Consider the following 259,620-nt stretch of genomic DNA (forward strand, 5'->3'; position numbering starts at 1 on the left):
AGCATGAGGTCTTTAGATATTATGTCATAACCAAGTTAAGTTGAATTTACCTTTATATAATATTATGCTAGTACCATCGCACTGCATACTGTGAGAGTACGATGAAACAGAAGTTTGTTTAACCTTTACCCTGCAAAATTTCATATATGGATTAGTCCATCATTCAGTTTGGACAGTACCACTTGTTTATCAAAGGGTGTTCAATGAAAATTTACTAACTGAATCGCGAACAGTCCAGACCATGATCAGCCTGCACATACCTGCAGGTTGATCATGGTCTGGCACTGGTCGCAAAGGCAGAATCACTTGCCTCCAGCAGGCTAAAGGTTAAAATCCATTAAAAATATACGCCGACAGATGGACAGTCAGACGTACGAACGGTCGGAACACAGAGGTGCATGTGACATTCAAATATCCTAGCTAGATCTTCCTAACTATTTAGTTAGACGCAGACCAGTCAAAAAGACTTCAGTGTGTAGTTATATATACAGCCTGAGGTTCATAAGCAATTAATGTCGATTTTATGAAAATTATCATATTAAACCTTATTATTTCTATATTTCATTAATATGACATTAGTTAAGGTATTTCAAAAATGCTTTTATATGCTTAACATAAGTTATAACTACATCGATACGTGTAAAATATAAATATCTGTATATTATGATATTGGCAAATACAAAATATGAACGTTATTTGCATCTTTTTGTAGTATTTATTTTTTATTCTTCTGTGATTTTCTTTTTACTTACACTTAAACAATAATTATGAATAGTTTATAACGCTCATTATCATAATGGGAAGTATGTATGTGTGTGTGTGTGTGTGGTGGTGGTGGGGGGGGGGGGGGGGGAGGAGTGCGTTGTGGAACGGAGCGGAGACACTTTTTATTTTTACATTTTTCACTTAAATTGGGCTTAGTGCAGCTCCTCTTTGATTTTTTTCCCGCTGCATTTGTAAAGTGAGACAAACTCTCTTGCTGTGCAATTATTTACAGTTATTTACAATAAAATTGCGGTATAAAATTTCGGCCACAGTCCACTTTATCTCTGTTTTGACCACCAGATCGAAACCAGAATCTGTATGCGCCCTACTTTCAGTCAATGACTCTAAAATCTGCCATAAAATGCCCCATAATCTTTGCTTTCTTATCGCCAGCGAAACCGGCCCCAAGGGTCCCGTGAAAATTATCCGCTCCGTGAAAATTCATAAAAAGGAAGACATTCGGACTAGTTGCTGTTTTTGTCACGAACCGGTCATGACATCTCATACAAATAACTTTTAAACTTTATGATAATTCATTTTCAATTTACTTCAATGATTAATAAAGAATTTGTATATAAAAAAGAATTGGCCAACAAAGCAGACGGTAATATTCTCGTTGCCGTTCGTGACCCGGCCAGGGCAGACTAAACTTAGTTGCCCCCGATGTCGGTGACCGGAACCTGATGATAAATCATGGCGGAGGTGATTTTAGAGGTAACACGTAATTGAAATAACATGGGATTTTAATAAATTTGTATCAAGTGTATTTCTGCATTCTGATAAAGAGGCCCTACCGAGTTTGACATTCATACCAGGTTTTGAGAGTTAATTAAAAGTTTGGAAAATCGATAAAATCTGTCACAAACACATTTTCGATTCAAAACGTAGGTACCCATATGGTCATACACTAAAAATCTCCATGATCACCCTCCCCCGACCCACCCTCAACCCAACAACACTTCCCACGAGTACATATTAATTTTCTAATATTTTCCTAGATGTGAACAAAATAAAACCGTCTATACTCATCCATCTCCTATATTTATTGTCAAAATATTCTCTTTAGATCAATATTTCTAAAAATATACTTTCAACTATCCCTCTCCACGGCCTCATATTGGGAAACTGTTAGTCACTGTTATATCCCGTTCATTTATCAGCACCATGTCGCAGTGGGAGGGTCGGCTAATGGTCTAGAACGAACAAGTGGTCATCCGGGAACCTGCGCAATAATTAACGCCACGGGGTCCCACAGCGATCACATGCCATTTCTGTTTATTTAGCAGTGTAATGTCTTCAGTCACTGATTGTTTCCATATTTTCATACCTGTTTTCTTAGTAAACACCCAGACAAGTACATCCTGTCATTAGTGGAACCTCTTTCAGACTTTGTGAATATTCTTTGAATATTCGAATTACATGCCATATAAATATGATTGCAATGATTTGGTTATGATTCGACTTTATAATATCTGTTCCACATGCTTCGGCAAGTCACATTGTTTACTTACCTAACTGACACTAAAAAACAATAACAACAAATTTGCGTTTATGTAATGTATACTTCCTCAGGAATGTAACATTTTTTTATAAATTACGCTAGGAGCTGACATCGTTAACCAAAACATGTCTGACCACCCCCATTCTACAGTAAAGTTAGTATCTTACTTGTTGAATTTTGGTGTGAAATATAAATTATCTTATATGTATGTCTTTACAATACTGTTGTACTTCAGTGCAGTAGATCTTATATTGTTTGTTGAAGTTTTTGTTCCAAATGCGAATATTTGGTGTTATATTTCAAAGACCTTGGTCATCTGAATACGGTGCAGGGTCAAGCATCGGCTAACCGTCACGATTTAAATCTTTTCATATGGGAAACGGTGTTAAAGTTTTTATGCCGATGTTTTATGAAGTCATCAAATTATACTTAATTAAAATAACACAGGAGAAAGCATATCACCCTGTGGAATGCCGGCTTTCATGGCAAATTCCGTAACGGTAATCTCTTTGAATAAAGCCCGTCATTGCTGTTGCCTTTCAGCAACTTTAGAAGGGCCTTATGCAATTGTCCCGTAAGTGAACCGTTCAGGGTCCAAAGTTGATCCTAAATCACCAAAGTGTCAGATGCAACCCCAGAAATTATTAAGATATCTGTACCTGCATCGGTTAACATAGGGCGCATCGGCACGGAAACGCGATTAAAATTGCAATTTTATAATCTTTAATGAAATCAACTTTGTTGAAGACCAAGACCGATCACGCATAAAATCGCAGTTAAGAATTCATAAATTGTATAAGGGTCAATGGTCTTGACATTGTCATATCGAACCCGACGGGTTGCCGAAAGATAGCCATCCAGAAATCAATGTTTCCCATAATTTATAATCATGTGTCAAATTCTTAATTCATAACGTCAAAGAATCAGTAACAGGAAGTCCATTGAAACAACAAGTTGCGAAAATAAATCCTGTACAAAATAGATGAAATAACGGAGTAAGAAACGCTGACAGAAATAGCTCCATCTATCTTTTTCTGCGAGTTTACAAGGCGTAACTATAGCCTTTCATATACATAGTCATCAGGACAAAAGGTCACCATTACACGGACAACATGTTTAAAGTCATTGCGTTTGACTTAATTTATCTTATGTAAAATGTTTAATGGCAAGAAAAACAAAGGCTCATAAACGTCACATTTTAAAATACTGCCAATGAGTGCAATTCTACGACAATTTTACAAGTGCATTTATCTTGTCTGTTTCAGTTTTTCAAAAACAGAATCAATCATGTGTCGTCACAATTGCAGCTTTTAAGACTCCAACAATAGGAAGCAGTCGTTAATTATTTATCATCTTCAACCTTACGGCGTTTTGCATGAAAACTGAAAGATTTACAACAATATAATATGAGCAAGCACAATACAAGATGATGTAAAACATGACCGTCATTCTTTTTCAATTGTTCTCATTACGTCATGGTGGACATTATTTATCACTACGCGGCCTGTGGCACTATTTCTTACAATGGCGTCAGGAACAGTATGGATAATGCACATGTCCACCCTATTTATTTATGGTACACTGTCTTAAGTTATTTTTCAAGAAAGTGTTATTGCGACATAGTTGTGTTTATTCAGTTAGCGATTCCTTTTTAAACAACAAGTGAAAGATGATTGTTCATTAAAACAACCTATTATAATGTCAACTGGGGTCATAAATTTCAAATTTTTAAGTCATGTTATTTTAGACAGAGACAAGGGTCATATTTGAAACTTTGTCCTGCAGCAGTGTTCTTATCAGAACACAATCAGATATAAATCTATTTCAAATGTTCAAACTCGTACAACCAAACGTTTCTGATTGGTCGATTTCAATTAATTCAAGATAGTTTGAATTTTATTTTCAGCATCTTTCACTTTATTAGCCTCATTAATGAATTTCGTAACGTCCACTTTATCTTGACCCCGTCTCGTGGCAAGTGAACCGACAGTTTGACATGACTGGCACTTAATCAATCCAGATTTGTTCTAATTGTAGGCAAACTTTTTCATTTTTGGCTTTGCATTCCTATTTATAAATCAAGCAGGGGATAACGTTGCCATATACAGACCGTTTTTGAGATTGTATTTAATTGATTCTGTATACGGAAAATCTGGAAACGTGTCAAATTATAGTAAGCCTGACCAGTCATTCAGAGTTCGATTGCAATTTTGAAATATATTGTTGAACAGATATAGTCTAGAAACAACCCAATGAACTAAACTTAAAATACAGCTTCCAGTTTGAGATTGGGAACTGGGACCAGGCAGACGCGACTCTCGGAAAATAGCATATCGCATACGCATTTTTTGTGTTTAGTCCTTTTTTCCAAATAGTTTGTTCATGCTAAAATATGATGTCATGCAATAATCATAAGTAGGATATGTTAATGTTTTGAAACTTGTACAAACGGACCTTTTAGGTTTTGTTATGTGATAAAATGTACTTTTTTCTGCAAAAAATGTGAAAGAAAACAGTTTTTTTTGTAATCTGTGTACATTTCGTGTTTTATGGAATGAGCTATACGTCTTGGGTGACTTAGGATGCTTTACCTCTACAAGTAACGCAACAAAGAGGATGTCAGTTGACAATCAGCCTCGGCGATTGAGGAAGACCAGAAATTGATTATTAGCCCATAATTCATATAAAAACAGTAGGAAGTAAACATGCCTATGAGACACATGGACCGAATTACTCCAAATGACTCCCGTGGACATGCGCAGTTCACTGCCTGCGTGAAAGTGACATTAATTATTTCTAGATGGGCCTTTAATTGATTGATTCCTTATCGGAATAAGACGATGATATGTCATTAGTTGAATTAAGAATTGCGGATAATTTTGATTCAATTATGATAAATTTGATGTGTATCACTCCAGCTCCTGGCATTATCTGTATTACATGGCCGTAAAATCTGATAATTTCGAAATAAAACAAATATTATTTATGACTAGCAGGACTTGTACGAGTACTGCATGGTGAAAGCATACGGAACTTGTTACGGTCATTATAATGGCACTTTGCAAAGCCTTGGCCAACGCACCTATCTTCAAATTTATTAATCAAGCATCCCGTTAAATAGCTACCTATTTTATTAGTATTTGTATGGTAAACGCCCTTTTTGAAACATGTTTCAGTTACGTTATGAATTAACACAAACCAGATTTGTTTCTTTTTCCACCAGAACATCAAACTTTAGTCTTTACAAGTAAATGCAACAATGAATTTTATATCTGCATAACGATACGAACAATTATATTACATAATAATAATTCAGATTGGGCATTTCAAATAAAAATGATGTCAGAAAACCTGTGCTTGTCGGACATATGGATAAGTCAAGATAATAACAGTATTACTTTTTCTACTATTAAATAGAGAATGTTGAACAATTATGATATTGAAAAGTGTCTCACAATATATCGGTAACTTAGTAACTTAGTCTAAAATTTTGAATTGTGAATTATATGTATAATTAAAAATGTCTCTCTACAAGTAAACTCTGTTTAGGCTATAAGCAAGTATGTTATTGTTGTTGTTTTCTAACGGCACCTGAAACTCTACCCAAGTGATCGATTATACTTATTTCAAACAGTTTCATGATTTGAATAAAAATATTTGCCATTTTTTTGTTATTGTAAAATGAATTTAGTATGGTAAGCTATCATGTACATTTTTTCCAACGTGACGTAACCAAGGTGTAACATTATGTACGTCACCAGGTATGAAAGCAATGACAGTGTTTGCCTAATTGATACATATCTAACGCGTATTTTGATGAATTTTCCATGTAAGTGTTCATTTTTTCATTTATTAAAAAGTCTACAGGCAACCCGGGCACTATTTTTTACTTCAGATTTGTCCAAGCCTAAATAACGCTTTAGCTTCGTAATTTAGTGCATTAAACATCAAAAGTCCGACAAATAAATAAAAAGAAATTGTTTATCTTATGATAACTTTTATTTGTTTCCCAAGAGCCGATCTTTGTTTTGTAATACAAGTTATCCCAGCAATTTCACACGACTTAAAGCCCTTGGGGGTTCTTCTTCGAAACAAGTCAATAAAAAATATAAACACCTCCTTGGTTTCCCGGGGGCTCGGAAATGGTCGTGGCTAATTTGTTGACATTCCCACAGAGAGGTCATCTCATAATGCCATGTTTATAAATGTTTCAATCATTCGGTGTGATGTCCATTTTTTCTAATTGACTGCTAATTCCGTACACTTGGCGCTCGTCTGCGAAAATAAACGTCCCTTACATGAAAAGTTGCCACCATCTCTACAGGGAATTCGAGAGGATTCAAATGGTTCTTTCGAGAATATTAATAGTTTTATTTGTATTTATTCACATGATAAGAATATTTATCTTCGCAGATGATCATAAATTGATACCATTAAAAGTGTGTCAACCCTTTACAACAGAATGTTGTGGCGACTTCTTAAGACATGATCTGCAGGGGTCCAGGTAATAACATCGAGGTGTCATATTTTGATTGATCATTTGTTTAGCTGAATCAATATTTATGAATAATCTGTGTGCAAAGTAAATAAACAGAAGTGTACATGCACTAAATATTATATCTAGAGCAAATCGAACAATGATTTTTGTTTCGTTTTTCAGTCCATATCACGTAGGTTAAGCTGCACGTGATTTTATGGGGTTTTGTCACTTAAAAAAAATCTTAAATTTTCCATTCATGCAACAAAGATCAAAGTTGGCGAAGGAGGGAAATTAGTCGGTCTATTAGACAGTAACCGCTGCAACACAATTTTACCCCGACGGTTTCCAACAGAGTGACCATGCCGTGTTGTCTCTTTCTGTCGGCATGTTCAAGGGACCTCAAAGGTCATTCCAGTGATTAATTCGCGTGCCTCATTAATTGTCTGCAATATGTTTCTTCTGTGCAAATATTTCATTACTTTTATTGGTCTAATTACTTCTGTCGTGTAATTAGTGATTACTTTATTGAAGCAAAGATGGTGCAAAGCAACTAATTCATTTGCACGTGCGTTGCGGACATTTCATCAGAATTAATGCATCTATATACAAGATTTTGTTTGTCGGGTTTAACGTCGCACCAGCACAATTTAAAGGTCATATGGCGACTTTCCAGCTTTGATGGTGGAGGAAGACCCCATGTGCCCCTCTGTGTATTATTTCATCACGAGCTGGCACCTGCATGGGTAGAACCATCGACCCTCCGTGAGCCGGCTGGATGGCTTCCACTCATGAAGAATTCAAAGCCCAGAGGGAGGCTCGAACCGACATCAATGAGGGGCAAATGATTGAAGTCAGAGATATTAACCACTCAGCCACAAAGGCGCCGTCTTTATACAATAGTTATCATACATGAACAGTAGGGAATTTATAGAAAAATACATGCGTCACATAGGAAAATGTTAAGACAAGACTGGAAGATACATATGGAGACGTTTAAGTACTCTTTTTATTCTTTTTTTGTTTGTTTGAAGAACAACTGTATTAGTTGATGTATTCATTTAGAATTTTAAATATTTACCGCATGTCTCAACATTTAAAGATTTTTTTCCGATGCCAGGAGGCACAGCTTAACCATTTTCACGGTAGCACGTGCATTGTGTAACTGTGTAATAATTGGGAATCAATAATTTAATTGATCTACTACAGATATAACTAATCGCAATAAATGAATAATAAAAAATCAGTTTCTTCTTTGAAACTGCGGACGTGAACGCTATTTCACAGCCAACAGAATCTTTGATCCAAAAGCATGCTTATAATTTTACAACATATTACATAAGTTGAACCCCAGGACATCGTGAAATTATTTTTGTACCTACCTGCGGGCGGTTTTCGTGCGCTTTAACGCCAATTTGTAAGAAATCGATAAAGACGTTAACACAGAGCTGTCAAAATTTCATCGAAATCGGTTAAAATGGTTGATTTTGTTATGATACCATGCCTAAATGATAATGATTGCGAGTTAAAATGACACATAGCTGGTCTTGTTGTCCAACCTGTATTCAATTTAGGTTTGATCCTGGAACGATAAACAGTTTCTTATCATATCAATGGTAACTAAGTTGTCAAATATTGCGAAAATGAAAGATAACCGGAGATCTGATTTTCGGATAAAAGATAATGTATTATACAGGTTATGCAAATATAGTGGTCGAATATAAGTTTATGGGAAAATTTCTCCCCTTCGTTATATGTGAAGGCATCCATGTCTAGCCAGGCTAATCAGCCTGGTACACACATACATATCGTTATTCCTTTCGAATGTAATGTATCTAAAAAGAGAAAATTCTGTTACTTGGTGCAAGTTGCCCAGCCTAACTGAGGAATATTTGCTCAAACTTCTTAATTTTATGAAAAAAAAAAGAAAAAAAGAGAGTAAATAATGCTGTTCTTTGAATCAAAGACAGATCTGAAACTATCATAGAACATGCGATGTGCAAATCTCCCCAATCCTCGTGACAACCCAATGAGACTGAAATAATTCAGTATTTTGTTGTGAGAATGACAAATATCATTTTTTTTCACCCATACGCAGGCATTTAGGTTTATCTATGCACGAAGCTTTCAAAACTCAGATGGGATGGCGACTTTGTCTCTGTGACTAAATCCCGATTTTCTCACTACTTGTAGCTGCACGTGTTGTTATGCTGGGGTATGGTCACGATAATCGTGCCGATGTTATCGTCTTATTGGATAATCTTTCTAATATCTTGGTTATCGGATGATCTTATATACACTTTGCTGACAGCAAATGCACACTTGTTTTGTTTCGATATTCATTATAATATGATTAACGAAAAAGATAAAGAGGTACTTTTCTCAATGACCACCCCACAATCCTTCCCTCATCGTCCGGATGGGTGTTTAACTAAGACCATGACTGTATTTTATCATTAGATTCAAAACATTCATGCTAGAATGTCATATGACACTAATGGTACAGCTTGTGTCAAGCTTTTCATTTTTTTTTCGATATGAAAAAAATGACCACTAACACTCGCCAAAAAAAATTGCTGGTTTTAAGATCTTTTTTTTTATTTTTCGGAAGTAAAACTACCCATTCTCTTCGCCGTATACCCTTACCTATAAATTGTACTTTGCTTTTTAAATACGTTCTTCTCAAATATTTTCAGTATTGACTACTGTAAGTAAATTGGTCAGAATAAGAAATGTGTCTATTGTTAGGTCTAATTAAATTATCATTTTCTTACACATGTATACTATTTGTTAATTTGGTAAATGCATCCGCGGTCAATTTACATGAATATGTCATATATCACAAGAATGCACTAATTGACATTACTGGTCCAAAGATCCACGGTGTGTGACTTATGCTGACCAATGGTCAAAGGTACCACGCTGGTTGATTGGTTCGTCAAGAATCTGAAGCTCGTGTGACAAAGTGTGTTCGATACCTTTCTAACCCAATTATCAAAGAGCGTCCAGTGATCGAGATTAATTGAAGATAATTATCAGACGTTTGTGTACATTTTCAACTTAATGCGAATTTTTGACTTCTGCTACATTCCGCCTTTGAAGAATGGAAATATCCCGCCACGATGGTCAAATGCATCAAAATTAACCTTGTCATGGAACTTTGGCTTTGGAAGTTACTTTGGGAATCCAAATGGTTTAATAAGGATATGATTATTGCATGGGCTTCGCTTTAATTATCTTTATCAAATGTTTCAGTTTCTTTAAAATGATATCTAGCATTCGCTGACTACGGCGCTGACCTGTTCCTGTATCATAAATCAATGAATAAATTAATTTTGAAATCATAACTGTTAATTGCAAGAATACACCATGCAGAGATCTGCTTACATTACTGGATTATTTTTGAATGACTTCCCATATTCATATAGAAAATTTACCGAAATTTCGAAAACATGTAATCTTGTTTGGTGATTATAATTCGCTTATTGAAAGTTATGACGCCGAAAGCAATGTCATTGTGACACATTTGGTACAAGGGAGACAACTGCTGTTTTTCCCGTCAAAAATGGGGGTTATATTTTAGTAAGGACAATAGTTTAAAGTTATTCATGTAGATGCCATTTTTGTTGCAAAATATTCTTTCAGCAGAAACATGCTCTTCCTATAGCAATTCACTGAAATTGTAAAAATATATTAAAATATGGCCATTAATGGAATTTATTTTGTCGAAATATATTGATCAATCTGTCCGAATTAATGTCACAGTGACATTTTTTTAGTGTAAGGGAGATAACGCATGTTCCTTGCGTCAAATTTTGGGCTATTTTTACACGCATAGACGTACTGAAGAGTTATTTCTTGGCAGTAGTATTAAAAAAAAAAAAAAAAAAATCAAAAAATTCTTAAAAATTGTTAAATGATTTAATGATTTCATAGGAGCTTTCATTAAAATCGTTATTTTTAACGCACTAATATTACTTTTTGCAATAGTTAGAAAATGTCTGTTCGTTTGACCAGATACTGATGTAATACATTAATGAATAACTGGGGATTCCAAATTCAAATCTGAACACGTGTTATTCTGACAGAAAAAGTACTGGTTATACAGGAAATACAAAGACATAATTTCCCACTTTAAAAAGGGTACGATCTGGATCCCTATGTAACCCAATATGATACACCGGAAGTATATTGACCCCTTGTCCTAAGGTCTGTCATTTGTCCCCAATTATTTTAGATTCAGAAGGAGGTTTTTAAGGCAGAGTTTTGTTCGCGATCAGTTATTGTACTGGCAGTCGATGTTCTGAATTAAAGGACAGTAGGGTCAACTCAGTTATACAAATGATAGTGAAAGCGACAGAAGCTATACACCTTTTTTTATGTAACATTAATTTCGATTTTTTACAGTTTACAAGTACGAAAAGCTGTATCTTAACATATTGAGTGGATTTTTTTTATATCTCTTGAAACACTCAAAAGCAAATATATGTTGCAGTATATAGATTTATTTGTTAGAAGTATACAGCGTTGTAACACTTTTTTTCTGTACTTTGAAAAACGTATATGTCAAAAACATGCAACATGTAATAAATGTTTGAAACAGTATGTTGGACAAACGCATCAATAATGTTCATAAAGAATGAATAGTCATCTAAAATCCTTATCCAGAAACAACTACTTATGTTTCATAACATTTTAGTTCTCAAGGACCAAAAACATACTATGACATTTCTAACAGAAAAAAAATTGAAGAGAAAAAAAACTTAAAAAAAAACTGGTTGGAGATTCCGGGTATCCTCTCTCACAGCTAAGCGAGCGCTCTACCACTTGAGCTAATTCCCCATTCAAATTACGCGTTTTTCTATTGATATTTAAATAATGTACTTTTCAATATGCGGTTTATGACTGCGAAAGACGGGGTTTTAGTCTTTTAACAAAATTAGAAATTTAGTATCAAATAAATACTTATTTATTAGATCTATGAAGAACTACAGTGACTGCATGTGAAATTGCTATTATACGCCACAGTGTATTCTTGACTCAGCAAAAAATATACATGACATAACTGTTTTTTATCTAGAGCTGCTCGTGCTATGTATACTTTTAATCAATAGCAAAGCCAGGCTCCGATCTAATGCAAACATGATTGTTTTCCCCGTTTTATTCAAAAGTAAATGAAGTTGTAATCCTAAATGTCGAACTCTGTCACAACACTTTAGGAACGTTGAGTGGTACAGTTTAAGTCAAACTGTCCAGCAGACTGCTTCTTGATAATATGATGTCCCCATTTCTAAGTTCAACATAGATGGTGGCATATTTTGTAAACATAAACTTTTTAAAACATGTAGTAGTATTGTATGTTCACAGGTATTCTATAGCTGAGGTAAAAAAAAAAAAAAAACTTACTGCAGCCCGAAGCGGGTCAAATGCGTTTAAACTGTACCCCTATTGGAGGATGCCCATGAAGAATGCTTTTAATCGATAAATCGGGCGCATACCTGGAAAGGTGACGACAAAATATCTTTGCTTTCTTCTTAGAAAAATCCCTTGTTTTATGAAGTTATCAAGATATAGCGGCTAACTCATAAAGTACAAGGAAGACTAGTCCCTTTAACCGCAGCTACGTGATATACTGGGAACCTACCGTTTCTCATTCATAATTTCCACTCGGGGTTGTACAAATCGTTTCTGTTTATTATCACAGGTCCCCTAACTTGAAAATTATTGCCACTTTGTCGTAACCCTGGCGATTTTGTGGTTTTGCGGTTTTACAAACCGAAATTGGAAACAGAATGTAACAGCACAAATATTGACCGCATCAATGAAACTTCTAAATTCACGAATGAATAGTAAATCATTTTAACTCACAATAAAAGTTACATTTGCATAACTGTGTATACTTTTACGCACAAATCTGAACGATAAATGAAATGCCGCATGTACCCTACATTTCACTTTCTTCGTAATTCCTTCTTTGTTTCTTTTTGTGATAATTTCTGAATAATGGTACTTTGTTGCCACATCTCATTTAAGTGAAATAGTATTTAATAATTTTGCGAGAACATATTATCTTAGCGTTTTGTACACGTAACACCTGATCAATTATATTAAAACTACAAAAAGAACTATAGAACAGCTTTCGTCACCCCATACCTTCGATATCACATAGATGCATTAAAATTTTATCTGTATCTATTCTAAGAAAACAAATGGTACTCCGTAGAATCTACAGTGGCATGAAACCCTTTCGACATCTCAAGCAAAACCTCGGGTGTTCGAATCCCGGAAAAGGCGTATGCCCTCCGTGATGACTAACAGAAAAAATATACCCAAATATGTCACATTCATGATGGAAAGTTGTCCCTTACTTATTGATTCTAGGAACACTATACTTAGTAGTTACAATGACCAATGTATTTAACTGAAATACTAATGAATGATAATTGTCAGACAAAAAAGTGACACACATAGGTCTGCAATATTCTCTGAAATGATAAAATCATCGAACCATTATTGCATTTGATTTGATTAAGTGAAAACAGTTCACTAATTTTTACAGATTGTTAATCGCGTCATGTGACTCAGATTCTTCATATGTCTGGAAAAAATGTACAGAAAGCATAAAAAAGAGAATATCAACCTACATTTCAACGATATATCTATTGACCATGCATGTATATACATACTGACCAATCCTTTATGTATGTATACGATACATGCTGACGATGGAATGTTCTTTATTTCGGACCACCAACCAGGACCGTGGTCACACCGTACCAAACATAAACCACAAAATCTGCTAACATATCTACAACGTCACAAAACTATGTGATATAGGCAAATAAAAGCAAAATAATGTTATGGTCATCAAAATTCCTTTCTGTACCTCTGTGTTGTGATCGCGCTAAAAATGTTCCTTTTTGTGCGTGTAAAAGTGTCTTTCTTTAATGTTCTATGTTTCCTTCATTTTTTATTTGTGGGTTTGGGGTTGGGGGAGGAGCGCGGGCGGGTGTCTAAGTCAGTTCTGAGTAATCAGATATCATATTGTCTGAAATTTATTTAAATTCATCTTTTGAAAGCCGTTTGCTTCGAAATTTGTCCCGTTACAAAAGGACCGAAGACATTTTATAAAATCTTTCTGTGCCCCGCTTTTGATGCGAACATAGATAATAAACACTGAGAAATATACCAGACAAACGAATGCTTAAACTCCGCAGACGACATCAGGGATGACACGCACCACAAACAGAAATATACATTTACTAAACATGGTTTTGCTATTTGCTCCCAAGGTCGGTGCGAAACCCCTTGCTCACATACATTTTTTTTATTCAAGCTTTACCAGAGGACGAACTCTTTCATATGAGGAAGTTTTTTGTTTTGTTTTTCTGCTGGTATGCAGCGGGGCAATGGCTTTTCCAAGGAGCCTAGTCGTGTCTGAAATTTGCTCAGATGATTTTTTCTTTTACATTGTTTTCTCTTCGTCACACGCCGTGAAAATAAACATGTACAAACGATTCGCATTTTGGCCAAAGGCCTACATAAAAGGATGATTCCGGCAGCAGTGATAGGCATATTTGGGATCAAGCATATTGTGATTGCATCACAGTCGGACAGACAACATGCTTAAAGTGAGCTCGTTTTTAATCTATGTCAATTTAATTAAGGTCAATTTAATCAAGGGTATGATAACAGGGGCAAGATGTGGTTAACTGATATTTTATTGCAGTTTCATTCTGCGATGTCCAAGGGGCCTCTCAGCAGTTGGATGTCATTTCATGGGTCAGATGTTGTCAAAGGCATTTAAAATTTACTGCCCAACACCTACAGCTCAAATAGAAACTTACCACAAATATGACCATAAATACCACAGAGACACATCTGGGTTAATGTTTGCATTCTGATGTCAAACGACCTCTTGTTGATTTTTCAGTGCAATGGATGTATCAACTAGTGTTTTCAAATTTAAGAAAAATAAAAAAATCGTGTTTGGCGATTCCGAAATATTGAACAATTGCAGAGGTGGAAGCGAATAACGTCTATCTATTATAGACCTTTAAATTTCAACCCTTAAATTGTATCTCCTCTAGATATTAAGTGCTCGACATTGCACATCAGAAGAGTAGATATCTATATATAGGAACGAAAATATTTTCTTCAATGTTAGCAACGGTTTTCTGTAAGAGTCAGCGCATGCTTCCTATAGAAGCAAAGCGTGAAGCTACGATGGTAGAAATGTCGCACAACGCCATCGTAGGTTCTTGGGTCTACGATGTACGATGGCGAAGAGCTAAGGTTCGATGGAGATGCGCAAAGATACGACGACGAACGCAAAGCTCCCACGGCAAAGCGTGAAGATTTTATTATTGTAGCTTCAAGTTTTGCCATCGTAACTTCGTGCCGGAACAAGCACATGGTAACCCTTACAGAACACCATAGTCTTCCTGTGAGCACTGCATTTCGATGATAAGTATGAACCTTTGGGAAAGAAAATATTAGCAGACTCGATTTGCTTGAATCTGTTCATGAAAGGTATGATAAAATATGCAACACCCCTATACGGTCCTTGACGTCTTCTATTTAGTCTCCTAGCACTGGCAAAGTCTATATATAGTAACACGTTGAATGGACTGCATGATACAAAATGACCAGCAAAATATAACAACACTTGGTCAAAGTTCGGGGAGACCTTTACGGCCGCAACACTGCACTGAAAGACTGAGGGTGCGGAGAATGGTGAACATAACAAACATATATATTTATTACTCATGCCATTTAACATGCGATCAATCTTTCGGATTATATAGCCCAGAAAATTGTTCATTATCGATACATTCTTGAAATGGTGTTTTAATTAGATTTTACTCCAACAGCGGTCACTTTTGAAAAAGATCTCTAATGACTACTTAACTGTTTATAGACACACGATTTCTTAATGAAATAGTTTTCAAGTGAGTCTTATTACCAAATGTATACAGTCTAGCGTGGGAAGTTAACTGATAAAAACTTAAAATGTCACTTGTAATATTTTCTTAAACATGTATTTAAAAATTTTAAAAGCTATGTCAAAATTAGGCGATAACCCATTGTAAAGTCATCATCGCGTTTTGAGGTGATGGCCACAAATAAAGGGCAACATAAAGTAGTTGAATTGAAAAGAAAAGAGTAAAAAGTGCATACAATCTCATAGATACCAGTACTTCAAATTATCGTACCTTTGCACGAAACTTGGTTTCTTTTACCAATGATTGACATTTTTGTGCTTTTTCAACAGTTTTTCTTAAACAGATTAACGCGATTATGATTAAATATCATTCTCACGTTGTCGCCGCTAATTAACTTGGAATAGCTTTTATTTTTCACATCTTAAACGTCGCTTAGAAACCCACTGACCGAAACATAGGAGTCATCTAAAGTCACTGGTTTCTTTTAAACTTTAAGAAACTTTGAGCAGCGCCGAGACGTACAATCATTTTAAATCAACAAAGTATCAAAAATATTTAAAATATGATTCACCAGTAAAAACGTTACTATTTTTGGAAAACGTTAAGACTTTTAAAGGCATTAAACATGCCCATCATTTTTTTTCTTCCTAACAAGAAGTACTTCAAATTACCATGAACATTCTTATACAATTATATAAATCAGCATTATTACTTAGTTGTTGATCACAAAAGTTGCGTGTCGCGTCGGATTCTAGCACTAGACTAGTTTTTTTTCTTCAAGTCTGTGTTAAGCCGGCACTGTGCATGGTGACAACGCATTGGGGTGGGGGTGGGGGTGGGGGTGGGGGTGTTACTTTTTCTGTTTGTGCATGTGGTCTTTATTCACAGATCAAAATACAAAGATAAACTTTAAATCAAAATAAGTTGTGGTGTTTAGAACTGGGTTGTCGCTGTTTTATAGTACAGATGGCTTTTCGTACAAGTTTGGCTGTTCACTAGAATCAAATACGCACCAGATGATTCGTTTGGGCCTTTAGGATTCGAGCACTGCTGGCTGTTTCAGGAAGTGCCAACTCTAGTAGTGTTTCAAGAACCGGATTTCAGAGTATATTGTCGATAGGCCTTAGTTACAACGTATATTTGTATAAGCTACTTGTATGAGCGTTTCAAAAGAAAACGGTTATATATTTTTTGCGTTATTCAGGAGTGGGCTCTGGAATATGTACTGCATCTTAGAATCTAGTCAGGCTTCCTACCAATAATTTTGTTTTGAAATTTCATTCTTTTATGAATTCCTATCAATTTGACTTTAACTATCTCGTGGCTCTGTTTGAGGCATATTCTACAGCTGATGAATACAGACTTGGAGAAATTTGAAGATGGCAGAAATCCAACAATAGAGCCAGCAGCAGACGAGAAAATGTCCAGATCCAGTTGTTCACCTTGTAAGCCATTTAACATCTATTTCCCTGCGCATCAAAAGTAAAGATAGTTTAATCATCATAAATACTTGAGAGACACTTGTTTTGTCAACATCACAATGGCGATATAACATTTTAATAGTTCAGGATATATACTTGACTGGATGGGAAAATGTTTAACAGATATGATATTGTAGATATCTTTTAACTATTTACACTTTTCAACCCCAAGGACAGGGCATCTATAATTATAAATCATGTACTTTTTTCAGGGAGCTTTTACATCTGATGTGGTCATTAAAATACCTTGTATGCTTTTTTTACCGGTTGTGATCTTATTTTCATATAATTGTCATTATTATGCGCTCACATTCGTCATGGTAATAAGCGACGGCCATTATTGCACAGAGGGCGCTTTTCGTCTGTCGTCTGCTCGCCCAAGCATCGTACTGCTCACCCTAGAGCTACACCAGTGTTAGAATCTCTATACAGCATGGCAGACAGAAGCTCTTATTGCACCCAGGTCTCCCACAATGTTCGTACTTTTCCACTGTGGATCAGCATAATTCGTGTCTCCGCTCTGTATCAGCCGTCTTCATCTTGCAAAGTCAGCATTATATACCCTGCAATAAACCGTCTTCGTCATACACAGCCAGAATGATTTGTACCTTTGTCATGCAACCAACCTTACACCTTTGGTCTTGCCATCCGTAGCTTACCTATAACCACGTCTCGGCCGTACAAGTACAGCTATATTTACCATACGTTTGCTCCGCTAAAAACTCTCCACTCTTGCCAAGCAATATACAGTCAATTAACACAGGGAAACAAAAAGAAAAAAAAACATTATATCACGGTCTTGCCGCAATGGAGCAAGAATATTATTCTGCACCCACGGCTTGCTGCAACGGAAAAATATAAAAAACAATTATTTTACACTTACTGTCTTGCGCAACAAAGAATACAAAGAACTAATTTCTACACCTATGGCTTGCTGCAAGACAACGAATACAAAGAACTAATATTTTACACCCACGGTCTTGCTGCAACGACAAAGAATACAAAGAACTAATATTTTACACCAACGGTCTTGCTGCAACGACAAAGAATATAAAGAACTAATATTTTACACACACGGTCTTGCTGCAAGACACAAAATAAAGAATGTTTATTTTTGCCACAAACGTTTGACTGCAAGCAAGAATACAAAGAACTACATTGCGACCACGTCCACAGAGCGAAATACAAGGTTCCAATTTGCACCCTGGGTCATGCTGCAACGGCAAAGAATATAAAGAAAGTGGTTCTATTTCTGCACCTTCGGTCTTGATGCAACGGCAAAGAATACAAAGGACTATCATTCTGCACCCACGGTCGTGCTGCAACGGCGAAGAATATAAAGAAAGGGGTTCTATTTCTGTACCCACGGTCTTGCTGCAACGGCATAGAATACAAAGGGGTTCTTATTCTACACACATAGTCTTGCTGCGACAACAAAAATACAAAGAAGTTATATTTCTGCACTAGAATACAAAGGGCTCTTACTCTGTATCCCCTGCTCAGTGCAAAAGTAAAAGATACAAAGAACTTTTATTCCGCAACCATGGCCTCATGTTTGAGTACACTACCACGAAGGTCAATGTCATGAACTTCTTAGTACCACATGGCGTGCCCATGTAAGAGTTCGAGTTCGCATTCCTTTCTCTTCTATATTTAGTATATTATAAACTCTGTTTGGGGTTATCTGATCTTTCAATATCAATGACATGTGATATATATCTATTATTTGGTAGTAAATCAGGTTTTAACAAACGATTTACATGTGTGGGCTTTTGAGCCCTTTAATGTTTGATGGTACTTCGTGAAGGATCTTATGACAGACTTACACTAAATAACTTATATGAAAATGGGCAAAAATGGACATTTATTTATAGCTTATTTAGGTTTTCATTTTCACTTTAGAGGTCATGGGAACCATTTTGACTATGGGAATTTAGATGATAAGTTATAATTATTTGGTTTATCTTCCGGATGAAAGGAGAACTTTTTGGTCCTGTAAAAATCGGGAATGCGTGAAAAATTCATTAATTATGTCCATAAACTGATAGAGGTTAAAATAGATGCTAATAAATAGAAGGGCGTGTGAACTGAAATTTCAGTTCAAACTTACTAATTTGGATTATTCTCAAGTTTGACTCCTAAAAATATGGTGTCAGATAAGAGACGCAAATGTGAGTCTCCAGTAACAAGCGACTTTCAGGTTAAGCTGAAAATGACATTTTGGCACACTTTTTAAAAAGTCAGAAAGTTTACAAAGACTTACTCATAAAGTCCATATATTATAATGCTCCAATTAATTGCATATTTAGCCATTGATATAATGTAATAGTACGCTACGAATTTACTGCAGAGCATATAAGTGCAATGTGCATATTATTCATTAAGATTTATTAACTCGAAATTTCTTGATTAAAACCCGACATTTCAATGTACGTAACTCGATATTTCGAGTTATTTAAGTCGAAATTTAGAGGTAATAATATAAAATTTCGACTTAGACCTTGCCTCCTTATCTGCAAAATTTGAAGTCTATCCATCTGTCGAAAGCCAACAATCTTAATGAGCCACTTCTCCTAAACACATAGCTTGAAAGTCATCTTATTGACTCGAAGAAAGTAACAGTGTGAGGTACTTGGGCATATACTACTATACACCAGTGTGTGATCTAACCTAGCTTCCATAGCTCCTCCAGTTTTCAAACTGTACCTACTTTTAAATGTATTATATGATCCAGAAGGAGTTCAAACAAAGTGAAAAACCTTCTGAATTTGGTTACAGTTGTGAAATGTTCTAGGCCAGTTCGAACACTTCCCGGTCATCTTCTATAACCTTTCCACATATTCTATAGTTACCAAGGTACAAGATCTTTGATCTCAAAGGGTACCTATGACCAAAAACTACACGTTCATGTAAGTTATGTCTGTATTTCCTTGCGATATGGGCTCAAAATGTGCCTGAAACCCTCGACTTAATCTTGGTTAAAATGGTGAGCGTACACTTCCGGGTCATCTTATATGATCTTCAAGGGCTACCGAGGACTGTACAATTTAAAGCAAGGATCTATGCATATACATATACTATGGTAGAAAGTAACTCGAAATTTAAAAATGCATATCTCAAAATTTCGATATAGTAACTCGAAATTTCAACTCGTCATTATTATTAACTCTAAAGTTTGAGTAATGTTTTTTTGGGGGATTTCAAGTTAATGAGTTGAAGTTAATAAATAACATGTACTTGGCACTGATGCTCTTCCGTAGTTCGAGGTTAACAAATCTGTGCAAACGCATAAATGCGGTTATTTACATCCTGCCTTCAGTTGTCTACGGTGTGGGTGTCGTCTGTCTGCTCACGTGCATTTTTTACGGTTGCTATGCAATGATGAACAAACATCATAGAAAAGGAGATAGATACCGCAACCATTAATAAAGTTGCTTGTGCGCGGCCAAAATTAAAATAAATATTTAGAAGAGTTCGTTTGAGATGGTTCCTGTCCCCGATTATGTTAATTTATTAATTTTACATAGACTGTAGAAATTTCGATCAATGTACGCTCCATGGCTGCTTCCTGGTCGTCTGACCAGAACTCATGCCTTGGTAAGGGTTTATGAAGACTGAGGTCAAATTCTGTTCTCACCGGGGTTCGAAACCGCAACTTCCGGGTCATCGTCGAGCCAGGAGGCCTGTTGATTCTCCTCCACACCAAACTTGGTGGGGCTCTCTGCTGAACTTATATGCACACTGACTAGACAAAAAAAACAAATAGGTTACCGATTTAGGTAACTATTCAAAACAACTTAACTAAAACAATGCAGAGCATAGTATATAGTTTGCATTATTTTGAATAGTCCAGCAGAAGCATAAAATATAGTTCTGTTAGACCGAATTCTGTGATCAAGCTGTATTGCGATGTTTCGTTAATTTCTATACTTATAACCAAAGCGCCCACCAGAACCAGAAATAATGAACGGCTCCTTTCCGCCATTAAAATCGTCACAACCCCTTAGCTCTCGTTAGGACTATAACCCGACCTCGCACCAGCCCCAAACAGTATTTATGCAAACATAACGTATACATGTACCTTTCTCTCTTTTTGCAAAATTCGTTAAGTGACACCTCTAGATAACACCCACGCCAATACACACACAGGATGTTTCATCTTGTTATACCCAAGGTCAGTCTCTCCATATCACTGCTCTTGATTATCTTGCGGTTTCTCGACAGCCGTGTTGTTAATTTTAACATTATGTTTTTTACCTAGAATAGAAAGTGAAAATCATTTTCGGTAAAAAGGTGACTAATTATATGAAGAACAGAGAACCTTGTTTGTATGCTATTTATACGTGACTTGGTACATGTAAACGTAAATTATAGGGACCTGGGTTGTTGATATATAAATTGTGCACATTTTAGAAAAGTTATTTACAAGCTTCATCATTTATGAGTAATGATTTAAAAAAAAATGCAAAAAGAATATTAAACAAAAAAGAAAGCAAGCTAAGGTGGACCGTGTAACGTCAAACTGCAACTTGCATGCATTTATGCTTACATGAAATAGACAGAGGTGAGGCAAAAATTTCCCCACCCATTCTCCCCACAACACCATCGCACGTAAAAAGACCAGGTATTCTTTCCGATCTTTTAATCTTTTTAAAGGTTCAGCACCATCTTCAAGGGATGCTGAGACAATTTTCTACGGGACTGATGGTCACGTGATCAAATATCAAAATTAAGAATTAACCTTATATGATACACAGGATAAATATCTTGAGACGGATCTTCCTTAAAAATTGGTCAGTGTACTCTAGATCCCGTCCTGTAACACGATACCGCTTCATCTAAAATAAAAATTCGTCCAGCTAATGTTTTTGATAGATAAGATTATCGGGATCACAGAAGGCGCTTTGATCATCATGGTAGGTGCAACGTTTGACACTAACATGGCGGACTAACGGGTTTTTCTTCTTTTATTTAGCACGTGAAACTCCTGTAAATTAAGGGAAACTGTTCCCGTTACAAAATATTAGTGTCAAGCTCGGACCACCCCGGAATTTGATACTATGGAGAACCCGTCATGCATTGTTATACTCATATCACTTCGGTCCCTTTGATGTGACGGCTTAACGGAATACGTGCAAGAATATGCACGAAAACAGTTGTAATTAGAATATCGGATTAAAGGTTCATTCAGTCAATAGAAGGTCATTCGACAAATGTAGAAAAACAAATTGGCTGGAATAAACAGCAGAAATGTCCCCCTTTGATGTCGTTAGGGGTCCGTCCTTTCGTGTATTGTTTGACGGGAGTTGACGGGTTTTATCCTCGTTTAGAAATTTGCTTCGGTTGCGTTATTCATATATTGTCGTATAGAAAAGAAAATAACAGAGATATTAGAATAATTGTCAATTATTTACATGAAGGAAGTTACTAAATACCTTCCAGTATTATACTAAATAGTTGCTCAAACTTCAGGCCCACACGCACTTAGCGGCTAATTTTACGTATTAACTTCTAATATGAGGTTCATTGATAGAAACATTACAGAGGGAAGCTGGATCTTTTTCGCACGGAATATACATATTTCTCATACTTTTCTGCTGTTAAGCAGTATAATGCATAACGAATTGTGTTATTTAGTGTTTTGGGATGGAACATGAATGAAATAATTCATGGCATTTAGAATCTCTCCTTTCGCCACGAGTACACATTAGCATTGAAATGTATGAAACGTGTTGTCTGGACTATTGTTTCCCAGACTGAACAGTGCTGAATGGCCAGTTATGATAAATTATTCTTACTAATGTATCACATGTGGTAGAGTACATTGCACGAGTCATAGGCATAGGTTTCCTAAATAGAATAATTTCAAAAAGACTATTTTGTTGAGACTCTCAAGGATTGGTCTGTTTCAAGTTTGTGAGCTAACACATGTACCTGATGGTTGTTCTGGACAAGCGTCTGCGCTCGAAGACTACCCACCACTGAACATATGGTGGGGAAGGGGAAGAAGAGGAGAGAGGGGCCGTCATCTGATGTAAGAACTTATGGCACCCATTTGTTTGTTGTTGTTGTTTTTTTTTTAATTTGTGTCTGTATGATAATTGTATATTTATGTAAAACCTAAATGAGCAATAAAATATTATTAAACTAAAACTATACTAAACTGAAAATCAATTTTGAATCTTTCCTACTCAGGGGCGGAGGGGGAATGGTGTGTGTGTATGAGGGGGATGGAGGGTAGGGGGTCCGTTTAAATTGAAAAGAAGACTGAGTTTTAGTGGTCTGTAAAATCTCATAACCTTGCCTCAGTGCGAAACTATTGTATCTTGTTCTTTATTTATATAGACTTACATATAGCTTCCGTTGAGCCCATGAATTAAGCATTGGTGAAATAAAATGCAACTGATCCCGCTAATAAACGAAGTAAATACTCATTCTCTTACAACATTGGTCCAACCCTAACCAGAACTCTCAACGTGTTTTCAGTGTTACTCACAGCATTCCGAGACAACGATCGGTCTAAGGTTGGACCCAAAACTTCAATGCTTTTCTGCGGCAAGGGCTTGAACATGTCACAATTCATGTCGCTATTTAGTTTGACATAAGATGGAGGTGAATTAGATGTGGTTTTAACATGATTGCATTAAACTTTATATTTTAGAATATAGCCACTCAATACAATTATCGTTGATAAAAAAAGCAACGATGCACATTTCTTTTTTTTTGTAAATTCATTTTAGTTCATAGGTAATTTATACTGACTGGCTGTTGAAGTTTACACTTGGTATAAAATAGTTATGTAAAGGAAGAATTTTTATTTTAATTCATGTATAATACAATGCCTGGTATTTTATAACACAACATTTACTCTCTGAACTAGGTCGTGGCAACTTTCACAAGGGGATTAAACTATTACCTGAACATCATACCCGAACAAACAACATTCAAAAGAAAATAATGACTATTTTATTCGAAATTTTCTCTAACAATGAATTGCGGAATTTATTGTACAGCATCAATTTAGATTCTAGTGACATTTTGATGTATTTGCTCAGATATTCAATCAAAGAATTTCACCCAGCTTTCACCCTATTCAATCAGTCTTTGACGTAACAATGTCCGGTGTCCTCACTAGATCCTTATTAAATCTCGGCCATTCTGAGGTCAGAGAAATGGTCATCGTAACATAGCACTTCACACTGGTCAATGGCCTGTTTGTACAATTTTATACCATCAGTAAGTGGTGATAAAACTGGGGAAAGTTTTCTGTACCTGCCATCATTTTTTCGCCCCCACCCCGCTTCGCCTTGTACGATTATACGATACGAAGGCACGATGCAATGGAGCGATAACACGAAAGTACGATCGTGCGGTGTTAATATCGTACTTTCACATCGTGATTTCGTATTATTAACATTGTGTCGCTATATTTATGCCCCTCCAACCTAAGGGTAGCCTGGCTCCCTCCCCGCTTTATAAATACTGCAAACATTTTGTAAGTTAATTTTAAGCCTCTAAAATAGCATTCATCTGATGGCTAAACCATACATATGTCAGGGGCAGTAAAAATGTCAATATAGAAAGAACCTGATTGAGTTACTTCCACTGTAACGAAGAAAAACTTATATATGAGAAATATGACAGAACAAACATAGAGACGGGAGCCAGTCTAACCTTAGGGCCATATTTCGAAAGTGCGTCAGTGCATAATATCGTAATTTCGAAATCGCATCTTCACGTCGTGTTTTCGCGTCGTAATATCACGCCAACGTTTCGTAGCGTCTGCACATCGTATTATCCGCGGCACGGTCGCACATACCAGTCTACATGGCCCTAATGGAACACCATGGCAAACTTAGAAAATGCCGCCTCAGAATCAGAAGGGTGTAAGTGGAAAATCATAGTTTTCGGCAAAACGAGAAAAACTGTTTATGGCAGATACGCCCTTCTAATTCTGTAGACGTAAGTAGACCCTAGTGGTACAACGTTTAAGTGCAGATACGCCCTTCTATTACTATGGTTCTGAAAAACTTTTTACTTACGCCCTTCTATTATTGGTGAATTTGGTCAACACAGCAGTTTGTAACAAAAATTATTTTCATAGGATTATGCCCCTTGGTATGTAGTTTTAAAAAATGTATGATTCATAATAGGGCCTAACTAACACTTATGCCCTTCTTATTCTGGGGCGTCGAATTTTAATCGCACTGCATCCACCCACAACTTACCGTTACAATGGTTTGAGGAAATTGACAGGTCCGATATAGGTAAATGTCAAGTTAGATTTTTATGGTGAGGCTGGGGGAAGGGGGAGGTGGGGGAGGGGTTAACTTGGAACTAGACGTCGGGGCTAACGGTCGTGGCTCATCTGGGGGTTAAGGAAACAAACAATGTTGTTGATCTTTTTCCCTTGGGAAATGGCTTCGAGCTGCATGTTTTCGTAATCATATAAATGCTAACGAGCCTGGTTTTAAAATGAATAATACCTCTACTGGAAAGGTTCACCTTGTATATAAAATAATTTAATAATGTCAGACTGACGGGTAAATAGTGTCAGATTGACCACGTAATAAATCTACGACCAGATCAATTGTCAGGTTTAGCAAATTCCCTTTTGAAATTCCTTATGGATTATATATATTTTTTTTCTTTTATGTGTCCCTTTCAGTGTTTGACCACTTTTAAAGATGTATGCACACCTGTCGGGGGCCAAAGCTACATGACCTTCAAAAAAACTGATTATTCAGCGTAAAACCTTGAGTTAACAACCTTTGAAAAAGAAAAGAATTCAGGCGTCAAGAAGTGTAATTTTTTTCCATTTGTTTGTCTACTTTTGGTCAGTTTCGCTATCAAAAAATAAATACTAGGGGCAAAAGTAAAGCCCAAAAACAACAAACTCTTTGCCATATGAAAAACCCCTATTACGACCCATTAACTAAACACGAAGCTTTAAAGCCCCGATTCGAATTAAGTATAAACAAATATAAACATCCTTGATGACCGTCAGATGTTACTGAGACTATTACATCAAGTGGTCAAGTGGTCGACCCTGTGTAAATTATAAAGATACTCCAAATACTTCCACACCGTCGCTTCACATTTGATTGAAAAAAAAATCAAAAAGTTGCGACCTTGATTTTTTCTCAAGTATTATGAATACTTAAAACTATATCCATTTCCTAGGCGTTTTGTCTTTGTATGCCTAAGAGATTTTAACTGGACTCTGAATAATACCTCGTTTTTGCTTTCTGGTTCCTTCATGATGCTACACTAGGTCCTTGGGCGAGAGTGGACGCAGTCGTTTAGTGGTAACGCTGTCTGACTATGAAACCAGGGGTCGTGAGCTCGAGTCCCCGCTCCTCCATCTAAAAAAGTACTAGTCCGGTGTATGGGTGCTTTACACCTGGCACGCTAAAGAACAAGGGGGGCTCTTGGCATTGGAGCGTCTTGTGGATAAGACTAACACTTACATCACTAACAGTTTCACGGAAGGGTCGCCCATGGGTTATCGGTGACGACTATAACTAAACTTACATACAAACAAACAGGTCCTTGGGCAGAGGTAGTCTGTGTTCAGACCCCGTTTTGTTTTTTCACAGGAGATAACTCCTGAGGGAATTCAAAATTTGTATAATTATGTCCCTTTTCTTCTCGAAACACTACATAATCTGAGCCAGCATATATAAAAGAAATGATTATTGAAAAATAAAAGATTATCTAGCCGGCAGCCAGACTAGGGCAGAGGCTGTACACAAAAAGAAGTGTGTTTTCCAGCATACGTACAAAATTTCACAGGTTAAATGGTTACATGCATTAAATTTCCTCTCTCTGTAGAGTTTTAAATTTGTACAGTTAAAATAAAACGTTTATTGCGTTGTTATGTTATTTAAATTCGGAGAAACCATGATTTACAAGAAAAAGGAAAAAATAACATATCGTCCCTGGGTGGGCTCGAACCACCAACCTTTCGGTTAACAGCCGAACGCGCTAACCGATTGCGCCACAGAGACGATCTGTCACAAAGGCTTGTAAACATTGTATATATTGGTTTTTAGACTATATCTCTAGTCGCGCTTTCCTTAATACCAAAACATATCCGATTGACATAGTGCGAAATAGTTTAATATAACATTACGGAAGTATTAGTGCTAGTTCTTTTTCTTTTGCCAGATCTCAAGTTATTTACTTAAGTTAATACAGTGACAGCTCATAATCAGTGACAGTGGTTTTAATCTTAGCCAAATACACAGACAAATCTTTTGAAAAGGCAAATAAAATACATAATTACGTTGCAGCTACGGAACACCACAAATGGAATTTAATCGCTCAAGAATGCAGTGTGAAATTTTTGCTCCTAAGATCATTTCAACATCTGGATTTATAATTCATCCGCCCACTTTTAATGTTACATACCTTTTGACAGGTTTAATAATCAGCACAATTAATGAGATCTCTACGTCCCAGGGAATAGGTAAACGTGTGAAATAACTAGATACATTTAGACTGGAGCAGTGATATAAAGATTTAGAGGAAGAGATACAGGTAGGAAAGCAGGTGTAATTTCAACCTACCCTAAAATGACCGAAAATATACATTTGGAACATCATTGAAAGACTTCCGAAAACATTTCTTAACCTGTGATCCGCCTGCCTAAAGTTTCGGAATAACTACGCTCGAAAAGCCGAGTTTGTCTCTATAGTATTGCGTTTAGATGACCGAGTGTGGAACTAGTCCATCCTTGATGGCACAAGTAATCTCCTGGGGAAGCTGTAAAATTACGTGAAGTATACATTTTAAACGCTTTTGAAAATGACTAACCCAGGAAACTATTGTTTTCGATACCTCCACCCCACTTTTGTTTTCTAAATGCCATCCATTTCACTTCAGTTTTATGCAAAGATTAATGTTGGTTACCTGAGATTCGTGCCTTGTGTTTAAACCGTGCTAAACTCGATTAAAGGATCCATGCTGGTCGCAAGTGCACTATGTCGGTTTTCTCATGGTGCGGCTCCAATGATGATTGATTGCGTGCTAAATATTTGCCGAAGATGCTTACCCACATAGCGTCGACAGCTTCAAGAGCCTGCGTGCAGATTAAACCTACATCCAAAGGAAAAAAGAAACACGCACCCATTCATTATGTAATTCTAACTTCATTGTGGTACTGTATTTAGTGCATAAGTAATTGATGTCAACACCCAATTAGCGAAGGTCATGGCACTGGCGTGTACATTATCCAGCTATCTGATCTGAAACTGAATCTTCATACACTTACCACCCATATCTGTTGTTCATTTTCGATTATGGTAAAGATAACAGTGTATACTGCGAGTGCATGATCAGTCGCATCTTATAATGCTTTCGTGTCATCTGTCGTTGGAAATGCAATATTACTATAATCCGCGACACTAATGCTGTCTGATTTATATTTTGCCTATTGTGCAATTTGGTTAAAGCTTTGTCTATATACCCAGACTTAAGGCTATTTTCAACTTTCAACTGTACTCAGTTATATGCAGGATAAATTTATCTATTGAGTATGTCTGACTCTCGTACAAATACCATTTTTAGGCGTAAAAAATTGTTTGTTTCCGGTATCCCGACCTACCCTAAATTTTTGGCCCGACCCTAAATGTTTTTATGGCCTTGGAGAATATTTTTTTTTCAACTTTTTAACAAAAAGATGCAAAACTGCACTTTTTATGCTTTAAACATAGCCAGTGATGTTAGAAATCAACTTACTGATGCTCTAAAGGCATAACCCCCTTATTTGTAATCATTTTTTGACAAAAAATAATTTCCGAAAAGTCCCCCTTAATAAAAAAAATTCCAAAAAAAAAAAAAAAAAATATTCCGACCTACCTACCCAAATCTTTTTCAGCATGTTACCGGAAACAAAGAATTTTTTAGGCCTTAGCGTTCTCCGCAAGTAAATTGCAACTTCCACACTTTATTCTGAGGTTTGGACATATGTCTTTAAATGTATAAATTTTTTGTTTTCTTTTTCTGTAAAATCTTCAAGGACGGTGTCCAAACTGTTACATTTTCTTGCAGATCTTCCAAGACATTATCCAGAAAATACTGTTTTCGGGAACCATTGGGGTCTTTGTACTTTATATTGCCATCTATATTAATTTTTATTCTCTACTATACACGTTTTTAGATATTTAATGTCATCTTGGTGAACCCGAAAGAAAACAGTATGAAAAAAACAATAGGGGCAAAAAAAACTATTAAATCTTTGATTTATATGTCTTTGTTGAAATTTTACTTACCTACAGACCTAAGATTTACTATGATCACAGTTTTGATAATTTACCTTTTTATGACTGTAATTTTAGCGACATCTGTTACAAGCAGGGGTTAAATTTGATTCATGAAAATATGTAGATATACAGAAAGGTCTTTAGAGCAGACTTTGATGAATTGGTATAAGTAAAAAATCATATCTATTTAACGAACCGAGTAGGTAAAGAAAGGAAAGATGAGTCTATCGTACGACAGGTGGAGACCAGAGCAGTTATTATAGTTGAATGAAAAGAAAATGTGTTGTTAAATTTACATACAGGTTTGCCTTATGTTGCGTGTAAATATATTAGGGTAAGTAATTAAAACACATTTTGTCGGTGTCTTTATTAATCTGATGGCGCCGAAAACGCATGCCACTCGTGTGGTCACGTGCCGAACACTACCTATCATGAAACAATTTATTACAATTTATTATCATATATAAAAAAAAATAAGTAGGTCTATATGCTTACACCGAACCATTAGTTTAATCATTTTCAGATGCTTTGCGCAACATTAAAATAATGTTTTAAAATATGATTTAAATTATTCTTTTATCACACTTTTTACCGTGACACATTGCAAGGCATAAATGTTTTATGTATAGAAATTGTATATTCAATATTTCATTATTTATTACTTCTTGGTTGTTACTTCAAGCCTACACATTCTATTATTTCAAACGCACAAGGATACCTAGCTTTCCAAATGCCATCTGGAAATCGACTTCTACTTTGAAAGAATTTAAGTTTTCTAAATTAGAATATGATATTATTCAAAATCATGCATGTTTTTATCCTGCGCGGTAAGGTCTCATCAAAATCATCATCAGTAAATAAGCCGCTTAAACGACTACGATCATAGGTCAATAAATGAAAGTCCATCCTCTTCATGAGTTATATTAATGCTATGTCATTAATAATTTATATTTTGTAAGTCGAATCTGAGTTCAGTCTGGTTCACTTTCACTCCATATCTTTTCATTTTCTTTGCTAAATCGATTTGCAAAAAAAAAAAAAAATAATCGTGCATATGTTTGTAACTTAACATCCATTTCTTTGAGTGCAGAAAATGCAGTTCTTTGAAATGTAAACAACATTTTTATGCCTAGATGATAAATGATTTTTAATAGACTTCTGAGAATTTGAAACATATGTTGAACGTGGCGGACGTATTGGGTTTCAGCTAACGGTCCATTTTAATAATGTGCGGTCCCTTTGGCCGAAATTTCATGTGAAGCGGAAATTTGTCTTTCGTTGTTTTTTTACTATAGACTTGCTGCCTGCATAATTCAAAATTTGTGTCTCAATGAAATGGAAAGGGACTAGTATGCTGGGACGGGGATTGAATGGATGCGGGAGAGGCTTTGACTTAAAAAATGCCATTTTTGCCAAATTTTCCCAACCTACCAGAAGCCAAAGTAATACTCAAGGATTTTGATTAACGCACATAAGCTATTTAAAGATAGGCAATAAGTCAAAGAATGGAATTTTGAAAAATAATGCGGCGGACTGGATGGTTCCTAGTTACCATGACCGCGTAGTCATCCGAATATGTGCTCACAACTCAAACAGACAGTAGTTCCGTTATGTCTGCGCCCAACACCACTGCCAGACTATTTTATATTCATATAGTTTACAAAGGTCTTTGACCACTTCAAGAAACTGTCTCGGCGCCAAGAGAGTGCTGAAAAATTTAATGGTCAAAACTGACATCTATTAACAGCATTATCAACATATTTCAAAGTATTTCACAGGATGTCAAAAAAATATCAAATACTTGTACTTGCTCGCATACTTTATAGATCTACAACGGTTTCAATTTATAATGCAGACTGAAAAAGAGGAATTCTTTATCAAAAACTCAAAAAAATATAAAAGTTATATAACTTTGTTTATATATTGTGTACGTACGAAAACTGTTGCCACCATTATGACAAGAAACGTTACTCTTTAGTGTTGGCGGAAATCTGATTCATAGTACTAATTGTTACTTTTTTGTCCGGCATTACATTTATGGTTGCAAATTATAGACATTTATAGGAGCATACGATAGAAGTACGAGATATCCCAGCGCAACCTTTTTAGAGCACCATTAATGACAGGAGTGTGGAGTTCCTGTTATGCAGAGGTTGTTGCTCTGGAAAGGTCGATATACAAAGAAATAGATACTTGGAAGGAAAAATTTGTTTTTTTAAAGGGTCGTACGAGAAAGTTGCTTTAACAAATCTGAAATACTGCGATCTCGGAGCCAATTTAAAATAAAAGCCATCTTTCGTTATTCTACATTCTCTCATTGTGTTCTGTTTCTTTATGCTTTATGTTCGTTTCTCAAAATAGTTTACATAATTCATAGTTTTCAGTATGATCATTAACCGCTCAATGACCTGATGGATACCCCTTTAAACTATATTTTTCTAAATTAACTCAATTTTGTCAAAAAATGTTAACCATGTATTATACAAGAACAGTATCATTGTGGAGCAGAGGGGCTCTTGTTTGTCACTATTTGTTTAGTCCGAATTGAATATTTCCCCATTACAAAGAAGAAGTATCTTTACAATGTCGTCCGTATGTTTAAAGTTACAATTTACAAATCATACCCCACCGTGACACATTTTCGCAACAAAAGATGGTATGAGGGGCCCGTATAATTAACTGTGCTCGTTGAATAAACAAGCACAGATAGCGTCTTGACTTAGACATGCTTGTTTGGGGTAATCCCAAATACCAAAATTCCGAGCCCCAGTACGACGGCTGTTTTGCCGAACGCCCTAGGTCATGGGAAAACAAACCCGCAGTTTCTATCCAAGTGGTACTTCGAGCGAGAACCTGAACATATACGGTAATAGTTTGTTAATATCAAATTTACTGCAGAAATGGTAATAATAATATTATTGTTGATGACGAAAGCGATGGTGACAACAATGAAGACGGCCATGTTGATGGTGAGGAGGAGGATGATGATGATGATGTTGAATACGTTTATGATTATGATGTTGATGATGAAGATGGTGGTGATAATTTTAAATTGTTCGTTATGCTCGGTATACAGTTATAGATAATATGGTAACTATCCAGCTTTTGACGGTGAAGGAAGACCCCATGTGCCAATTTGGATATAATTTCAAGCACGAGCCGTGTATCTGAAAAAACCAGCACAACAAGGTTTCGTACCCATAGCAGTGCGAAGCAAATTATTTAAGGTAAGCGGCTGATGACATTTATTATGATCATGGCGGTGGTGATGATTATGATGATGATGATGATCATCATCATCATCATCATCCTTACCATCCTTATAAAGAATTTTAAAACAAAAACTTGTTTTATTATGGAGAAGGGGCTTCCAAAGACTTTGTACAATGAACGTCAAAAGTCGCATATGGGCTTTGTCGTAATGATAGACTTTAATTAAATTATAACATAAACGTCCGATATGACATCCTAAGTATAGAATTGTCTATATAAACGTTTTGTTTTTTGCCATTCCTTTGTGCGTGGTTTCACCTTACTTTGATTATTTACTATCTTGATGGGCTAAATACGTGTTTGTGACAAATTATTACATGATTGTCATATGTTTCCATTACACTTATCATGTATGTTACAGCTGAACCGGTTTTTTTTCAGATTCGGATATTATAAGTTTGACTTTAACAAAGATTATGTAGTATTAAATTAAATGGGTGGTCAAAGTGATTTCCAGCTGCATCAGTCGGTTACCCGAAATACTTACGAGTTTGTTCTTAGACGATATTTTTGTTCAAAATATATTTTTGTCATGGCAATGTTGGTGATATAAAAAAAAGAATATTATTTTTTCATGTTGTTTGGACAATGTTCAGCTAACCTAACCAGCGGCCATAAACAGTATTGAAACTTGGACTGACTTGAATGTATGTTAATAATTTGCAAATAATCTACTGAAAGTTTGCAGAAACGTTTGTAGAGGGTCGAGTGTTGCAAATTAACATTAAAAAATAAGATCGTCTTACATAGACATGCTTAAAAATAATTTCTTTGGCATCTTTTTCCATTATTCGGTCATTTTAACGTGACGACACTCGTATGATATAAACGTGTACCTTTTACCGCGATATGTCTCAACTAGAGCTAGGACAAGACAAGTACTTGAGGGGAAAGTCAATTTGATTTTAATACCCGGAAGTCATCAAAACGCATTTGATACGATTGTAAAAATATTGGTCGTAAAACATCAAAGATAACTGTGTATTAGCAGATATGGTACATCCTTTTCCTTTCTACTAATTAAGTAATTACCAGGGTGAGTGTCGGCCATTGACTGTCCGAGATTTTCGCATGAGTGGCCAGTAAGCGTGAGAAACTGACCATCGTAAAGTACTGACCCCCTCTTGAAGGTGATAAAGTATACAAATAAAACTCTTTCCTCTGTAACCGAAATAATTTGTCTTGTTTGTGTTTACATTGTTTATGAGATATACGAGATTATGAGATTTCTGCATGTAAATACGAGAAATTTCGGAGCATCTGTGAATCTCGTTAGAAATTCACCAACCGTTCTAGCGTTTTATATTCTTTATGAATTTTCTGTATCTGATTTTTTTCTTTTTTTTTAAGTTTTCAGAAAAAGCGTATTCTCAGCTATATAGTAAAAGCTCCCGAACAGATTTCGCACAACTGCTTGCAAAAGTGACTCCACATCTTCCCTGACGAAACCGAGTTGGAGGATGGTCAAACTGGACGTAGTGAATTTGACCGAACATTGCCATTCCGGAGGATCAAGCTAACAATGCTAGGCTTTCACTGGGAGAAAACATGCAGTAATTTCATAACAAAAACATTTTTATCCCGATCGTCCCTCTTTCCGCACCAACATTTTGCTATATATGTATTATTTTAGTCTTAGTGTAATTATATTTACATTTACCAATGACTGTTAAAAAAACTTCAGCTATGCTCGACGACTATTAGATGTAGTTGGAGTCCTGACCTGTGCTTGAGCAGCTGTAAGGGCACGGTGACAGAGACCACGAACAAAGTGCGCTTCCACCGGGATTCGAACTCGCGACCTCCTGTTTAAGACTCAGCTCTATCCAAACACACATGCGCCTCCAAATTTGTGTAGCTTGTCTGTTTATTATAGCAAAAACGTTGAGAAATGACTGAAGATTTTATTTTGAAAAGGGCTATTTTGAAATAGAATTTATAAGAAATGACAACTGCAAAAATAGGGATAGAATTTCGGAGAAATGCAGAAAATTGTCTTAAACCGTAGGAAACAGGCCGGCGGTTTATTCTCACATGCAGTTTTAACATGTATACTATACCACTACTCGATGGGCTATAACTGTCAAAAGCCATCACCCTGGATGACCGTTGACCAGTCTCAATGTCCATTTCTACATTGTTAATCTAAGTAATCGTGTAAGTAATCAAAAACAATAACCTAAAATGACCTCTTGGCACGATGTTTTAAGGTCATTTTAGCAGAATGGCCGTTACACTCCCACGGGCTGTCTGTTCATCCGAATGTTGGGCAGTTTGAAGTTGACGATGTTCAGGTGAAATAAGGTCATTACAAATTTTAATCTAATAAAACTAGACAAATATATGTAAAATATAGTTTTAGCTAGATTTTCAAGCGTCACTCAGGTCGTAGAAATTATTTTTTGTCTAATAAACATTCCAGCCTTTGGCTAGTAAAGTTTTGCTATGCGGTCAAAGGTTTAATTGTCCAGCTAATTTGTACCGTTATAACCTTGTTTTTATTTATATTGTCAAAGGACGAAATGACCAATCTTGAAAAAAAAACAAACAAAAAAACCTACATATATTCATATCTCCTTACGTGTGGCTGTTGCATGGGTAAGAAAACAACTTTAAGATACTGCTTCTGCCGGCAGCGAATAATTTGCCTATGTATGGTGGAAGGGAGGTAATAAGAAGTATTCGAACGCAAAAATAGGTTTGTACCGGTCATATGTCTGCCGTATGCATGAATGAGAGGTCGGGACAAAGGGGGACTGGGGGAGTGCGTGCTATTACATAAATATGTACTTTTGGGACATTTTGAAATTTTACTTGTATCACTTTTGTTGAAAAATGTCCGTCTAATCACACAAGAATATTCTAGACATCAACATGTACATCAATTACTTGTTAATATTTATGTTTTATTGGCTGAACTAACAGATCACATATATTACCACGGACCATTGAAACTCCTATCTGATACCTGTCCTATCAAATTATTGCACGGTAATAGTGATTTCGTGCTTAAGTAGTTTCCGGAAAAGGGAGCTCTTTACTTCAAAGCGGTCCTTTCGACCTTTATTTGATTACCAAAGTACTGCAAGATAATAAGTATCAATAAAATAACCATGAATAGTTCAATATTATCTGAAATGTACTAAAGTTAGCTTTAACAATCTAGTTCTGTTCATCCAAAGCACTCTTCAGAAAAGGAGGTATTAAAATGCAAATAAAGCGGACCGAAAGGTTTATGGGTAATAAGATGGCCGCTAAATCAGAAGACTGCGGTTCAAACCATCCTACGACAACGCTCGCATATCTTCATGCATCCCTCTACAACCGTGCTGAAAAATAAACATTACCTATACATAATCAATCACGCAAAAAAATGCAAATTTCAAACACTCATTTTTCGTGAATTATTTGCTTACTGAAAATTGAAGACCACGCTAAAATCTGATCGAAATCTGTCGAAGTGGGTTATCAGAAATGAGGGCGGAGGCCCTCCCAAGTTTAAACCAGTTTATGGACGTTTATTAACACGGCGTGATTGATATCGGTTTAAGACAAGGTCATTTAACTATAGACTATTACTTTTTATATTAAATTTTAGCACGAAACAGTCTATTTTCTTTAATAAATAAAGTTAATATCACCAACTAATGAGTATTGTATATTAGGAATATCTAGTAACGTACTCATAGTTATTGGTTTATAACATATGTTTGTTATTTATACTATCACAGGGTAAACTAATGATTTATATCAAAATTAACCGTTTGGTTGGGCCGTGAATTCCGTGACGGTCATCACACGTTACGTTCTCCCTTTACTTTTATGTAACGTTTGCATGTCTGTTATTTTAAACGTGATTGTCGCCCTTGTCTTCTTAAATTCGATGACGCTGGCACGTGTTATTACGTTAACTCAATGACAAAAATGTTCTTTGATGCGTTACGGTCTTGGGTTGTTTCACATTTTCTGAATTCTGACAATAAATTATGACGGAAAACTGCTCGTTCTTTTCTGCAGATCCATTTAGTAACTACAGATGAGATCTAACTTTAACAAAAGTCAAACGTAGGTTACGAAACTCATTTTACAGACGATAGAAAAGAAGACCCCACACTGAATCTCTTATGAACTGCGATTAAGATCAGGGCAGCATTTCTACCCGCTAATTTGATGTCATATTTCAATGAAGAAGTTATTTCTCCCTTTATTATATATATTTTACGTGTATTTTATAACAAAATAAAGATCAATATACATTATCAGACCGTAAATAAAGTATTATTTATTGGTATTTTATTGTCCAGTAATATAACAGAATTTTTCATCATATTTTTACTTATAATCTTCTCTACAATTTGTCATATATTATGGTATGTATATATATTATTGGACATAAAAAAGTATATAAACTTATATTGCAAATAAAACTACATACTGATGGCTGGCGCAAACAATTTAAGCCGCGGGTAGATTTTTATAAATATATTTTTACAAAAGTATTTTTTCTTCCCTCCAAGTACACAACATTGTCCAGTTCTTGACATATTTTAGCAATGTTCACATAAAAACCATAACTTTTCAGAACATGAAGTTACCTAGGACTTTCAAATTTTTATTCAGTCATACTTTTTTTACCTTTCAACATGTGAAAGAACAAAAAATCAAAACGTGGAAAGATTTCTAAAAAAGTCACAAGCGCAAAAATGGTATTGCATACATCGACAGTTCTTGTCAATTTTATTTTCAGTGCGGCGGGCTAAGTCGTTCTCGCTAACCTACCGCAGCACTTCGAACGACACAACTGGCGAGTTTGGAGACCAGCTAAGAATGCATAACTGGTATTGATCAATTCCAAAATTCGACGCCCCAGAATAAGAAGGGCGTAAGTGTTAGTTACGCCCTTTTATGAATCATACATTTTTTTAAACTACACATCAAGGGGCATAAGTCTGTAAAAAAAATTTTTGTCACAAACTGCTGTGTTGACCAAATTCACCAATAATAAAAGGGCGTAAGTGAAAAGTTTTTTAGAATCCCAGTAACAGAAGGGCGTATCTGCACTTAATTGTTGTACCAGAAAAGTCCACTTGCTCCCTTAGAATAAGAAGGGCGTATCTGTCATAGACAGTTTTTTTCATTTTGCCGAAAACTATGATTTTCCACTTACGCCCTTCTAATTCTGGGGCGTCGAATTATGCTTGGGGGGAAACATGTTAGATTCTATAGGGTTTCGAGTATGCTGTGGCTGAGGGGTCAGTGATTTGCACTGTTCTGCTATTTTTTGTTTGTTTCCGAATTCAGTTTTTGTTAACAACGAAGCTTTGAGACAACTGACAAACCGCTTCAGTGCCAACACGAAGATAGTGAGTTTTTGCCGTGATGAATTTAATACTATTCTAAAATGTCTTTTTTTTTCAAACAAAATAACAAGAACAAGTCGTCTGCTTTGCAAACATAAAGGATCGGCAGTAAAACTTTTTCGAATGTAAATATGATGTTCAAAACTGTTATTCTTGATCTTTTAAAAAGATATACCAAGCGACAGTATTATCTTTAAAATACCGACACAATTGGAACGACAATTCGACAGCTGTTTCCGTTCCTTTTTCGTTCAATTAAGATTCGGATCTATTTTGATAAAGTATTGCTCAATTTGTACCAACGGTTAATTACATTTTTTTCACCTTGCATAATTTGCATAACATCCTGACTGGGTCAATTTTGATTTTTGGTGACCCAGTTTGCATACTGACACCAAATTTGAAACGAAGCCCTACAAAAGGTCCAGAGGCACATCTACCTCAGCTACTGCAATTTATCACTTCGTACAAATGAGATTTTTTTTTCTTTTCAAATTGAAAAATTAAACATTGGTTATCAGAAAAAAATACTTTCGGTATAAATTTGTTATCCAGTCTCAAAAAGGGTTTCGCAATACATTTAGCAGTTGGCATAGCTTTCATTTTACATCGGTTTCTACGTAAAAGAATGGATAATGTCAGTAGGGACAGAATGAAAAGGAAATGCTTAAGATCAAAGTACTTAAGGTGTACTAAAGTACTTAAACTTGTCACATTTATTTGCATACGAGCTATGTAACACTGACACAGTTTTGCACCCCGATAAAAATATGGTAATCAGCACGGCTGCCTTCTGTCTGTACCTTTTTCAAATCGTATTTTAAACTAATTATTAACAAAAGAATAAAATTCCTTGACTCAACATTTCTGCATTAAGTTTTTTCACCTGCGCTGCGCGTTTTCTAATAATTTTCACACCTTTCAAATAAAAAGTGTTCTTTCAGTCTAGTTAGCTTGTGTTGCTTGATTCATTTAATTTTTTTTTTTATAGCGACGTCATTGAGCCCGAGGTATAATCAGCCAAACGGGATTTGAACCCTTGGCTTAAAGAATAAGCAGCCTCGTCCATTATGCCACTGACCGATCTCATCTGCGTACTAAATGCAATGTCTCAGAAAATGGAGAAAGTACCATTTTCTAGGAATACAGAATATCTAATATTAAACTTACTGAATGGCTTGCCGATCAATAGTCAAGACTATTGCCCGTGGTCTAAAGGTAAGTAGTTCTGACTATAGACTGGCAGGCCATTCAATTTGTGTTTTATTAGAAAACATCAGAAATTAATTTTCAGTTTTATTTTCAAATCTTCGGCTTATTAGCCCAGTAAATATGTATAGAATATAGACAGGTCATTCAGCACAAACTATGGACAGGCGATTTATATATATGTATTACATGGACAGTTAACACTAAATTTTCGTGATAAAACATATATTAATAAGTAAGTAGGTTATATTGTGTATCAAAAAAATACGAAGATGACAGGTTAAAGCAGTGCAAATCATTGACCCCCACGGACCAATCATTTGAACTTTTGGAAAGAACAGCAGTAAACTAAAACATACTTAACACTCATAAAAATCTAAGAGGTAGATAATGGAGATAAAGGTGTAAAAGGGGGAGATATGGGTTGTTAACTGACTGATATTGATCTATAACCAAGTATTGTAAAATATAGCCACATCAATCCCATTGGCTGTTATCTGTGTATAATACCATTGTAGTACAGGGTTGTCCAAAAATTTCTGCCACACTTTTAATTTTAGACTAGACTGGACAGAACAGAAGTTGGGAGGAAAGTATACTAGTATTTGCCATTGCACTGACTGAAATGTTCAGATTGATAAACTCAATTTTTAAAGGGTAAAGCTGTGGAAGAGACTGTATGTCTTTATAATAAAGGTTGGGGTATAAGAGGGAACTTCAGGGAAGTAGTGTATACAAGGTCCTAGGGGAAGTGTTTAAGGACTAGGGGCTCTTAGAGAATGTCTGTGGCTGGATTACCAAAAGAAACTGGAACATGGTAAAGTGTTTACCTGGAAAAGTGGATCTGGGAATGGGAGGGTACTGGACAGACTGCTAGTCACGCTGATAAATGAAAGGTATATGAAAGATTTGATGAGTGTTGTGATGGAAAGAAAATAGTAAAGTATGTATTAAGGGTTATCAACGCTATGGAGGAGTAGATGACCAATGAATATCATAAACGGACCATTTTATGGTGTTAGAAAGTTGTGAGAGTTTAGTGAGGTACACACACAAAATGCATATCAGTAACAATAATTCCTCATTACACAACTAAAATTATACCAAAATCAAAGCTTCAAAGCTTTTTTTCAGATCAAATTTGATTATATTACTGTTTCCTAGCATGTCTTTCTAAATTCACATAAAGCTTTCAAAAACCGTAAGGGTTTCTGTTATCAATAGAGAAATAAACTGTGCAAAAAAATTCAATACATTCATTAATTTTAACCTGAAAGTAAAACGTGTACAGGAACATTTGGAGTGTACTGTATATAATTCTATTTCATTTGTAGTGCAGTGTCAACCATATCAGGGTCTTACATCTAGCCCTTTAAGGATATCATTCACAAAAAAGGGGTTAAAATCTACAAAATTTCCTTCTGATGTATTTTCTTTAAATGTTTTCCAAATGTGAAATGGTAGTTTGACATGACAGTTTGAATTTATATTCTCCTCTGATGTACATGTTTTGTGTATTGATAGGAATGATAAAAGAATGTTACTCGAATTTCTTTTCAGACTTTTTTCGAGATAAAATAAGCGTGAATTCTTATTATTTTCTTTTACTGAAAAGGCTGAAAAACATTAAAATAATCTTTTTCCACAGTTGTTAATTATCCATACAGAGATATGCAAATACGTACATGTATGTTGATAAATCTATTTACACGTTTTACTGGACCTTAGTAACAGGCCTCTGTGAATAAACTTGTGTTGGGGTGTAGGGGTTGGGGAGGGGGCTGGGGTTATTTGCAGTTGTGATGGCTATATAAGAAACATTGTCCAGTCCATCTTTCCATATGTTTTTGTATATTTCAGCATGGAAGATTTATCTATTCCAAATAAAGATAAGTTAACATGACATATGAGCAAATTATTTAATTCTCTCTTCAGAACTGGTTCTAGGGTTATTAAGCATTTTTTTTATAAAACCCAGGGCATAGACAGCAAGCAATATGTAGAATATACAGATACAGATAATTTCATTTTGTTCCTTTATCTGTCCATTCATCAGTCTGTCTGTTTATCTGTCAATCACAAAATATATATCCTTTATTTAATGTCATAGTACCCGAAATGTTTTCATGAAACCCAACATACAGATGGTACGTTATTGCAGGTTCTTCAATTGAATTTCAAAAGAAAATAATATCGTTCATATGGCAGTAACTATGACAACTGCCCCTTCTGTCTTGTTGAGCAATAGTGTAGATAAAATTAAATTATTCCAAGATATAATTTGGATGCTGCACCATTTCATTTTCTAAACATAGATGACAGCCTTCTCAACATGAATGAAAGAATTAACTCCACTGAAAGTGTCAACTTTATGCTTTTATCGGAGAAACAAGCAACTAACTGAATATTCATGTTATGTTGTATTAGTCATCGGCATCAAAATGATTCCATTTCATTTAATTTACAACTGCTATTTGAGCCGTGCCATGAGAAAACCAACATAGTGGGTTTGCGACCAGCATGGATCCAGACCAGCCTGCGCATCCGCGCAGTCTGGTCAGGATCCATGCTGTTCGCTTTTAAAGCCTATTGGGATTGTAGAAACCTTTAGCGAACAGCATGGATCCTGACCAGACTGCGCGGATGCGCAGGCTGGTCTGGATCCATGCTGGTCGCAAACCCACTATGTTGGTTTTCTCATGGCATGGCTCATTTATCTCCACTATTATCCTTCTTTATCTACCACTTACCTATCCGCAACCACAAAGACCGTACATACCTTTATTTGCAGACATCACTGTAATCTCCTCGCGAAATGACGAGCAAAAATTTGTCATCAAAGTCTATTAAAATTCTTTAATTTATCTACCAGCTTTAAAAATTCACATTATAGGCAAGTATTTAGCTATTATATACCTATTACATTTAGAAATCAAAGTGGAGTTAATCTAACAAACGGAAGTCGCAATGATAGTTTTGCGCGACAAATCATAGACAAGAATGATATTATCTGCGGAGGGAATGAATACAAGGCTGTCCTATCTCTTGGTATGCGTGTACAAATAATTTTTTTTTCGCTAAGTATGTCACCTTTGAACGCTTTTTGATTCAGTTTTTTTACACTTGACAGGAAATATTTTATCAGCGGATTATACTGTATTGATGGACAATTTGTAGAAATCGCAAAATAAGTAATTTTAAGTAACATTATATCTGCAATCATTCACAACAGCATGGGGAAAATATATGACCATTTCACTGAAAATTGGCTATGGCTACTTAATACATTAAGGTAGTGGACCTGTAATGACACTTGACAATTTCCGTATGATTTCATATCTGGCTTGGCAGTCCTGCATTTGTTTGGCATAAAGTAGCAAGGGCGTAGGAGCTGGGGCGGCAGGGGCGGCGCCCGCCGCTCCAATATTTCGAGGAGCGGCGAAATGCCGAACCCGTAAATTTTTGAAGAGGCTAAAAAATATAATTGAAAATAAATACAGCGGTCTTCCATTTATCATGAAGTGCATTGGCGACTGATATGTACACAGAATCTTGTCATATCGCTGACACCTTGCTAGATCACCTTGGTGACAGGGTATTGTAAAAAGTCGATAATCCGTAACGACCAAGGTAGCTGTATTTTCACGCCCTCAGACTCGGATTATAGGCAATACATTTATTTAATTAATGAAAGTTAATCGTTTTTAATTGCTTACTGCCGAAATTGCAATTAATGTTGTGTTTGTCCGTATCTAACATCGTACCGCCATTACAGTGTTTAAACATAGTAAACTGTAAATAGGGGTGAAAACTCAAAAAAAAAAAACGAGTTCAACAGATACTGAGCAGTCCAAGAAGTCGCCAGATTGCACCATTTACTCTAGCTATATGCAAAATTTTCCCGGCCACACCGGACCCCCGGTTCATAGGAGGGGGACACCCCCTCCCAAACCCACCCCCTCCGCCGCCACAATGCTCAAATCGTCCCGACGCCTCTGAGCCCAACATGCACATGGATTTCTGTAAAAATGCCAAAATAACATATGAAAAAATACAAAATTTTTAAAGGATTTTTCGGGTATTACCTGCAAGCGATTAATGTTTAGAGATCCAAAGGACTGAAACTCTGGTACTGTATTTTGTTCTGCGTAAATAAATGCACAATCAAGAAAAAATATGTTATATTTTAAACAAAAAGCTCAGAATTTAGGCCATACACCAAAATGAATGTCACAATTTCCTACCAAAATGTTTTCAGGGAAGGACTGGTTAAACAAACCTTTAAAAACTACATGTTTTTGTAGAAAAGTGCATATCTCCCCCAAGGCAAAAAGTCAATAGAGGACAGTAGCAAAAGTCCAAGAGACACCGATGGTTGGTTGCAATAGGGATCATCTACTCGGCATGTCCAATCATCCGAAGAAGTTTCAACATTCTGGGACTAGTGGTTCTCAAGTTACGGATTGGGAACAGTTTTCCATGTTCTGGCCCCTGTGACCTTGACCTTTGATCAAGTGACCCCAAAATCAATAGGGGTCATTCACTTTGCAAATCCAATCATCCTATTAAGTTTCAAAATTTTGGACCAAGTGGTTCTCAAGTTATTGATCAGAAAGAATTTTCCATGTTCAGGCCCTTTCACCTTTGCTCAAGTATCATTCACTCTGTACGTCCTATCACCCTATGAGGTTTGAAGGTTCAAGGTCAAATGACTCTCAAGTTATTGATCAGAAACGGTTTTCCAATTTCTGGCCCCTGTGGCCTTTAAACTTTGCCAAAAATTAATAATGATCATCTACTCTACATTTCAAATCATCATATGAAGTTTCAACATTCTGGGTCAAGTGGTTCTCAATTATTGATCAGAAACAGTTTTCCATGTTCAGGCCCCTGTGACCTTGACCTTTGATCGAGTAACCCCAAAAACAATATGGGTCATCTACTTTGTAAGCCCTATCACCTAATGAAGTTTGAAGGTTCAAGGTCAAATTGTTCTCCAGTTATTGATCGAAAATGAAGTGTGAAAGGCAGATGTCCCCTGCGACCTTGACCTTTGATGGAGTGACCCCAAAAACAATAGGGGTCGTCTACTCCATAAACTCTACCATCCTATGAAGTTTGAAAGTTCTAGGTCAAATGGTTCTCCAGTTATTGATCAGAAATGAAGTGTGACGGACGGACTGACTGCCAGACGGACAGACTGGGCAAAAACAATATGTCTCCCCCACAGTGGGTTGGGGAGGAGACATAATAACTATTTCCTGGTAACTAAATAACCATTTTGACCCTCTCTGAACAAGAAGTAAGGTATGATATATAGAATCTACAAAAAATAGAAAGTTATCTATTTTTAATGAGAAAAATATTGAATAAATTAACATTAAACTCATAGTATTTTACATTTGCTGATTTTGATCAAAGCCCATGTAACAATCAGTATCAAAACTTGGACAAGCTATCATTACAGCTACAGTTAAATCACAGGCAAGATTCATGTGATGAATTTAAATGACAAAGACATGTCTACATGGTGATCATAAAACAACTGAATCATGGAAAGCAGATTTCATTACAAGATGTATAATAACAAAAAGAACCAAAATAGCAAGAATTGATAAACTCATGTGCCGTTCTGAATGGTTGCTTGAGGGAAATGCTCTGACCTTTGACCTTAAAAACAATAGGGGTCTTCTGCTGACAGGCAATCATTCTATGAAGTTTGAATGTAGTAGTTTTTATTTATTGATAGGACCCTTTTTTTTAGTCTTCAGTGGTGACTGCAGGACTAAACATACCCTACTTATTGCGCAAAAACATTTTTTTTTTGTATCAGGGTCATTGTGACCTTGACCTTTTACCTACTGACCAAATAAACTAGATGTCAGACTTTCATTGAAGTTTGACAGCCACAGACCAAAGCACTGTGCAGTGATCAATTGGAGGCTGTTTTCAGCCATTGGTCAACAGAGGTTAACGTTTCCCCAAAATAAACCCAATAATGAAAGAGGTAAGTAATTAGAAACCCTTTTTCTAGGTTGCTTTGATCTGAACCTTTGACATAATTAATCTGATAGAGATAACAACTAATTAAATTTGACACCTAAGCCTAAGCATTCTCAAGATTATAATCTGACATGTTTTTTCCTTTTCAAAGTCCTTGTGACCTTGACTTTTGACTTACTGGTCCATAAAACAACAGGGATTATCTAATGTCCAAAGATAATCATTCTATTAAGTTTGATCACTGTCAAACATTGTCTAGTCATTAATCATATAAACAAGAGCTGTCCATAAAACTTTTCTCAGTGCTTGACTCTAAGTTAGAACTTTGCCAGTAAAAGGGGCATAACTCTGTCAAAATTCTAATCAGAGTTATGGGGGTTGTTTCTCCTGGTGTAGACTTTGATAGTAAATAACTATTTTAAGTTTCAATTCAAAAGCTTTGATAGTAACAGTAACAAAGATATTTTACTTGATCAAAAACTTCAACAAACAACAGCACTGACGCCGGGGCGAGTGCAATAGCTCTAATTTTTCTCTGAAAAGTTGAGATAAAAATAATAAAGAGCAACAAATGAAGGTTATTAAACAGAATTTGTACTTTTGTGACCTTGACCTTGATCATTTTGACAGCCCTAGAACAGTCACTTTAATAAATTGTTCACCTTCTTTAATCATAAACTAAATTTACATTAACTATAAGAGTATTCAGTTTTGTGCAAGGTTCAGCAATAACTGTCAGATTTCCCATTCTAAAGGACCCGTCATCAAATAACTGACCACTTTAGATACTATCCTCTTCAATAATTTCCTGACCTATACTTTCTGTGATGTCTCTTCCTATCTGAAACATCAGCAATTATAACATAGTGAACCTGTCACCTTTTTTTATTAATTCCCCTCCTTTGGCCACAACTTATCATCTTTTTTACACATTCTTTCCCTTAATTGGGTCACTTTCAAGAATTTTATCTAGCTCCCATGTGTTACAGTAGCTTATATATTCATATCTCTCCAATTATTCAAATGGTCATTGATTGAAAAGTGATAGGTACCTGTCAAAATTTGACCAATCTCACCTCTTTAAAGTAATCTACCATCTAGAATATATTCTATTTTGTTCATAATTTGGGTAATATATGTGCCACGTACTTTATTACTGTTCCATATGGTACTATACATGTATCTATCAAATTACTTAAACTGAGCACTGACTGATTTATAATCAGAACCATTCAGTAATGTAGTATCTTGGCTGCTGGTTCTTCACTGTAATATGGGCCTTACAGTAAAATAGCCACCATTTTTAGCTCTACAATTTAAAGAATAGTCTAGCTATTCTACCCACCCTGGCGTCGGCGTCACACCTTGGTTAAAGTTTTACATGCAAGTACATATAACTATCATTTAAAGGCATTTACCTTTGAAAGTTATTTTTCTTTTTTATAAGCCAATTTATAACTAACCTTACAGGATCAAGTCCCATAACTCTGACATGTATTTTGGGCAAACTATGCCCGCTTTTGGACTTAGAAAATTCTGGTTAAAGTGCTGTGTCCAAAACTAATGCAGATTGAAACTCTATAGATATTTTAACATTGAGGGTAATATTCCTGCTTCTGGGACAACAATTTGAACAGTTGAGCATTGACTGTCTTACATACAGTTCTTGTTTATTATAGCTGTATCAACTTTTGTTTAGCTCATTTTTATACTATCATGCTTCAATGAAATAAGTGGTCTTTGATAACAGGTGGTTTCTCATAACAGGTAACATTTCAATGTTTGTATGTAAACAGGAGCAGAAAAATGCTGACCTTTCATGGGTGATCATACAGTTGTAGTACTCAGAGGTCATCTAAAGAACTGGTTTGATTGAACTCTTATCATGTTCCTAATTTTCCCATGTTCATCCATCATAAAACCTTACAGTGATTGCCATTATTACAGTCTAAGCAGGGCTTTTTCAGGGGGTTTTGGGAAAAAGGCCCCTGGTCATATTGGGAATTTTTAACGCGGTAAATTGTCAAATTTGGGAAAATATACTGACAAATTAAGTGAGTTTTAAATTAATATATATTAGTTTAAATCTTCAGTTTCAAATTTTACTGGTAGACAGATATCCCCTTGTGAAATTTTGAGATTTTTTTTTCAGGATTGTGTTCCAATATTGCCTAAAATACAGTAACTCTTTATTTGTCATGCTAAAATTTTTGTTTACAGTTTGTTTTCACCAAAGTTATAACTGAAATTATCCAAAAAGTAGAATGGCAAAGTGCCTGTATTTTCGAGTGTCAAAACTGGGTCGCGAAAATATGTGACAATTGATTTTAATGGTATAAGAACTACCTGTCAACATGTTTTGGGTACTTTATTCAATTAATATTTGTGTTTTTATGCATTTTGAGAGTTTTTTGCATACAAATCATACATTTCTTCAGCAAAATCTTGTAATTATTTTTTGCCGAGGTTGCAGACGGTCATGTTCTAAAAATAGAAACGAGTTGGTTTTTCCAACATTTTGTTTGATTTACTTGGCAAACAAAACTAATTGTGCAAGAATTATTATTGAAAAACAGACAGAAAGTAACTGATTTCAATTGGGAAATTTTTCATTGGATTGGGAATTTTTTGCTCCAGATTGGGAAAAATAGAGCATATTTGGCATTGGGAATGGGGCCGAATATCGGCCCCGTGAGATAGGGTGAAAAAGCCCTGCTAAGCATTTACCATGATCTATTAACATTCACCTTTTCAAATTATTATTTCAATACTCGTCATAGTATTCTCAATCATGTTCAAAATTTCAATAACATTTTCTGATTCACAGTCCCATGTTTAACCAACTGGAGCAGTCTCATGTTTACCACTGTTGTAAATCTTTCAAATTTCTACTTATGTTCACCATTCTGACAATCTCATCACTGGCAGAGTTATTAAGTTCACCATAATCTTCACTTTACAATGACCTTTTTCTTTCTTCTCCCATACAATTTCAACCAACGCTTTTTTCCACCTCTGTTTTTCCTAGAAATTCTGAACTTTTCATTCCATAACTAATTTCCATACCCAATCAAAGCTAAAACTTTCATCATCTCATAATGTTAACCATTCCCATAATCTGATCATTGTCTATATTTGTTTTATCATCAGAATCACTGCCTATACCATCCATTTGTTCTTCTTCATCTCTTATATCATCTTCATCCATCGTTGTTTCTTCCTCATCCTCTTCTTCCTCTTCAGTTAAAGTAACATCGTCCACTTCACTTTTGTACATTAACACCCTTCTTACATCATTATCATCACTTTCACTTTTATACAAATCTAACACTGGTCTTACGTCACTACCGATTACTTGAATTTCTGTTCTAACTTCATCATTCATTTCTTGCATAACAGTTACATTTTCATCATCAGTCTGACCGGTATCAATTATCTGCCCTTGACTCACAGCTGCCTGAAGCTCAGACTCGCTAAGTTGGGCTTGACTGACTAGGTTCTGCAGGTCTGACTCACTTATCTGCCCCTGAGCAACGGCTTGGATCTGTTCATCTGTCAGCGTAATAGCATCTCCTGAAAATAAAGCAAAGAGTGAAAAATATTTCAAAGTGCACTAGACAGTTTAAAAGAAGATCAAAGTTGCATCCTTTATCCATAATCGAAATATCGTCTCAGTTGCTATTGTATAAAAATACAGTTTGTGAATGATCTCCCTTTTATACAGTTAAACAGCTTAAAATGAGTATTAATAAAAAAAATTAAACTGTTTGTGAATTATCTCCCTTTTATATAGTTAAATTTCACAAAATGAGTATTAATAAAAAGAAATCCTTGACTAAACTAAAAACTTCTGAAAAGTTTATTGAGGCCATCACTGGAATATGTTGTATTTATGAGTAAATATCTGAAACTTTGAAAGAAACTGACAATGTGATATTTGCTATTTGAGAGTCATCATAAGCTTCAGTGGTGGTACTATAAATAACCCTAATCAGTGCAGTAGTAATCTATATTTTATACCCTGGTCACAAGAACGCTATGAGAATTTTTTTAAACTCATGGAGGACTTGGGAACTTGGTGAAAATGTTTCAACGAGCTCCCGAGTTCTCTATGAGCTTGTAGGAGCAGCTCGCAAGAGCCCCGTACAAGAACTGCATGCACCCCGGAAGAGCTCGTACAGGCATCGCGCAATTGTCCATGCAGATTTGGAAAACTGTGAGGCTTGCTGATGCTAGCAAGACTATCGCAGTGGACTCGCACAGTCAACGTGCAATATCCGTACGATATTAAGGACACCGAGCAGAGCGATGTCCACGCGGGGCTCGCAGGGCGTTATGATCGCCGTACGGGCTCCATATGACTTCCTTGGTGATTCAATGTGGTATGAAAAAACAGTACCTACGGACATCGTACGAGCGCCGTGAGAACCCAAGAGCATTGTACGAGGTACGACCAGGCTCCTTTCAAGCTCTGCACTGTCTGCGATGTCCGTACGAATATCCTACTATTCATCCTCTAAAGATCATACAGGGCCCGTAGGTACTGTGACCAGACGCTACAATTGTACAGAGACTGTAAGGATTCTAAAATTGGTACTCGTACGATTTTGTGACCGAGGCATTAGGCTTCCCTTATGTTGTCTCACATCTCACACTGTTAATTCTGATCTATATATTAAAACATGTGCAAGACTAATTTACATGCAATTTTACAAATCTTGTGGAAAAAAACATCTGATCAACTAAAACTAAAGCCAAAAACTTTGTCACTTTAGATACCTGTTAATTGTAAATAAGCCAAATGTCAACAGCAATGGAATCGAAAAAAGATATTACGAAAGATCTCTCACAGACAAGTGTGACCTTGATAAAAGAGCTATGGGCCAAGCTCTTTTTACCAGAAGTAGATCTGCAAAAAAGAAAAACTTCTGACAGCTTGATATAATGGCCTGAGGTAAACATATGGGTGTTAAAGATTGGAAGTAAGCACCAGAAGAGCCCATCCTTACCAAGGTCAGCAGAAAGGACGAAAAGGGATTACAGGAAGGTGATTACAGTTGTATCTGTAGACATTGAAAGACCAACAATACTGTTACCTTTTGTCTGCAAGATGTCACTCTAATTTATTTTTTTCCGACAGGTTAACATGCACAGTTAAACAACCTTTTATTGAATTAATTTGATTAAATGGGTTAAATATCTATAAACATTTTCAGCACTGACAGAACGCATTCATCACTGTGCATTAACACCTTTACTCTTTAAATTGTCATTATTATTTAGACAGTGCATCAACATATGCAAATAATGCACTTTGTAAGACGTTATGACGTTTATCATTCACATTGACAATCCTGCTTGGATAATAACAAAGGCCGGGATGAACTTATATAATTACGCAGTAGAAAACCGTGTAACAGTAGTTATCTGATTGCGCAACAATCTGACACTCAAATATGCAGAGTATTTGTCACGAAAAAAATCTTTGTTTAATGAATATGGTGGCAATGCCTTCCTTTGTGACAACATATCTCAAATCATAACAACAGTGTTTAAACCGCAGACCAACAACTATTTGAAAAACAATGCATATGATTAAAAACAATAAAACGTACTCGGTAGCAATTAAACATTGTCAAAGTTCAACATTTCAGCCATTCCAGATTTTCGGGTATCGCTTAAATCTAACAAGCCACAGGATGCACGCCTTAAAAAGCAACTAACTGATACAAGCGGAAAGTGAACGTTTGAACTTTAATGAAAAACCATCAGATCCTAGGACTGAGGAATGCCACAACAACGTCAGAAACATGTTTAGACAATGAAAGAAATAAGCGTGAAACATTACCATTTTTCAGGCCGACTTAACATCAACTAGTTTAATCAGATCTCTATTTAGAACTATGAGCTTTGCCTCATGGCTCCGTCAAACATCAATGATGAAAAAACACATAACTTTGATTGGAATACATCAAGCAGAGATGGTTCTTAAGTAAAAATGGCGCGTCTTAATTGGCGCTCTTTTGCATTTGTTTACTGCATTTAAAAGATTACCCGCTACTGATTATTCCACTATTGTTTGTCTTTTTAAACAACAAAACAAAATAGATAACATGGAAACAATGGAAAATAAGCGAAACAATTTAAACAAAGATAAAAAGTGAAAATGATTCTATTGCAGATCAATTTGTAGAAACATTTTAAACTTTTGTGTGCTCTTGAAAACTACTGATTTCAATAATCTTTTCTTTAAGATTCCCGCCAAAGATTAAGTACCTAGCTCTAAACAACATTTGTGCAAGATAAAGATAAAAACGCTTATTCTACTGATGACAATAACATAAAAGAAGGTATAACAAAAGAGAAAGTTAATGATATTAGAAAACTAGCCTTGCAATAAAGCATCTATTGTTCCTCATTGGATTTCGACCTTTCTGCCTTTTAAATCTTTTTAAAAAATTCACTGCAAGACAAAAGCCTATTCTTAAAAGATAGCTTCACTGCTTAATAAATGGTTTTGTAACAAAACTTAAGACATCAGACAGAAAAATCTAGGGATTGGAGGGATTTTTTTTTTGCTGATTAAGCAAAAATCATTTTATCTTGGGGCTTTATCACCAAGAAGTGGTGTATTAATACACCTGTTTCCTGCTGTGTCCATCCCTAAATATGTTGCATAATATTTTATCTCTGAAGAAACTGATTTAATTTTAGTTTGCATTTTTTCAGTGGTTAAATACTGAACTATATATATTGTCGAGTTTTACATTTTTTGTTGGTTATATCCGTATAAGTAACCAAAGCAACAAAATGCTATAAATTGATATTCATTATAAAAAAATCTTGCAATTATTAAATAACAAATTCCTTTTGGACCTTTTTCAACTAAAAAATAATAACGTATTTTTCTCTTTTTTTGGTTAATTTGCAACTAGTTTTCCTTTCTGATAGAAGTTTTAAGGAAGGACTATACTGCTTTAAGGGAAACTTTTCGCATGTTTTTGCTATTTCAACCAGTTGAGGGCATTCAACAGATGATTGTTTTTAATAACTTTCAACATAATTCATCATTTTGAAAGTGGCGTATTTATGAAAAACAGATTTTAAAACAAAACACAACCTTTAATCAACAACTAAAGTCTATATCAAAATGAAACTGTCTAAAACCTGAAGTCCAAAACTGACCATAGATGACACATTAATCACAAAGATCAAAGTACTTGAGTCATTCATTATCTTACATTTACATCCCTTAACGAGCCTGGGAAAATATGAGAGTTTCATTCATAAAACAACAACTTGAACCAGTGAACTCATTCAATGAAAAACCACATTAAAACAATGGCCAGTAGATTGAATTTCACAATGACATCTCATTAGTTCAAACATATTTATTTACATCTTTACATCCCTACTGACAGAAAGCAACCTTGCCATTGGTCAATTTCAAAAGATTGTTCAGAAACCACCAATCAGATGCCAGCATTTTAAGATCTGTGACCAAGAATCTGACTGGCTGTTTGGGAGTACAGCATTGTGACTGGTCTTCAAAACCTAAACAACTAAGCTTAAAAGTTACATACATGCCATATTTTCAGATGGTCAAAATAAACTAGTGGCCCCTAAAAGAGGTCAGGAGGAACCATTTGAATGAACTTGTGAGAGAAACTTGCCATGATGCTACAGACCAAGTCTGGTGTAATTCTGACCAGCAGTCTCAGAGGAGATGTTAATATACATTGTGGAAGATGGACACAGGACATCCGCATATACCAAGAGCTTGCCCTGAACCTTTGAGAAGAAAGAGAAAAAAAATAGAAAAGGGGAGATTATTTTACAATTAGTCAAATCAGCATTAGTGTTGTGAAATGATTTTATTGTAACTCAAGACAGAGTTATGGTTCTTGTGTTCTTCCATTTCTTTGCCATCTAATCATATTAATCAAGTAAAACTGAATTTCCTTCAACTGTTAATCGCAAGTTATCAAAAAATGTGAAAAAATAAGTACAGACAGGGAGACAACTATAGATATAACTATCCATGGTTCTTGTGACTTTCACTTTTTCTCATTTAGAATCTATGTATCATTTTATGAAGTTACTGACTGACTTACAGACAATAATGAACCCCTAAATTTAAGTCAATTGGTGAAAGTGAAAAAAACACACACAAAAATTACACAAAAACAGCAATATCAGCAATTTTAATACACTTTGGAAAACTTTTTGTAAAGTAAAAATCATCATCAGATTATCATAAATTTGACAACTATTTTAAAACACTCCACCAACAGCTATCGGCGGCACTGTTTCCTGTCATTATGGAAAAATTGTCTGATTTGAAAGTGAATATGCATAACTTCTCATAATTAACGGGTTTTTTAAAACTATCCCTGCTAAGCTATTCAAAGCATGCATTTATACATAACTTGTACATCTTCTTAATCCAAGAACTTCAAACAGATTTTTAATGGCCTTAAAGTCATCTGTTGCTTAAAATTTTTCTTCTTCTTTTTTTTTGAAAATGCTTTAAAAACAATTACGCTGATGATTCAAAATTATAATCATTTAGATGCGTTTGAAGTTTCAAATGGGACGAAAGGTGGTGTTGTTACCTATTGTAAGGTTCTTAAGCTAATCTTGTTTTCTGCATCATAAAATCCGATAAACACTGTCAAATAAGCGTCAAAAGAAACATTATCCGTTATACTTTATCTTTCATAACTCTTTAAAGTACCTGTAGAATCCTGTGTCACATTTGTGTCAAACGATACACTTCTAGACCCCTATTCGGCATATATAGGGTACCGTTATCTTGCTGATACAGGAGCCAAATCGGCAATATATATCTCTATTCATTCAACATGTCACACCTGTCTGTTAAGAATTTTCAATGATATCCAGTGACAAATTGACCCTTCCCTAATTAAATTCTTATCTTAGTTTAAAAAACATAGTCCAGTCAACATCCTATCAAAATCTAGGTTTTGATATTTTAATGGCCCTTTGTAATCATTCAAACCAATCAACTATCAATTAAGGGGCCAATTAAACATCGAATAAAACAATTAAGGAGTCAAAATGCACCTAGAAGATCCCTAGCTGCTCCAGTGTTCAAAAGTTATGGTCCTCCAGTTCCCTTGATAAATTTGTCATACCCCTTTACAAGGATCATGGGAACAGGATTTAAAAATTAAACTACCTTTTTTGGAAATGTTGTTATCGGCAACACACCATCTTCCAGACCAGTGATACAATTGTTACACATTTACATGGTTCACAAATTTTTTTTTTTTAAAAAGCCATTTGATTAAATACCTGATTCTGGCCCTTGTTTTAATCTGACTGAAATAGCTGAGTAACTCTATGTTGCAAAAAGGGTGCAATATTAAATAAAGAATTGCTCAACAAATTTAGAACAAAGACATACTATAATGTAAAAAATTCTGCTTGTTCCTAATTTTAAAATGCAAGCAGCACCCTTTGAAAAAAGAGGCTTTTATCTAATATACCAGATAATCATTTATATCATCAAAACTTAAGATGTGAAATTAAAAGGGATAGTTTCTGCTGTGTCCAAGGCTGTAAAAATTGAGTTTGGAGACCAGTCCAAAAACTCAGCCTTGTCATTGGTCAATTTCATGAGAGATCCTAAAATCAACCAATCAGATGCTTGAGTTTTTAGACTGGTCTCCAATCTTCAAAAGTTTTAAAAGTTACAGGATGCTGATACCACAGACATTGATGTCATGTAACAAAGTAGAGAAGAAATACTTCGTAAAGCTTTCTTACAGTCTGTACAAAGTTAAATACATTTGAGCTGTGCCATGAGAAAATCAACATAGTGGGTTTGCGACCAGCATGGATCCAGACCAGCCTGCGCATCCGCGCAGTCTGGTCAGGCTCCATGCTGTTCGCTTTTAAAGCCTATTGGAATTGAAGAAACTGTTTGCGAACAGCATGGATCCTGACCAGACTGCGCGGATGCGCAGGCTGGTCTGGATCCATGCTGGTCGCACACCCACTATGTTGGTTTTCTCATGGCACGGCTCATTTTTCCCACACTACAATATTTATACATTTATGACTCAATGGTGGTCCGTTTTACACATAGTCATATAATTATGTTCCATATAAGTTAATATCTTCTTTTTCAGTGCACTTTTTATGCTGTCCGAAGTGATGGGTTAGCTGAGTTTATGGCTAACATTTACACTACGACCATATAAAACCAATCTATTCTAAACATTTTGACAAGTGACCCTAGAATTCCCTGACCTTCTGACATATGATTAAATTCCAGCGGCAGGCCTTCGCCTGATGGGTACGATTAATGTACATAAATAAAAGTAAATAGAAAAATATTTTCAAATTATCAAACATTTTGTACAAAAAGTATTCATAAAATGTTTTTAAATGAGTGCAGACAATGAACGATAATGCGAGACCATACGGGAACGTGGCTCACCGTTGACTTCTTTTATATGTACCATTATCCCGGTGTAAACTTTCAAAGATGCGCAGTACAATAGTGTCAGCTGCTCTCTAAAGTGGACGAAAACAATTTTGACCCCTTACAATCGTGCCACTGACCAGCTAATGAGAAAAAACTCTGTGCAGTTTGTTTGCAATGAATATCTATTTTATTTGAAGGTATTTTAAAGAATGACTTTCTTTAAATATAAAGTGATAAATGAAATCCTCTAAAATGTCTCAAGAATATTGAAAGATAATTTAAGTTTCATCTCTACCCTTCTTTGGTTTCAGTTGCGTTAATAAAAAAAAATTTGGCTCCTTTCTTACCATCAGAAGATGGATGTAAGGTATATAAAGCCGATATAATATTTCTTTTGCTGCATCATATAAAGTACATATTACAGCAAATTTTCTCACAAATTTCAATAAAGTTATCACAAAAACCTACATTCATAAATATAATATATGTTAATTTTTATCCTTTCATTCATTGTGTCATCACATATTTAATATATATATAAAATTATTTATGAAGATTCAGCTTTATGTTAACTAAAAGCTAAAAATACAGAAAATAAACAAAAACGTAACAAGAAGGCAATGAGGGCTCTGGACTGCTCACGAACTTTTATGCCCTTAATGCATATTTTTGACAAAGTCAAGGGCCATAGCTCTCAGGTACTGCAGTGAAATCCAAAAAAACAAACAAGACAGTTGAATACTTTTCAAGAGGCATGGGACCAACATGTATGCCCTTCATGCATATTTTTAACAAAGTCAAAGGCCATAATTCTAGTCTAACTGACAAAAATCTGGAACAAACCCTAAGGTGCACAGTTCACATGCATTTTATATAATATTATAACATTCCTATTATGTTTCATGACGCTAGGTCAAATACATTTTAAAATACCTATTGATAAAAATACAAACTTTTATGCCCATTTATGTATATTTTTAACCAAGTCAAGGACCATAACTCTGGATGTGCAGGCTGATTTTGGTCTGCACTGGTCGCAAAGGCAGACTAAAGGTTATTGTCATCACAAGTCATGAAGACAGCTATAGGCCTAGTATTTCATTGGTCTTGACCTTGTACTATTTCAACAATGAAATGGTAGACTTGCAAGATATGGACTATATATAGCTACAGGACTTCTGGGATTGTCACCATAAAAACAACTGAATCTGAAACTCTTCCTGTATCTTGCCATATCAAGTTATTTCACAAAATTCTCATGGCCTTTGTAACTTATATTCGAGTGAAAACCACAAGAATCTCTTTAAATTTCATTTTTAATGGTACATCATATGAATTAATTCACATTTTTACCTGTTACCCAGTTGATGTTCAGAATCCTCAAGTGATTAAATACTAGAATTATATATATCAAGTTTTGGCCTTGAGATGATGCCCGCCCACAGGAAGTGGTCAAGGTGACTTTCAAATATGGTTTATTCTGGAAAATGCTTTAGAATAGCTTCTAGATTACAATAACTGTTATATTTTCAGTTTAACCAATATCAAGCTGGACACAATTGATTCTGCCTTTGGGGCCAGTGTAGATCATGATCAGCCTGCAGTGCCATGCAGTCTGATCATGATCTGCACTGTTCGCCATTTAGTTAGTATCTTTTTGCTAAGCACCCCTTTTAACAGTTAATGGTACTGTCCAAATTGAAAAATGGACAAGTTCATTACAGAAATTTAGCAGGGTAAGGGTTAATGTAGTGGATATAGGTAGTCTATTTCCCATTTAAGAAAATCCTGAGAACAGAAAAAGAAACTTAGGGAAATTATGCATACAGATGTGGAAATTCTACATAGTCTGATATTCACAAGGCTGTTGTCAAGTATAATGGACGATTCCAAAACTGTCAATCAATGTTTACATAAAACAGACTGTCCAATCGGGACTGTGAAATATGATTGACCTAGTTTACACAATAGACCACGTGCGTTTTGTTTGTAATACCGCTGGTGAGCACTTTACCTTGGTATAAATAGAATAACAATAGAGGGAGGAGTTAGATGAAATTTATCGACAAAAACTGGAACTGTCCATGGAAGCAGGATTTGTCATGTTTGGTACCACTATTGTTAGGTCATGCCTCTTCTTCCATGGGAGTAAGCAGTCCAGTTGGACGGTCTATCTACGCTTCAAATAATGCCTTAGCTGTGCACATTTTGATATTTTACAACAAAAACACTTTAAGTTCACCTTATGACATTGCCGCTGACAACATGCCTTTTAACCTAGTGTATTCAAAAACCTTATGAATACTGTCTTATATAACAAAATAATAATGCAAATTATACAGATTTTTTTTCTGTTTTCAGAACATTTATCTATTTGAAAACATGCTTTCATGTTGACTATGATAACAAAAAAAAGAGAAATTGAAGCGAAGTGGGACATTTAAATAAGCCATGACTCATTTAAATGATATTTAACAAAAAAGAAAAGAAGAAAGATGATTTGAAAGTTTAAAAGCAGATATATGACATGGGAAACTGGCAAAATTGACTTGAGATTGATGACATATGATGGATATAAAAAAAATCCTGTCATCTGATTGGTTATTATATTTAACTTTAGATCCGCCCACTTTTTTTATTTCAATATATAGAAAAGAAAATATGCATTTGAAATGTAAACATGGTTCTGACTTATTATGAAATGTTGTTTTTTCCATGCATACTGGCTTAGTTTTTAACCCTTACCCTGCTAAATTTCTATAATGGACTGGTCCATTATTCAATTTGGGCAGTTACCACTAATTATTCAGAGGGGTGTCCACTGAAAATTTACTGACTGAACAGCGAACAGTGCAGACCATGACCAGCCTGTGCAGGCTGATCTTGCTCTGCACTGGTCGCAAAGGCTTAATCGATTGCCGCCAGCAGGCTAAAGGTTAAGACAGACCATTCTTAAAAGGTGTTGTATCTAACTAAACTTTTATTTGTACGAAATGCAGATTTTGCTATAGAAAATCATCAAATAAACACAACAAATTCACTTCATGCCCCCGTAAAGCCTTGATTTATATCATTTTAAATTTTACATTCAATAATTTAATGTCAATACTTCTGAAATGTATTTAACAGTATTCAATTGAGCAATTTATTGTTGCTACCTGGCTGTTTTGCAAATTTGAAATTACTGCTGCAAGTGTATCTAAATATTATGAATTAAAATGTCCCTAAATAAGATAAATCACAGTGTGTAAACTGAAGATGTTATCAGCATTCCAGTATTTCAGACTCATCTGAAATTGAGCCGTGCCATGAGAAAACCAACATAGTGCGTTTGCGACCAGCATGGATCCAGACCAGCCTGCGCATCCGCGCAGTCTGGTCAGGATCCATGCTGTTCGCTTTCAAAGCCTATTGCAATTAGAGAATACGTTAGCGAACAGCATGGATCCTGACCAGACTGCGCAGATGCGTAGGCTGGTCTGGATCCATGCTGTTCGCAATGCCACTATGTTGGTTTTCCCATGGCACGGCTCAACTGGTGATTTACTCATAAAGTAAATGATTGCAAAAGCATTGCAAGCAACAGTTACTGTTCAAGATACTTTAAACATATATATGTTAATATATATATCATTATTATCATATTATAATCATTCCAGACTTAGCGCCCTTTTTATAACAAACACATTCAAAGGCGCGATGCATACAAAGGCTGCCACTTGGGGCGCCAGTTTCATCCTCTACAACGACAGACACAGAGTGATCTGAATACGGGCAAAACTTTTGATTCCTCACATGCATTAAAAGCTTTGTGAATAATTTCTATGTAATATTTTTTACAAACATTACTGTTTTGAAATTTCTGATTTCGTGATATACAGTCCTCCCTTTAATATAAGTTGAAACAAACAAATAAATAAAACAAATAAATTGACTGGTTTGGCTAACACACATGAACCAGGCTTACCTTGCTAAATTTCTATAATGAACTTGTCCATGGTACCATTAACTGTCAAAAGGTGTGCTTACCAAAAAGATACTGGCTAAACAGCGACAAGTGCAGATCATGATCAGACTGCATGGATGTGCAGGCTGATCATGATCTACACTGGTCGCAAAGGCAGAATCAATCGTGTCTAGCATGGTAGGGGTTAACTGTTTTTAATACTTTAGAGGAAAAGAGTTAGGGACTTGTATTTCGCACATGACCTTGTTCTGGTGAGCATGTCTGGCCTTTATAATCTTAAAATCCATAAACCTATAAAATCAGAGATGGACATGAAAAATAACTCAGTATCCTTGACATTCAAGTGCACCCTTGACATTATAGCCAGAAGTCTGGGGTTTAAATGCATATTGTCTTTTGTAACAAAGCAAAATTAAAATTCCTTCCTATATAATTATAAGATTTTTGAACCACACCACAATTAAACAGTGGAGACTTCAAAAAAAGAACATCAATATCCTATAACAAGAGTGCCAGATTGTCACAATATACGCCCGTCACAGCAAATTTCTTTACTCTAGCACCTGTATTTGCAAATGGAATTTTAATTTTGTGGTTGTTTAGTAATCATTGTAAGTCATTAGTTTTTCTAAGTCCACAAAAAAACTCCTTACCAGGTAGAGATACCTTAAAATACACCTAAAATTTGAAAGTAACATCTATGTTGTACCACAGAAAAGTGGTCTTTTTTTTTAACTACGGTCAATTATAAAAAAGTTACAATATAAGTTATTTATAGTAACAACTAAGGGGAAGATAATCTTACAAAAAAAAAAAAAAAAAAAAAAAAAAATCCATAAAAAAATTGTAAGTCCACACAAAAATCTTTACCAGGTAGAGATTGGTCAAAATACACCTCATAATTGGATGTAGCATGCATGTTGTACTACAGAAAAGTGGTCTCGATTTTTCCCTACGACTAATAATGAAAAAGTTACAATATAAGCTATTTATAGTAACAACAAAGGGAAGTAATTCTAAAGAAAGGAACTGCACATGACACTTCATCTCATGATGGTGTATAATTGTGCCATGTTACATCAAAATCTCTCCATGCATGAAGAAGAAATGCTTCGGACAAAGTCATTCTTGTATCTGACCTTTGGCCTCTAAGTGTGACCTTGACCTTTGACCTAGGGACCTGGTTCTTGCACATGACACTCTGCCTTGTGGTGGTGAACATTTGTGCAAAGTTATATCAAAATCCCTCTATGCATGAAGAAGAAATGCTCCTGACAAGGTTTTCATTCTTGTATCATTTGACCTCTAAGTGTGACCTTGACCTTTGACCTAGGGACCTGGTTCTTGCGCATGACACTCCGCCTGGTGGTGGTGAACATTTGTGCAAAGTTATATCAAAATCCCTCTATGCATGAAAAAGAAATGCTCTGGACAAGGTTTTCATTCTTGTATCCTTTGACCTCTAAGTGTGACCTTGACCTTTGACCTAGGGACCTGGTTCTTGCGCATGACACTCCGCCTCATGGTGGTGAACATTTGTGCCAAGTTATATCAAAATCCCTCCATGCATGAAGAAGATATGCTCCGGACAAAGTCATTCTTGAATTTGACCTTTGACCTCTAAGTGTGACCTTGACCTTAGACCTAGGGACCTGGTTTTTGCGCATGACACTCCGTCTCATGAAGGTGAACAACTGTGCCAACTTTCATCAAAATCCCTTCATGCATGTAGAAGATATGCTCCGGACAAAGTCTGTGGACGGCGCCCGCCCGCCCGCCCACCAGGGGCATTCCCATAATACGTCCCGTTTTTCAAACGGGCGCATAAAAAGAACAAATTTAAGCCACAGCAGTACCACCCTTACTGTGATAAGGGTTGCATATACAGTAGGGTGACTTTAATGCACAATCAGGTACATAACATCATAAACCACAAAAGATGTTTAAAATCCCACAGTTAAAATGATAGTGATCTAACAAAACATTTCATTCATAACATTTTCCCATACTGTTTCATTCATAGATCTTCAAAAACAGACAAAAAACTCAACATCACATTTATGCTGTCTCAGCAGGGAAAGTTAAAAATATCGAGCCTGTGTTCACGCGCTATGGCCATCAAAACTGAATTCTTTTATTTTTTTCTTCCATTTAAACACGAGAGATCATTTACATAAGATTGTTGGAATGATATCATATTATTATTTACAAGAAATAAACTGAAATGACTGAAAAAAAAAGAGGTCAGGATCGGTGACAAAGAAATAATTTGTAAAGGTTGCGATCTTGTCCTATAATAAATAATTTTAATGTTCTTTCTGGACATTTACGATATTTTATGATTATCTTTATCGTTAAAGTCACAGAATTATAAAAAAGACAACCAAGAAATTAAAAACAGTAAAAAGCAGGCCTACAAAAATACGGCAAAAACATCAGTGAAAGGTTACAAAAAACAATATCACACATTTTTACGCTGACTAATTTCCAAAAGATGTCACGAAAGAAAAAAAAACCCTGAAGATATTTAATTTTTAATTCCTTTGCAGTTTAATAATAATTATGTACCTGTTTCAACTACCATACTTGACATGATGAATAAACGCCTAATCTTTCAAGGGGGGAAAAAAAGAATCTTATAAAAATTCTGTTGGGATATTATCAATTCGTAACTTTTATAGTAGACATTCTGATAATATATATATAGCACGGTGCTTCATGACTGGAAAAGGAGACATTCTAATGACTTCATATGTATAGCACACCTTGCTTCATGTCTGGAAAAGGTCACATTCTGACTACTACTTATTTTGAAACAAAACCTTATAGCAAACAGTGTTTCTTGAAAAGTACTGGATCAATTCAGCTCAGACTTCAAACAGCATAGTGCTTCATAAATTGTGCAGCAGACATTCCACTGTCCACTGAGTGAGATTTAATACTTTCAGCGATACAGTGCTTCATAACTTGTGTAGGAGACATTCCACAGATTTAATACTTTCAGCAAACAATACTCCATAACTTGTGTAGGAGACATTCCACAGATTTAATACTTTCAGCATACAATGCTTCATAACTTGTGCAACAGACATTCCACAGACTTAATACTTTCAGCATACAATGCTTCATAACTTGTGCAACAGACATTCCACAGACTTAATACATTCAGCATACAATGCTTAATAACTTGTGCAGCAGACATTCCACAGAATGATTTAATACTTTGGCATATTTTGCTTCTTAACTTGTGCAGGTGACATTCCACAGATTTGATACTTTTACCATACAATGCTTCATAACTTGTGTAGGAGACAATTTCCACAGATTTAATACTTTCAGCATAGAGTGCATCATTAAGTTGTGCAGGAGACATTCCACAGATTTATACATTCAGCATACAGTGCTTCATTAAACTTGTGCAGGAGATATTCCACAGATTTGATACTTTTACCATACAATGCTTCATAACTTGTGTAGTAGACATTCCAGAGATTTTATACTTTCAGCATACAGTGCTTCATAACTTGTGTAAGGGACATTCAAAAATTTAATACTTTCAGTACACAGTACTTCGTGACTGAAATTTCCGTAGTTTGGCTTTTAAATGCTACCTTTATTCATTTGGAGGTTAAGAGTTCAAGAACTGACAACTGTTCGGAAGAGCGAAAAAGAAACTGATTACATAAATTCCTTACTAAGCCTTTGATAATTATTTGATCATAAAGAATGCAATATAATGTCTTAAAATGTCAAAATTTTCCCTTTCATCTCTCTGAAACTACTGTCGAAACAATGCGAAATTTCAATAAAATTTACATTAATTACCAAAACGCGTATAGAATATTAAAACAGCGGAGTACAAAATAATATGAAATCACCTGTTGAAATTGTGTCTTATATGTTGTATTATGTCATTAAGATTTATCTTCAACTTTAACATCTACGTATTTGAACATAAACAGCTGTCGTGCAAGAAGGCGGAAACTCAGTCTCGTGTTCAATAACCTTGCAACGACTTGCAATTTAATCAATCTACTAGCAGCACTTCGACATTTCAAAATACAGTGTAACTTCCGAAAACCGAACGACCACCGGACCAGCCTAAAAGTTCGGTTTTTGGAAGTTTCCGGAATTCAGAAGTTTGGAAGTCTGTAGGCAAAGTGGACATGGTGCACAAAGAGTTATGTTTTCCTACTTGTAGGATGAAGGAGATTATTATCTTTTTTTAATTTTACAATTTCACATAAAGAAATTAATTAATTAATTAATAATCAATTACAAACATTAAGGATAATAAATACATAAATAACAAGTATAAAAAGAAACAACATAACTTTAGTAATAGCATTTATGCAAACATTTTCCACTTACATTTTACCATCTTTGGAGTCCTGAGTTGTCAACATTAAATTTTAATTAATGTTGATAATGCATAGTTTAATCGATGTAACTAAATCATTTAAAACACCTATCTTTCTTTCATTCAAATATTAAGAAAGGTTTTAACACGTAAGATATTTCATTCTTCATGTTTTCATAAATTGAATACAAATGAAAATAATCGCTAATTACTTCCTTACTTTTGCATCAGATGATCATTGTGATTATATAGCGTGTCAAAATAAACACCTGCCGCTAATAGATAAACAAAAGATGTTGACACATTTTTTTTGGATTATCAGGTGACACTTTTAATCCAGCAGAAATTTTGCTGTTCGGTTTTCGGAAGTCAATCTTAGTGTTAAAATATAAACGGTGCTTCAAAAATCGTCCGGTTTTCAGAATTCGGGAGTTCCGGTTTTCAGAAGTTAAAAATATATAGAAATAAGAACAGAAAAAAATGGGACTTTGAGTTTCGTGCGGTTTTCAAAGGTTTCCGGTTTTCAGAAGGTCCGGTTTTCGGAAGTTACACTGTATCTGAATGTTTTAATAAAAGAAACAACATAAAAGTAACATCCAATGTGTAGAAGGAATTGTTTTGCTGGTGATAGCAGAATTAATACAGAAAAAATCTTTACTTTCTGCTGCAAAAGACTGTTGTTAGTCACATACTGGTGAGAACATCAATTACCTAAAAGCAGAATTCTTGGACATCATAAATATTTTGCCCTCAGCAAAATCTCTGACAAGTTGCCCACATGGCATACAAGTCTGTATACAGTAATAGACTTGCCCACCTAGCACGAAAAAATGGATGTTAAACTTGCCTACCTGGCACAAAAAAGACTTGCCAGACTTGCCCACCTTACACAAATGGAGGATAATGGACTTGCCAACATGGTACAAAAATGGAGGGTAACAGATTTGCCAACATTAAACACAAATGGAGGACAACAGATTTGCCAACATTACACAAACAGACTTGCCCACATTACACCAATGGAGGATAACAAGACTTGCCAACATTAAATACAAATGGAGGACAACAGATTTGCCAACATTGCACACATATGGAGGAAAACAGATCTGCCAACATTGCACACAAATGGAGGAAAACAGATTTGCCAACATTGCACACAAATGGAGGAAAACAGATCTGCCAACATTGCACACAAATGGAGGAAAACAGACTTGCCAACACTGCATACAAATGGAGGACAACAGATTTGCCAACATTGCACACAAATGGAGGAAAACAGATTTGCCAACATTGCACACAAATAGAGGAAAACAGCTTTACAAACATTGTACACAAATGGAGGACAATAAATTTGCCAACACTGCACACAAATGGAGGACAACAGATTTGCCAACATTACACAAATGGGCGGACAACAGACTTGCCAACATGGCATACAAATGGAGGATAACAGATCTGCCAACACTGCACACAAATAGGAGGATAACAGACTAGTCAATATGGAATACAAACGGACTTAAGTCAAGATTTGTCTTGTTGTGCAATCTAACTTGCTTTCTTTTTGTAGTTTACATAGTGTAAAGCTCTCCAATTGGAGTCTTCAAGATCCGATTAGGTACAGCAACATCGTCTCATTCAGGACAGGTAGGGTAATATTATTATGATTCAGGACAGTTTGGGTAACATTACAGGATTTAGGACAGGTAGGGGAAACATTATATTATTCAAGACAGGTATGGTAACATTACAGGATTTAGGACAAGAAGGCCAAGATGCACAGTGGAAAGCATTACAGCAGCTTTCTATGACTCATTTATGTGTATCTGTACAACAATGGAATGTCAAATGTATAACATACCATCTAAAATGATATATCTTCTTCATTTCTTTTATGGTCATCATAATGTATGTCAAATTTTCTCATTATTCTGTAAAGTAAACCTTAAAATGTTGGGGAAAAAATACCATAATCATGCACTGCCAGTAACCTTACATTTTTTTTACAAGACGAGGAAAGAAGAAGAAAAAAATCTTCAGACAAAAAACTTTTTTATAAAGAATTTAAAATTAGTTAAAAAATTTATATCTTGCTATGGTGACAAAAATACTATAATAACAAAAATGGTAGATATTCTCATATCTGAATAGCATCATGTTATTAATCAAGATTAACATCAAAAGATTACTGTACATGACGAAGAGACATTAGGCCAATCACATCGCTACATTTGGGATGTAGAAAGGAATGTGCACATTCAGCAAATGTAGAAAGGACCTTTAATACCGCCCATATAAGATCAACTTCGAACACTTAAAGAGTTTTTTTGTCGTTAAAGTCAATATGCCACATCCTGTCTTTTTAAACTTTCGGTTTTATGAAAATTTAGGTTATTTCACTGAAGATAATCTCTTAGTATTTAAATAAGTCAGCCATCGCGACTGTGTTCAAGGACCTTCAAAATATTTGAATTCATACAATTTAGATTTTCTTTATAATTTTAACAGTTGGCGTTGTTCAAAATGAGATACTTGAATGATATTGCTTATTATTATATTGCAGAATTGTTGAACTTTCGACAAAAGATAAAAATCATCGGAAATTGCAAATATTTTTTACAAATAAAAAAAAAAGATGTTTACATTGCTATAAAAGGGCTTAATGATAACCCCTAAACTAAACAATTATTGGAAACAATGCCCGTTTTGTTGAAAATGGGTCCTCCACGAGTCCCTGTTTCAAATTTTATGCAATTTGAGTCAATGTCGTACAATAAACTGACCAAAACTGATGGACACTTGAACTTCCATCGCCTTAACTAACAGTGGAATCTTTGGTTTACTATGGTAATTAGCTACAAAAATATACAGGCTTAGTTTGTCTATGTTCAACAAGCCAAAGGGCCGATGTACCGTTATTTGAATGGACAAATATAACAGGAGGGACAAAAATCAGCGGAGCAGCAGGAGTCCTTAACAAATAAAAACACCTACATGACCGTAAAATCCCTACAGCAGTTAAATCAAGAGCACTTCATATAAATTTACCATTTCTTTAAATCATGCAGGCCTTTTATTCAAAATTAAACTGTGGTTTTGAATGCTCTAGGGCCTGCTTCATGAAACCTACATAGGACAAAGTTAGAACTTAGGAGTTAGGTATTTCATGAACATCGTTTTTAAATAGATTCATTTTAGCTATATGACTATTCTTAGAATCCGAGCCAAAGGAAAATAAGGTAGATCTGTCCTACAACTGAATTAATGACACCTTTTTAAAATGTTACAAGTTTTATTCTATGAAATAAATGTATATTAAAAGTCCATACTTGGGGTAGAACTTAGGTCGAAACTTACAAACATGTCATTATGGGTACACAGCTTTGATAAAACATAAACAATGAAAATCATCAGGAACAAAGAGGAACTATCAAGGTATTGGATTTTTATTCCTCTTTATAAAATAATAATTACTACATAAATCTTCTACATATATGTAGTTCGTAATACGCCATTTACAGCACAAGTCATCTTACAATCCGGGGTGTAAGACGGATTTTTCCAGCACCAGTAAAAATACCGGAAATCCCTGTGTGGTATGCAAGAAAATAGGAGCTGTCCACCAGTTTATTTCATTGTTTATGCAATGGTTGAAGGGGCTTTTGAGGACATACATTTTCTTTACTTGTAAATGACATTACCTACATGATTTTATTAATTAATTGTCCATTTATTAGAAATAATTTGACAGCTCACATTTTTACATTTTCTTACTTCAATGAAATATGAAATTGTTTATACATTAAATGAAGGAATTTCATATTAAATTTCACCCTTCATATCCACAGTCATTAATGTATTCAACTAAGGCATATATATCCATTAACAACTTGTTTACTGGACATTGCATGAATTGGTTTTTTCATAAAAAATTAATATTTCATGAAACTTGAGTGACCATAATACTAATACATCAGTCTATCTGACGTTTTAATGTATTTGTGTTACAGAAGCATTGCATATAAAATTTATGATTCAAATCAAAACAAACGGGATGGGCTAATGCCCTTGCCGAAAAGTATCAAGTTGAAAGACAGGCAAATACTGATGCAAAAAATACAACTAATTTTGTAAGTTTAGAAAGTTAATGGGAAAAGATACATAACTTTTTAGTCAAATGAAATATAAACATTATGACGAAGATGATAATGGTGACCTTGACAATGATATGGATGACGTTTAATATAACAAACAAGACCAAGACCAATGATGATGATGATGATGATGATTGTGGTGGTTATGCTGGTACTAATGATGTTGATGCTCATTATAACAAGAGCACCGCCTACGGCTGCCATCGCTAATCAGCAAGTGTTGGACAATATGTAAAGAAAAGAGTTATAGTTCAGAGTTTATAAGTACCAAAAGGGCCATAATTCTGACAAAATGCATATCAGAGTAGTGGTTCTCGGCCTACATAGTCCCCTAATGATGATAAACAAGTGTGCAAAGTTTTAAAGCTGTAGCTCTTATAGTTTTTGAGGAATGGTGGACCTTAACAAAAATGTTAACCAAGAAACTCAAATTTTCTAAGTACAAAAAGGGCCATAATTCAAAACAAGAGTGCCGCCAAGTGGGGCAATATATGCCTAAAGGGTTACATCAGAGGATGGGAGCAAAATTTAAAGAACTTGACTGTTGAAGCCTAAAGGACAGGGACAACAAAAAGAAGAAATTCCCCCTACACCCCTCCACACCCCCGCCCACCACACACAGAAATTCCACAAAAAAAATTCTTACCAGGTAAAGTTATGTCAAAATACATCTAAAAATTGGATGTACCATCCATGTTGTACCACAGAAATGTAGTCTCAGTTTTTCCCTACTGCCAATAATAAAAAAGTTTCAAAATATGCTATTTATAGTAACAAAAATGAAAAGTAATTAAAAAAAAAAAATTATTGTAAGAGAACAAAAAGGGATCTGCCAAATAAAAACAAGAGCACTGCAATGCATAGCAATACACACAAAGCAAAGTCATATATGACCTTTGACCCCGAAGTGTGACCTTGACCTTGAAGCGAGTCATCCAAAACATGCACTCTGCATGTCGCCTCAGTGTGGTGAACATTTGTGCCAAGTTTCTTTGAAATCCTTTAAGCAGTTCAAGAGTTACAGAGCGGACACAGCAAAGTCATATATGACCTTTCACTCCTAAGTGTGACCTTGACCTTGAAGCTAGTCATCTGAAACAAGCGATCTGCATGTCGTCTCAGTGTGGTGAACATTTGTGCCAAGTTTCTTTGAAATCCTTTAAGCAGTTCAAGAGTTACAGAGCGGACATGAAACACACTCATATGACCTTTGACCCTAAGTGTGACCTTGACCTTGAAATGTTGTCTCGGTTTGGTGAACATTTGTGTCAGGTTTCATCGAAATCCTTCAAGGGGTACAAGAGTTACAGAGCGGACATGAAATTGCTCACGGACAGACGGACAAATGTTTGACCGAAATGAAAGAGAGGGCCGTTTCTTTTGTTATTTACTTTTGTTGGAATAGGGGGCCCTGGCCCTTTAATCTATTGTTAACGGATTGAAGCTATTGTTCTCTTTACCGTTACATGGCCCTCTCTCTTTCTTTTCAGTTGCCCGGATGGACAGACGGACACCGGGACTATAACATAATACGTCCCTTTGGGCGTATAAAAATGCATATCAGAGTTATGGTTCTTGGCCTACATAGTCCCCTAATGATGGTAAATAAGTGTGCAAAGTTTCAAGGCTGTAGCTCTTACAGTTTTTAAGAAAAGACAGACCTTAACAAAAATTTTAACCAACGCCAATGCTGACACAGACGCCGGCGATCAAGTTATGACAATTCCTCGTAGATTTTTATCAAAAATCAGACAAGCTAAAAATGTCAGTCATAGTCTTGATGATGGCGCAGGTGATGCTTATGGTTATGTTGGCGACGATGATATTAGTGATGAAAAAGATGAAAACTATGATGAATCTGGTGCTAAGACTAATGACCATGTCTATATTCATGATGAAAATGTCAGTCCAGTACTGAAGATGATTCTGGTGATGTTGATAATAAAATAAAAGAGAGCATTAAAATGAGAAAGGCCATAATGAAGGTTTAGGTGCTGATGATAGTATTTGTAATTGTTAAGGTATAGACTATAAGGACAGTGATGATGATGGTGCAAAGACTTATGAGGATGATGTTCAGGATGAAAAAAAAATGTTGATTGGAGTTTTGAAGAAGGTTATGAGGATGCTTAACACATTGGGAAGAAAAAGAAAAGGCAATTATAATGGACATAATACTTTTGTTAATGATGATAAAGATAATAATGTCACAGAAAATGATCATAATGAAGAGGTTGATGATGATCATCATGATTATGATGACAAAACAAATGATTTGAACATTTTAGAAGCTGATGATTTCACATGTACATCAAGCATTTTTTATAATACATATTATATACAGCAAGGTCAGTAAACTGCTACTGACCAATTAGTGTCAGAGTTTCGCACAAATTATGTCTTCCTGTTTGTGGTAGTCACAGGGCTGAAAGCATTTTAATAATTATAGATAGGTAAGAAAACTGGACCTGAGAGAGCTGATAAGACTGTGGGAGTCACTCAAGGGTTGTAATAAATGAGGAGATTTGATCATAATTTGGTCATAATACATAAATCAATGATTGATAAAAATGTCCAACTTGTCATTAGGAGGGGAAATCAATTCAAATTATATATATCTACTGGACAGTCTACTGACCATGGTAATTTTAGTTAAATTATCAATATGTTTCTCCATTAGTAAAATAAGTTGGTCAGTTTTATTTATCTATGATTTGATTAACTTGTCCTCTATTGCTACTTTCAACTAGATCTATATATAAAGATTTATACAATTTCAGAAAAAATACTGCATTTGTAGAAATTTAACTCCACTATTTGGGTAAAAAAACGCAGATTTTGTGAGTTTCTTAATCAGTATGTAGGACAAAATTTGACAAAGGCCAACAAAGTCTCCATTTGATTTTGAGAAATAATAATTTAAGAATAAAAAAATATCAATGTAAATTGAAAACAAAACCTTTTTAGGTTACAAATTATCTACTTAAAATGAAATGAAGTGTCTACCTTGGTCAAATCATATATTTTGTGCAAGGGAGGGAGTATTTTATCTGTATTCCCCCAAAATAATACATAATGTCCTTGAAAACTGTGATGAAATAATTGAATATCTGCTGCATCAATTTAAAAAGTTGACACATTCAAATTCCAAAGACTTCCAAATAATATGAATATATTGTGTTAGAAGGTCTATTAAACATATATACAGACATCCTGAATGCAAGTATATGGTAGTAAGTACAAGTTCAGAAGTTGAGTATTTCCTGTGAGAACTATCTATAATTTAATTTAAAGAACAATAAAAGTGATAAACTCCAGGAAGCTGTCTTTAATTTATCTGAGATACCACCAACACCAAGCCTGTAATAAAACCTTCACATGAGAATGAGCTAAAACATGCTTTCTCATTTTAAAGCTGGCTTTTATATTCTTAAAGTCTTTATATCATGATGTTCTGCTAACACAAGCAACAAGTACAATGAAGTACAACAATAAACACTTTGCTAAACATCACTGTAGGTGGACAAGGAGGAACAAACCACAAACCAGCTTTATATGGAACAAAATAAGACCTTTGTTAAATAGCATGTTGAGAGGACAATAAGTGTTTCTACAAATCAATTCTATATGAAGCACATTAAGCTTAGTCCAACAGCATTAAAATAGGAAAGGAAGAGGCAAAGTAAGTTCCTACAAAGCAGCTTTATATAGAGAACATTTAGTCATTCAAAGGTCAAAACAGGAGCAAAGATAAAGCAAAGTTGGTTAAACAGCATTATAACAGGCCATGGATGACCAAAGTAATTTCTTAAAAACCAGCTTTATATGGAGAACATTTAGTCAGTCAAAGGTCAAAACAGGAGCAAAGACAGTTCCTACAAAGCAGCTTTATATAAAGCAAAGTTAGTTAAACAGCATTATAACAGGCCATGGATGACCAAAGTAATTTCTTAATACCAGCTTTATATGGAGAACATTTAGTCAGTCAAAGGTCAATACAAGAGCAAAGTCACTCCGACTCTTCCTACAAAGCAGCTTTATATAGAGAACATTTAGTCAGTCAAAGGGCAATAGAGGATAGAGGAGCAAAATAAGTTCCTACAAAGCAGCTTTATTTGGAGAACATTTAGTAAGTCAAAGGTCAATAGATGAGCAAGGTAAGTTCCTAAAAGCAGCTTTATCTGGAGAACATTTAGTTAGTTAAATGTCAATACAGGAGCAAAGAAAGTTCCTACAAAACAGCTTTATATGGAGAACATTTAGTTAGTCAAAGGTCAATACAGGAGCAAAGAAAGTTCCTACAACACAGATTTATATGGAGAACATTTAGTTAGTCAAAGGTCAATACAGGAGCTAAGTATGTTCCTACAAAGCAGCTTTATATGAAGCAAAGTTGGTTAAACAGTAGTATAACAGGCCATGGATGACTAAAGTAATTTCTTAAAAACCAGCTTTATATGGAACACATTTAGTTAGTCATAGGTCAATAGATGATCAAAGAAAGTTCTGATAAAGCAGTTTTATATGGAGAATATTTAGTCAGTCAAAGATAGAGGAGCAAAGAAAGTTCCTACAAAGCAGCGTTATATGGAGAACATTTAGTTAGTCAAAGGACAATAGAGGAGCAAAGTAAGTTCCTAAAAAGCAGCTTTATATGCAGAACATTTAGACAGTCAAAGGCCAATACAGGAACAAAGACAATTCCTACAAAGCAGCTTGATATGGAGAACATTTAGTCAGTCAAAGGTCAATACAGGAGCAAAGTAAGTTCCTATAAAGCAACTTTATATGAAGAATAATTAGTCAGTCAAAGGGCAATAGGGGAGCAAAGTATGTTTCTACAAAGCAGTTTTATATGGAGAACATTTAGGTTCCAACAAAGCAGCTTTATATGGAGAACATTTAGTTAGTCAAAGGTCAATACAGAGGCAAAGAAAGTTTCTACAAAGCAGTATTATATGAAGAATAATTAGGCAGTCAAAGGGCAATGGTGAGGAGCAAAGTAAGTTCCTACAAAGTATCTTTATATGGAGACCATTTAGTCAGTCAAAGGTCAATAGAGCAGCAAAGTAATTTCCTACAAAGCAGCTTCATATGGAGAACATTTAGTCAGTCAAAGGCCAATAAAAAAGCAAAGTAACTTCCTACAAAACAGCTTTGTATGGAGAGCATTTAGTCAGTAAAAGGTCATTAGAGGAGCAAAATAAGTTCCTACAAAGCCGTTTTGTTTGGAGAGCATTTAGTTGGTCAAAGGTCAATACAGGAGCAAAGTAAGTTCCTACAAAGCAGCTTTATATGGAGAACATTTAGTCAGTCAAAGGTCAATAGAGGAGCAAAGAAAGTTCCTACAAAGCAGCTTTGTATGGAGAACATTTAGTCAGTCAAAGGTCAATAGAGGAGGAAAGAAAGTTCCTACAAAGCCGTTTTGTTTGGAGAACATTTAGTCAGTCAAAGGTCAATACAGGAGCAAAGTAAGTTCCTACAAAGCAGCTTTATATGGAGAACATTTAGTCAGTCAAAGGTCAATAGAGGAGCAAAGAAAGTTCCTACAAAGCAGCATTATATGGAGAACATTTAGTCAGTCAAAGGTCAATAGAGGAGCAAAGAAAGTTCCTACAAAGCAGCTTTATACGAAGAATAATTAGCCAGTCAAAGGTCAATAGAGAAGCAAAGTAAGTTCCTAAAAAGCAACTTTATATGAAGAATAATTAGTCAGTCAAAGGGCAATAGGGGAGCAAAGTATGTTTCTAAGTTGGTTAAACAGTAGTATAACAGGCCATGGATGACTAAAGTAATTTCTTAAAAACCAGCTTTATATGGAACACATTTAGTTAGTCATAGGTCAATAGAGGATCAAAGAAAGTTCTGACAAAGCAGTTTTATATGGAGAATATTTAGTCAGTCAAAGATAGAGGAGCAAAGAAAGTTCCTACAAAGCAGCGTTATATGGAGAACATTTAGTTAGTCAAAGGACAATAGAGGAGCAAAGTAAGTTCCTAAAAAGCAGCTTTATATGCAGAACATTTAGACAGTCAAAGGCCAATACAGGAACAAAGACAATTCCTACAACATTTAAGTTCCTACAAAGCAGCTTTATATGGAGAACATTTAGTCAGTCAAAGGGCAATAGAGGATAGAGGAGCAAAATAAGTTCCTACAAAGCAGCTTTATTTGGAGAACATTTAGTAAGTCAAAGGTCAATAGATGAGCAAGGTAAGTTCCTACAAAGCAGCTTTATCTGGAGAACATTTAGTTAGTTAAATGTCAATACAGGAGCAAAGAAAGTTCCTACAAAACAGCTTTATATGGAGAACATTTAGTTAGTCAAAGGTCAATACAGGAGCTAAGTATGTTCCTACAAAGCAGCTTTATATGGAGAATATTTAGTCAGTCAAAGGTCAATACAGGAGCAAAGTAAGTTCCTATAAAGCAACTTTATATGAAGAATAATTAGTCAGTCAAAGGGCAATAGGGGAGCAAAGTATGTTTCTAAGTTGGTTAAACAGTAGTATAACAGGCCATGGATGACTAAAGTAATTTCTTAAAAACCAGCTTTATATGGAACACATTTAGTTAGTCATAGGTCAATAGAGGATCAAAGAAAGTTCTGACAAAGCAGTTTTATATGGAGAATATTTAGTCAGTCAAAGATAGAGGAGCAAAGAAAGTTCCTACAAAGCAGCGTTATATGGAGAACATTTAGTTAGTCAAAGGACAATAGAGGAGCAAAGTAAGTTCCTAAAAAGCAGCTTTATTTGCAGAACATTTAGACAGTCAAAGGCCAATACAGGAACAAAGACAATTCCTACAAAGCAGCTTGATATGGAGAACATTTAGTCAGTCAAAGGTCAATACAGGAGCAAAGTAAGTTCCTATAAAGCAACTTTATATGAAGAATAATTAGTCAGTCAAAGGGCAATAGAGGAGCAAAGTATGTTTCTACAAAGCAGTTTTATATGGAGAACATTTAGGTTCCAAACAAAGCAGCTTTATATGGAGAACATTTAGTTAGTCAAAGGTCAATACAGAGGCAAAGAAAGTTTCTACAAAGCAGTATTATATGAAGAATAATTAGGCAGTCAAAGGGCAATGGTGAGGAGCAAAGTAAGTTCCTACAAAGTATCTTTATATGGAGAACCTTTAGTCAGTCAAAGGTCAATAGAGCAGCAAAGTAATTTCCTACAAAGCAGCTTCATATGGAGAACATTTAGTCAGTCAAAGGCAAATAAAAAAGCAAAGTAACTTCCTACAAAACAGCTTTGTACGGAGAGCATTTAGTCAGTAAAAGGTCATTAGAGGAGCAAAATAAGTTCCTACAAAGCCGTTTTGTTTGGAGAGCATTTAGTCGGTCAAAGGTCAATACAGGAGCAAAGGAAGTTCCTACAAAGCAGCTTTATATGGAGAACATTTAGTCAGTCAATGGTCAATAGAGGAGCAAAGAAAGTTCCTACAAAGCAGCTTTATATGAAGAATAATTAGCCAGTCAAAGGTCAATAGAGAAGCAAAGTAAGTTCCTAAAAAGCAGCTTTATATGGAGAACATTTAAGTTCCTACAAAGCAGCTTTATATGGAGAACATTTAGTTACTCAAAGGTTAATAATGAAGCAAAGAAAGTTCCTACAAAGCAGCTTTATATGGAGAACATTTAGTTAATCAAAGGTCAATACAGGAGCAAAGAAAGTTCCTACAAAGCAGCTTTATATGGAGAACATTTGATACTTAGTCAAACAGCATTATAGGAGGTCTAAAGGAGAGCAAAGTAAGTTTCTTTAAACTAAGTTTGCATGGAGCAAAGTGAGAGCTTAGTAAAACAGCATAAAAGAGCAAAATACGTGTTCCTACAAACCAACTTAATATTGAGTACAGTAAATACTCAGTAAAACAGCATTATAAGAAGTCCTGGAAGACCAAAAACAATTCCTACAAACTGCTTTATATGGAGAAAAGTAAGTACTCAAACAGTATTATAAGATCACAATGGGTACCAAAGGAAGTTTCTCTTCACTAGCTTTATATGGAGTACAGTAAATACTGTGTCAAGCAACATTATAAGAGCTCACATGAGGAGCTAGGTAGATATTTTTTTAAAGCTTTATGTGAAATACAGTTAGCACTAAGTCTTACAAGTTTTATAAGAGTCTATATTGAGAGAAATAAGCTTCTCCAAGAGCCCAGTTAGTACCTAGTTAAGAGCATTACAACAGGACATCGAGAACCTGAACTACTTACAAATCAGCAATATAAGTTTTAGTTTTTCCAATTGCTACTTCTATTAAGATTGCCCTGTACCTTATTAGTTTTTAAGATAACATCCCTTGTTGCTTTTCCCAGTGTACTAATCTTGCTTCTTTGTTTCTTTCACTGTAAGTTGACTGATTCTATATTAATGAATGAACATTCCACCCTTAACAAAGTAAGTGAACCGAATCAGTCTGTATCATCACCTATCTATCATCCAATCATTGTAAACCTGATGCAATTATCAGGCAGCCTGGAACCACACAGACTGAGAAATCATGTGTGGGATAGGGTGGTCTGGTTCTGCTCTAACCTGGATATTTTTCAAACAGAGTAGTTTCTGTTTCTGGTAGATTTTCTTAATGCAACAGAAAGTTTTACAAAGTTTAGTGCAACCTCTATAAAGCAAAACTGATGAGGAAACTGCATTGTGTTGTTGCACAATGACAAACTGATGGGGAAACTGCATTATGTTGTTGCATAGAGGCAAAACTGATGAGGAAACTGCATTGTGTTATTGCACAATGGCAAAACTGATGGGGAAACTGCATTGTGTTGTTGCACAATGGCAAAACTGATGGGGTAACTGCATTTTGTTGTTGCACAGAGGCAAAAGTGATGGGAAGACTGCATTTTGTTGTTGTTTTTTGGTTGGGTTTAACGTCGCACCAACAGTTTCTAAGTCATATGGCGACTTTCCAGCTTTGATGATGGAGGAGACCCCAGGTGCCCCTACGTGCATTATTTCATCACGAGCGGGCACCTGGGTAGAATCACCGACCTTCCGTAAGCCAGCTGGATGGCTTCCTCACATGAAGAATTCAACCCCCTGAGTGAGGCTCGAACCCACACTGATGTGGGACAAGTGATTTGAAGTCAGCGACCTTAACCACTCGGCCACGGAGGCCCCTGCATTCTGTTGTTGCACAGTGGCAGAACTGATGAGGAAACTGCATTGTGTTGTTGCATAATGGCAAAACTGATGAGGAAACTGCATTGTGTTGTTGCACAATGGCAAAACTGATGGAAAGACTGCATTTTGTTGTTACACAGTGGCAATACTGATGAGGAAACTGCATTGTGTTGTTGCACAATGGCAAAACTGATGGGAAGACTGCATTTTGTTGTTGAATAGCGGCAAACAGATGGGAAGACTGCATTTTGTTGTTGCACAGTGGCAGAACTGATGAGGAAACTGCATTGTGTTGTTGCATAATGGCAAAACTGATGAGGAAACTGCATTGTGTTGTTGCACAATGGCAAAACTGATGGAAAGACTGCATTTTGTTGTTACACAGTGGCAATACTGATGAGGAAACTGCATTGTGTTGTTGCACAATGGCAAAACTGATGGGAAGACTGCATTTTGTTGTTGAATAGCGGCAAACAGATGGGAAGACTGCATTTTGTTGTTGCACAGTGGCAAAACTGATGAGGAAACTGCATTGTGTTGTTGCATAATGGCAAAACTGATGGGGAAACTGCATTTTGTTGTTGCACAGAGGCAAAACTAATGGGAAAACTGTATTTTGTTGTTACACAGTGGCAAAACTGATGAAGAAACTGCATTATGTTGTTGCACAATGGCAAAACTGATGGAAAGACTGCATTTCGTTGTTACACAGTGGCAAAACTGATGAGGAAACTGCATTGTGTTGTTGCATAATGGCAAAACTGATGGGGTAACTGCATTTTGTTGTTGCACAGAGGCAAAACTAATGGGAAAACTGTATTTTGCTATTGCATAGAGGGAAAGCTGATGAGGAAACAGCATTTTGCTGTTGCACAGAGGCAAAACTGATGAAGAAACTGCATTATGTTGTTGCACAATGGCAAAACTGATGGAAAGACTGCATTTTGTTGTTACACAGTGGTAAAACTGATGAGGAAACTGCATTGTGTTGCTGCATAATGGCAAAACTGATGGGGTAACTGTATTTTGTTGTTGCACAGAGGCAAAACTAATGGGAAAACTGTATTTTGCTATTGCATAGAGGGAAAGCTGATGAGGAAACTGCATTTTGCTGTTGCACAGAGGCAGAACTGATGAAGAAACTGCATTATGTTGTTGCACAATGGCAAAACTGATGGAAAGACTGCATTTTGTTGTTACACAGTGGCAAAACTGATGAGGAAACTGCACTGTGTTGTTGCATGATGGCAAAACTGATGGGGTAACTGCATTTTGTTGTTGCACAAAGGCAAAACTAATGGGAAAACTGTATTTTGCTATTGCATAGAGGGAAAACTGATGAGGAAACTGCATTTTGTTGTTGCACAGAGGCAAAACTGATGAAGAAACTGCATTATGTTGTTGCACAATGGCAAAACTGACGGAAAGACTGCATTTTGTCATTGCACAGTGGCAAAACTGATGAGGAAACTGCACTGTGTTGTTGCACAATGGCAAAACTGATGGGGTAACTGCATTTTGTTGTTGCACAAAGGCAAAACTAATGGGAAAACTGTATTTTGCTATTGCATAGAGGGAAAACTGATGAGGAAACTGCATTTTGTTGTTGCACAGAGGCAAAACTGATGAAGAAACTGTATTATGTTGTTGCACAATGGCAAAACTGACGGAAAGACTGCATTTTGTCGTTGCACAGTGGCAAAACTGATGAGGAAACTGCACTGTGTTGTTGCACAATGGCAAAACTGATGGGGTAACTGCATTTTGTTGTTGCACAGAGGCAAACCTAATTTGAAAACTGTATTCTGTTGCTGCACAGAGGCAAAACTGATGAAGAAACTGCTTTTTGTTGTTGCACAGAGGCAAAACTGATGGAGAAACTGCATTGTGTTGTTGCACAACAGAAAAACTGTTTAGGAAACTGCATTATGTTGTTGCATAGAGGCAAAACTGATGAGGAAACTGCATTTTGTTGTTGCACAGAGGCAAAACTGTTGAGGAAACTGCATTGTATTGTTGCGCAGAGGCAAAACTGATGAGGAAACTGCATTGTGTTGTTGCTCAATGGAAAAACTGATGAGGAAACTGCATTATGTTGTTGCACAATGGCAAAACTGATGAGGAAACTGCATTATGTTGTTGCACAATGGCAAAACTGATGAGGAAACTGCATTGTATTGTTGCACAATAGCAAAACTGATGAGGAAACTGCATTTTGTTGTTGCACAATGGCAAAACTGATGAGGAAACTGCATGGTATTGTTGCACAATGACAAAACTGATGGGGAAACTGCATTTTGTTGTTGCATAGAGGCAAAACTGATGAGGAAACTGCATTGTGTTATTGCACAATGGCAAAACTGATGGGGAAACTGCATTGTGTTGTTGCACAATGGCAAAACTGATAGGGTAACTGCATTTTGTTGTTGCACAGAGGCAAAACTAATGGGAAAACTGTACTTTGTTGTTGCATAGAGGCAAAACTGATGAGGAAACTGCATTTTGTTGTTGCACAGAGGCAAAACTGATGATGAAACTGCATTATGTTGTTGCACAATGGCAAAACTGATGGAAAGACTGCATTTTGTCGTTGCACAGTGGCAAAACTGATGAGGAAACTGCACTGTGTTGTTGCACAATGGCAAAACTGATGGGGTAACTGCATTATGTTGTTGCACAGAGGCAAAACTAATTTGAAAACTGTATTCTGTTGCTGCACAGAGGCAAAACTGATGAAGAAACTGCATTGTGTTGTTGCAAAACAGAAAAACTGTTTAGGAAACTGCATTATGTTGTTGCATAGAGGCAAAACTGATGAAGAAACTGCATTGTGTTGTTGCACAGAGGCAAAACTGATGAAGAAACTGCATTGTGTTGTTGCACAACAGAAAAACTGTTTAGGAAACTGCATTATGTTGTTGCATAGAGGCAAAACTGATGAGGAAACTGCATTTTGTTGTTGCACAGAGGCAAAACTGATGAGGAAACTGCATTGTGTTGTTGCACAATGGAAAAACTGATGAGGAAACTGCATTATGTTGTTGCACAATGGCAAAACTGATGAGGAAACTGCATTGTATTGTTGCACAATAGCAAAACTGATGAGGAAACTGCATGGTATTGTTGCACAATGACAAAACTGATGGGGAAACTGCATTTTGTTGTTGCCTAGAGGCAAAACTGATGAGGAAACTGCATTGTGTTATTGCACAATGGCAAAACTGATGGGGAAACTGCATTGTGTTGTTGCACAATGGCAAAACTGATGAGGAAACTGTATTTTGCTATTGCATAGAGGGAAAACTGATGAGGAAACTGCATTTTGTTGTTGCACAGAGGCAAAACTGATGAAGAAACTGCATTATGTTGTTGCACAATGGCAAAACTGATGGAAAGACTGCATTTTGTCGTTGCACAGTGGCAAAACTGATGAGAATCTGCACTGTGCTGTTGCACAATGGCAAAACTGATGGGGTAACTGCATTTTGTTGTTGCACAGAGGCAAAACTAATTTGAAAACTGTATTCTGTTGCTGCACAGCGGCAAAACGGATGAAGAAACTGCTTTTTGTTGTTGCACAGAGGCAAAACTGATGAAGAAACTGCATTGTGTTGTTGCACAACAGAAAAACTGTTTAGGAAACTGCATTATGTTGTTGTACAGAGGCAAAACTGATGAGGAAACTGCATTTTGTTGTTGCACAGAGGCAAAACTAATTTGGAAACTGTATTCTGTTGCTTCACAGAGGCAAAACGGATGAAGAAACTGCATTGTGTTGTTGCACAACAGAAAAACTGTTTAGGAAACTGCATTATGTTGTTGTACAGAGGCAAAACTGATGAGGAAACTGCATTTTGTTGTTGCACAGAGGCAAAACTAATTTGGAAACTGTATTCTGTTGCTTCACAGAGGCAAAACTGATGAAGAAACTGCTTTTTGTTGTTGCACAGAGGCAAAACTGATGAATAAACTGCATTGTGTTGTTGCACAACAGAAAAACTGTTTAGGAAACTTCATTAAGTTGTTGCACAGAGGCAAAACTGATGAGGAAATTGCATTTTGTTGTTGCACAATGGAAAAACTGATGAGGAAACTATATTATGTTGTTGCACAATGGCAAAACTGATGAGGAAACTGCATTGTATTGTTGCACAATAGCAGAACTGATGAGGAAACTGCAGTTTGTTGTTGCACAATGGCAAAACTGGTGGGTAGACTACATTTTGTTGTTGCACAGTGGCAAAACTGATGAGGAAACTGCATGGTATTGTTGCACAATGACAAAACTGATGGGGAAACTGCATTTTGTTGTTGCATAAAGGTGAAACTGATGAGGAAACTGCATTGTGTTATTGCACAATGGCAAAACTGATGGGGAAACTGCATTGTGTTGTTGCACAATGGCAAAAACCGATAGGGTAACTACATTTTGTTGTTGCAAAGAGGCAAAACTAATGGGAAAACTGTATTTTGTTGTTGCACAGAGGCAAAACTGATGAGGAAACTGCATTTTGTTGTTGCACAGAGGCAAAGCTGATGTGGAGAATAAGGCTTTTGCACAGAGGTTCTTGCTCCAAAAAAAAAAATTGTTATATAATTGTACTATTACTTGATAATCCAAGAAATATTTTAAAACTACTCCTTACAAGTCTAACTGATAATCAAAAACTGAAGTATCAGCCAACTACAATATGTTTTTGGTAAATGTATCCTTTCTTTTCTTCTTTCTGTCTGTTTGTATGTTGAAAGTGTGCTACCACAGGAAATGTGACAAGAGCCAGCAAGATTAACTGATCAAGTAGGCTTGATGCTTCTCGAGGAAAAACACACTGGTGTCACTCTGGTTATAAAATAAAAAGATAACCTTCATATCAGATTTAGTATCTGGTTGACAAGATTATGACAATCTTTTCTGTAATTTGTGAGAACAAAGATTTTGTTTGATTTCAAAAAGATAAAGTTTTCAGAAAAGTCCTTGACAATTTCTTGGTAAACAATTTGCATAAAGTTTGTTGCCACTGAAAATTCTAAACATAGCAACTTTTCAAACAGAGGTACAAATTGCACCTTGAATAGAATCAAATAATGTTATAAAGGGGACTTTTCAATCAACTAGCTATGTTTAAAACCAAGGTAAATGGAATTTCCATTGGATATAGATGTTCCCATAAATAGGATCTCATTATAATTAAAGTGTAAGCTGAACATTACAAACGCTAATAACTGTGAAAAATTATTATTTCTTCTTTATAAACATGTTCACATCTCCCTCATTTGTTCCCTATGCCTTCCATCTATCTCCCTTATGTGTGCCCTAGGCTCTACTCACAACCCCCTCATTTGTCTCCTATGCCTTTCATTCACCTTCCTCATATGTGCCTATGCCCTCCATCCCTCACCCTCATGTTTGCCCTATGACCTTCACCCATCACCCTCATATGTGTCTGATGCCTTATGTGTACCCTTTTCTTTTCATCCATCACCCTCACCTGTGCCTTTCATCCATCACCCTCATATGTGCCCTATGCCTCTCATTCACCTCCCTCATTGTGCTCTATGCCCTCCATCCATTTCCATGATGTGTGCCCTATGCCTTTCTTCAATCACCCTCATAATGTGCCCTATGCCTGTCATCCATCACCATCATGTGTGACCCTATTCCTTTCCTCTACCTCCCTCCTGTGTGCCTTATGCCTTTTATCCATCACCCTCGCCTGTGCCTTTCATCCATCACCCTCGTCTGTGCCCTATGCCTCTCATTCACCTCCTTCATTGTGCTCTATGCCCTCCATCCACTTCCCTCAGGTGTGCTCTATGCCCTCCATCCACTTCCCTCAGGTGTGCTCTATGCCCTTCATCCACTTCCCTCATGTGTGCTCTATACCATCCATCCACTTCCCTCATGTGTTCTCTATGCCTTCTATCCACTTCCCTCATTTGCCCTCATGTGTTCTCTATGCCTTCTATCCACTTCCCTCATTTGCCCTCATGTGTTCTCTATGACTTCTATCCACTTCCCTCATTTGCCCTCATGTGTTCTCTATGCATTCTATCCCCTTCCCTCATTTGCCCTCATGTGTTCTCTATGCCTTCTATCCACTTCCCTCATTTGTGCTCTATGCCTTTCGTCCACCATCCTCATGTGTGCCCTATGCCTTTCATCCATCACCCTCATGTGAACCCTATGTCTTTCATCCATCTCCCTTATGTGTATCCTATGCTTTTCATTCACCTACCTTCTTTTGATGCTTTTGCCCTCCATCCACTGCACTAAACTGTAAGCACAAAACCTTGCCAGCCAAGAAAAAGCAAGCATGCAGAATATGCATGCACTGGTCCATTGGTCTGCTGGTTTTGGCTGTGCTCTTACAGAAAGTTCATTTTAAATAGAATGTGAATTAGGGGTTTTAAACTGATTTCATCGTGATACAAATAATTTTAACAGATAGATTTCACCAAAACTGATACTTGAAATATCATATATTGTTTCATTCTTTTGAAATGTAGATGAGCCATGCCATGAGAAAACCAACCTAGTGGCTTTGCGCCCAGCATGGATCTAGACCAGCCTGTGCATCCAAGCAGTCTGGTCAGAATCCATGCTGTTCGCTTTCAAAGCCTATTGCAATTAGAGAAACTGTTAACAGATGCGCAGGCTGGTCTGGATCCATGCTGATCGCAAAGTCACTATGTTGGTTTTCTCATGGCGCGGCTCAGATTTTGACCTAGCCTTTATATTTTTTGCTTTGCTAGAGACAGATACCTGGAACACCAACATTTTTTCTCTTGGCCTTGACAGGAAATAGCAGCATTTTTTCTCATGGACACCCAGGTATTTTTGTGAATGAGGAATTTCATTCAAGTTGATCTTCTCTATCAGTTGGTAACAAGGTTACCCAATGCGGATGGTGTGACGACAAATACATTTAAACTGCTATCATCTGCATACTGGGGTATCTTGTTTTACAAATAAAACAATTTAAACTCATATCAAATCCACTCGTTAACGTTAAAATGGAGACGAGGTTTAGCAAAAATATTTTAAGGCTTCAGTTTTTTTCTTAATAAATCCACTTTAAATAAGGTCAACGTTTGAACACCCACACTATCTTGGCTAGTCTAAACACCCAGTCATATGTGACCTTCATAATTTTAACTGTGTAGCTATGGTGTAAGGGAGGTAACAGTTATTGGTTCCAATTTCATATAATAATATAATTTCAATCTTTGTTATAATAAAAACAGGGTATAGCTTCATAATATAAAAAGATCCATTTCAAAGAGAACATACAACACCATATTTTTCAAATCAAAATATTAATTATAATGTTACCGCTTAGGTAATACCTGCTAATATGAAATGAAATGTGAACAAATTTTGATTGCAGGTATTTAGTTTCATAAAATAAAACATATAGGTATGATGCCCAAACTGCCAGCGGATGCTATGGTTATGTATGATAAAGACAGCCATTTCTAGGTTCTTGCAAGCACATTCTTTATGAAAAGGTGTGACTATATTCTATTTATAATTTTATTACCACAAAATAGTCAGCCCATAATAGAAAGTTACAAATTTAAAGTCCCCATTGACTCCCTTAAGTATTTCATTCAATATGTTTTAACAAAATTTTAAAACCCACAAGGGTAGTAAAATGGACCCAATGACTGACTTTTAACCATAACCAATCTGCACTAAATCAGCTAGAAAATAAGACAGGAAAAACAGGATGGTCCGATGTCTGTCTAAAATAACCAGCTATTTCAAAAGATTGTAATTACATTAAAATAAAAAAAAAAGTTCCTCAATAAAAATTACATGGCAAATTTGTTTTGAAAAGGGGTTTTACAGGTACACAAAATGCATCAAGACAGAGAGATGAACTTCAAAAACAAAACCAGCCCATTATGACACTTTCCATCAAATTATCTTTACTATCTCTTTAAGTAACCGATACTCTACAAAGAATTTCACTTGAGAGAAAAACTTGAATGAAATATACAGTTTACACATGGGTTACCCAACAGTGGGTTGAACGGGCTCATCTGAATGGAAACTTTAGTTTTATGACCTATTCCACATCATAAAGAACATTCACCTTAAGAGTCATACAGTGTAAGAACGAAATAGAAGAAAAAAGGATAAAAATATTGTGTACTTAGAAAGTCTTTGCAATAAAAACTCTCAATTACAGTTTAAAAGTTGTACTGCTATAAACATGAATGAAAGTCTAAACTGAACACAGTGGTCCAGTGGTAATAATGACTGACTACGTAACCAGGGAATGGGAGTTTGACAGACCCACTCCTCCAACTAAAAATTACTAGCACTGGGATAAGAGTCCTATGTACTGATGCTTTACATGGATCAGACATGCTAAAGAGCCAGTATATTCCTTTATCCACCCACTAAAATTACTAACGGTCTTGAACTGTAGGAGTAGCTAATTATGGGCTTCTGGTAGCAGGTATAAGATAAGGAGGTCTAAATATAAAAAGCAACTGAATTTTTAAGAGATACAGTCATATATACTTTAATTCCTAAGAGTTTAATTTTCTTAGACAATGATAAACATTTATCAATACAAATTGTTTGCTTTTGTTTCCTACTAATGCATTTGCAAAGCATTCTTCTTACACTGACTCAAGAAATACATCCTTTGAAACCAGGTACAAAGTTCAGATATGAACTCCTACATATGGAAGTCCTTGACAACTTGATGTCCTTAGGTCTCAATTTTGAAATAAATTTCGCATTTTAATTTAATGAATGCATAAATGTGCATTCTTAATGATTTTCTGTCTGCCGGGATTTAGCCTTGAGAACTGGCCCCTTTTTGCAAAATCCCATAATCCACTTAATGACTCCCTTAAACCCTCTTAAACATAATACTATGGCTTTTTGTAAGTACTATCTCATTGTAATGTTAATTACTTCTAAATATTCCGCATTAAAGTATCAATTTTTTTTAAAAACCATCATCGACAATGGTCAATAAATACGAGCAAGTACAAAACTTCGCTGTGTAAAAGGAATTAAAACGAGCGATCAAACTGTGATGCTCCGTCAGTCATCTATTGGTGAAGCACTCGCTCACATTCGACCTGTGATTTTACCCACAATTCTGCATTATTCGAAGTTAAACATGCACAACGATGAGATTTTTGTGCAGAAATTCAGTGAATATAAACGGACATTGACAAATCAGATGAATTATCATTATCATAAAGGAATGACAATTCGAATGCTGTGACAAAAGCTTAAAAATGACACATAAAAGACTCGTCAGAAATCCGAGAATACTTTTAAGGAAGAACACATGCAATACACCTTTTTAACATTTTCACATTTAAAGGATTAGAATCAAAAATATCATCTCGGAAAATGTTAATTGCTTTAAACCCACACATGAAAAATAACGGTAAATTAAACATGAGAACCCTTTCTTTGCAACAACCTTATCCCATTCAATACCTAAAATCAGATATCCGATGTTAATCCCTGTCAAAATTTAAGGGAGCCCATGTTACCTTTTAAATATGGCTTATCAAAGAAATCAAACATGAAAATATTGTCAAATAAGAAAACAACAACCTGTCAGCCAGAACACTTAGTGACATTATGCATTTTATGTTCAACCTTTCTGACTTTTGACAATCTTCCCATCACTGTCCCACACTTCCCTGTGTCTATACATGATTAAATGGCCTCAAAGTGATTTACTGAATTATAAATAAGTCATTTATTACTTGAATACATAAATTTTCTTGTTAACATACCTTCCTAAATACCACAGCTTTGACATGTGAGCAATTTTTAATGTTGTTTGTTTGCAATTAAAAAATAATGATGTAGGCATCAAATTTCATCTTTTTGTAACTATATATATAATTTCTTGCAATGTACAATTGTTTTACTATAGTTAAAACAGGTATGTTCTATTCTGTTCTGTTCTGTGCTGTGCATTAATTTTGGTGTAGGTAATCAGTTAGACAACTGATTGCCGTTACATAATAAAAAAATGTTGAAAAAAATACTGTTAAAACATTGTCCAAAAACTAATGAAACTACTGTTTAAAAAATCTGTTGAAAAATTAAGTTAAATGCTAGAAAAAAAAAACTGAAGTATGTAGCATATGAACAAATGTATTCTATGCTTTTTCATGGACTGTAGACTTTTGTGACCAACTGCAGCAATGACTCTTTCCCTAAGAAGAGAGCTTTTTTACTGGCTTTTATTTGAGAAGGAACAATTACAAACCATTTAGCTATTAAGTAACAGATGTGAAATACTAGTTTACATAAATATATAAAAGTTTCATTACATGACATTACATCTATATTATGTAACAGAACAGTTGCAAACAATAGATAAACATGAAATTTACAAGGCATAAAGAAACAGTGAAATAAATTTCCATTTAATAGCCAACTTGAGATTAGCTTTCATTGAAAATCAATTATAGAAATGGTATCAGTATGGCCAAAAGCAATGGTTAATTCTAAGGACCAAGAAGTGCAACAGCCTTAATGTGACGCCACAAAGATATCATAATTTCATTAACAAATATTTTGTGTGCTATTCTATTCTAAGGATATATTCTTTGTATAATAAATTCTTGAGGAAATAGAGATATCTATCCAAGAATATTGTCCAAACAGTTAGTCCAAATGGTCAGTGACCACGACTTCCAAATACATGACAATGTAAAATCAAGGTTCAAAGGGTCCTGGTCTCCAATTTTGAAAAAGGCATTTATAATCAAGACAGCTTAATTTTTTTTACAGATGCAATTATATTAATGATTCTCAAAAAAAAATTGTCTAAAATTTCAAAGATGAAATAATTAATTCATACACTTTCATGATACAAGAGGTGTTGAATATCAAATGACAAATGGAATTTTTCTAAATTTTTAACCCAATTAATCAAACCGCTGAAAATTCAACAGTTAAAATTGATGTCCAAATTTAAATAACTGTTAATTCATGGTAAAGCAATAGCCTTGGACAAAAGGGACAAGGGGTCACTCACTGTCAGGGTGAAAACAAGTCTCCGAAATTTTAATGACTTCCCGTATGGAATATTCACAGTGGTGACCTTTGCTTTTCATCTCTCCAAATAACAAGGGAAAATTTGCATCAACAGTGTGCTTGTTAACAAGATATAATTTTGTGGTTTTTATGCATTTGATTTGTAATTATACATACTGTCAACATTGCCCCATATTTGAAATACAAATTACACATTCCGCTGAAATTAGGCGTTTCTAATTTCATTAACATTGCTAGAATGATTCTCTGTGTATTTAACTATTTGACTTCCTGTCATCGCACTGTGTGAGATTTCCCATTGGTCAGTGTAAACTATCCCCGTACCCAGTGGCCCTTATTTTACTACTGTCCATCCAAATTTCATCTGATACACTGAGAAACGGGGTTGGAAATTCTGCTTCTTCTCATTACCTTTGTAAGTTGATCAAGCTATCAAATTTAACATTTCTCCACTTTCAATAGCTACTTCATATGCTAAACAGAAAGAAAAGTTTATATGCTAATAAGGATGCATTTAAATTGATATTGGCAGAAAATTGATTTTTAAAGAAAAGGTGCAGTGTTGCATCTGCAGTCGAGAGATGAAAGTTGTATGGGTATTCGGTAAAATTTCCCCATTCTTGAACCACTCTAGGTTTCACCTGTCTTTAAGAATGGTTCGGATATTGAGTGACATCTGAATTTATTTAATTGCTCCTAAAAAACTACAATAACTATTGTTAACATATCAATCCTTATTAACAAAATTGGAAACAGAAAAAAAGTGCTTCCCTAAATATCTTCCAGCAGCTGAAGAAGCAGACATACGGATAGTTGGGTATTTTTTCTCTCAAGTTTTCAAGAAAAAGATCCATGACTTTAATTGTACTGTTTTACACCTAAATGGAAGCAGAAAGAGGTTGTTTTATGAAATTTAAGCTTGATTTGACAGTTTTTACATGACTTCAATAATAATATGATTACATGAGGCCGTGAAATCATGTGACAATTTGTATATCCCTTTAAAAAATGAGGACCCTGAGCTTTGTCAAAGGTTTAATTTACTCCTCTCAGAGTTGGCAGATTTGAACTCATTAAAGTACAACAATAGTCACAAATTATTAAGTTAACCTCTTATATTATGTTGAAACAGCTTTAAATACAAACTGCAATCATGGTTTCATCTATATCAAATACAGACATATAACATAGTATTTAAAAGCCTCAAAAACAGATAAACTTCACATTAAAATGTGGTTTTGTAACATGTTTAAAACAGAAATTACTTTAAAATTTATCTTTCAATCTTTAAATAATATCTTTATTTTATGCAGTACCGTGCAATTACCAGCTGCTCAATCTGCTTAGCATATTTTATTCAATAACTTGTTCGTTAAGTTCAACTCCATTTTCGGTGGTAGCGAAAGATATAATGGGCGATGGATTAACCTTTGTGTTCCTGGAATCTGTACGAGTACATATTGGCATATAATACTTCCCCACTCTAAAACTCCACTCCACCTCTCCACTCTAGATTTTAGTGTATGCTGAACAAAGCTATTCTCTGCAAGTCTGGTCATCCGCACATGAGGCCCCAATTTCATGAAAAAACTTAATTACTCAGATAAGTCTGCTGTTTTAAAATTGCTATTGCTTAATTTATGTTATTTAATGTTGATTTTTTCTATAGCAATTTATTTATAGCTAAATTATACTAAGGTTCATAATATTTTGTCTGCAGTACTTATTTCGGTCATGCAAATACGACATTTCTATTTAAGCACAATATAACAAACTTAAGCATTTGCTTAAGTATTTTTCTTATTTCTATATTTTGTTTTCTGTAAAATTCAGAATTGTTGTGTTCTGATCTATGAAGTAGTCATATACGGTTCTGATATAGATGAACAAAAGCTGTCTGTTGACTATTTGAAGAATTGATGGAAGTATGGTTTTCAACATATTTCCAGAGATTTTCAGACAAAAGAAGAAAAAGAGAACACAAAACTGAAAATGGTAGTCAGCAAAAGTAGTAATGAAAGTATCATGGACACGAACATTTCATCCTACTTCCAACTACCTATCTCCATAGCTGTGCCACATCACATTAAAGTTTTGCCCAATAACATTCATGGGTCATTCCTTCAATAGACTAGAAATAGTGTCATGGTGGTAAGGTCAGAGGTCACATCAGAAGCTGGTTCTGAATACACACTGCAAAGGAAGTGCATAATTTACCTTGATCAGTATCCATTGTTCCCCTATTTATGTATGGCAATTAAAGCTCAGATTTCTGCCTTATTTTCTATAAACATGCAACTGTAAAAATTCCTTCATACCCATCATGTGAAAAAGTAAGATTTTAATGGCCAAATGGACAATAAGTCCCACCAGATGGTAGTGGTTGATTTCTGCAGCTTTCAAAATATAAATAAGAGTTAAAATTGATAGGTTCAAAAGTTTACTAATGTCTTAATGTTATATTAATTAGTTTTTAATAGGTATGTGTAACATAAGTAATAAGAGAATGATTCATAAATCCTGAGTATGGCACCGGAAGCAGCTACTGAAGGTAAAGTTGCATGCCACATTATAGTATACAAAATGAAAATAAATAAATAAACAATTACATTTTCCATAGCGGTAATTCTTATATTTGACAAACATTCCTAAAATGCAATTATTATTATTCTAGTTTTAGTATTTTTAATGATATAAGTCTTTGAAAAACAAAAAAAGTTTTAAACTTTGTCATTCCAATCACATTTAAATCCTAGCTTGTAACACATACTTTAATGCAATTTAGACATACAAATTTCAAGTTCGTGCTAATTTGTAGAACTATGTATTAACACAATACATGTTAATAATTAAAAAAAAATAGCTATCATAATACTCTTAGATATGACTTGTTATGAACTATATTTTGGCACATAACTGTAGTTGACATTCATTGTTAGTTCTGATCCCCAGCTAAGGGGAATGTTCTCTGTGATGATTTTACCAAAACAATTTGTCCTCCACCTCTGATTCATGATGGGAAGTTGTAAGCTTCTTGCACCTTTGATTCATGGTGGGAAGTTGTAAGCTTCTTGCACCTTTGATTCATGGTGGGAAGTTGTAAGCTTCTTGCACCTTTGAATCATGGTGGGAAGTTTTAAGCTTCTTGCATCTTTGATTCATGATGGGAAGTTGTAAGCTCTTTGCACCTTTGATAGATGATGGAAAGTTGTAAGCTCCTTGCACCTTTGATTCATGATGTGAAGTTGTAAGCTTCTTGTACCTTTGATATTTGATGTAAAGTTGTAAGCTCCTTGCACCTTTGATTCATGATGGGAAGTTGTAAGCTTCTTGCACCTTTGAATCATGATGGGAATTTGTAAGCTTCTTGCACCTTTGATTCATGATGGGAAGTTGTAAGCTCCTTGCCCCTTTGATTCATGATGGGAAGTTGTAAGCTCCTTGCCCCTTTGATTCATGATGGGAAGTTGTAAGCTCCTTGCACCTTTGATTTATGATGAGATGTTGTAAGCTTCTTGCACCTTTGATTCATGATGGGAAGTTGTAAGCTTCTTGCATCTTTGATTCATGATGGGAAGTTGTAAGCTCCTTGCACCTTTGATTAATGATGGGAAGTTGTAAGCTTCTTGCACCTTTGATTCATGATGGGAAGTTGTAAGCTTCTTGCACCTTTGATTCATGATGGGAAGTTGTAAGCTTCTTGCATCTTTGATTCATGATGGGAAGTTGTAAGCTTCTTGCACCTTTGATTCATGATAAGATGTTGTCAGCCTTTTCCCTTTCTGATTCATCTTGTAAGAGTGTTCTATTTCATGAAAAGTTGTCAACATCTTGCAAGCTTCTTAAAAGGTGCAACAACATAACAGATGTATCATTTAAAAGGGTACTGTCCAGTTCAAAATTCCGACATATCAAATTAAAATGGCAGATTTCAAGAGCAAATTGCAGCTGCCTTCATTGCATGTAAATGTGTTTTAATTTGATAATATTACAAATAAAATTACTACATTTACATTTAAAGAAAACATAACTTTGAAAAGTGATACCAGTATGCTCCCCACTAAAATTAATTTGCTTCCGATCAATCTTGAATTATTTCACCAATTATAAATGTTTTTTATATAGGTATACAAGTGTGAACAGATTGTTTATGTAAAAATGAAATCATCACAAGATTTTTTTTGGGAAAAAAAATTAATTATTAACTTAAGGAATCTTTTGGTTCAAACTTTTTGGGTGTCCCTGTACAACTGTTTTAAAAGGGTTCAGATATGTTTTTCCTGAGATGTCAACAAATAATCTATTGTTACTCTCAATTCATTTTGTATATGGTGGGGTGGGGGTATCATTTTCCTGGATTTTCTTGTTGAAATCCACTATCCATATCCCAAGAAATAGTGTTTTGGCCAAAAACACAAAATTTCAGGCCAATGAAATTAAATCATTTGACCATAAATTACATACAACTGAATACCCATTTTCACTTCTCTTCTGTAATTTCCCCATGTAAGATAACACATTTTATGTCAAAATAAGATTACATGAGGGTTTCCAAAATGTTTATTCTATCTGTGAATGAGTCGTTTTTACACTGGTTTTATGGGACCCGTATAGCCCTCGAGAAACATAACAAGGGTGGTCTGAAACAGACGCCCGCTGGGCCATAACTCACTGCCTGACACCCAAAAAGGATATTAGTCCAACAATGAAAAAAGAATGGATATCAATTCATACAAAAATGTTGACCTCATAGAACAAATCACCTAAAATCATCGAGGCTTAGATCACAGGGGTCAATCAGCATTGTTTGGTGATTGAAAGGGCCATCCACCTCACTTCAAGCTAGAAGATGACAAGGGCCGATAGGCACTGGGAAAGATCTGAATGGTAGAGCTTTATAAAAACCTTTCTCTGATATCCAACACCGATTGAAAACAAAACCGGTCAAAACTGAGTGGAATACGTTCACAGATTTATTGAACCTGCTGAACAAGGTCTTTTTTTTTCAATCAAGAGGAACATCTCAAGAAATGCTGATTATTAACATTCTTTTAAAAATCTAGTACCTTGTAATTATCAACTTTCAATGACTTTATTGTTTAACATTTGACATCTACTGGCTGATAAAATATTTGATGACAGCAAAAACTTTGACCTACTATTTTAAACAGTTCAAGCTATGTTGATATCATTTCATCTTAGCTGGATAATGACCAAAACTTGCAGTTCATTGCATGTTTTTAGAAACCATCTGAGGCTTACACCCAGTACCTTCAAATGCCTAGTACAATGTCCTATTGTGTAAATATAAACTTTCTTGGCAGGCAAACATGTTTAGTCTCATATTTGTTACCTTGTCATAACCCTCAAATCCAAACACAGCACCTAAAGCCAAGCTCAAAGCACCAGAAAGTTGACATACTGGTGTCAATTTAACAGAACCCTTATAATGGTAGGAATGACTTCCTGTCTGGGAGATCTAATAGGGGCTACTCTCCCTAATTAACTGGTTACTTCCTGTGGCAAAAGAATCAAATACTTCATCAAATTGTTTCTCTAAACAATTACCTTTTCAATACTAAGAGGTCATGACCTTAGCCTCTACTCTATTTTATAGTCTCTGAAGAAAAGTTGACAAAGGGTTTGGGCCATCATTGATGTAATTATTACACAGGAAGTCCATAAGAAGACCACCAATATTGTCATAAATGTTCTAGTGTCTTGTTTCACTTTCAAAATCAATTAAAACAGGTACTACCAAAGAAATTTTAGAATCAACAATTAGAGATTACAGGTTTGTTTCCTGTCTGGCAGGTAAGGTTACCATTGGATCTTTAATTTATACTTCACTCACAGCTAATTAAATACTAACAAAACCAATAATTAAATAATAAAATTATTTGAATATTTAAGTTGCAGTTATCATTTTACTCTCAGAAGAAGTCCCTTTTTTGCTGTTGTCACTCCAAAGCCATGACTATTACCTGGACTTTTTGTAAAAATTATCATGATATATTTAAACTGGAATGTATAAACTAGACATGAAATAACACACTTGTAATTTGATTTTATATACGTAACCTTGACCTTTGACCTTGATACAGTATCATCATACATCATCTAAATAAACTGATTTACCCTCAAACGAAATTTTGACCTCTTACAATAATGTTTGACCATGACCTCCAAGGTAGTACCATAGTATTACACTCCTTACATCATTTTTTTTTAAAAATCTCTCATTTTTATCAGTTACAGAAATAATACTTTAGAGTTCTTTCACCAATTGTCCTTGACCTTTGTTAGAAACACTGTTCTTGCAGGTTTCTGATGCAAGCTTTGGTTGAATAGACTATACACTTTACAATCACAGGGCTGTAAGTTCTTCCACCAATTGTCCTTGACCTTTGTTAGAAACACTGTTCTTGCAGGTTTCTGATGCAAGCTTTGGTTGAATAGACTATACTTTACAATCATAGGGCTGTAAGTTCCACCACCAATTGTCCTTGACCTTTGTTAGAAACACTGTTCTTGCAGGTTTCTGATGCAAGCTTTGGTTGAATAAAATACACATTACCATCATAGATCTGTAAGTTTTAACCCCCTTCCCTCACTCAACAATCCATTCCTACATGCAAAAGTTGCAAACCTGTCACAACATAGGTCAAGAATGCCTTTGAACTCAAAGAGTTACCTACACCCTTTAACGAGATGTTGGTCATTGCACATCATCATGCCATTTCAGTTTGTTAAGATATTTCACCATGCCTGATATAGTTAGACTGGGACTTGAGATAAATGCGTAGGAAGAGGGCATAATGCTGCCTGACAGACTCGTACCCAGGTAGAGGACATAACAATGCCTGACAAATTAAGACTGGGACTCAAGAAGAGGACTTTGTGCTGCCTGAAAAACTTTGACCAGAACTCAGTTAGAGGGCACCATGCTGCCTAACTCAGTTTGACCAGTACCCAGATGCCAGGCATAATGTTATCTGGCAAATCGGTAAGCTTCATATAACAAGTTTCATCAGCATATGACAAAAGCATGTGACAAGCTGCTGAATGTCACATTTATATGATACAATGGCAAAACTAACTCAAAACACAATGTCATGTTGACATCAAATCTTATCAGACCATTTAAATTCAAATTTGTTATACTCTGTTGCTGCTAAGTATACAAGAATCCCTGTTGGTTTGTGGTTTTGTGTACTTAAAGTCAATCCTAAAGCACAGCACTATTGCCTCAACATTAAGAAATGTTAATACATTTTTATCTTAAAATTTATCTCCCTTACTGAAGCTGAACAATATGCTGCAATCATATCACCTTGATGAAAATTTTATGAAACAGAACTCAAAATGTTCACAATGAAATTTTCATAAACCTGCATAGTTTAACATGATGTTCTAAAAAGGAAGAATGTAGTGGCTGCACATACAATCACCAATTTGTCATTCTCAGGTTTTTCAAAGACATAACCACCAAAGACAATCGTCCTCTGCTGTGTACATAGGACAGTCAAAATCCGGCAACATGCCTAACAAAAATATTTCTATAAAATAGGTTAATGTTGGTCCAATATGGCTCACCTGGACTCAGCATGACTTATTTATTTATTTATTAAAAATTGGTTGCAATAAATTATGCAAGATTATCACTGTAGTTACACAAGAAAGTGATCAAATTAACTGGGTCAAGGTCATTAAAGGTTGACAATGAAATGTCAATTACAAACAAGAGCACCGCCTTGCGGGTGCTGACGCTCATCTGATTTTTTTGTATAATAGAAATATTGTCCTACCCATGATTTTCAAAGTCTAAAAAGGGCCATCATTCTTGCAAAAAGCAGGATGGAGTTATGTTTCTTGATGTACAGTGTCCGCTTATGATGGTGAAAAACTGTTGCAAGTTTTAAAGCAATAGCTTTGATAGTTTATGAGAAAAGCTGACTTAAACATAATACTCAACCAAGAAAACTGATTTTCTAAGTCCAAAAGGGGCAATAATTATTGCAAAAAGCAGGATGGAGTTATGTCTCTTGCTGTACAGGGTCAGCTTATGATGGTGAACAAGTGTTGCAAGTTTCAAAGCAATAGCTTTGATAGTTTAAGAGAAAAAGTTGACCTAAACATAAAACTTAACCAAGAAATCTGATATTTTCTAAGTCCAAAAGCGGCCATAAATCTTGAAAAAAGTAGGATGGAGTTATGTTTCTTGATGTACAGGGTCAGCTTATGATGGTGAACAAGTGTTGCAAGTTTTAAAGCAATAGCTTTGATAGTTTAGGAGAAAAGCTGACCTAAACATAAAACTTAATCAAGAAAACTGATATTCTAAGTCCAAAAGGGGCAATAATTATTGCAAAAAGCAGGATGGAGTTATGTTTCTTGATGTACAGGGTCAGCTTATGATGGTGAAAAACTGTTGCAAGTTTTAAAGCAATAGCTTTGATAGTTTATGAGAAAAGCTGACTTAAACATAATACTCAACCAAGAAAACTGATTTTCTAAGTCCAAAAGGGGCAATAATTATTGCAAAAAGCAGGATGGAGTTATGTTTCTTGCTGTACAGGGTCAGCTTATGATGGTGAACAAGTGTTGCAAGTTTCAAAGGAATAGCTTTGATAGTTTAAGAGAAAAAGTTGACCTAAACATAAAACTTAACCAAGAAATCTGATATTTTCTAAGTCCAAAAGCGGCCATAAATCTTGCAAAAAGCAGGATGGAGTTATGTTTCTTGATGTACAGGGTCAGCTTATGAAGGTGAACAAGAGTTGCAAGTTTTAAAGCAATAGCTTTGATAGTTTAGGAGAAAAGCTGACCTAAACATAAAACTTAACCAAGAAAACTGATATTCTAAGTCCAAAAGGGGCAATAATTATTGCAAAAAGCAGGATGGAGTTATGTTTCTTGAGGTACAGGGTCAGCTTATGATGGTGAACAAGTGTTGCAAGTTTCAAAGCAATAGCTTTGATAGTTTAGGAGAAAAGTTGACCTAAACATAAATCTTAACCAAGAAATCTGATATTTTCTAAGTCCCAAAGCGGCCATAAATCTTGCAAAAAGCAGGATGGAGTTATGTTTCTTGATGTACAGGGTCATCTTATGAAGGTGAACAAGAGTTGCAAGTTTTAAAGCAATAGCTTTGATAGTTTAGGAGAAAAGCTGACCTAAACATAAAACTTAACCAAGAAAACTGATATTCTAAGTCCAAAAGGGGCAATAATTATTGCAAAAAGCAGGATGGAGTTATGTTTCTTGAGGTACAGGGTCAGCTTATGATGGTGAACAAGAGTTGCAAGTTTTAAAGCAATAGCTTCGATAGTGTAGACAAAAAGTTGACCTAAACATAAATCTTAACCAAGAAATCTGATATTTTCTAAGTACAAAAGGGGCCATAAATCTTGCAAAAAGCAGGATGGAGTTATGTTTCTTGTTGTACAGGGTCAGCTCATGATGGGGAACAAGTGTTGCAAGTTTCAAAGCAATAGCTTTGATAGTTTAGGAGAAAAGCTGACCTCAACATAAAACTTAACCAGGCAACGCCGACGCAGACGCCGACACCTATCGAGTGATGACAATAACTCATCATTTTTTTTCAAAAAATCAGATGAGCTAAAAATGGTTAATGTCCGTTATATTTTGCACCAATATTAAAATAAACTACTTCTTTCTGGACAATGATTGGTGAATATCTAACAAATAAATATGAAGATGAGTAAGGTGCAGATATTTCTGCATGGTGTGTGCATAGGTGATTGCAACAGGATGTGGTATGAAGAATGCAGCACTGCAGCTGCTGCAATGCTAGATAAAACAGGAGATAATGTCACTCCTTTCACATGTATTTAAAGGGATGTGAGGAAAAGTGTCGTAATTTGATGAAATTTGAAACACAGTTTACGTTAGTTTCAGTTAAGCATACGATTTCGCAATTCAAGTTATGACTGAAACCCCATCTGCTTGAACAACAGCTTTCTTAGTGATGAAAAAATAACAAATAACCGAAAATTCATGAATTTCATCTTTACCCACCTCCCGTCAATGATAAAATCTGTGACCTCCACGTCATTATTTTCTAAATATAGTTGATTAAACATTAACTGTTACAGGAAGCTACAATTTACTTGTAAATAAGGTATGACCCCAAAAACCACAAAATTAGGGGCCCATTACATCCCTTATGTAATCTCAAATGATCATGATGCAAGGTGTTCAAAAGATCTAACCACATTTTACAGTTACCAAGCAGCTATGATCAGCCGGCTCTGCTTTCCCTTACATTTTTGTGGTTTTCATTCAAACACTGCAGGAAAATGTATGAATGAAACTGTCTGATTTTTTTTTAAATAACTATTTTATCTTTTAACGATGAAGACAGGCACATGGGAATTTCTTTAATCATCATCCATCTTTTGTTTATACAAAATGCATGTTCATGCATTATAAACAGGCATACGCTGACTTGCACAATACTGAAAAAAATCAACATCTGTATATTGCATGTTAAAAGCATTTTTTTTTCTGTAATGATATCAACAATCAGCATCTTTCATGACATTTAGAGCCAACAACTAACTACACATGATTTTCAGTCTGATCTGTATTTAACAAATAATTATATTAATGAAAGAAAATGGGCCTATATGCAAGTTTAGGGCTGGGCAAGCAGACCAAAAATGGACCAAATCAGAGCAATTTGGACAATACCATTAACTGTTAAAAGGGGTGCATACTACAAAGATACAGACTGAATGGCGAACAGTGCAGGTCATGATCAGACTGCAAGGATGTGCAGGCTGATCAGATCATCATCTGCACAGGTCGAAAAGGCAGATTCAATCGTGTCCAGCATGATAAGGGTTAATATAATGACAAAGGTGAATAATTATGCAAATGAAGTTTACTTTTAATTAATGACATATTATTATATTCCATGTAAAATATAAGAAACAATTCAATCAAATCTGATAATCATCCATAACATGTGTTTGATTTATGTCCACAACAACTTTTATTAAAGCCCAAACCAACCATTCTTGAGGTACTAAAACCATATAAATATCAATAAAAACAAGTTTTCCTTTTTTGAGGTCTGAAGGATTGAGATGTATTATAAAGCTATACCAAAATAATTCATTGAGAAAATTGAAAAAATATGCATGACGACATAAAGTTCAAAATATTTTTTTTTATCTAATATATTTACCATCTGTCACTAACTGATTTTACAAAATAGACAGGATTTATGGTGAATGAGTATTTTGTGTGGTCTCCGTATAAAGGAGAAAAAACGTTGATCAGCAAAATTAGGTAGAAATTGGTTTAAAAGGGTTTTGTATGACTATCACCTTGTAACCCTTATGAAAGGAACTGTTTACACTGGATGAAGACATAGCCTATACCCGTTATATCACCTTACGCGATATAATACAAAATGTACTGATCTTATCGGAGTGATCCTTTTCAATGAAAACAAACACTGGAACAAGATAAGGTAGATGAAACTGTGGTAAAGTAAGGGAAGATGATGTGGCATTGGCTACAGACATTTACTGAAGGGACTAAAAAAACGATAAACGAAATCTGTGAAACAATTCTGAAATTTTTTTACATTACAATAAGCTTCCTTAAGACTCTATGCAGCAGTTCATCAAAAAATATCTTTTATGCAGCTTATCACTAATCACTAGTTGAAGAACTTTTTTACAACAAATATGACCACATGGAGCCGATATAAGCTAGTATTTAATCATGTTAGCGAGATGTGGGACCACTGTAAGAGTGCTTTAAATCCATAAAACACCTGATTTATCATATCTTCATTGGGTAAAAATCATTAACAAAAAAAAAAAAAAAATTACCCTTCTATTACGAAAAATTTATTATCAATTCATTTGAATTTTCTCACAGTATATAAAATAACCTATTGCAAATGACTTATTACTCATGAAACAAATTGGAAAATTTGCCATGCAGACAACTGTGCATTAAAACATTCACAAGAGTTTTTAATTTTTTTTTTCATAATTATTTGTCCCTGACTGGCAAATTCTTATTGTGCTTAGTTAATAACACTATCAAATTTGCTGCAAAGGTATTTTAAGCAGGCTAAAATTAAACAAGACCCCCTTAATTCAAGTATTAATAAACATCAGGTGCCCTGCGGAAAATGTAGCGGGACATATAGCAGGATTTCGCAACACTTGTTGACCATTTCACCTGACTTGCTTTTGAAAAATAGTAATAATTTAATATAAACTCTTTGTCCAAACATGACAAAAGAGAACCCATCCTGCACTCAGTGATGAGAAAAAATAAATAAATTGATATTTCATACAATGGATAAAATCATTTTCTATGCAAATGTTTTAAATGAGAAATCATATTTGGGCTTCTGTGCAAATAAAATTTCTGCTGACCTTACATAGTTTGGTCAAGAAGAATAAATATTGTAATCTATGTTATTCTGTATCTACAAAAAATGAGAATACTGAAAAAGAAGAGATTTACACACAAAAATAATGATAGCCATCAATGAACAGGCAGAGGCTTGACTCTGGTTCAAGCATTTATTGACAATGATGAATGATGTGCAAATTGCTACTCCAGATTAACAGACAGCCATTTATGGAGGAATTTAAATTCGAAATGGTGACAGTCCGACAAGATAGGTGAAAGATACTTCAGTAATTGAATTTAAAGCAAATTACTTGACAGACGGTTTAAAAAGTCTCCATCTTAGGTCAAGTGTCACATCCTGCGTCTGCAGTACACATACCAGAGCTTGGGAGGCAAGACGCCACCCTGCAGGCGACAGAATTTAATACACTCAACAAATAAACCTAATCTGGCCTACTTATTACATAATTGAAACCTTTTCACAATAAATTGAAGGTTTACTATGGCTTGTATAAAAGAATAATGCTAATAAAATGTTTGTAAATTAAGAATCTGCATCAACAAATGCTTCCAGTCTGTAATTTTCACATTCCAGAATGCTGCTTGACAATGGGGTAGGTGGCTTGTTAGCTGATGATATAGGTGGCCTCTGGAGACAGACACACCAAACTGATACATGACACAGATCCAAGAAAAAAGCATTGCTGTGACCCAGATTTTAAGTATATACACCTTTTCCGACAAAAAAAAAAAAGGTCTTGCTGTGCCTTACAAAGCTACAATATTAGTATGATTTTTTTTGTTTTTCTTTACATCAAAACAGGAAAGTGGTGTACTAAAATATTTAATTCTCACTTTTCTTTAATTTTTTTTACATAAAAGAATGTTGATATTCATGACTATTTCCAAGTCCTTAACCTTAAAATGTCAAAACGCTTTCAAGCTATCTTTTTTTCTTCTATCCTTTCTAACATCACGATTAACAGCAAGGTGAAGTTTTCACTGCCTTCTTGTCCTAATATAATTAGCATAATTAATGTCCTAATTACAAAATGCTTTTAACGCTTTTTATACGATTATTAGTCAAACCTCTTTTTTCCCCCAAAATAACAAAAAATTAAATGGGTGAAATCTTGAACATTTTAACATAATTTTATATTTAGATGTTTCATTGTTCCTTGAGATAATGATTAAAATAATTCTGCCTCATTCAAAAATTATTCCTCCCTTTCGTTCAAATAAAAATCTTTATTGAGCTGAACAAAACCTATTATTTTCTCAAAACATAGACGGAGACTATCACCCGGATGAAATTCCAATCTCCAATGATTAGCCTGGGAAACTGGTCAGTTCTTTCAATATTTTCGGCCAACAAAACCCATCAAACAACCCAAACTATTATTGAGGTTCAGGATCCATCCTATAGAAGATTTAGGGGTCACTCTTTCAGAATTAATCTCTGCATAAAAATCAAGTAAATTATGATCAGAATGGTTGTCAATTTCACATTTGACTGTCCACAGCGGAATGGAAATTATTTTAATTAGGCTGTCAACAATTTCCTTATGAGTTTGATGATCACTTTAATTGAAAAACTGCAATAAAGATGCCGAAAGTTTAAGCCCTTGTTATAGAAAGGGCTGATCCTTCAAGGATCTACCACATCCTTACTTAATACTAGAAGGAGCTGGTCCTTCTTGACAAACAAGAATGTGAACCAAACAGATATAAAATAAAGGTGTGATGAGGTAAAGGTATACATAAATTTCATTTACCATCGTTTTGTGAAAAAATGAACATAAGCTCTGCAGAGCTTTGGATTTTTGTTTTGTTTTTGTTTTTGTTGTGTTTGATGTCGCACTGACACAATTATAGACCATATGGTGACATTCCAGCTTTACTGGTTAAGGAAAACCCAGGTGCCCCTCCAGGCATTATTTCATCACAGGTAGGCACCCGTGTAGAACCACCAACCTTCAGTAAGTTAGCTGGATGGCTTCCTCACATGAAGAATGAGCAACTACATCACAGTTGAAACCAATTATACCTTACTTTACCCCCCAGCATTTTGCTGGTACTTATTTACAGCTGGGTCGACTGTGACTGTTAAGTGCCTTGCTGAAAGACAAACTGCAATGGAAGTAGCTGGGAATCAAAGCTTGGGCCTTCATATCTGTATGAAAGCATCTTTGCCCTCTGGACCTACGAAACTGAGAAATACGGAAAATGTATGTAATGTACAACTGGAACTTAGCTACAGCTGTATTAACTGTTTACCCCTCCCCAATCAGTAAATCTCTGGAGGATGTACAGGAAGTGCTATGAAAGAGGTACCCACCAGCATACAGAGATAGCTACAATGCCACATCACAGTGGATAAGGAATTATGAAGATAGCAACACTATGAAGATAGTAACATGGAATTATTTGATAACTTGCAAGGCCTGAACTAGACCCAAAATGAGCTAAACTGACAGTTCTAGGATTTTCATTTAGAATCTTTCAATTTACTTGAAATTATAACATTACATTTCAATTTGCAGCAAAAAGTTGGCCATAGATTACCATTAATTACCAGTTGCATTCATCTGCTTTTCAGGAACACCAACATCTTGCACATCATCCACATGCACTTACACTGACTGACTCTGAATCTATACAGATGGAAAATACTAAACTACTGCCCACAGTTGACTGCATGATCATTAAACAAACTTGTCATTCCCTGTGAGATTATGTTTACTTCTTGTGCAAATGACCTGCAAAATAGATTAACTGGTACACCAAACTTAGGTAGTGGACCCAACAGAACAATCTGACTACATTATTCTCTGTATGAGATTTCAGCACTTATCTCCTCCCACTCCCTCAATCCCCATCTCTGCATCACCCCCTCTGATTTCAGCATTCCCTGACTCCCTCAATCCCCATCTCAGCATCACCCCCTCTGATTTCAGCATTCCCTGACTCCCTCAATCCCCATCTCAGCATCACCCCCTCTGATTTCAGCATTCCCTGACTCCCTCAATCCCCATCTCAGCATCACCCCCTCTGATTTCAGCATTCCCTGACTCCCTCAATCCCCATCTCAGCATCCCCCACTCTGATTTCAGCATTCCCTGACTCCTTCAAGCCCCATCTCAGCATCACCCCCCTCTGATTTCAGCATTCCCTGACTCCCTCAAGCCCCATCTCAGCATCACCCCCTCTGATTTCAGCATTCCCTGACTCCCTCAATCCCCATCTCAGCATCACCCCCTCTGATTTCAGCATTCCCCGACTCCCTCAAACCCCATCTCAGCATCACCCCCCTCTGATTTCAGCATTCCCTGACTCCCTCAAGCCCCATCTCAGCATCACCCCCTCAGATTACAGCATTCCCTGACTCCCTCAAGCCCCATCTCAGCATCATCCCCCTCTGATTTCAGCATTCCCTGACTTCCTCAAGCCCCATCTCAGCACCACCTCCATCTGATTTCAGCATTCCCTGACTCCTTCAAGCCCCATCTCAGCATCACCCCACTCTGATTTCAGCATTCCCTGACTCCCTCAAGCCCCATCTCAGCATCATCCCCTCTCCACCCCTCTGATTTCAGCATTCCCTGACTCCCTCAAGCCCTATCTCAGCATTTTCCCCAAGCTAGTAGGGAAAAGCCAGGTGAATGTATGAACTACATTAAGAGATGAAAAATGCCGAAGCAGGATACGGCAAAGGCTTAATCTCCCATTGGGGAGACAATCAAAATCCCCTTGATCAAAATCCCCTTCACTGAAAAATGACAGGGTGTTACAAAATCCCCTTCATACTTTTGCAGGGGGTATCATAATCCCCTCTGTGATTTTTACTTATTTCATCAAGTTCAAATACAACTATATATAACTTAAAAGTCTATTGCATAAAGCACGTAAATACAATGCCTTTAGCAAACATAATATAATTTGGAGCACTGATATCGACATATCTATAATGTTAATCACAGAGGGGATTATGATACCCCTTGCAAATGTGTGAAGGGGATTTTGTAACACCCTGTCATTTTTCAGTGGAGGGGATTTTGATCAAGGGGATTTTGATATACACTCTCACATTGCATAAAAACTGCTAAATCCACTATGTTAAAGCTGGTAGATTATTATGGGAAATAAAGAATTATTGGCAGTTTCCCGCTGGTTGAAAATCCGGATGAGTGAATTTTGACTGCGAACAAGTGGCTTTTTTTGAGTTTCTTAACCAAACTTTAATGATACAGGTTATTAATTTTCACTGCCTTACAAAAATTTCTGTACATATGGCTTATAAACTTTGCAGTTCAAAAGATATAGTTATTACCTCTAATTAAAGTTACTGGGCTTTCAAATCAGTATTAGCAAAATGTCAAAAATGTCATGACACCCAGATATTTGTATAAATTGCCAAAAAATCATTAAATATTTATTAGCCTTTAATAACAGAGACGGCATACAGGGAGGGCCACTAAGCCCTTAATACAAAGTAGTTATAACTAACAAAAGAAAATAAAATTCAATTGCAAAGTCAGAATTTGTTTCAATATTGACCTAAATAATGGGTACAATCTGGTAAAGTTTTAACCGCAAAAGTACAACACTAAAGTCTGAAAACTGGATTTTAATAATCTGTGAAATTCATTTGATAAAATGTCATACAACTACTGTCACCATGTTAATAAAATAACCCTTCTGCTCCAGTAAGAAACCTGTATGCAGAAAATTGACTTTTAAATCTTAATCCCTCTTTTCATCCCAAACACAAACACATCAGGAGTGAGAGAGCAAAGAAAAGCTCAGATTAAAAAGTTTTAAACACCTGATTTTGCTAAATTTAGATTCTGAACTTAAGTAAGAATGCTGCAGTCCCTTTTTGCTGTTCTATTCCCAAAGAGTACTATTTACTTACTCTTGTAAGCCATTCACTTGAAATATACAGTCAGAAATTATGGTTCAGAATTGTGGGGATTTAATTAAGAAGTGAACACAGTATGCGTACCTCCTTATCAAATAAAATTGTTTACAATTTGAGGAAAATAAAACAAAGGCAAAAAATAACAGAATCCACACACAAAAATACCAATTCAACATAAAAAAGAATTATTTATGCTCCAATAATGTGAGATCATGCAACATTTGAAAAGTAAGAAACATTAGAAATACAAAGAATTTTGATACAAGTAATCCAGCTAGGTTTTAACAGGAAGAACATCTTAATGACTCTTTAAGTTATTAATTTTTTCATCACTGATATACTTCAGTATTTAGTATCAGGTGAGAGTTTCGAATAATTTAGGTTTCATATTCTTTGTGTTGATATATTCTGTCACTTTTTTCTTCAAATTTTAAATTCAGTATAGCTCATATTTTAACAAGTTCACATGAAAATGTCAACAGATCTGAATATTTATTTCATTTCTTAGTATCCAGTTCTCGTGAACTTTTTCTGAAGTATCCAAATACCTTCTTAAATTCTATGCTTAGTTGACACTAATCTATGACCTAAAGAAAGTTTGAAGCTTAATCCTGGGAAGTCCTGGTACCAGTCTTATCCTGGGAAGTCCTGGTACCAGTCGTATCCTGGGAAGTCCTGGTACCAGTCCATATCCTGGGAAGTTCTGGTACCAGTCTTATCCTGGGAAGTCCTGGTACCAGTCTTATCCTGGGAAGTCCTGGTACCAGTCGTATCCTGGGAAGTCCTGGTACCAGTCGTATCCTGGGAAGTCCTGGTACCAGTCCGTATCCTGGGAAGTCCTGGTACCAGTCTTATCCTGGGAAGTCCTGGTACTAGCCCATATCCTGGGAAGTCCTGGTACAAGTCTGATCAGGAGTTGCACCTGAAACACCTAAGCCCGACACATTTTATCATATATAGCGACTTTCAAGCTATGGCCATGGAGGAAGACCCTAGACCCCATCTGCTGATCATTTCGTTTTCTTTTTGTTGTGTTTAATGTCACAATGACATAATTATAGGTCATCTGGTGACTTTCCAGCTTTTGATGGTGGAGGAAGACCCAAGGTGCCCCTTCATGCACCATTTCATCACGGGAAGGCAGCTCAATAGAATCACCAAACTGTAAGCCAGCTAGATGGCTTCCTCACATAAAGAATTCAACACCCAAAGTGAGGCTCAAACCCACAATGGTGAGAGGCAAATAATTTGAAAGTCAGCTACATTAACCACTCGGACACGGAGGCCCCCATCTGTTGATTATTTCAGGCACAAAGCTAGAAGAAAGACTAAAACTGCGTAGTAGCGCCATATTATTGATTTCAATTATATTCAATGTGACCAACTTGTCAAAACTGCTGTCAATCAAAAGTGATTACATTGCAATCCATCTTCAGCCTCATTAAAACTGTGACAGTGAGGTGGTCTGACATAAGATACCAGGTAGGAATGTATGTTCCACAAGGTATCTTTAACACATCATGCAATGGCACTTGCCTTATATGCCTGTTAATTTACATCAGAACAGTTATATGATGCCGCAGCCATTATCTTAAAGTAACTCTCGATGAAACAATTGTACAATAGTAAAAATGTTAGCCTTGGCTTTAATTTCATGATGATTATAATAGATTAAATACTTTTCCTTGTATTTTTATTTATTCTTTTGTCGGATACATTACAATCAATTTCTTTCATTTTTAAAGCATCAGTTTGCTGCATTTTAAAGAAGAATGTTGTTTCTTTTAATGATCATATTACATTTCGTACATAATGACATTCAGATGATGTTCTTATAAATTCAGTCAATGACAGACTGTATCCGAAGCCTTTGCATGCAAACACCGAATACATTTATTTTATTACCTATATAGCGTGACAAGTAATCTAGTATCAAACCCAAAATGGTTCAGAGGATGTATGGATTTATGAAGCCTAAGTCTGATTAAAACCTTATTCAAATAAGGTGGCAGAATCACAAGCAAGAGATGAGGAAACTAGAGCTATCATCGGAGTGATCAATACTCCCCTGGTTTGGATAACAGTTTAGGTTTGAGTCAAAATCATTTAGTAAAACAGAGATAAAACTAGAACTGTCACAGGAGTGACTCATACCCCCACCATACGGTCTTGTCACAGAAGAATGGCAACCATAAGAAATCTTAAAAATACTTAGTCTTTGGAGTACTTCATCCTGGGCTTCCACATGTAATTAATACTAGTATAATACTAGTATAGTAATACTAGTAAATATATTAAATCTCTAATATTAGAGATACACTAAAAGTGAATACAAAAAAGTGTCTTACCGACCCATGTTACCACAGAAAAATGTATTTACTTTTTACATAGGACTTATAATAAAAAAGTTAGAAAAATACCTAAAATATTGAAAATCTAAAAATAGGATTTCTAAAAATAGACTAATTCCTGGAATTTAAGGTGAAGAAACTCCATACAAAAGTTAAAAAAAGGTTACTTCCCTTTGGCTCTAAGCCAATCAGAATGAGATATAGTGAAAATACATCAAAATTAACCTTAAATTCTAGGTAAAAGGGGACACAATTCAAGAAAAATTAGTGTCAGAGTTATGCACCTTGTGTCACATGATGTGGGTGATTAGGTGGAACATCTATTTTAAGTCTGAATCAAATCCATTCAGTAGTAACTGAGATATAGTGCAAATACATAAAAATTAACCTTAAATTCTAAGTAAAAAGGGGCATAATTCATGAAAAATTGGTGTCAGAGTTATGCACCTTGTGTCACATGATGTGGGTGATGAGGTGGAACATCTATTTTAAGTTTGAATCAAATCCATTTTGTAATAACTGAGATATAGTGAAAATACATCAAAATCAACCTTAAATTTAAAGTAAAAGGGGACATAATTCATAAAAAATTTATGTCAGAGTTAAGCACCTTATGTCACATGATGTAGGTGGTGTGGTGGAACAACTATTTTAAGTTTGAATCAAATCCATTTAGTAATAACTGAGATATAGTGAAAATACAACAAAATTAACCTTAAATTCTAAGTAAAAGGGGACATAATTCATGAAAACTTGGTGTCAGAGTTATGCACCTTGTGTCACATGATGTGGGCACATGATGTGGGTGATGAGGTGGAACATCTATTTTAAGTTTGAATCAAATCCATTCAGTAGTAACTGAGATATAGTGAAAATACATCAAAATCAACCTTAAATTCTAAGTAAAAAGGGGCATAATTCATAAAAAAAAATTGGTGTCAGAGTTATGCACCTTATGTCACATGATGTGGGTGATGAGGTGGAACATCTTTTTTAAGTTTGAATCAAATCCATTTAGTAATAACTGAGATAGAGTGAAAATACAGCAAAATTAACCCTAAATTCTAAGTAAAAGGGGACATAATTCATGAAAACTTGGTGTCAAGAGTTATGCACCTTGTGTCACATGATGTGGGTGATAAGGTGGAACATGTATTTTAAGTTTGAATCAAATCCATTTGGTAATAACTGAGATAATAGATTTCGGGACGCGACGGGACGGGACGGGACGGGACGCGACAAAACTGACTCCTATATACCCCCCTCAAACATGTTTGGTGGGGGTATAATGAAAGTGCCTATAACAACTAAGGGTGAAAATGCATCAAAACATTAACCAGAATTTCTTAGAAGTATAGGGATTTTAGAGTAAAAATGTGTCAAAATATTAGTATTAACCCTTAGCCTGCTGGCGGCAAGTGATTCTGCCTTTGCAGCCAGTGCAGACCAAGATCAGTCTACATATCTGTACAGTCTGATCATAGTCTACACTGTTAGCCATTCAGTCAGTATCTTTTTGGTAAGCATTCCTTTTAACAATTAATGGTACTGTCCAAATTGAAAGATGGTAAAGTCCATTGTAAAAATTTGGCAGGGTAAGGGTTAAATTGCTTCATTACCAACTCATTGCATCAAGGTGAGGAAATACAAAATCACCTTACAGTTTAAGCACCTTAAAGAAACAAACATACTCCTCTTTTTGCATGAAAAATGCATGCTTGCCCTTCTTTTTTTAATGAGAGTATTCAATAGTTAACATTTAATTTGACTTTTAAGGATATTAAGAAGATAACACTGTATACACAGGTGGTTATAAATTATGTCTTTAAAATGTCATTAAATATACAATTATTTCAAATAATTCATATCAAATTTAAAACCCAGACTTGCATTTTATTTTTTAAAACCACAATGCAATGAAAATGCATCCATAAATTTTAATACTTCACCAGTTGTGAGTAGACAGAAATTACTTAGACAAGTTACTGTAAAAAGGAGTACAAATATATCAATTAAACATGCCACTGGCTATTATACTGAATTGTTGACCCAGTCAGTATCAATATATTACAAACAAAAAATACCATGACAGACTGATCATATCAGTTGATAAAAGACCAGAAATAAAGACGAAAAAAGTTACGATTAAAAATTTACTGGCCCTTCTGAAAGAAAGCTGGTCTTACGGCTGCAGCAAGAATTATCGTTCAGGCTGACAGTTGTTGATTTGTTTATAAACACGGGTTTCATAGCCCATATGACCCAGAGCCCTGGTCCTCGACTAGGGTTTTCTGATTCCCCATCTTAAGGTTCACAGAAAGCAACAAGAAGCAGTGGTAACTATAGATAGATTTCATTTGCTGGCTTGATATTACATGAGAGGACTGAAAGTTATTCAACAGCAACCATGGTAGTTGTTGGACAATTGTGGTAGACCATGGAGTATAGAGGTGATGGGATAATTAGTTAGAATTTCCATAATTATTTACAACTTCAAATTATAAATTTACAGTCTATGAAACAATAATTATGAAAGAAAAACTGCACTTATACAATACTGACAAGTCAGTCTAGCATCTTCCTTCTAGCTTGTTACCTGGCAATTTCTGTACTCTGCCTAATTTGCCAACTGTCTGCTACCTTAATATTAGACTAGCTCCTAGACTATGATATATCTTTTTACATTTTTATGATTGAATGTAGTGAACTGAGCCAGTCTATATTCTATGTCCAATATCATAATATAATTTCAACATAAGTCCTGTGTGAAAATCTCTAAAATAGACTGGCTTTTGTCTCTATGAAATTGAATTTGTCAAAAAAGGGAAAAATATAGAAATATAGTTATTATCAGTCTAGTGGCTAGTCTACCTTAATATGTTCAAATTATATTATCTTTATCAAATGACAGGAGTTTTCCTGGCTCAGTATTTAATTAATTATTGCATTCAATAAAACAAAAAAAATAAAGCAAAACATGAAAGAATTTTGCTTGTCAAAGTTCGAGAAAAATATAAAATGACATTTGCAGCCCAAAAACTGCTATTATAATTTTCTCAGTCCTTCATGCCCTTTAAAACATGTTAAATTTAATTCAATAAAAGTATTAATGACACCGCAATGTTATTTAATCATTCCTGTCCTAATTAATAATTACGCAGTAACATTATAATTTGTACATGCTACAGTGTGAACTGGAGCTAAATGCACTGCTCTTACATAATGCTAACAGACCAACAGAAAAGCTACGCATTTGTATTTAAATATCAATAGTAGTTTGTAGACTATGCAATTTGAATAATGACAATAAACTATTCTTGAATTGATGGGTGACAGTAATAGTGTATCGGCAACTGGAATTTTGAAATCAAACAGCAATGGTTTACTGCATGTATAAACCAGTTGTGTGTATTATAGGCTTAATATCTCAGACCATTATTGTTGTTTTTCAAAATAATACTACTAAATATGACTTTTTGTTCAAAAATACAGTTTAAAATTTAGTAGAGAGAATGACAAGGTATTTTGTTTTCTTTTGTTTAAGTCACAGAGACACAGTGGAAATCATATGTTGACTTACCAGCTCTAATGGCAGAGAAAGACCCAAGCTGGTATGCAGAAGGCTGGTGGTCCAACCCAGGTTCCCATGGTGTTAAAAATGGCCAGAGTTGCATCTGGGTAGCACCACAAGCCTTCTGCATACTAACTGGCCTAGGATGGATACCTCGCATGACAACCCTATCTAGGCTTGTGTCCACAGAGTTTAGATGAAAGTGATATGAAGTTAGCAACCTTAGCCTCTGGCCAAGGAGGCCCTTAATGGAAGTGAAATCACAGACTTGAGCCAACAGGCATGGGAGGCCAGGACCAGAACTCGAGGACAAAAACTGCTCATTTATGGAGACCCTTCCTCACTATAACTGAAAATTATAATGGTAGAAAAATGTATGACAGATGAATAAAGGAAATAACTTTCTAAATAATTTTACTATATACATTACAAATGCAATACATTGTATGTAACAGAATCGAATCTTAATTTGTCCACATTTCAAACCATGATTTCATATCTTAATCATCATTTACCATAATCGGCCGAATATAGGTCGCACTCGTGTACAGGATGGAGTAAAAAAATATCAGCAGAATTCTGGAAAAATGATTATACCCACTTATCACTTATCCGAATTTATGTTTGTCCGAAATTCGCTATAGTTTCTACGAACTCGCCAGTTTTTGCTTAATCATTGTCAATGTTTTTTGATGTTGTGGCAAGTATTTAAATTGAAGAGCATAAACTCTGTGTAAGCACTAAACTGCCGCATCCTCGGACCACTCCATGAATACTGATGCCTGCAAAAACGAAAGTACACGTTGGCACGTGACGGTAAAATGACGTAATTTTAAGACTGGTTTGCAAATTGTTTTGAGCAAAACGGATCAGCGACTATGATCATATTGGATCAGTCTAAAATCTCGCATGCACATGTTTACAGTTGCCTCCGGGTATGATTTAACGGTTAATTGTTTGCAGATTGTGACAGTAGGTGTAAGATAAGTAATGCCTCGGGCGTGAATTTCTCAATGTACAAGAGGATTATAGACAACTATCAAAATTATGTTTGAAGATTAGATAATTGATTTTCGGGCTACCTGATGGAGTTTCAAGTATTTTTATGCAAAATGTGTGAAAACACGCCGGGAAAGTTTTACACAGATCTTGTTAAAAATTTAATGATCAGTTACAGAAATGCGTTGTAAAATATATTTTAATGAAAAAAAAACTTTTATTTATCTTTTTTACGCGAGCTCTAAATTTTACATTTTAAACAAAAATAATTTATGACGCCGGGTCCCGATACCGGCTATTAGCTATGCCCGAGTCATTGGTATTTACTCCCCTTGAATTCTCTTCAAAATAGAGGTACGCGGGGTAAACAAAGATCAATTTTCTTAATTTTTGAGTTGGGGGAAATGTTTGGTCTTTTTCTATCCCCATATATAGGATGCATAGGTCCTTTGAGACCAGAATCTCGTAAAAAAATGTGCGTCTTATAATTGTAGGATGACAGTAGTATTATAATCTGTTGCCATTAGATCAGTAAATTGTTTTTGAAATTATTTAGAATAATCAATACAGCTTAATCACTTCTTCTTTCTTTGTACTTCTTTTGTAGGTTTCATTTAATTATATAATAGTACTTGTGTAAGAGAATTTTTTATCCTGTCACTTGCAGTATTTTAGACCCGATATCAGGGTGCCGTATATCTTTCTTGATATACCGTCAGTTGATCATGTGACCAGTGATATACGGTCAGTTGATCATGTGACCTTATGATCGATATTGTTGTCATAAGAAATTTTGCAACGAAACCATGATCATTGTGCTGGAAATGTCCAAACTAAGAAAATGAGTGGTCAAATAATGAGTTTTTATTCAAAAACATAGAAGTTATTGCGATTTTGCCGGTAATCACGTCATTATATAAGTGACGTCATTACGAATATGACGTCATTAAAGCGGTTGTCGCACACTTATTTTTGTAAAATAAATTGCCAAATATCGGAAAATGAAGTAATGACAGGATAAATAGAATAATAGGTTAGTGCCTAAGATGGAGAAAGTTTATCTGGCTCGGCTCCGGACGTTATCAGGTTCGCCTTCGGCTCACCCGATAACCTCCTCCACCTCGCCAGATAAACTTTCTCATCTACGGCACTAACCTATTATTCTCTATTTCCTTTTTAAAGTAAGATTGAACTACGTTTTCTAGAAATGGCCAAAACTACTGTACATGTACATGTTTAAATGTTTGTTGTATATTGAAATGTAATGTACAAATTTTGTGATAAATAAAAGGGCCTTAAACGTGGTTCAAAATTTTTTTAAAAAAAATTCATATCTTGTTATTCTTCCTCCACCTCTAGTTTTGTGTGGGGATGGTGTATGTAGAAATACTTGAAAACTGGTAAAACATCAAGGAACTCTGATTTTGTTACAGCTGATCCCTTATTTTAACCTCTTTGGAGAGATAGAACACCATACCACAGTTTAGAGCATGCCTTCATATTGTCTGGCAATAATGTCACATATTTGATGTCAGAGTGATTTATGTGACTTTTACATGATTGTGAGGATATCAAATACCAAAATGTAGGAGGGCTGTCATATCTTGTCCATTCATTCCATCATATAATTCTATTCTGTTCTATTCAACTCCCTTTCTTTTCCATTTCCTTCCTCCATTCTGTTCTGTTCTGTTCTATTTTGTTCCCTGTCATTGAATATTTAATTCTATGATTAAATCAAGTACATTCACCCCATCACATTTTATGTTTTTTCTCTTATGTTACAATTCTTACAGTCAGTTCAATTTTATGTTCATTTAAAAATTATAATTTAATATTTATGTTAATTACCATGTATGCTCATTTCATGTGATTGTTATTTCTTTATCTTTTTTTTACACTGATGTTTTGTCATAAACTTTATGAAATAATGTATTTTTTATTATCAATATTATTATTACTTTATTATTGTTATATTATGCCTCATTATAAATATATATATAAGATTTGCATCTATTCGATCTTTACACTTTGATGTTTTGTCATGAACTTCATTAAAAAAATGGTTTTTTTTATTATTATTACTATTTGTTTATATATTTTATTATTATTATTATTATTACTATTATTATCATTGTTATCAAATAAAGATATCCAAATTTAATGTAGCTATTAAATATGTATAAATACATTATTTTTTCTCTCAAATATTCTAAGCACAGTATGTTCAAACAAAACAAAATAATTCAACATCATAACATAACATAGCCTGCGTGCCTCCAAGTCTGAGAAGGAAAGAAGTCAGTAGCCAATCCCTGGCTATATTGACTTCTCCAACCCTTTTCACAAAATAATAAATAACAAGAACTCAAATGAAGAAATCACCTGTTTTTGTTTTTCTTTGATTATTACCTGAGGTGGGAAGGTTAGATTAGTCTTTGTCATAAAAGAGGCATTATCAAGAAAAAACTGTCCCTTTCTGGCCCCTAGACTGAGAAACTGCAAGGTGAAGTGGTCATAAAACTCATATCCATGTATCATTTCCAAGCATTATGATGGCTTTTTGTCAGAATTCATTACAGATATAATCACAATTTGTAAACATATCATGTAGGAAAAGTAGCTACTACTGGAAAAACTAATTACTTTTGTTTGTTTTATTGACCACCTGAAGAACAGTACATGTATTATCATCATCTTTTTTTCTAAGAAATGAATTAATTTAGATACGACATAAGCTGTCCTGATAAAAGGGGCTTCAGTTGGCTTGAGATTATGGACAAAAATCTACCTGATATTATTAAGAGGGCTTCTGTTGGCTAGTTCTGTTGCCCAAAATTTTTTTCAGTGGTGATCACTGGTGTGTTTGTGTGTCTGTGTGTGGGGGTTTGAGAGAGCCGTCCAGCCTGCCCTTGCCAATACAATAGCCAGTTCTACCTGTACAGGTCAGTTTTATACGAAACACTATGTTTAGATAAAACAATACAAATGTTTTTTCAGTGTTAAATGGTTGGCCTTGCTTTACCCAGGGTACCAGGGTTTTTCTATGAATAACACCATCAAAGCAAATTTGACTTTTCCTAGGGTGAGTGTACCAGACCCTACCTACTTTGCGTTACTTTAACTGCAAACTGTTGAAGAGCCATACATTTTGAAAATTTTGATAATCTAATAATTGCCTCAAAGCCTATGAGAAAAATAATCTTTTTTTTCTTTTTATTACTGCAAAATGGCCTATTTGTGTGTATTTCAAAGAAACCTTCAATTTTCCAAACCACCATTTTCCATATCACTGACTTTGTATTTCCATAAATTAATTAAGACAACATGTCAAAAATCCCATTTCCTTAATTTTCTGGCTGTTTACATGTTTCACTCCAACAGTGATGACCCCACAAAACCTCAAGCAAGGCTCACTAACCATTAGGGGCCAGCTGAGGACATCGGTGAATAATCCATCACACAAGTACAAACATATTTTGAAATCCAAAATATGCAAAATCAATTTAACAGTAAATTTTCTCCTTGAGAAGTTAAGAGATTAGACTGAATTTTTGCCAATTGTTTTCCCTCTTCACTGACCTGTGGTCAAAGGTGCGGCATTTCCAGGAGTGATCTGAGTGCAAACCCGTTACCTGTAATTCCCACAAAAACAGGAAATCAGGGAATTGGCAAGCATGGGAAGAATTATTTTTCACTTATCACTGAGAAGTTTATCTAGAATGACAAAGATGGGAGAAAAATCTTGTCCAAAGGGTTCCAGTAGGGGTCATCAACCACATCTAAGGGCCAATGATAAACTCTGTCTGATGAAATTAACTTTAATTTGCAAGGACTGATGTTTCTACTTTCTAGCTTCTCTCCAGATTTACTTAGAGTACTGGAAAAGGTGATGGTTCACAAAAATAGTTCCTGACAGTATGCAACAGAAATTATTTTAAAATGTACAGTTAGTTATCTTATTATCTTCAATGGGGGAAATAGGTACAACATTAACTTAATCTCAGCTATATCGTCACCAAGGTGAAAATGAGTTTGAGGACCAATCTCAGAAAGCAACCTTGCCATTGGTCAATTTCAAGACTGTAATCAGAAACAGCCAATCAGATGCTTTAAGTTTCCAGACTGGTTCAAAAGCTAAGTCTTAGACTAGACTGATAATAATGTTATTTTCTAATTTTATTTTTATTTAACTTTGTAGAAGTATTCTGGAAGTTTTCCTAGAGAAATGATTGAAAGATACTGGAAGTCTGTACTCACTCCATTCATCAGAATTGAAATATCAAAGAAAATATAACTGACAAATATTTCATAGTCTAAAGAAGCCAGTCTAGGCATTTAAAGTCTGAATAAGTGAAATGGTAATCATAATTAAATTATAAATTTTGCTGTTTGTACATCATGATTTCATAACGAGAGTGTACTTAAAAACAAAAAATCAGGGGCTGGTTATTTCAGACTGGACCTTTGTGTTTTTTTTTTTTTTTTTTTTTTTTCAGTTTACTGTTATCAATGAAAACAACCAGTCCACTGCTGGAACTGTAGCCTAGACCTACATAGTGCAAGGAGAATCAGCAGGATTTTGTATAAAACTGTCAAAATGTTTCCTGTACACCCAAGATAACATCTAGCACTGCCTATAATCTTATCTAATTAAAAGTTAAATGCTTTAATTACAGTGGCAAAGTGGAACTGCTAATTGGAAGTAATAAGAGCAGCAGATCATGTGACAGGTGATGAGGGGAGCAATAATGTAAATCAACTTGATACTGTCTTTTATGGCAGATTATATTTTTGTGTGTAATTAATGCCAACATGAATAGCAGGTTTTCTTGTAGAACTTTCTACTTAGTCTTAATCTGGGAAAGTAATTTTTCCTAATTAACTCTAATAATATTCTATTTTTCCTAATTAACTCTATTAATAATGTTTCTTTCTGGGTTTTATATGGTGTCCTTTAACTGTTCCAATGTAATTTTTCCTACTTAATTGTTTTTTGTTGTTGCAATATCTGATTAACTTAAAGGCCTAGATTCACTACTATATAAGTGTCCCCCCCCCAAATCGAATATACAACTCCCATCTTATCTGCTGCTTATCAGCGATTATGTAATAGCAGCTGATTAGAGGGCAATTACCACAGCAGGGACCCCAACTAGACCATGAAGATGTGTGCAGTGGAGTTGAAAGAAATTAATTTTTCTTCAGTAAATGTGGAATGATAATAATAATAATTGTTATTTTGATATTATGTAGATGATAATAACTATTATTTTAATGTTATAATAATGATAATACTAGAAATAATCATAATCATAATTATTATTTTCATTATTATTATTATTATTGTCATTATTATTATTATTATTATTATTATTATCATATGTATATTATTATTATTTTTATTTTATTACATACAGGATGATAAAAGATACAGTAATAATATTGAAAATAATAATGATAATAAAACACAAGTATAGTGAAAACTTCTTGAGTTCTTTGTGCTGACAAACAATATTTTTTTATTTGGAAATTGATTTTCATGTATTCATGTAATCAACATTATTTGAATATAAAATTATTGTGTTCCATCTATACTCAATTTTCATTTTCAGTATGTTGTCAAACTTTTTTCATTCTTTGCTTTGTAACTTTGAAATTCACATTCTGTTTTCAATTTAGACAAATGTTATTTACAGTATTCTGCAAGCTTTAGATGAGTGAAAGTCACATTTTTCAGAAATATCACAATTCTCAAGACAGAATTTGAAAAAATAAAAATTTGCATGTTTCTTTAAGTAAGTTTCTCATTATTTCATTATAATTGTGAAAAAGTTCTGATTATTTTATTATTGTGTTTAATCAACAAATATTTTTTTTTTACATAGAAATGCAAAAAAAACTAGTATATAACTTTAAAAGTTATCAATTATTCATTAATTTAAAATAAATTTACATCGTTTCCCCTTGTCACTAATAGATACACTTGTAAGGTAGACTGACTCTCCAATAAACAATGACCCTTGTTTATTGGAGCCATACTGTGATGGTCATTAGCCCCCAACCGTGCTGGTGAAGACAGAAATCCCTTGGCCCACAGCCAAAATCTAGGCCTTTAACTTCTCTCAGTGATAATTTTCAGCAACGTTTATTCCTATGTTTTATGCTTGAGATGATTCATCAATTAAGAGAAGGTGAGAGAGTGTTTCAAGACAATTGTGATTCTGTTAAGTGTCTGTTATGCTATTGCAAAACATTTTAACTGTATTTGATACTGTCACACCTATTTTTCTTACAACAGTTAAATGTTTTGCAATAGCATAACAGTTAAATATATGGATTGACTTTCAAACTTAGGTATTCTTGAAAGAACTGAAAGACTGAGTAATACATAGATTATTATAGTATACTTTGTTTCTAGCAGTCAAAAAAATCTAGTATAATTTGTCATACCTTTCTTTCTTATTTTACAGATTTGGTACTGTCACACCTATTTTTCTTACAAATCACTACAGTCTTGAGGAGAAGTTATACACTTTTCACACTTATATAAAATTATATCAAGATTGTTGTCATAACATTCATGAAAACTACTTTCTCTCAATGTCTTAATGATCTTTCAATCTAAATTACCCTTGAAATGAGAGCCTCTTATTACATGGTGCTGATGGGTTTTTAGAACCACTGAGGTATAATTATTCTGGTTTATGCAATCCAGATGTCTTTGATGACATGGTAAGGTGGTTACTGGGGTAACAGCTGATTTCAAGGTCATGAACTTTGAGGTTACGACCTGCATGTAATGATAGGCAATGCTATTAAATGGGTTATGCAATACTTTTGTGTTATCTTTATCTAGCAATGAATTCAGAAGGTTATGTAACTCTTTTATTTATTTTATCAAGATTTCGTTATCTTTTACATCTATAATTAACTCTTGTATTGGCATAAAAATTGGTATGTAATGCTTTAATAAAAACTGCTGACTAAGCACATTTTCTTTCTCCCTTTTTACCCCACATTTTGTTGGATGATGGTATTTCAAAATGTGTCTATATAAGCAAAAAGAATAATAATTTAGGACTGGACTATCAACATGCAGCCTTGTCTATATAAGCAAAAAGAATAATAATTTAGGACTGGACTATCAACATGCAGCCTTGTCTATATAAGCAAAAAGAATAATAATTTAGGACTGGACTATCAACATGCAGCCTTGTCTATATAAGCAAATAGAATAATAATTTAGGACTGGACTATCAACATGCAGCCTTGTCTATATAAGCAAAAAGAATAATAATTTAGGACTGGACTATCAACATGCAGCCTTGTCTATATAAGCAAAAAGAATAATAATTTAGGACTGGACTATCAACATGCAGCCTTGTCTATATAAGCAAAAAGAATAATAATTTAGGACTGGACTATCAACATGCAGCCTTGTCTATATAAGCAAAAAGAATAATATTTTAGGACTGGACTATCAACATGCAGCCTTGTCTATATAAGCAAAAAGAATAATAATTTAGGACTGGACTATCAACATGCAGCCTTGTTACTAAGTTTGATTATCTTTTTCTCACTTTGTATTAGATAATTATCTCAACAATTTTCCTTCCAAACTGTATATCTCTAATTCTGCAAGCAAAAGAAAATAATATTTAATAGATATTTGAAATAAGCCAAGAAAGAATCATTAAACTGAGGAAACAAAAGGCCTGGAGCACCAGTCTGACAATATTAAGATTCAGACAAAAGCAGTTCAAAGTTGAAACCCTTAGAGAGCCAAGGTGAACATGCATTCTGTCTGACCTCATGTTATCACCATAGGTAATTACATCATGTCTGGAACATAAGGCCATTTGGGGCCAATCTAAGGTCATTTTACACCTCTTGTTACAACAATTTTACAGTAGCTTGACTGTGGAAAAGATCAAAACTTCCTCAAATAATTATTCCCTAAAGGGACATAACTCATCCAAAACTCATTCAATTTGAACATAAGCTACATTTTTTAAAAAAAGCAACATAGTAAAAATACCCAGAATTAAAATATCAATTTCAAAAGCACCAATTTCCCCCTCAATAACTCATGTAAAAAAGAAAACAATAAAAATTCATAATGCACTCAAAATTTGACTGAAAAAGTATTTTGCAGATCAGCATCAATTTTTTTTTCATAATGTGTGGATTTTAACACTTAATTGACTGATTATACAAGATATCTAGGTTCATTTGGAACTTACAAATAAACAAACTAGCAAAAAAAGAAGTGTTTTCCAGATGCATAATTTTTCTCTCTTCTTTTAAAATCTAAATGTGTCAGGTAGATAATTTATTATTGTAAATAATTTATAGCCATAATGTACTAGATTACTGTTTTGACTGATGATAAAAATACAACAATTTAAAGCTAACTGCTCACAGACAGCTTGGTATTTTTTGAAATAAACAAATGAACAGTCCCATCCCCATCCCTCTACATATTCCATGAAAAACTGTTTTTAATTAACTAATGTTTTATTAAGTGAATAATGGTAAGCCTAATTTGTTCCAATTTATTAATCAAAATTTATATTCATGGGGTAGAATTTCTTAGGATTTGAGAATAGAATTTCATAAGGTCCAAGAGGTCATGAAGCAATAACAAAATACATATATGCAACTTTTGCAGGAAAAGTTATTAAAGGTGTTTGCATTTTTTTGCCCTACTGAAAGATATTATTAAAACAAGAGCACTGCAATGTGGAGCAATATACGCACGAAGGTATGACCTTTGACCCCTTAGTGTGACCTTGATGCGAGCCATTAGAAACACGCGCTCTACATATCGTCTCGATGTGGTGAACATTAGTGCCAAGTTTCTTTAAAGATCTTCAAGCAGTTCAAGAGTTACAGAGCGAACATGAAACAAAGTCATATGACATTTGACCCCCAAGTGTGACCTTGACATTGAAGTGAGCTATTCAAAACATGCGCTCTGCACGTCATCTCGATGTGGTAAATATTTGTGTCAAGTTTCTTCGAAATCCTTCAAGGTGTTCAAGAGTTACAGAGCAGACACGAAATGGCTAAAGGACGGACAGAGGTGTCATAACATAATATGCTCCCTTCAGGCATATAAAAAAGCTTACTTATCCTTACATTTAGATTATATTTCCAATCTATATATGAGCCGTGCCGTGAGAAAACCAACATAGTGGGTTTGCGACCAGCATGGATCCAGACCAGCCTGCGCATCCGCGCAGTCTGGTCAGGCTCCATGCTGTTCGCTTTTAAAGCCTATTGGAATTAGAGAAACTGTTAGCGAACAGCATGGATCCTGACCAGACTGCGCGGATGCGCAGGCTGGTCTGGATCCATGCTGGTCGCAAAGCCACTATGTTGGTTTTCTCATGGCGCAGCTCATATTTTCTTTTTCATAAAAAAAGCTATGAATGTATTGCTCTAATATGTAATTGTTTTGTTACCTAATATATTATCGTTTTGTTACATTATGTTAATGACAACAATGACAGACATATTTCATATAACTGTCGTTAGACTAGCCACTAGACTGATAATAGAGATATTTATAGACTTTTTCCTTTTCATTAGACTAGCCACTAGACTGATAATAAAGATATTTAAAGATTTTTTTCCTTTCACTAGACTAGCTGCTAGCCCGATAATAAAGATATTTATACATTTTTATCCTTTTTATTAGACTAGCCACTAGACTGGTAATAAAGATATTTATAGACTTTTTCCTTTTCATTAGACTAGCCACTGGACTGATAATAAAAGATATTTAATTTCTTTTTCCTTTTCATTAGACTTGCCACTTGACTGATAAAAAAGATATCTAGAGATTTTTTTTCCTTTTCATTAGACTAGCCACTAAAGTGATAATAAAGATATTTATACATTTTTTTTACTTTTCACTAGACTAGCCACTTGACTAATAAAGATGTTTATACATTTTTTCCTTTTCATTAGACTAGCCACTAAAATGATAATAAAGATATTTATACATCTTTTTCCTTCTTTCTGTCTTATACCATTTAGGTGAGACAAAAGCCAGTCTATTTTAGAAATATTTTCATGGAGGAAAGATATTGGGCCATAGAATATAGACTTTCTCAGTTCACTACAGTAAATAATAAAAAGATATATCATTGTCTAGGAGCTAGTCTAAACTGTCACATTCTCTCTATTAGCTAGCAAGAAATTAAAAACAGAAGTTCAGTAGTTCATAGAGTATTTAAGTTCTACCAGTGTTATAAGTAAAAAAAAGATATAACCCCATTATGTCAGTACTAACAGCAGTCATTCGTAATGTCACAAAGACCTACTTAACGCTCCTTTAAGTAACTCCTCCACTGGAAAAAAAAAAAAGAATGTATTGAAATTTGTTAAATTTTGAACTAACAAATAAACTGCATACATTATCACATTTTTATGACAGGTGATAGAAGTTTGATAATGATTTATTGCTAAAAGGTGAACAATTACAAAATTTCATTTTCGAATTCAAACAAAGATCATTTTGTTTATTTACACTGTACTTGGCGTAACATATATTTTAAAGAAAATATTCCAGTTGTATAGAAGTGGTCCCTTAAATGTGCACTGCTCTTAAATTTATTATGAGTGCAAACTAATATTCCCTGTAATTAACTATGAAACAACTGGAAAGGATGTCTACCGATAGAATATCTTTGGCTGACCCTGCAACATAGTTGCTGCTTGTTCAAAACTCTTTCTCCAGCATTTTTGTTGTGAAGATCCTTATTTGATTTAGTCCAGTGTTTCTTCAAGGCAAATATTGTCTGTTCTGGTCTAACCTTAAATATTTTCCTCGATTTTCAGTCAGAACTCGCATGATCTTCACAAGATGGGACTCTCTGTCCCAAGACAAAATATCTTGAAAAACTGCAAATGTCAAAAAAAAAACTCATCAGAAGGATTGCAAAAGTTCCAAGACAAAACCAATAGAGAGTCTGCAAAGACAAAGTAACTGAAAAGACTGCAAATATCCATAAAAAAGCTATTGGAAAGAGTGCAAAAGTCAAACGTAAAAATCTATGTAAACACTGCAAATGTCCCAAGATGATTGCAAAAGTCCACACAGAAAATCAATGGAAATAGTTCTAATGTTCAAAGTCACTGGAATGATCAATTGCAAAAGTCCCAAAGAAAGAGTCATTAGAAAACTGCAAATGCCTAGAGACAACGTCACTGGAAATAGTGTAAAAGCCAAAATAAAAAATCTTTGGAAAGATTGCAGATGTCCTAAGGAGACTGCAAATGTCAAAAAACAAAATCATTAGAAATAGAGCTAATGGCCATATTCATAGCAATTATTGCAAATGTCCTATGATGATATCATCGGAGGATCGAAAATTTCCAGAGACAAAGATATTGGAAACATTGCAACTGTTCAAAGACAAACAACATTTCCTTAAGTTTGGACTGGTCAGATGCTGAGCATTTTAAAATCTAAAGTCTCCACCAGACACCAATATTTAAAGCCTAGGATTCCATAGTTTTACCACACAATAATTTTTGGATTACAGGATTAGTATTATTAGGTTTGGGTGGTAGCTTTTCACGAATTAATGAAATTGAAAAAAAAAGAACACACATGAAAGTCTTTAATGGTAAGAACATATGAATTTACTGCTTCTTGAAGATGTTTTGAAATTAAATGTAAGATGTTTTTGATGGAATGACACTTTAAAACCATTTTGCAAGAAAACTTCAACATTCTATCCAAGAAAATATAGCTATTTTATTATCAAAACGTTAATAAAAGATGAAAGTTAACCATTATCGAAATCTCCGAGGAAAATATTAACAAGTCTGGAGTGAATTAGAATACTACATTATAATATTTTTGTATAAAGAACACTGATGTATGTTCTGAGATATTTTTCACAGATATATATTATATATTTATAGATAGCGACAAATATGTTTCATCTATCGCCAAGTTTCAACTGCAGATAGAATGTTTGCGCTCGAACTCCAAAAAATTAAACATCAAACAAGCACCCAGGAAGTGGCTTGCCGGCTTTCTCAATGAAACTTCTCCGACACTAACTGTAAAATAATTTACAATCATTTCAAACTTGTAATTTTATATTCTTTACATTTTTTCCCAAGCACGCTCCTGCACATTTTAACAAATTAACTCAAAGCGATTCGAGAAATCTTAAACCAGATATTAAAAGGATGAAACCGTACATGCTTGTATGAGTGAGCTGGAAGGAGTGTAATGTTCACTAAGTAAATGGTTATAATTAATGGCTGACCACTTCCATTTCAATGATACCTCAGCAATATATGAGCCGTGCCATGAGAAAACCAACATAGTGGGTTTGCCAGCAGCATGGATCCAGACCAGCCTGCGCATCCCCTCAGTCTGGTCAGGATCCATGCTGTTCGCTTTTAAAACCTACTGCAATTAGAGAAACTGTTAGCGAACAGCATGGATCCTGACCAGACTGCGCGGATGCGCAGGCTGGTCTGGATCCATGCTGGTCGCAAACCCACTATGTTGATTTTCTCATGGCACGGCTCATATATTTCTCAAAGATGAATCGGGAGCCTGTAAATAAAGTGAAGCTATGTGCACTCTACTCAAAACACTGAACAGGGCAATGCTTGACTAAAAGTCATGTGTCTACTTTTTTTGTTAGTTTAGTTTTCAAAATACATGGCACCTGTTGCAGGAAGACCTCAGGTGCCACTGAAAACACAATTTCAGGGAGGGCACCTGAATGGAATCAATGACTTTCTAAAAGACAGCCGGATGACTTTCTCTCAGAAAAGAATTCTATACATGAGGTGGTTTGGATCCAGATGAATGAGATACAAGTTACTTGAAGTGAGCCTTATAGCTCCTCACCACAATTTTTTTTGTTGACTTTAAAAAAGGAAAAGTTCAATTAAATATATAGAGGTCAGTAAGCTAACTAGTACTCCGGATTCTCCACCAGTGCTTGTTTTTCCACAATAATTGAAAAACTTCCTCACAGAAGCGGAGGGTGAAAGGGTTTGTCTACGTAATTACTTAGAGGACTCATGTAGGTGTTAGACTCAAAAGCACTTGAATGCACAGTTTGTGCTCTCAATGCCGTTTGACATGGATGGGAGGTCCAAAAGCCATAGACTGAAACTCATTCCTAAAGCCAATATTTTTTACCAATAGAATTAACACACTATTTCTCATCCATGTGAGTCAGTTTTTCAATGAATAGTAATATATGTTCTTTTTTCATTTAGTTCAAATCATTCAAATCATTTTATCATTTGCACCTAACTTCACCAGATATGTACAAATAAGAAGAAAATTAAATGCTCAAATGAACAAGATGAGATATATACATTTAAATGGACCATTAATGAGTTAAATTATATCAATATAAGCCACTGATCTTTTGATGTCGAGTGTCAAATATGTATCAAAGTATGTGAAAAGTATCTCTAAAGTATGGTATCACCTCCCACTATCACTTGCTTATCGAGGTGGTCTATCACAGATCTTGGGGATTGATACTTTATTTGAGGATATCGCCTGACTTTATCTTTTCTATACCTACATTGGTGTATATTGCACTTGGGATACATTATACATAGATTAATTCATATAATATGTAGGCTGGACCAATCAAAAAATGGTCTATATTTACAGATGGTCTTTAATCACAAGTTAAAAAAATCATTTCGACAAAGACTTCAAGAGCAAGGAGGTCTCTGCTCACAGGTGGTCTACTGTACAGGTTTGAAAGTACAACATAAAACTTTTCCAAAGAATACCCACTAGAACAACCTATTTCGCTTTTGTTTGTTTTGGGTTTAGAAACATTTTTCAGTAATATTTCAGTAATGTAATGGCAGGCAGTTTACCTAACCAGTGTTCCTGGATTCCGTAACAGTACATGTTCTCTACAAGTAACTGCAACTTTCCCAACATGATCAGCAGTGGAGGACAAAGATTTCAGACACAATGTCTTTTATCAAATCATCACTGCGAACTTATTCCTCCCCCAGGGACTGAGCTCACGATCCATAGATCTGCGCTCTCCCTACTGAGCTAAGCAGGTGGGCTATAGATGTCATTTTTTGAGCTCTTAGAAGCAATGGAGCTATAAATACAAATCTGCACAACTTTCATGAGGATAACAAAAGGAATGTAGTCTCTAGTGGGTTAAAAAGTGGAATTTAGGAATATTCACTAAATAAAGGACCGTAACTCTGGTGTTATATGAGCAACTTTGCCTTTAATGATGTCTGGTACTTCTGACTGATTCAACAGCTGTTGTTTCAGTTTCATTAAAGCAATTTTATTTCTAATTATTATTGTGTAAGATCTTACTACCATTGTCTATTCTGTGTAAGTTTCATTAAAATTGTTCACAATTACATAATAGTTGTTTACAACAGAAACCTAGATTGTTAAACGAATTCAAGGGCCATAATTCTACGAGTTACTTATGCATTCTTGTCAATAATTGTACTTGTATGAGATCCTACATAAATGCATATTCAAGGACCATACCTCTTGTGTCACTAAAGCAATTATGTCAATAATCAAACATTTTCAATATTTGGATGACCTTGTACATTCTGTGTAAGTTGCATGAAAGCGAGTTCTCTAATGTTGTGTGGTAATTATTTAGACTAAGACAAGGGCTGTAAGCCTGCTGCCAGTTATAAAACCTTGCTAAATTCATTCTGTGTAACACTTATAAAAGTAACTCAAGAAATGTGACTGATAAAATTAATATGTTAACAATTTACAGTAAGTCAAATTTGATGATTTCAAGGGCAATTACTCCAGCATCAGTAGAGGTCTCTTACCACAAAAAAAAAAGATTTTATTATACCCAATTGTTATATGAAATCTGTGTAATTATCACAAAAAATGCTTAACAAATGTGGCCTATGAGATATGGTGACCATGTGAAATATGATAATTCTGACTAATTCAGGGGCCAGAACTCTAGTGATACTGCAGTTATCTTGCCCAAAATCAAATCTGACTGGTATCTTGCAACCATACAAATTCTATTAATTAAGTACTGCCCAAGAAATTATTTCGCCAATCTTGTCAACAATGAACAGAAGACAGGCAGACAGCCAACTATTAAAGGATGAATGCCTGATCACAACAGCTCATGCATAGGCACTTTTTAATATGTATTATCTACATCATTGCCATTATGACAGTCATATAATTAATAATATATATGCAGATTTTTCATAATCACACTTTAATAAATATATAAAAAACATAGGTAAAAGAATGAAAACCTCCTATATCAGGGAAGGATGACTAACAATGACCTGATAATGCATATTCTCTCCGGTAGATAAATCAGTAAATTAAATGGCACAGTTCACTACCCATGACATGATGAAGATGGTAGTTACACCATATAATTTGCTGATACATACAAAATCCTTTCATTGCATATTTGCCGACAATACCTTCCATCTATTATTCATACCTATATGAGAAAGTAAAAATCCTAACTAGCACAAATGACTAATACAGAATCACCTGGTACAGCTGCTAAGCCATGAACCATGCAAACTGCAGGAAGATGGTGTGGGGGTGGGGTGGGAATAGTATGGGGAGACAGCAGTATTTAAAGAAATTTTCTTTTGGACTGTACAGGGCAAACACATGCGCATGATGAAAAGTCAGTGATCTTTTGTTAAATAAATATATTTATATATATATAAATATATACTATTTTTATCATATATTTGTTAGAACAATTTTCAGGTAAATGCACCATTAATTCTAATATTTTTTTTTATATATATCTGTTGTAAATTTGGTCCTATGTCATACACAGGTCTTGTTTAGGGAACAGTACTGCCACAGTAACAACAAGATATCTTAAAACACATTTTTTTTCCATTTTCAGAAAACATTTCCTTCAAAATGTGGTTTAATCAAAAGTAAAATTATTTACGTAGATATATTATAAAGAAAAGCTTTCTAACAAAAGTTTCATACGTCATCGACCTAGAAACTCAAAACAATTGAAAACATGAAAACCTTGTTAAAGCTACTCACACACAGATGAAGTAAAAATTATCAGTATCCTGGTATATTATTAACCTAAGTTTTACATAGATGGTAAACCTTGAAATCATTTCATTTTGTGGGCATAAAATAATGTGGTTTTGACCAAACACTGAGCTGCTACCTTTTGTTGGGGACATAACATCAAATATATATATTATAAATGGGATTTTTCGTTCTTCATTGGGACTTTCATAATATCACAGACTTACACAACTGCAGAATTCAGGAAATCAAATTGGAAAAAGCATATTGAACATAACTGCATAAAGACATCTGGGTAATATCAGACTTGTTCATAGAGCTTACCGGTACACACATTTCTGAACATGGTATTCTCAAATACATACAGATAACTAAGTTTATACCAAAGGCCTGTTGAAATACAATGCTACTGTTTTAAACAATGCGAGAAATTTTCGCTGTAAACTAAAAATGTGTGATTAAGTTGCTTTAGATTTTTGTGGCAGGAAAACCGCCACTTGTGGCTGGTGGTCACATGCGAGCAAAAGCCATTCAATCAAGGGCATACACATTGACCTGACCACAGCTTAAAATTTCACCAACCAAATTATATGAATGATATAAATGAACAAAATATGATTGGATAATTTCAACAAAAGGTAATTAGCCAGCTTTTCTTACACCAAACGGATGTGATCCCGGTGTGCCTTGTTAATGCTTTAACAAAGATCTCATTCTGATGAGAGAACTGGCCAGAACTATGCATATTGCATGTGCAGCACACTACAAACTGACCTATGAGTCCTTGCATCACAAAATCTTGGATGTGCACCACACTATAGACTGGCCTATGCAATATTACATTTCAATATTTGACCTTGGATGTGCAACACTACAAACTGACCTAAGTGACCTGGCATTACAAAATCTTGACTTTGGATGTACAACACCCTATAAACTGACCTATGTGACCTTGCACATCAATATTTTGACCTTGGACATGCAAAACACTACAAGCTAACCTATGTGACCTTGCATCACAAAATCTTGACATTATTTGCACAACACACATCAAATTGACCTGTGACTTCGCATTATAAAATCTTGACTTTGGATTTGCAACACACTATCAATTAACCTAAGTGACCTTGCATTACAATATCTTGACACTGGATACTCAACACACTTTAAATCAAGCTATGTGACCTGGCATTACAATGTCTGGACCTTGGATGTGCAAAACATTCCAAAGAAACTTTATACTGTAATAACTTGAAATTGTGCAACAAATTCAAGATTGACCTTTGTGACCTTACATCAAGTTTCCTGACCTTGGCAATACATTCAAAATTGACATTTATGACCTTACATTGCAATATCTTAACCTTGGAAATGCAACTCTTCATAATGTAACCTTTGGATATCAATGTGCAAATTATTGCAAACTGATCTTTATATCTTTGAACATGCAACATATAATAATATAACACTTGGTCTTCAGTGTGTAAGTTACTGCAGTGACCTGATTAAGCTTGAAATGTTGCCAGCAATATTTTAACCTAACATGTACAAAACAGTCAAAATTGATTTTAAGTCAAATCTATATCAAGTGACAACAGAGACAGACTGAAAGTATATAAAGATTTAACCTAAAATCCTAAGTGCACAGTGGCACTATGTAAGAAACACTGGTGCAAAAGTGTCGGATCTTGTGCCATGATGAGGAACATCTATTTCAAGTCTGAAGCAACTGCAATAAGTTATTAAAAAGATAATGTGAAAGTGTATCAAATCTTTAACCAAATCTTGATGCAGAATTGAGGCTTACTCAAGGGTAAACAGGACAGCTCACCATATACTTTCACCTAGTAGGGCTATAAATCTTTGCCCTTATCAGGAGTGCAAACCTGAATGAGAGCTATGTACAGGTTATAAAACTGAGTTTGGAGACCAGTCTCACAATGCAATTCTACCATTGGTCAATTTCAAAACTGAGCACAAAATCAACCAATCAGATGCTGGAAATTTTAGTCTGGTCTCAAAATTCAGATTTGTAATGCTGTACCTGCATTCTAGCCCAACAAATGCAACACAGACCATGACCTGAAAAAACACTCATGTCGGCAAGATATATTGCTGAATAATATAACTAAGAAAACCAATCCTAAATGTCTTCCATCCAAATCATAACATCTACACCACATCCTCATGTGTTACTATTTAAGTACTTTATTCTAGGAAAAAAATTTCAAGGTGTAATATTATCAAATAACTGAGCCTGTGTTCATAACAAAGAGTCGTGTTTCAAGAGATTCAGCAAATATCCCTTTATTTAGTCACTACTTTCAACCAGATATGCTTTAGAAGCTAAAATGATAAAAAGAAAACTATGTCACTGTGCACTGGGTCACATTTTTTTGTTGAAATACAATTGTACAGGTAGAAGCAATCCATCAAATTTTTCAAATATTTTCATTTAGGCCAAGTGAATGTTTTTTTTATTCTTCTTTTTAAACTATTCAAATTCATGAAATTTTAACATATTTTTATAAGAATCTGCTTTTCATGTATTTATTTATTTAGTGTTGCATATGTAAACAAGAGCTGTCTCCGTAGGATGACACATGCCCCCGATGGCACTTTGAATAAATAGTTATGGCCGATGTTAGAGTTTAGGACCTTTGACCTATGGAGCTGGGTCTTGCACGCGACACATCGTCTTACTGTGTCACACATTCATGCATAGTTATTTTAAAATCCATGCATGAATGACAAAGATATGGACCGGACATGCCCATCAATGCACTATCATGAAAAATGATCTTTAAGTCTAAGTGTGACCTTGACCTTTGAGCTACGGACCTGGGTCTTGCGTGTGACATGTCGTCTTATTGTGGTACACATTCATGCCAAGTTTAATTGAAAATCCATCCATCGATGACAAAGATATGGACCGGACACGCCCATCAATGCACTATCCTTTAACGTCTAAGTGTGACCTTGACCTTTGAGCTACTGACCTGGGTCTTGCGCACTGCACGTCGTCTTACTGTGGTACACATTCATGCCAAGTTATTTGAAAATCCATCCATCGATGACAAAGATATGGACCGGACATGCCCATCAATGCACTATCCTTTAACGTCTAAGTGTGACCTTGACCTTTGAGCTACGGACCTGGATCTTGCGCACTGCACGTCGTCTTACTGTGGTACACAATCATGCCAAGTTATTTGAAAATCCATCCATCGATGACAAAGATATGGACCGGACACGAAAATTGCGGACAGACCGACAGACTGACAGACCGACAGACAGACGGTTCAAAAACTATATGCCTCCCTTCGGGGGCATAAAAATTGTGTGCACTTGCTGTTGAATAAAGATAATCGGATGTATCTAAACCCACAGGGAATGCTTAGAAACTAATGTTGTATCCTATTTCACCCTTTTATAGAAAATGAATGAAAATAGTTGATGTCATTTGAAATTATTTACATTTGTCATGATTTTGGGTTAGATTATGGTACATAATAAATGGTTATATTCACTTTAAATTTGGTTATTTATGCACCACTCATAATTTCATCTAACCACTTTTTCAGTACTTATCTTGCTAAGGTGGTAGAAGGGGGTGGAATAAGGATCTTGAACAACTTTTTCTTTTTTGCTTCAAATTTTTTAAGAAAACATTTTTTTAATTTAACCAACTAAAATTAAAGGTCTTTTATTATTACAGTAGGAACCAACTAAATTTTGAAAACACCTTTTCTGATTGCCAAAAGTGTTATTTTATAAGAAATTCTTTGTTAAATACCGTCCCATGTAAATTTTGTAATTTTTTTCTTCTTTGTCAAAATCTTTACAAAACTTTTACAGAAAAATATTGCTTTAATGCTAAATAAAATTTCCTGAAAGCTAAACAAAAAAGATTTTTAATGATTAGTTAAAAATCAATTAGAATTATAATGTTAACTCATTTAATTTCTAGGGCATGAATTTTTGTAATTCTTAGCCAAAATTAGTAAATTTTGACTTTTAAACATAAAGTGAACGGAAAACTTACTGCTAAATTGAGATTTCAATTTCGTAGATTGAGTAAACCATGAAATCCACAAAAATTAATCCCCCACAAAAACTTATTATATCACAGTATTCAGAAGTCTAAAAAGCTCCTATTACTGCCCGCAGAATTAAAATGATGCATAGTATCAATATTTTTATCAAATATCAAAAAAAAAGAAACTGATGAGGGAAAAATAATCTGTTACAAAATCTGTAGAACAAACCAAACGGTAGAAGATGAATTTCTGAATTTAAAAAGGGGAAAGCATCACTTCATAAAGTGCAGAATCAGCAATTTTTCTGTGCAGGAAGCACTGGCTCGTTAAGATAGCACCTTGTCTCACTGTGTCCTATATATAAGACAAACTATTTAAAAATCACATATATGAAAACCACATGTTTTATTTATACACAAAGAACAAGTTTTCTCTTTATCAAAGACTCCCACTCTACTTTTTCTATATACTTCTGTACTGAATAGAGACAAGTACAGAATCTTTACTGGCTCCTCCCCTTTATACCATATTGTTCATTTTAAGAATGCCTTCCACTAAATACCGTATTAATCACGTTAAGAGCAGCTTTCTCGTAAATATGTATTAATCCTAACAACTTCTCCTTAATATCTGAAAACTTCTTAATCCAAACAATCCACTCCTCAAAAGGCATACTTTACTTTAAGAAGCTTTTCTCAGAAAATAATTTAAGAACTATCAACATTTATGCTATACACTATACCATTCGCTGTGTGAAAGTCCCTCTCTATATATAGCTTCCCCCACTTAAGACCACTTTAAAGACCCTTTGCTCTATACATGGCTAAAGCATGATACATCGCCATTTTTAGAAATTACTCTCCCTGACACCTTAAGCCAGGCTCTACAGAAACACATTCTATTAATTAATATTAATAATATTTTAATATTTTTATTCCTATCTATTAATGAACTCTAATATATGTCGTCCCTTTTAAGCTTTATCATTTACAGGCCCAATACAGCCTCTTCCTCCCCTTCCCTTCCCTTATCATAAACACATGAACTGCTTTAAAAATTTCAATCCATGAGATATATTCAAATTTTCTGAAATTGCAATGTCTGTATATAACACTTTTCATAAAAACATACAAATTATCACATTTTTTGTAAAAGCCTCTGCTGCAAAGCAACTATGCTAAAAAAAATTCTTATGACAATTTGTCGAGAACATTTGTGACGGGGAATCTTTTATGGCAACTATGGTTCAGAAATAAAGGTTAGAGATAGGGCTCTCTGTGTTATGTAAGTCAATAAGTTATTATGTCACTGGTACACACATCATAAACATGTGCTTATAATTATGGAAAAAAAAGAAACAGCAAGTTGACTTTTTATCAACAGTTTATCTCCACGGCAACATTGCACACTTTAAGATTATTTTTTTCTCATTTTATCTTTTGTAACTGAAGTCTGCAGAATGCCTGAAACAGGATGGTACTATTAACTGCAAGCATAAAAATGTCTTTGATCACAAATCATTTATATCATTTTCATGGTCAAAGGGAGATAATTCACACTATCAAAAGTTTCACACCACAAGTTAATTGGACTAAGGGAGACAACTACAGACTTTTTTAAACATTTTACATGGTCAAGAAAATGGTCTTGGCATAATACATAGCAGTTGCTAAATAAAGGTATAATGGGGTTGGTGACACATTTCTAACCTGGTAACCCAACGGAATGTACGGTTATCTGACCATCTTTGTCGATAGACATGCTCTGGCCCCCAACTTGTAACTGCTGGTTTCCATCAAGAGAATAGTTACTCGGGATCTGTATGGTAGCTTGAGTTGTCCCTCCATCACTTGTGGCAATTGCCAATGCCTGTTCTATCATAAATACATCACAGACTTGTGCCTTATGCTCCTGTAATATCAAACTCGGCTTCAAAATTCACACACAACAGATGATTCAATATCTGTAGATTAGGACCCCTTTTATTCTATTTCTAAAAGTTAATTAGAGTTTCCATATTTTTCTTGTAAAAATGTTTCTGAATACATTTTGGACAAATTCGAAACTTTTGCCCGCCTATCAAATATCAGTAAAAAGACCTATTGTGAATCTTTACAAAATACAGGTTTGTGCCTTTACAAGCTTTCCATATGTAGGTTACATGTATCTATTCCAAAAGGAGGTAAAAACTACTAATCATTGAAAAACTGATGGTTTTACCATTAATCAGTGAAAAAGGAATCGTTTCACTATAAATCAGTGAAAAGGAATGGTTTCACTATAAATCAGTGAAAAACAAATGGTTTCACTATCAGTCAAGGAATGAAAACATGCTGTGCTGCACCCACAAGACAGGGATAATCCTGGCAGTCAAAAAACTGTGCATTAGATACAGGTATCTATGGAAGTTGGAACATTTATTGTTCATTGTAATATATACACTTCAGAAATTTAGAACTTTAAACGTATCACACACAAGATAATTTAGAATAATGTAAATAAAATGAAATGTAAAACATCAGATATAAGATATGAACTGAGGTCGGAGTAGTTTTCATTCTGAAATGAAATACATTGGTTGAGTTAAAAGTATGTATAGCCCTTGACTCACACACACCTTTAACATGACTATGTATTTCATATTCCTGAGAAAATGGGAAATAAAACTGTAATTCACTTCATAAATAGAATAAAGGGAAATTATACCTTGAATAACTGTTCAGATCTGAACACCATTCCACATTTATCACAGATAAGTGATTTACAGTCGGTATGTTTACGCTCAATATGTTTACGTATATCTGTAAATGTGTACCCGTAAAAATCACAAACTCCACACTTGTAGTCTCGTTGTCCATTATGCCTGAAATATGTAATCAAATCAATTCAAAGACTCGTAAGAACTTCAATATAAAACTAAATGTGTGTCCATAGGACAGAGGTGTCCCCACACCTGTCACTGTACATGCATGATTTTATGACTCAACGTTTAATATTTTTTAAGATGTTTGCAACACAAACATAAGAACTTAATGTGCATTTTTCACTTAGTGAAGGGCCAAAACTCTGGCCTATTACAGTAAAATCCCAAAGAGAACATCGGATACAAAACTTCATATCCTATAAAACAATCTTCTAATGTTTTACGACTCTAGGTCAAGTACATTTTGCAGTCAAGTACATTTTGCAGCACAAACTTTTATTTAAAAAAAAAAAACAAAAAAAAAAAACAAAAAAAAAAAAAAAAACTCAGGTGCACAAATTCACACGCTGGATAATATTCCTACATGATTTCATGACGCTAGGTGATTTTTTAAAGATCTATGCAGGCAACACAAGCACTTCATGTGTATTTTTCACTAAGTCAAGGACCATAACTCCAATCTCGCTGAGTGAACACCAGGTGAGCAACTTCATCCGTAATGTTTTATGACTCTAAGTAAAATACTTTTTGAGATACGAGTGACACAAACTTGTATCCCATTTATGCATATTTTTGACAATCAACGGCCATAAATCTGGTCTGACTGACAAAAATCCAGAACAAAATCCCATGTGCACATCTTCACATGCTGAATAATATTCCTATGATGTTTAATGACCCTATGTAAATTACTTTTTTTTAGATATGAGCGACACAACTTTTATGCCTTTTTATGCATAATTTTTTATTAAGTCAAGGGCCATAATTCTGGTCTGACTTAGTGATATCTCTAACAAAACCCCAGATGCACAACTTCACATGCTAAGTAACATTCCTGTAATGTTTCATACTACTGGGTCAAATACTTTTTGAAATACATGAGATACAAACTTAGGCCCTTTTATGCATATTTTAGACTAAGTCAAGGGCCATAACTTGGGTCTGACTGTGTGGAATCCAAGTTAAAACCCCTGGTGCACTGCTTCCCATGCTGAATAACAATTCTGTGAGGTTTTATGACTCTAGGTCAAATACTTTTGAGATATGAATGATACAAATTTGGACAAACAGACAGACAGTAGGATAAGGGCAACTGTAAGTGACCCCCCCCCCCCCCCCCCCCCCCCCCCCCCCAAAAAAAAAAAAAAAAAAAAAAAAAAAAGAAATGGGGGTGGGCACAAATTGTTTTCTCGCATATACCCATGGTCACCTAAAATATTTCTGTGTTACCTAAACATAGAAGACTCAGTACATACTGCAGGTTAAGCCACCGGAGTGAAATGCAATGTAGCAGAGCAAATATTTTGGCGTTATCCAACAAGTTGGTAAAAATCTGCCAAGTGGTTTATTACAAAGTTATTGTCTTCACTTTTTTTTGTCTATATGACCAGAGCAGTGGACTGGCTGAAACAAATATTTATGGAAAAAAAATAAAGAAATGGCATCAAAAAGAGCAAAACCTGTAGTCTTTGAGACAGTACTAGGCCTACAATGAGGAGATCTCACCGATATTTTTACCATAATATTTGAAGCAATTCATATACACAACACTGCTATCTATGCAGCACTGCCACCTTAACAAGACATTTTGCTTGTACAGTAAGCAGTGTAATCAACAGCCACCCATCACCTGAGTGTTGAAATTTAGATCATGTATACCATGTAACTTATAGAAAGTTATTTGGGGACTTATTTCTGGTTGATACATATGTACACATAATAAATCTTCTAATGCTACACTTTTGCTGATATCTTATTAATAACTTACCATTTTTCAAATTTTACAAACAATTAGAAAAATCTGTTGGAGCAACAACAGGATCTGATTAAACAATCATATATTTTATTTATTTTAATACCTCATGGCATTTCTATAAAGTTGCAAAGTACAAATTGATAAATAAAATGTTTGTTTGTTTGTTTTGGGTTTAACGCCGTTTTTCAACAGTATTTCAGTCATGTAACGGCGGGCAGTTAACCTAACCAGTGTTCCTGGATTCTGTACCAGTACAAACCTGTTCTCCGCAAGTAACTGCCAACTTCCCCACATGAATCAGAGGTGGACTAATGATTTCAGACACAATGTCGTTTATCAAATAGTCACGGAGAACATACGCCCCGCCCGAGGATCGAACTCACGACCCCGCGATCCGTAGACCGACGCTCTACCTATTGAGCTAAGCGGGCGGGCGATAAATAAAATGCATTTATCTAAGTAACTCCCTACATTTTTGTGGTTACTTGCAGTCATAATAACTATTCCAACATGAACTTCAGCAAGCTGACCAGGCAAAGGTCTCAACATTTCAAAAGGAGGGGTAAGTCATCTCTCAACATTTTTGAAAAGCTAAAAAAAATGAACATCCGCAAATGTTTGACAATTATTTGATACAGGATTTCCTTGTTTGATAGTTTTAAAAGTCAGAGATACTTTATACATCATAATTGTTATGAGTATATAAAAATGTTCATTACAGTAATCAAACTTGTTCCTGATTAGTGTTATATGAGCAAACTTGTATTACATGGACACAAAGTTATTATCAGATGAAGTAGATTTGTTTAACAGAAATTCTGTATGACATTCAAAATGTTACTGTCAAATGTATGCTACATTTGGTAAATGTACTTTGTCAAAAAAAAAAAAAAAATCAATTATTGTATTAGAAAATTTGTTCAGAGCAAAATTTATTCTTTGAGGGTTGCTGCTGTACTGCAGCTTGTAGACTGGTCAGATTGGTCATTGCTAGGTGCTGTTGCCATGCCGATGCTTGTTCTGTTACTGGTGAAAGCTAAAAGAATTCATCAATATATAGGTGAAATGGCATATTTTGTGCAACCTCTCATATATCATGTATATACAGCAATAAATACTGTTTAGCTATACAATGTACACTTTAATAAGTTTGATTCCTTGCTCAGAAATATCAAACTTGTGAGACCATTCTCAGAATATAGCCATGCTACTAGTCATTTTCAAGATTGTGCTCAGAAACGACCAATCAGAAACCAGAGTGTTCACATAAATTTGAACCTGAAGACCAGTCTTACAGAACAACTACGCCACTGATTGTATTCAATTTGTGACAAGACCAAACAATCCGATATTACACCATTGAGACTAAACACATTTCATCATTATTTCCTCTCTAAATCATACCTTTTCATATGCAGCTCCTTGTTTTTGATATGTCTGAAAGACTTGTTACATATGCTACACTGGTGTTTGGGGTCCTCATGTACAAGAAGATGTTTCACTATGTCCGACTTCTCACAACCCCTGAAAAATATCCACAAGTAAGACACAACTTTTAAGACTATAAGTTTTATTTTGTTGAGCTTCAAGTCGAACAGTGACTTTCTAATTATACAGGTGGATGACAACCCCAAAGGTGTTACTCCAAGCATTATTTCAGGTAGGGGTAGGCATCTTTATAGAACCACCATCATTCAACAAGCCTAATAGATAGTTTCCTCAAATGAAATAATTCAACACTTTGAGTTTCCCAACTATAAAAGCCAGTTATTTGAAGTTGGCAATCCTGTCCACTTGATCATGAAAGACATTTCCATACACATCATCTTAAATGTATCAACAATCTTTAATAATCTATATTTACCAATTTTGTTTTTAACCCTTATCATGCTGGACATGACTGATTCTACTTTTGCGACCAGTGCAGACCAAGATCAGCCTGCATATCCGTGCAGTCTGATCATGATCTACACTGTTCGCTCTTCAGTTAGTTTCTTTTTGGTAAGCACCCCTTAATGGTTCTGTCCAAATTGACAGATGGACCTGTTCATTATAGAAATTTAGCAAGGTGAGGGTTAAGTAATTGACAACTTCTCCACAAGAAATACATATGAAGTAACCCAATTTGATGTAATGTCAAATTATCATGACAAGGAATATTTCAGTCTTTCACATTTTTATAGGCTCTTTTCAACTTTTCCTGTACTTCCATTAAAAACTGAACAGTGGTGTTCAGGTATAGCATCAACATGACAAGTTCAAATCCCGGTAAGAGCAGAACTGAATGCAAGTACATCATGCTATAGAATCCAATCACCCAGCACAGCTAACAAAAGTTGTGAGAACACTTTTTTCAAATCAATAAATGAGCCGTGCCATAAGAAAACCAACATAGTGGGTTTGCGACCAGCATGGATCCAGACCAGCCTGCGCATCCGCGCCGTCTGGTCAGGATCCATGCTGTTCGCTTTAAAAGCCTATTGCAATTATAGAAACCGTTAGCGAACAGCATGGATCCTGACCAGACTGCGCGGATGCGCAGGCTGGTCTGGATCTATGCTGGTCGCAAACCCAATATGTTGGTTTTCCCATGGCTTGGCTCAAATATAATCTGCCTTACCTGTACTGACACTGGGGGCATTTGAAAGGTTTCTCAGGGTCGTGTATTCTGAGATGACGTTTAAGATGAGCCTTTCTTGTAAACTTTTTACTGCATACATTGCATTCAAACAGAACCTCTGCTGGCATGTGAACCATTTTAACATGCATTTTCAACACATACTGGTCCTGAAAGAGAAGGAGAGATATGCAACAATTTCATGCATATTCTTTACAAAGAAAAGGAAAGTAAATGACCATTTTTCTTTTCATTTGAAACAACAGACAAGACTGTGGCAGAAAAACAAAGGTTTTTTCAAGTTGACTAAAGGTGACTGAAAAACAGCTAGATCTGTTTGCTTGGAAGTTCCTTCAAAATTCCTTTATTTACACACATCTCATCTATTCTTCTTTGGTAATCATCTCTGAAACAATGAACTTAGCTCCACGCTTATGAAACTAAGAACGGAGAAAAGTCGGGTTTTGAGACTTGCCTTCAATCTCAAGATTTATATCTTGGATTCAAATCTGTCTGAAAATGAATGAGAAGACACGGTAGTTATTCCAGATGCACATGGATAGTCAAGAACAAATGTGTAACGCATTTCTCGATATTCTGATGAGACAAGAAAAATGAAGTCTGAGACAGACAAGTGCTTCTGAAATTATACATCACTATGAATCATGAGGTTGCAGATTTGATTCCAGAATGAGGCGACTGTTCTTCATCATGATAATCTGACGAACGACGATGTGCCTGAAGTCATTTGTCCTCAATGTCTGATTCTTGTAAGGAAGTTATCTATTACTTGCACAGAACATGTTTGTACTGTTAGAGAAATCAGGAACACTTCTTATTTTAATGAGTGCCATAACATAACTGAAATACTTTCGAAAAATGATGCTAAACCCAGTTCAAACAAACATTCAAAATTTAATATACTGGTAGTCTATTTGTTTATTGTGCTTAATGTCACATTTACACAACGCCTGGTCATAAGGCAACTTTCCAGCTTTTCATGTTCAAGAACCCCTCTATGTATTAATTCAGGCATCAGTGAGCACTATGGTAGAACCACAGACCTTTCATAAACCAGTTGGATGGCTCCATCAAATGAAGAAGAGACTTCGAACGCATAGTACTGAGGGGCAAGTGATTCAAAATCAATGACTTTAACTACTCGGCTGAAACGGCTCCCAAAAATTTAATATAACAAATACCGAAACTTACCTTATAAACTTTACCACATACATCACACTTGCAGCCAACCTGCGTGTGTCTCATAGTATGACGTTTGATAATGTATGCATGTTCCGCCATGTGATCACAGTAACTACAGATGCATCGTGGGTGATTCTTCTGTAATTGTATAATTTAATCTCTAGAATACAGTTTTATACTTGGTCAAGAAAAATCAAATTTCTATATAAAACCTTCACATTTTCATTCAATTTCATGCTGTGGTATGTCATACAGGTCTTTGCAACCTTTTTCTAAGTAATTTATAGTACTGAATTCTTAAGAGTATAAAGGAATAGACTTTATTTTGTTTGTTTTTGGTGGACTTTAAAACCACACCTGTCTTGTTCAGGTCATATACAGACTTTCCAGGTGGATGGTTGAAATAGATATAAGGTGCATCCCCAGATGTTATTTCTGGCCATAAGCAGGCATCTTGGTAGAAGCATAAACCATATGCCAGCCAGCTTGATGACTTTTCTGCCTAACCCCCTGAGCTGGATTCAAACCTACTAAGGCGGATAGAATCATGTTGGCACTAATCACAGAACAACATGTTTGAAATTTAACCAGTGAAAAATGAGATAAGTCTGATCTTTAAGATATTTACTTACCTTAAAGTGTTCAATAAGGACTTCCTTTTCAAAAGAGGCAAACTTGCAGCATTTACATTTTATAACTTCCTCATGTGTTAGAATATGATCTTGGTATTGCTGTTCATAGTAACCTTGAAAATCACACATCGAACATTTCATTTTCTCTAGGTGGGCATCTGAGGCTTTCAGTCCTGAAATATATAAATAAGATATAACCAAATATGCCTCTGTAACACTGATATGGAAAAATACAATAAAGGTATCTGTTGCTTTTAGTCTGGAAAAAGATTATAAAGTTTATAGCTAGGTGGGCATCCGAGATTTTCAGTCTTGAAAAACATGAAGCATATAACTGAAGTACCGGTAAGTAGGCATCTGAAGCTCAAGTCCTGAAAAACATGAAGTATATAACTAAAGTAAGTAAGCATTTGAAGTTTCAAGTCCTGAAAAACATGAAGTATATAACTAAAGTAAGTAAGCATTTGAAGTTTCAAGTCCTGAAAAACATGAAGTATATAACTAAAGTAAGTACACATCTGAAGCTTCAAGTCCTGAAAAACATGAAGTATATAACTAAAGTAAGTATGCATCTGAAGCTTCAAGTCCTGAAAAACATGAAGTATATAACTAAAGTAAGTATGCATTTGAAGCTTCAAGTCCTGAAAAACATGAAGTATATAACTAAAGTAAGTAGGCATCTGAAGCTTCAAGTCCTGAAAAACATTAAGTATATAACTAAAGTAAGTATGCATCTGAAGCTTCAAAGCTTCAAGTCTTGAAAAACATGAAGTATATAACTAAAGTAAGTATGCATTTGAAGCTTCAAGTCCTGAAAAACATGAAGTATATAACTAAAGTAAGTACGCATCTGAAGCTTCAAGTCCTGAAAAACATGAAGTATATAACTAAAGTAAGTACGCATCTGAAGCTTCAAGTCCTGAAAAACATGAAGTATATAACTAAAGTAAGTACGCTTCTGAAGCTTCAAGTCCTGAAAATCATGAAGTATATAACTAAAGTAAGTAAGCATCTGAAGCTTCAAGTCTTGAAAAACATGAAGTATATAACTAAAGAAAGTATGCATTTGAAGTTTCAAGTCCTGAAAAACATGAAGTATATAACTAAAGTAAGTAAGCATTTGAAGCTTCAAGTCTTGAAAAACATGAAGTATATAACTAAAGTAAGTATGCATTTGAAGTTTCAAGTCCTGAAAAACATGAAGTATATAACTAAAGAAAGTATGCATCTGAAGCTTCAAGTCTTGAAAAACATGAAGTATATAACTAAAGAAAGTACGCATCTGAAGCTTCAAGTCTTGAAAAACATGAAGTATATAACTAAAATAAGTAAGCATTTGAAGTTTCAAGTCCTGAAAAACATGAAGTATATAACTAAAATAAGTACGCATCTGAAGCTCAAGTCCTGAAAAACATGAAGTATATAACTAAAGTAAGTAAGCATTTGAAGCTTCAAGTCCTGAAAAACATGAAGTATATAACTAAAATAAGTACGCATCTGAAGCTCAAGTCCTGAAAAACATGAAGTATATAACTAAAGTAAGTACGCATCTGAAGCTTCAAGTCCTGAAAAACATGAAGTATTTAACTAAGAAAATATACTAAGTGGGTATCTGAGGTAAGTCTTGAAAAACATAATATAGCTTATTGAGTGGTGTGTTTTATTACTTGACAACAGAAATAAATCTCAGCTTTTTTCTTTCTCAGAAATCTGTGTTTAAAGTAGACAAATCAAAAGAACAAACTACAGACTGACATTTTATAGGAGTTATACAAAGTTATAGAGTCAAGTGGTAAGAAAGATTGTAACTAGGAAGCATTGGAAACCAGCAATAAGAACATGTATATAACATCCGATCCTGAAAACACAGAACATGTGAGTTAAGTAGGAATGTTGGTCAACACAGTAAAATTACATTTCAACTGTATTTTTTTAAGCTACAAATATTCAACTTAATATATATCAGTTGCTGTCAGCCCTTCTCCTAGAAAATGTCTGAAAAGCGTGCCTTTAATTTCAGGGGGCAAAAAACTGCAAAAGAGAGGAAATTTCTGGAATTTGAAGAAGGCATATCAAATTTATCTGCAATCTTAAGTTTCCGGTGTTTGCGGTTCCGGCTGGTTTCCAGATCAACGACACAACATGTGCTTGACATCATGTCGCATCTGAGTCACTCAACAATACAATTTGTCTTCATTATACAGTTAAATATATAGGCTATATACTTCGAGATGTCAGCCACTGTATCCTAATTAAAGAAGGAAACTACCGTTACTGCTGCCACTGTAACAATTAAATGAGAAGTTGGGGGTGGCAGACGGAACACAGCGTAAATGTTTCATTTGTCCTTGTAACCGTTTTCATTGAAATGCCAAAAGATTTCATATTTATGGCCAAAATGGCTGTTTAACGGGTATTTCAAACTTTTGAACATTTAACCCTTATCATGCTAGACATGATTGATTCTGCCTTTGCGACTAGTGTAGATCTTGATCAGCCTACACATCTGTGCAGTCTGATAAAGATTCGCACTGTTCGCCATTCAGTCAGTATATTTTTGGTAAGCACCCCTTTTAACAGTTTATGGTATTGACAAAATTGAAAGATGGACAAGTTCATTATATAAATTTAGCAAGGTTAGAGTTAATATGTTGGAATTTCGTTTGTTTGTTGGGATTTAATATCGTGGATTGACACAACAATAGAAACAATTAAACAAATCCTCCACAAATACTAATCACTATACAATATATCAATATAAAGAGGCATAATCTGTCATCCTTTTATACATGGACTTAATTATTTTCAAACTAGAGAGAGGATGTATTACTTAACATTGTTAACAATATTTAACTTTTTTTGAAAAAAAAAATCACCACAACTGGCACACACAGTAGTTAATATATAAACACTCTATTCCACAGTTCATAAAATCATATTAAAAATGAAAGCCATTCAAAACAAGAGCACCGCAATGCAGAGCAATATATGCCCAAAGGTATGACCTTTGACCTCTAAGTGTGACCTAGACCTTGAAGCGAGCCATCTGAAACATGCGCTCTGCATGTTGTCTTGATTTGGTGAACATTTGTGCCAAGTTTCTTTTAAATCTTTCAAGCAATTCAAGAGTTACTGAACTGGCGTAAAACAAAGTCATATGACCTTTGGACCCTAAGTGTGACCTTGAACTTGAAGCAAGCCATCCGATACATGCACTCTTCATGTCATCTCGATGTAGTGAACATTTGTGTCAAGTTTCTTCGAAATTCTTCAAGGGGTTTACAGAGTGGACATGAAATGGCCAACGGACGGACAGACACCGGCGTCATAACTTAATGCATCCCTTCGGGCATATAAAGATAAATTGAAAGTGTCCTATACCTTGCTTCATGTCAAAACACATGGATCTGAACAGAAAAGGTTTCACAAGTATTTTAACAACAGTCATGTAACTGTAGATCTGGTTGAAATTTCAAGGTTCTGAATTTTGACACTTCAAGCTGCTTATAAAAAATATCATAAAAAAATCTTCAAGTACATGTTCATGTATGAATGCTTAATCTCTCTATCAAATCAAAGAGTTAGTAAGGTTTCGTGACTTTGTCATCAAAACTTATAAGTGTCAGTAACAATACATATTGTTATATAAAATTAGTAAAGACTAATTTCAATAAACAGGGAAACTGAGTCACAGGTGCTTAACCTGATTTAATTATAATAAGGAAAACAAACATACGGAAGGAAGGTCAAGCCTGGTGTAGCTACAAAGAGGCAACCATTACACTTTCCTCTGTCAGAGTGTCCCAAAGTACCATTTTTTAACCTTTAGCCTGCTGCTGGCAAGTGATTCTGCCTTTGCGACCAGTGCAGACCAAGACCAGCCTTTACATGCTGATCATGGTCTGCTCTGTTTGCCATTCAGTCAGTATCTTTTTGGTAAGCATCCGTTTTAACAGTTAATGGTACTGTCCAAATTCAAAGATGGACAAGTTCATTCTAGAAATTTAGCATGGTAATGGTTAAAAGCTAAGTTTAGTACCAGTCTATGTTAGTCTGTTTGTTTGTGTCCGGTATAGCACCATTTTCGTAACACTTTTTCAGTTACTTAACCAGTGTTCCTGGATTCTGTACCAGTACTATAACCTGTTCTCCACAGGTAACTGCCAGCTTCTACAAAAGAATCAGAAGATTTTAATACAATTTCTTTTATCAAATCATTACGGAGAGCATTCTTAGTTTTGAAAAGTAAAGGGACATAATTTCATAAAGGTAGGAACAAACTCTCCTATACACCCAAGTATTGAGTATGAACCTTAGATTTTGAAGGGAAAACAACAACAACAACAAAAGAAAACGCTTAACTCAAACTACTTTTTATAGCGGCCTTCACAGCAACATCAACAAAAATGATATAAAAAATTTAAAAAATCTTTGTTGAAGGCTTTTGTTCCATCCTTTTACTGAACTTAATTACAAAATTCATTGATAAAGACTATACATCCAAACCTCCATGCACCATGTCAACAAGACTGCATTTTTTCCAAGATAATTAAAAAAAAAAAGAGAAGCAATTAATGTAAACTGAGTACTTCTGGCATAGTGATAAGACTTTGTCAAACATAGACTTCTATTTTTTGTAAGCAAATTACAGTAGGCATAATTCTTTAAAGTGGCTTTCCATTCATAAATAACCACCCCAGAGGCAGGAAGTTGTTTTCAAATTTTACAAACGATCTGCCATGCTGTATAAACAAAGCCTGCTAAAACGCTAGTTACAAGAAGGTAAACTACTTAAAAAATCACAGGATCCGTTGATTTAAGCGTTAAACCGATTTGCAAAAAAATTCCGTGAATGTGCGACATCAAATGAGCTAAAAATGCCAACAGCAGAGCAAGGATGAAATAATTGCACAACTCGTGTTTAGAAAACGGGAAGTGATAAAAACTGCCGATTTAGCAACTTTTTTCCCCTCTAAGTAACACGTCCTAAGTGTGGTTACAAATGGCGGAAAATAATAATCACCAGGATGTATTATTGTAATACACTTAGAACACTGATCGGAGAAGTGTTTAAGGAAAAAGCATGTCCTTTATGAATAAAGAGAGGCAAACTTTCAATTGCGCATTATGCTCTTTTCGTTAAGTGGTCACGAATGCTAAGGGTTAAGAGGGGATATGATTTATTACCTTGCTTATCGGAAGTTTAAGACAATGCAAGACTTAATAAAAGCACTTCATTTTAAAGTTACTGTTTTTCAATTACACAACTGAAAAATCCCCTTCTGAGAACCAAGCTCAGTAAGTGATTCAATGAACTACTTTCTAAATTATAAATTAATCATACAAAACCATGCACAATTGTCCAAAGTCATCCAAAATATTATTAATCCGAAGTGATGCTCTTCTGTCAACAAATGACACACAGGAAATGCATCAACACTACAGGCTATGCAATTATTTCTTTTCATTTATTTACTTCCTTTCATCTTTGTGATGTCCCTGCACAAGTGTTAGATGCATCATAACTAAACTAATGCCCTAAACAGAACTAGAGCAAGGTCAACTCAGCTTAATATATCATCTTTTTTGTTGATCAGAGCTTCCATGAGAAAGACGACTGAGGAGCTTTCTTCTGCCGAGTCTTCAACCATTGAGATGGCCTTTGCGAGTGCTTCAGTCTCTGCCATGTAATTGCTGCAGTGTTTTCCTGTGGCTGCATGTAGAGTTTCTCTCTTGCCAGATGGGTACTGAATGAAAACTCCTGCTCCTCCATCTCTGATGGCGCATGTAGCTGATCCATTTGTAAACATGAGTCCATGTTTCTGGAGGATAGTCTGCCAGGAGAATGCAGAGCCTGAGTATAATCTGCAAAGTAGTACTTCAGTGGATTCCATCCTATTATGGACTTGCAGGCAATGAAGAGGCAGACCAAATGGCTAAGATAAAAGCTCAGTCAGAACAACCAACAACACCTGAGAGCTACAAGAGAAAGTCACCACCATCAAGGCACTAACGAGGTCAAGGATAGAGGAAGATGCTTTTCATCTCCTTGATCAGTCTGAACAAGTGATGCTGGTCAGGCTCCACTACAGGCACAACAAGCTCAATGTTCACAGGTACAAGAAATACAGAATGGCACCAATCATCAACCTATCCATGTGGTGAGGAAGATCAGACTACACAGCATATAATTCAGAGATGTTAAAGGCATGACTGGGAGCGAGTTGCAACTTGGCCGATAGATACCTCAATCCACCAGAAACTGTATGGAGGCATTGAGGATCTGCGGAAAACCACAAGCTTCATTGAGGCTTCTGGTCTGACAGTGTCGTAGCGAATGAAGAAGAAAAAGAAGAAGATTACTTTTATTGGACTAAAATTCAATGAAGGGAGATAACTCAAAAAGTAAGGAGGGTAAACTTATGGTACTTGCATGCGGCACATCATCATGTCATGCTTATCATTGGTGTCAAGTATTTTTGGAATTCATACATGAATGACAAAGTTATTGACCAGACATGAAATGTGATGATGATAACTTTAAAGAAAACCAAGATACCTTCCTGCAATAATTGACTTAAAGGTAAAGCATGTTTCCTGATACATTCCTGTACTCACCAAATGACAAGTCTGTAAGTGATGCATGCTCTACCTCCTAAATATACGGATACATCTCTGTACTTGCCAAACAACAAGTCTGTAAGTGATACATGCTCTACATCCCAAGTAACGGATACATCTCTGTACTTTTTAATGACAAGTCTGTAAGTGATGCATACACATCCTCTACCTCCCAAGTACATTGATACATCTCTGTACATACCAAATGACAAGTCTGTAAGTGACGCATGCTCTACCTCCCAAATATAGGGATACATCTCTGTACATACCAAATGACAAGTCTGTAAGTGATGCATGCTCTACCTCCCAAATATAGGGATACATCTCTGTGCTTACCAAATGACAAGTCTGTAAGTGATGCATGCGCATGCTCTACCTCCCAAGTATACGGATACATCTATGTACTAACAAATGACAAGGCTGAAAGTGATGCATGCAGATACTCTACCTCTCAAGTATACAGATACATCTCTGTACTTATCAAATGACAAGTCTGTAAGTAATGCATGCTCTACCTCCCAAGTATACGGATACATCTCTGTACTTAAAGTTAACAAATGACAAATCTGTAAGTGATGCATGCTCTATCTCCCAAATATAGGGATACATCTCTGTACTTAGCAGAATTTAATGACAAGTTTGTAAGTGATGCAGGCTCTACCTCTAAAATATATGGATACATCTCTGTACTTATCAAATGACAAGTCTGTAAGTAATGCATGCTCTACCTCCCAAGTATACGGATACATCTCTGTACTTAAAGTTACCAAATGACAAGTCTGTAAATGATGCATGCTCTACCTCCCAAATACATGGATACATCTCTGTATTTACCAAATAACAAGTCTGTAAGTGATGTATGCTCTACCTCTCAAATTTGCGGATACATCTCTGTACTTATCAAATGGTAACAAGTGACGCATGCTTAAGTAAGATATACTTCCCTATCTTACAGCAAGTGGCTAGTAGGGTTTTTTAACATCAATGTGCTAGAGACATTTATAAGCTCTGACTTACAAATCTTAAGGGATATACTTTCCTGTACTAAATTATCAAACTCTGCGGAAGAACTTGAAACACTGAGACAGAGAGAGAGAGAGAGAGAGATGAAAAAGATTTTTTTTCGAATTGCTAATTTTGGCTACCAAACCACAGACTGTTATCAAATAATGAGGCAAAACAATAAACTGTTATGTTCTAATGATTCCCACAGTAATAAACAAGCATATAATATCTTTCATTGAGATCTGTAATAGAGTGTGATAACATCGTTTTATAAAAGTACACATCAAAAGCTTATACATGCCATTGTGAATAGCATAGTCTCTACAAAATATTTCTAGCAAGAACTTATAACACTTCATGTGGAGTTTGGAGTGACAAGTATTTCACTTAGACTTTCATGGTGAAATAACCGACTATAAACCTGTTGATTTTCCAAGCAGATATAATACATTTAGCAGAATTTTTCCAAGGTCAAACGGGGTCATGACCTTCTTGGAAAAAAGATTTTTTTTTTTCTCACAGCATGGAGTATGTGAACCCTTAATGTCAGTGACAGTAACTAGAAAAACAGGTTTTAAGGGTCTTTTCACTTGTATTACAACATGTTTTAGGTATTTATAGATATCAAATTAACATAAATGTCATAAAAATGGTTGTGTCTTGTCTACTGATTGCTTGGTGTGGCTGGGAGGGGGAGGAACAGTTTATACACTTAATTAAATTTAACTGTGAAGGACTTTGATGTCTCGACATACACAAATCAAATATTATATGAAGCTGAAAAGGGAGCCTGTTCTTGAAAATGTAATTTCAAATGTAATTGCTCAAAAATTGATTTGACTTTTCCATATGCAAAATGGCCAAGATAAGCATGTCCCCGTCTTCTGCTTCAAGTTAGTAAACCCCCTGCAAAAAAGAGCATGAGACATGTTTAACTCAATCCAGCTGTTTGAAAGCATTACACAATGTTACTCGCAGCAACTTCAATTTTCTGGAATATTAAAACATGCTAAAATCCCGCTACGTCGTGCTGCGATCCGCTCTCTGCCGCACAAGCCATTATCACTGAGAGCTATTACATGAGCAAAATAACTACGAGTCCCCTATTCTACAGAGTGTTTTTTCTCACAGTCTTAATGAAAAAAAACCTATGCTCCGAGGATTTGTAAGTTCTTATAAATTGTAGGCGGGGATTTAGGGATTCTGTTAATGCTCTTTAACTGTCATGCTGAAGTGTGCCATGCCCCTGTCTTGTGAATCAAAGACTAAATCATTACCCTCCCACATATTTTAAATGAGCATGAATTTTGCAGACATTATTGCTTAATGATATGTATATAAAAAAAAAATTTCACATCAATTGCAGTGGAAATTTTCACAAACTATGCTAACTATGCTTGATGAAACAGATTTTGAAGACCGGTCTAAAATCCAGAGCATCTGATTGGCTGTTTCTGAGATTAATCTTGAAACTGACCAATTAAAAACCATTACCCTATGAGCATGGGATTTGCAGACATTAATGCTTAATGATATGTATAAGAAATTATTTTACATAAATTGCAGTGGAAATTTTCACAAACTATGCAAACTATGCTTGATGAAACAGATTTTGGAGACCAGTCTAAAATCCAGAGCTTCTGATTGGTTGCTTCTGAGATAAATTTTGAAACTGACCAATCAAGACTGCATTCTGAGACTGGTCACAAACTCAGTTTTATAACCGTCAAGCCAATTGTCGCTTTTTAGTAATTCAAGTTTATCATCAAGACTCAAACCTGTGATGCTGCTTGTTCGATGACAATTTGCTAATGATTACATACACAGACTCACCTAGAACAATCAATCAGCTAGAATTTTTAATCCTGGAACTTTGCATATTGTCTGTGTGAAAAAAACAACAACTTTTGCCAATAAAACCCTGCTAATGAAGGGTTTATTTCTTTAGGTTTATAACAAGAAAATATTGGTAAAAATGATAGATGCTCCCCGAAATAAGATTATTGCAGAATAAACCGACTGTGCACATACCTCGTCTTAGTAGTGGAGCTTCCAAAGAAGTTTCTCATAGAACTCCAGCAAGTGGTTGATAAGAAAATGTATGCACAAGACATGCTAGTCTCCTCTCGAGATTGAAGCTTCCGATGAAGAATCACTTAGTATCAGCCAGAGGTTGCTGAGAAATACTGTGGACAAGGATGGCGCTACAGTTTACTAATATTGAACAACAAAAGGGAACATTAAGATAAAATATGAATCTCCTCGTAAAAGTGAAGCTTCCTATGAATTTTCAATGAATTCCAGCCAAAAGTTGCAGACAAATTCTTCAGACAAGGAATGCATTATAGTTTACTAATAATGAATAATGGAAGGGCAATTACTCTGTAAAAAAACATTTCATATGGACATGAAGATATACCAATCTCCGCTTGTAAATGAAGCTTCCTATGAAGTTTCATTAAATTCCAGGCGGCCACTGGCTGCTGAGGCACACTCCTAACAAGAAATTATGCTACAGTATACTTATATAATACTTGTAGAATAATCAAAGGGCAATAAGTCAGTGAAAAATCATCCAACCAGAACAGGAAGAAAATATGCTCATCTGAAGCTTCCTATGAAGTTTCCCTGAATTCCAGCCAGTGGTTGCTGAGGAATACTCTGGACAAGATATGGTTCCATAGTATACTAATGTTGAATAATCAAAGGGCAAAAACCCAGTGAAAAATCATCCAACCGGAACATAAAAATAATATGCACATCACCTCTTGAGAGTGAAGCTTCCTATGAAGTTTCACTAAATTCCAGCCAGAGGTTGCTGAGAAATATTTGGAACAAGAATTGTGGGATGGACGGGCGAATGACATGTGGCAACATTCCCCATATGGGGAGAATAAAAAGACTTCACTATGTGGTGGTGTTTAGGATATACTTTTCCAAACTCTTCCTTGAGGTTCTAGGTTCAAATCAAGGCTGGACATTGGCAAACATGACCATACCTTGTCTGTAATATCTGTTCATACGGATACCAATGGGTCTCAAAACTCTTGAATCTGATTGGTTGATTCTGGACCAAAACTTCAATCTGACTAATGGCACTAAGGTGGTATTCTAACTATTCCAAAGGAGAAATTATGGATTAAAATAAATGGATAAAACTAAACATAAAAACAGGATATATAAAAGTTCAATGGCATTTTTATCAGGGTTTCCGAATGAAATCTGTCAATCAAATTATAGACAGATGTATCAAGAGATCCTGTATCAAATTGGACAGTAATTGTCCGTTATGCATAGGAGGGTAAAGCAGATGGGAATATGGTAGGAAATAAGCCAACAATATATAAACATGTATTTTATGAACAAGCCTTTAATTCCTTCCTCTCCTAGCGGGGGTTCTGGCTTTTTCAACAGTTACCTTAAACTGTATATTACTGGGCCGAGACTCAAGAAATCATGAACTTAGAATTAAAAGTATTGTCAAAATAATATTACAGTCATATTTATCTTATGTCAATTTTAAGTTTCATACTGCAGACCATCAAGCAAGATTTCATATATGCTGCAGTCAGAAACGTTCATTGATGCAACAAGAAACTTTGTAATGACAGGGGTGTGATGTCCCTATATGGATGCCGGTTTAATAGATTTCTGGCTTAAAGGGTAAGGAAAGCCTGAAAATAAGTTAATTTTATATGAAAGCCATCCTCAAGCCTTTCATAATGCTGAAAGAATTTTTAAAATCAGACAACTATTGAAAAAGATATGGCAGTTTGAAATTTAAGAAAATGGCTGATAATGGAGGCAGCCATTTTAGTGTGTTTATGATGTCACTTACACACTGCCGAATAATTTTTTTAACAAATAACCTTTTAAAAGACTAATTTTCATATGTTTCTTGAGTGTAAGATGTAAAACATGATAATTTCTTTCTTTATAGCTGGAAAAAGTAGAGAAATTATTTTACATTATTAAGTAAACGCAGTTCAAATGAGTATCTACAAATTTATTAAATCCGCCATTTTGTTTTTTGTTGCCATGGAAACAAAATGGCCACCAATTTCACCAAATATTTAAATGCTCATAACTTTCTCATTTTTACTCCGATTCTGAAAAATCTTTCACTTCTTTAAATGATTTAAGAAATCCCAACTGACAAAATTAACATTAAAACAACAATGCCTTTCCCTTTAAGCAATAGTAATACTATGTGCAACCAGCACTGAAAGTCTAAGCCAGTGCTAGGGGGCATGAGAGGTATTGGGATTTTCATTGCCTCTCATGAACAAACTCGATGAAACTGAGTATGTTATTACTGTGCTTGGCTGCATTCTATGCTTCCAAGGAATCTCCTTACAGATTTTATTACTTTGCCGATCATATGTCTCCTTTAAGAGTTCTGTCTGGGAGATACATGTATAGCCCCAACTGGTCATTGACAAACAAAATTCTGACTTATTTATTAACAATAAAGTCATACGTACAAAGTCACATGTGTATCTTTTTTCATTTCATTTGCCAGCTCTCAAAACATGGATTGAATTTTTTAGGGCTAAAAATACTAAAAAATACAAATTTACTGTATAAAATTCTTATTTAAGGTACAATTTTCCTATAAAATTCATGCAGTCTCCACAATAATTTACATCACATTTTATGTTACAAATCTAGAAATTTGGTCAGCCGCAATATTTCTGAAAATTCTATATCTTACTTCATATTGCCATAAATTTTTTGGGGATACCCACAAAACATGCAGAACTTTTATTAGTATAAATACAGCCACATTTCGCTGTTAATTTTCTCAATGAGCATGTTTTAATCCATGCAGTTGGCTGTTTGGATTACTGGGTTTCCGACCACCTGCCTGTTCTGCAACATTCTCCAGCCGCTTAAAATGTCACGGAAAACCGTTACTGAATGGAAGTCTGTACATTCCCATGCACCGGATTACCGACACTGTTTTGTTTTATAAATGCTTAATTCCTGGCTCAAGTTCAAATTTATATATCCGTGGTGCCAGGAATATCACAGGTTAAAGACATAAAATTTCCGAACGATCCGCAACACCAGTTCTAGAGCATATGCAAGCATTTAAAGCCGTATTTAAAACGCAAACAACCGGTCATTAACTTAATTTTTTTCTAACAGATACCAGTAAAATTATGTAATCATCTAACCTCTGTTATAAGCATTAAAAATTATGTGTCTGAATTTCATCTACCCACTCAAAAAAAACAAACTAAATTCAAAGCTGTATCAAAATGTTTTATATGTACACAACCTTAATACACCAATCAAAACTGTATGGCCAATATTTCTGTTATTCAGTATATACACAGCATTTCTTGAGACAGTACCGATGGAAAAAAATTCATATGGAACAATTCATTCTGGTAGAATTTACCACATCTTAGCATATTAAAGATGTAGCTAACTTCCTGTATAGAAAACATGTTAAAAGTTAAACTTAATTAATGTCACACATTTTTCATCCTTTTGGGAGTTTCTTTTTTCAATATCAGTGGATAAAGACAATGAAAAAATAGATGTTAGTTGGTAATTCTATAAAAAAAAATCAATGAATTTTAATGTGACAATCTGGCTAAGGCATTTATTTATTTTGATTTAGATAGAAACATGAGGCATGAGGAATAACCACCTAAACAGAATGTCAAAACACTATGGGAAGAAAAAACATTGTTCTAGAAAAAATAATAATTAAAATGTCCTTCTATTTTGAGAAAAGACAGACTTCATTATTCTATGAGAAAAATTACAAAACTTACAAATGAGTTTTCAGTCCATATGGAACTATCCTATGTTTTTGCTTGGTAATTTCTAATTTTTCAATCTTTACAAGGCCCAAAGTTAAAAAACTGGGTCTGGGGACCAGTCTCAAATCCCAAGCATTTGATTGGTTGATTCTGAGCTCAAACTTAAAACTGACCAATGGGAGGACAGCATTCTGAGACTGATTTCAAAACTCAAGTTAGATATTATATTTCAACACAATAAACTATCTTTGACAAATGACTGAATGAATCAATCAAACTTAAGAAATATCCCTGAAAATCAATGAGCTGACAGATCTTGTAACATTTCCATGCTGAGCACTGAACACGTAATTTTAGGTCATTTAACTTTTTTCTTTACAAGACAAAGAACTTGAAGAGGGTAATCTAGGTACATTTTAATAACTTAACTTTCAATTTATTTAAACAGCTTCTCGGGCAATCAGTTCTATCAAAACCATATGGTTTTACATCATTTTACAGTTTACAAGTTCCTGCAGCAGAAGCTGATTAACATTTCTGAAACAGACTATAATAAGTCATTATGCGTCATAACCTGAAACAGACTATAGATTGTGAATGAAGATTTTTATGAATGGAACTGTATTCTGCAATTTCCCAGGGTTCTCAAGCTTCAAGCATTCACAAAAACTGACATGATTAGATAACAGCGCCACACTTTTCCTTTCTCTTTGAAGTTGCTACTGTAAATGACTGACATTTTGAGAATTATGTAATTGGTTATTATGAAACTATGTCATTTTCAGACAGTTTTTCATGCAATACAAATCAAAAAGAATTTATATATAGACGCAGAAATGAGAAAAATTCCCACGAATACAAAAATACATTTTCATTTATACGAGTGAAAAAAAAAAGACAGACTAAATTCTCTCACAACTCACAAAGTATTTTTTAAACTTTGAGTTTAACAATTAAGCGACTTATTTGCACTAATGCTATGTCTGGTAACTGCCTTTTTAAAATATATATATATACATACATCTATCTCTTAATACTTTTTGACGGTCAAGAGCATGGCACACAATGTTAAAAGGCTGTTACTGGCACACAAGGTTAAAAATGATTGAGGATTTAAAAGACTGTAAATATGACTGGACATAATCTGCTTACTGATAAGCCTTCAGTACATGAATCTATATTTTTAATACCCTTTTCACAATTTTAACATTTTTTCTTACAATGAACGACTAGTTCACATCTAGTCAGACTCCATACATAATTATGAACTAAAAAGAATTGGCACTAGACAAAATACCATTTGGGCGGAAATGCACTTTTGGAAAAAGTATTTTTAGAAATTCAAATGCTAACAAAATGGCAGAATGACAATTTAATTATCAACAAAAAACACTAACATGCACCATTCTGTTTCATGTTAAACTGAATCCTTTACACATGTTCAGAAAGAAAAATTGGTGGGTTTCAATTTCAAAAGTAAACAAGAGGGCCATGATGGCCCTATATCGCTCACCTGTTATCATTGCACTTAAGGACAAGTCTTCAAGGTCAAAAGATCATAATAGAAATCAATCAAAAGAATTATGAGAAAATATAGTTGAAATTTTCTTTAAGTAACTTTAAAAACAAGATTTGAAAACTTTTTGTAGAGGTCCACTAGGCAATGCTACATGTCAAATATCTAAGCTCTTCTGGTTTATTTTTAGAAAATTTTGAAGATTTTTCTATGTACAATCAAGTAACCCCATGGGGCATGGTCAATTTGACCCCAGGGGTCATGATTTGAATAAACTTTGTAAAAGTCTAATAGGCAATGCTACATGTCAAATATCTAAGATCTAGGCCTTCTGGTTTATTTTTAGAATTTTTTTTTAAGATTTTCCTGTGTAAAATCAAGTGACCCCTAGGGCGGAGTCAATTTTGACCCCGGGGGACAAGGTTTGAACAAATTTTGTAGAGGTCCACTAGGCAATGCTACATGTCAAATATCTAGTCTCTAGGCCTTCTAGTTTATTTTTAGAAAATTTTTGAAGATTTTCCTATGTAAAATCAAGTGACCCCTGGGGCGGGGTCAATTTTGACCCAGGGGGTCATGATATGAACAAATTTTGTAGAGGTCCACTAGGTAATGGTACATGTGAAATATCTAAGCTCTAGGCCTTCTGGTTTATTTTTAGAAAACTTTTGAAGATTTTCCTATGTAAAGTCAAGTGACCCCTAGGGCGGGGTCAATTTTGACCCCCGGGTTATAATTTGAACAACTTTAGTAGAGGTCCAATAGGCAATGCTACATGTCAAATATCTAAGCTCTAGGGCTTCTGGTTTTTGAGAAGAAGATTTTTTAAATATTTTCCTATGTAAAATCAAGTGACCCCTGGGGCGGGGTCAATTTTGACCCGGGGGCCATGATTTGAACAAATTTTGTAGAGGTCCACTAGGCAATGCTACATGTGAAATATCTAAGCTCTAGGCCTTCTGGTTTATTTTTAGAAATTTTTTGAAGATTTTCCTATGTAAAATCAAGTGACCCCTGGGGCGGGGTCAATTTTGACCCCGGGGTCATGATTTGAACAATTTTAGTAGAGGTCCACTAGGCAATGCTACATGTCAAATATCTAAGCTCTAAGGCTTCTGGTTTTTGAGAAGAAGATTTTTTAAGATTTTCTTATGTAAAATCAAGTGACCCCTGGGGCGGGGTCAATTTTGACCCCGGGTCATGATTTGAACAAACTTGGTAGAGGTCCACTAGGCAATGCTTCACACCAAATATCTAAGCTCTAGGGCTTCTGGTTTTTGAGAAGAAGATTTTTAAAGTTTTCCTTTCGGTTGCCATGGCAACCAGTGTTCTGCATGGAATTCAATTCTTTGAACAATTTTGAAAGGGGGCCATCCAAGGAACATCCCTGTGAAGTTTCATCAAAATTGGCCTGTTGGTTTAGGAGGAGATGTTGTTTAAAGGAAAGTGTGGACGGACGTACAACGGACGGACGTACAACGGACGGACGGACGGACGCCGGACGGTGAGCGATCACAATACCTCACCCTGAGCACTTTGTGCTCAGGTGAGCTAAAAAAAAGAAACTTGAAAGAAATTTATTTGCTGATATAAAAATAACTGACACCAAAGGTTTTATCTGCCCCCGCCTGAATTTTTCTGCGTACGAAGGACGTCCTAAAGCAAGTTATCTGTAATATTGCAGCTGGTAAGAATTACTGAAGTGTTCATAATTATGAAATATTAATTAGCATTATGAAATATTAATTAACATTATTAGATGTTAATAACAAGATGCTGCTGCATATATTTCTGTATAAACACACTGCATGATAAATCACGACACTTTATAACACGTACAGTTCAAAACACTTCTGCCACATCAAAAAGTTCTGCATATTCATTGATGCATAGGGTGGTTTCGCAAACACTTAAGAAATCTGCATTCATAACAAACATTTTCTGCTTTATATATATATATATATATCCCATAATGTTAATATCTGAAGCATTTAAAAATGATTATACTATAATGTTAATATCTGAAGCATTTAAAAATGATTATTTTATAAAGATAAATAACATATATTTTGAACGTGTTGGGATATTTGGACAGTATGTTTTTTTTTTATTACATTTTTTTTGTTGCCACTTTCAACATGAAACATTTTTTTCTGGATTCCAAGCCATTAGTTTAATTAATGACACTTATATATAATTAATCAGTCTATCTGTCCCTATAAATCCTGTATCAACGAAATAAAATTTCGCCACGCCCACCCTGGACCCACCAGTAAGCATTCATCTTTGTCTAAATCCTTATATTACCAGAATCAGGCGAGCGACATAAAACAGGACTGTAACCAGGCTACATGCTACTTGTTTTTCGTGTAACAAGTTATATTTTAATATATTTTCTCTAATTTTCAAGCACTTAAAATGAAAGTAACATCAGTTGTTTATCTCATAAAGTGGCGAGGAATAAATGGTAGATAATCTACAAAGTATGCAGTTTATTTGTCTTTAATGTAAAATGTAGGTCAATTTAAATGGGTGCTTACCGAGATTAATTTTTTAATAGCCTGTTTTTTTCGCATCATAAATGAATATTTTCATTTATCAAAGGAAATCTGTTTTCTTCAGCCTCGGTTTTTTTTCTCATTTTTTTTGCTGACTAAGATGCTTATAGAAGTTTAAAATGTCAAAAGTTTGAAGTTTATCAGAGTGCAGTCAACAGTCAGTGTAGAACAGTCAAAACAGTTGATATGTTTTCAGCCAAAACTTCATATTTCAAACTCCTGTTAAAGTACATTAAAGGCGTTTTGTCATTCTAATTGACAACAGTCATGTGTGAATGCTTGTGGACAGATCATCACGGAAGTTTCAGGGGTGTTGTTTATAAAATAATGATGAAAATGGATGTCCGCATACTGAGATATACTACAAGTACACCTGGTTTTAGTTTCAGCTCCACATTTCATGCAATTTTGGTATAACACACCTTTTGCTAAAGCAAAGGCTCATGCCCAATTATTTCATATTCATCCTCATGTAATAAACCATCCGCCATGGGGTGATCTTGTTTGGGTGGGGTGGGGTTTTGTGCTGTTTTTCAACAGTATTTCAGTTAACAGTGGGCAGTTACCTAACCAGTTTTCTTGGAGTCTGTACCAGTACTGCCAACTTCTCCACAAGTAACTGCCAACTTCTCCACATGAATCAGACGTTGAGGATGAAACAACTTCAGACACAATATCACTTATTAAACTGTCATAGAGAACATGCATGGTGCCTAGAGACTGAACTCATGACCCTATGATCTGTAGAATTTGCTCTCCCTATTAAGCTAAGTGGGCGGGCTGAGAGTCATAGTATGGCCAAAGCTGGAGCTAAGACCCATAGTGAGTTGGAGCTGGAGTAAGAGCTATAGTTTAGTGGGACCTGGTGCTAGGAGACATGGTCTGTTGGAAGCATGGTTTATTTGGACTGGAGTTAAGACCATGGTTTGATGGAAGAATAAGCTAAGAGCAATGGTCTGATGAGGCTGAAGCTATAAGCCATGGTCTGATGGAAGATAGAGCTACAAGCCATGGTCTGGTTGAACTAAAAGCAATGGTCTCCGGGAGGGGCTGGAGCTAAAACACCAAGATTTGGTGGAAGAAAGTGCCAAAAGCCATGGTCTGACAAGAGCTAGTTATAAGAGCTATGGAGTGGTGACAGCTGGAGCTAAAAGCTAACGTTTTCATTCGAGACATGAAGAAAAATCTTTAAGCCATAGAATTTTAGGTGATGACCTTGACATTGCTGAGTTTTCCATCAGTTCATTCTTATAGATATACAATTTCTGATTCATATTGTTAACAGTATTTTGAACTACATTAACCTACAACTTAACACCGATGAACATTTTGTGTTTTAGAATAACTTGATATACATTTATTTCCTTCATTTGTATTTCTATGTTTCTGGTCAAAGGGAGGTAAATCATACAGACATGTTGTAAAAAATGCACTTGGACAGGTCCATACAATTCTGTTATTTCAAAATTCAGACAAAATGATATTAATTCATAGAAAACATAAAGGTCCAAAATGGAGTTCTCTCTTTCAAAAAACCACCCATATTATATCTCTGCAATGTATTTAGACATCATAATGTATAATGCATTTGACATTACAAGTGTATTATGCATTTAGCTTAAAAAAATGCTGAATTTTATTATTCCGGCCCTGTTCCTAAAACTATGCAATGAATATTCTATCTGTATCTGCAACCGACTCCATAAATCTTCCAAGGTGTGTCCACTAACGTTGGTAAGGTGAAAAAGGACGATATAAGAATTAACAAGTTTTGTGACATTTCTGACCTTGCTATACCTGAGTAAATCAGAAAACATATTATACTAGTCAGTATCAAAACATGTATATGAACACATCTCCAGCACATATAAGATTTATTCTGCTGTATAAGTCCAAATATTCAAGGTATTGTTGAATGCTATGAAACATTTATTGAAAAAAAAATTGGGTCAAAATTAATACTTGAAATTAAGAATAACGGGTAAATTATTTTATCTATCTAAAATTTGTCAGAATAATTTTCTTCAATCAACCCTCAGCCTGCTGGCGGCAAGTGATTCTGTCTTTGCGACCAGTGCAGACCAAGATACGCCGGCTGATCACGGTCAGCACTGTTTGCCATTCAGTCAGTATCTTTTTGATAAGCACCCCTTTTAACAGTTAATGATACTGTCCAACTTGAAAGATGGCCAAGTTCATTTTAGAAATTAAGCAGGGTAAGGGTTAAAGGGCCATTTAAAAAAAACACATCTATGCAAAAACAAACCTGCCATCAAAGAAACATTTACAACAAAACACTAAGGAAACAAGGCAGTCTGAAAGACAGCTAAATCCCCTTCCACTGGTATGGACAGTGAAAGGGTAAACCTTTGACTTTGAGCTGTGACCTTGACCTTGAACTGACATGGCTGATTCATGAAATCGGCACATTGTCCAGATGAGGTGATCATTTGACACAAGTTTCATGAAAATCCTTCAAGGGGTTTAGGAGATACAGAGCTCAAACCTTTGACCATGAGTTATTAATACTTGAAATTAAGAATAACGGGTAAATAATTTTATCTATCTAAAATTTGTCAGAATAATTTTTTTCAATTAATCCTCAGCCTGCTGGCGGCAAGTGATTCTGTCTTTGCGACCAGTGCAGACCAAGATCAGCCGGCTGATCACGGTCAGCACTGTTTGCCATTCAGTCAGTATCTTTTTGATAAGCACCCCTTTTAACAGTTAATGATACTGTCCAACTTGAAAGATGGCCAAGTTCATTTTAGAAATTAAGCAGGGTAAGGGTTAAAGGGCCATTCAAAAAAACACATCTATGCAAAAACAAACCTGCCATCAAAGAAACATTTACAACAAAACACTAAGGAAACAAGGCAGTCTGAAAAACTGCTAAATCCCCCTCCCTTGGTATGGATAGTGAAAGGGTAAACCTTTGACTTTGAGCTGTGACCTTGACCTTGAACTGACATGGCTGATTCATGAATTCTGCACATCGTCCAGATGAGGTGATCATTTGACATAAGTTTCATGAAAATCCTTCAAGGGGTTTTGGAGATACAGAGTTCAAACCTTTGACCATGAGTTATGACCTTGACCTTGAGTTGACATGGCTGACTCATGAGTTCTTGATGAGGTGGTCATTTGACCCAAGTTAAATGTAAATCCTTCAAGGGGTTTAGGAGACACAGAGAGGACACAAAATGGAAGGCACAAACAATTGACCCTAAGTTGTGACCTTGACCTTGAGCTGACATGGCTGACTCATCAGTTCTGCACATTGTCTAGGATAGGTGATCATTTGACCCAGGTTTCATATGAATCCTTCAAGGGGATTAGGAGATACAGAGTGGACACAAAATGGAAGGCTCAAACCTTTCACCCAGCGTTATGACCTTGACCTTGAGCTAACATGGCTGACTCATGAGTTCTACACATTGTCTTGATGAGGTGATCATTTGATCCAAGTTTGATGAAAATCCTTCGAGGGGTTTAGGAGATACAGAGTAGACATAAAATGGAAGGCTCAAACGTTTGACCTTGAGCCGACATGGATGACTCATGTGTTCTGCACATCCTCTTGATGAGGTGATAATTTAAACAAAGTTTCATAATTATCCTTCAAGAGGTTTAGGAGATACAGAGTGGACACGAAATGGTAGGCTCAAACCTTTGACCTTAAGTTGTGACCTTGACCTTGAGCCAATATGGCTGACTCATGGGTTCTGCACATTGTCTTGATGAGGTGATCATTTGACCCAAGTTTCATTATTATCCTTTAATGGGTTTAGGAGATACAGAGTGGACATGAAATGGAAGGCTCAAACCTTTGACCTTGACCTTGACCTTGAACTGACATGGCTGACTCATGGGTTCTGCAGATCACCTTGATAGGTGATCATTTGACCCAAGTTTCATGAAAATCCTTCAAGGGGATTAGGAGAACCAGAGCAGACACAAAATGTTACGGAAGGACTGAAGGACGGAAGATGGAAGGATGGCCAGAGACCATTCCTATAACCTCTCACCACTCGTGGCGGGGGATTAAACAAGAGGACCATGATGGTCCTGAATTGCTCCCCTGTCCCCGCATGACCCAGTTTTGAACTGAGTATGACATGGTTTTTTCTATTATTTGACATAGTGACCTAGTTTTTGAGCTCATGTGACCCAGTTTTGAACCTGACCTAGATATCATCAAGATAAAACTTCTGACCAATTTTCATGAAGATCTATTGAAAAATATGGCCTCTAGAGAGGTCACAAGGTTTTTTATTATTTGACCTACTGACCTAGTTATTGACGGCATGTGACCCAGTTTCGTACTTGACCTAGATATCATCAAGGTGAACATTCTGACCAATTTTCATGAAGATCCATTCAAAAGTATGGCCTTTAGAGAGGTCACAAGGTTTTTCTATTTTTAGACCTACTGACCTAGTTTTTGACTGCACGTGACCCAGTTTCGAACTTGACCTAGATATCATAAAGGTGAACATTCTGACCAATTTTCATAAAGACCCCATGAAAAATGTGACCTCTAGAGTGGTCACAAGCAAAAGTTTACGGACAGACAAGTTTACGGACGGACGTCCAGACGGACAGACGACGGACGCTGCGCAATCACAAAAGCTCACCTTGTCACTTTGTGACAGGTGAGCTAAAAATTTATTTCAGGGAAAGACAATTTACTTGATAGACAGTCTGTGTAAATGGCTAATGATAACATAATCTATTTGAACATAACTGCAAGAGACTCTTATGGCGTGGTCACACTACACGTAGTTAATTGTAGTAAGGAATGATCGTAGTTGATCGTAATTGATCGTACTAAGTGTAGTTACGCGTAGATAATCGTAGTCAAACATAGTAATGATCGTAGTTCGAACTTATGATTTGTCCCTAGTAAGCAAATAATTTTTCGACATGTTCAAAATCTGACTACGATTTACTACGATATTTTGACCCTACTGTGACCGTAGTTTGAACGTAGTTGATCTTAGTTAAACGTACTTGATCGTACTTAACAGTAGTGTGTATAGTTCTTGATCGTAGTACAAGAAAAACACATCGACAGTACGGTTCAACTACGATCAACTAGTGCTCCACTACGGCTAAACTAAACAAGGGTTCCACTATGGCTAAACGCTTTTCCGTAGCTCAACATAGTTGATCGTAATCTGTCGTAGTTGTTCGTACTTCGATCGTAGTATATACGTAGTGTAACGTAGTAACTCGTGGTAAGACGTAGTGATACCCTAGTTAACCCTACCCGATTTACCTGTAGTTGAACGTAGTTGTTCGTACTTACACGTACTTCAACGTATGACAAACTACGTTTAAAAGGAACTACGACCAACTACGTGCGTGAACGTAAATGTGACCATTGCTTAAGTTACTTGAAACCTGACCCCTGTGACCTTGACTTCATGAGATGTAGGCCTGGCACGGTACACTTCTTATTGAGGTTTAAATTTTGCATGATCTTTTCATTTTCTTGATACAAGGCTATTTAGTCCAGTCAGATTGGGTGTAAGAACAAATACAAGTGTGTGGAATGTCTCCAAACTGGCTTCCCCAAAAACTGGAAATCCCTCCAAAACAAACAGTTCTCTTAGTCCTGGATTTCATTATTATTGTCTATTTAAAAGATCTTCCCTGTAGTTGCCTCTACTCATGGAATCCAAACAGATTTTCAGAATCTTTATAATGTAATTTGAAATGTCCCCTGAATTATGAACAACCACATTAAAAAGATGGTGAATGACACTTATCAAACTAACTCAATTTAACCCTATCATGCTGGTCAGAATTGACTCTGCCTTTGCCACCAGTGTAGATCACGGATCAGCCTGCACATCCGTGCGGTCTGATCAAGATCTGCACTGTTTGCCATTCAGTCAGTATCTTTTTGGTATGCACCCCTTTTTTAACAGTTAATAGTACTGTCCAAATTGAAAGATGGACATTCATTTTAAAAAATTAGCAGGGTACAGGTTAAATCAGAACAGTCCATACAGCCTGTACATTTCAGAACAATATTCAACGCCATTGTTTTGACTTAAACCATTTTCTAAGTAACTGCACAAGTAAAGAAATATTGTTCTAACATAACAGAATGGTGAAACCTAGATCATACTGAAAACTGTAAGGTTAGTTTACTGATCACAAGATAATCATCGCTTTGAAGTCTGGCCACTGTAGATGCACATGGTTCCAGTTATTGATAGATAATGTATTTTTCAGCCTCAGGGCCAGCGAGACATCGACCTATGTTCAAATGATCCTAAACACAATAGGGACAACCTACTGATTAAAGACAATCACCCAATAAAGTTTGATGAGCACATGCTCAAGCATACTCCAGTTATTGACTGCAAACCTTATTCAGTCTCAAGGTCATCACAGTCCTGACCTTTGACACACTGACCCCTAAAAATTATAGCAGTCATCTATTGATCACAGGTAATCATGGTGTAAAGATTAAAAGCCATAAGCCCAAGCCTTCTTCAGATTTTAATAAGGAAAATTTCCAGTCCAAAGGTCATCGTGACATTGAATCAACTGATCCCTAGATACAATAGGGGTTATTTACTGACCATAGGCCATCATCCTATGAGGTTTGATTGCTATAGGCTTAAGCATTCTCTACATATTGATCTGAAACTAAATGGTCTATAAATAGACTGACAGGCATCAGCAAAACATTATAAGTTGCTCAATTCACATGGGAATGTGTAAAATGCTCAAGGTATCCATTGTCTCAAGCAAATCAAATATAAAAATTACAAGAAAAACAACCAAAAACCACAAGAATTGCTTTAATCACCTTTGACTCTCAAGCCAATGAAGCTTGAGCAAACGGCATTTCACGGTACCCATCTTTTTTTGAAGAGAAAGTCAAATGGAGTGTGATAATCACATTCCCCTACTCATTTTAAGCGGGCATAATGACTGATAGAAAATCATGTCTTTACTTATATTCAGCAAGCTCCTTAACTTTTATTTCTTTCTTTCTACTTACCAATTTTAACTGGGTCTTTTTTCTGTGTAAACATAGGAAGGAGGTTTTCTGGTATCTGTATGATGGTGGGTTGTCCCTCGCCAGTCTCTGATGCTTTCTCTTTTATTCCTAGGAACAGAAATATTTTTTGTTAAGTTTTTAGTTACATGGTAGCTTTCAACCTTTTATGGTAAAAGAAGATGCAGAGGCCCCTTTCAGCATTATTAAATGTAGGGGTTGGTTGCATGAGTAGAAGCATTAACCTTCTGTAATCGACAAGCTTCGTCACATGAAAGAATTCAAAACCACAAGTGGGATTCAAACCCACAGTATTGATAGTCTAAAGGCCAAAGTGATGAAGCCTCCCCACTCATATGGAATTTTCCTACACTATGACATCTTGAAAGCCCAATGTCTGTAAAACAATTTCCTTTTTTCTAAGATGAGTTGGGGTATGACCAAAACATAGCTGTTACAATATGATTCCTATCGAAGCTTCATAACAATATGAGGGACAGACAATATCAAGTCAGTTACCACAATCACACAGTCATGCTACCCAAGAGTAACAAAATTGCTTGATTTTTACAGTTTAACTCGTTTATTCTGTTACTGCTTTTTTTCCTTAAATATCTTCATAAATTTGTAGTCACAAGAGCTTGTAGAACACGAAATGCCCCCCCTTGATGCATTCAGTAATTGCACAAGGCACAGAAATTATTTGGTCAATGTACACAAAAGTTCTACTGCTCTGGGTCAATGTGACCTTGACCTCTGACCTACTGACCTCAAAATCAAAAGTGGTCATATGCTGGTCATGATCAACGTCCCTATTAAGTTTCGTGATCCTAGGCCCAAGTGTTCTCAAGATATCGTCCAGAAATGGTTTACCTATTCCAGGTCAATGTGACCTTGACCTTTATCCTACAGATCTCAAAATCAATAAAGGTCATCTGCTGGTCATGACCATCCTCTCTATCAACTTTAATGATCCTTGGCCAAAGCGTTCTTGAGTTATCATCCGGAAACCATTTAACTATTCCGGGTCACTGTGACTTTGACCTTTGACCTACTGACCTCAAAATCAATAGGGATCATCTGCTGTTTATGATTAACCTCCCTGTCAGCTTTCATGATCCTAGGCCCAAGCATTCTTGAGTTATCATCCGGAAACCGTTTAACTGTTCCGGGTCACTGTGACCTTTACTTTTGACCTATTGACCTCAAAATCAATAGGGATCATTTGCTGGTCATGACCTACCTCCCTATCAATTTTTATGATCCTAGGCCAAAGCGTTCTTGAGTTATCATCCTGAAACCATTTAACTGTTCCGGGTCATCTGCTGGTCATGACCATCCACCCTATCAACTTTCATGATCCTTGGCCAAAGCGTTCTTGAGTATAATCTGGAAACCATTTAACTGTTCCGGGTCAATGTGACTTTGACCTTTGACCTACTGACCTCAAAATCAATAGGGAACATCTGCTGTTCATGATTAACCTCCCTATTAACTTTCATGATCCTAGGCCGAAGCGTTCTTGAGTTATCATCCGGAAACCGTTTAACTGTTCCGGGTCACTGTGACCTTGACCTTTGACCTACAGACCTCAAAATCAATAGGGGTCATCTGCTGGTTATGATCAACCTCCCTACCAGCTTTCATGATCCTAGGCCCAAGCGTTTTTGAGTTATCATCCAGAAACGAATTGGTCTAGATACCGACCTACCGACATCTGCAAAACAACATACCTCTCTTTCTTCAGGGGGGCGGGGGCATAACAAAACTGGAATATACATTTTTACCATCCTTAGTTTTTCTTGAATTATTAGTTGGAATCAGGAGATGTATCTAACCAAAAATAAAATTTGTTGAACTCCACAAGAATACTGTTGTTGAAACTTACCACTATCTGTTTGATCAACTGATTCTTTCTCTATCTCCGCTTTAACTTCTTTAGCATCATTATCTTCTGTTTCTGAGGTTCCTACAGCTGGCTTCACTTCAGCTGAACATAAAACATGAACATTCTTTGAGTTAACCAACAAACTACTGGAATTAATTTCCATGGAATCAAGGTTGTATTCATACTGCAAAAACGACATCCCATCAAATAGATAACATTTTGATTTATCTTTGAACTCTATAATTTGTCTTTGAAGTCTACTATTTATCTTTGAAATCCATTGTTTATTTTGTAAATCGACAATTTATCTTGAAAATCCACAAATCTCAAATGTCTCCTTTGATCAAATCCATAACATTTCATTTAGCTTACTGCTTAACGCAAGCTCAAGCTTAATGATTACCACAACCCCTAGCTGAGTGGATACCACAACTGGTACCACAACCTCTAGATTACTGCTTAACTCAATCACTACCTTACTGATTACTGCAACCTCTAGCTTGCTGTTTACCACAGCCTCTAGCTTATTGCAACCTTCAGCGTACTGATTTCAGGAACTTCTAGCTTACTGATTACCACAACCTCTAGCTTTAATACTTATAAGCGCAATCTCTATCTTAATGACTTTTTCTATTTCCAAGTATCACTTACCTGAATCCTCTGTGTTATCTTCAGTAGAATCATTGTTCAGAACTGACTGTTCAGCAATATCATCAGTGTCACCTAGATTAATAGCACCACCAAGCTGTACACTCACCTGTAATGCAGTATCTACAGATTAACATGAGAACTCCATGCTACATATATTAACCCTTATCATGCTGAACACGATTGATTCTGACTTTGCGACCAAAGCAGATCATGATCAGCCTCCACATCCATGCAGTCTGATCAAGATCTGCACTCTTCGCCATTCAGACAGTAATGTTTTGGTATGCACCCCTTATAAGAGTTAATGGTACTGTAGAAATAGAAAGATGGACAAGTTCATTATAGAAATTATGCAGGGTAAGGGTTAAGATGTTTTAAAAATTTAATTTTATGTAAATCTACATAGATCTGTAAACAATAAAATAAAATCTTCAAGAAAACTCCATGCTACATTTATAATACATGTAACCAAACAAGGAATGCCTTTCCAACAGGAAGCTGAAGGAATTAAATGATACGGCATGGAACGGATATAACAATCATACAGACAAATATTTCCAATATATTTTAGCAAAGTCAATGCACATGCAACAAAGTAATGGCTGAGACAAGAAGTTATGCTGACTGACAGCCAGAGTGATTATGCACTGTCTCCTCACTGCCCTAAATAACAATACGTAAATATGACAGACCGTGTTTCCATCAGCGGAATCAATGAGACCGGAGATGTTCAGGTACTGTAGACTATCATCCTCCGTACCAGACTGTTGAAATATCGGCATGTTCTTCACCTGCTCTTGGAACGCTTCAAAGTTAGTCAATCCCTGAAACAGCAATCAAACTTACTGTTTTATTTCTAGTACAGAAGACTTCTGTTACATCAAATAAAGTATATGGGTAAACCCTTTTGCAAAGAATTATATCAGTAATTTGTTTAGTTAATACTTAATGCCAAGTTGTAAAAAAATGCTTGTTGCACAAAGAAATCTACTGAGTGTGCCTATAGGGGAAAAACTATCTACTGAGTGTGCCTATAGGGGAAAAAACTATCTACTGAGTGTGCCTATAGGGGAAAAAACTATCTACTGAGTGTGCCTATAGGGGAAAAACTAAGTACCAGTGTCTTTTAGGAAAGTATACACCAGCCCTGCAGAATAACATGAAATCTAATCCATAAAATATCCTCTTCACTTCAAAAGTCTAAATTTTTAATGAAAGGTATTCTTATTTGTCCAACATTTCAATCTGCCAGGATGAAGGCAAGACAAACAGGACCTTACTAATATGAATCTGAAAATCACTCAATATAAACTAAGTACATTTGTATTTTCAAATTGTTTTTATTTCACAATTAGAATAGACATCAGACTCACTTCCTTTGTTACGTATTAAAACTTTGTAATCATTCAAACTACATTTTATTATTCAGAAGTTTTAAATTTACTCTGCAGCACACCCCTCCCCTCCCCATCACCCTCCCCCGACTGCAAAAATCAGTGAAAAGAACAACAAAAAAAACATGAATATTACTCCGTTTACAGTATCTGCATATTTCAGCTGCCTAAAAAATTCAAAACATTCCAAAATAATTTCATGTAACTCTTTTCAAACCTACAGCCAGTATTATTCAACTACTATAGTAATTATTATTTTACCTGAAGTGGAGCCATCATGATCGTCTGTCCATCTCCAGATGGAATAATCACAGCTGGAATCTGATTGGTTACCGGGGTATCATCTGGGCGGGGATATCTACGAGGCCTACCTCGACCACGCCTCGGAACTGTATAAAAGAAAGCAATATTCTAAATCAAGCAACCAGAATATGAAATTGGCCCTGATTCATCAATACTTAGTCTGAAATTTTGAGAGAAAAAAATCTTTCAGGGAAAGTTGTCGAAATTCCTACTTCATTGTATCTATACTGCCTAGGTTTTTGTTGTAACAAATGCTGTATTCATACCAGGGTTCATTAAAATCTGTTCCAAACAGTCAAATATTGAGAAAAATGAAACTGCATTATATTTTCCAAAGTTGTTAACCTAAAACAGAAGTGTGCTTAGACCAAGGGTAGTTTCAATTCAAACATCAAAATTTGATTATTCTCAATTTTTGTCCAAATTTATGAATATACTATCTGAACTCAGGAAACAAGAAGGCCATGATGGCTCAACTTTCTCATCTGAGAAACATGAACAAGAAACGTTTCTTGAATATACTGTCTAAATTGTGCCTTCTAGTGTGCTAATCATGTTATTTATGATATACTGACCTAGTTTTAAACAAAGGTGACCAAGTTTGAAAACTGCCTCAGAATTTATAAAGACGGACATTCTGAATAGGTTTCATAAAAACAAATAGAAAATAGGATCTCTCGAATATTAATTACTAAATATTTTTTTCTATAATATCACCTACTTACTTAGTTTTTTACCCTAAACGACCCAGTTTTGAATTTGAACCATATCATTTTGACCAGGTTCCAGCGTCTATCAGCTAGAAAATGCAGTCTCTAATGTGTTCACATGCTTTTTTGGATTTTGCCTAGTGACCTAGTTTTCGACACAGGGTGACTCAATTTCAACTTGACCCAGACTTCATAATGACAAACATTTAGACCATTTGTCATGTAGACAAGATACAATATTACATCCCAATCTAAAGTACCTTAAATAGTAGGTCAGGACAATTTGAAAGTATTTCAAAATCAGATTAATCAAAGTGTTTACCTCCAGGAGTTTGTATAGTGGCAGGTGGAATGTAATCTTTGTTTGTTTGTGACTTTCTTTTTCTAATGGCACCGCTTGGTAAGACCTCATCATCCCCATCATCAGCAGCTGCATCATCATCACTAGACAGCTCAAATACCTCGTATTCTGAAAAGTTTGTTTGTTTGTTTTAGGTTTAACGCCATCTTTCAACAGTATTCCAGTTATGTAATGATGGGCAGTTAATCTAACCAGAGTTCCTGGATTCCATATCAGTCCAATCCTTCTCCTCAAGTAACTGCCAACTTCCCCACGTGAATTTGAGGTGGAGGACGAATGATTTCAGACACAATGTCTTTTATCAAAACGTCACGGACAACATACGCCTTGCCAGAGGATCAAATTTGCGACCCCGCGATACGTAGATCAGCTCTCTCCCTTTTGAGCTAAGCGGACAGGCTTTGTATTCTAAAGAGTTCAAAAGAACTCCTGTATTGTGATTATCTTTTATCAATTTTAAAAGAATGTGTTCAGCTGCTGACAGTTTTTTTTAGAATTAACATTCATTCAATCATTTTAGTCCATATTAATTTGCTTTCTTTCAAATCATTTTAAAAGAACTTGTCAAACACTACTCATTTATAAAATAACCCAGCTTTAAAACATGAGACAATATAGCTAACCCTGGCAATACCGTAGGGCCTATATCAAAATTTAACTTTTGCTTGCTAACACAACTTCAACAACATAATGGCTAATGTGCTAGAGGAGTAGAGGTCATGCCAGGATGAAATCTAAGGATACACTAATCATAGCCTAGAAACTTTGAAATTATAAACAAATTACTAATTTTCTCAATTACCTTCTAGTGTTTTAGGTTTCCCTCTGCTTCTAGCACTTCTTCTCACACCATCTGGTCCTAAAAAGTAAAAGTGTCTAAATGTTTGGGACTGCATGGAAAATATACTAAGAATAATTTAATTTTACGAGCATAGAATTTTGTAGTTTCATCAAAAAATGCAGTTTCCTGGTGGCCTGAATCGTGGTTTTTAAACTGAAAAGATAAAACAAAAACTAGAATTGTGTCCATAGGACTCAGATGCCCCCACATACTGTGCGATCCTCTATATAGCAAAAACTATCAAAGGGCCATAACTGCAGTAAAAATATTCACAGAAAAAAATCATTCCTTTATGGTCATCTGCACATCTAGCTTGTTCATCTGTGAAAGTTTGAAGCAAATCAGGATAATAGTGAGGAGTCGGGACACACAAGATTTCAGGATATATGGACGGATGAACTCGATCCCTTCATCAATGGCAGAGTTATGGACCGGACAAGAAACAGACCATGTTAACCTTTGACCTCTAAGTGTGACCTTGACCTTGGAGCTAGGGGTCTGGGTCTTGCTCATGACACATCGTCTCATTATGGTGAACATTTATGCAAAGTCATTTCAAAATGCCTTAATGAATGGCAGAGTTATGGACCGGACACAAAACATACCCATTTAATCTTTGACTTGTAAGTGTGACCTTGACCTTGGAGCTAGGGGTCTGGGTCTTGCGCATAACATGTCGTCTCAGTATGGTTAACATTTATGCCAAGTTCTTTCAAAATCCCTTCATGGATGGCAGAGTTATGGACTGGACAGGAAACAGACCATGTTAACCTTTGACCTCTGTGACCTTGACATTGAAGCTAGGGGTCTGGGTATTGCCCATGCCACTTCGTCTCATTATGGTGAACATTTATGCCAAGTTATTTCAAAATCCCTTTATGGATGGAAGAAAAAATTATATTTTTCAAAATCAAACTTGTTTGTGAGGAAGAATATTTACAACATATATCTAAAACAACACTTGTGTGACTTATGGACTAATATTAACAGTTTGTTAATATAGCAATAAAAAATCCCTCAAAAACTTTCAGGCTAAATTTCTATAGTTTATTTAATTATTTGTAAAGATCTGGTTCAAAAGACTGCAGCTCTTGGACTGGTCAATTTACCAGCTCTTGTTTTACATCACTTCAAGTGTTCACTTCACAGCCAGACTTCAAATGGTCAAGTTTTAACTGTTAGTAAATACAAGGGACTTAAATTCATAGATGTCAAAGGTAAAAGACAAAACATATGGGAATTTTCTGTGCTGGTTGGATTTCATGGAATCCATGAGAATTAGTCCCTAATGAAAATTAATAATTTTACAGTATACATGTATATATATTCACTGAAGAGATGAAATTTTGCACCACTGCTGGTGAAGAAACAATGTTATAACTAGAAAATGCTTTTGTAAAAAAGCGCATGTCTCCCCCAATGCAAAGTCCTATAGCACGAAGTCAATAGGGGTCAGGAGCGAAAGTCAAAGAGACACTGATGGTTGGCTGCAATAGGGATCATCTACTTGGCATGTCCAGTCATACCGCTAAATTTCAACACTAGTGGCCGAGTGGTTCTCAAGTCACTGTTCAGGTTCCTGTGACCTTGACCTTTGATCAAGTAACCTAAAAATAAATAGGGATCATCTACTCTGCATGTCCAATCATCCTATTAAGTTTCAACATTGTAGGTCAAGTGGTTCTCAAGTTATTTCCAAAAAATGATTTTACATGAACAGGCCACTGTGACCTTGACCTTTATTAGACTGAACCCAAAATCAATAGGGGTCATCTACTCCGCACGTTCAATCATCCTATGAAGTTTCAACATTCTGGGTCAAGTGGTTCTCAAGTTATTGATCGGAACTGGTTATCAATGTTCAGGCCCCTGTGACCTTGACCTTTAACGAAGTGATCCCAAAAACAATAAGGTTCATTTACTCTGCATGAACAATCATCCTATTAAGTTTCAACATTCTGGGTCGAGAGGTTCTCAAGTTATTGATTGGAAATGGTTTTCCATGTTCAGGCCCCTGTGGCCTTGACCTTTAACAGAGTGACCCTAAAATCGTTAGAGTTCATCTACTCTGCATGACCAATCATCCTATGAAGTTTCATCATTCTGGGTCAAGTGGTTCTCAAGTTACTGACCAGAAATGGTTTTCAATGTTCGGGCCCCTGTGACCTTGACCTTTCACAGAGTGACCCCAAAATCGTTAGGGGTCATCTACTCTTTATGACCAATTATCCTATTAAGTTTCAACATTCTGGGTCAAGTGGTTCTCAAGTTACTGACCGGAAATGGTTTTCAATGTTCAGGCCCCTGTGACCTTGACCTTTAATGGAGAGACCCCAAAATCGATAGGGGTCATCTACTTTGCATGTACAATCATCCTATGAAGTTTCAACATTCTGGGTCAAGTGGTTCTCTAGTTATTGATCTTTGACGGAGTGACCCAAAAAACAATAGGGGTCGTCTACTCTTTATGACCAATCATCCCATCAAGTTTCAACATTCTGGGTCAGGTGGTTCTCTAGTTATTGATTGGAAATGGTTTTCAAAGTTCAGGCCCCTGTGACCTTGACCTTTGATGGAGTGACCCCAAAATCAATAGGGGTCATCTACTCTTCATGACCAATCATCCTACGAAGTTTCAACATTCTAGGTCAAGTGGTTCTCTAGATATTGATCAGAAATGGTTTTCAATGTTCAGGCCCCTGTGACCTTGACCTTTGACGGAGTGACCCCAAAATCAATAGGGGTCATCTACTCTTCATGACCAATCATCCTATGAAGTTTCAACATTCTGGGTCAAGTGGTTCTCTAGTTATTGATCAGAAATGGTTTTCAATGTTCAGGCCCCTGTGACCTTGACCTTTGATGGAGTGACCCCAAAAACAACAAGGGTCGTCTACTCCAGCAGCCCTACAACCCTATGAAGTTTGAAGGTTCTAGGTCAAATGGTTCTCCAGTTATTGCTCGGAAATGAAGTGTGACGTACGGACGGACGGAAGGACGGACGGACGGGGCAAAAACAATGTCTCCTGGGGGAGACATAATTACATTTTGTACATTTTCTGTAATTCATAAATTGGGTATCGGATATTAGCTGACAGTTTAGATTGTCTTACCTGTGTTAGAGAGTTCTAGAAGCCCCTGTGCTGCACTGCTTGTCTGATCTGGTTCTAGTTTCTCAACTCGCTCCTCAGTCAATGATGTTTGTTCTTTTACCACACTTTTAGCCTGCGCCTCGGATTTCTTTGGCCTTCCTCGTCTCTTACCTATAGCGAGAGTAATTCTAATATGCTTTTCTCTGTTAAAACACTCTTACGCTAGAATTACATCAAGTTTAAAAATGTGCGGTGACGTCAATGGTTTTGTTGCGACCAAGAAAGAGTCCTACTATATTTTATCTACTGTTTTAGATTAAGGGGAAATACTTTATAGCAAAACTATGTTTTAACACTATTTATACACTCAGGTGGTAATATGTCGTAAAAATAATTGAATAATAATTAAGCCCGACGTATAACCGCCCATCGTGCATAGTGTTAAAACACTCTTTTGCTATAAATTATTTCTTAAATCATAAATTTTAGTGTGCACTTAAAAGCAAAAACTTTGTCTTAAATAAAGTTCTCTGTTGCTAATAACTTTTCCAAAATATAAAAAGACCGTATGAAAAAAAGAGTAAACAAATTTTCTCTAACTTTAAAAATCAAATCTGGTACACAACACATCAAAAACCAGCAATTCTTGAAATTTCAGGGGCCATAACTCCCAACACTCTTACTTTAAAATACAATGTATTTGTGTTAGAAAAAGACTGAGCCATCATTTCAGCAAATGGAAAGATTTCATTCTATTCCTATTCTACTCTATTCTCTATTCTATTTATTTACCTGTTGAAAGCAGTGGGTAAGCACAAAGCTGCCCTGTATCCGGATTGACTTTGAGCAAACATTTCTTGCCATTTACAACCACTTCCATATGATCAGTCACCTCTATGGGCTTGGATAGATCTGGTTTTTTCTCTTCCTTGATTGGCTTATTGATGTCTACATCTGCAGCTGCTAACTGCTCCGGTACTTGATCAACTTGCAGCTCCTGTATACTGTATTCTGTCGGCAATGGTGCAGAGAGGCTAGAAGTCAATGAATTCATCTGAAAATAAGCAAAACTGTCACTGTAAGGTTCATATGTCCCCAAAACAGGCTTTGACAAAAAAGCCTATAAATGAGGGCAGTAAAACTGACATAAAATAAGTGGGAACTGCCTTTACTACATTCCTTCAGTTTAAGGTTGCCACCACCTTGATCCAAACTCCACGCAGTGATTACTTTCCTTTATGGTATATTAAGTCACTGCAATTACAAGTTGTTTAACCAGATTTTTTTTTTTTTTTTTAAATTGCATTATTCGCATCTAGATGGTAATATCTGTGCACCTAATTGTTCAAATAACAAACTGAAGTGATTTTTGTAAAAAATTTCTATTGGACGTTTGACAAATGAAACAGGCTGCCAAAATTTGTATCTTGGGCGTCTCCGCTATTTTGCAGTGTCATGTGACTTTCTCATCATCACATGGTATCTTGTGAATGCAGCGGTTATAATGAATGCAAGGGAAGATAACCGCTGTGAGGAGTTTGACCTTGATTAACCAACCGGAGTATCTTGAAAGAGAGTTACATCAGGACCTTTTGGGAGAAATTATTTCAAAATCAGACCAGGGGTTAAGTGGGGATGTCGTTTGAAGAAGTAACTGTGAATAAGTGGGTTTAAGCCAAAAAACTGAACTAGAGCAAAGGAGTCTAATATCGACCCTCTTCTATTATCGACCCCCCACCCTTAATTGATACTTAATCACATTTATTACTAGAAATCATGTGATCATGTCATTCACTGTCATTTTTACGTCACAAATTTTCTTCATGCGCCATTTTGAATGTTTACATACAGTGCGACTGCATGAGATAAATTTCAGTGCCAACCACTACATCGTCCGTTAAGGTAGGTATCATTCTGTTAAATCAAATTTACCGTTTTTATGGATCGAATCAGTTTAATTTTGTATTTAATCCTACTATACACATATAGAACTCATTTCTATCAGCCATTTTTGTAGTCTCTTGCAACTTCTGGAAAGATTATGTGGGGGTCGATAATAGCAGATTGAAAATATGACCTTCTGCTATTATCGACCCCCAATTAATTAAATTTATATAATTTCTTGTTGCTTTGAGAAAAGCATTTAATTCATAACTTTAACATGTCCAAAACATTGTGGAATGATACTTATTTCACTTGGGTATTGATTACATTTTACTCGGACTTTATCATAGACTCTCAGTGTAAAATCTCAAACTTTTAACTAAAATAAAGGTATTAAATCAATATAACATTTCAATGAAACTTCAAAGTTTTGTTGTTTGTAGCATCATCTGAAGCATGTGCAGTGAAAAATCTTGATTTTATTTTTAAAATAGTGTGATATTTATTTCTAAAGTCACTATTATGTTCATTGTAAATATACTTTGTTATACCAAAGTGGAAACTGGCAGGTACTCTAAAATGCAGCTCTCTGATTGGTCAGTTAGAAACCCTAATGTTCTGTGATGACTCATGATAAAGTTATGAATGCACATTTCAGTTGATCACAAGGATTAAAAATCTCCTAAAATAAAAAGAACAAGAGGACCATGATGGTCCTGAATCGCTCACCTCTTCCCACATGACCCAGTTTTGAGTATGACATCGTTTTTTTTCTATTATTTGACATAGTGACCTAGTTTTAGAGCTCATGTGACCCAGTTTTGAACTTGACCTAGATATTATCAAGATAAAAATTCTGACCAATTTTCATGAAGATCCATTGAAAAATATGGTCTCTAGAGAGGTCGCAAGGTTTTTCTATTATTTGACCTATTGACCTAGTTTTCGAAGGTATGTGCCCCTGTTTTGAACTTTACCTAGATATCATCAAGGTGAACATTCTCACTAATTTTCATGAAGATCTCATGAAAAATATGGCCTCTAGAGAGGTCACAAGGTTTTTCTATTTTTAAACCTACTGGCCTAGTTTTTGACCGCACGTGACCCAGTTTCAAAACTGACCTAGATATCATCAAGGTGAACATCCAGATTAATTTTCATGAAGATCCATTGAAAAATATGGCCTCTAGAGAGGTCAAAAGATTTTAATAATTTCAGACCTACTGACCTAGTTTTTGATCGCAGTTGACCAAGTTTCAAACTTGACCTAGATATCATCAAGATGAACATTCAGACCAACTTTCATACAGTTCCCAAGAAATGTATGGCCTCTAGATAGGTCACAAGGTTTTTTTATTATTTGACCTGCTGACCTAGTTTTTAAGGCACGTGACCCAGTTTCAAACTTGACCTAGATATCATCAAGGTGAACATTCTGACCAATTTTCATGAAGATCCATTCAAGGGTATGGCCTCTAGAGAGGTCACAAGGTTTTTCTATTTCAAGACCTACTGACCTAGTTTTTGATTGCAGTTGACCCAGTTTCAAACTTGACCTATATATCATCAAGATTAACATTCAGACCAACTTTCATACAGATCCCATGAAAAATATGGCCTCTAGAGAGGTCACAACGTTTTTTCATTATTTGACCTACTGACCTACTTTTTGACGGCACGTGACCCACTTTCGAACTTGATCTAGATATCATCAAGATGAACATTCTGACCAATTTTTATGGAGATCCATTCACAAGTATGGCCTCTAGAGAGGTCACAAGGTTTTTCTATTTTTAGACCTACTGACCTAGTTTTTGACCGTACATGACCCTGTTTTAAACTTGACCTAGATATCATCAAGATGAACATTCAGACTAACTTTCATACAGATCCCATGAAAAATATGGCCTCTAGAGAGGTCACAAGGTTTTTCTATTATTTGACCTACTGACCTAGTTTTTGATGGCATGTGACCCACTTTCGAACTTGACCTAGATATCATCAAGGTGAACATTCTGACCAATTTTCATGAAGATCTTTTGAAATATATGGCCTCTAGAGAGGTCACAAGGTTTTTCTATTTTTAGACCTACTGACCTAGTTTTTGACCGCACGTGACCCAGTTTCGAACTTGACCTAGATATCATCAAGATGAACATTCAGACTAACTTTCATACAGATCCCATGAAAAATATGGCCTTTAGACAGTCCACAAGGTTTTTCTATTATTTGACCTATTGACCTAGTTTTTGATGGCACGTGACCCAGTTTCGAACTTGACCTAGATATCATCAAGGTGAACGTTCTGACCAATTTTCATGAAGATCTTTTGAAATATATGGCCTCTAGAGAGGTCACAAGGTTTTTCTATTTTTAGACCTACTGACCTAGTTTTTGAAGGCACGTGACCCGGTTTCGAACTTGACCCAGATATCATCAAGATTAACATTCTGACTAATTTTCATGAAGATCTTGTGAAATATATGGCCTCTAGAGAGGTCACAAGGTTTTTCTATTTTTAGACCTACTGACCTAGTTTTTGAAGGCACGTGACCCAGTTTCGAACTTGACCTAGATATCATCAAGATGAACATTCTGACCAACTTTCATAAAGATCCCACAAAAAATGTGACCTCTAGAGTGGTCACAAGCAAAAGTTTACGGACGCACGGATGGACGACGGACGCTGCGTGATCACAAAAGCTCACCTTGTCACTATGTGACAGGTGAGCTAAAAACAGCGCAGAGTCTCTGAAAGTTCGTCATAGTCTGATGTTTCTATCATTTATGATGATAGTGACAGTTATCACGATTTTGACGATTCCTCTGATGGACAAAATGATGATAGACAGTGCAGACAGCTTAGACCAATGTCAGGGGTGTGGTCAGTCTAATGGGAAGCCAAATGAGTGAAAAGGCTGTGATGAATGCCCAGGATGGTGGCACATTAAATGTACTAAGCAACCAGAACTTCACTTGTTGACTCCAGAGGACTTAAAAAAAGTTAATTTTAAATGTATAAAAATTGAATGCTAAAATATGTTGTTAAGGCTGTAGATAATAATGGATAATCAACTTTGTTTGAATGTTTGAATTATTTATCTCTTGTGTGTGGCTAATGTTATATTACAAATAACTATTATCTAACATTTACAATTTGTCAGTCAAAAGACCAAATATGAAACTGTGATAGTATGAAAGACCAAATTTATAAATAAAAAAAAAAACACACATGAAATAATATTTTCCATGAAATCGTAGTAAAGTTATGCTTTGTTTATATGCTCAGTTGCGTAATTTCAAATTGCAATTATGACAATAAAGGACAAATAAAAATTAACTTAATATTAAGTTAATAATAATATTATGCTTGATTTTCAGTGTTTTCAAAGTTTAAAAAAAAAACAACTAGGGGGTCGATAATAGCAGAAGTGGGTCGATAATGGCAGACACATGTCACGAGACAGAATATTAGACCATACCTTATTCTGTAATGTAACAAGTGTTTTCATTGGTTGAAATCGACCAATGATAGTTTGTCTCAAATATATGTATCACTTTGTCTCCGAAAGTGAAAGTAAGAATATGTACGATAGATTATGGTCTTAAGGGGTCGATAATTGCCCTCTTTTGCTCTATACCTGTTCTTGTTGTACCATATTTTCCACAAACTGTTTCACATTAGGTGCTGGCTGTACACCAGTCCCTATCACATTACTCTCTCTTTTAGTTTTATCTTCATCGGTCAGAATGAAAAACTGACCAGCTGTCCCTGTAAAATAAGATATGAAAACTATGATAACTGATGCAACTGAGGATTTTCTTTTTTTTTCCAAATCCTTTTTTGAGAGACAATTAAAACGCAAATATAATAAAGGGTCTAATTTTTTTTTCATTCCGGTTCATTAATCAACAAGTTATACGCAGACAGACAGATGGTGAAGGCAAAAACAAGTATGTCTCATAAAATGGGAAGACACCATATTGCAGGAAATTTGACCACTATATTATTCTTAAGATGGGGATACATAAGTTAACATAACAATGGCAAAAAGGTGATATATTGTGATTGGTCAACTGAAGGGATTAAAACCACAAGTTTACTGATAAAAGAGGAAAAAGCCTTCTGAATGACTTTCTATAAAATCACGATTCATTGACGGAACATGTTCCGTTAGCCTTCCATTTCAAGCATTTCTTGATTGTTTAAATGGATTCCTAATGGAACACACTAATAAACACAGAAAAGGCCATTTTGACAGTGTTTATTAGGTGTTTTGACAGTGATTATTACAATAAATTTTTGTTTGGGATATTGCAATCTTACTACCCAGAGTAAAAATTTTATAAAAAGAGGTAAATTATCTCTCTGAAATATCAGTCAAGCCAAATTTATGATTAAACACAAACCAGAGGGTAGACTGGATTGATCTGTGTCTTGTGCAGCTGTCACTGATTGGTTTATCACTTGTAAAATTCTTTCTGATTGGTTGTCAGGCTGAATGCTTGTTTCAACCAATGGCTGTTCATTATTTGACACAACACTTGTTTCCTCTTGTTGTGTGTGATTATCTGCCCCTGTCGGTTCAAGTTTTGTGATATCAGCTGCCACATAACTTATCTCCCCTTTAGCATCAACATCAGCAGCTTGTAGTAAAATACTCTGTTCACCAGTCTCAAAGCCTGAAATGTACATATAGTCTAGTACCTTAGTGCAATTTTGGTGACAGGTGTACATGAGGGCTAGATCCCCTACAAATTGTCTTAGAATATTGTAGGTCATTGTCTGAAGCGCAAGAAGAAAATCAAGGACGAGAGTCTAAAATCATGTGGTTGGAGAAATTGCAGATGGCTTCTAATTTGTGTAAGTACGCCAGTCTGTATATCTGCAGTTACATATTTTACACAATTTATGATGTAGGACTGGATGGAATTTCTTTACATGCAGGTTATTACATCACATTTAATCATATTTTACTATTTTGAAACAATTTTTTTATATAATTTTCTAGGAAAAACACATTATCTATCACCTATGAAATCAACAAAAATATTGAAACAATAGGAAATATTTTAAATTCATATGACTTTATACAAGCAAAAGAAGTGATAAAATCTACTGACCTATGAACTGTTTTCTAAATGAAATCATTAATAAATGTGATGAAAAAAAAAGGTGAAAATAGTTGATTTCTCTGGCACAAGTTTTTGTTAAAGCTAAAAGTGAGATGTTATACAAGACGTGAAGTGCCAATACTTTACCTTGTAACTGATCTGCAGCAATGGTTGTCTGTAAGATATTAATACCATCAGACAAAGTGAGCTGTACCTGCCCTGTCGGCATCAACTGTTGGGCGATGATGTTGTACGTTCCTGCAGAATCACTCGACTCCTCAGTATTATCATCTTCTACGTCTGTGAAGAAAGTAGTTTAACAAGAGCTGTCACAGGAGACAGCGCGCTCGACTATTTCGATGCTGGATAGTGAAACTGGGCACATCTGAGGAAACTAGAGCTGTCACTGGAGTGTTTAATGACTCCAATTGTGGATGAAGATATTGCACAATAGCCTGAGTCTATGTCATAAATATCAACTTAAAGTAATAAGAGAGGTAAAGATAAAATGTATCAAAACACTATATAAATATATCCTAAGAAAAAGGGGCATAATTCATTAAATATTGGTGCCAGAGTTATGCATCTTGTGTCATATAGTGTGAGTGATGATGCTGAACAGCTATTTTAAGTTTGAATCATATCCATTCAGTAATAACAGAGACAGAGTGAAAGTGCATCAAAACTTTAACCTAAAATTCTAAGTAAAAAGGGGGAATAATTAATGAAAAATTGGTGCCAGAGTTATGCACCTTGTGTCATATGGTGTGGGTGATGATGTTGAACAACTATTTTAAGTTTGAATCAAATCCATTCAGTAATAACAGAGACAGAGTGAAAGTGCATCAAAAATTTAACCTAAAATTCTAAGTAAAAGGGGGAAATAATTCATGAAAAATTGGTGCACCTTGTGTCATATGATAAGGGTAATAATGTTGAACAATTGTTTAAGTTTGAATCAGATCCATTCAGTAATAACAGAGATAGAGTGAAAGTGAATAAAACTATAACCTAAAATTCTAAGTAAAAGGGGGAATAATTCATGAAAAATTGTGCCAGAGTTATGCATCTTGTGTCATATGATGTGGGTGATGATGCTGAACAACTATTTTAAGTTTGAATCAAATCCATTCAGTAATAACAGAGGTAAAGTGAAAGTGGACCAGAACTTTAACCTGAAATTCTAAGTAAAAAGGGGGAATAATTCATGAAAAAATGGTGCCAGAGTTATGCACCTTGTGTCATATGATGTGGGTGATGATGTTGAACAACTATTTTAAGTCTGAATCAAATCCATTCAGTAATAACAGAGATAGAGTGAAAGTGCATCAAAACTTTAACCTGAAAATCTAAGTGAAAAGGGGGGATAATTCATGAAATATTGGTGCCAGAGTTATAGCCCTTAAGTCAGATGATGTGGATGATGATGAGGAATAAGTATTTCAAGTTTGAATCAAATCCATCAAGTTATTACAGAGATAAGTTGAAAAAAGAGAAAGTGCACCAAAACTTTAACCAAGGTGGGGACGCGGAAAGACGCCGACGCCGGGGCGAGTAGGATAGCTCTCCTTATACTTTGTATAGTCGAGCTAAAAATGGAGCAAATTATTTATTTGTCTACAATGAAAAAATAATGTTGATTTCATTAAAACATTGCAATATTGATGTCACATCAAATATGACATCATAAGGTGCCGTACAGGCACCTGGAAAGAGTGCTACCGTATCTGATCAACAATTTTAAAAGACATTTAAGAATGGAAATTATAACACAGAATGGTGATACATATGACCAACACACTCTCAACTGATTATGAGGCATATGAAATTAATCATTACTCATCTATGCACTCGTTAATTATTCTGCGGGATGTATAACCCCTTGCTGTGATTTAATATAATTAAAACACAATCACTCTGATGTCATGCCTATCTTCTATTTGTCACATAGTTACATATAACAATATGCTTCCCTTTTTATGTAAAATACATATTTACATAGAATCCAAATAATATATAGCAGAACCATATTTTAATACCTCATGAAATTATTATGGAGGCGTATAACCTCCTTGTCATGTTTAAATGCATTTTTTATTATTTCTTTATTTTAACTGGTCGGTCCAACATATATTTACTGGAAAAAGTAATTTTTTCTTCTTAGATAGCATAAGAAGTAGAAACAACTACTTAAACATATATTTGTAGACTATAAGCTGATTTTTTTTTACCAAGCAATATATGAAAGGCTCATTTTATAAAAGTGCTACTTTCTATCATAGTTCAACCAGTGATGCCCAGTTGGTTCAGTAGGTAGAGCATTAGTCTATGGATCTCGGGGTTGTGAGTTCGATCCTCGAGCGGGGTATATGTTCTCCGTGACTTTTTGATAAACGACATTGTGTCTGAAATCATTAGTCCTCCACCTCTGATTCATGTGGGGAAGTTGGCAGTTACTTGCGGAGAATGGGTTTGTACTGGTACAGAATTCAGAAAACACTGGTTAGGTTAACTGCCCACCGTTACATGACTGAAATACTGTTGAAAAACAGCATTAAACCCAAAAACAAAACAAGAAAATCAAGCAGTGAGTTAAAAAAATTTTCGAGAGGATCCTATTTTTACCAAACAATAGTACGAAGGAGTTGCTTCATGAAAGCGATAATTTTCATATCCTTCAGAACAAACCTGCTATGGCCTGTTGATGTAAAACAAAAGGGGCTGCGTCTGTCAGTCTCAGGGTGACATTCTCTTCAGATTCATTGTCTTGTAGCACACGTACAGGTTCCGCTAATTCTGATAAACCTTCCATCACTTCCGCATTGTCCATCAATGCTTTAATGCTTTGTCTGAAATGAGACAAAATCGTTACAGAATCTGAAACCTTTTCTTCCTGTCAGTTTTGTATGAAATATATTACTTCAAGCAAAAAACAACAAAAGCTGGCAGACTGTTCGAAAATGTTTACCAACACAGAAGTAAACTGATAAGCGGAAGGAAAAACTTCAACCTGAAAGCAATATGGCAATGCTACAATCTGCTACAAAAGATATCCTGCAAAACCAAAAGGTGACTTTCCTCAAGTAACTTACTTGAATTGCTCTTCACATATTTTCCCCCCTGTAAACATGGTAAAATCTAAATGTCTCCACTTCTTATCATTTCAGTGACTATCTTACTTATTCCTGATTATCTGTATTTGGATGAGCAATGGAAATAAATATGCTGAGAAGGTATTTCATATATCCTGTAAGCAATAAGGGATAATGCCCATTACTTCACATGGGACAGAGTTCTTTGACAGCCCATCTCCTTTCAAATGTATGTTGCAAAGGGCATATCCAAGTGTGAGAGCAGACAATGTAATACTATGCCTCCCTCCTAAAACGTACTGGCAACCCTAACACTGAGACATCAGTCATTTTAGTCAAATTTTTTGGCTTACTTCACTCCCCAAACTATTTAAAGTTGTATTTGTAATTGTCAAAGTGGTGAGACTAGACGAAAGTCAAATTAAAAAGCTATATTGTTTGTTTATTTTGGGTTTAACACTGTTTTTCAACTGTTACAGTATTTCAGTCATGTAACAGCGGGCAGTTAACCTAACCAGCGTTCCTGGATTCTGTACCAGTACAAACCTGTTCTCCACAAGTAACTGCCAACTTCCCCACATGAATCAGAGGTGGAGGACGAATGATTTCAGACACAACGTCTTTTATCAAATCGTCATGGAGAACATACACCCCGCTAGGGCATCAAACTCACTACCCCGCGATCCGTAGACCAACGCTCTCCCTACAAAGTTAAGCGGGCTGGCTAAAAAGCTATTGACCACTCGGGTAAACTGGTTTCTGTCTAAAAATTTCAAATATATATCTGACCAGGGCCACAAAACAAAATTTTACCGAGGCAAATGGGGATGCACATTGTTTTGTGGTTATTTTAATGGCACACCAGGCATTCACCATGGTGCCTCCCCCAAGAAAAAATTATAATGACATGAAATAACGCGTTCTGGTGCATTTTTTGTAGATTCTAAATAAAAGCAGTTTCAAAATTCTTCTTAACAAAGATTAACTTTCCTTTTTCTCTCTGCAATCTGGCACATCATATTTCCATTAATTTATAGTTTGCTTTTTATTGTGTCTCGATCTTGCAGTGGAAGTCTCAGTTGCATTACAGGACTTACCTTTTATGAGGTGTATACTACTCTCTTGATAGGAGCTCCTGATTTATCAAATAGAGTAACATTATCTTGTGAAAATGTTCAGAACATTTTCCCTACAACAAATGTTCCATCTTATCTTTCCACACTTAACGGAAACAACAACCGTCCTAACTGTATTGGAATACCCACCTGGTGCTAGACACATAATCAAATATTTTACTTATAATAGGCCTATCTTTACATACATATATAGGCGTATTAAGTAAAATATTTGATTATGTGTCTAGCACCTGTGGGAATACCTACTAACTCCATGCCACATACATCACAAGGTTATGGCGTTGTATACTGAAATGAACGATACCTGTGCTATTGCCTGTTTAATATTTTATATAACAAACTTATTTGAAAATAAATCTTTAAAAAATACTTTCTCAGCTGAGACTGGATAATATCTTAATGTCTAGTATTCATACATCTGTGGCATTAATAATGAGAGGCAAAAGAAAAATCAACCCTTTGAGGCAACTGGGGCAGAAAAACTGACTGAGGCAAGTTAGGCTGGCACTTGTCCCTGTTGCCCTTATATTTGCTACAGCCAAGCCAGGTTAAGTGGTAAGTATCTGTGGACGGCCTAATACAGTATGTGAGAAATCGGCTTAGAGAACGGAAAATTATCTGCCGCACGCCCTACCACAGTCTAGTTCTTATGCTATGTAACCATCACCAAAGTCTAATTTGGGCCAGCAACCATCGCGGTCAGTGTTGGCAGAACGTAGTGTTTAGTGATGAGTCACGTTTCAACTTGTGGAAAGCCGACAGACGTATCCCTGTCTATAGACGATGTCATGAACACTTCACTAACAACTGCATTCTGCAGAGCAATCCTTACGGTGGGGGCAGAGATATAGTCTAGGCAGCCATCAACCATATATGTTTAAGTCCCAACTCGTTGTGTGTCAAGGTAATCTCACAGCCAGGCGTTACATCAACCAGACATTATGTCCTGTGGTTGTCCCTATATTCCGTCAATGTCAAGGCTTAGTCTTTCAGCATGACAACGTGCATCCTCACATTGCACATTTCATCAGGAACTTTTTACAGACAAGCAACATTGACATTTTGCCTTGGCTGGCGTGCTCACTGGACTGCAATCTGATTTAACATGGGATTACCTTGGGTGACGGTATGTCAACGTCAACTGCAGCCCGTCAACATCCAGGAACCGACTGCAGCGCTCCACCAGAAGTGGGACAGAATCCCACGATATCTGCTACGTAACTGATGCAGGTCCATGGGCTGACGTCTTGCTACTGTGGTTGCCAGTAGAGGTGGCCACACACTCTACTGATTGTGTCAGTGAAATCCCTCCAGTCTATCATAATGCGACCATGAAATGCTATCTAATTAACCACCAATCCTTTGAAATCATCAGAACTATAAATGGAAATGTTCTTTCTAATTTAATCATCAGAACTATAAATGGAAATGTTCTTTCTAACTTTGAATTAACCATGCATGGATTTTGAGAATTTGCATTGCATGCCAGATTATCACCGCGGACAATAGTGTATAAAGTCTGAGTGGTTACAGAGATAAAAGTTTGCATGCCAAAAAAACTTAATTCAACCTGGCTAACTAAAACTGGCAAGGGAGAGTCACCTAGCTATCATTCTAACAGAAGTTATAAAACTCTCTACCAATAAAGCTCTCTACTTAAAATTGCAATCATGACAAAATGTTATTTCTTTAATGCCAGTCACAGATAATTTACACCAAATATTGAATTTTTTCATTGAATGATCAGGTACGGCTTTGCATGAATCTAAAAACAAATGCACGTGGGTTTTGACACTGACAAGGCAGATGACAACATCTGCCTCTTTGATTGGTAGATATTTTTATCATGACCTACTTCTCATATTTTCCCTAAAAGTGGAATTTCACTCGGAAGAAAATACCATATTGCAGTGGAACATGAGAAATTCGAAAGGAAGATGTATCTATGGCTTATAAAGCTTACAAACTTCGGAAAACACCCAAAAATTGCTCTATGCAAATCCCATTTGTCGCGGAGCAGTGCCCGGACTGAATGTTCAAAATGGCGGGCATTCGATTTTTTTCGCCGTCGTGTTAACCACGCATGAATTTCACCAATTTTGGGTATTACGAGAGCTTACCAAGTGTGTATTTTCGAAACCCATCTGAACTTTTCAGAGCTGGAATTGTTTTATCTTATTTTCCGTCACTCCGAACAATTTCTGATATCCCATAATTCCTTGTCTTTAGAGGCCCGACTTTCGGGTTCTGTTGTTGCAATTCTTATTTGTTAAAAGTTGGTACAATGTCACATATTTTAGAAGTAAAAGCAGACCCTGAAAAGATGAACAAACAAAATACAAGAGAAATTTTTATACAATAGAATGGAGACTCCACATGTTGCACAGCATGATATTTTAAATGAAAATGTTAAACTTGTAGAAATGCATACTACCGTCCGCGCCCTCTAGTCGCGGGTTGAGCAAAACTTAACATTTGAAAATCTTACAAGTACTAAATCTATTTTATACTTCTTTGACAATATATAGTACTGAACAAAGAAGTATAAAATACTTTTTTATAGCTCTTTGTACTGAACGACTAATTCCGGCGCTAATTGCTATTTTGGCAATAAAGATTGCAAATTGAGAATACACACACATATATATATTTCTTAACTGAACTTACGCTCAGGTGAAATACTTTAGCCCATTTTTAAAAAGTCACCGTGAAATACACTGATTTATATTAAAATGTCTACAGAATAATGATACTAAGGATAATTTAAGACAGAGAAACGTGTTAATACTGGCATTAAAGTCAAAGACAGCTGTGAAGCCTTTTATCATTTGTGGGTCGTTTTCCACAAGTTTTGCCGTTCAAAAGTTGAACGCTAATTTTATGTGTACACGACGTGTAATACGGTAGGTAAAATTTTAATGAAGTAATGTGGTGCGCTAATGATGAGTTTGACTTTGTTTAATTTTCTTCAGGAGATCGCAAAGTTGACTCACAAGTGAAATATAAAGGCTCGGGCTTCGTGCTCTGGAATAGGATATGAAATATCCGAGGTTTCACGATTAAAAAAAAAAAAAACAGAAAAAAAACCCACTTCGAAGTATATGACGTCAATGGCGCAATCTGTAATAAAAATCTACCATTTTTTTGGTTTCAAGGGGCACACCACCAACACCAGGTGTTTTTCTTTAAGATTAAGACAGCGCTTAATAATTATTTGCCGGAGTATGCTTATTAACTTGACAGGCTTACGATGACTACATGGAATATATCCTATTGGGCGAAAAAAAAATCTTGCAAGAAACTTATTTTCCCTCACAAAAATGCAAAATCGGATTCACACGGCATTTCATCAATGTTAGAAAATGACATCTGCCAACACATAAAAGCAAGTCTTTAAAGTACTCGGTCACCAGTTTTAGTCAGTCTTCTCTCTTCATGCCTTAATATAGGTCAACTCTTTAACACTACTAAGCAAGTACACCAAGGTTTGAGGAGGATACTAGGATACCATAGATGCTAAGGGTGTACAAGAGTATGTGTTGAACTTATAAAGTGACAAAAGCATATGTCCCTGACAATTTAAAGCCAACAGTCCTTAAAACTTTTGTGTCTAAATTGCATTCATTATTACCAAAACCTTAACACGAGAAACATTCCAGCTGATTGGTATAATTTTAGACTTATATTTAAAGTCTGTTGTGATCAAGTAATCTGTGATAATGTTTATTTCTTTCTTGACGCTGATATTTTCTCAGAAAAGCCTTTTCTCTGTAGCCTCATCTCAGCAGAGTCATGATATAAGATTTTTTTTTCAGAAAGTGATGTTAAAGAGGATTTTATAGCAGAGGTATAAATTCATTTTAAAGGACAGTAAGTAGTAAAAATCAAGCGTTAGAATACTCTTTAAAAGGGGTTATGGTCAATTTCACGTCCTTTATAAATTATTAGACCATATCATAGCATCCAACTTCACAATATATTTTCATTTTTAACAGCATCTTATTACGATTTGTACAACATAGTTTTAGGGGGAAGGTCGTGCGGAACACAGCTACTACAACCTTTTGAAGACATGTTAAGAAACCTTATTCGAGGTCATCAAATATTGATTAGTACTGTTTTATTTTACGAGGTTTTTATGAGTGGAATTATCTTAATTTATTCACAATTGTTGGGTTTACGTCGCACCGACACAATTATAGGCGACTTCCCCGCTTTTGGTGGTGGAGGAAGACTCCAGGTGCCCCTCCATGAATTATTTCATCACGAGCGGGCACCTGGGTAGAACCACTGACCTTCCATATAAGCCAGCTGGATGACTTCTTCACATGAAGAATTCAACGCCCCGAGTGAGACTGGAACCCACATCGAGGAGAGGCAAGTGATTTGAAGTCAGCGACCTTAACCACTCGGCCAAAAAGGCCCCAACTTGTTTACAAACTCTATTAACATGACGTTCGAGGCAACACTTTGCAGTGGTCAAATTCACCGTCATATTGTTGTATTGTATTACATGTAATTTCCGCCGCTTGGATAGGCGCACACCCAGGAGAGGTATTTTTTATGAACTATGATCACTAAATGCTTTTATTTAAAAATGCACACTACGTGTATATAGACAAGTGCCTAACGGGTCAAAGAGCTATATACTTCTTTGGGCGGAGACAGAAATTCAAATACAAGTGAATCCGGGTACCAGACCCTAGCTCTTTTTTAATAGACCCCTTGGTTCTTTAATGTGCCCGGTGTATAGCACCGATACACGCAAGGATTGCCTGGGTTTCTGACCAATACACATCTAGCTGGGTGGGAAAAACTGAAAGCGCTCGTAAGTCCGTCTTAGTAGATGGAAAGACATCAAACTAAATCACAGGGGCATATTGTGTACACCAAGCCTTCTACTCTACACACCTCATTTAAAATTACGCTGATTATAGTCCTTGCGAATATCACGTCTTTTCCTTCCAATTTACATACTAAACTTACAATATCATAACGGTTCTAATAATAGCAAGTATGGGAAATTGCTGTCAAATCCATATGAAAGGACGGGCCTCAAATCCGGTTTATGAATGAACGGATGACGTAATGTAGATTCAAAGTGAGGCTGAATCAGTAATATCAACAATCACCAGTTTTCACGACCCATTATATTTTATTTTCTGATAGGATTGATAATGATACAAACGTAGCGGCATGAATGTTTGACTTAGAAAGGGAACCATTCTTGTGTTTTAGAATTTAGCTTAGCATTGTTCACAGTTCATACTCTAAAATGTAAAGAAAACCTTAATTTCTTGTTTTCTATTAAAAAAAATATTTGGTAAAATCACAGTCGAATATGGCTTCAAGTTCTGTAAGTCAAGAAAGTCTGGATATTAATGATGACTATGAACTGAACGCAAGAAGAACACGTATTAGGACCCTAAGAGCACGTGGAGCCCTCCATCGTGTTGGGGATCGTGACTCTGAAACATCTGGTGATGTGTGTGACATGAATGGGGATGAAGAACCAACAGGAACTACTGGTAAAAGCTTGGATCAAGTTCAACTTGACTAATTCTAATATGAAATTAGGCGCTGCCTATCTGACGGGAAAACCTAGTGATAGTGATACGGATTCTTTTTTTTTCTGCATTAAATTGTTCTTTCTGATATTTTTTGTTTGGCTTTCAGTTTTGACAGTAAGCCTGATGGTTTTGCTGTTGTTATAAAAATAAGAAGGGGAAATGTTTTAAAAAGTTTTGTTTAAATGAACATGGATCTAATCATTTCTTCAAATGTATCAAGACTAGACAGACAATGGAAAATAGTGTTCATGAGTTAAAGATAATAGTGATATTTGGGTGCACAGAATCTACTCCCAAAAACGCACCATTAGTTGTACTGATGATAAAATAGAGAAAAGTGGAAACTTCACATGTCGCTCAACACGACAAAAACGAAACTGTTGCATAAACCCGGACAGATAACGGGGGGTTTTTGACCTGTCACTTTTTTATTTCTGCAAATTGTTATCATTTATTGGAATCAAAATAATGCTTTTGCTGAAAACTTTACATAATTCAAATTTATATCTAGTAAGCAAATTTTAACTCGCACGAAGTGAGCGCCGGAAAGGGGTATGTAAAATGGGGACTGTACGAACATTGATAAATTCGAACACATTGTCATTTACAAAATTTTCCTCATAGTATTATATATGGTGCAACAGTCATTCAAAAGTTACCCAATATCAGGCCTTTATGTGTTGTCAGTGAGCATGCGTAAAACACACTCTTCCTCAGTAGTTTTGGATAAATATTTTATTATATACAGATAAATGCAAGTCGTTTATTTATACATAATATTACCAATTTTGTTTCTGTTTACAACGAACATGCCTTTGCTATCAATTTGTTTCTCTAATACAAATTTCTGAATCCGGAAATGCACATATTCTTTTCAGTTCATTTGTTACAAACAAATAGTTTCTAAAAACGACAAAACAATCCAAAAAATAAAATACAACAATTTACACATTATGCCTGCGTAACATCACATTCAATATCATCTTGTTCTGATATTCTTTTGTAGTATAGATACCGGAACTTACATAATCCTGCTATCCTAAACACGGACTATTTTAATTCTTTTAAATGCCATTATTGTCAAATGACACTCTTTTAGGACAAATTGTGTTCCACTAATACAGCTATGGTAAAACTCGTGTATGTGAGAATGACAAACAACCATTTACTTGTGAAATTTTTATTTCAAATTCATTGTAAAAAGTTCTTGACCAGAATTTTATATATAACACAAACACTCTTGGTCTAAATTCAATTTAATTTACCTAACTGCTAACAGTCTGGGACCTTTTTATGTATATGATTAAGATTAATTTCTTAGCTTGATAGTGATCGTAGTGAGCCTCTCAAGTTTATAGCCAACATTTTTTTCCAAGTGTAATTTTACTAAAACTCTAGTCAATGAATTGACTTTTAGAAAGTAGCTGCAATGTATGTGAAAGATTGTGGAAGGGAGGGGAGATAAGCAATATCGATATATGCTTTTCCATGCATCGAATATTTTATTCAATATTTACAGACCAACATTGGTTAATAACTTATTTTATGTGTGTTGCCGTAATTGAAAAAGATTGCTGGATTTCTAAGACAAATAAAAATTGGAAAACTGGGCCGTAATGCTTAAATGAAAACATCAAAAAATCACAGGCACTTGACGACATTCTACTCACACACGCTCATTGAAAATTGCTGATATACCTGCGACACGTCTTTACCTGCCATATATAAATTAAATTATAGGTATAATAAATAGGAAATTTGTTATAGGAAAGGCGGTCTCAATCCGGTTTATGACATTACTGTTGAATATGTACATTCAAAGTAAGCTGAACAGTATTTTTCAACAGTCACGTATTTAGCGTACCCATAATTTTTATTTGGAAATAGGCCGTTGAAACATACAAAACGTAGTCATGAAGTAACCTAGAAAAACCACGTATTTTATTAGTTTAGCAATTGTTCACAAAGTTCATACTTGTTAAATAAAGAACCTCCAATTCGTTTCCTATTAAAAAAATTTATGGTTAAAATCACAGTCGAATATTGGCTCAAGTAAGCAAGAAAGTCCGGATAATTAAGGGTGGACTAAACAACGCAAGAAGAACCGTGTAGGTAAGAACTAGCCCCCATTTGAATCGTGATTAGAATTGTACTTGTGACATATATACACGACACATACGGACTAACGGAAAACTTGGTGTTCCCGTAATTTTATGTATTTAAGGAGTCATACCATTTTATAGCATTAGAACATAACTCTGTCAATGATGTTGGCTGAATTATGACCCTTTTTAAACTTGGAAATTGGTTCAGTTTTCATACAAGTCCGTGTTTTGTCAAAACTATTTGACATGTGTCTTTGAAACTTTTAACACTTGTTTATCGTCATGATTCCCATCTGTAGGCAAGAGTACATAACTCTGTCAACTGTTGTGGCGGAATTGTGACCCTTTTTGGACTTGGAAATCAGTTTAGTTTTTCGTACCAGTCCATATTTTGCCTAATCTGTTTGTCATATGGCTATGAAACTTTGACCACTTGTTAACCTTTATAGTCTACATACCTGGGACAAGGACTTTAGCTTAGTAATGGCCCCTTTTTGGACATAGAAATTAGCTAAGTTTTGCATACCATTCGATATTTTGTCTATTAACTGTCTGATATATATATGGCTTTAAAACTTTGAACACTTGCTAACCATCATGGTCACACATTGCCATATAGTGCAAGACTTAACCAAATCCACAAATGCAGGTACATTGTTAGTCTTATCTGCCCCTTTTCGTTTGTCTGAAAATCTCTGGTAATATTTTGACCCTATACTTCTATCAGTTAATGCTTTGAATAGTCGAGCGCACTGTCAACAGACAGCTCTTGTTAATAAGCAAATCAAAAGTAAAAAAAAATCAACACAGTTGTCCAATTTAGATGTATACAAGTACAACTTAACTAAGGAAAGAATTGACTAAAATCTACTACTTAGAGGGCTTTTTTCCTTCTTTACACTTACAGGCAGCTCTGCTCAGAGTATACTGAGCTTCACCCAAAGATTGGCTTTAAATCAGATTCTTTTGTCTTCCCCACATTTGACCATAATTATACCTACGGTATCTATTTTTCTTCCAATTGACTGCTGCATTAACTGCTGTGTGACCCTTTCTATCTTAGTGATAACAACTTACTTTTTGCTACAAGCATACAATCTAGTTGACTAGTATTGTAGAAAGTAAGAGTACACATTACAGAAAAAGGAAGTTGATCTATGGTGGAGATCGATGCTTTAACTGGATACATGTATACCATATAAAATCAGACATCAATGTGGTATGCATCTACACCACTATGCCAGAACAGGACTTGCATATTTTTTTTAAGGCTTTGCTCTTCATGATGGTACTTTGGGAAAATGAACTTCTGCACTGTTCCATTATGTTCGCAGACTGTTGAAAGCAGTGGTTATGTTCATTTGTCAGAACATAAGTATATATAATACAGGAATGAAATACATGAAATGCCATTGTTTAGTCATTTTGGGTCATCAGTAGTGTGTCATCAACTACTTTTGATGTTGTCAAAAGTTATGTCAGTTTTTCTTCACTTTGTAAATTAGGGCAAAAATGATCTCAAAAATGAAATGTCTTTTACAAAATTTTGATATAAGTAAGGTGTGGTGTGAGAGCATGATTTGAAACGTGCAAGACTTGGCAGATATGTTGCTAGTCTAAATGCCAGTGAGTCCCAATAGTCAGTATTGACTGCAGATCAACCCAGTTGCTGGAAGACCAACTTGTCTGAAAACCTGCCTTTTTAAAAGTAAACATTCATAACAGATCCAAAGAACAATGTATAAAGTATGGTACTAAGCTGTAAATATTCTGACAAATGAACAAATTGTTATGAACATAACCATTGTTTTCAATAATTTCAACCTATTTATGTGAACTGATAATAGAGAAAGATTTGAACTTCTGTTTGTTACATTTGACATATGACAAGTTCTTTTGATTTGGTGGCAAGCATGGAGAGGCCAAGCAAATTTTGCTCTCTTAGGATTTGAACATGTGACCTATGGATTAGAAGTCTGATGCTATTTATCCCTGCACCACTCAGGTGTACCTTCTCCTTTTAATAAATTTCTTGATTATTAATAACTGTGTATTTGGTAACATACTTCTGTGTAGTCATATATCATATATGATTGACTTGAAAGAATACAATAACTTTGTTATTTTCTTGTTTTTTTATCATTTGCAAAAAAATTACTTTATTCTAGCACAAAGTGGCATTCTAGCTGGAGATGGAATTCATGACTCTCCAACAAGGACAGCTATGCAACGTGCAAAGGACAAAAGGTCAAGGCCAAACCATCTTCAGAAGGGAAAACTGATGAAAGATAAAAGAAAGCTAAGAGAAAAGCGCCGAAGCACTGGGGTTGTTCACCTGGCATCTACAGAGGTAGGTTTCAAATAACATGAAGACAGACATGTATCACAACAAAACTCAGTGTTGTTGTTAAAATTGAGATGGGGTACAGTTAGATTAGCCCAAGTCAGTCTCTTTTGTTTGTCTTTACATTTTGTACATCCTGGTATCCTTGTGTGTTATCAGTTTATTCATTGTCTAGGTTATAAAAAATTTAGTTTGGAGACCTGTTTGAAGGTGTAACCATGCCTTTCAAAATTTATCTCTGACTTGACCAATCTGATGTTGGTGTTTTGAGATGCATATTCATTTTTATAGACATGTTTCCTGGTTCTAGCTTACACTGAAGGTCATCTATAATTTGTAGCTAGACTGTATTTCCCTTTCTTCTAAATACCTTAGTCCCTGTCCCCGCAAATCTGAAGAAAAGAATACAGGAGTACTACCGCAAATGTTTGTTGAACTCGAACCTGTGATAATGACCACCTCTGAATAAAGACCTTTACTATAAAACCTGCTAATAAAAGTCACTATGTTCCCTTGTTGTTGCTAACTATAAATAATGTAAATTTACATTGTATCTTGCTTTTAGAGACCACCTTTCAAGAAAGACCAGTTCTTCCATTTTCCAGAAGTGATCTTTACAGACAGGTTTGACAGTATTATGTTTTACTGTGCTCATATTGCTTAAGATCATTTGACACTGACTCTTTGTATTTCTCACAGAGTACTGGAGATTCTCTAGATGATGATGATAATGAGGAGGAAAAGTTGACGGAGGCAAAACGTAATACCTCGTATAATGAGGTGATTGATGCAGACAATCCACAAACACCTTCAGAGGTATAAGATAATGCATGGTTGTTTGCTTACAATTTATATTGGTATATTTTGTAAATTTGTTATAGTAACCAGGTTTTGTCATCATAAAAATAGTTTATTTTTTACCTTAGTAATTTAGTTAGATTAACCTTTAGCCTGCTGTTGGCAAGTGTTCAGCCTTTGCGACCAGTGCAGACCAAGATTGTTCACTATTCAGACAGTAAATTTTCATTGAATACCCTTTCAAATAATAAATGGTACTGTCCAAATTGAATGATGGACCAATCCATTTTAGAAATTTAGCAAGCTAAAGGTTAAAACCTCTATTAAGCAGCCAGTCAGAGGAGCGGCACAGTGTAGCTGCTTATGGCAGATGACTGCCTTGGGGTAAAACAAGTTGAAATTTGAACTGAAACGTTTATTTGAGAAGTTTGTTGACTGGCTGCTTTGGGCAACTGGGTGCTTAATACAGGTGGCCGTTAAAGCAGATTCAGTAGTGTTAAAGCTTGCCTTATTGGGATCCGGCCAATTTTACAAATAATATGAGCCGCACCATGAGAAAACCAACATAATGCATTTGCGACTAGCATGGATCCAGACCAGCAAGTGCATCTGCACAGTCTGGTCAGCATCCATGCTGTTCGCTTTCAAAGCCTATTTCAATTAGAGAAACCGTTAGCGAACAGCATGGATCCTAGCATGATCTGTGCAGTCTGGTCTGGATCCATTCTGGTGTTGGTTTTCTCATGGTGCGGCTCAATTATTGAAATCTTCTGTAGAATAGCACTTTAAATGGGAACTTTGATGAAAATTTATTCATCTACCTGTTTCAGTTTTGAATGTTTCTTGAAATGATTAAAAGTTTCTTTAAAGATGGCAAACACTCATTAAAGAAAACAAAATTAATGACACCAAAGCAGTGAAACTTGAGCATGTTTTAGATGATATATCTGGTATTCATGATTTTAGAGGAAAGTTCAGCTGCATATCTGATGAAAATTGCAAATCTTATCAAAGTTGTGTTAATAAAAATGATATTCTTACATGTTAAGATCTTTGAAATGAGACAAAAAATGAGGATTAAGTAAAATTCTTTGTACAGCTGGAATTACTGGTGTACATTAAAACTTACTAGATGTAGTGTTAGCCAGATTACGTTATTTTAACTTTTTTTTTTTTTTTTGTCTTTAAAAGTATATTGTGTTGGTTTATTTTGACTATTTTGTTGTTATTATTTAGTTGTTTTTAGTTGCCTGTGTGACTTGCATACCATTTTAATTCTACATCCCTATTGTTTGGAGAAATAAAATCAAGTTACAGATATGATTGATAATATAACTGCACTCTTTAGAAAAGATACATTTCAGTGTAACCTAGATTAAAAAATGTTAAAGTACAAGACCTTTATAAACTAATGCATCAATAAATGTTTATACTTGGCTAGTGAAAGACATATTTAAAACTTGTTTTCTGGAAGTGTTTGTAATCAAACTTTCACAGATGCCATCTAGTCTTGTGGGAACACATTTGACTATCAGTCAAGATGTCTGGGATGAGAACTGCTGTCTAGGCACTGGAAATTCTATTGCCCCAACCCAACTGAGAGGCTAGTATTGGTTCTTCCCAGGAAAGACAGCTTTGCATGTACTGGTGCTTTACTCAGGGCATGTTTAAAGAACCAGACTGTCTATTAGCAAAGAACTAGGCTACGTTAGCTGGACATACCTTTATCTTAAAGATGTCTCTCTCACTGTTCTGGGGGCTTTTTCTGCCTTTGTCACACTTGTCAGATTGCTCTGTATCTGTAATGGTAGAAGATGAATTAGTGTACTGAATGGCTGCCTTTGTATTTAAAGCACCTTTGAACTTTTTTATCATGAAGAAGGTGCTAAGTAACTCTGGTATAATATAAAATGATATAATCTCATCAGAGGTCAGATGCCAGTAACATTTTCAAGAGCATTTTTAGCTCGACTATACGAAGTATAAGGAGAGCTATCCTACCCGACCCGGCGTCGGCGTCTCCGCGTCCCCACCTTGGTTAAAGTTTTTTTACACTTTCTCTTTTATCAACTTATCTCTGTAATTACTTGATGGATTTGATTCAAACTTGAAATAGTTATTCCTCATCATCACCCACATCATCTGACATAAGGGTCATAACTCTGGCACCAATATTTCATGATTTATCTCCCCTTTTCACTTAGTTTTTAAGGTTAAAGTTTTGATGCACTTTCACTCTATCTCTGTTATTACTGAATGGATTTGATTCAAACTTAAAATCGTTGTTTAACATCATCACCCACATCATATGACACAAGATGCATAACTCTGGCACAAATTTTTTATGAATTATTCCCCCTTTTTTACTTAGAATTTCAGGTTAAAGTTTTGATGCACTTTCACTCTATCTCAGTTTCTCAGTCATTACTGAATGGATTTGATTCAAAATTAAATTAGTTGTTCAACATCAACACCCACACCATTTGGCACAAGGTGCATAACTCTGGCACCAATTTTTCATGAATTATTCCCCCTTTTTACTTAGAATTTCAGGTTAAAGTTTTGATGCACTTTCACTTTATCTCTGTTATTACTGAAAGGATTTGATTCAAACTTAAAATGGTTGTTCAACATCATCACCCACACCATTTAACACAAGGTGCATAACTCTGGCACCAATTTTTCATGAATTATTCCCCCTTTTACTTAGAATTAAAAGTTAATTTTGATGCATTTTCACTATATCTCAGTTATTATGAAATGCATTTGATTCAAACTTGAAGTAGTTGTTCCACATCATCACCCACATCATATGATACAAGATGCATAACTCTTGCACCAATATTTAATTAATTATGCCCCTTTTTGCTTAGGCTGTACTTGTATAGTGTTTTGATACACTTTATCTGTACTTCTCTTATTATTTAATATTTTTGACACAGACTCATGCTATTGTGCAATATCTTCACCCACCATTGGAGTTAATAAACACTCCAGTGACAGCTCCAGTTTTCTCAGATGTCCCCAGTTTCACTATCCAGCATCGAAATAGTCGAGCATGCTGTCTCCTGTGACAGCTCTTGTTTTTTATATTCCCATGAAAACAAGTCATAGTTCAGCAATTCTGTGTTACCAAAATGTTTTGAAATATAATTCAATTGTTTTTCTTTCATCTATGCTTTACAAAGGCAATAAAGGTTATTATTTATTAATGGATAACAAAAGAATTAGTCTTACAGAGCTAAAATATTATTTTTGAAAAGTTATGAGTGTACAGTCATTCGTTCTCTCAAACTCGATGGGACTGGAAAAAATTGTTTGAGCCATTGAAAATTATACACAATACAGGGATTTGCCGGGACCTGATGATAAGTTCTAGCAAAGGGTAGCGGTCGAATGATCCAGTTCAAGTGAACAAAGTTCGACTGTATTTACATTACTGGAACTTACTATTTAATATAACGATACTTAAAATAAAAAGGGGATATTTATTAGAATAAAAATGGTATGTTTAACAGTATTTATAGATGTTGTAAAGTTTTCTTCCTTTGACGTAGGTTATGCGTAGAATACAACAGTTTCAGTCCATGAACATATCTGCTGGTAGTTCTAGTCATGATACAAAATCTACAGCTAAACTTATGGTAAGAATTTGGGTAGAAATATCTTTCTTGGATTGGGTCAGGACATTCTTAAATCATTTTCTATTTTCATTCAGTCATCATTGTGTGATAAGGCATGTTTTATTTCTTCATATTATAACATCTGCAGGACTAAGGGATTTGTTGGTGCTCGAGCCCACTAGAGCAAGGGTACCAACATATCCCGAGAGGTTCTGAAGTTGTTATAACGCGAAAGAACATGCTAATACTGTTCTAATATAAAACTTGTAAAAAGCTAAAATATGAATATATTATCCATCATCGTTAATTGTCCATGAAATGCACTGGAATGTCAGCATTGCTTGATCACATTGATGTGATTTCCTTTTTAATATGTTTATACTTTGCCACAGAACACGCATATGCAAGAAAGTGTGTTAACAGCACGTGAATACAAGAATCTCTGTTATTACAAGTTTACTCTCCTGTTAAAACAATTAACATCCCCTGAAAATGACAAAAAAGCAGTTTTATGCTAGAATTCTTTGTAATTATCAGTATGTACTGATGTTGTAATGGATGAGACAAAGGTCTGACATTCAACATGGATTTTGCAAGTTTGCATCCTCATTAATGAAATTGATATGAATGAAATACACATGTAGATTTTTTGCTATAAAGAAATTTATGATGTCAGGATTATGGACTGATAACTCTGTTGTACGTAGACATTTTTAGTTGGCATGCCTTCCATAAGCTCACTGAAGCCAAAGGTTCAGGGTAAATTAATAGTATAGGTAAATACTATGGTGTCTAACATCTGCCTTGAATAGTTTTCTTTGAACATCTTTTTATCAGCCATTTGATGGATCTTCAGTTGAATCAGGTTTGTAGCATCCCAGCATGGACCTCTTTCAGATTTAAGCAAATGGTTCCTTTCAACTTCACACAGGAATCACCAGAGCTAAAAATAGAAATTTGAAAAAAGATTAAGCAACCTCTTCTCATGAACTGCGATTTATATTTGACCAGCTTCCTTGTATCAACTTCCTTTTTTCTTTTTATGCCCCCAAAGGGAGGCATATTAGTTTTCAACTGTCCGTCCGTTAGTTTGTTCGTTCGTTCGTTAGTCACAACGTTAACTTTTTGCATGAAGGCACTTTCCTCGCGAACCACTGCACCAAGGACCTTCAAATTTCACATGCTGATAGTACAAATGAGAACACCACCCCTACTGACTTTAGGGTCACCAGGTCAAAGGTCAAGGTCACAGAGGCCAACGTTAACTTTTTGCATGAAGGCACTTTACTCGCTAACCACTGCACCCAGGACCTTCAAACTTCACATGCTGATAGTACTTATTGAGTACACCACCCCTACTGACATTGGGGTCACCAGGTCAAAGGTCAAGGTCACAGGGGCCAACGTTAACGTTTTGCATGAAGGCACTTTACTCACGAACCACTTCACCCAGGACCTTCAAACTTCACATGCTGATAGTACTTATTGAGTACACCACTCCTACTGACTTTTGGGTCACCAGGTCAAAGGTCAAGGTCACAGGGGCCAACGTTAACTTTTTGCATGAAGGCACTTTGCTCGCAAACCACTGCAACCAGGACCTTCAAACTTCACATGCTGATAGTACTTATTGAGTACACCACCCCTACTGACATTGGGGTCACCAGGTCAAAGGTCAAGGTCACAGGGGCCAACGTTAACTTTTTGCATGAAGACACTTTACTCGCGAACCACTGCACCCAGGACCTTCAAACTTTACATGCTGATAGTACTTTATGAGTACACCACTCCTACTAACTTTGGGGTCACCAGGTCAAAGGTCAAGGTGCTGTGGGGGCATTTGTCACCATTAGTGACAGCTCTTGTTTTTTGAATGGTTCATCTCAGCTGCACATTTGTTACAAGAGCTAAAACTAGAAGAAAGCCTTCAAAAAAACTTTATCTCATAAACTATTTGCTGGATCTACTCAAAACCTGGTCAGTAATATCCTTACATAGACCATTCTCAGACTTGTTCAAATTGTTTTACTCTAATACATACAGTGGCCAACAGAGCTTAGAATTGAAAAAACCTTTTCAGAGGCTTTTTAGCTCACCTGTCACGAAGTGACAAGGTGAGCTGTTGTGACCGCTTGATGTTCATCGTGCGTCGTCCGTCAACAATTTCTGAAAAAATCTTCTTCTTGAAAACCACTGGGCAAAATTACACAAAACTTCACTGGAATGATCCTTGGGTGGCCCCCTTTCAAAATTGTCCAAAGAATTGAATTCCATGCAGAACTCTATTTGCCATGGCAACCAAAAGGAAAAACTTTAAAAATCTTCTTGTCCAAAACCACAGGGCCTAGGGCTTTGATATCTGGTGTGTAGCGTCATCTAATGGTCCTCTACCAAAATTGTTCAAATTATCCCCCTAGGGTCAAATATGGCCCCGCCCCAGGGGTCACATGGTTTATATAGACTTATATAGGGAAAACTTTGAAAATCTTCTTGTACAAAACCACATGGCCTAGGGCTTTGATATTTGGTGTGTAGCATCATCATGTGGTCCTCTACCAAGATTGTTCAAATTATCCCCCTAGGGTCAAATGTGGCCCACCCCGGGGGTCCCAAGTTTTACATAGGCTTATATAGGAAAAAAAGTTCAAAAATCTTTTTGTCTGAAACCACAACACTAAGACATTTTAAATTTGTTTTTAGCATTGTCTTATGGTCCTCAACCAAAATTGTTCAAATTGTACCCCTTGGGTGAAAAGAGGCCCTGCCCTGGGGGGTCCCAAGTTTTATATAGACTTACATAGGAAAAAGCCTTAAAAATCTTCTTGTCAGAAACCATACAACCTAGGCTTTTGATATTTGGTATGATGCATTGTCTAGTAGTCCTCTATTAAAATGGTTCAAATTATGCCCCTGGGGTTAAAAGAGGCCCCGCCCTGGGGTAACTTAGTTATTATGTGAGTTATATAGGAAAAATACTTAAAAAATCATCTGATCCTATTTCCAAGACTGTTTAATTATAATTACCTGATGACCCCAAGTAATATGATGTCACTTGACTGTGACCTTGACCTACTGACCTACTTTCTTGTTTTTAGCTCACTTGAGCCAAAGGCTCATGGTGAGCTTTTGTGACTGCTCAATGTCCGGTGTGCGTCGTGCGGCGTCCGTCCGTCAACATTTCCTAAAAAAAATCTTCTTGAAAACCACTGGGCAGAATTACACCAAACTTCACAGGAATGATCCTCGGGTGGCCCCCTTTCAAAATTGTTCAAAGAATTTAATTCCATGCTGAACTCTGGTTGCCATGGCAACCGAAAGGAAAAACTTTAAAAATATTCTTGTACAAAACCACATGGCCTAGGGCTTTGATATTTGGTATGTAGCATCATCTAGTAGTCTTCTACCAAGATTGTTCAAATTATACCCCTAGGGTCAAATATGGTCCTGCCCGGGGGTCACATAGTTTATATAGACTTACATAGGGAAAACTTTGAAAATTTTCTTGTACAAAACCACATGGCCTAGGGCTTAGATATTTGGTATGTAGCATCATCATGTGGTCCTCTACCAAGATTGTTCAAATTATCCCCCTAGGGTCAAATATGGCCCAGCCCTGGGGGTCACAAGTTTTACATAAACTTATATAGAAAAAAAAGTTTAAAAATCTTCTTGTCTGAAACCACAACACTTAGACCATTGATATTTGGTTTGTAGCATTGTCTTATGGTCCTCTACTAAAATTTTTCAAATTGTACCCCTTGGGTGAAAAGACGCCCTGCCCTGGGGGTCCCAAGCTATAACAGCAATAACTGGAGAACCATTTGACCTAGAACCTTCAAACTTCATAGGGTTGTAGGGCTGCTGGAGTAGACGACCCCTATTGTTTTTGGGGTCACTCCGTCAAAGGTCAAGGTCACAGGGGCCTGAACATTGAAAACCATTTCCGATCAAGAACTAGAGAACCACTTGACCCAGAATGTTGAAACTTCATAGGATGATTGGTCATAAAGAGTAGATGACCCCTATTGATTTTGGGGTCACTCCATCAAAGGTCAAGGTCACAGGGGCCTGAACATTGAAAACCATTTCTGATCAATAACTAGAGAACCACTTGACCCAGAATGTTGAAACTTCATAGGATGATTGTACATGCAAAGTAGATGACCCCTATCGATTTTGGCGTCACTCCATTAAAGGTCAAGGTCACAGGGGCCTGACCATTGAAAACCATTTCCGATCAATAACTAGAGAACCACTTGACCCAGAATGTTGAAACTTAATAGGATGATTGGTCATGCAGAGTAGATGACCCCTAACGATTTTGGGGTCACTCTGTGAAAGGTCAAGGTCACAGGGGCCTGACCATTGAAAACCATTTCTGGTCAGTAACTTGAGAACCACTTGACCCAGAATGTTGAAACTTAATAGGATGATTGGTCATGCAGAGTAGATGAACCCTAACGATTTTGGGGTCACTCTGTGAAAGGTCAAGGTCACAGGGGCCTGAACATTGAAAACCATTTCTGGTCAGTATCTTGAGAACCACTTGACCCAGAATGATGAAACTTCATAGGATGATTGGTCATGCAGAGTAGATGACCCCTATTGTTTTTGGGGTCACTCCATTAAAGGTCAAGGTCACAGAGGCCTGAACATTGATAACCAGTTCCGATCAATAACTTGAGAACCACTTGACCCAGAATGTTGAAACTTCATAGGATGATTGAACATGCAGAGTAGATGACCCCTGTTGATTTTGGGGTCAGTCTATTAAAGGTCAAGGTCACAGTGGCCTGTTCATGTAAAATCATTTTTTGGAAATAACTTGAGAACCACTTGACCTACAATGTTGAAACTTAATAGGATGATTGGACATGCAGAGTAGATGACCCCTATTTATTTTGAGGTCACTTGATCAAAGGTCAAGGTCACAGAAGCCTGAACAGTGACTTGAGAATCACTAGGCCAAGAGTGTTGAAATTTAGCGGGATGACTGGACATGCCAAGTAGATAATCCCTATTGCAGCCAACCATCAGTGTCTCTTTGACTTTCGCTCCTGACCCCTTTTGACTTCTTGCCTATAGGACTTTGCATTGGGGGAGACATGCGCTTTTTTACAAAAGCATTTTCTAGTTTGCCTTTGTGACTAGTGCAGATCAAGATCAGCCTGCACAGATGATCATTGTCTGCACTGTTCGCTATTCAGTGAGTCAGTAAATTTTCAGAGAACACACCTTTGAATAATAAATGGTACTGCCCAAATTGAAGGATGGACCAGTCTATTTTAGAAATATAGGCAGGGTAAAGGTAAAGTAACACCTTTCAATGAAAATCTGGATCAGTCTTCACCAAACTTAATTTGTAGCATACTGGCATTACTCCGCTACTATACTGTAAAGATTAATGAAAGGGAAAAAAATTATAAACCATATTTAGCAGATTGTTATGAATGTATCCAGCCACAGTTTGTATTTATCTTTAAAAAGAGGACCACAGTTTTTCTTCACCTTTTTAGTAAGATTGCAACATGTAAGTTTTACTGGGTAATATTTTCAGTCCTTATGCATTCTAAGCTCATTTTCACATGACTTTATTCACTTTTAATAGGGACCAAGAGGTTTTGTCTCAAGAAGAAACAAAAGGTTAGTGCTCTTTGTCTTTTCTTAGAAACAAGAAAATATAGTTTATTTCTTTAACAATAGAAAGGTACACAGGTCCTTCTAACGATACACTAAGTAGTGTTCAAGTGTAATGCTTAGCACCAGTTTCGAAAAATCAGGGTTTGTCTGAAGAGCAAATTGTTTAGACACAATTTATTGCCAAACAATGCTTGTGAGGCTTATGTAGCATTGGACCTTGACACAAGTGTTATGGCTCAACCACTTTGGATGTGGAAGCCTCAACTAAAAAATGATGAAATATTAGAATTTTCTATATTAGGATTGAAATAGTTTTAAGATGTCTAAATATTTATTCAACTAAGAAGGTTCTACCATATCAATCCAAAAGTGATTGGGATTGGACAAATTGCTATTTTGGTATTAACTTGCGCATTACGAATGTCAGCATTCATGCAGTCTATGAAAAGTTCAAAAGGATTTGGATGTCCCAGATCAGACTAGACATATTATTATAAATGCCTTTACTGTTAAAATGTATTTTAGTCCATCAGACCTTGAAGCAGACTTGGAGGACAACCAGGACTATGATAGTGCTGTTAGCCAATCCGAATCCAACTTTGTTCTAACTGACCAATCAGGGATAAGGAGTAGAGGTCATGACACGAGAAAACCTTCATGGACTAGCCAATCAAAATTTAGCTCAGAATCAGTGCAGTCTTTCAAACCAAATGTGTCTCAGAGAGATCAGGCCTCACATACATTCCAAAATAATGTTCAGTCTCAAAGCCGTTTTGATTACGAGAGACAGCCTGTGTCCTATTCTAGTCATGAGTCTAGGTCGCCACGATCCCCTAAATCACCAAGGTCCCCGAAATCGCCAAGGTCTGTTAATCAAAATGCTAACTTGACCCGTGACTCTGTGCGGCCAGTTTCCAGTGGTTTAGCTCGATATCAAGGCCAGGACAAACACGAAGAGCCTTCATACAGATCAAGATTTAGGGATCGTGAGTTTGGTGGCGTACGAGGGCCAGTGGGACAACAGTTTGCGGCGTCATTGATGAACAAAGAAAACAGAGATGATGATATCACCAGGAAAAAACTAGAAAAGGTAACATTTTGTATATTATTAGGACCAGTCCAAGGATTCCCAGCATCTGATTGGTTGTTTCTAAGCACAAATTTGTATTGACCAATGGCAAGGATGTTTATTTTCTGAGGCTAGTCTCCAAACTGCATTTTATTAATTTAAATCTAGTTGTTTCTTTAATACTTTACTTCAGAAAACATTGTAAAGGCTGTTTTATTGTTAGTTTAGGTCAGTACTTATTTCACATGTAACATTTAACCTGTACTAGCTGTCACCTGTATGGGGAAGGAACCTGTCATCACTATCCACATTTTCAAGTTCCAATTTAAATAAAAGTTTTCCTGTCATAAGAATCTAATTTAACTTGTTCCCTTCAGTTTAATATCTGCTTAATCAAGTCGGACTATGAAAATCGTGTACAGATTTTCATATTGGAATGCACTACCTCAGTACATGTATGGATTGCTTAAGCACCTGGACTCACTTAGATAATTCATGTGTTTTGTGGTCATTTTCCTTTTATTTTCTGTTTTTGACCGCTGAAACCCTGGATAACGGGAGCATTTTGCTAATTTACTTTGGATGTTTGAGCGATTGGTGTTTTACCATATTTTACCATATTTTGTTGAACTGTTGTTTTTTTTGTGTGTGTAAAATAATGGAATTGAAGTAATACAAGATGATGAAGGTGCTACACATGAATTATAGGTTCACATTGAGAGAGAAACTACTTGGATTGAGAAAAATGTGAATCTAGTTTCACTGTATTTCAGGATTTGGAGCGAGAACGTGATGAGAATCACAGGTTACAGAAAGTCTTGGAAGAGAAAGATCGTAGGATTGCGGAACTTGAACGTCAAGTTGCCATGTTAAGTAGGGTATGTACTTTCCCTAAGTTATGTTGAACATCAGAACTTTATATTGCACTTGTTTTCAGTGAATCCTGTTCTCTATTTGGTAAGTGAATCTTTTTCAGCTTTTATTCATCCTTAATCTTTCTTGTTGAGAAGAAGGGATCTGGATCATCATCGACTTGGCTTGCTTTCATATTTTTTTAGCTCCATTTTAAAGTGTTGTGGTTTTGGTAATGTTTTATAACAGTTCAATGAAACTATGTATATAATTTTATATAAAGGGGTTGAGGGGCGTACATTGTTTTGTTCATTTCGTCTAGATTGTGAGTGGCTAGGCCATTTTGAGTTATGACAGTAACTGAAGAGAACTTAGGCCTACAGTCATCAAACTTCATGGTTAGGATGGTTGCCTCATTGTTTTGGGGGTCAAATGTAGGAGTCCCAGTGACATTGAGAATGAAACAGTTTGTGACCAATAACTAAAGAACGTTTGGGCTTACAGTTGTCAAACTTGATTGGATGATTATGATTGCCTGTTATCAGTAGATAATCTCTAATTTTTGCAGGGAGGTCATTAGGTCAATGGTCAAGGTCACGTTGACCTCTAGTCTGAAAGTAGTTTATGATCATTCAATTTGAAAATACATAGTCCTATGTCCACCTTTTAATTTTGAGTGTGTCAAAGGTCAAGGTCACATTGCCATTTTGAGACATACCGTTGTTCCTGATCAGTAACCTGCAAATTCTAGGACATACTGCCATCAAACTCCATAGATTTAAACAGAAAACTTTATGGTTGAACATTCTTAAAATTAATGATATGATATTTAAATTTAATACTTGTATTTGCTTTAGTATGTTTGGATACTTAAAAATTTGATATTATATATTTCTGTATGTATTCAAGATATCATTGAATTACGCCATTATTACTTACAATACACATACAAATACGGTCAAGTTTCCTTTGCTGGAACTCGAATAATTTGAACACCACCATTTGCCAATTCATCATCAAGTCCCAGCAAAATTCCTGTATAATGTAAATTATTTGATGGCTGGAAGTACTGATAACTTGAACAAATTTTACTGGTCCTGTCACGTTTGAGCGAGCAAAGTTTCACTGTATAGAAGAAATTCATAAAAGTTTAGGATTACGTATACTTACATGTAGTGAGAAACCCAGTGAACTTTTTAGTCCCCAACTGGTGGAACTTTTTCGGAGGGGACTAGGAATACCCTCCAGGCTCCGTACGTCTGTCCGTCGGCAAATCTGGTTTCTGCAATTACTCAAAATGTATGGTGTGTGAATAGAGGACAATATGTAGATTACATGCATGTACAGGACATATGCTTTGTAGGTCAAAGGTAACTATTGAAGGTCAAGTAAAAATTGGTTATGCTCCATAACTTTAATGTGCCTTGATGGATTATCTTAGTACTACACACAAACGTCCCCATGATGAGACAGTGAGTCAGCACATGATCTATGCTTGTCAGTTAAAGGCCAAGTATACGTCAGCTGTAACTAAAATCTTTGACACTCTGTAGTTAATATGTTGTAATCATGGTTGTCCTGTATTATTACGGTCACATGCAAATTTACTGTATGTAGTGAATTCAGTAAACATAAATGATCCAGCATAGCCTGGAATATAATTATTTGCAAAATCTTTATGTAGTTTTGTTCTTGACATGTTTTGTCATATCATTTGTTTTATGTTTGTATTCTCTTATGCCCTTTCAGGCCAAGAGATCAAATAAAACTTTGAAACTTTGAAACAAGGCCACCATTAAGGGACTTCTGTATTACCACTGCAATACTCGGTCATTTGTTTTTACTACCTGTGGTGGATTTCTGCACATGCTTCTACTGAAATCTCAATCATTACTGTATGTTTCCTCTTGCCTGTTTTCTGTGGACATGTAAATATTTGCACATGCATCAGACTTTTCATTACATTCATCTGTTTCTGTTTCAAGCCTCGCTCATATTGAGCATGGAAAACAAAGAGAAGGTACACATGTGGAATGTTACTTGAATATTGTTTGATATAGAGGGACTGGGTACATTGTTTTTCTTTTGCCTGTTCCAGTTGTATATATTTGGTGTCTTAAATATTTCCTAAATTGTTTTGATATCACTTTCTCAGTAATGGAGGTCTTTAAAACGTACAGTTGAGATTATTATCATTGTAAAGAACTCCCTGCCGAGTGGGTAGTTACAGGAGATTTTTAAATTTTCAAAATTTCTTGATTAGTTTTGAATTGTAAAATCTAAGAATGATGTGTGGTTAATATCCGAATCTTTCAAAATAAGGCCAGTTATAGATTAGGAGGACCAGACAATAGAGTTCAATATTCTGTGCAAACCCGTTGCCTGATCCCATGCATAAAGATACAGAATGTATCAAGAAAAACAGGGATTTCTGTCCCAAAAATTCTGAAATGCATTCTTTCTGTAATTTTCAATGTTTGCCTCTGTTTCATGTTGAGAAATTTGATTGAAATAAGTTCGCACTGCAAGTTTCATTTTACTGATGGAACTGAGTGTAACAAAACCTGTTATTGATTGAATTCATTAGGATTTTAACTTCACAGATCATGAGATTTTCATGCAATAGGGCCTATATTATCAAGGGGTCATCTGTGGCAGAAGGGTTAAGGTTGTTGACTTAAATCACCTGTCCCTCACCAATGTGGGTTTGAGCTTCCCTTGAGGCACAGCATTCGTCATCTGAGGAAGCCATTCAGCTGGCGTACAGAATGTTTGTGGTTCTTACCCAGGTGCCTGCCCATGATGAAATAAAGCCCAAAGGAGCACCTGGTGTCTTCCTTCACAGTAAAAAAGCTTGGAAGTCGCCATTAGGCCTATTATTGTTTTGATGTAACGTTAAACCCAACAACATTTACATTTACATAATTTTGTAGTCACCATTTAAATGAATTTGGATCCCAGCAGACAAAATTATCTACAAAAGTATCTATTAAAGAAGTGTACAAAACTTGACACATGTCTTATTAGCGGATAGGTTTACACTTATACTTAACTTTTACAACATCTGAATAAACAAACAGTTTCAAAAGTCAGTGGACTGGTAGAAGTATTCACTATATTAAAACAACTTTTAAACAATATTTATAGTTTTGTGCAGCAGCATATTACTTGTCATTCAAGATCAGGATCTATTAAGAGTCCATACTAATTAAGATACCAGTTTCTGGCGATCCCTTAGTGTCTACTGTATCATTTTAAGTCAAATTTTGGTTATCTCAAAGTAAAACGCTTGATTCCCAGGAATTCAAGGTACCAAGTTTAAAATGAATTGCTCGAGCCAGCCTAGGTGTTCGAGCTGTCAGTGCACGAGTAAGTGGTTTCTCACTGTTATTCATGTTATCCTCAAAGGTTATAAAATGATATGACTTACTTTGCCTTATCTTATACCCAGTTCCTCCAGCATGCAGGCTTAATGAAAGTCAGATATAACCACTTTATGTTAAATTCTGTTCATTTATTCTCCACTAGGATTTTTGTAAATTTGTTTGTTTTTTGTTATGTTTGTGTGTTCAAGTTGTTCTACAGGAGTTGGTTAATTAAGGCAACCACTGGCAGCTAGTAACGCTGTGTCTTCTTGTTCTGTTCTGTTTTCAAAGTTACTCTCAGTTCGTTAAGGAATATGGTTTAAAATTTTGCATTGGAATGTTGTGTATGTTCATTTGTTTTATGTTTCAATATGCAGTGCATGTGGGGAGAATTTTACCTAGGCTTGAGCCTTTACAATGTCAGTATCCAGCACTAAAGGAAAGACACTGTCTTGTTATTGTATATGACTGATTGCTGCCTTGCATTAACTCCCAAAATGTCAATGACAAATGCTGGTTGCTTAAAAGCTGATATTTCAAAAAGATGTGGGTACCTCCATGGTGGTTAAAGTTGCTTACATCGAATCTTTTGCCTTTCCCTGCTGCAGGCCTGAAACCTTGCTGGGGGGAAGAGAGGGGGTGGCGGGGGAGTGGAATTTTTCATTTGAGGAAGCCATCCAGCTGGCTTAAGAAAGGCCGATGGTTCTACCCATGTGCCTACCCTTGCCTGAAATATGGTAATGCTTAAAGGGGTACCTAGTATCTTCCTTCTCTGTGAAAACTGAAAAGTTACCATACGACGTACAACTGTATTGTTGTGAAGTTAAACCAAATGGTAGAATCTCTGTAACTGAACTGCAAATGCATACAGTGACATTATCTTTTGTAAGCTAAATTACATGTTCTCATAACACACCAATTTGAAGATTGTTCTTGTCTTCTTGTTCTTGTCTGTCTGCCAAATTCTTTATTCATTACTAGAAAGTGGAATTGAATTAGACCCATGGTGTGTAGATTTACACGGAATTCTTCTGAAGTGACATTAATAATGAATTTCTGGTCCTTACTGCTTTTGGCTCTCGTTGGGTTTCCAGGCTAGATTTCACTCTTACACTCACTTGGCAAAATTCTCTCAAGTCAGATGCAACATTGCAAATCAAGGTACTGTTAGTATTAACCCTATTTTACTGTGTTACAGAATGTGATTGTTTGTTTCAGGATTTGGAGGACTGTAATGAAGACATGGACAAACTACAGATAGAAAACAGGGCTCTTATTCAAGCTGTCGGTCAACTAAGTACCTCTGGTACGCATGTTTAATACAGTTAGATAAACTTCGCTAGCTTTAACATATATTCCTACAAAACTATATGTGCTTACATAGCCTGTAAGATTCTACAAAACTACACAGTAGTGGAGACAAGACACACAGCTAAGATTCTGCAAAGATACGTGTTTGGAGCAGACATGCATCCTGAAATTTCAAAGACTAAACAGGTGGACTAGATGCAGGTCTTCTTAGCGTCTACAAGAGTATACATGCATTTCAGTTCATTGTGAGTGAGATTCACGCATGTAATTACTGTAGCCATGCTTTCTTGTATATTTCAAGCAACAGATCTGAACCCTCTTGCATGTTATATTGACTTTCTTCGAAAAAGAAAAAATAACTTGCCTGATTTGACTGTTCATTTAAGGTTATTTGACTGTGTCCTTTCTTTTGGCATGACTAGGTCTTAGCATGTGGTTATAAAGCATAGTTTAGAGACCAGTCTCTATACAGAAGAAGCTGATTGGTTAATTCTGAGCTCTATCTCAGAATCGACGAATGACAAGGCTGCCTTTATAGACTGGTCTCCAACTTAGTTTTATAACAATCATATTTGGACCAAAAGAGAGAATTGCCAGTCTGTAAAAATATTTTCTTATATTAATGTTTAAGAAGGAACTTACCTAATTCAGATGAACAGTTCTGTTAAATTCAAAGACAGATAACAAATTTCCTTCACCAAAAATAAATAAATTTACCTGCAGAAGGCATTAGGTATGTTTAAATGTTACATTTTCATTCCATAATGTGCATTATATAAAGTTCTGTGTGAGCTGTGTTAACATTTGTAGTGTCATCTTGTCTGATCTTGTCAAGAATTACTTCCGTATTTCCTAGTTGAACGTCTCAATTAACAGAATTTAGTCTTAAAGTTTTATGCTTTGAATACAAAAATATCAGAGGAATATTGAATTAGAATTACCGGTAATCAGAATTTCCCAACTTTCTAACATAATAAGATATTTTATTGTTTAGAACCTTGTTACCAAGTTCATAATGAGACAGTCAAATTTCAAGTAACAAGTTTCTTGATAAAATAGTCCTTTTTGTATATTTTGGAATCAAGGATTTATTCTTGTTTTTCGTACATACAGCTGTCATTTTGCATTGGTTTATGGGACATTTATTGTAGATTTTACATTATCCCCATTACTTGTTTGGCCTAAAGCAGTACAATTTCCATATTAATTTTAAGGGCATTTTTTTTTTTTTCAAAATCTTGGTATAATTGCGATTTTTGCTAAACATTGATTTACCTAAATGGTAAATAGATATTACGTGAGTTTATGAGTTTTGCTGGTTTCATTTATACCGAGTTGTAAAAGGTACCTAAAAGTTACAGTCAGACCTCTATAATTATGAAGACCATGTCTGGAAGAGGCAAAACATGGTCTTTATTTTTAGATAGGTCATATTTATAGGTAAAAATGTTTAACTTGAAGACTTTAAAGGCATGGGTGTTACTGTAACTTAAGAAAGATGCTCAAAATTGTTAAAGGGGGGAATAATTTCAAGAAAAATACCTTCAGAAATTGATTTCGATACTTTTGTTGATGAAGCATGAAGGTCATTTGCATGAATTATGAACTTTTCTGCGAAATTGACATAAATAATTTTTGTATATTTTACTATTTAGCAGCTTGTTTTTAAATTTTCTGAACTGATCAAAACTCTTCGTGATATGTTTTACAAGTATTATGTGTTTACAATAATAGCTCGATATTGAATTTGTTAGTTTTTAAGAGTTTGTGTTACACATATATTATTGTTATTCTGATATTTGATTATTTATTGACGCAAATATTTAGTACACAGTTATTTATAAATGTGTTCAGTTTAGGATGCCATATGTATTCAAGGTGCATGTTTCGTGTTGTTTGATATTTTGTTGTGCAAATTATTCATTGGATGTAGTTATTTTAATCTGTTTGAGTTAGGCATTTGAAATTGTAGAAAAAAAGTAGAGTAGTTTCACATGATATAGTTTTTGCTTCAAAGAGCAAAGGAACGTTAATAATGGTGTGGCTAGATTTATGTTAAAGTTGCATTATGCTAACCTTAGTTTAAAATATTTTATCGATTAAATGTTGGCTAAATGAATGGAAAGAGTTGCAGTCAAAATTAAATGTCATATCTAGTAACGTATTTGTTTAAAAAGACTTCCAGCTTTTTTAGAGGCATTACATATTCATACTGTATTTACAGCGTATAGTAGTTTAAACCTAACACATGTTTATATACACACAGACAAGCTTATTTAATGTTCACATAGATACTATGTAGAAATTGTTCATATTTTCAGATATGAAATTTGAGCATAATATATCTTTAATATTTCAAGAGAAATTGCCATTGTGAATACAAAAAAGAAAACATAAAAATTCAGTAAGTTCTTGGCAGTGTTCATAACTAGACATAATTGTGTAGCCCATAAGATATTTAGGAAAGGTAATTTACCTTGTTAGTAACGCAGTAAGAAAATGGTATGAAGTAAAAGAACTTAGGACACCCTGTAAATAATACAAGCCGAGCAGATAATTGTATGAGCCATGTCATGAGAAAACCAACATAGTGGCTTTGTGACCAGCATGGATCCAGACCAGCCTGCTCATCCATGCAGTCTGGTCAGGATCCATGCTGTTTGCTTTCAAAGCCTATTGCAATTAGAGAAACTGGTAGCGAACAGCATGGATCCTGACCAGACTGCTTGGATGCGCAGGCTGGTCTGGATCCATACTGTTTGCAAAGCCACTATGTTGGTTTTCTCATGGTGCAGCCCGTATGTAGCGTGGAAGTGTTTAAGATACTTATTTGAGCAAAGTTGTCCAACATAGATTGTATTATTTGTTTTCTTATAGTTTAGTAGTATATATATAGATGTAATATTTCAAAGGCTTATACTATCCTCAAATTATTTTGCTGATGATTCAGCTAAATACTAAAAAAAAAAAGCTGTGCTTCGCATTTTTTACAATGTGTTCAGATTTGTGTAGATTGGTTTTAGTTTTTAAAGCAGACATTCTTTGAGCTTTATTTCACTGTAAATTTTAATCTGCACAATTAAGGGTAAATTTTCAGCCAAAGGTTTATGGGACACCACTCCAGATTCATGTTAGATATTTCGAAATTTAGAACAATTGATGTAAGACTTTATATTTATTAAACAGGGAGATAAAATTATTGAAATAACAGCTGTTGTTTCATCTAACTATGAAAAATTTATTTTGTATAATTTTTAGCTCACCTGAGCACAAAGTGCTCAGGGTGAGGTATTGTGATCGCTCACCGTCCGGCGTCCGTCCATCCGTCCGTCTGTTGTACGTCCGTCCACACTTTCCTTTAAACAACATCTCCCCCTTTTGATGAAACTTCACAAAGATGTTCCTTGGATGGTCTTCTTTAAAAATTGTTCAAAGAATTGAATTCCATGCAGAACTCTGGTTGCCATGGCAACCGAAAGGAAAAACTTTAAAAATCTTCTTCTCAAAAACCAGAAGCCCTAGAGCTTAGATATTTGGTGTGAAGCATTGCCTAGTGGACCTCTACCATATTTGTTCAAATCATGACCCCGGGGTCAAAATTGACCCCGCCCCAGGGGTCACTTGATTTTACATAGGAAAATCTTAAAAAATCTTCTTCTCAGAAACCAGAAGCCCTAGAGCTTAGTTATTTGACATGTAGCATTGCTTACTGGACCTCTACTAAAGTTGTTCAAATCATGACCCCAGGATAAAAATTGACCCCGCCCCAGGGGTCACTGGGGCGGGGTCACTTGATTTTACATAGATTTCTATAGGAAAATCTTTAAAAAAATTAAAAAATAAACCAGAAGGCCTAGAGCTTAGATATTTGAGATGTAGCATTGCCTAGTGGACCTCTACAACATTTGTTCAAATCATGACCCTGCCTCAGGGGTCACTTGATTTTATACAGGAAAATCTTCAAAACTTTTCTAAAAATAAACCAGTAGACCTAGATCTTAGATATTTGACATGTAGCATTGCCTAATAGACTTCTACAAAAAAATTTCAAATCATGACCCCCGGGGTCAAACTGACCCCGTCCCATGGGGTTACTTGATTGTACATAGAAAAATCTAAATTTTCTAAAAATAAACCAGAATGCCTAGAGCTTAGATATTTGACATGTAGCATTGCCTAGTGGCCCCAGGGGTTACTTGATTGTACATAGGGAAATCTTCATGAATTTGCTAAAAATAAACCAGAAGGCCTAGATCTTAAAGCTTTAGCTAAGAAATTTGTTCAAGCAAGCAACTCTACTCAGGTGAGCGATATAGGGCCATCATGGCCCTCTTGTTTATTTATGGTAAGTTCCCTAGATTTCTAGATTGACATATATTAGTTGATGATAAAATAAACAATTTATTTAAGATTTCATTAAAACAAAGCTTATAGACAAATACTGGTAAAACATTTGAGCCATGCCATGAGGAAACCAACATAGTAGCTTTGCGACCAGCATGGATCCAGACCAGCCTGCGCATCCACGCAGTCTGGTCAGGATCCGTGCTGTTAGCTAACAGTTTCTCTAATTGCAACAGGCTTTGAAAGTGAACAGCATGGATCCTGACCAGACTGCGCAGATGCGCAGGTTGGTCTTGATCCATGCTGGTCACAAACCCAATATGTTGGTTTTCTCATGGCACGGCTCATTTTACAAATTACACTTTCCTAAGATGCCTTTGCTCTTTTTTCGTATCAAAGGCTTAGAGATTTTCATGTAAACTTTGCACAAATACTTACGAACACCTTATTTAGATGAACTATGGAAAACAGTTTGTTCAAGGTCTCATTTTTAAGAAATGACTTGAGTTCAATTGTAACGGTCTTGCATACTTGCCTGTGTAAGGCAAGATTTTCTCAACTGAAGGAATGGCAAGGAATGTAACACAAAGCATTACCTGTACTGTCAAAATTGTTGGAGGTAAAAAACGTCCATCTAAGCAGACCTGTTAGGTCAATTATTTTGTCTACCTTCAGCATCTTCAAAGATGTATTAAATGGAAAGTCTGCATATAGTTAACTATTTCGTAGTATGACATCACAGTGCGCTCATATAGCCTGTGATTGGCTATCCAGACAACCTTGTCTTTCCCCCCTAGGTTTGTAAGAAGTTCCAATTATATCCATTGGTTTTTATGTACGACATTTCAAATGTGACGCCTATTCAGCATCTCATACACTGCTTAGCATGTTTGTCATAATCATTCTAATGTCATGACATTGTGTGGGTAAAATTTTGTAACATCCATTGAAAAGACATGAAAGAAAATTTGTTTTACATGTAGCGTCAAGCTATTTTTCACTCATTAACACTGAATTTTACATCTGTTGTGGCTGTCCCACATGTGAAAATAATAAAATAATGCATAATTGATAGAAGATACTTCCATCTTATATGGAAACAAAACAAATATCATCTATAATGTTGCCTTTTGGGTTGCCAGTGCTCACTGCAATACTGCATAATAGAAAGCTTTAACAATCAGAGTAATTGTAGAGTGCCATTTGATTGGTAGTGTTATCATATTGTCAAATATTTTGTTACGATTTACTGTGATATAATTTAATTTCATGGGCACAAACATTCATGGTTTTGGCCTAAATGGCTATTTTGCAGGAAATTAATTCATGGATTGCATTTAATTTCATGGGCACAAACATTCATCGTTCTGGCCAAAAATGGCTATTTTGTGAGAATTTGATTCATGGGTTTCACCTTTTAACGAAAATGGGTGCGACTTCTCAAACATAGAAGCCATGAATATTAGTCCCTTTAACCCTTAGCATGCTAGATAAATTGTCGTCTGCTGGAAATGTCGTCTGCTAAAATTGTAAAGTTCATTCAATTTGCTCCAAAATAGGAAGAAATATTGTCAGAGTAGCAGACAGCTTGGAACCTGATCAGACGCCGATTTAATCGGCGTCTGATCTCGTTCCAAGCTGTTTGCAAAGGCTGTTAAATTCGCCTGCAGCAGGCTAAGGGTTAATATGAATATTAATGATTTTACAGCTGAAAATCGCAAATATTTTCAGTCTTTTGTACAGACTGCGTATCAACTGGATTAGGTTTTGAAATATTTTTTTATTCTTAACTATGTTATTTTGTATATTTATTTTGCAAATTTGTCTTTTTTTTTTTGTATTTTTGTTGCTTTTGCTATGCAGTCCTTTGTTTGACTCTAAACTTGCTTTTTTAGAATATTATGTTACTCCAGGATGTTGTGATTTGCTTATATTTTATTTTATACTGTTGAAGTAGTTGTATTTACCGAGACGGGGTTTAATGTTTAGTGTGCGCTCTAGGGTAAAGCAAAGCAGCGTAACCATTTTCACCATATCATTTCAGATAATAAGTTTCTTCAAGGCACTTCAGTGCGTATTAGGTATATATTTGGATAGTAAAGACCATCATATTGTACCGTCCATTCTTTATCACATTTTTACCGTCTGTTCTTGCTTATAAGACACACTCTCTTATAAGGCGCTACGTTGTTATAACTATCACATATAACATTGCTAGGTTGTTATGGCTACTTGTGTCACATTATAAAATGTTTTTTTGTTGTTTTTTATAACCGTCTACTGAGTATGAAATATCATAATATTTCTTAGGTTGTACTGGCTATCACAGTATTTAGTATATGCTTTTAAGATTATCATGCGATATTATATACCCTGCTGAAACATAATTATTTGATTGGTCGAGAGCACCGCATTTGCAGATATTTTCAGTTTTCATGTATTTACAATAAACCTAAAAAGTTCATACATGTCCTTATTAGAGCTCGCCTGCTTAGCTCAGTAGGGAGAGCTCATATTTACGGATGTCGTGGTCGTGAGTTGATCCCTGGGTGAGGCGTATGTTCGCCATGATGATTTGATAAAAGGCACTGTGTCTGAAATCATTCTTCCTAAAATTCTGATTCATGTGGGTAAGTTGGCAGTTACTTGCTGGGAACAAGTTTGTAATGGTACAGATTCCATAAACACTGGTTAGGTTAACTGCCTGTAATACTGTTTAAAAGCGGCATTAAACCCAAAACAAACAAAAATATTTCATTATTAACTTGAAAATTTCATTTAAATCTAGTTGTCGCATTAAACTATTCAATAATTGGGATATTTTAAACTTTACTTTGGCCAAAGAACAAGTTTTTATCAATTATATGATAATAGCAAATGTTGATGCTTACATATGTAAAAAGAATCATTATCATTGCATTGAGAAATATGCACTTATTCTTGCATGGAATGATATTGCGCTCCTTAAGTCATGCAGTATCTACACCACCATGTGCATATCTCTATCTAATTCTGTTTCTATCAAATTTTATAATTTATAGAATCTGATATTGTTGGAAACTCAAGTCTCTAATTGTATAAGGTAAAGCTTGGTTGTTATCTCTTTGTTATTATACTAGTAAACAGTACTGGAGTCTTAACAACTATCAAAAATATTCAGTGTAAGGTTGAGATGACTACCGCATTATTCTATGCCAGGTACTTTTTATCACTATTGCAAGTTATTCAATGCCATGCTGCTATGACTTTAACAGTATTCAGTCTTGTGTTGATGAAATGGTATTACTTTAAGCAGAATCAGAAACATCAAAACTGGTGACCACTTCTGCCATGGAATGCCATTACCCAAATCAAAATCTCTTTAACCTCTAGCCAGGTGGTGGCAAGTGGTTTTGCCTTTGCGACCAGTGAAGACAAAGATCAGCCTGCACATCTGTACAGGCTGATCATGGTCTGGACTGTTCACTATTCAGTCAGTAAATTTTCAGCGAACACCCCTTTGATTAATAAATGGTATTGCCCAAATTGAATGATGGACCAGTCCATTATAGAAATTTAGCAGGGTAAAGGTTAAGGTTCTGCACCCATAATGACAATCAGCATTTTCTGATCAGTTTGGTATTTTCAGTGTGCGGTTTCATCATAATTGGGTTGTTGTTGAAAAGCTGTTCTCTGTCTAAATATGCCTGATGGATCCTGGAATAGCATACAAAAATCGGAAATGACAGAGAAATTGCCAGTTGTTATTATGGATCCACTACCTTAAAAATAGAATTGAGCCGCGCCATGAGAAAACCAACATAGTGGTTTTGCAACCAGCATGGATCCAGACCAGCCTGCGCATCCATGCAGTCTGGTCAGGATCCATGCTGTTTGCTTTCAAAGCTTATTGTTATTAGGGAAACTGTTAGCAAACAGCATGGATCCTGACGGTCTGGATCCATGCTGGTCGCAAAGCCACTATGTTGGTTTTCTCATTGTGCAGCTCATTTAGGTTTACAGGGCATGTTATTGTTTTGCTTTGTGAAATATATCTGCTTTTTTGGTAAAGATAAGCTGATAATTAGAGAAGATTTAAAGGTAAATACTTGATGTATTGATATTATTTTTAATATATGAACTGTTTATTATAAGTATTGCCTATTTACATTCCAGTAACAGCTTACATTGTACATTGAATGTACAGTATTATTTATTGTGCCCCCTTCGAAGAAGGGAGGGATATATTGTTTTGCAGATGTCGGTCGGTCTGTTGGTATGTAGACCAATCCGTTTCAGGATGATAACTCAAGAACGCTTGTGCCTAGGATCATGAAAATTGAAAGGGAGGTTGGTCATAACCAGCAGATGACCCCTATTGATTTTGAGATCAGTAGGTCAAAGGTCAAGGTCACTGACCCGGAACAGTGAAACGGTTTCCGGATGATAACTCAAGAACGCTTGGGCCTAGGATCATGAAAGTTAATAGGGAGGTTGATCATGACCAGCAGATGACCCCTATTGATTTTGAGTTCAGTAGGTCAAAAGTCAAGGTCACAGTGACCAGGAACAGTGAAACGGTTTTTGGATAATAACTTGAGACACTTGGGCCTAGGATAACGAAACTTGATAGGGAGGTTGATCATGATCAGCAGATGACCCGTATTGATTTTGAGATCAGTAGGTCAAAGGTCAAGGTACAGTGACCCGGAACAGTTAAACGGTTTCCGGATGATAACTCAAGAACGCTTGGGCCTAGGATCATAAAAGTTGATAGGGAGGTTGGTCATGACCAGCAGATGATCCCTATTGATTTTGAGGTCACTAGGCCAAAGGTCAAGGTCACATTGGCCTTGAACAGTCAAACCATTTCCAGACGCTTGGGCCTAGGATCACAAAACTTAATAGGGAGGTTGATCATGACCAGCAAATGACCCCTATTGATTTTGAGGTCAATAGGTCAGTGGTCAAGGTCACATTGACCCAGAACATTAGAACTTTTGTGTCCAGTTACCAGATAATTTCTGTCCTTGTGCAATTACTGAATGCATCAAGGGGGGCATTTGGTGTTCTACGAGCTCTTGTTTTAATGAAAATACAATTTGAAAAGCAGATACGGGAGGGTTTGTGATTTCATACCTGTATATTAATGTGAACATATAGGATTTTATCTCTTACTTTTGATACGTAACTGTGATGTTGAAATTCAGAACTTGCAATTTTAAGCAAATTTAGACACACATGGTCATAAAATTTTTGAAAAGAAAAAAACTACACAATTTTGCTGCCCTTAGTTGTGTACATTAGTAAACCACTTGACTGATTTATTGGACAATTAATTTATTTATTACTGAAAGGATTTACTGCACCTACACATATACTATGAAATCTCAACTTCTGGTTTATCTAGAGATTTTTTGTTCAGCAATTATGAATGTTTCATTGCTATGATGTTAGCAGCAAATGCCTGTTCATGCAACCAAATTTCTCTTGACCAAATGGCTTAGCTTTAGAGCACCATTAGCTGTGATTCTATTAAGTTTGTATATGGCACCTTTTTGCCCCATTCGTCATTCTGTTAAACACAAATTATTGATCATTGCTTTACATGTTTACATTAAAGGCATCAACTTTAATAATTTTATGGTAGTCTGCAAAACTGTAATTTCAGATATTTTCACAAGAACAAAACTTGTGTAATTTATAAGCAGTTTGATAACACAAAGTTTAATTTCCTCATAAAGTTTACATTTCTCCTATGAACGTTATTTTTAATAAAATCGAGTTTTTTTTTTGTGGAATTACGAAAAAAAAGCAAGATTGGCAAAAATTATTCCTTCAACAATATTTCTGATTTTTACAGTACCATTATTGTATTGCTTGGTTTTTAGTTTGGTCTGGTCACTTATATTACTCCAGGAGATATTTATATATTGATTTTGTTTTGTCTGTCTGTCTGTCAGAAAGGTTTATCCACACTATGTTTCATAAATTACCTGCGGAATTGTAGAGATGTTAAGTACCATGGCTTGTTTTGCATATTGTTTGTTTTATCGGTTTAAAGTGCATTTTGGTGAAGTTATTGCCCCTGAAGATTATTATTGCATACACCGTATTTATTTTCAGATTTGTAGTCAGTTCTATTTTTAAATTAGAATCCTTTTAAAGGTTTTTTCAATTTGTAGTCAATTTTGTTTTTAGAGAGAGTTAATAGATTGATAATAATAATAATAATTTCAAAAGCATTTCTTTTATATTACAGCTCTCTTTCTGTTAAGACATCATTCTGGTAACATACAATATACAATTGACATTCAGGTTCTACCAAAAACATACTCTTTCCTGAAAATTTTGTACTGTTCAGATTTTCCCTTTTTTAGCTTCAAACTGTCTTCTTCCTTCTTCCCACTCTTAATATGCCAGTCATCTTCAACAAAGCAGTATCCTTTACCCTTCCGTATAAAAGCGGTGTGGGGAGACATGTGCTTTTACTAAAAGCAACCTCTAGTTTAGTACTAAGTCTGTTGTTCATATTTTTTGTAGCAAATTCCGTGATGCTTGATGTCTGCTTTTTTACTAGGGAATTCCAGAAAAAAACATAATCATGGTTGTGAAACTATTACACTTTATATTGTGAATTGTTATCATGTCTATTAAAGTTTCTTGGGTAAAAAAAGTGTTGTTTTTCTTTATCATTCTCACCTCGAAGTAATTGTATGCTTTTGTTTTAAGTGACTTAAATGAATAACCTACACTTGTTACAAAAAGGCCTTTGATATTACTAGTTCTCTATTTTATCAGCTCTTCAATCAGAGATGATGTTTTTGAACTGGTCTTCTCCTCTTGTAAAATTATGACGTGTCCCCCTTCCAAATCTTTTTATCCCCTTGAAAAAAAGGTTCAGATATTGTAAGCTACTTTATCATTATCAGAAGGTCAAGTTTGTACTGGAAAGAGTAAATGGCAGTCCTTCTTGTCCTCTGTCTAATCCCTTGAACAATTTTTCTGTCATCTGCAAACCATGCCAGACATACGGGGATCATGTTGTTGGTTATTGGCCATCCCCACTGATATCCAGACAAGGCCTGTCTGCTCAATGTCAATGTTTAAACTCAGATTTCTGTCTGTGGCCACTGGCACCGGTGTAGATAAACTCTTAGAAACATTATGTGATGGTACTAGTCGTCATACTTAGTTTCTGCTCAGTAACTAAATAATACCTTGACCTATGAACCTCAAACGTGATAGGCAGTTGCTTATGAGTAATGAACGATCACTTTTTATTTTGAGGTCAAAGGTCAAGGTCATAATGACTGTTAGTACAAAACGTGTTTTCAATTAATATCTTGAGAAATGCCTTTACCTATGGTCCTCAAAATCTTGGCGGACATATTGCTCATGGGCATAGTATGAACATACTGATTTTCAATGCAGTAGGTCAAGGTCAAAGTGACTGTTAGTAAGGAAAACATTTCCTCTTAAAAATGTTTTAAAACAGATAGAAATAGGATTCTTAAACTAGGTCAAGGTCAAAGGGACTGTTAGTAAGGAAAATATTTCCTCTTAATGTCTTGAAAACGGATTGAAATAGGGCCCTTAAACTCTCCAGAACATTAATCATGGGCAGACGACGATCCCTATAGAGTAAGGGGTTTTGGATCAAATGTCAATGTCTCGGTGTAAGTACGAAACCCGATTCTGTTTAGTATCTTCAAAATACCTTCATTTACGATTCTTCATCTTGACAGGCACATTGCTCATAGGCCGATGAAAAGCGTTATTGATTTTAAGGTCAGAGGGTCAACAAGGGGGGTATTCGATCTACTCCTTACCACCAAAACAAAATGGCGGCCAAAACTGAAAATGTGAGTTTTTCGTACTTTTTATCTTTTTCAAGGATTTCTAGACCATGACACATGGCTATCAACCTGCTCCACTGTTTTCTCTATCTATCGGTACCTTTAACATTGGAAACAGTGCTGTATTTTGTCTGGAATGCTGGTCATGGGATTTGAATCGATGGAAAATCCTTCGGTAAACACGGGATAAGGAATAGTGCGATTAGCAAAATGGTCTTTTTTCCTTATAATTCAAATAGTTGTGAGCTATTTTTCTGATTAGAAGAAAAAATTCAATATATATTTCCATCATGGTTAGTCTGGAGCCGATTAAAAGTCGTAATTTTAAATTACACAGTTTTTTGTCTGATGGTAAGGAACAATGTACGAAAATAAGAGGATAAGGTGCAGTTCACTTCTTCAGGCTACTTTTTTCTTCGCTCTTTTCAGAGACAATCAAGTAAAAGTCTGTTACAATAATATTTTGGTGATCATTTATAACTATCTCTTGCTTAATGTAGTAAGATTTAAAAGGTATCCGCCTGTCTATCAGACACGTGATGTACTGAAAGCCAAATGTTTAGCAAGTATTTAATATAGTATCCCTCGCCAACATTTAAGTATCTATAAATTTCTATTTGGTATAGCGCCAAGTCGTTAATAACAAGCAATTGCCTTACAAAAATGTTGAAATATTGTTTTTTTTGTCTTAAGAAACCATTAAAAGTTAAACCTACTTAAATACAAAGTGTTCTACTAAAGATAGTGAAAAATCAGCAACACCACTTAACTTGTTTAGGTGTTATGCATTGTTGAAGTATACCGCTCTTCTTTGTAATTTTGCGTTAAGATACATACGTTATGCGACATTTAGGCGCACTAATTCACGACTTTATTGATACATAAAGACAAGAAATTATTCGTGGCTGAAGCTATAACTATGTATATGACTTTTCATAATTATGGTTAACTCTTACATTATAAGTTAACGTTGGCTCAGAGTTATTAAGAATATTACCTCGCAAGTTCGCTAGTAGATTATTGAACAGACATTTAACTGTTACAAAACATATTTAAACATTGACAAAAGGCAAATCGCAAACATAATTAGCTCATAAAATCATAGATATACTCTTACGATGCCATTAACATATACATTTGGAAGAGCAATTTGAATATTTTATGTGTCCTGCTTGTATCTTAAGCTGCACTACAAAAGTAACGTAAGTATCATTGCACTGAAATACCTGGGTATGAGAAAAGATACATTCAAGTAATGGCTTAATATGTGGCAAATATGATTGTTATTTACCAACATTATGTATCTTTTACCACGAATTTAAGTTCATTTGATTATCAAGCTTTCTTGGAAACATTTATGTCAATCAACAATAACACGTATCAAACTTGTCAAAACATAAAACATGCAACTTTAATTAATTTAATTAATTTAATTTTACAATAATACTTTTTAACAACAAATATTGTGGTTATACCTTTGTAGTAAAACCGTTGACATATAATGAGCATAATCTTATGCACAATATGACTTTACAATCTTGGTTACCATCTGATCAGAAATATGCTGATGGTAACGTATGTATCCCAAGTTAAGGATAACGAATAAATTCATTTTCGGGCATCAAAGTTCGTGTTCAAGATTGCCATCAAATTGAAGCCAACCATTGTAAATCAAAAGCACAAATACTTATTTATTCAAATCAATTATTTCTTACGATTGTCAAATTAATTATTCGTATAGACAGCTTTGATAATCTCGTTCTCTTGTATATTTATAAGGTGACAGCCCTTATAACAAGTGCTTTTGTCATTGGATCCATGAATCACACAACATTAAGCTGTATAAAATGAAATGCACGAAGAAAAAGTACTTATTCAAATATTGAAAATTAAATGTAATCACAAGTCACCGTGTCAGAACTTTTCCAAAAAATGAAGAAAAGATAATTTTATTTGAGTACAACCTCATTCATGAACCAAGCACCAACACAAACCGACAATTCTACATATAAAATTTCATTCAGAGAGTTAACAGTTCTATTAAGTCTGTCTTTACTGTAAAGACTTTTTCAAATATATCATCAGTCTTGTAAAAAATATTTCAAGATATATCACGGTTGGAACAAAATTTTATGCCCTTTACTTGCAGATTTTTACCTTAACAGTAATTCAAGGAAGCTCTTTTACCTTTTAGTTACCAGTTCTACGGCAGCGATTCGTTTTAAGGTATCGATTTTAATAGAAACGAAAACAAAGTAATATAAGGTGACATACGTTCTTAGTAAAAACTACAAACACTATGTTTTCGGTTAAGCCTGCGCTTTAACAAGCAAAGCCTATTCAACAAACTAAGAAACAGACTCTCGAAACTCCGAAAGAAACATGGTACATTTTCACAGGGAATGTATAATGTCATATTATGACATTATACATTTCTTGTGAAAAAGTACTGTTTTTTTTTTTCGAAGTCTCAAAGTCTGTTTCTCATTTTGTTTTTCTTATTCTCTCTCCTCCCTTTTCTGTTTGCCCAAGGATTTAATTAGCACGGGTTAATAGTTTCACTGTCTGATTCTCTCTTTTTAAAGGATTGCACTGCCTTTAGCCTTCTCACGTTCACGATACACCTTTCAGACTTCAGCCCTCGATTTTATAATAATGTTAACCTGATGTGCAACCCGCCACAAGTCAACAGTGAGTTATTATTACTGATATACGCACACATACACCAATAACATATGTATTGATACATACGTTACCGATCACTGTGCTATGGGTACCACGGGTATGCTGTTTCCATTCATTTTGTAACTAAAAAATGTCAAACATGTATCTTTATGACATACGACCAATTCTGTAAACAAAACCTTTTTAACAAGAAATTAATATTAAAGCATATATTTTCAGATTTTAAAAATAGAATTTGCATGACATGTTTTAAACAAAAATAGTGATAAAAACAAAACTTTTCAGCAAATTATTTAATGCCTGAGCGTTTTATCTTGGAACCTTGACTTCAAAAAATAAAAGAAGCCTCATGTTGTATAAAATGGACTGTCAGTAAGATACCAAGTATGAAAGGATACAAACGTTACCATACGTAACGTATGTATCAATAGTTTGTACTGTGTTTATGGCGTACTTAATATTTATAACAACATAAATATAACTGAAACAAAAATGTAATTGTCATATAATCACAAATAGGTTTTACTTTGAGATATATCAAATTAGCTTCCTATTTAAACCGAAAATTACCAGCGGAGCCCATTGAACATTTTCAGAAAAAGAAAACACGTCTTCAAGGACAAATATGCAACTTTAAATGTGTGAAATCTGCATCTTATGACGTAGACGATACAAACTGATGACACTGTCAATTAAAACTGAGTGACACTTAATTGTTTATGTTATTTTAGTAACGTTTGTATCGATCACATATCATTTTGCCATTTCTTATGCCATTTAAATTAAGAAGGACCTCTGCTTCATAATAGATTTATTGAAAATGCATGCACTGTTTTGGCATGAAAAAACTACTCTTAGTTCAACATGAATTGCTGTGATTTTCAATGTCTTAGAATCAAGGTAACGTTTGTATCATCGAAAGTGGAATCTTACATAAGGAAAGTTTATGTGAAAAATATATCACTACTAAGTATATCTTGTATCAAATGTTATAACATGTAATTGAAACAAAACTAGAAATAACCTTTAAAGACACCAAAACGCTATTCTTTGTAGTCAAGCTCATATATTCATAGTATGATAGATCCATAACCTAAGTATTCCTTCATCGGCGTCATATCTGTTTTATTGTTTAGGAATCGTAAAAAAAACAAACATACACATTATGATGCAGTTATTAATAATTAGGGAATATGTAATTCTTTGCATTTACTAAAAAATCCGTCATTAACTATAAAAGCGGTCAAGCGTTGTGAATTTTTGTATAAAAATTGCGCATGGCGTCAGTAACGTATGTATTATTTTAAATTGTCTTTAGTACATTTTTTTGGATTATGGATCTGATAAATCCAGTTGACATTAGGTAACAAGTATAAACACATATTCATTGGCATTATAGTATGTTTAATTTGCTTCTGGAGCCTATTTTTAAACGAGCACGATAAGGAACACTCGATTGTTCGTCATTACAGTCTAAGGAATCTTGGTCAGATACAGAAAATATCTGTGGTTTGCTGCCCAGCATGTTATCTCATTATCACTGACAAGCTTGCTGACCACAGTGAATTATGACCCAACACTGGAGGCTGATAAAATGTTAAACATCTTGGCAAATTGTAATCTAAAAATCTGTAACACATTAACTTTCTATGTTTTTTTTCTTGATCAAAACTTGAAACCCTTTGTCTAAAGAAAAATTAAAATGATGATGTGTACGACTTCAGTCCAGATGCACATTTTACAATATCAGTGAGCTAAGAATCCAAGCATGTCTAAAAAGCACAAAAACACATCATTTATGAGAGCACCACAGACGGAAGCAACCTCTGAATTAACCCCTGAGTCTATCAAATATTGCGTAAATTGATTATGGAAGTGCATGTTACACTGACACTACAGTTTATGTGCAAATATAGTAAATGTATCATTTATTGGACATACTAGACGGAAAGAAGGGAGTAGGGCATCAGACCAGGGCTTGGGGGAGTGTGTAGTTTGCCCCCACCTCCAATAAGTTTAGTGTTGATATGGTGTAATCTCAGGATCTAGACTGCTTATACTAATTTCAGCCCGCCCACTTAGCTCAGTAGGTAGAACGTCGGTCTACGGACCGCGGGGTCATGAGTTCGACCCTTGGGTGGGGCGCATGTTCTCCGTGACTATTTGATAAAACGACATTGTGTCTGAAATCATTAGTCCTCCACCTCTGATTCATGTGGGAAGTTGGCAGTTACTTGCGGAGAACAGGTTTGTACTGGTACAGAATCCAGGAACACTGGTTAAGTTAACTGCCCGCCGTTACATGACTGAAATACTGTTGAAAAACGGCATTAAACCCAAAACAAAAAAAACAAACTATACTAATTTCATCTGTGGATATATTTAATTTTATTCATCTTATTTATGATAAGTTTGAAACATACTTCCAGACTCATATTTCGTGGGCTGAGCGCGAAACTATTGTAACTGTATATAAATAAAGAACAAGATACAATAGTTTCGCGCTCAGCCCTCGATTTGTGTCCTCCCTGATCCCCATGATAAAAGGACCCCTGTCCTCCTTGTTGAAATGGCTTCTATGTGTGTATGTATGTATGTAATTAATATACTACATATTTATACATACATGTAATTGTTAGGTTTTATTAATGTATTTTAGCTCGATTGTGAGAAAGCTTGTAACTAAATTATTGTCAAGCAAGGTCAAAAGTTCATAACTATGTACTTTAAATAATTTTAACTCTAAATATTATGCTAGCGGCAATTGCAGTGGCAATTGTATTTGCCTCTGCGACCATTGCAGAGCAAGATCATGATCTACACTGTTTACAATTCAGTTAGTAAGTTTTCAATTAATACCCCTATAAACTATAAATGGTACTGTCAAAATTGAAAGATGGGCAAGTTTATATTGTAGAAACAAGGTACATAGTAACAGTTAAAGCTTCAAAAGCTAAAAAAAAATTAAGAAATCATGATCATTAATATTCTACAGTTGAATATAGAAATAATGTATTTTGTGTTTGCTAAATTTAAAACATACTTTTAATTATCATTGTTACTAATTTTTACTTTTTTGTTCTAAAAACATGAAAAGTCGGTTTTTTATTGTAAAAGCATAAAAATGTTTGAGATCAGGATGTTTAAATTAATGTCGACCAGGAGACTCAAGAACAACAAATCCATTTCTTTCCCGTCTAACGTTATACATGTAATAAGACATTATAAGACATGTACATCCTTCTTATTTTGCCTATTCAAATTTCAGGCTGGTCTGGATCCATGATAGTCGCAAAGCCACTATGTTAGTTTTTTCATGGCGCGGCTCATATTTTGTTTCCTTTTCATAAAATGTTACTAATTGTTATCAATATATATTTTGTTACAGAGACTCTACATATTATAATTAAAAACTATAACTTTTTAGGGCCTTTGATTGTTAGCAATGTTTTACCTATATTTGACATTGAGAAAAAAAACTGAAATTAAAATATAACAGAATTTAGAATGATAATTTAAATTTATACTTTAATTTAAAAAAAAAAAAAAAAAAAAAAAAGATCCTGATGAAGGCGTAAGCGCCGAAACGTTGATAAAAGATAAATATTCACGTGTTGTTGTTGAATTTTACCATCGTATACTTTAATTTTGACACTCTATTTTTAAGCAGCAAAATCATTTATCAGCAATAACTGTATGTACAAAAAGCAATCTTCAAATAAAGAAATCATGAGATAATTGTTGCTATACTGATGTATAAATTATGTCCATAGGTCTTCTTTAATATTGTTTAGCTTCTGCTGTGTGCTTGTAATTCTTATCTGCCCCACTCTATCCCTCAGATTGCTGACCACCAGCTGACTGTCAGGGTATATTAGATCAAAGGGTCTGTAGAGTAATTATATCTGTATTCCTGCTGAGGTGTTACTGCTCAGAGCTGAGCAGTTTCTTGTCAAGATTCCTTAGACTGATTAACGACTTTTAACGATAGGAGGGTTTACACTATGGTTCACCTACAGTATTAGTGTAGTTTAACAGCCAGGATCATGATTCAGACCTCTTTAATTATTACATGGTAGAGAAATGGCAATTGGTTATTTCAGAAACGATGTGAGAAAACTGTAAAATCCGTTTGAAAAATTGCACTGCACCTTATCCTCTAATTTTCGCACACTATTCCTTACCATCGGACAAAAATTGTGTTTTTGTGAAAATACGAACAATGATCTGCTCAAAACTAACAGTATTAGATAAGTATGTGGAAATATTCCTTCAAATCAGAAAAATAGCTTACAACCTTCGGTATATTAGGTAAAAAAGACCATTTTTGCAAGTCGCACTATTCCTTATCCCGTGTTTACCGGAGGATTTTCCATCGATTCAAATCTCATGACCAGCATTCCAGACAAACTAAAGTGCTGTTTCCAAAGTGAAAGGTACCGGTAGATAGAGAGAACAGTGGAGCAGGTTGATAGACATGTGTTATTGTCTAGATATCCTTGAAAAAGCGAAAAAGTAAGAAAAACTCACGTTTTCAGTTTTGGCCGCCATTTTTTTTCCATGGTAAGGAGTAGATCGAATACCCCCCTTGGTCAAGGATAAAAGCCATTTCCTTTCAATATCTTGATATCGGCTTGATATAGGTTCCTTAGGCTTCAAAGGCACATTGCTCATGGACAGAGAATGAGACTCGGTGCATCAAGGTTCGATGTCTTGGATCAAGGTTCAATGTCTCGGTGACTAAAAGTTCAAAAACTGTTTCTGCTCAATATCGATAACATCTTCACATATGATCTTCAAACTACACAGGCTCGTTGCTCATGGGCAGATGGTGACCCCTATCGATTTTGTCGTCATTGGGATAGTCGTTTCTGCTCCATACCTTGAAAATGCCCCGATCTTGACATGCATATTGCTTATGGACAGATGAGGATTCATTCAGTCATTTTGAAGTCATTGAGTCAAGGTCATGCTCAATAGTGACTGTACAAACCCGTTTTTTCTCTCAATATCTTCAGAAGACCTTGCCATAAGAGTCATAGACCCCGCCCCACTCCACCTCACGCTAAGTATCTTGAAATAGCTAGTACTCGGGATTATCGATTCCAATTTTGTCACTAATATTTGACTATTGATGGACCCTATTAATTTTGCGCAAGGTTCACTTTGTTAGTAAATGTCAGCGCTGTCCGCTCTTGAGAATGTCTTCACCTGCATTATCAAACTTTGTGTTGCTACTGGCACTTGGCAGGACAATGTGCTTTAGGCAGATCACTACCAAATCAAATGTAAGCCTACGCAGGTCTAGTCACAAGTAGTTCAAATATAAATGTAGCATGCGATAGGCACACATTATAAATTGTTAATATTGCATTCTACTGAAATCGGCATGACATTTATATTTTGTGCCTATCGCATGCTACATTAAAATGAACTTCTTGTCTTTCAAATGCGAAAAAAGGAGTAAAATCAGAGCGTTGTATTTAATGAAGTGTAGCTTTCTTATATAAATGTTAATACCCCTTTTTCTTTAGAAGCGAAATGGTTCTTTTTTGGAGTATAATTTCAGAAAATTAAGTAAATGAACAGCTGGATTTAGTGGTGTTAAACCTTTTTGACTCACCTGGTTTCTGTCTGTCCAATGCACAAGGAAAGGCCACAGTTGATGTGGTATGAAGGTTTTCATTTTTGTTCAAATGCATCTCTATCGCCTTTATTTCTGGCAAGGGCATAATTAAACACATTTAATTCTCAACTTGCCCATCTCTCTCTCTCTCTCTCTCTCTCTCTCTCTCTCTCTCCCCTCTCCCTCTCTCCCTCTCTTCTACCTAATACGTTCATTCAACGAATCACTTTTCATACATCTGCTGCCCAGGTCGATGAGGACTTTTGTGAAAGATGATGTATTTATATTGGAATGTTTTGTCAGTAATTGAAAAGTTTATTATCGGACCTTATCGGCATGCATTCACTAACTTATCTAAAGGATCAATATAACTTCTCGAAAAAGACACGCACATATTTTGTCATATAAGAAATTGGAAATTTTAAGGAAAAATGTTTATATATAACAGCCGATGTTGATAACAAGAGATTGCTCGGAAACATGTAAGTATCTGAAGGATATTTTGTTAAAATACTACTTATTGTTGATCATTAGTTTTAACTGAAAATGTATTGTTTCTTGCCAAATGGTCGCATCAAAAATACAGCTCTATTAGTACATTGAGAATAGAAATAACAATGGTGAGGTCTACAGCCTGTGGTAGTGAAGAACACAAATTAATTGTAAAGCTTCGAGTAGTTTAGAACTTAGATATGGACTGACATCCTGTATGTTAAACTGAAAAGTGAAACTGAAAATAATATTGAAATAAAAAGAAATACAAATGTACTAGTATTTAAAAAAGTTTAGTACAAAATACAAAGACATACATTTCTAATGGTAATTTAGCTGTATATAACAGACATTATAGTTCGCTAAATAATCTAAAACACTAATGAAGTGATGTTTTAAAAATGTTAAAGAAATGCTTCATATAAAAGCTGTATAACTAACAGGCTGACAATATTGTATGGCTCTATTCAAAACGTGCTAAACTGACTAGTACATATTTTTCATGTCTGGTCATATTTACGGTAAAGTCATTCTGTGTGCCTTGTAAGTCTTGTAATTCAAATGTCAGATAGTTATCAAAATGGAAGTGTCTGATTAAAGTTTACTTCACATACCTAGATATCTGGTACGCACAAGTTTTAGAGACGTTTTGATATTTAGCTGATATCAGTCTTAAAGGATACAGACCGTTTTACTACAGGGACTGTTTGTGTTACGATATTTGAAAATGCGTCTTTAATGGGATGGACGGACGGACAGGACTTACGGACTGGCTGACAGACTATGCGCAAGTCTGTTGCCCCAGGCACTGGTTTTCAATTAGCAAGGGGGCTAATCATTGATCACATACACGTTTGCTTTAAACTGTCGTGACACTGTTATGCTTTCAAAATAACATTACACATAATATGATATGCCCACAGCTGCTGTTATCTGTATTGAACGCATTGGATTAAGGCAACTGTATTTCTTTGATATAAAATCCATCTGTTGCCCCGACCAATTCAATATCACAATGCACTTTAATTGATTAATGTGTCCCCGACAATTAAGAACATTGTTCTTGTTGTTTATCCCAGTTTAATTATCTCTCTGTTGACGTTATCAAATATGTATAGGTTACAGAATAGACCGGCTAAATCATTTACGTCAACCTGTAATCTATACTTCCGTTTACATTTAGAGAACCGTTCATGTTCTTGTTTTAAAAAACAAAATGACAACTAAGTTTTTCATGTCATTTCTTTTTGATATAAACATTGTTTCTAAGGAATAAATCGCTCGACACTTCTTTTGAAATTTGCGGCACGCTATTTTTTTAAGTAAGTTACTCGTAATTTTGAGTTAGGCATCTCGAAATTTCGATATATTAAATCAAAGTTTCGAGTAACGTCTCGCAACATTCAATGATTTCTGTTTACATACTTCAGAAAATAAAACATGCACCTGGTCACTAACAAACTCCATGTAAATGATGATACCCAACTATGTAACTGTGAACCAAATAGCTTCGAAACGTTGTGCCATTAAAAGAGAGTAACTGGAAATAAAGCACGTGGGATTAGTTATTTTACAGTTGCTATTTAAAGAAGCACACTGCCCGATGAGATTTTTTAAATATACTTCCAGTTATTGTAGGGTTCTACATAGCATTTAAATAGTCGTGTGTAAAATAACTCCTTACACCATGGGCTACTCACACAGTAAAATGAGCCGCGCCATGAGAAAACCAACATTGTGGGTTTGCGACCAGCATGGATCCAGACCAGCCTGCGCATCCGCGCAGTCTGATCAGGATCCATGCTGTTCGCTTTCAAAGCCTATTGGAATTAGAGAAACTGTTAGCGAACAGCATGGATCCTGACCAGACTGCGCGGATGCGCAGGCTGGTCTGGATCCATGCTGGTCGCAAACCCCCTATGTTGGTTTTCTCATGGTGCGGTTCAAAGGTTATAACAAAATACTATATTAGATGGAATATTTATTGTATTTTTATGTCATTTTCAGATATATCCTCTGGAAGTTGAAATGGAAGGGAAGAAAATCACTTTTAATTTGATTTTATTGTTAGTGTCTATGACAAAATTTCTCAGTGAAGGCTGTGAAATAGTGAGCGTACTCGACGGTAAAACGGTCGATATGTCTAATGACTTTAAAGGAACAGTTTTAGCCGAGTCTGATACGACCGAAGGACACTGTAATGATGACTGTTGTGCTACAGGTATTTTCGCATTCATGTTCTGGCTTTGATATACCTCAGTATAACATTTCACTTTTAGTTCGTTAAAATCATTAAGCAATCCTTTCAAAACTTGTCTAATCCAGACGTGCAAGTTTTATGATAAAATGTTAAAAAGAACTTTTTATACTGTCCATACGCAATTTATAATCATAAACTTTTCTCAGCAAGATTCGCCATATGTAATTTCTTAAATTGTTATTATCATTTTTAAATGATCCAATTCAAATGTGCAAAGTTTGTGATATATAATGTCTAAAAAAAACGAGCTAAACATTTTGCCTTGTCTGTACGCAATTTATTATCGTACAAATTTGCTTAGATTCCGAAGAGTGTGTAATAGACCTTACACCATACCGGAAGCTGTCAGTAGCTATGCAGAACTTCGGTTAATAAAATTCACCATTTGATTTCAGAAAAATGTGTAATAGCTTTATACGATACTAAAAAGGGACAGTGTACATTGTTAGACTGCGATCCAGTGGACTCCTGTCCTTTAATAGATTCAAAGAAAGATGTTGTTACTTATTTTGGTGAAGTGCATGATGCTATGGTAAACACTACACAACAAACAACTACTGGAAAAATTACAAGAACTGAAGTGAGCACGACTAACACACTAACTAATGAAAACACTAGTACCAAAGTAAGCACAAGTAAGTTGAACACCACAGATAATGCCGAAAATTCGACAAACACACCTGAAACAAGTTCAGGTTCAGCTTCTGAACAATCAACAGGGGTAACTTCTACTTTTGTATCTACTTCACCAACATCAACACCAGTTTCATCATCAACATTGTCATCTGGAAATTTAACAGCATCTACAGCATCACTGACTTCATTAACAACGACCCAGTCTACCGCTTACACGGCAACTGGCAGTTCTTTCCCTCCCTCTACGTCGATTATATTAACGGCAATTACAACATCCCTTCCAACCGGAAAACCCACACCGTTAACTGCAAATGAGACTACGGTATCTGGTTTGAATGAAATTCATAAAAATGAAACAAACGCAACTGAAATTGAAGAAAATAAAGTAACTGTTGAAAATAATACATTAGAAACAATTGTTCAAAACGTGTCAACTACAAGCAAAGTAAACACGAATCCAGAACATGATAATGAAACTACAGCACTAGTGACAGAAGAAACAGTCCAAACAACTTCAGAAAGGACTTTGTCGAAATCTTCAACAATGCCTTCCACCGTCACAACATCGACATTGTGGCTCTCTAACATTTCATCAGGTAAATGTTTTAATCTCACACAAAAAATTTCTAACATCATTATACAAAACGAATACGTGTAATGAATTTCCTATTAATGTAAAAGAAGCTTAAGATGTGCTACAAAACATAAGTTCTAGACTTTAAACGTTAAGTTAACGCAGTTTAGACATTGCGCTTATATTTCTTGTATTTTGAATTTCAGTTTCATCGACATTAACACTTCCTACAACTACAGTCTCAAAGCTTTCCACGACTTCATTATCGTCATCGTCAACGCCAATTTCAGCAAATACTTTACCATCAGCAATATCTACATCTACATCATACTCCACAGCCACAGCTAAATCTTCAGCAACTTCATCAGCCACCATTACAGCTTCCTCAAAAAGTTCAACAGCAGCAAATACATTATCGGGAACAACATCATCATCATTAGAAACATCGTCATTTAGTTTCTGGACTTCGCCATTTACGCCAATATCGTCTTCAACATCTGGTAAGTAACATGGAACTTCTATTGTCACTATACAAGTAAAATCTGCTTTAGTGTTGGTATGGAGTACTGTTTTACCTTAAAAAATTTAAGTAAGCATAGCTGCATTATGGCTTGTAATATGTTTAAGATTTCCGCCATTTTCGTCTACTAGTAATTTCGTGTAAAGTTGTAAATTACTCGCCACGTCTTACTATTAAAATGTACAAAACTGTTGTAATGTATTGCCGAACAAATTGCAAATATCGTCATACAGAAACGAATTCAGCACATTTTCACATACAATTACATATATGATAATGAATTGAAATATGTAAAACCATTTCAGGTACCAACCAGACTGATCACCTGTCGGGCTCAGGGGAACCTGACAAGATGTCGGGAACGCTCATAGCTGCGTTATGTATAGGAATAGTTCTAACCTTTGCAGTAGCAGTTTTATTTGGAAAACGAGTATTTGATGCCTGGCAAAGAAGACACTATAATAAACTAGATTATTTGATAAATGGAATGTATGGTTAAGCTAGATGTGATAACGTGGGGCGGTGGGTTATCCCTGTGTAGCTTCAATACAAGTAATGCGTATAGTGAAATGTTATCCAGGCATGCCACCGTTTAATAGTGTAACGTATGACTTTTTGATACATCATAGACAATGCATTGTCTATCAATATGGCTTCTCTTCATTCGCCTTTTTGAGATAAAGGACAGTTACCTTTTGGAATTTGCTTTTACATTTAAACCAAAATAGATACATGTATGACGTCATAAATTATTTCAAATCTGTTGAAATATTCGGATGTGAGTCCGATCCGTTATTGATGATTGCACTCGTGCTGATATGTTTTGTTTTTATTTGTTTTAATAGTATAATGATATGACTTGTGTTTAACTTATGAGTTAGTAATTCATTTGATATAACAACCTAGATCTGTATGTGTGGTATTTTGTTAATCTCTAAGACATTTGATAGAGTTAATATTTAATCTAAGATTTAATACTATGGTATCTCAGACAATATCCTTAGTTGGTTAGATAATTTTCTAAGTTCGCTCCTTAAAGCAGCCGTGGTATAGTCATTTGAACATTAAACATTATGTATGCTGGGGTTCCTCAAAGGTCTGTGCTTGGTCCTTTTTTATTTCAAGTTAAAGATATCGCCTAGTTATTTTACTTGCTGGTGACAGCTCCCTAACGATTGATAATATTTCTCAAAGGTAATAAATGTTTTATTTACACCATAATTCCGGTACCCATAATAATTCTATTGTTTTTGTGATGTTGATTAGAACGTTAGAAGACAAAATAAGGCTTACAATCAGTTCACAAAATATGATGATATTTTTGCAACTATTTTAAGAATTTTAGAGAGTGGCCCATGCATATTTCTATGCCGGTGTCTGTGCCGAATATTAAAATGATGATCTTACATATCCGTTACTTTTGAACGTCTAGTAAAAGAGTGGCATTATTTTTAGTTCATTTAGATATTCTAGACGTATTAAAATTAAACTATTCCCCATGTTAGCGCAAAACCCACGCGTAGACCATGCACATTTCTATTTCATGATTGAAAAAAATATCTGGCGATATGTCTTAATGGTATGTATGTGATTTTCTACACCGTACGCTTTCATAATTACTGTATATAACATGTACGAGGGTCTTAAAAAGTCAGACTAGTCAAATATCTCGGGAATGCGTCAACGGTTCTTCACAAAATTGTTCATGTAGGTGGCAGTGTCATTATACAGTTTAATTTTGGCACAGTTACATCTGCACAAGTACCATCTGAAGAACAGCGTGCTTATATAAAAAATTAATTTTACACAAGCAGTACAAGCACTGATTTTTTTATACTCTGCAAACTGTATGTGGCAACCAAGCATTAGCACGTGCAGCAGTTTTTAGGTGGGTTGTTGTTTTTAAGGAAGGGAGAAATAAAGTAGGCCAGTGTTTCCGGTCAGGAAGATTTGAAAGTTTCTAGTTGGTAATGACACTGTATGTTTGTAGGGGTGGGGTAGGGGTCTAAACAGAATACCAACAAATAGTAAAAACTATTTTTTGAGGGGTGTGGATGGGCTGGAGGAGTGAGAGAGTAATGTGGTCAAGGATGATGATGATGTGATACTAAGACAATTTCGAGAAACTAAAAGGCAAAATATATATCAAGGTGCCCGCTCGTGCCTGAAATAATGCACATAGGGGCATTTAGGGTCTCCCTCCACCACACCATTAAAGTTAGATAGTCGCCTTATGACATCAACTGTAAAGTTCCATCAAAGAAATAGAACCCTTGACCAACTGATATGAAATCGTTCGTTTTTTTACAGCTACAATGGTACAAAATACAGGAACAGACTGCGGATATATGATAAGTTTAAGTCTTTCGTGTGCACCCCTTCATATGAGCAGGCTTCAAGATCGGTGCACTTCGCGTTATTCGTACATGTGCATTAATTTGCGATTGTATTTCAACATATCGGGGTTCGATCTTTCGGTGGCATGGCCTTTTTATGTCGCATGTGTCATATATTTTCCTATTACATTAAGGTATCCGATATACAAATATATATATATATATATATATTTTTTTTTTTGGGGGGGGGGGGGGTATCATTTGAATGAGTTGTGTCTGCTGAACAAGAATTAGTAAATAAAAGACCATAATAATATGCACGAATCACTACAGTCATTTTTGTTGACTGCGAAATGATCAATCTTACAATATAATGCTGGATTTCTGTTGAAGTATCGCTGAAAAACTGTAAAGTAAAGAAAATAAAAGTTCTATAACATATTTTGTCATGTAATTTTTATTTTCTTTTTCAGGAGACCATACACTTTCAAATGAAACCGAAATCATATGAGCTTACCATTTTAATAGCACTCACTATCATATAGAACTTGCTTATTTGTGGACCAGATACCTTAATATATCTTGTAGCGGATTTTTTATTGAAATGAGTCAGACTGGGCTGGTTTAGCCTATTACTTTGATAGTAGATCACACGTTTTTTTTATATTTGGTATCGTGTGGGAAAGTTATCAGCATCTATCTAAATACAAATGTTAAATTTTAATTTAATGACACCTACGTAGAAGAATGGTTGTATAATTAGGACACACACTTATGTCTTTTAATTAATTTATCTCGAGCGCTCGAAATAAAATGTCATGTGATCGAAATAAGTTATAGTGAGCTTGAGATAAAATGTCGTGCGCTCGAGGTAAGATGTCATGCGCCCGATATAAAATGTCGTGCGCTCGAGATAACATGTCGTTCACTCGATATAAGATGTCGTGTTCTCGAGATAGGATGTCGTTCGATCGAACTATGATGTCGTGCACTCGAGATAAAATGTCGTTTACTTGAGATAAGATGTCGAGTACTCGAGATAAAATGCCATGCGCTCGAGATAAGATGTCAATTACACGAGATAAAATGCCATGCGCTCGAGATAAGTAGTCTTGCACTTGAGATGAGCAGTTATGTGATCGAAATAAGATGTCGTGCGATCGAAATAAGATGTCATGCACTCAGTACGAAACGATGCCCGGTACGTCGCTTTAAACACGATACGACGTGCGACAATACGACCGTGCGTCATGTCGCATTGTCATGCATCGTGTGGTGTGTCGTATCGTATTGTCATGTGTCGTATCGCACGTCGTGCGTTGATCTAAAAGACTTTACAACTACTATGCGACACTGCCACAAGAATCTCGGTACTACACGATTATGTGACACAACGCAATGTCCTGTCGTTTCGTCGCCCATCTTATCGTGTGTCGAGCGTCGTGTCGCATTGTTGTGCTTCGTGTTGCGATAAAAACGGTTGACGCACGGACCGGTAAGGGAGCGTTATGACTTCAATTATGACGTCAAATTGCCACAAGACATCCGGCTCATTACTACTCTGATAAATGAAACCAAGCATACCTTTAATCTAAATATATTTTAATAAACATGTAAGAATGAAAACAACCAATGCCTTCTTGTGGTCTGTCGTACATTCGGCCTAATGCCCTTAACTGCATTATTATCATAGTAATTGTTTTCATATTTCTTTTTTACACGTAGGCATATTTTTAAATACCGTTTCATGAACACATGGGATATCTCTACTGATTTTACTTTTAAGATGTTCATCGAAGTACTTAAAATGACATAGATCTTAAGGCGTGACTTTTATTTAACAATAATTATTGAGTTTCCAAGTAATCAATTTTTCTTTACATGGATAGCAAGCATCAATAGCATACAAGGGGTCGAGATCTTTAACTAGGGTACTTGAAAATCTAAGGGCGTAAGAAACGCCCATAATACTATAATACCTTATGGATTTCTGTTAGAAAGTTGGGTTAAAATCTGGGTTTTGATATTGCGATATATAATACCCATAGCCTTTTTGAAGTTATGGTAATAATAAAGACATGACCGTAAAAAATTATGCGGGATTTATTTAGGTCTAAAAATGGAAATCGTGAAACCGCAAAACAGGCGCAACTAAACATTAAGTTCACAGTGTCAATGAAAATGTGTACCGCGAAGCATCTAGCAGTTTTGTCGATTTGTTTTATCATGGTTAAATTGTGTGATACGAGAGCGATGGAATGCCCAAATACTCGTCATGGAAGCCACCATGCTACAAGAGGACTGGAACGCTGTGTAAGGAATATGGCTCGTGTTCTGGATCTCGTGTGTCCACACAGACCTCAAGGTAAACTGTTTTGAATAGTTTTACTTTCAATAAATTATTCTAGTTTTGTTTTTTAACATAGCAATATTTTAATCGTGAAATCATTGCGAAAAACGGACGATGGAGGAAAAAAAATGTTTTAATTTACTGGTTTTTTTTCCATACTTATTGTAATTTCTTACGCGAGTATAAATAATAATAATAATAATAATGAACAGATAAATAATAATGATAGTAATTACTTTATTTAGGTATGTAGGACCGTTTGTTTTTCTAACATTAAGATTTTTTCATACTCTTTGAGCTTTAAGCGCATTAAATTCCAAGACAAACGAGAGAAGAAAAAGCACAGGTCACCGAACTCGTTTTAATTTTATAGGGCATTTTCTGCATCCACTGGTAAGCATTTCTGAAATTTGGTAAAATTGAAAAAGTGTGGTTCTTTATAGAACATATAATATCCCACTTAATGTTAAGGATTTCAGGTCTTACAGGTTACTATGAATACAATTATATAAGCAAAAATGTCACTAACAATACATGTTGACATAATTACCCCAGCCACTTTATTTTCAACGGAAAAACGTATTTATATCTAGAAAAAAATATGACGTTAAGATTTTTAATGACGCACAAATATGCTTCAATATGGAAAGAAAAATATTTGGGGTCACCGTGCATCTGAGAGATTGGTTTAGAATTTTTTTTAAAAGTTAATGAATTTTGATATACATATATTTAGCTCTTATTGTTTTATTTTATATTTCCTAGATAATATAAAGTGCTATTTTAAAAACTTAATTCAATTATAGCTTATCATTATATATATTAGTCAGAAAAAATAACAGAACCAAACCTGATTTACTTTAATAGATATTTGAAATTACCGACCCCTATCTCATTGTAAATCTTACATCAATTTTAGGAAAATGCCAGTCAAAAATGCGGGTGATTATTTTTCCGCAACAAGTAGAATCTGTTTGGTTAAATGATACATAATTAGCCATTAATTTTTGGTAAAAAAAGTGTAAGAAAGAAATATTTGTAGAAACTATTTTCAAATGGCAGATATCATAAAAAAACACATCAAAAACACGCTTGTACCTTCTTAAAGAGGATAGTAAAAATATATTTGGCTATAACCGGTCTTACATATGGTTCTCTTTACACAATGATAAAAATTCAAATATAGACAGTGAAATAGGCCTACATATAAAGCACATGAACTGAAATAACATATATATATTGTGAACAAACTAGAAAATATTGTCTAAACGTATGTAGTACTATAAAATTCTTTGTACCTATGGAACACAAAAACAAATATCATCCCAGGATGGGTTGTCCCATTTAAAGCCCTGTGATCACTATGACCTTGACCTACTTACCTTAAAAACATTGGGGATAATCTACTTCATAAACCAAATCAAGCTATCAAGTTTGAAGATACCGAGTCAAGTGGTTTTTAATCTTAAGTTATTGAGCGGAAACGGTTTCAATGTTCAGGTCCCTGTGGTCTTTCTTGACCTTTGCTTTACTGAACCTAAAAATAGTAGGGGTCATCTTCTTAATAAGCCTAATCATGCTTTTAAGTTTGAAGATTCTGGGCCAATTGCTTCAGAAATAGTTTTCAATATTCAGGTCCCTGTGACCTGTTGACTCAAAAAGGAATAGGGTTCATTCTACTTCATACACCAATCATGCTATTAAGATTGTAGGTTCTAGGTCAAATGGTTCTCGTGTATGGCTGAACCACATTTTAATATACCAAAAAATACAAGGCGGTTTTACGCCTTCGGAATAATTTCACGACGGATTATTACATGTGGGGTAAAACCAATTCGATTTACTGGTCTAGCTGCATTTTATTCCGGTTCTTATATTTCTTTTAGGTAAGCAGGTATTTGAAATAGGGATGCACTAGTTCATGGCGCATGTATGTCTAAATATAACAGGGCACAGTGACGTCAATGCGTGCCGTGTTTTAGCAGTATTAATACGGGAGGTAACACGTCCCGCGATAGCAGACATGGAGACCAATGTTGAATTTGTCATCATTTTCAATGTAACAAGAGCTCATAGAACACAAAATGCTCCCCACACCTCCTTTATGCATTCAGTAATTGCACAAGAACAGAAACTGTTTGTTCACTGTTGGACGTACTGACCTCAAATCAATAATTATGGGTCATTTACCAATCATAAGCAACCTGTATCAAATGTGACTTACACCAAAGTATATTCAAGTTATTTGGCAGAAAAAAGGTTCTACTGTTCTGGGTCAATGTGATCTTGACCTTTGACCGACTGACATAAAATCAATAGGGGTCATCTGCTGGTCATAACTAACCTCCTATCAACTCTCAAAATCCTAGGCCCAAGTGTTCTTGAGGTATCATCAAGAAACCGTTTAACTGTTACGAGTCACTGTGACCTTGACATTTGATCTCAAAATCAATAGGGGTCATCTATTGGTCATGATCAACATCCCTATTAAGTTTCATGATCCTAGGCCAAGCATACTCAAGTTATAGCCCGGATTGTTCTAGGTCACTGTGTCCTTGACCTTTGACCTACTGACCTCAAAATCATTAGGGGTCATCTGCTGGTCCTGACCATCCTCCCTATCAACTTTCATGATCCTAGACACAAGCATTCTTGAGTTATCATCTGGAAACCGTTTAACTGTTCAGGGTCACTGTGACCTTGACCTTTGACCTACTAATCTAAGGGATCGTATACTGGTCATAGCCAACCTCGCTATCAACTTCTTTGATCCTAGGCCAAAGCGTTCGTGAGTTATCATCCGGAAACCCAATTTTATGATCCTAGTCCAAAGCATTCTTGAGTTATCATCCGGAAACCGTTTAACTGTTCCGGGTCACTGTGACCTTGACCTTTGAGCAACTGACCTCAAAATCAACAGGGGTCATCTGCTGGTCATGACCAACCTTCCTATCAACTTTCATGATCCTAGGCCAAAAGCATTCGTGAGTAATCATCCGGAAACCAATTGGTCTACGGACCGATCGACCGACATACCGACTGACCGACATCTGCAAAACAATATACCCCACCTTCTTCGAAGGGGGTGGGGCATAATAATGTGGAAAAGAATAACGTTCTTAAGGCAATTTGAATTATTGATAACAACGAGCATTATCACTGTTTAAAAAGGACTCGACAAATAGTTTATCTTAAATCTTGGTTAATAAAAAAGTCACATTTTTCCACTAGCGTCAAGAATGCGAACGAGAACACATTTTTTTCCGGGCGTGATATTTACATAATAAAATAGTTGGTAAATATGTCTGCGATTTTGTCATTGTTTGAATAATTTTGCAGTATTTTTTATGTTTTAGATACCACGTCAACGCACGAGGACAAACAGCGGCGTATATATTGCACGTGCTGCGTGCAGCAGTGCTCCATGACAACCCTGGTATCACTGTGCTGAGAGAAAAATAAAACTAACTTTTGCTGTATACTAAAAAAAAATAAAATAAACTGGAATATGGCAGAATGGTTTTCAAGATTTTCGGTATATACGTTCCCTTTGTTAAAATCTACTTACTGTGCGTACTCAAAGTAAAAATGAAAAAAGCCCCGAATCCGTTTGCAGTCAACGACCAAAAACGCCGAGCTTCCAACTAACTTAGTAAGATACATTTCAGATTTACACGTTCTTTCAGCTATCAAAAAGTGACGACGTAGGCGTTCCTTTATACAATAAGTACATAGATGGAGAGGGAAATTGAAGTGGACATCTTCTACGATTGGTGTTTGCAGCAGAATGTCTTTATAGGCGGTTACCTTAATGAACTGCCATCTTAATGAGTATCGGTTGAATCCCGTTCACCCTTTATCAATGAGCCAAAGGATCTGACCAAAAGGTTTCAGGATTGTACGTCAGTTTTTGTTTCTAAAATTCTGTTGTGAAAGAAAAGCTCATTCGCCGGACAGTATACATTTTAAGGAAATTAAGAATTTCCATTGTGTGAACTCTCCAGACATGGTGTAAATATTTCTTACTTAATGACTTACAGACTTAAAGGCGCCACAAAATAACTGCACTTTTTTATATTTCCATTTTTTTTTTATATTTCCATGATAGTAATTATACATGATTTGCATCAAAAAGTTGAGAAATATACACGTATATAGTTACAAATTGACAGCGACATAGATAAGGCCAAGACAATATGTTAAAATGTCTAAACATTTCGCTAGATCAATGTAGCAGTATGCACAGTAATTGATGTAATATGTTGAGTTTAGACCACATTTTGTTTCTACTGTGTATGATGGTTATAAAATGCAGATAAATTGTGAAAACACAATAATTCAGCGATGGCCTAAATTGTCCACCCGTCATCTTGCAGTATAGTTGTATTATAAGAATGATTTTCACGAAGTTTCTGTGGGAGGAAAAAGTAGGTCAATACCCGGTTGTGGTGGGTCTTAAAGATATATGCAATTACCATGTAAAAATCGTTGACTGCATTGAAGAACGCCAAAAGGCAGACCCTAAAGGGACGGACACAGTGCCACCCCCGCCCACCTAAAAGTCTGTGGGCAAATATTTTTGCTTGGTAAAATTGGGACCAAAAAAAGAAACTTTCGCCATGCATGGTTAATTCTGAAGAGAAGGAACTGGATGACAGTCAATTTGGTTTCCATATTTGAAAGATAATGTGTTCAATATTCGTTATACTGCACCATCTGACTTGTAGGCACATAACTGTTTCGTACGATACTCGTCCCTGATCCCCCTACAAGTACTGCCCATTATTAACAAAAAAAATCTTGGATCCGCCCCTGAATATATAAAATGAAAAAGAAGAAATGAGAAAACAATTGTATCATTATTCACTTTTTATTGAAACCAATAAAATTTACTATTGGTTGGTTTATCACAAAATTAATTTAATGCAATCTTTCTACTTGGTAGACTGAAAAAATAAACACATCTCAGTAAGCCAGTAATAATAAATAAATATCAAAATCAACTGTCAGAAAATCATGATATGAGCCGCGCTATGAGAAAACCAACATAGTGGCATTGCGACCAGCATGGATCCAGAACAGCCTGCGCATCTGCGCAGTCTGGTCAGGATCCATGCTGGTCGCTTTCAAAGCCTATTGCAATTAGAGAAATCATTAGTGAATAGCATGGATCCTGACCAGACTGCGCGGATGCGCAGGCTGGTCTGGATCCATGCTGGTCCCAAAGCCACTATTTTGTTTTTTTTTCATGGCGTGGCTCATATCAATAATGAACAAGAAAATGTTTCTGATACATCAATGCACTATTCATTTATACACTGGTTGTGTATGCAATAACGGGACTTTCAACAAAACTCTTTCTGGGTATATTTAATATGGATACATATCAATATCAGTTGTTCCTTGCTTTTTCACAATTAATCCATTGGTATGAAAATGTTATACAATTATGTACTTTTCAGCAGTGCAATATAATATCCTCGACGTCAATATTTAATTTTTTGGAGCATATCACATCATACTGCAGAGCTGAAAAGTTCGTAAGTTATTTTATATGGCTGCTGAAATCAATTCTCTAGGACCAGTTTGACTAGTTACTTTTATGTTTGTGTGCAAAATGGAAATTTTATGCCCTTTTTAGCATTAGCATTCAACCTCACTGGTCAGTCTGACTGATTATCTACAGTAACTGTGCAAAATTACAGTTTCATGTAGTGTTTAACCTTTACCCTGCTAAGTTTCTAAAATGGACCAGTCCATCATTCAATTTGGGCAGTACCATTAATTATTTGAAGGGGTGTTTACTGAAAATATACTGACTGAATAGCGAACAGTGCAGACCATGATCAGACTCCACAGATGTGCAGGCTGATCTTGGTCTGCACTGGTCACATAGGCAAAATGACTTGCTGCCAGCAGGCTAAATTTTGTGAACTGGGTTGCCGTTCCTGACAGTCAGGGTTTATGTGTTTATAGGTCATATAATAATGGCATGTTTACAATAGATGTCAGTGTGTGTATAAAAAATACAGAAATTTCTAACATGACTAAATTTGTTTTCCTTTTAAACAATGAAAACTTTAAGTGTGACATTATCTCCTGATAAATTCACTGTTTTTATGTCAAAATAATAATAATATAGGTCAAACTGTCATAGTGGTGCACTGAAAATGAATACAATACAAAGCAAGCAATTTTAGGGTGATGTGGCCAAGGATGTAAATAGTGGTTAGAATGAAAATAGTATATCTCCACAGACTATATTTTCACATACCATACAGCTAAATGGTTTTTGTAAATAAATACTGCCATGAACTCACTAAACGGTTTTGTTTTTACTACTTCTTTTCACTTCTAGTATTATTCGCGAATGCAATCAATTTTTCAATCCATAAGAAAAATAGATTCCATCTTCAGGCCATTTAAATTACTGTGTAGTGAAAGTTTAACAATACTTATATTAAAATTCACAAACAAAGCAACATACTAAAGACGACTTTAGTGCAACAATATGATCTAGTCAAATAATTAATAAAAATATCGCAAAAATAACCAAATATATTAACAAAACGCGATAACTGTGGCCTTTATTTACTAATACCGGATTAACCCATAACAATGAAATCGGGAATCAGGTAGACATATTATATGACAAATATCTTATTTCGCTTAACACGTATGATTTGTAAGCTTACGGTGCTGGTTCGAATACATGACGAGGTACATTTTTTTATCTATCATGTTTCTATCTGGAGAAGGAATACAGGTAATATATACTGAGTACTTCCTGACATTTTGCAGAGGATCTCATATTAGAATAGACATTGAATCTATTAACATTGCAAAATAAATAAAGAAAAAACCTCTTGCAGGGAAAATAAAACCAAAGTTGCGATCGCTAAAGACATTATGAAGGTTAATAAAATGTTATGTTTAAGACATAGCAGTAACATATTTATGACGACTCGTGTGAGCATTTCATTATTGAGGTCAGTGGCTACTGACACTGCTAGCGAGCAGGATGACTACTCAGATACCGACAGTGCTTTTTAATGAAATTCTGTATACATATTTGTCATGACATGAAAAATAAACTTAAACAAATAAATTAAAAAATGAAAGAAAAATAAATACAAAAGACGATATAAAAAATACCTGCAAAAAAAAGAATAAGTAAACATCACAAAGAAGGGCTCGAACATACACCATACAAACATAAAATTATTCACGATTCCCATGGTTACTATATTCCAGTTCATGCTTTATTTCATGCTTCAAAGTCTTTACCATAATTTTGTTTATGCAATTTTGATCATGCTTTGCATGATATTTTCGTGATTAAGCGTCAGTGTATAGTATTTAAAACTTGCATTACAAGTGTTCTAGTTACTCGAGGCAAGAATTTGACACCAGAAAGTTATTTCTTACTTACAACAATTTATCCCACCCACCCGCCCGTTATTGTAAAATGGTTTTCGCAGAGAGCTGAATTTTCAATTATCTGCCAGTTTTCACTTGGGTTTAAACGAAGTATTTTGTTTATGAACATATAGTAACTTTAGAAATAAATATCACATTATTTCAAAAATTTTGGTTGGCATGCCACAGATGATGCTACAAACTACAAAATTTTGAAGTTTTATTGAAATATTTTATGGATTTACTTTGATTTTAGTTTAAAGTTTGAAATTTTACACAGGGTATCTACGATCAAATCCAAGTAAAATGTAATCTTTACCCACGTGATAAGAGTATCATCACAATGCTTCGGACATGTTAAAGTTATTATTTCTTTTCTCTCTTAACATAGGCACCTTTTGGTGTCTTTTTATTGCTGTTGCTTTACAGTGTTTTAGTATTTTTCAGGTAAATCAAAGATTCCTTCGCTCCTGGAAAAGATGCAGAATACATTGAAATAAACTATTCCATTGTTTTGTTAATCGAAATGGTGTCAAATAAAATTGCCTGTATCCTATTCGTTTTTTTTTTTTTGTTGTATTTGTAGTTTTAGTAACAAGGGATAAGTGAATAATTGATTTACTCACGAATAAAAGTGAGTAAATAAAAAGAACAGAAGACCGACACGCAATTCACTAGACTACAAATCTGTTATGATATATCACATTGTATTTAGAGTTAAGAATACTACATTATACAAATTAACACCATTTTAATATCGGATAATATACCTGCTTTACCTGTTTTTTGATTTTACCAAGTACCGTTAAAATAAAATTATCGCGATCCATTAATATACAATACGACTTTTACTAGAAACATACAGAGGCTTCAGAATTTAAACTGATGTATGGTAGTTGCATTTGAAATCGACTGGGTCTTGTTGTAAGTCCGTAAAATGAATCGATATTAGTGTCATGGTTCCCAGTTCATTTAGATTTCTAGACGTACTGAAATTTAACTATTCCCCCTGTTAGTGCGAAACCCACGCATAGACCACACAAATTTCTGTTTAGTGCAGAAAATATCTGGCGATATGTCTTCAATGTTCAATGGAATGTATGTGATTTTCTACACGTACGCTTTCATAATTACTGTATATAACATGTACGAGGGTCAGTCAATAAAATGTCAGACTAGTCAAATATCTCGGGAATGAGTCAACGGTTCTTCACAAAATTTTGCATGTAAGTGGCAGTGACATTATCAAGTCTAATTTTGGCACAATTACATCTGTACAAGCACCACGGCAAGCTTTACAGCTGAAGAACAGCGTGCTTACATAAAAATTGAATTTTACAAAGGCAGTACTAGCACTGAAATTTTTAATACTCGGCAAACAAGCATTATCACGTGCAGCAGTTTTTAGGTGTGTTGCTGTATTTAAGGAAGGGAGAAATAAAGTAGGCCAGTGTTTTCGGACAGGAAGATTTGAAAGTTTCCCGTTGGTAATGCTTTGTGTGTTTGTGGGGGTGGAATGGGGATGGAGAATGGTGAATGATGACTGGAATTTTTTGACACAATACCAACAAATAGTAAAAGAAATATTTTTGATGGGTGAGGATGGGCTGGAGGAGTGAGAGGGTAATGTGGTCAAGGATGATGATGATGTGATACTAACAGAAACTTTCCAGAAACTAAAAGACAAAAAATATATCAAGGTGCCCGCTCGTGCCTGAAATAATGCACGGATGGGCACATAGGATCGTCCTCCACCATTAAACCTTATGACCTTAACTGTAAAGTTCCATCAAAGAAATAGAACCCATGACCAATTAATACGAAATCATTCGTTTTTTACAGCTACATTGGTACAAAACACAGGAACACTGTTTCGGTTAACAGATTGCGGGTATATGAAAAGTGACACGAACAGGTTTAAGTCTTTCGTGTGCACCCCTTCATATGAGATCGGTGCAGTTCGCATTATTCGCATGTGCATTAATTTGCGATTGTATTTCAACATATCGGGGCATGGCCTTTTTATGTCGCATATATCATATATTTTCCTATTACATTAAGGTATCCGATATACAAATAGATAACATTCTATGCCTGGTGATCCCATTTTTTTTGTGCTTGTTATTTGGTAGCATTTGAAAGAGTTGTGTCTGCTGAACAAGAATTAGTTAATAAGATGACCATAATAATATGCACAAATCACTAGTCATTTTTGTTGACTGCGAAATGATAAATCTTAAAATGTGATAGCTGGATTTCTGTTGAAGTATCACTGAAAACTGTAAAGTAAAAAATAAAAGTTCCATAACATATTTTGTCATGAAATTTTTATTTTCTTTTTCAGGAGACCATACACTTTCAAATGAAACCAAAATTATATGAGTTTAGCAGTTTTAATAGCACTCACTATTATATAGAACTTGCTTATTTGTGGACCGGATACCTTAATATATCTTATAGCGGATGTTTTATTGAAATGAGTCAGACTGGGTTGGTTCACACTGATAGTAGTTCACACGTTTTTTTTTTATATTTGGTATCGTGTGTGAAAGTTATCGGCATCTATCTAAATACAAATGTTAATTTTTAGTTTTATGACAACTACATAAAAGTACGGTGGTATAATTAGGACACACACTTATGTTTTTTTAATTAATTTATCTCGAGCGCTCGAAATAAAATGTCATGCGACCGAAATAAGTTATAGCGAGCTCGAGATTAAAAGTCGTGCGCTCCAGATAACATGTTGTTCACTCGAGGTAAGATGTCGTGTTACCGAGATAGGATGTCGTGCGATCGAATATGATGTCGTGCACTCGAGATAAGATGTCGAGCGCTCGAGACAAGATATCGTGCGCCCGAGATAAGATGTCGTGCACTGGAGATAAGATGTCGAGTACTCGAGATAAGATGCCATGCGCTCGATATAGGATGTCGTACACTTTAAATAAGCAGTCGTGGTCTCGAAATAAGATGTCGTGCGACCATTTTCGTGCGTCATGTCGCATTGTCATGCGTCGTGTGATGTGTCGTATCGTATTGTCATGTGTCGTATCGCACGTCGTGCGTTGACCAAAAAGATTTTACAACTATAATGCGACACTACCACGACAATCTCGATACTACACGACTATGTGACACAACGCAAAGTCCTGTCGTTTTGCCGCCCATCGTATCGTGTGTCGACCGTCGTGTCGCATAGGTATGTTTCGTGTTGCGATAAAAATGGTTGACGCACGAACCGGCAAGGGAGCGTTATGACGTCAATTATGACGTCAAATTGCCACATGACATCCGGTTCATTACTACTCTGATAAATGAAACCCAGCATAACTTTAATCAAAATATTTCAATAAACATGTAAGAATGAAAACAATCAATGCCTTCTTGTGGTTTGTCGTGTAACTGACCGCAGTTCATCTTTCAGAGGCTTAGATATTAAACCACTCGGCCTAACGCCCTTAAGTGCATTATTAACATAGTAATTGTTTTCATATTTCTTTTTTACACGTAGGCATATTTGTAAATACCGTTTCATGAACACATGGGATCTCTGTTGATTTTATTTTTAAGTTTTAAAGTACTAAATCTTAATGGAAGTACTTAAAATGACATAGATCTTAAGGCGTGATTTTTTAACAATAATTATTGAGTTTTCAAGTAATCAAAAATTTTATTAGATCATGTAGATGGATGGCAAACATCCATAGCATAAAAAGGGCTCGAGATAGTGCACTGGAAATGTAAGGTAAAATTTTGTGAAACGCCGGTAACGACTAATGGATGTTTGTTAGGACCTTGGGTTACTGGGCTTAAATAAATGTGATATTGCGATATACATTGTCTCATACAAGTAGCTTTTTTCGAGTCATGTTGTGCAAGACATGTTCGTCAATAAAAGTGTGAAATTTATTTAGGTCTATAAATGGAAATCGTGAAACCACAAAACAGGCAAACTGAACATTAATTTTTCACATCAGTGTCAATGAAAATGTGTACAGCGAAGCATCTAGCAGTTTTGTCGATTTGTTTTATCATGGTTAAAGTGTGTGATACGAGAGCAATAGAATGCCAGAATACTCGTCATGGAAGCCGCCATGCTGCAAGAGGATTGGAACGCTGTGTAAGGAATATGGCTCGTGTTCTGGATCTCGTATGTCCGAACGGACCTCAAGGTAAACATTTTTTAAATATTTTTACATTTTATAAGTTATTTGAATTCTATTATTTAACATAGCAATAGTTTAATGGTTTTTACCATGATACGGTACGGAAAAACGGACGCTGGATGTAGACTTTGTTTTAAATTACTGTTTGTTCACTTAACTCATGATAAAGTTTTGTTAATTTTTTTCGTACTTATTTTAGACTTCAAACACGAGTTTAAATAATAATAAAATTAATAATAATAAATACATAAATAATAATGATAGTAATTACTTTATTTAAAGAGGATAGTACAAATATATAGCCGGTTTTTCATAATAATTAAATTTCAAATAATATAGACCGCGAATACAAATAAAGCACATGAACTGAAATAACATATTGTGAACAAACTAGAAAATAGTGTTCAAACGTATGTAGTACTATAAAATTCTTCGTACTTATGGAAAACATCTAAAAAAACCATCTCATCCAACGATGGGTTGTCCAATTTTCAGTCCTGTGATCACTATGGCCTTGACCTACTAACCCTCAAAACATTAGGGATCATCTACTTCATAGACCAAATCAAGCTATCAAGTTTGAAGATACTGGGTCAAGTGGTTCTTAAGTTATTAAGCGGAAACGGTTTCAAGGTTCAGGTCCCTGTGGTCTTGACCTTTGCTTTACTGAGCCTAAAAATAGTAGGGGTCATCTTAATAGGCCTATTTGAAGGTTCTGGGCCAATTGGTTCAGAAATAGTTTTCAATATTCAGGTCCCCGTGATCTGTTTACTCAAAACAGAATAGGGTTCATCTACTTCATACAACAATCATGCTATCAAGATTGAAGGTTCTAGGTCAAATGGTTCTCGTGTATGGCTGAACCATATTTTAATATACCAAAAAAATACGAGGAAGTTTTACGCCTTCGGTGAATTATTACATGTGGGGTAAAACCAATTCGATTTATTGCTCTTGCTGCATTTTTATTTCGGTTCTTATATTTCTTTTAGGTAGGCAAGTAGATGAAATAGGGATGCCTTAGTTTCTTCGCGCATGTATTTCTAATATAAAAGCACACAGTGACGTCAGTGCGTGACCGTGTTTTAGTAGTATTAATACGGGAGGTAACACGTCCCGCGATAGCAGACATGGAAACCAATGTTGAATTTGTCATCATTTTCAATGTAACAAGAGCTCGTAGAACACGAAATGCATTGCACAAGGAACAGAAACTGTTTGGTCACTGTGCACTGCACCTCAATTCAATAATTATGGGGCATTTACCAGTCATAAGTAAACCTGTATCAAATGTGACTTACACCAAAGTATATTCAAGTTATTTGGCAGAAAAAAGGTTCTACTGTTCTGGGCCAATGTGATCTTGACCTTTGACCGACTGACCTAAAATCAATAGGGGTCATCTGCTGGTCATGACCAACTTCCTATCAACTCTCAAAATCCTAGGCTCAAGTGTTCTTGAGTTATCATCAAGAAACCGTTCAACTGTTACGGGTCACTGTGACCTTGACCTTTGGTCTCAAAATTAATAGGGGTCATCTATTGGTCATGAACAACATCCCTATTAAGTTTCATGATCCTAGGCCAAGCATTCTCAAGTTATAGCCCGGATTGTTCTGGGTCACTGTGTCCTTGACCTTTGACCTACTGACCTCAAATTCATTAGGGGTTATCTGCTGGTCCTGACCATCCTCCCTATCAACTTTCATGATCCTAGACACAAGCGTTCTTGAGTTATCATCTGGAAACCGTTTAACTGTTCAGGGTCACTGTGACCTTGACCTTTAACCTTCTAATCTCAGAATCAATAGGGGTCATCTATTGATCATGTCCAGCCTCGCTATCAACTTCTATGATCCTAGGCCAAAGCGTTCGTGAGTTATCTTCCGGAAACCCAATTTTATGATCCTAGTCCTAAGCATTCTGAGTTATCATCCGGAAACCGTTTAACTGTTCCGGGTCACTGTGACCTTGACCTTTGAGCAACTGACCTCAAAATCAATAGGGGTCATCTCAGTGCTGGTCATGACCAACCTTCCTATCAACTTTCATGATCCTAGGCCAAAGCATTCGTGAGTAATCATCCGGAAACCGATTGGTCTACGGACCGACCGACCGACATCTGCAAAACATTATACCCCACCTTCTTCGAAGTGGGTGGGGCATAATAATATGGAAAAGAATTACCTCCTTAAGGCAATTTGAATTATTGATAACAACGAGCATTATCAATGTTTGAAAAGGACTCGACAAATAGTCTATCTAAAATCATGGTTAATAAAATAAAGTCACCTTTTTACACTCGCGTCAAGAATGCGAACTAGAACTCATTTTTTTCCGGACGTGATATTTACATAATAAAAGTAGTTGGTAAATATGTCTGCAATTTTGGCATTGTTTGAATAATTTATCTGTATTGTTTTTATATTTTAGATACCACGTCAACACACGAGGACAAACAACGGCGTATATATTGCACGTGTTGCGTGCAGCAGTGTTCCATGACAACCCTGGTATCGCTGTGCTGACAGAAAAATAAAACTCATTTTTGTTGTATACTAAAAAAAGAATAAACTGGAATATGGCAGAATGATTTTAAGATTTTCGGTATATATGTTCCCTTTGTTAAAATCTACTTTGTGCGTATTCCAAGTAAAGATGAAAAAGCCCCGAAACCGTTTGCAATCAACGACCAAAAACGCGAGCAACAAGCAAGATGTTTTCAACTAACTAAGTAAGCTACATTTTATATGTACACGTTCTTTCAGCGATCTAAAAAGTGACGGCGTAGACCTTCCTTTGTACAATAAGTATATAGATGGAGAGGGAATATGAAGTGGTCAACATCAACTTACATCACTTACGATTGGTGTTTGCAGCAGAATATCTTTATCGGCGGTTACCTTTATGGGCTGTCATCTTAACGAGTATCGTTTAAATCCCATTTACCATTTATCAATACCCCAAAGGAGCTGACTAAAAGGTTACAGGAAGGGATTTTAACAGTGAGCTTTAGTTTTTTTTTCTAAAATTCTGTTGTGAAAGAAAAGCTCATTCGCCGGAAAGTATACTTTTTTTAGGAAATTAAGATTTTCTATTTTGTGAACTCTATAGACATAAATGTAAATATTTCTTACTTAAATGTCTTTAAAAAATTGAGAATTCTTAAATGACTCAATTTGATTTAAGTTAAACAAAGAAGGAAATCAAGCTCTGTATATTTAAAAAAATAATTTATAGCAAAAGAGTGCTTTAACACTATTTATGCACGATGGGCGGTTATACGTCGGGCGTAATAATTTCACGAGGGCGCAGCCCGAGTGAAATTATTTGTACGACGTATTACCGCCCGAGTGTATAAATAGTGTTAAAACGCGATTTTGATACAAATTATTTTAATTCTAATGAAACAGTACATAAAAGGAAGTAGTGATCTTTCTTGGTCGCAACAAGAACTTTGACGTCACCGCACGTTAACGTGATGTCATTCTAGAGTAAGCGTGATTTAACAGAGACAAGCATATCACAATCTTCGATAAACAATGGTTGGCGCGCGGACCGGTAAGAGAGCATTATGACGTCAAATTATCGCATTACGTCCGATACATTACTCCTCTGGTAAATAAAGTCCAGCATAATATCTATTAAAATATTTCAATGATCATGTCAGAATAAAAACAATCAAGGCATTCTTGGTGCTTCAGTATTTAACCACTCGGGCTAACGCCCTCGTGGTTTAATTCCTACACATCTGAACTCTGAACCGTGGTAAATTATACGATAAACCACTCAAAGGTGTTGAGTATCTACAATGTAGTTACAAATTGACAGTTACACAGATAAGGCCAAGACAATATGTTTAATATCTAAACATTTCACTAGATCAATGTAGCAGTATGCACATCGATTGATGTAAAATGTTGAGTTTAGACCACATTTTGTTTCTACTGTGTATGATAGTTATAAAACGCAGATAAATTGTGAAAACACATTAATTCAGCAATGGCCTAAATTGTCTATCTGACATCTTGAAGTATGCTTGTATTTTTATTATCAAAATGAGTTTCACTAAGTTTCTGTGGGAGGAAAAAGTAGGTCAATAGGTTGTGGTGGGTCTTTAAGATATACGCAATTACCATGTAAAATCGTTGATTGCATTGAACAACACCAAAAGGCAAATCCTGAAGGGACGGACCCAGTCACGCCCCCACCCCCGCACTCAGTCGGCGAGCAAATATTTTTGCTTGGTAAAATTGGGACCAGTCTTTTTAAAAGAAACTTTCGGCATGCATGATTAATTTTGAAGTGAAGGGACTGGATGACAGTCAATTTGGTTTTTATATTTGAAAGATAATGTGTTCAATATTCGTTAGTCTGCACCATCTGACTTGAATGCACATAACTGTTTCCTAGGATTCTCGTCCCGGATCCCCCTACAAGTACTGCCCATTATTAACAAAAAAATCTTGGATCCGCCCCTGAATATATAAAATGAAAAAGAAATGAGAAAACAATTTGCATCCGCGCAGTCTGGTCAGGATCCATGCTGTTCGCTTTGAAAGCCTATTGCAATTAGAGAAACCTTTAGTGAACAGCATGGATCCTGACCAGACTGCACGGATCACAAAGCCACTATTTTGGTTTTCTCATGGCGTGGCTCATATTAATAATGAACACAGAAAATGTTTCTGAAACAACAATGCACTATTCATTTATACACTGGTTGTATATGCAAAAACGGGACTTTAAACAAAACTCTTTCTGGGTATTTAATATGGAAACATATTAATAACTATTGTTCCTTGCCTTTTTCAAAAA

At 35.4% G+C, this 259,620-nt stretch overlaps 3 protein-coding genes, 1 long non-coding RNA gene and 1 other non-coding gene across 6 annotated transcripts; 3 read left to right on the plus strand and 2 right to left on the minus strand.

Annotated features, from left to right (window-relative positions):
• Nucleotides 1–27,105: 27,105 nt before the first annotated feature.
• Nucleotides 27,106–27,179, minus strand: Trnan-guu (transfer RNA asparagine (anticodon GUU)). The gene has a single exon. It is a non-coding gene; the product is annotated as a tRNA-Asn (tRNA).
• Nucleotides 27,180–44,610: 17,431 nt separating this feature from the next.
• LOC123551614 (zinc finger protein 236-like) lies at nucleotides 44,611–188,909 on the minus strand. Its single transcript, XM_045340660.2, has 21 exons — nucleotides 188,840–188,909; nucleotides 185,337–185,497; nucleotides 182,796–182,948; nucleotides 181,944–182,216; nucleotides 181,175–181,305; nucleotides 176,442–176,703; nucleotides 175,671–175,820; nucleotides 172,519–172,575; nucleotides 171,678–171,824; nucleotides 170,604–170,731; nucleotides 169,641–169,772; nucleotides 168,949–169,054; nucleotides 168,298–168,399; nucleotides 166,413–166,520; nucleotides 141,912–142,084; nucleotides 141,289–141,417; nucleotides 140,080–140,246; nucleotides 138,864–138,983; nucleotides 135,487–135,643; nucleotides 134,490–134,691; nucleotides 44,611–48,853 (listed from the first exon to the last, which is right to left on the minus strand). The coding sequence occupies exons 2-21, from the start codon at nucleotides 185,476–185,478 to the stop codon at nucleotides 48,369–48,371; spliced, it is 3,324 nt and encodes a 1,107-aa protein (XP_045196595.2). The 5' UTR covers nucleotides 185,479–185,497; nucleotides 188,840–188,909; the 3' UTR covers nucleotides 44,611–48,368.
• A 3,062-nt stretch (nucleotides 188,910–191,971) lies between these two features.
• LOC123551615 (PRKC apoptosis WT1 regulator protein-like) lies at nucleotides 191,972–224,409 on the plus strand. Of its 2 annotated transcripts, XM_045340661.2 has the most exons (8): nucleotides 191,972–192,404; nucleotides 196,720–196,901; nucleotides 197,595–197,711; nucleotides 201,251–201,337; nucleotides 206,925–206,959; nucleotides 207,482–208,046; nucleotides 208,799–208,903; nucleotides 213,461–224,409. In XM_045340661.2, the coding sequence occupies exons 1-8, from the start codon at nucleotides 192,218–192,220 to the stop codon at nucleotides 213,560–213,562; spliced, it is 1,380 nt and encodes a 459-aa protein (XP_045196596.1). In that variant the 5' UTR covers nucleotides 191,972–192,217; the 3' UTR covers nucleotides 213,563–224,409. The 2 variants fall into 2 exon arrangements, with proteins under 2 accessions (XP_045196596.1, XP_045196597.1); XM_045340662.2 differs by lacking the exon at nucleotides 201,251–201,337.
• A 9,890-nt stretch (nucleotides 224,410–234,299) lies between these two features.
• On the plus strand, nucleotides 234,300–239,433 carry LOC123551617 (serine-rich adhesin for platelets-like). The gene is made up of 5 exons (XM_045340663.2): nucleotides 234,300–234,528; nucleotides 236,546–236,759; nucleotides 237,194–238,030; nucleotides 238,215–238,508; nucleotides 238,834–239,433. Exons 2-5 carry the CDS (start codon nucleotides 236,567–236,569, stop codon nucleotides 239,025–239,027), a joined length of 1,518 nt encoding a protein of 505 aa, XP_045196598.2. The 5' UTR covers nucleotides 234,300–234,528; nucleotides 236,546–236,566; the 3' UTR covers nucleotides 239,028–239,433.
• Nucleotides 239,434–252,551: 13,118 nt separating this feature from the next.
• On the plus strand, nucleotides 252,552–257,395 carry LOC123551618 (uncharacterized). The gene is made up of 2 exons (XR_006686447.2): nucleotides 252,552–254,808; nucleotides 257,236–257,395. It is a non-coding gene; the product is annotated as an uncharacterized LOC123551618 (long non-coding RNA).
• Nucleotides 257,396–259,620: the final 2,225 nt, after the last annotated feature.

This window comes from Mercenaria mercenaria, chromosome 4, assembly GCF_021730395.1.
Source record: "Mercenaria mercenaria strain notata chromosome 4, MADL_Memer_1, whole genome shotgun sequence".
NCBI lineage: Eukaryota > Metazoa > Mollusca > Bivalvia > Venerida > Veneridae > Mercenaria > Mercenaria mercenaria.

Bases quoted from the DNA above. Each gene is read 5' to 3' on its own strand.
- LOC123551614 (XM_045340660.2), bottom strand. From the start codon at position 185,478: ATGGACAATGCGGAAGTGATGGAAGGTTTATCAGAATTAGCGGAACCT. The intron at 141,418-141,911 runs GTAAGTAAATAT...ATACAATTACAG, and splicing joins TCCTTATTGAACACTTTAAG to AAGAATCACCCACGATGCAT. The intron at 138,984-140,079 runs GTAAGGCAGATT...GATATTTTTCAG, and splicing joins TGCCCCCAGTGTCAGTACAG to GGGTTGTGAGAAGTCGGACA.
- LOC123551615 (XM_045340661.2), top strand. From the start codon at position 192,218: ATGGCTTCAAGTTCTGTAAGTCAAGAAAGTCTGGATATTAATGATGAC. The intron at 206,960-207,481 runs GTTAGTGCTCTT...AATGTATTTTAG, and splicing joins GTCTCAAGAAGAAACAAAAG to TCCATCAGACCTTGAAGCAG. The intron at 208,904-213,460 runs GTATGTACTTTC...TGTTTGTTTCAG, and splicing joins AAGTTGCCATGTTAAGTAGG to GATTTGGAGGACTGTAATGA.
- LOC123551617 (XM_045340663.2), top strand. From the start codon at position 236,567: ATGGAAGGGAAGAAAATCACTTTTAATTTGATTTTATTGTTAGTGTCT. The intron at 236,760-237,193 runs GTATTTTCGCAT...ATTTGATTTCAG, and splicing joins TGATGACTGTTGTGCTACAG to AAAAATGTGTAATAGCTTTA. The intron at 238,031-238,214 runs GTAAATGTTTTA...TTTGAATTTCAG, and splicing joins GCTCTCTAACATTTCATCAG to TTTCATCGACATTAACACTT.